The sequence below is a fragment of the Paramisgurnus dabryanus genome, chromosome 17 (assembly GCF_030506205.2).
Source record: "Paramisgurnus dabryanus chromosome 17, PD_genome_1.1, whole genome shotgun sequence".
Taxonomy (NCBI): domain Eukaryota; kingdom Metazoa; phylum Chordata; class Actinopteri; order Cypriniformes; family Cobitidae; genus Paramisgurnus; species Paramisgurnus dabryanus.
In genome coordinates, this window is record NC_133353.1 from 4,724,175 (window position 1) to 5,000,800 (window position 276,626).

General features: G+C 37.3%; 11 protein-coding genes across 25 annotated transcripts in view; 5 read left to right on the forward strand and 6 right to left on the reverse strand.

The window, feature by feature from the left end:
• Window positions 1-133,524: 133,524 nt before the first annotated feature.
• pnn (pinin, desmosome associated protein) lies at window positions 133,525-138,154 on the reverse strand. Its single transcript, XM_065253281.2, has 9 exons — window positions 137,994-138,154; window positions 136,646-136,717; window positions 136,500-136,568; window positions 136,327-136,402; window positions 136,148-136,242; window positions 135,972-136,047; window positions 135,616-135,771; window positions 135,375-135,513; window positions 133,525-135,215 (listed from the first exon to the last, which is right to left on the reverse strand). Exons 1-9 carry the CDS (start codon window positions 138,104-138,106, stop codon window positions 133,978-133,980), a joined length of 2,034 nt encoding a protein of 677 aa, XP_065109353.1. The 5' UTR covers window positions 138,107-138,154; the 3' UTR covers window positions 133,525-133,977.
• Window positions 138,155-138,789: 635 nt separating this feature from the next.
• On the reverse strand, window positions 138,790-141,528 carry gemin2 (gem (nuclear organelle) associated protein 2). The gene is made up of 10 exons (XM_065248901.2): window positions 141,301-141,528; window positions 140,802-140,886; window positions 140,599-140,688; window positions 140,459-140,518; window positions 140,269-140,382; window positions 140,062-140,106; window positions 139,903-139,971; window positions 139,294-139,404; window positions 139,102-139,160; window positions 138,790-138,999 (listed from the first exon to the last, which is right to left on the reverse strand). Exons 1-10 carry the CDS (start codon window positions 141,417-141,419, stop codon window positions 138,942-138,944), a joined length of 810 nt encoding a protein of 269 aa, XP_065104973.1. The 5' UTR covers window positions 141,420-141,528; the 3' UTR covers window positions 138,790-138,941.
• A 762-nt stretch (window positions 141,529-142,290) lies between these two features.
• On the forward strand, window positions 142,291-165,765 carry mia2 (MIA SH3 domain ER export factor 2). Of its 5 annotated transcripts, none has more exons than XM_065253291.2 (29): window positions 142,292-142,529; window positions 142,751-142,884; window positions 143,312-143,404; window positions 144,036-147,237; window positions 147,404-147,733; window positions 147,988-148,064; window positions 149,756-149,887; window positions 149,995-150,016; window positions 152,087-152,175; window positions 152,273-152,344; window positions 152,601-152,711; window positions 154,273-154,344; window positions 154,441-154,545; window positions 154,808-154,930; window positions 155,010-155,106; window positions 155,447-155,493; window positions 156,678-156,768; window positions 157,942-158,080; window positions 158,160-158,261; window positions 158,423-158,483; window positions 159,443-159,478; window positions 159,561-159,628; window positions 159,747-159,823; window positions 161,358-161,477; window positions 161,692-161,817; window positions 163,361-163,480; window positions 164,503-164,555; window positions 164,636-164,825; window positions 165,044-165,764. In XM_065253291.2, the coding sequence occupies exons 1-29, from the start codon at window positions 142,421-142,423 to the stop codon at window positions 165,223-165,225; spliced, it is 6,180 nt and encodes a 2,059-aa protein (XP_065109363.1). In that variant the 5' UTR covers window positions 142,292-142,420; the 3' UTR covers window positions 165,226-165,764. The 5 variants fall into 5 exon arrangements, with proteins under 5 accessions (XP_065109370.1, XP_065109373.1, XP_065109363.1 ...); XM_065253303.2 differs by having other exon boundaries at window positions 142,295-142,529; window positions 144,036-145,005; window positions 165,044-165,759; XM_065253305.2 differs by having other exon boundaries at window positions 142,297-142,529; window positions 144,036-144,234; window positions 165,044-165,757.
• A 1,384-nt stretch (window positions 165,766-167,149) lies between these two features.
• fbxo33 (F-box protein 33) lies at window positions 167,150-175,585 on the reverse strand. Its single transcript, XM_065253312.1, has 4 exons — window positions 175,039-175,585; window positions 174,372-174,482; window positions 172,333-173,000; window positions 167,150-171,500 (listed from the first exon to the last, which is right to left on the reverse strand). The coding sequence occupies exons 1-4, from the start codon at window positions 175,455-175,457 to the stop codon at window positions 171,235-171,237; spliced, it is 1,464 nt and encodes a 487-aa protein (XP_065109384.1). The 5' UTR covers window positions 175,458-175,585; the 3' UTR covers window positions 167,150-171,234.
• Window positions 175,586-176,706: 1,121 nt separating this feature from the next.
• On the forward strand, window positions 176,707-179,093 carry fam177a1 (family with sequence similarity 177 member A1). Its single transcript, XM_065253337.1, has 5 exons — window positions 176,707-176,837; window positions 177,555-177,737; window positions 177,841-177,907; window positions 178,047-178,144; window positions 178,230-179,093. Exons 1-5 carry the CDS (start codon window positions 176,769-176,771, stop codon window positions 178,428-178,430), a joined length of 618 nt encoding a protein of 205 aa, XP_065109409.1. The 5' UTR covers window positions 176,707-176,768; the 3' UTR covers window positions 178,431-179,093.
• ppp2r3c (protein phosphatase 2, regulatory subunit B'', gamma) lies at window positions 178,943-183,967 on the reverse strand. Its single transcript, XM_065253332.1, has 13 exons — window positions 183,762-183,967; window positions 182,401-182,525; window positions 182,137-182,241; window positions 181,918-182,030; window positions 181,674-181,771; window positions 181,457-181,527; window positions 181,226-181,358; window positions 180,622-180,677; window positions 180,449-180,524; window positions 180,044-180,180; window positions 179,817-179,954; window positions 179,497-179,556; window positions 178,943-179,376 (listed from the first exon to the last, which is right to left on the reverse strand). The coding sequence occupies exons 1-13, from the start codon at window positions 183,826-183,828 to the stop codon at window positions 179,185-179,187; spliced, it is 1,371 nt and encodes a 456-aa protein (XP_065109404.1). The 5' UTR covers window positions 183,829-183,967; the 3' UTR covers window positions 178,943-179,184.
• Window positions 183,968-184,046: 79 nt separating this feature from the next.
• prorp (protein only RNase P catalytic subunit) lies at window positions 184,047-232,715 on the forward strand. Of its 2 annotated transcripts, XM_065253321.1 has the most exons (7): window positions 184,047-185,363; window positions 185,432-185,479; window positions 185,732-185,864; window positions 226,282-226,389; window positions 231,799-231,947; window positions 232,225-232,420; window positions 232,510-232,715. In XM_065253321.1, exons 1-7 carry the CDS (start codon window positions 184,369-184,371, stop codon window positions 232,642-232,644), a joined length of 1,764 nt encoding a protein of 587 aa, XP_065109393.1. In that variant the 5' UTR covers window positions 184,047-184,368; the 3' UTR covers window positions 232,645-232,715. The 2 variants fall into 2 exon arrangements, with proteins under 2 accessions (XP_065109393.1, XP_065109399.1); XM_065253327.2 differs by lacking the exons at window positions 184,047-185,363; window positions 185,432-185,479; window positions 185,732-185,864 and adding an exon at window positions 216,626-217,178.
• Window positions 232,716-238,846: 6,131 nt separating this feature from the next.
• On the forward strand, window positions 238,847-242,016 carry psma6a (proteasome 20S subunit alpha 6a). The gene is made up of 7 exons (XM_065253341.1): window positions 238,847-239,021; window positions 239,490-239,584; window positions 240,569-240,650; window positions 240,784-240,939; window positions 241,181-241,359; window positions 241,447-241,541; window positions 241,818-242,016. Exons 1-7 carry the CDS (start codon window positions 238,946-238,948, stop codon window positions 241,873-241,875), a joined length of 741 nt encoding a protein of 246 aa, XP_065109413.1. The 5' UTR covers window positions 238,847-238,945; the 3' UTR covers window positions 241,876-242,016.
• Window positions 242,017-245,987: 3,971 nt separating this feature from the next.
• On the reverse strand, window positions 245,988-248,337 carry nfkbiab (nuclear factor of kappa light polypeptide gene enhancer in B-cells inhibitor, alpha b). Its single transcript, XM_065253350.2, has 6 exons — window positions 248,047-248,337; window positions 247,347-247,452; window positions 247,056-247,263; window positions 246,880-246,968; window positions 246,523-246,780; window positions 245,988-246,437 (listed from the first exon to the last, which is right to left on the reverse strand). Exons 1-6 carry the CDS (start codon window positions 248,250-248,252, stop codon window positions 246,405-246,407), a joined length of 900 nt encoding a protein of 299 aa, XP_065109422.1. The 5' UTR covers window positions 248,253-248,337; the 3' UTR covers window positions 245,988-246,404.
• A 7,877-nt stretch (window positions 248,338-256,214) lies between these two features.
• On the forward strand, window positions 256,215-258,960 carry insm2 (insulinoma-associated 2). Its single transcript, XM_065248902.1, has one exon. It carries the CDS (start codon window positions 256,710-256,712, stop codon window positions 258,354-258,356), a length of 1,647 nt encoding a protein of 548 aa, XP_065104974.1. The 5' UTR covers window positions 256,215-256,709; the 3' UTR covers window positions 258,357-258,960.
• An 867-nt stretch (window positions 258,961-259,827) lies between these two features.
• Window positions 259,828-276,626, reverse strand: part of ralgapa1 (Ral GTPase activating protein catalytic subunit alpha 1) — a 78,698-nt gene continuing 61,899 nt past the window's right edge. For 5 of the 10 annotated variants that reach the window (XM_065253364.2, XM_065253380.2, XM_065253356.2 and 2 more), the window contains 2 exons: window positions 266,139-266,263; window positions 259,828-261,526 (listed from right to left, as the gene is read on the reverse strand). In XM_065253364.2, the coding sequence (XP_065109436.1) occupies window positions 261,381-261,526; window positions 266,139-266,263 (271 nt within the window). In that variant the 3' untranslated portion in view covers window positions 259,828-261,380. Of the gene's footprint in view, window positions 261,527-262,069; window positions 262,176-264,838; window positions 264,870-266,138; window positions 266,264-276,626 lie in introns of all 10 variants that reach the window. The other 5 variants (XM_065253371.2, XM_065253395.2, XR_010527392.2 and 2 more) reach the window with 4 other exon arrangements.

The following is a 276,626-nucleotide window of genomic DNA, read 5'->3' on the forward strand; positions in this document are numbered from 1 at the left end:
TTATACTGCAGCCAGCCACCAGGGGGCGATCAAAGAGGGCACACCCGCGTCTGACTTAATAAGCGCTTCTTTATTCTTTCTGGAATTATAAAGCAATGTTGTACACTAGGCAATGTCAGTAATAAGAATAAAACCTTTTGCAGTATGAGACGCAAGGTCGCATTAAACGGAGGTGCCAAGTCATTTTATAGTCCTCTCTAGGTTTTTATTTAATGATCCTTTTTATTCTGTTTCTTCCAAAGGCAAATGAAAATGAAAATCTAATTAAAGTTCCTATGATCATCGGGTCATGATTGATGAAGTATTTGAATTAATTTGAATTGTATTTGAATTATGAACTATTTGAGTTATTGAAGTAATATCTAGAATATTGCATTTTTTCAAGAGACTAAATTAAATAATAGACAGAAGTTACAACAGGCACAGTAAAGGGCACACGGCACATTTAAATAATTATTGCTCTCTAATTTCACTCATTTTGCCAAATTTACCAAACCTCAGATAAGGATGAATTATATCAAACTATTAACTACTGTAGCCAGTCAGCATCAATAATATGTCCATGCTCAGTTAACATGCTGTAGGCCTACTTTCACATCAATTCTTCATGTATGCCTTTAGCAAACCATTCAATTAGGTTCAAATAAAGTCTGCTAATAGTGAGCACAGCTAAATGTTTAAAAAATATATCAGTAAGAATGCTTTCTTGCCCACAAAAAAGACATCCACTGCGTCTGAAATCGCCTACTTCTATACTACATAGCAGGCGAAAATCAGTATGCAAGTACCCAAATGACCTACAACTTCCAGACTGATTTATTGGTGTGCATTCAATGGACACTTTACTATCCCATGAGGCCAGCGAGCAGAGAAGCTGCCAAATTAAAAGTGAATAAAATAAAAATACCAGAAATCTTTTTTAAGTGCTTTATGAAGAAATGTATGATTTATTGTACTTATGTTAAATTATGTTTGTTTTGATTACATCATAGGTCAATAGACATATGGGTCACGTGACAATAAAGACAGTGCGGATGCAGTATGTCCAAAATGTATTCATACTGCACCCACATGTACTATATAGTACTGTTTTAATGATAAAGCAGTACTTCATCTACTGTAATTCAGAAGTATACATTACTGTCACAGTACACAATTTTAGATTGGGGGATTTCATCACAAAAGGTCAAATCTTCACAAAGTCCTCTATAGCCAACAAGAGCTCATCGGTACTGTAGCCGAACATTTCGCTTTTCTATTTGTCACTGATGAGAGTCAGACCGTGTCGTTTTAACGTCCAGAATATTAATGGACTAATGGAGGGTGAATTTCACACCATGGGGATGATTTCATGCCATCCCTCTTCCAGCAAAGCCATCCTGCAAACTAAAAGCCTTCTTAATATTAGCGCCTGGTAACACTGTGTCCTCTTGGCTGTTTGACCGGCTTTAATATTTTATAAAGAGGGATCTTTGGAGTAAATGGAGGTAGTTGATAACACAGGTGCCTTACTAGCACAGTGTGTGCGGTGATATGAAACCTGATTTGAAACATGCAAGGCAAAGCCTTTATAGACCCCTTAATCCTGTATTTGAATAAATATCTGCATGGCTATTTTTTGCTTTAAATGGCTTTGTTCATGCTACTACTGTCTGTTTGACTGTATTAAAGAGACAGTCCACTTTTTTTGAAAATATGCTTATTTTCCAGCTCCCATTGAGTTAAACATTTGATTCTTACCGTTTTGGAATCCTCAGCCAATCTCCGGGTCTGGCGGTAGCACTTTTTGCATATCTTAGCATAATCCATTGAATCTAATTAGACCATTAGCATCGCGCTAAAAACTAACCAAAGAGTTTTGATATTTTTTCTATTTAAAACTTGACTTTTCTGTAGTTAGGCTACATTGTGTACTAAGACCGACGGAAAATTAAAAGTTGCAATATTCTAGGCAGATATGGCTAGGAACTATACTCTCAAACTGGCGTAATAATCAGTAGGGGTGTGCATTGGCACTGCCCTCACAATTCAATTCAATTACGATTCACCAGGTAACGATTCAATTCAATTCGATTCTACGATGCATTGCGATGCATCAGAATTCTACTGTACACAACAAGGCAAATTTTTAATAAGTCAAGTAGTAAACTCAAGTGCAACTATTCTCAACAAAAACGAGAGCTGACCAGGGCTCGCAAAATTTTAAAATCCCTGGTAGCCCTTCGGGCAGACACACTTTAATTTTTGGTAGCCCGAAATGAATATAAGTAGCCAGAATAAAAAAATACACTGTTTAATGTAGAATATTGATAAATCCTGGATTTCCATGTAAGCCAAATATTCCTGCCCATTCCAGCTAACAATTTCCCAAAACGGTCCCCTATTTTCCATGGTTTTTGGTTAGCCAGGAATGTTTTCTTTAAGAAAATAAACATTCCCCTAATGTTATTTTTAGGTTATTTTAACGTTCCCCTAACGTTAGAATAATTTAATTATTATATTACTGAAATATTATATGAATGTATTATAACACAGGTTATTTTTTATAAAAAATACCTCAACACATCACACATTGTATTTAGATAACATGGTATTTTATCAAATATATAAACAACCAGTGACTTTAACACAATATAGAAGACTTAAAGCAGATATTTATTAAAAAGGAATAAACATAATTCCCTTTATGTTCCCCTAATGTTAGACTCTGAGGTAAAACGAAATGACAAACACACATTCTATTCGCTTTAGGTAAACATATCTTACCACTGCTGTTTAGTCACCTATCAGCTTGTAACATCATACTCTCAATAGCCTAGACGTAAATCACTCAAACATATTTTCCTTCTCACATATTTAAGATACTAACTGAAGAAAGAAAAAAATACGATAAAACAATGTTAGTCTATGAGGTAAAAATGAAATGACGTTATTTTATTAAATGACTTGAGTTCGCGCAAGCAGGTGCTCGTGAAGAATCTAGCGCGTGCAGAGGGTCGCGCGCATATATCAGACGTGCACATTAGAGGATGAGTTTATTTATGCTTTCACTTCATTTCCTGACAGTTTCACTTGGTACGTGAGGATAATGACTGACAAGAGGACACCGAAATACATACACTATAATTACCTAACTAAATCTGAGACAAAGCAAAAACATTAAAATATTATTTCCTCCCCAAGATAGCCCGACAGGCAGGGTGGAGATACATTTTGGTACCCCGACAGGAATTCACAATAGAAACGAGACGTCGGGCTAGCGATTTTGCGAGCCCTGCCCGAGATGAGAATTTTACACACAGCGTAAGTCTTGTTACCCATTAACTTCATAGAATCCGAAATGTGCCCATATGTCCACTTTCCATGGAAAAGGGTGCGTTTTTATTTACCCGTCTATCACGGTCATCTCCAGAAAATAAACAGTGACATAATCGATTATGGCATTTGCTGCATCGATGCTGAATCGTGCATGTGCGCATTGTGATGCATTGCCGAATCGATTATTGTTGACACCCCTAATAATCAGTGACTTTGCTGATGTAACATGACTGCAGCAGGCGTAGTAATTTTACGCACTGCCTGAAAATAGTCCCCTTGGTTACTTTCAATACTCATACTTTAAACTTTACATTTTCCGTCGGTCTTAGTACCAGGGCCAGATTATCCATAGACTGCAGCCAAAATGTTTTTTATTTTTACAAGTACTCGCGCATGTGCGGGCACCAGTGACAAACTACGGAATTGCGCGATCGGGTTTTAAACGCTCATTTGTATGACGCGTATATCGTTTTTTGTCACCATGCGCTCAGTTGTTGTACCTATGGGCCTACGCAGCCCGGGTAAAGTCAACACATCTCACTCAGAACCGCGAGGAGACGCGCCGGCGCGGATTTAAAATTAAACATTGCAGAGACAAAGAGAGCGGGATAACTATTAGCCTACATTAACACCGACAACATTATAGATGAGAATAAAGGTTTCAGACATCAGTGCCCAGTTAAGGAAAACCGGATAAAAGATGAGAAACGTGTTAAGGATACAAGTATGTAGATTGCCCTGCCACTCATCTCAATACAGTATGCTATCTGGATATAACTTATTTTATATGTATTTATTACACGGCTCTCTGGAATGCTTGATTCTGATTGGTCAGTTGAGACATTTGCAGGTTCGTTCTTTTCGAATAATAACCGCTCCAAAATAATAACGCATAGCCGGTACTACTTTTACGAGTAAGATCGCTCCGCGCCAATAAAGATTACTGTTTGTTTGGCGCCATCTTGTGACAAACACTGGACAACCACGACAAGACACAGAGAGCTTACTGAACTTGACAAAATAGAGCATGACAGCTACGAAGCCAACACACAAAAAAATACAGAATGGGCATTAAAACTTCTCAAAGACTGGCTAAAAGAGAAAAAAATGGAGACAGACAAGTATGAAGCAGAGGATCTTAATAAGGTATTACGATCATTTTATGCATCTGTGCAAAGTTTCGCGGAAGGATAAAAATGTTAATTTAAAACAAATATGCCAATAAAATGTTTCCAATTCATATTCATGTCCAGTTTTTTTTCTTATGTGACAAGTAGCCGTGTAATAAGCGGGATAATGTAGAGTCAGCCGGTAGTTATCGGGAAATAAGCCCCTTCAGTGTGATACAAGACCCTCCGCTTCGCGTCGGGTCCTGATCACACTGTCGGGGCTTTTTCCCGATAACTACCGGCTGCCTCTACATTATCCCTTACGTATCTTATGCCTAGAATAGGGGGTTGTATGATTCTTTGGTTCATAACTTCCTATTCTAAAGTTTCATCAATTGTGCAATGACACGTGCAGGCATAGAGTTAAGTCTATTTAGTATTTTTCAGTAATGCATTTATTTAAAAAAAAAAAAAAATGAATAATTGCATTGCAGGCTGGTTTAAGTCTTTCGCCGCCATTGACGAGATATCTCGTCAATCAAGAGAAAACGCTTCCCTGCCAATGACGAGATTTTCTGTCTTTCCGCAATACCGCAATTATCTACCAGGTTCCGCAACTTTTTAAACCCGGAAGTATTGCCCTATGGCAAGCGTCTGCATGTCCGTGTCTGTTTTAAAGATCGCTCTGAATGGGATCTCTATGAAAAGTCCGTCACAAAAATGGAATTATCTCTGCTTTTGCTCAAAATGTGGTGTTTTGCAGAAACCTACCCATATTCAAAAGCTGATTACAAAAGAACCACTGAAGGTAGGATGAAACGTTTTTTTTTTTTTTTTTTTTTTTGAAAGCAGAGGGTCTGTTCTTTCATTTGGTATATTGTATGTTTATATATTTAAAGAAGAACATTTTCTGGAAGGCATTAAACTTTGGTGAAAATCATGAAAAACGCTGGCGCGCAACTTTTTTTTTAAACGCTGGCGGTGAAAGAGTTAAGGTGCCACTCCTAAAATTTAGTTACAGTGCTCCTAATAAAAAAGTTAGTCTAGAGCCCTGAATGACTAGAGTTCAATATTAACTTTATTTTTTTTTTGTGGGGGGGCACTTGAAATTTGGTCACCCTGGGGCACTCCACTGTGTTAATCCGGGCCTGCTTAGTATACGATGTAACTACAGAAGAGTCAAGTTTTAAATAGGAAAAATATCAAAACTCTTTGGGTTATTTTTTAGCACGATGCTAATGGTCTAATCAGATTCAATGGATTGTGCTAAGCTACGCTAAAAGTGCCAGCACCAGACGCGGAGATCAGCTGAACGTATTCCAAAACAGTAAAAATCAAGTGTTTAACTCTAGGGGTGCTGGAAAATTAGCATTTTTCTTTTTTTAAGTGGAATGTCCCTTTAAAAGTGTGACTTCTACATGACTCAACAGCAAAAGACTTCGGTTGCTCTGCTCCAAACGTTCACCTTAACTACCCTATATTAAATCATTCAACCCCGGCAATAGGGAATTAACAAGGACATATTGCATATTATGATCTTCATAAACTTTACAGCATAAAATGTGGAAGCCATGCGTTTGCTGAACTCTTTATAAAATGATGGAGGTTTTAATCCAAACATAGACCAACCCAAGCATACCACCCTGGTGAGAGCTAGGGACCATTTTTTGACCATTTTTTGGCTTTCATCCAAAGCAACTTACACTGCATTCAATCTATACTTTTCTTTAATCAGTAGGCTATGTGGGTTTCATAGGATCAAACCTCTGGCCTTTGCATTTCTCTTCCCACTGTGCCAAAAGCAAGAACACATAATAAATCATGTTACTATTAAAAAAACACCATGCAACAAACCATGATAAAGTCATGCATCAACAATAACATGAGTCCATTAAACCCACTATCTGCTCAACGCACAAGTCTGTAAAGCTGAAAATAAATGTCTCAGTTCCTCCAAAATTTTAGCAAGAACATCTGCAAGTAAAAACCATACTGTTAGCCTCTTTAATGAGAGGAAGGCAGAGTGCAATTAATTGTACTTTCACTTTTAGTAATGTCATTTAATTAAGCAATTTATCAATACACTTGCTGCTCCATTCCCCTGATGTTTGCAAACAGGAACAATTTATCCCAGTAATAAGACTGGGACAGTTAATAATAGTGCATAAACGCCAGCTGTCCTGTGCGATATCTTTGGAGGCTTTGAACAATTATGACGTAGAGTAATTGCTGTTATAAGATCCAGCCTAATTAACTACTTGGCCATTTGTCAACTGCATTTATTTTTGCCCAAGACATGATCATACAAACAAATGTTTATTAGTGTCTGTATCACTACTTAGACATATCCCCTGTCTGTTTTATAACTACAACTAACAAACATTTTAAATAATCAATTAATCAGATTTTTTTTTTACATATGTATGCATGTGCTATTATTCAAAGGGACTCACAGTGCATTTAGTCCATACATTTTTAAATTTGTGTGTTCTCTGGGATCAAACTCATGACCTTTGCCTTGCATATGCAATGTTCTACCAGATGAGCCACAGTAAGACCGTATGTGACCCTGGACCCCAAAACCAAAAATAATTAGTCGCATGGGTATATTTGTACCAATAGCCAACAAAATATTGTATGGGTCAAAATTATGGGCAAAAAACATGCGTTCATACCAGACGCAGAAGTGGCGCCATTGCTCTACAATGCCACAAAAATGCACTATTGTTAGTTGGGCGCTTGAACATTTACTCGCTTTATTTGCGCATGAAATTGTAGTCATTCGAGACATTCACGTGTAAATTCACTTCATGAAGGGCTTATATAGTTCAAATTGAGTAAACTTACAAAATTGTACGACCTCCTCACTCACTTTCTTCCCAACAAGATCCTTTTAATTCCTGTAAAAGTACAAAGATGTCTTGTGTAGCGATACGCACAACATCATAGAATGTCTCTGAACAGGTTCAAGCCCACTTTTGAGGGAAAACAAACTAGATTTCCCATTGACATCCATACAAAAAAACGGAACAAAGCAACGTTCACACACACCCGGCAGGCGTAAATGACTTAAGAAATCAACTAACTAATTATCTGCTCACCCTGCCTGCCATAGAGTGTGAAAGATACATTAACACATTTAATTTGGTCAATATAAAAACATGTCCCTTTGGCCCAACGCTTCCCATTGGCCAGAGATGTCTTACCTTAATTTCTTAAGTTATTTACGCCTGCCAGCTGTGAAGGAACGTTGCTTTGTTCCGCTATTTTGTATGGAAGTCTATGAGAAGTCTAGTTTGTTTTCCCCCAAAAAAGGGCCGGTGACAAAATTTACAGTCAAGTTACCGGATGTGCCAGTAGTCCGTATGATGATTCTCCTCCATTGTTGTTTTGTTTTTCTGCCTCCACTCGCATCCTGTAATCACGTCACTGCTAGAGCAAGCTTCTGATTGGTTAACACGGCGAGAAAATCCGCCAAAGTTCAGTTTTTCAATTTGCGTGGATCACCTACCGCGCGTTCCGCACCATTCACGCACAACGCGTTGCAGGATGTGTATTCGCATCTTTGCATTGACTTAATATATAAATCACTTGCGCTTGCCGCCTCTTCCGCGTCTGGTGTGAATGCACCATTAGGAAATTAAAGACGTTCTAAGCGAATCTGCGAGACGTTAGTTTTTTTTTTGACGTTTGAATTGTTTTCAAACAGACAGAGGGTAGCTAACTCCTCCCCCTCGCCTGTGCTTTCATGAACGCGCCCAACCCCAACCCCCAAATCCTTTTTGTCGTTTATTGGCTGGAATACTTTGTTTTGTTTTGTGGTGCTAGGTTTGGCCACTATGTTGATATTGCCATTTGTGAAGCCTGGGCTGTCTACAGAGATCGCGTTTTTTTTTTTACAGTTTGATCAGCGGACAGGCAGCAAGCAGATAGTGAGGAGATGTTTCTGGTATGTAACAAAAAATGTTTTATGATCTAAAACGTGTCAATTCGCTTAGAGCGCCTTTAAGTAAATATCATGTTCTTAAGTAAATAACTTTTTCTAAATATTTAGATTTTTTGCACCCTCAGATTCCAGATTTTCATATAATTAAATCTCGGCAAAATGTTGTCCTACTGTATCCTAACAAACCATAAATCAATGCAAACCTTTTTATTCAGATTTCAAATGATGTATAATTCTCAATTAACCATATATGTAATGTATGTATTCTGAGGGAGCGGCGTGGCATGAGGCACTTGCAGACCTGTATTAAAGGTGTTTTTTGAGCAATTTGAGCTTACGAAACAAAAGATACAGTTGATACGGTCTTCAGGTTTAATTGTTGGTCAAATTTCTTTGTTTGTTTGTTTAAATTAGATTTTAGCATGTGATTTTAGAAATATTTGTCTTTCCCCATTTCATAAGATAGGACTTAGCTGGCTGTAGGCATTGCAAAGATGGCCGCCTATACTGAGGGGTTTTGGTTAGATGGGATACAGCTGTGGCCAAATCTCGCAAGTTGTTGGGTTATGTTTGGGGGTAGGATTAGGATAAAAACAGGGATCATCCTGGGAGACTTCACAACTGTAACCCTTCTAGCAACAACCATGGGGACGATTTTCCTGAACAAACTAATAGTTGATTAATATTGAATTAATAGTGAAAAATAATCACGCTTTCTGTCTGTTTACATTCCAGTCATGTGTTTGTGAAAGAGGTGCTACAGTAACATTGCTCTGCTCTAATAGGAGGTGTCATCATGACATGTTCTTCACTGAATCTATGTCAATGGACATCATAACCAGCTTGCTTGTATTAGCGCTGCAGCTTCTAAAAACATAGATGAGCTCCCTTCAAGTCTCTTTCAAACACTCCAAACAAGAAGCGGCGAAGAACTACGCAATTGTCTGCCAATGGCTCATGTCGGACTATTATAATGGTACTGACTGCTTGAATTGTTTTCAATTACAAACACAGCCTGCAAACAAAGAAGGATGAAGGGTAATTACACCTCAGGGAGAAATACATCACCGTCACATTACTTAGCACTTCTCTCTTGATTTCTGATTACAAGTGTGAAACAACCTCGTGCCTTACACCTAATGAACATCATGCAAAGATAAACGACTGCTAAACATCTTGTTGTATGCATTCATGTAGAACCATCCAAAAGTATTTCCTGTCCAGTGTCCACCCTTTTATGTATTTTTTCCCATTATTAAAGAGAATGTGGACTTTGATATAAAATCACAAAAAGCATGCAAAAGTATCAAAAACGTATCAGGCTTTCTGAATATACTGTGAGGGTTGATTTCAAAGCATCATGAATTTTCATTTTTGGGTAAGTTATTCATTTAACTAGAACTCTGAGTCATTCCCAGAGTTCTCTACAGGTCATATTTTGTCATTTCTAAATCATTAGGTCTAATCATGTCCATAAATGAAAAAGTAATGGGTTGAAGGTCAGCAGAAGGTGAATTACATGCTATTCTGCGTTCGGTTCAGAATTCATACCGAGCCCAATCATGTCCTAATGATGTCTTTAAACGTAATTGCTCGAAGCTCTGAACAGATGAGTCGGACGTTACCGGCCAAATCGCTCTCATTCAAAACTTTACTTCCTGTACATCAACCACTAATGGCAACTGATGTGTGAATGATGCCAGAACTGTCATCATAATAAGTCATACTTTTTCACTTTTATTCTAATAAAAATTATCAACAAGAAGCCATTTTAAGAAGAGGCAAGGGGTATGTATACTGTATACTGTAAATACAAACATTTCAATGGTACAAACATTTTACATAGTCTCTCTAGATTACATGAACACTGAAGCAGAACCATGGTACCTCAGTTGGGAGGGCATTGCATTAGCAGCACAAAAACTTAAGAGTTAAATTCCTAGGGAACACGCATATTGAAAATATATCCTGTATATAAAGTTCCAGCCAACTTCTTATTTTAAAATGTTTTTCGTGTACATTCTTCTAAAAACTATATCAAAGGCAAAAGTTGCTGTAAGTTAAAGCGAAAACAACAAAAGTCGGTACATTTGCCTTAGAAATCTCATTTGGCCGGGGGGAATAAAGTTTTCATCGGCCTTGTGTTAATGTAAGGCAAAGAACACAAGACCAGGAGCTTTTTAAATGGCATTCCTGAAGGTCGTAAAACACCTTTCAGTTCTGCCTAACTTTTAATGTCTTTCCAAGAGAGTCTCACGAGGCGATGCATTGTTTCCCAATCTCAGATTCTATTCAAAATGTGTGTTTTCGCGACCTACTGAGAATTCAGAGATGGCCTGGATTTAGAGAAAGACATCTGTCTGCCCGAATGGACAGACTGATCTTTACAAGAATCAAATCCATGGAGTGCTGACCTTGGGAAGCTCCATTTGATGTTTGCAATACACTTGTAAAGTGTGTCGGGGATTGAAAAAACTTGGCCTACAAAGCGTCAAATGGAGTGGGCGAGAAATAAGGCCATTGGAAAATAATAAGGCTACTGTTACCGGTGAAATAACACACAAATTAAATTCAATAAACTTTGTACTTATTTTAAGAAGTGTGCAGGCAACTGTTCAAATGAGTTTTGCTTGGAAGAAAATCACATAACAGGGTCAGGAAGACTTACTGAGGTGTAAAAACAACTTAAAAATTATATTTCAAAACTCTCATCTGTTTCATCCATAAGATATTGTTTCCCAGAAAAAAAACTCACACAAAATAAAAATAAAAACATTTGCTTTGTCACATTTCTTAAAGTCAAAAGTGACCTCTTCTCACATTTTCTTACATTTCTAAATACAAATAATGTTTTGTTAAGAGTACATATGTACAGCTCAGACCCTAGAGGATGGATGCTGGATGGCTTCTTAAAATGTTACAGCTACAACTCTGATGCTAATGGATCAATGGTCCTTGTTTTCCTGGAAATCCCGAGAGGGCTGTATTCACTCCAACCCAATAATTATCTCCCAACCTGTGCTTTTACTATTTTTATGGCATGCAAGACCAAAACAACATCCTTCTTATGCTGACATGACCTCTGATCTCAGATTTGTAGATATGTCATTACAGTACCTTACATGGCCCCTGTTTCACCTTACAAAGTTTAGAACAAACAACAACAAAATAAAGAACAGGAAGCAAACATTATGGTGACGAAAATGCTCCACAGTATTCTGTTCTTGAAAGAAGTGAAAGTAAAAGAAGAAATATACATGGACGACCCTAGTATACATTTTCCCCGCATACGCATGGAGTGTGAAACGAAGCAGGGTTAGCCAATCAGAAACTGAAGAGCATGTATCTCACATCATCATTTGTGTACTGGAAACACCTGAATTGTAGTAAAATGACTTCCAAGGAGACTTAAAATAACCAAGAGAGATTTACGTTGTGACCTGTTCTGTTATTAAAGCTGAGATATACTAGGGCCAAAAAATTTTTTATGTACTATAAATGTTATGAATCAGTGCTGCCCTGACGGCCTGCATGGTAAAGTAATAATTTGAATAAGAAATCATTTGAATTGCATTTGTGTCAAACACGGCCATCCACACGTTGAGTATACTTTGAAAGATGCGGGGACGAGACAGACACGGACGTGGAAAAAGTATATCCAGCCCTTAACGCGAAAGCGCGAGACAAGCGGTTATTTAAAACGACAGCACGCTATTTTAATTCAGTCAGTTTGACATCACTTTTTATCCAATCATGACTGATGACACTGCAAATATGAAAACGTTAACCCAGGGTTTAGGAATGCACAGTGTGAAATGACGGATTATAAATATCCAGGGTTATCTTTTAACCCCTGGTTAAGTATGACCAGTGTGAAACATGAAACAGTTAACAAAGGATTCCAACGTATCTCACGAGAATTCGTAGATATTTTACGAGTTGACTAATTCGTATTAATTCATACGACCACATTTGTAAGTTTTGGTACGCTTTGCCTTGACCCCTGTGACGTTGGGGTTAGGTGCAGGGTTAGGGACGGGTTCAGGGGTTCGGTTTCATTGTTGTTGTTTTTTATGAGAATTGTACGATTTTGCACAATTAACTTCGTATGAACTGATATCTAACTTGTTAAATATGTACATTTTCTTGTGAGATCAAATTGTAATACATAAAAGCCTCAAAATCATATAGATGTTTAATATTGGACCATTAAAATAAAGTTTTTGTAATAATGAATGAAAACGGTTTGAATGTGTTTCATTTGAAGTTAAAACTAAAGTCTCACTTTAATGAAGTCAAATGTTCATATCGGCACATAACATCAAAACACATGATGTGTGCATTTTCTTAAAAGTTAAAATGCTGAGTCCTGACTAATAAAATGTAATGTCTTTATAGCCAATTAAATTTGATTTATTTGCACTATTGCATCCGGGGGTAATGCAGGACATAAAGGGTCATAAAGGACAAATTATTAACTATTATCCTTCCCAGCATCAGCATTAACAACAGCAGCCAAAAACATAAATTTATATGATCTATTTAGCAGAAATGCTTACAGTCTTCTAAACCAGTGAATTGAAAATGTTTGGTCACACAATCTCAGAAAAAAGGTACAAGAAGTTACAAAAGTTGTCACTGGGGCGGTACTTACTTCAAAAAGTTATACACTTATATACAGCTTTAGAGCCGCAATTACATTGCATGTTTGCAGAGAATGGAAATGACCCACGAACATGTAAACAGGAAAAAGGGCATAGATTCCAATAATTTTTTATCAGGCCTCGTTCATATCTGAAAAAAAACTTATATAAATCAGATACAAGTATTCGCGTCCGCAATGTCAGCGGACATATTGGATATTCCCGCCTCAAGAAGTGTCAAGACCTGACACGACAAAGACATTCGTGCTCAAGGACTACAGATGTTGATTTTAGAGTTAGACATCATAGTCATATATTTTATTATCTTTAGGTTTTTCTATGCATTACAAAAGCCTTTTATACTGTAAGTAAGAGTGTGACAGATACTACAGGAATAAGTTGCTTCTGTCCTGCTTCAATACCAAAGCATTTCTGCATGCAGGTCTTTCTGTCACATTACCCATAATCATGAATTTTTATTGGCTGCAGGGTTTCTTTTCGCCTGCCCTATCTCCACGCATCCGCCAGCTGCATTCTCAATGAAGAGCTCGAAAGTGTTACAATTCCTATCATCCTTCACACCACGCCCTGGCGAAATCTTTGTATAACAAGCTCAATGTAGCTTGGAGGGGGAGTCCGCTTGCTTATCCCATTTACATATCTGCTAAATATTGTGTCCAGAGTCCTTCTTTTGCATATTTTTCACAGTTCGAAAACAGAGGGTTCTCCTGATAAAGATGAATTGTTGTGTTACTCAGAAAATCTGAGTCGTCTGCAGAGTAACTTAGAGAATTGGTCAATGTTTTAAATATAAAAACAATTAAACTGTACTGTTAAAATATAAAGAGATGAAGTAGTAAAAAATACAGTTTACAAATCGCATGTTTGTTTGGTCCAGTGCCGCTAAAATTAATAAAAAGAGTCATCTTTTGTGGCCACGTGTATTTTGTTTCTTTACACCTTAGGTGTTTTTCAACAGGGAGATCACATGGCATCACACATGTAATATTTCACATCATATCAGAGAGTGTATAATAATGCAGGGATAACAGGACAAATCTACACAGAGTGCACTAAAGTCGCTTCTCTCCGACGATGCATCATTCAATTAAGATCTAATGTGGTGACACCAAAAAAAATATCCTAAAGGGAAGCAGGCGGATAAACAACTCTGTACGGTATCATGATCCTTTAATTCTCACCACACAATCTCCTCTTACACGCACATATGGTGTATTAGGTTTAAAAACACTGTTCTTTAATCTCAGCCATGCTTTTAGCACCATACACTGACATACAGGCATTAAATCAATACACAGGCCATTTTATATACTGTACAAGTCATATTTACAGCAACTTCATTTGCTCTTTGCGAAGCTGCTCTTCGTGTTTGAGAAATGTAGAAAAGTTGGACCTTTTAAGATAATTGACACTTATTATCAAACCCTACTCAAATGCATTTTACTGTGTATTTTATATAAATGATAGGTTCAGTAGTGTATGTGCTTTTTATAGTATATTTTTTATGTGTTGTAATGAGAGGCATGCACCCTTCAAATCAAAGAAGCGTCCATAAATCTGTTACTTGTCTTTTTATCTGTTTAATATGCACAATATTATCAGTTCTGTGCTGCATCCTTGTTCTTTTCAGAGATTTTCGCCATTTGTGTAGGGTTTTGATCATGTTACGTTACTTTATTCGGGTGGGAGGCGTTGCAGAAGCAACAGTGCAGTCTTATGCAGAGTTCAAAATATACACGTACCCTCCTGTTGACAAAAATTATGTATAGAAACATATTTTTTACGTTTTTAATATTTGCAATTCAAATAAAAGTTAAAAGATTTAAACTTAAGATTTAAAATTACTATAATTGTATAACATAATGCAGTTTTTGTTCAAATGCATTAAAGAGCTTTGCTAAAAACAGCTTTATATTTTGTATTTGGTATAAGATAATGTGTTCGCATGGTTTATGGTTAAATAAACACATTATTTTCCACATACCGTACATTTTTGTAGCTCCAGATTTCACTCTCTTCCTGAAACGCACAGATTTGAAAAAGCTCCCTGATTGGCCAGCTAAACTGTCTGTTGTGATTGGCCTGAATACCTCTGACCTCAGCCGGAAATGTGACGCTCCTTACCATTTTGAAAGGTTCAGTGGCTAACAGGAGTTAACTTACAGGCTGAGAGTCCGAAGCGGGGAGAATTATGATAATGTCGGTTTTGTCTATATCACCAATCCCAGGAAGTAAACTGTTGCCTACAATCCATGTTTGTTGTAATTCAAGAAAAGAGATTTATGTTGGAGACGATAACTCGCGTCATCATTTACTTTGGGGTTTGTACCTTTTGCATATGGTTAACATTGTACTAACACACACTTACACACCAAAAGAAATTTAAAAACGTGAATCGGACAATAGGTGCTCCTTAATGGCATCATTAAACAGAACATAAATAAACAAAAAATGCCATTTCAGATGTAAATATGATGCCAATATGTCATTATTCTGATTTCATTTCAAGTATTTGCCATAAACGTTAGTCATTACATTTATTTAGGTGGTTTAGCTGTGCACACTGGGCCACCTTAAAAAAAAATGGTGCATGACACCTCTAGTTGTAATAAATATTTACATTTTTAAAAACTATTTAAAAGTAATTCATTAGTGCATATTTCTGTTTTATCAATAACATGTGCATACAAAAAAAGAGGTCAAGAAAGTAAACCACCACAGGCGTAAAAAACTTGTAAATAATTAATCTCATGGCAATTTTATTTTACGAGGTGGCTATTCGTAAACCACATTTGTACATTTTTGTACAATTTGCTTTGATTTTATGATAATCGTATAATTTTGCATGATTTACTTCGTATGAATTCATATGAAATAGCCAATTCGTATAATATGTACGAATTCTCATGAGATCAGGCTGAATTTGATTAGAAAAGGCTAGGTTTTTCTTATTTGATTTTGATCAGCTTTTGGAAAACAGCTTTTGGAGTTATTTTTCTGTCAGTTTTTAAGACCTTTGGATATGATATTGCTCAAAGAAACTACATGCATAATGGTAAAATGCTGTTTTGCGAGCACTCGAAAACTGCTATCTATGATGTTATGGACACTTGGTGCTCTTTTGTCTGAGGGCTTACAGAAAGCAAATAAAAAATAGAAAATCGTGTTAAACATAAGATGTTTGTTATTCAGATCAAACAGTGGCTTGAGCCTATTGAATCTCGTCGTTTTAATTCTTTAAATGTCATTTTAAATCCATTAACAATGATTTAGTCGTATGTCTGTACTGTGATAACTGACCAGCATTAAGTCTTTTTTCCCTGTAGTCAAACACAGAAAATCCCATTACTTTGAGAACAATTTGTCATCGAAACTCATACACTTGCATAAGTAATGCTCTCGCTGGACACCGGCCAGAGAGGAACGTTCAGAAATCACATTAAACATGTTTGTAAGTATGAGTAACAGATGGTTTCATCTAAAAGAATGAATAACACTGGAGAATAAAAATTATCTTAATTCAATGTTCATATTGCATTCTCTCATTATTTGATGTCTTATCCAGTAAGATGCTTGAATGCTTTCATGCACATGATCCATTATGCAATGAATCTTGCATGCTGGCTACATGCAACATTTAAATCACAGCCGTTCACATTTTCAACTTTCACTTTAGATCGCAGTAAGCCAAAAATCTTGTTATGAATAACAAATGGTATTACATGAAGGTCTAATCTGTTCTTAAGTACAATACACAAAACACAGACCTGCTTCAACATTCTGGACATTTTTTCGGTAAAATGTGTATGATGTATTGCTCGTCCAACAACATTAATATATTTAACATATTTTTTTTATTAAATATTTATATATTTTCTATTTCTCATGAAACATGCCAAATAGACAGGAATAATAAAACAGGTGTTATATAATTAGGTGTGACTTTTATAAATAGAAAACACTGTGACTTGATGTCCAGTAGGTCTCGTGAGAGTTTTTGGCATTTCCAGTGTTGGGATCAGAGAGTTTAATTGCATTGTTGAATATAACAGGAATACACACGAGAAAAGCACTAACCCACTTTTTGCTCCGAGCCAAGCACATGTGTAATTAAACTAACACCATGCAATGTCTTTATTCGTTGCAAAGAAATGGTTTTGTTTTTCTCACAATGGCACCTTCTATTAAAATTACCAAAGCTACATTTAAACAGAAAATAACAATTAAGTTATTATTTACTCACCCTCGGGTCATTCAAAATAAGCTGGATTTTCTTTCCCTCTGTGAAAACTAAATTATTACATAATTTTTTTATAATTATATGAAAACATTTTTCGAAAATGCTTTTGTGTTCCACAGAAATAAATAACTTCATGAACCAATAATTACTTTATATTTCTGTGTTTCATTGTTCAAATAAGTAACAGAAAAAGACAGCTTTTGCATATATAATGTTCATCTCTCATTGGATGCAGAAAGGATCGTCTCCGTCTGTGTGTATCGCACCACTACTGTATGTACAGAGGCCTTCCCAAGGGCAACCCTGAGACAGGAACCGGTTTGTCATCTGGTGTCCTTGTCCTAGTTTAGAAACCACCCTGCCTTTGCCCGTTGCCTCCAAGGAGCACAGCAGAACGCAGCTCCTCTCACCAAGGGTAAAAAGTCGATGATGACCTGGAAGTGAGCAGCTTTCACTGTGGACCATGTTCCCATTTTCACCCTGACACGTTTGCAAACACACATCATCGCCTCACTTGCGCCTGCTGAGTAGAAGCCCCACTGCCACTTCACTATTTCCCACAGCGGCATTGTACTGTTAAACATTTAACATTTGTCCTGTATGTTAAAGGCCAATTGTGGGCCTTAATAACAGTAAGAAACATTGATGTTTCTTATTTCACCCTGAGGTTGTTCTTGGCTCTGGAGATATAAAAGGTCTTATTTAGTATCCTTCAGATGTTTCTACACATACAGTACTGTATGTTGATATACAGCTAAAGTTGAGATGATTTGTTCTTGGAAAACATTGAAAGAAATGCAATGCATCCATCCTAAAATCTCTAACGTTTAATTACAGAATTTGTTATAATGGAACAGTATCTAACATGTCTTATCTAAAAAAGAGACATGTAAAATTAAATTTTTGAGATTTATTTTCCTTCAATTGAGTTCATATTTGCTATCCATTTAATGGTATACAATTTATTTAGAAATATTCAAATGAAATATGGGTTTTTCTTACTTATTGTCGGTTTCATCGGACGCACGTGGGATGACGCGATTACGCGTCTGGTCGGAACTTTACTTCCGGTTTCTGTTAATGGTCTGAGTAGTGCGTTTCCCAAAAGCATTGTTAGCCAACAAACATCGTAAGTTCCATCGTTACTAACATTGTTCAACTATTTGGTGTTTCCCGAAACCATCGTTCAAACGAACATTCGCAAACTGCATCGCTAACTAGTGTAAGTGTCATTGTCGTTAGAAGCATCGTTCCTTGTTATTATCATATGTAGACTTACATTGATCATGCTTTTGAACAAAATAAGCAAAAAACATGTAGTACAGTCAATATCCATCATTTTAAATATATTACAATTTTATTTTACGTCTTTAAATTTGTAAATAGAATGAAAACGCTGCATTTGAAAACTGTGCATGTGCGCAGCCCTACGAGCTTTAAGACCCTGGGGAATCCCTGGGAGGAGTGACGTAAGAGGGAACTTGCGCGTGAATTAAATATCTTGAAAATAAACAATAGATAACTAAATCACGATAACAAAATCAGTCAATTAAACCAACATCGTTCAAACGCCGAATGTGCGACAAAGTTACTATGCTTTCGGGAAACAGTCGTGAGTTCGTTTCTCCAACGATGCATCATACTATGGTCATTCAACAACAAGTTACGGCGTTTTTCTGGAAACGCACCCCTGAACTCTTGAACAATTACCTCGTCAAAAATTTAAAAAATTACGATAATCTACATGTTGTTTATTTTGCTTGCTTTATAAATAAACTACTTTAAAAGGACTTTGTTGTTATTTATTCTTAGCGGAGTTTATCAAAAGTTACGTGTGTTCTACGAAAGCCAATTATTTATGTTGTTACTGCTGAAACCGTCTATAGGACCTTTATAGACTTTTGAATGCAGACTTTGAGCCCTCGATCAGGGGTCTCCAACCTTTTTGTGAGCAAGTACTACCACAATGGATAAAACAATCTGGAGGGCTACTTTTTGATATAGTCTACTCAAAACATTTTTCTTTTATTTTATTTTACTTGTTGATATGTTTTATCATTGTTTAAAATGTTAACATACAATAAAGAAGCCAAGCTAATATAAAAAATATGTAATAAATAAATATTACAATTGAGACTATTAATAGAATGTGCTTTGGTGGGCACCTCACAGACTCTGTGAAGGCAACCTGGTGCCCCCGGGACCATGTTGGAGACCACTGCCCTAGATTAATCTGAACAGTATTCTTTGAGACAGTGTTAAGATGGAGGAGAAATATTGGATACATACATGTATATGCAGAATCCTAGGGTCTTATTTCCTGTCTTATCATAAATAACTTAAAATAAAGAAAATTAAATGTTTAATCATACAATTTATTCAATAAAAATGCACTTTAAATGCCATTTTAAGGTGTAAAAGACACAAAGTCTCTCGATTTAATCTCATTACTGCTAAGTTGAAGCAATGGAGATATTAAAGAAATCTAATTTGTATTTTTTCCTTAACTTTTTTCAAAACTATGAAATGGCCGTACAGGTTGAGGTTATCATCTAACAGTAATAATTGTAATAATGTTAATGCATTCAAAGCTAAATTACATCTTGTAAGTGTTATTTACCTTTATTATTAAAGGATTATTTTGTGGCTCACAAGGCAGAACAATATAATCTGTTTAAGCTTGATCTGTAGGGTCTCATCCATTCCAACATAATCAGGTAGGGAAAGGAATGAGAAAAAAACTCCACATGAGGCAGGATAGTACAGTACTGTTACAAATCAATGAGCGCTACAATTACTTTGTAGTTTTTAAAGATGGTGTGTGTAAAATTTTTGCGGCATCTAGTGGTGAGATTGTGAATTGCAACCAATAGTTTACCCCCCTCGTTTTCAAAACATGTTTTCGTCTGAGACAACATAGGGATGAAACGCGCTCTGTAGAAAAATGTGTCTGTTTAGGGATACTGTTGAAACATGGCACGACTTTCTGTATCGTGTAATTTTACATATAAAAAAAACGCGAATCTAACCCTAACCCCAAGAGACAATGATTTAAAACTAGGAAAAACAATAAGAAAAAAGATATATAAAATGGCACGATACAGAAAGTTGTGGCACGTGCAACTGTTTCTAGAAATTCATGCTGTGTGCCAAGAAAAAGACATTTGTGCTCCAGGGGCACGAAAAACAGCGGAAAAAACAAGACAATAGGACAAATAAATTAATAAAAAAATTTGTGACTACAACACGACTTGAGATAGGATAGAAAATAACAGACACACTCTTAGTAATCCATCATTTGGAAGACAATGCTTTTGATTTTAGCTACATTTGTACATACACTCGAAAAAATGCTTGGTTATTTTCAACACAGCGTTGAGTCAAAAAGAAATGACCCCACCCAGACCGCTGGCGACGCCTTGCCGTATCTGCACCTGAGCAAATATTAATTTAACCCAACAATGGGTTAAAACAACCCAGCATAAGTTAAATTACAACCAAGGTGCTTGGCTCGTCCTTTTTTGGCTCAACGCTGGGTTGAAAATAACCCAGCAATTTATTTTTGTGTAGTTAGTTGTTTTATTTGGTTGCCAAAGTTGTTGCTTTAAAGTCTGCTTCGAAGTCTACCCCTGTAAAATATGTCTCTATGACTCTCTAGTTCATTGTTTTTTGTTCAACTAATTTATTATCCACCACCACAACAAACATATTGGCTTGAAATACCACAAAAACAATTTTGACTGAACTAAGTTTAAATTTTAGGGTTATGCATTCAGATCAATACCCCACAAGTCTCAGCAAAACAAAAATACAAACAGTTAAAGTTAATGAAATGGACTGGGAGCAGAATAGGAATTTGTGAATGTGTGTGTGTAATGGCAACACCTCTTCACCTCTACAACAGTAATAGTCTCTTATCAGCAGTGTTGTGGAGGAGAAATGTGGATTTCATTATTTGTAGCAGTTAATGCTGGGTACTGGTTGTTGACAGGGACAGCCAGCTGAGAGGAGATACTCACCCAATGTCATCCCCATTAATATCACTTATTCAAGTGCATGGAGAGAGGGGGAGAGGTGAGGAGTGGCAGTTTAGTGATGGAGGAGGAGAAGAGGGGAGTAAAAGGGAACGCAGCCCACCTTGAAACCTTGACAGATGTTTTTTTCCTATACACAGACTGAGAAAATGCCCCAGAGAACATATGACATTGTGATTTGACAGCATGCAGAGAAAAGACATACAAAGTAACTGCAGGCCACACATGCACAACCAATATGAAACGGCATGCAACGAACTTTATGGGAATTGAAAGATAATATTATTTATTAATTTATAATAAATCTAGTTCCTTGACAATTCTATTACTAATTCTTTAAAGGGATAGTTCACCCAAAAAAACAAAAAAAATTGCATCATAATTTACTTTCAAGTTGATCTGTATGAGTTGCTTTATTCAGTTTTTTTATGGGAGCAAGTTACCCTATGTTTTTTAAGTTGAATCAACTCATCTGGGCTTATAATGAGTAGGAAAAACAAATCCTATAGAAGTCAATGGGTAGGGTGCGCAGGGAAAAAACTAACGTGGGGTTGCATTGTTGCACAAGGTTGAGCATTTTGTTTTTCTGGTATTTTTTTCACGCTGATGATCTCCTGGAAATTATTGAAAATGCATAATGTTTTTCCAGAGAGTTATTGATGAACGAGTGTTTTGGTGGCATGTAAGTACGTTTTTTCGTCATATGTTTTTTCGGTTTCTAGGTTGTGTTTGTAAGATCCAACCAAATCCAATGCCATATGTCATATTAATCAGTGTCTTGTTGACTAAAACATAGCATCGTTTTAAAAATACGTCTGCAGCTCTTAGCAACTTTTTTGGTGGGCTTGAAAATATTTTGACCCAGCGGGGTTAATTGTAACGCTGTGTTATAACTAACCGCTCAGCACTTACGATATTAAAAACGCTAAAGTTAGCGTAATTCTTGCCGGTTTTTTTTAAATAGACTACACACGAATGATTGCTGGCTGCCAGCAAAATAAATGTGCCTGTCTTATCAAAAATCATGTATCAAATTTATTATTGTTCATATCTTTAATATTGATTGAATAAGGTCACATCAAAGATTGAAATCATAATGAAATGAATGACTAAAATCAGACTTTGAATTGATGTTCATTATCTCAGAATTTGATTTTAAAACTGTAGTATGGTTATATAGACTGGGTCACATATTAAAAAATGTTTTGTCATATTTGTGCTGCTTTTTCTCACACATTTGTATCCATTTATAATTGAACTATTCTTAAAAAAAGGGGCTGGATGAATGAATACAGTGTGGATACCTGTCTATTATAGACATACATATAAACAATACCCACTTCAAGTATATAGACAAAATAGTATTGAAATATTTGCCTGCAAACTTAATTTTTAGCAAGTGTTACAACTACCCCCCTGCCTGTTACAATTAACCCCACCTACTGTATGGGGTAAGTTGTAACGTTTGCACTTCTGTCACATTTGGTGTAATTGTCCTATAATGGTAAGTACTAGAAACAAACTTCAAATGTTCATTCGTAGCAGAGACGTGTAAAAATATAATTAATCAAACTCAAATATTTTTTGAATGATTGAGCCAAAACCAAAAAGTGTTAGGTTGTGCCCCGCTCTCCCCTACTGTCAATTGTGTGCTTACCATAATGCAACTGACAAATTATTTTATAAAATGTTGTCATTGGATTGTCATATAGGGGTGATCAAGAAAGGTTTCATACTTTCAACTAGCACTAAGGTCACGTCAGAGACCCTGACACAGGCGAAAGCAAATCCATCACGCTAAATCCCAAAATCAGCGCAGCTGACTTATTTATCCGAAGCAGGTTAACAGACTCAGAGGACTCCGAGAGAAAAATGAAAGGGGGATTTTCTTGTCACAGTCAACGGTGGCCACACAATCTTGCTGACAAAGCCATGTAGCTTACAGAGAGTGAAAGTGTTGGATGAGCGGTGACCCCTCACACCGCGCTGCCACAAGAAAATTGACACTGTCAGCTGGCCAACTTCTCTTCATCCTCTTCCTCACTTTCTCATTTTTCTCGTAACCACAAAACCAGCACACATACACACAGAGACGTAGCTGAGACAGTGTTCAATTACTTGCTCCTCAGAACTGATGAGATCCAGGCCAGATTGAGTTAAACTCTCACCTCTTATCCTACAAACAGTTTTCAGAAAGGAAATCAGACTGAGATACTTCATTCCTAGTAGGGTGAAAAGCTGTTGAAGAAACAGCAGGAAAATCCAGAATGTTTTAGGCTAAGAGACAAAAACATATTATACATTTAAAAAAAATTTTTATTATTGAAACAGTGTGCTTTGTGTAGCTTGACAGAAATATAATGCAGAATGATAGAAATTAATACATTTGAAACATTACAAATAAAAGGTTGTTTTCAGTAGAAGAACCATTTTTGGTTCCCCAAAGAACCTTTCAGTCAAAGGTTAAGAGAACCTCTTCTTTCATACCTTTTTGTGGTCTAAAGAACCTTTTCTAAAAAGGTCAAAGTCCCTGTTATGATATAGTGAAACAGAATATCACATGAGGAAGATAGTGGGCGTGGCTTGTGTTTTACACTGTGAGTTGATTGGATATAAAATATATAAAATAAATTATTTATAAAAAATATTTCATTTAGACATAGAACTCGCAGCAGACTGACTGTTGGAGAGGGCGGGGTTAACGGATGTTCCCGCCCAAGATGTCTAGCTGACATCATCAAAGAATGATTGCCACAAGAGGGTGGAAGTACCGAGGGGCAACCTCCCGATCTCTCTGATGAAGCCAGAAAGTTACTTAAACTGCAGTTCATCGACTGGCTGCTAGGGGCTGGACCCCCTTGTTAAATTATTCAACTTTACAGGAGGAAATAATATGTTTACAGCCTGGTACATAAAGTGATTTGGTCTATATAGCTAATTTTATCATTCATGGCAACTTTGAGGGGGGTGAATTTTTTTCATCTGTTTAAATTATATTAAGCTTTAAACGAACACGCCCACATTTTGGGAATTTAGCTCATTCACAGTATCCCCAATAGTTAAATAAGTCCATACATACCTTTCTCATCTCCGTGCGTGCTGTAACTCTGTCTGACGCAGCCCCCTTTAGCTTAGCTTAGCACAAAGACTGGAAGTGAATGGCTCCAGCTAGCATACTGCTCCCAATAAGTGACAAAATAAGGCAAACATTTTCTTGAACACGAACAGTGATTTGCACAACTCTGACCGAACTCTCTGCTCCTCACCAGGGGGCTTCTCAGGTGCTGCGAGCAAATCGCCCAAGTAGCAGTGCTTCATCTTCTGAGAATATAGTTTCCAGTATGTATACTGTTAAAAGATGGCCGTGTCTCATATGTCCTTGTTATTTGTACACGGTGTGACTATACAAATCAAAACATATAAATAGGAAAATGTTGACGTTATTTTGTCACTTATTGGGAGCAGTATGCTAACTGGAGCCATTCACTTCCAGTCTTTGTGCTAAGCTAAGCTAGTGGGGGCTGTGACAGACAGAGTTACAGCACGCACGAAGATGAGAAAGGTATGTATGGACTTATCTAACTCTGGGGGATACGGGAATAAGCTAAATTCCCAAAATGTGGGCGTGTTCCTTTGAAGTTCTGCATAATTAAGGATGTGGCCACTGTAGTGACGGGTGAACTGCCACTGCTGTCACTATAGTCTAGCTAGGTGGGCATGGTTTTAGCAACCAGACACTTCAGCTTCACCTACGTCCCGCCTCTTTACACATTTTCAGTTATTCATGAGTGATGCGCGGTGACGCGCGGCCAAGATGGTGACGACAACTATTGGCTTCAAAAAAGCTACATCCATATTTTTTACATTCTATGGGAAGTACATTTTTAGATTTTGCTTAAAGTTTATGAGGGCTTTATGAGGACTTTGCAAAACATTGCAATATTTTATAAAAAAAATAAGAATTGTCAGTTTAGATTTCATGGAGACTTCAAAGATTTTTATCAAACAATACAGCCCAGAAAATCTTTTAGGAGCCATTATTTTTAAGAGTCTAGCATAAGTACATGAATACAACACATAATGTTGACCACCTAATCTGTTGTGCATCAGGATACTCAGATACAGAAGATGCTAATGCTAGCTCTTAAAACACATTGCAGCAAGGACACAAACTCCAATCTAAGGCCTCTAAATGGAGATGCAATCACTTTCAACGCAATTTGAGTCATTTGTGTTGCATAAAAACAGAAATTGTTCTCATGACGGCAGAGAGTTCCACTAGTAAAGTATTTTCCTTTGTTAGAGAGGGCAGCGGGCTCAAACTCTTGTGTGGGTAAGACTGAAGAATGCATATATTTTTGCTATTGTATAAACAATGAATCAATGAGATATTGTGGTAGGTGATGTGTTTAAGGTCGCTATGGCTTCCCGCTGAGGCACCTCAACGAAATCATGGGTAAAATGTTTACCGACAAAAGGAATTAGGTGATAAGACTACAGGTCATAAAATGCATCTCTGCCTTGTAAACTAGTGCCAGAACTGTTTAACATATGTGCTGTTTTTAATATGGTGCTGTCAGATAGAGAACAATTGATGTTTTGAGAGCTTTTAAAGAACAGCGGGACTGCAAACAGTCTCATGGGCACATACATATCAATACCATATAACACACAGGTCGCAAAACACAAAACGTTTTCAAACATTGTCAGTGGTGACATTTACTTTATAACTAGCTTATTTTTAAAGAATGGTAATTAAAGGAGCTGGCCGGCCGTTTCACCTCTCCTCTTTTGACCCAATTAAAATGAGAAAGCCATTTTTCAGTTGTCCAAAAATCAATACCATCCTCTACTTTCATCCATAGATCTTTCCTTATTTTTAGAGCCTATCAATTACATTTTAACAGTTTTTTACTCTTTTCGTTACCTATTATAGAAATGTCACCGTTTCCCACAGGACACCCATGTGCAGCGATATTGGGTTTGACAAATTAATATCAATGTCTCCATGTTCAAAGCAAATATGAACACGATGAAGGGGGTCATATGAGAACTCCAGTAATCAAATCTATTGATATTTATCTAGTGGAGCACTGTGGGAGCTCAATGCTGACTTGGCTGAACACTCGAGAATCGATCAAAAAGACAACAATTTCTGACATATTGGATGTATTATGTTAAAGGCACAGTAGGATTTTTTTCTTTTACTAGAGGGATTACCGTATTTTCCGCACTATAAGGCGCACCGGATTATAAGGCGCACCTTCATTTAATGACCTATTTTAGAACTGTTTTCATATATAGGGTGCACCGGATTATAAAGCGCATAGAATAGAAGATACTGCAGTCAAAGTTTGACTGGGTTTGCGTTATGCATCTACTAGATGGAGCTGTGCTAAAGGTAATGTCAACAAAACAGTCAGATAAAGTCAAACTTTATTAAGCATTCTGACAACTCCTTCCACTCCCATGGTAACGTTGTTTAAATGTTAATGTGCATATTAACAATATCTCACAGCCTTGCTCAAAACGTGGAGGGGAACTTTTCCCTAATTCAGTAAACACGCAGTAAAAGAAACAGTCTGTGAGAAAGCACAGTACCTGTGTTTACTGACTATGGTAGCCGTAATGCTGCAAGCGCTGCATTTTTTCATATATAAAAATGCAGGGCTTGATCCATATATAAGGCGCACCGGATTATAAGGCGCACTGTCGTTTTTTGAGAAAATTAAAGGGTTTTAAGTGCGCCTTATAGTGCGGAAAATACGGTAGATAATATTAGAAAATGTTACTGTAGTTCAATCGGTAATGCATTGCATTAGTAGTGCAAAAGGTTCAATCCAGGGAAAACACATACTGATTGAATGTATAATTTGTAATGCACTCTAAAAGACCCTTCATACTGGGCATTTAAGCGAGAAAATTTAAGTTGAAGAAAGTAGAATTTTTAAGTGTTACCAATTAAAGGGATTTTTTAAGTTAATCCAACATTCGCTTTTTAACAAAACTCTTTTGTGTAACAACAGTGGCTCAGGGCTCGTGAATTAAAACTAAAATTGAATTGGATGGTGTGTTTTATGGCATGGCGACTGAGGGAAAAATCAACCTACTGGTCAAAAAAAAACTTTTTTTTCTGTGCCGCAAATTAACGCCCACCATGGGACTTCATACACTGCAAAAACATGATTTTTAAGAAGAAAAAAAGTTTTTTTTTTTTTCAGTAAAAATACCTAAAAAGTCTTAAATTAAGATGCTTTTTCTTTATGAGCAAATGACTTAAGAAAATAAATCTAGTTTTTAGACCAAAAATATCAAATTTAAGGGATTTTGTGCGTAAAACAAGCAAAAAAAATCTGCCAATGGGGTAAGCAAAAAAAAATCTTGAACATTTTTCTTAAATACTAAATTCTAGATAAATTCAAGAAAAAAATGCTTTCCCCATCGGCAGATTTTTTTGCTTGTTTTATGCACAAAATCCTTTAAATTTGATATTTTTGGTCTAAAAACTAGACTTTTTTGGGTCATTTTGCTCATCAAGAAAAAGCATCTTAATTTTTAAAAAATGTAGATATTTTTACTGAAAACAAGACAAAAATACTAATAATTTATTTTCTTGAAAATAATTTTTTGCAGTGTGGTAATTGATTGTTTGTTTTCTCATGCGTCCTTGCTTCTCACACACTGCAAAAGATGATTTTCAAGAAAAAAAATCTTAGTATTTTTGTCTTGTTTTCAGTAAAATAAAAAATGAAGATGCTTTTTCTTGATGAGCAAAATGACCCAAGAAAATAAGTCTAGTTTTTAGACCAAAAATATTAAATTTTAGTGATTTTGTGCATAAAACAAGCAAAAAAATCTGCCAATGGGGTAAGCAAAAAAAATCTTGAACTTTTTTCTTAAAAACTAAATTGGATATAAATTCAAGAAAAATTTGCTTTTCCCATCGGCATATTTTTTGCTTGTTTTATGCACAAAATCCTTTAAATTTGATCGTTTTGGTCTAAAAAATAGACTTATTTTTGGGTCATTTTGCTCATCAAGAAAAAGCATCTTAATTGTAAAAAAATGTAGATATTTTTACTGAAAACAAGACAAAAATACTAAGAATTTATTTTCTTTAAAATAATTTTTTGCAGTGTGGTAATTGATTGTTTGTTTTCTCATGCGTCCTTGCTTCTCACACACTGCAAAAGATGATTTTCAAGAAAAAAATATTAGTATTTTTGTCTTGTTTTCAGTAAAAGAAAAAAATGAAGATGATTTTTCTTGATGAGCAAATGACCCAAGAAAATAAGTCTAGTTTTTAGACCAAAAATATCAAATTTTAGTGATTTTGTGCATAAAACAAGCAAAAAAATCTGCCAATGGGGTAAGCAAAAAAATCTTGAATTTTTTTCGTTAACACTAAATTCAAGAAAAATTCTATAAAAATGTGCTTACCTCATCGGTGAATACACGCAAGTCGCGTTGAACAGTGGCGGCCTGTGACTTCTCTTCCGAGGGGCACAAATTCAAAATATGTGTTTGGAGTGTCATGTGTGTTGCTCGTCATGTCAAAATATGTGTTCGTTGCATCATGTGAACCATGTGCATCATGCGTCTTGTTAAAATACGAAAGGGTTTATGATAAAAGAAACGCTCATGTTAAAAAAATACTCGAATGATAAATCAAAATAAAAACTTTGATTGCACATTTATCATAAATGCCTTCGAAGCCTTTGCAGCAGACAAGTATTTTGACATGACGCATTGATGCACATAAGTTTACACATATTTTGAGGATAAATACATGTTGTGACGAGCTTCGCATCGCGTGCCCTCTAAAAAGAAGTCTCTGGCCACCACTGACGTTGAATAAAGGTGTCAAATGCATGAATGCAAATGAACATATTATTTAACACAAATTAACCTAGCATAAAAATAGCTAATTACAAATGCATAAAAAATATAAAATATTCTAAGAGCAAATCAGTAAATAGCATACACTGTATGCAAGAAATTATGTAGACCTCACAATTGGTCTAATTTTGAATAATTTATAGATGCTATGTGTGCAGACAACAGCTTATTTAGATGCATTAAATTAAGTTAATTTAATCTAACTTTTATTTATTCATTTTTCTCCATTCATTTGACGTTCAGCCAGTCCATATCTGTAATTGGCATGTCATGAGTAATTTTGAGTTTATTGACTGATTAACTGGCTTTTGTTACTGCGGAAATATTATTATTTTCATCAGCCTTATTCATTATACCAAGTGGGTGAAGGTCTAGAAATGACTTTAGACTGTAGACTGCAATAAATTAAATTAAATTAAAAAGTTATTCTCACAGCAACATCTTATATTTTTATTTCAATTGCAGTTACAGCGAGATAATGCTATGTTTTCTTGCAGTAAAAATATGTAAAATATCTTACCCAAGGTCTTTTGTGCAAAAACACACAATATAAGATCAAAACTTATCCGAAGGCACATTACATCAGTTATTAATTGGGTTGTGCATGGAGAACAGATTAAATAAAGATTAGCAAATTCGAAGACACGATCAGGACAAATAAGCACAAATAAATCTGCGGGGCATTACTACAAACATGCATCAGAATTTTCTGCAAAACACACGCAAGAAAATTGTGCTCACAGCCTTGTGTATGCACAATGCAGACAATTATTGTGACGTGTGATTAAAGCTCAATAACCATTGTAGTGTTATAGTGTGTAAAGCACACAATATACTGTACATGCCAGGCACCGTTCCAAAATTAGACCAGGAAGCAGACTGAACTAGACGTCTGGAGTTGTGTCAAAATAAATGAGACATCTTTTGCAAGCTTCAGTTTCCCAGTTCTCAAGACCTTTAACTGCACCTTTCCATCAGAGCTGACAGTGCTGATTCGGTCTAGCAGATGGGCTTTTCACAGATCACATTTTTCAACTTCTGTCATTTGTGTCCTCTGATTAGACCACTGGGGAGACAGTATATAAATGTATGCAAAGAGTTCATTCATCAAACAGGATGTGACATCACATTTTACTTGTTCATTGTAATAAATTACACCAACATAAGTCATCACAAAAAGACTTATAGGCTTAGAAGAACTAAGAAGAAATTCAAGGAATAGTTCACTGGAAAATTTCATAACTTAACCAGCCATACAAAACACATATACAAGGTATACCCATTCATTCTCTTGTGTAGTATTGAAAACTACAGGGAAAATTGGGAAATTTATATATTATTATTTTCAATCCCAATGTTGATGCCCCAGTGACTGCTTGGGAACATTGTCTGACCGAATTATTTCTGACAGTGTCATTTTTTTATTTTTGCTTACCACACAGTAAAAAGTAAAGAGTTGAATCAACTTCAAAATACTTCTATTGATAACACCTACAAAAATAGTTTTTTCAACTTAAAATTTCACTTTAGTTTCAATTTAGGTGAACATTTTAAGTTGTTTAAACTTACTTAGGTGTTACCAATTGATTTAAATGTTTAAGTTGAACCAACTTTTCACTTTTTAAGTAGCAGAGAACCGGGGCGAAAGTAACGTGGGACAAAAGTAACAAAGCAAATTTCTCCCATCCCTGATAACATTTGTATCCCAAACTATGACAGCATCTTTAAAACACAAACCCTTGACAGACGTGACGAATTTCCGTTTTTTTGCTCATTTTTCCGTGGCATTCTCACGGATCTCCGCATTTTTCCGTGGCCCTGCTACGGACTGTCTTTTTCCGTGGCATTCTCACGGATTGGTTACTCAACTTTTTTGTCTTATAGGAAAACAGTTGAGTAACCAATCCGTGAGAATGCCACGGAAAAAGACAGTCCGTAGCAGGGCCACGGAAAAATGCGGAGATCCGTGAGAATGCCATGGAAAAATTAGCAAAAAATTCCATGACTATCCCACGGAACTTTGTGAGATCAGGTTGCAGCATATGTTGAAAATTTATATTATTCTGAAATTTAAAATAAAAGATAAATGACAAAAAAAGTTTGCAGTTACATATTAACGAGGTCATAGTCATGTATATTTAATAAAAATAAGTGTAACACAAAAATTACTTAAAAAAACTTTCTAATTTTGTTGTGTTACTTTTGACCCATCTGTGTGTTACTTTCGTCCCTACTGTGAGGGTACAAAAGTAACAATTCACTACTTATGTTTAAAGTGAAATTATACAGAATTCGTTTTACATTTTTTCCAAATTTCACCTGGTATTGATAGACCACACTTGTGAGTTACTGACCACAGCAAAAATATATCTCTGTTTAAAACATTATCTTTTAAAATTAATGGTACTTTTGCCCCTGCTCTCCCCTACTTTACCTCAAACATCACACATTCAAACATTAAAAAAATTATAATCTGTAGCACTAGTCATGTTCTACGGTGTGTTGGGGAAAACCTGGACACTTACCGTAACAAAAATCTTTGTAATGTATTAATTCTATGGGGAAAATAGTCATGTGCAACACTGAATAGTCTTATTGGTCTTAGGGAAGTAATCTGTCTTCTGGAGGAAAAATATAAGACATAATGTGCAATCAGCCAGTCATTATTGCAAAATAAATCTATATGGGATCAAGACCCTGAAGCAAAACAATGTGGTCTTACGCAAATGGACATGAAATATTGATTTGAAATTATTTTTAAAGAGACCACGTGATACAAGCGACATTGAACAATAACAGCAATTTGCTGTGTTGCTCGTTTTTGAGTTGTATAAAACACACACTGCCAATGATAGCACCAAACCCGAACAAGAATCATGATGTTGTAGACATTATAAAAATTATCACAAAAGATCCAAAATGGTGTTTAATGTATAAGTATTTAGGAAGCACCCTGTAGATTCTGCCATTACCAGCTGTGCACTATGAGAACTGATTCTAGTTATAGCATTTTAATGCTTTAATGCACTGCTTTAAATTTCTCCGGCCATGCATAGCAAATAAGCAGCAAAACACAATTACCTCCAAGTTTGGAATCTGGTTCTCTCATCTCCACAGTTCGTTCACGTACATCTGATTGTATTACTCAAAGGTCAAGCAGGCTCGGTGTTAGAATATAAAACATCCTGCTCTTCTGTAATATTCAATAGTTTTTCTATTAACTTTATGACCGGAGGACAGGGCAAGCAAAAAAAGAGTCCAAAGTCACTTTCTTTTCGATTTAGCATTTGAAATTTCATTTTAACATTTAAGCCCTTCCTTCACTGTAAACCCAATCAGTGTCTGACCCTATGACTTCCAATCACTGAGACATTAACTAACAGCACATCATGCAGATAGACAGCCAGACAGACAGATACTGTAGACAGATAATCGATATAGAGAAAAACAGATTAATAGACAAATGAATGGACAGACGTATAGATGGAAGGATAGACAGAAAGACGAATGAAAACTGAGACATTTGTACAGATGGATGGATGGACAGGTGTACAAGACAGACAAACACATTACAAGATAGACAGACGGACGGCTTGATGGATGGATAGCAGCGAAACAGAATAATAGACAGACAGATAGGCTGAAAAACAGACAGATGATAAATGAAGAGAAAACAGATTAATAGACGGATGGACAGACTGATGGATGGACAGATGGATGAACGGGTTGACAGACAAACAGACAGATAGACAGATAGATGGAAGACAGACAGAGAGACAGACAGACAGATGAATGAATGAATGAATAAACAGAGACTGTTATACACCTAGATAGAAAGATAGATAGACAGACCAAAATGACATATGGAAAGATAGACAAATGATGGATGGATAGATGGTTTGACAGACAGACAAACACATTGCAAGAAAGATGAATGGAGAAATAGGCGAATGAATGGATGAATAAATAAATCAATCAATGAACAAACAAATAGATAGACAGATGATGGATGAATGGATTGATTGAAACATTTATGGATGGATGGATGGATGGATGAATCAATGAATCAATAAATGAATGGACAAATGACAAGACAGATGATTAATGGATAGACAGATTGGTAGACAGACAGACACACACACACACAGATAATGACGGAATGAACAGGGAGACAGAAACATAGACAGACAGGCAGATTGATGGATGGATGGATAAAAGGATAAATAAATCATTTAATCAAGGAATGAATGGACAAATAGAAGGACAGACAGATGATTGATGGATGAATGGGCAGCTAGACAGATGGATGGATAGACAAACTGACAAACAAAGGAGGGAATAAATAGACATATGATGATGATGGATAGACAAAAATGTATCAATGAACAAATAAACGGAAAGATAGATTATGAAATGATGGATGGATTGACAGACAGACGGAAGGATAGACAGACTTACAGACAGGCAAACACATTGCAAGACAGATAGACAGATGAATGGACAGATAGGCGAATTAATAAATTAATGAATGAACAAACGAACAAATAGATAGGTAGACAGATGATGGATGTATGAATTGATTAAAGAATGGATGGATGGATGGATGGATGGATAAATGAATCAATTAATCAATAAATGAATAGACAAACGAAAAGACAATCGGATGATTAATGGATAGACAGATTGATATACAGACAGACGGATGGACTGACGGATGAACAAACAGACGTATGAGTGGGTTGACAGACAGACACACAGATAGATGACTGGATGAACAAAGAGAAAAAAAAGATACACAGACAAATTGACAGATGGATGGATGTAAGGATCAATAAATCAATTAATCAATGAATGAATGGACAGATAGAAGGACAGACAGATGATAGATAAGTGGATGGATGGATGGATGGATGCATGGATGGATTGATCATTGATGGATGGATGGACAGTTAGACAGATGGATGGATGGATAGACAAACTGACAAATAAGCAAGGGAATAGGTAGACAAATGATGAGGATGGATAGACAGACAGTTAAACAGAGAGAAATGAATCGATGAATGAATAGACAAATGGAAAGAAAGAAAGATGATGAAATGATGGATGGACAGACAGACAGATATATACCCAAGACTTTTATTATGCTCAGTGATTTTGAGTTTTACCTCATCTGTGCTACTGCAATGAGCTTCTGGTTCCACCTCTTAACCAACAGCTACTTTATAGTATTTCATATAAAGATTCATTTGCTCAGTTCATTTGTTTAGTAGAACATAAAAAAGCAAACAGTGAAATAAACATACTGGACAACTTTTGCAAGAGATAATAAAAAGCTTAACACAGCCTCACACTGTCCTACTTACGTCCTACTCAGTTAATAGTTTGCAGATGCACAAATGCATTAGTTTGATGTGTGCTGTTTTGCAAAAACATGCCTTACCGCTGGAATATTCACAGCATGAGAAATACGATCATGCTGTTCTTTTTGGATAAATTTAATCACGTTTTCAAAAAATCATAAAGTCTCAGAGTGACTGTAATGGCACTTTGACTGAATGCATTGTAAACTGTCCAAAGAGTGGAATCTATTATAATGTTTATTTAAAATTAAAGCTAAACGTCCATGCAGCTCCAATAACAAGCAGTTATTACTGTATGTATTTATATTCATCTCTATTGTGTTACCAGGATATCTGTCTGTTGGACATCATGCTACTAAGCAAAATAACAAAACAATTTGCATGACACTTACATGCAGGTTGCTCTCTTAAGGGTAAACGTCACATTGGACGTGGAAAAAGTTTCATTCAAAGCTCTGGATCACTGTCAGTGCATTATCAAAAATTAACCATGAGCCTCGTTCCCCTTCACACCGGGACCCATGGCGTTCTTTGATCAAATATTTGTGATTCACTTAGTCCCCATTGAATGCATTGTTGCATGTTTGCTGCCAGCGTGATGCTACCATTGTTTAATTACTGAATTATTTGCGTAAGAGACGCGCTCACTGGTGCATTTGTGTACTGAAGCGATGTTTACACACTTTTACCTTAGCAAAACAATTAAAAGGGCATCAAAGCTAGTCCTTTACCATTGATTATTAGCATGAAACTAAATGGCTTTAAAAAAAAAAATTTTCATGAGAATTTTGCTTGCATGCATTTTGCTTCTTTTAATCTTTTTTTTTTATTCAACTGGGACTAAGTTTTAATCACACTCCGTGCCGACTCTAGGCATGGGCAGGGGTTGGCTAAGCCCACCCAAACGTCTGTGTTGCCCACCCAATCAGAATTAAGTCAAAGACCCCATTCATATTTTCATTATTCATATTTTATTTTACTACAATTTATACATTGGTTAAAAGCAATCTGATGTAGGTTATATGTTAAAGGTTTAAGGAAGGACTGTAGACGGTCCTTACCAAGCAACACCATAAAATGTCTGTATTTTTATGTTTTTATTGGCTGAAAGCAACGTCACGTTGGAGCCGATGGTGTAGTGGGCAGTGCTTCGACATGTGGTGCTTTCACACTTTCGGCGACTCGAGTTTGATTCCCGGCTCATGGTCATTTGCCGATCCCATACCCTCTCTCCTCCCTGTACTGTACTTTCCTGTCCTCAACTCTATCACTGTTTAAATAAAGTCAAAAATGGCTTAAAAAAGAAAGAAAGAAAGAAACGTCACATCAGAAAGCAGCGGCCCATTTCTGCAGCGAAGAATCTGATTTAAAAAAAAAATAAAAATCCACAGCTCCCGCTTCAGAAATAAATTCGTCTCCCTCCACCTTTATTCCCCAAATGGTAAAAAAATAGCAAAAAAATTTAGAAACCAATAAATAAAACGACAAAAAAAGATGCGTTGTTTAAGTGAATGGGAAGGATTGGCGTATCATATGCACACTTAGTGCTATTTATAAGCAACTCCGTGAGACTGGGTTCCTTTGGGACCTCAGTCTCCTCAAAAGAGTTCAAGATGTGTTAAGTGCCAAAAGAGGTCAACACTAAAAATGAACGTTTGCGTAAAGTGATAATGTCCTGAAAAACAAAAAAATAAATATTGATGTCATTAAAACAACAGCTCGTGGTGGCCTAATACTTTCACAAAATAAAGAGAGTAAAATCGTAGGTCAATTCAGAGATCTACTCATGCTAAAATTCATAATATGGACGTAAATAAACAGTAAAGGTAAAATAATAGTAAAATAAATAAATATTTCCATTTGTGCAAGAAGAATCATAAGATTATTACGTGTTTTTAAGATAAAAGACATCTTACGTGGTGTATATTTATATCATTCTTAGAGTAAAAGCAATTTAAAAATCGTGATAAAAAGCAAACAACCTTGAACAGATTCACACTTATTCATCAAAGATATTGTGTGGTGTGCTATAGTGACGCTTTAAAGCTCCTAATGGAAGCTCATCTTTTGTCATATGTTGACACAGGCAGTATTAATCCAACATGTTGAGTTAAATCACACAATAACAAATGTTTAGACTTTCTTATCAAAACCATTATAATTGCTTTCATGTGTAAAAATTCAACTCAAGTTGTGAAATATCTGCCTGTTTTCTCAGACAACCACAGTTATTTTTCTGTCTCTGCTGACCTTCTTTATTTGACTTACTGTCGTCCTCTTGAATAATTAATATTGACTTCAACAAACTGTCACTTCACTGTGAATCACAGCGAATCTGAACTGCAAGAAGCACAAGCGATTTTATGAGGGTTGTTTGTTATTTGTAAACAAAAATAACAAACAACCCTTATAAAATCGCTTGTAAACATTACACATTATATACATTTATATAAACAAGTTACAAATAAATAACCTTTACATAATATTTGAAGAATCTTTCTGTTTCACAAAAGCTTCCTTGCCTTGGAAATATGTTCTTGATACTATGAAATTTTAACTGAATGTTTTTTGGTGAAGCCAAAATTGAATGGGTAAAGACAGATATCTCTGTCAACAACAATTAAACCTGACATCAACTGTATAATAACTTTTGCTTTATTAGCTCAAATTGTGCCAAAAAGCATCTTTATTTGAAGTCATTTTAGCTGTTGTATATGTGCTCAGGTTGGCATCTGTACAGAGCCCCTCCTCGTGTTTATCGATAGATGATTTATTCTTTTAACTGCAAGGTGGGACTTTCGTTACTATATTGAGCGTTGCATTGCCCCCCTATTGATAATTTTAGTCACGTGACCCACCAGGGGGTTTGGCAGGCAAGAACTCAGGATTTTAAATTGAGAGGCAGCACAAGCTGGTCAATTTTCCATCTGTTTCAAGCCACGGTTATTTAAATAACCTCTTAACAGAAGAAAAATATAAACTACACGTTTTCTGCATTTTCGATAATATGTAGCACCAGATTCCATATTTTATAGTCACTAAAAAGTGACAGATTAATGCCAGACCTCCACTTTGGCTATGTTTAAATATATGTCGTGGAATATTCCTTAGCTAAAATTACCTGTCAGGATTATATTAATATTATATGATCATATTGGATTGTATTATAATATATTAAATCATATTAATGAAAAGCAAGTTCAATCTGAGCACAAGTTTATTACTCTTAGGGGCCGATCATACCAAACGTGTTTATGGCAGTTGCTTTTTTTCTATGGGCAGTGAGCGTTATGCATGCTGTTTATGCACGTCAAACGCCTTGCATTTTTTGAAGAAGCTCTGATAGCGAAAAAGCGCCAACATCATTCACGTCTTTCCATTGTACAATCGAATGGGGGGAGAGGCGGGCTCGAATGAGAGGGTCAAGGTGAAAGCAAGCACCCTCTTTTTAAAGAGCGTTCATCCTTTAATATTTGATTGACAGGACGGCTGCCTCTGTGGTTGCCCAGCAATCAACATGATCTCACAAAAATATTTGTTATAGTCACAGAAAATTGTATCACTTTATCCGTGACCATGTCACGGAATTTAGCTTTTTTCTGTGTCATTCCCACGGATTTCTCGTGTCATTTTATGTACTGTTTTTGTCACAAGCCAGGGGCTGGCTGCTAGTGGTTAAGCCACGCCCCTTCTAAATTCCCACCTCGAGGAGGTCCCCAAAACCAACCCAATGACCAAACAACAACGAGGAACAGGTAAGTATAAAAAAATATTCTTTATTTTTTTAAATATTTAAAAGATTCGGGGGATTGGGGAAAGGGAAATTAAAACTAATGTCTGAATCTGTCCTCCAAGGGGCCACGAGCAAGTGAGTGACAGGGGGGTGAAAGTTGCGTCGGGGAACGGGCTCCCGCCTCTGGTTCCCTCTGCCCGTGGCGCGCTCCTCTTCCTTCCTGGAGGCAGAATAAAATCACAATGAATATGGGTATGTACTGTTTCCCGTCCGTGTACCTGCGTGTAGTTCGCGGCACTCCGCCGTCTTCCCACGCAGCTCCTTGGTTGTCGACTCACTCTCCTTTCCTGTTCCTCTTTCTCTCCACAGGCTACCGCTGGGACCCGAAGACACAGTGGATCGTTCTCCCGAGAGTCTCCTCACCTCTCCACCGACTACAGCTGCTGGGTAAGTATGAATTTTCCTCCTCGACTCGTTACTTTGGTGCTCACACTTGTACTCTCTCTTCTCCCACAGATGACAGCTCGTCGCTGATTACAGCTTCTGGTACGTATGGTTCTCCTTCACAACGGGTCTCCTTGGAGCTCACGCTGGTTCTCTCTCTCTTCCTCCACAGACAACAGCTGGGACACAAAGGCACAGTGAATCGTTCTCAGTTAGTTCTCTCACCTCCTCGCTGATTACAGCTTCTGGTACGTATGGTTCTCCTTCACAACGGGTCTCCTTGGAGCTCACACTGGTTCTCTCTCTCTTCCTCCACAGACAACAGCTGGGACACAAAGGCACAGTGAATCGTTCTCGGTTAGTTCTCTCACCTCTTCGCTGTTTACAGCTTCTGGTACGTATGGTTCTCCTTCACAACGGGTCTCCTTGGAGCTCACACTGGTTCTCTCTCTCTTCCTCCACAGACAACAGCTGGGACACAAAGGCACAGTGAATCGTTCTCAGTTAGTTCTCTCACCTCCTCGCTGATTACAGCTTCTGGTACGTATGGTTCTCCTTCACAACGGGTCTCCTCGGAGCTCACACTGGTTCTCTCTCTCTTCCTCCACAGACAACAGCTGGGACACAAAGGCACAGTGAATCGTTCTCGGTGAGTTCTCTCACCTCTTCGCTGTTTACAGCTTCTGGTACGTATGGTTCTCCTTCACAACGGGTCTCCTTGGAGCTCACTCTGGTTCTCTCTCGCTTCCTCCACAGACAACAGCTGGGACACAAAGGCACAGTGAATCGTTCTCGGTTAGTTCTCTCACCTCTTCGCTGATTACAGCTTCTGGTACGTATGGTTCTCCTTCACAACGGGTCTCCTTGGAGCTCACACTGGTTCTCTCTCTCTTCTTCCACAGACGACAGCTTTCTTCCCTATTGATGGACAGACTGAACAGGTTATGCTCTACTTCTCGGGGTGGCGGACTTACGATCACGGCTAGGCGTACTGCATCGACCGACAGTGGTTTCCAAGATAGCGCCGGGGACCAAACCCTCTCGGCTGACTCGCTGGTTCCCCAGAGGGGCGGGAGTGTCACGCCGTCACACCGGGTCGAGCGCTGCCCTTTCCTCGACGCCCGTTGGCAATCGAACACCGGACCGGGGCGCCCCTTTGTAGAGACCTCGGGGCAGCGGACCTCCTTCGCCTCTGTCTCTGTGATGATAAACGGCACACGGGTAAAGTAGCAATGAAACTGGTAATACTCACACCGCCTGTCGTACAGGTCTTCACCGCCACTCCTAACACAAGTCCGCCAAGCGTCTGGGTACGAAAGTACTTCAGGAACTACTCCGTGGTTTTCTAAGGCTGAAACACACTCACAGCATAATCGTACACAGGTTTATTCTAGGATCCGTTTTCCTCTTCAGCGCCCCTAGCGAGTGACTGGAGGCGGGGTACGTCAGACACGACACAGCAATCTCACTGCAATATACACAGCACCACTTCAAAGTGAAATTTCTACATCCAAGACTCACCCACCACTCTCAGTGCACACAATAGACGCCCGTCTTCCTTCGCCTCGCTCTGGGCAAGAATGTGGAGATGGTAACACGGCCTAGCAGTTGTTTTCCGTCACTGTGGCTGTCTCACACAAAGATCCGGTGGCTCACCCACCACGCTGACTCAGGGGCAGGGCCACCCACTCTTGCTGGAAAGCGCTTAAAAGATATCCAGGTCAAGTATATACAAGGTACACTCAATGAATGAATTCGTTTACTCACGACTGTGGTGCTTCGGTTATCTCACGTTTCCTTAGGTTAACTCCTCCGTATGATAATTCCAGCTACACAGATAACGTTTTCTCCAGTCGTCAATACCACCACTACACAGATGGGTACTCACGATAGCACGTTCCGTCTTCTTTCACTTCATTCCTACAAGGTCAGTCTCCGTTTACTTTCCAACCCGTAAGGTCTTCAATATCTGCATCAGCCGAAATCCCACGATGCACAAAGAGAGAGAGAGCGAGTCCAGTAATCCGACTGGCGTACCCGGTGAGTTTAACTCAGCGCTGCAGCACACACCAACACTCGTCCTAACAACAACAACAACTGTGGTTTAAACTGCTCTTAAGTATCTGCCTGGGTGTTGCCTTCGTCCAATCACCCGGCGCTCTTGTTAATAACTCACAGCTGTCCGTAGTTTGGCTGATTACAGCCCTCGCGGTGCTACCGGATGTCCGGTGTTTTCTCTTCCCGGCCCGGGCGGAAACATCCGGGCGGAACCAAAACTTTCCAAATTTTTGGTTCCGCCTAAAAGATCGTCACTCCTGTGACATCCTCCCCCGCCAATGCATTCTAGTCCCTGGAATGCCTCGGTGTCGTCCACTCACCGTACCGGGCCGGGGGGCGTCCTCGGTTCTCCCGTTGGGAACGTCTCACGGGTGAATCGGGTTCAACGGGCTCGGGTGCTAACTCTGGTTGCCTCTGGGCAGCTGGAGGTTCGGCCGGTTCAGGCGCCAGCTCTGGCTGCATCTGGGCAGCTGGAGGTTCAACCGGTTCGGGTGCCAGCGCTGGTTGCATCTGAGCCGCCGGGGGCAGCGCCACCACAGGTCGACCCGGTACCACAGCCCATCCCTCCGTCCAGGGGGCCGCCGGTACTGGTTCCATGGGCCCTTCCTTCGCAGCCTCGGGGTAGTTCGGGCAGGGGCGAAGCATGTTTCGGTGTACCACCCGCTCGGGCCCAGGTTTTCCCTCGGGCCGGATGGTATACACCGGTTGTCCCGGCCTCTGCTGCTTACAGACCACATACGGGATAGCCTCCCAGCGGTCGCTCAGCTTTCCTTTTCCCTGTCGCCGGTTATCCCTCGCCAGGACCCTCTCACCTGGTAACAGGGGGGCATCTCGAGCAGTCCGATCGTACAACCGTTTGTTCCTTTCTCCCGCTGTCTGTATCTTCTTTGACACTTGCTCATATGCAAAATGTAACCGCTGGTGGTGGCGCCCCACCCACTCCGTCACACTCACTTCTTCCCGGTCCGCGGCCACTCCCAGGACCAGGTCAGTGGGCATCCGGACGTGTCTGCCGAACATCAGGTAAGTGGGGGCATACCCCGTCGTGCTATGAACACTGTTATTGTATGCTTGCAGAAGATTTGGTAAAGCACTCACCCAGTCGCTCTGCTGTCGTTGATCCAACGTCCCCAGTAGTCCCAATAGGGTCTGATTAAACCTCTCACAGCTTCCATTTCCCTGGGGATGATATGATGTCGTATGGGTTTTAGTGCATCCATACAACTGGCACAACTCACGGATTACTTTAGATTCGAAATTGGTCCCTTGGTCGGAGTGCAGAAACTCGGGACATCCAAATGTCTGGAACACATTGCGCCATAGAGCTGTGGCGGTGGTGTTGGCTGTCTGATCAAGCGTCGGGACCGCCCAGGCGTACTTAGTAAACAGGTCTGTGATCACCAGGATGTTCTGATAACGGTCCTGGGGACGGCCCAGCGTCAGGAAATCCATTGCCATTATGTGGAGGGGGGCCTTTGCATGGATGGGTACCATCGGCGCTCGGGCCTCTCGTCTAGATTTAAACAGTGTACACCGGGGGCAGGCTTGAATTGAGTCATGCACAGACGCCTCCAGCCCAGGCCAGTAAAAGAATCTCCGTAGTAGGGATACGGTCCTCTCCTGTCCCTGGTGTCCCAACTGGTCATGATAGGCTGTGACTAATGCGTTTACCTGGTCGGCGGGTACCACGATCTGGCTCACTTCCTCGCCCGACTTCGGGTCGCGGGTCTTCCTACAAAGCACTCCTTCCTGTAGCTCTAACTTCTCCCACTGCCCCAGTAATCTTCTCCCAGTCTCCGTCTGGGCCAATCTTTCCGCCGACGTTGGCCGTTTGCTCTGCTCTACCCACATTTTCACCTGGCACACGTCCCGGTCCTGGGCCTGCCTCTCTATCCAGCGGCGGGGGTCCCACCCCCAATTTCCTGGTGCAGCTTCCTGCTGACCTCCTGGCGCCTCCACGGCCCCGATCATGTAGCCCTCCTCACGGCTATCCTCCTTTTGATACCCTTGGCGTCTGGGGCTCTTTCCCTCAGGTAGTCTTGAGAGGACGTCCGCGTTCGTATGCTCTCGTCCCGGCCGATACTGCAGCTTATAATCAAAGTTGGCCAGCTGAGCCACCCATCGCTGTTCCACGGCCCCCAGCTTCGCCGTCTGTAAATGTACTAGAGGGTTGTTATCGGTGATGACTGTTACCTTAGCTCCCCAAAGGTAGTCCTTGAACTTTTCGCTCAGGGCCCACTTCAGGGCCAGCAGTTCCAGCTTGAAGGAGCTGTAATTTGCGTCGTTCCTCTCTGCCGGATGGAGACTCCGGCTCGCATAAGCGATCACCCGCTCTGTTCCTTCTTGCCGTTGGGCCAATACTGCCCCCAATCCCAGGTTGCTCGCGTCTGTATATAAGACAAAAGGTTCAGAAAAGTCAGCATACGCCAAGATGGGGGCCTGTAACAACTCCTGCTTCAGCCTCTGAAAAGCCATCTCACACTCATTGTCCCAGTTAATAGAGGGCGATCCATGGCCCCGGCTTCGTCCCGTGCCAACCAGCAACTGGTTAAGGGGCTTGGCAATCTTCGAAAAATCCTTAATAAAGCGCCTATAATATCCCACGAACCCCAGAAAGGATCGTACTTGCCTCACAGTCTTAGGCGCGTCCCAATCCTTAACTGCGGAGACTTTCTCGGGGTCCACGGCCACCCCCGCTGCGCTGACCACATGGCCCAGGAACTTCACTTCTCGCCGCAACAGGTGGCATTTGTCCGGCTGCAGCTTCAGCCCGTACCTTTCCATGGCTCGGAAGACTTCCTCTAGGTGCTGGAGGTGGGAATCGAAATCTGGGGAATACACAATCACATCATCCAAATACACCAGTACTGACTCCATCAACTGACCTCCAAGACAGCGTTGCATCAAGCGTTGGAAGGTGGCTGGAGCGTTGCAGAGTCCGAAGGGCATCCGGTCCCATTCGAATAGTCCGAACGGGGTCGTGAAGGCGGTCTTCTCCCGGTCGGCCTCGGCTACTTGCACCTGCCAATATCCACTGGCCAGATCTAAGGTGGAGTACCAGGCTGACTGCGTGAGGCTAGCAAGGGAGTCTTCGATTCGAGGTAAGGGGAAGGCGTCTTTCTTGGTTACCAGGTTCAGCTTGCGATAGTCCACACAGAACCTCCAGGCTCCCGTCTTCTTTTGTACGAGCACGATGGGGGCCGCCCAGGGACTGCTACTCTCTCGGACAATGCCCCGGCCCAACATGCCCTGCAGGAGTGTACGTACTTCCGCATACAAGGTAGGTGGAATCGGTCGATATCTCTCCCTACTCGGCCCTGCATCCCCGGTGGGGATGTGGTGTTCCACCACCCTGGTGCACCCGTAGTCCTCATCGTGCCTCGCAAACACATGTTGCCACTTTCGAAGGAGTGCCTGCAGTTTCTGTGTCTGTACCTGTCCCAGGTTGTCCCCTTGCAGTGACTCACCCGCTAGGTGTCTGGGCACACCTCCCTCCTGGCTACTCGCCGGGGCATCCAACTGGGTCAGGGCCACCTCGATCACAGTGGGGCACACCTGACGAAAACTGACGTCTCTCTCTTCCCTCACCTGGTGGGGTGTGACCGTCGTCAGCCGAGCCAGTCGTTGATGCCGGTGTAGCTGTACTGCATAGGGGTGCTCGTTCCGTACCCTTACCGGGATTCTCCCCCGGTGGACCGCCGCTAGTCCCCGTGCTACCTCCACTTGTGGGCAGTCTGTATGTGGCTCTACCAACACCCACTCCTCTGGGCTCGCTTCTCGAATGGGCACTCTTGCCCATACGATAGCCTCACTCCTAGGGGGAATAGACAAAGCAAAACGACACATTACTCTTCCCACTTCCTCCCGATTTCTACGCACCTGGTTCATTTGGACCCGACGGCAGTCGGCCACTACACGCTCCCACTTGGGTCTCTCAGTGGGTGAAATCCTCGGACCAGGCCTAGCCTGGAATATCTCCTCCCAGCATTCGGAGAGGACATTCATGCCCAATAGGGCTCGGTGGGCGCCCAAACACCTATCTTCAACAATGATCACACCTTTCTGGGGGACGACCACCCCATGCACTTCAAGATCCGCCAGGCGATAGCCAATGTAGGGGATTTCTAGGCCATTAGCGCCTTTCAACGTCAGCCAGGGGGCCTCTGTTCCTCGTGTTCCTTCCTGTCCGAATATCTCCTTGGAGAGGCTTTCTGCGAACATCGTTACCTGTGAGCCCGTGTCTACCAGGCACTGAATCCATTTGCCACACACTTTTACTTCTGCCACCGGGCTATGCCCGATCATCTGCTGCCTAGAGCTGTCCCTCCTTCCCGGGTCTTCTCGAGGGGTCCCGGCCACACGACCCACTGTGGCCGGTCGTCCTAAAAACCCCCTTCAGATGCCCTGCGAGGCCCACACTGACGACTGTAATGTCCAGGCTCCCCACAACGATTGCAAATTGGTCGTCCCTGGTCATCCCATTCGAAACGGGGTCGATTATAACGGTTTGGGCGTCCCGGCGGCTCTCGGCTCCTCTCCGAGTATACTCGCTCCCGGGGTGCCGGCCTTGGCTCCTCCCGCGCCCTACCTTGGCGCAGCTCTCCCAGAAGAGTTCTAGATAATTCTGACATCTGCTCCCGGACATCCTTCAACAGTTCGACTTTTAGAGCCTGCTTCCAATCCGTGCGTTCTGGTGGTGGTGGCACACTCTCATTTACCGCTGCACATACTGGGGTCTCACTCACCTCGACCTCGTCGCCCTCCAAGGCTAACGCCTCCTTCCTTAGATCTTCAAATGTGAGGTCGGGGTCTCTGCGAAACTGGACCCTCAAACTCTGTCTCACGGGGCCCTCTTTCATCCCCAGGAGGAATTGGTCGCGCAGCAAAGTCTCGCCATCTCCCAATCCATGGTCGCGGCGGGCCTGTAGCCGGGTGAACTGTTCTCGCAGTCTCAGGGCAAAAGCTCTAATGGGTTGTCGGGGGCCTTGTTTACTGTTGAAGAATTGGGAACGGAGGACAGCTACGGGGGTGTGGTCACCATATTGCTCGGTAAGGAACTGAAATATAGTTTGGGCACTGGCTCGGACAGCTTCAGGGGCGGCCTGTACTTCTCGCCGCGCTTCTCCCTCTAAGGAGTTTAACACGAACTGGAGCCGCTGGGCTACACTAAGGCTTTGCAGGTCGGCTAAATACTCCAACTGGGCCTTCCATTCCGTTAGTCGTATTCCCGACTCTATCCCTCCATACTTTTGGACCCAAGGGCTACCCATAAAGACAGGCACCGCACGGGGTTGGGCTGCGGGCCCCGCGTTGTCGGTCATTGGGCTAGTCTGGTTACTCAACTCGAGGTGGGATCCTGCCGACTACGCCAAAATCTGTCACAAGCCAGGGGCTGGCTGCTAGTGGTTAAGCCACGCCCCTTCTAAATTCCCACCTCGAGGAGGTCCCCAAAACCAACCCAATGACCAAACAACAACGAGGAACAGGTAAGTATAAAAAAATATTCTTTATTTTTTTAAATATTTAAAAGATTCGGGGGATTGGGGAAAGGGAAATTAAAACTAATGTCTGAATCTGTCCTCCAAGGGGCCACGAGCAAGTGAGTGACAGGGGGGTGAAAGTTGCGTCGGGGAACGGGCTCCCGCCTCTGGTTCCCTCTGCCCGTGGCGCGCTCCTCTTCCTTCCTGGAGGCAGAATAAAATCACAATGAATATGGGTATGTACTGTTTCCCGTCCGTGTACCTGCGTGTAGTTCGCGGCACTCCGCCGTCTTCCCACGCAGCTCCTTGGTTGTCGACTCACTCTCCTTTCCTGTTCCTCTTTCTCTCCACAGGCTACCGCTGGGACCCGAAGACACAGTGGATCGTTCTCCCGAGAGTCTCCTCACCTCTCCACCGACTACAGCTGCTGGGTAAGTATGAATTTTCCTCCTCGACTCGTTACTTTGGTGCTCACACTTGTACTCTCTCTTCTCCCACAGATGACAGCTCGTCGCTGATTACAGCTTCTGGTACGTATGGTTCTCCTTCACAACGGGTCTCCTTGGAGCTCACGCTGGTTCTCTCTCTCTTCCTCCACAGACAACAGCTGGGACACAAAGGCACAGTGAATCGTTCTCAGTTAGTTCTCTCACCTCCTCGCTGATTACAGCTTCTGGTACGTATGGTTCTCCTTCACAACGGGTCTCCTTGGAGCTCACACTGGTTCTCTCTCTCTTCCTCCACAGACAACAGCTGGGACACAAAGGCACAGTGAATCGTTCTCGGTTAGTTCTCTCACCTCTTCGCTGTTTACAGCTTCTGGTACGTATGGTTCTCCTTCACAACGGGTCTCCTTGGAGCTCACACTGGTTCTCTCTCTCTTCCTCCACAGACAACAGCTGGGACACAAAGGCACAGTGAATCGTTCTCAGTTAGTTCTCTCACCTCCTCGCTGATTACAGCTTCTGGTACGTATGGTTCTCCTTCACAACGGGTCTCCTCGGAGCTCACACTGGTTCTCTCTCTCTTCCTCCACAGACAACAGCTGGGACACAAAGGCACAGTGAATCGTTCTCGGTGAGTTCTCTCACCTCTTCGCTGTTTACAGCTTCTGGTACGTATGGTTCTCCTTCACAACGGGTCTCCTTGGAGCTCACTCTGGTTCTCTCTCGCTTCCTCCACAGACAACAGCTGGGACACAAAGGCACAGTGAATCGTTCTCGGTTAGTTCTCTCACCTCTTCGCTGATTACAGCTTCTGGTACGTATGGTTCTCCTTCACAACGGGTCTCCTTGGAGCTCACACTGGTTCTCTCTCTCTTCTTCCACAGACGACAGCTTTCTTCCCTATTGATGGACAGACTGAACAGGTTATGCTCTACTTCTCGGGGTGGCGGACTTACGATCACGGCTAGGCGTACTGCATCGACCGACAGTGGTTTCCAAGATAGCGCCGGGGACCAAACCCTCTCGGCTGACTCGCTGGTTCCCCAGAGGGGCGGGAGTGTCACGCCGTCACACCGGGTCGAGCGCTGCCCTTTCCTCGACGCCCGTTGGCAATCGAACACCGGACCGGGGCGCCCCTTTGTAGAGACCTCGGGGCAGCGGACCTCCTTCGCCTCTGTCTCTGTGATGATAAACGGCACACGGGTAAAGTAGCAATGAAACTGGTAATACTCACACCGCCTGTCGTACAGGTCTTCACCGCCACTCCTAACACAAGTCCGCCAAGCGTCTGGCTACGAAAGTACTTCAGGAACTACTCCGTGGTTTTCTAAGGCTGAAACACACTCACAGCATAATCGTACACAGGTTTATTCTAGGATCCGTTTTCCTCTTCAGCGCCCCTAGCGAGTGACTGGAGGCGGGGTACGTCAGACACGACACAGCAATCTCACTGCAATATACACAGCACCACTTCAAAGTGAAATTTCTACATCCAAGACTCACCCACCACTCTCAGTGCACACAATAGACGCCCGTCTTCCTTCGCCTCGCTCTGGGCAAGAATGTGGAGATGGTAACACGGCCTAGCAGTTGTTTTCCGTCACTGTGGCTGTCTCACACAAAGATCCGGTGGCTCACCCACCACGCTGACTCAGGGGCAGGGCCACCCACTCTGCTGGAAAGCGCTTAAAAGATATCCAGGTCAAGTATATACAAGGTACACTCAATGAATGAATTCGTTTACTCACGACTGTGGTGCTTCGGTTATCTCACGTTTCCTTAGGTTAACTCCTCCGTATGATAATTCCAGCTACACAGATAACGTTTTCTCCAGTCGTCAATACCACCACTACACAGATGGGTACTCACGATAGCACGTTCCGTCTTCTTTCACTTCATTCCTACAAGGTCAGTCTCCGTTTACTTTCCAACCCGTAAGGTCTTCAATATCTGCATCAGCCGAAATCCCACGATGCACAAAGAGAGAGAGAGCGAGTCCAGTAATCCGACTGGCGTACCCGGTGAGTTTAACTCAGCGCTGCAGCACACACCAACACTCGTCCTAACAACAACAACAACTGTGGTTTAAACTGCTCTTAAGTATCTGCCTGGGTGTTGCCTTCGTCCAATCACCCGGCGCTCTTGTTAATAACTCACAGCTGTCCGTAGTTTGGCTGATTACAGCCCTCGCGGTGCTACCGGATGTCCGGTGTTTTCTCTTCCCGGCCCGGGCGGAAACATCCGGGCGGAACCAAAACTTTCCAAATTTTTGGTTCCGCCTAAAAGATCGTCACTCCTGTGACATTTTCTCGTAGTTTTTTCTATTTTCTTACCATTGTCGCTTGGGGTTTGGGTTAGAATCACTTTCTGTTACATTTTTAGACATCCTAACCCAAACCCCAACTAACCCCAATTCCAGGCGAGAGTAGTTTTCAAAACAGAAGAAAGACATAGAAACTAATAAATAAAACTACATCCTAACATAAAAGTACATCCTAATGCAAACCCCAAATTTAACCCTAATCCAAGCAACAATGATATGAAAATAGGAAAAAACAATGAGAACATAATACATAAAATGACACAAGAAATCCGTGGGAGTGACACGGAAAAGACACCGTGGTCCCGTCATAGAAAAAAGCTAAATTCCATGACATGGTCACGGATAAAGTGATCAAATTTTCTGTGACTATAACACAGATTTCCATGAGATATAAAAAGCCGCACCACACTGCCTTTTTTTTGGACACTTGGATACGTTTATATCACAAAATTCACACATTCGTCTTTTTCTGGCTTTTCATTTCTGGGTTTTCAGCGCAGGATTGTCTCCATGTTGCATTAACCCAGCGCTCTCTTGCCCGCCAGGTGGAGTGTCTCCTAAGTAAAAACTTACAATAGCAGTGCTATAAATACAAATATTTTTTGATATAACACAGCCTTGTTGCCATCTGAACAGGTGTTTCAGAACACATAGTGTGGCGTATATTTCGACATGGCTGTCATGCTAAATTGCCAAGTCTTTGTTCCCTAGGTGAGGTTATTCGTTCGCCCCCTGGGGAAGTTTTAAATGGAGCACTGAGGTTGTTTCCTACTTAATTCGTGAAGAAAATCCGTAACACAGCGAGATAACAGACAAACCCGAGGCTCTAAAGCAATTCTGCCGCATTAACGCATCGGCATGGTGCTGCGTAAATTGTCGCGTTTAACTCCGAAGTGCTGTTTTACACAACCTGAATCTGTCCAGTCATATTTGAACTCACGTAGCGCATCAAACCGTGATTGAGTTGTGGGTCTTTGAAAGGAGGCAGGGTGGGCGGAGCTAAACAGACCCCGTTCCTCCGACAACGTGCTCTTTTCAAAGAACATCTCATTTAAAATTTGTCCGCTTGTCATCTGACGTGGAACGAGAGAGATGAAGGAGACGGGGATGGTACCTGCTGGGGCCCAGATTAAGGTATGACAGATTTAACAGAGCTTTCAGTGAGAAATACGGCACATCCCAGTTCACCAGGTCAGTGCGAGTACAGTGGAAATCTTTATAAAATGAGTGATGTACGTCTGTGCCTGATGAATTATTCAACATCGTACCTTGCTGGGGCTGTAGTCAAGTCATCACTCACCTGCATGCAATCATAATTTGGGGGAGAAATTGGGTTACAAATTGCTGGTCTCCATTAAGCATGTTTATTTCTAAGTATTCATGGCATCATATATCACCCTTATTTGTAAGAGTGTAATATAGTATGCCTTATTAAACACAAAATAGTTACAAATTACCATTAAAATTGTGTTGAGACGTCTGAGATATAAAGAAATTATAAATGGAACTCTTTCTAATTACAGTATATTTTATATTAAAAATACAAAGGCAAGTGTCTGCATTCCTTGATTTGATTCTAATCCCAGGGTCACACCAGAGCAATATGTGTGTAAGGGAACTGAAGGTTTGCGTGACAATGCACCCCAACGCAAGTCATTTCTCATTTCCTGTTCAAAGTATTTACAAAGACCCTTGGAGACTAAAGTGGAGGCACCAGTATTTTAGTTTACTGGTTTGGTTACACAGTGTGACAGAATGACACTTTCTTCTCGTGAAAGATGCTCTTCAAGTGTGCCTGTGATAGATTAAGGAGAAAGAGAGATGTATAGGCGCTTGATGTCGAAACAACTCTTGAGTTTGTCAGATCTGATGAGACTCACAGAAGCTGTTTGTGTTTGTTTGGAAGCTGTTTCCACTGCCGAGCATCTGTTCGGGATGTCATCAGACAACATTATGTTTGGAAATTTTACATCATGCCTATTGTATTCCCACCTGCCATGCTGTATGGCATTTGCATTTGGAATTACAGTAAGCAGACATCATTTATGATAATGAATGATTGCTTCTGCGTTCATTTTAGTTGACAGTAGAGATACAGTACAGTAGTACGCTGTAAACAACAAGTCAAAAGAAATGCACTTTTAAAAAGAGGGAACATGTCCACAAAGTGTAGACACCTGCCTTGTTTGTTTATGGTGTCCACGTGATGATAGATGAATGTCCAGCAATATACCTTTATAATCGCCTTAACAAACACCCGCCCCACACATAGTCAACCCAGGCAACGATGTTGGTTAGTAGACACGCCCCTTACTGCTGATTGGCTACAAGTGTGTTTTGGTACTCGGCCCGACTCCCTTTTCCAAAGTACTTTTCAAAAATCATGCACCCCGCCTTTAACTCTTTCACCGCCATTGACGAGATATCTCGTCAATTAAGAGAAAACGCTTCCCCGCCAATGACGAGATTTTCCGTCTTTCCGCAATACCGCTATTATCCACCAGGTGGATACCCTGGATAACCTTCCGCAACTTTTTAAACCCGGAAGTATTGCCCTATGGCAAGCAGCGGGATGTCCGTGTCTGTTTTAAAGATCGCTCTGAATGGGATCTCTATGAAAAGTCCGTCACAAAAATGGAATTATCTCTGCTTTTTGCTCAAAATGTGGTGTTTTGCAGAAACCTAACCATATTCAAAAGCTGATTACAAAAGAACCACTAAAGGTAGGATAAAACGTTTTTTTTTTTTTTTTTGAAAGCAGAGGGTCTGTTCTTTCATTTGGTATATTGTATGTTTATATATTTAAAGAAGAACATTTTCTGGAAGGCATTAAACTTTTGGTGAAAATCATGAAAAACGCTGGCGCTGGCTGGCAACTTTTTTAAAAAACGCTGGCGGTGAAAGAGTTAAAGGGTGCATCTTAGTATTTCAGCGGTATATATTTTGGTACCAAATGTGTACTGTACATACAGTATCTGTACCTAAATGGTACATACTAAGGGGCGTATCACACAGTGCACGTTTTAAATGCTTGGAAAAGTGAGGCGGACAGCATTTTTTGATTGACCAAGGTAGCTGTCCTGTCAATCAAATATTGACGCGTGAGCACTCTTGAAACTGTCATATTAGCAGAAACTTTATATAGAGGACACTTGCTCTGACCCTTTTCAAGGGTCGGCAAAAAATGCAAAGTGTTCGGTGTGCATAAACTGCACGTACAACGCTCGCTGTCCATAGAAATCAATTCAAAAAATACGCCTCCCTGCCCAATTTCGCATCATTCGCATCACCCCGCAAAAGTTTGCGTCTATTAGCATCTTTGCATTAACTTTGTATGTAATCGTCCCATGCAAATCTTTAAATCTGTATTTGATGTGTATGCCCCATGCAACTCTTTAAATGATAATGCCCCACTGACAGCTTGGGACAATTTTTAGCCCTTTTTTACTTTAAAAAAGAAAGAAATTATTATTTTAAGAACTTTGACTTTTTCTTTGAAAAAATAAAAATGTTTATTTTTTGCAACGTTGTGAAGAAAATTTTTAGAAATACGATTTTGTTGCAAGCGTTCATTACTGTTAAAAGACAGATATTCTCATTAACAGCAAAACATACGCCAACATCTTTTACCTTCCTTTTTAAAGTTGATAACCCTGTTTATTTTATTATACTAGCTATGCACTATTACACGGTTAGTTGGATTTTATTATGTGCATTAAGCTTTGTTTTTGTTTTTCTCATTTATAAGCTTTAGTTTATGTGAAGGTCAGTGGTTGTTTCTCTTGACTTCCATTCGGTGGGAAATTCATTACTATTAATGAATTTAATATTCAGCTTCCCAACAAGAGTCACGCCTTATGCGCTGCACAACGGGAGGTTGAACGATAGGAAAGTACAGGGTGAAGAGAGGGGTATGGATCAGCAAAGGACCTCGAGAGATTCTGTGTGCATCACGTGTTTTGTCAAATTAAGTGCCTGCTGCACACACGTCTACAGGGTTTATGATAAAAGAGACGCTCACGTTCCCAAAATACACGCAAGACACTCCCTTAACAGTAAACTCTGATTACCATAGGTGTCATTTACACTGGGGACGCTGGGGACATGTCCCCACCACTTTTTGAAATGGCTGATTTTGTCCCCACCACTTTTTGAAAGCATTTGGTTAAAATGTTCTAAAAATTAAACAATACCTGTGCTACTTACACTGCAAAAAAATGACTTTCTTACTTAGTATTTTTGTCTTGTTTTCAGTTGAAATATCTAAAAATTCTTAAATCAAGATGTATTTTCTTGATAAGCAAAATGACCAAAGAAAATAAGTCTAGTTTTTAGACAAAAATATACAATTTAAATTAAGTGTTTAAGAAAAAAGAAATCTTATTTTTAGATTTTTTTCTCACCCTATTGGCAGAAAATTGTTCTTGTTTTAATCACAAATTCACTTAAGCAAAAAAATTTCACCCCATTGGCAGATATTTTTTCTTGTTTTAAGCACAAATTCACTTAAATTGTATAGTTTTTGTCTAAAAACAAGACTTATTGTCTTACGTCATTTTGCTCATCAAGAAAATACATCTTGATTAAAGAATTTTAAGATATTTCTACTGAAATCAAGACAAAAATACTAAGTAAGAAAGTCAGATTTTCAAGAAAAAAATCTTAGTATTTTTGTCTTGTTTTCAGTAAAATGTCTAAAAATTTCTTAAATTAAGATGCTTTTTCTTGATGAGCAAAAAATCTAGTTTTTAGACCAAAAATATCAAATTTAAGTGATTTTGTGCATAAAACAAGCAAAAAAATCTGCCAATGGGGTAAGCAATTTTTTCTTGAATTTTTCTTGAATTTAGTGTTTAAAAAATTTTCAAGATTTTTTTGCTTATCCCATTAGCAATTTTTTTGCTTGTTTATGCACAAAATCACTTACATCTAGTATTTTTGGTCTAAAAACTAGACTTATTTTCTTAGGTAATTTTGCTCATCAAGAAAAAGCATCTTAAATTAAGAGTGTTAAGATATTTTTACTGAAAACAAGACAAAAATACTAAGAATTTTTTTCTTGAAAATAATTTTTTGCAGTGTACGACTGGTTTTGTGGTCCAGGGTCACATATATTGTGTTGTGTGCTTATAGTGTGTTTTCTTTTACATAATAATGAATTTCATTGTAATCATTGACTTTACGCGCTGTTTTCTGCAGTATGGTGCTTTGGCACTGTTCGGGTGAGCTGGTGTTGTAGGGACTGTTAGATGTGCAGTCGACATTGTTGAGGGTTTTATGCTGAGTATTTTCGTGTTGTTGACTGGCCTGCCCACTTTTGATGGGCCGTTATTCAACATTTTTCTTGTCCTGCTGTAATGTTTTTTTCATCTGATCTTTTGTCCCCACCACTTTTCAAAACAAACTGACGCCCCTGCTGATTACACATGAGATTATGCGAGTAGTTGGCAAACGCGGGCGTCTCTTTTATCATAAACTCTTTAGACGCGTCTGCAGCAGGCACTTATTTTGACAAGACACGTGATGCACACACGATCTCTCAAAGCACAGAACACATATTTTGAAAAAGGAACCACACACATGACAGGCTACATACATGTTGTGACGAACTTCGCATCGAGCCCCCTCGTAAAAAGAAGTCACCGGCCGCCACTGCTCTTTACAACCCTAGGATTTCTCCATAGAATTAAATGGTCTATGAATACCTAATTTGAAAGGGTCATGAATAGTAATGTTGAGCTCTGCTCTAATTGGATGTTGCTCAGAGGCTCATTTCTGTAGCTCTGTGTTTGTGTGTGTGTGTGTGTGTGTGTGTGTGTGTGTGTGTGTGTGTGCGTGCGTGCGTGCGTGCGTGCGTGCGTGCGTGTGTGACAGACGTTGTTTGAGCCTGTATCAGACGAAGATACAGATTTTAAGAAGCAATCAATTATTCAGAGATTGGAAATGGAGTTTCTAAGTGGTAAGTGTTTTTTGCAGTATGGGCCCGCAATAATTAAAACTTCAGCTGAAAAGCTAGCATATAGCACTAACTCTTTCCCCGCCAGCGGTTTTTAAAAAGTTTCCAGTCAGCACAAGCATTTTTTATGATTTTCACAAAAGTTTAATGCCTTCCAGAAAATGTTCTTCTTTAAATATATAAACATACAAAATATCAGATAAAAGAACAGCCACTTTGCTTTCAAGCTAAAATAAACTTTTCATCTTACCATTATTTGCTCTCTTTTATCACCTTTTAACTATGGGTAGGTTTTTTCTAAAATATCAAATTTTGAGCAAAAAGCGCAAGAGGTAATTGTTGAACTGTTTGCCCAAAGGGGATACTATCTGGTTTTATAAGTTGGGTTATATCGCCACCTGCTGGATAATAGCGGAAATACGGATTGTCTGAAAAACTCAGGAAGCGTTTTCTCTTGATTGACAAGTTAACTTGTCAATGGCGGGGAAAGAGTTAACTAGCATATAGTGCTAATTCAGCAGTCACAACTTTGTTTTAGAATTGTAACAACATTGTAATTAATTGACTGTGCAATTTAATGTTGGGGTGTACATCATGACTGCAACATCACAGTCGGTGTTATGAGATTGGCCTGTTTTTTAGCGGTCTTTTGCATGCATAAGATTTAAATAAGAAGGAAGAAACAAAAGTGTTTGAGAACAGAACTCTTATTTTTCATCTATGTCCAGGTAAATACAGTTTTACATTCTACGTTACCTTTAAAATGTACAAAGAATCGTTACTAGAGGAATGTTTAGTACAACTCGCTGAACTTGAATTTTAACATCACGTGTAAAAAAGATATCGAAATCTCCCAGGTGCAGTCACTTGGAGTTCACCCATGCATGCGATGAGAACACAACACCTGAACGAGTCACTAAAGAGTCAATGGCCAAATAAATCATTGTGGCATCGTTGAATCATCTTGTGGCATCCCACGAGCCCAAGCCAGTGTATTTCTTTAATAACATTCAGGAGAGCTTTGACCCTGTGGAGCGATGTAGCTGCGTGCTGATGAGATTCAATGTTCTTTTTACTCTGATCTCTGTGAACAAAGACGCCACAGTCATCAAAACAAGGAGTCTTTGAAATGTACCGGCAAGATGCACACACACATACACTTACACGGCTCGGTCACATTTGTATGTGCTTGTTTAATATCTGTTTCTAAGCTTAGTAAATCCTGTCGGAAAAAGTTTAAAGTAATGTATAATGTCTCGAAAGGCAAACATACACTACAAGATAAAAAATACTGTAATACTTAAGTGTTTACTATAGTAAACTGTTGTAAATTATCGTTACTACACTTTGTTGATATATACTGTGCTGTAATAGTTACTATGGTGAATTGATAAACTGTAGGACGGTTTCACAAACACATTTTATTATAGTTTACGGTCGTTAATACTAAAGTACAGTATACTACCATGTTTTTTATTTAAGCGAGATTCATTCACATGTGTGTCTATCAACAAAATCAAACAAAAAATGCTTTGCAAATAATACAATGTTATTCACATTTCCACATTATCAGAAGGAAAATCCACACTGACAAACCGCTGGTGACAGCAGCCTCCAATAAATCCACAAGATGCACCTCTCTAAATGATTTATACACACATGATAAACACCCATTTAAAAATACTGCTTCTTCATAAACACATAAAAGGTATTTATGAGCTCTGACTTGAACACATTACTACATCATGCTTTAATTTATAGAGTGCCTGGGTGCTTCAAAACAACTAAGCTCATGTTCTGTATCCTGCAGACTTTGCTGAACTTGTTTGACTCTGATACTGTCCCCCCTTGGGTCATGAGAAACAGAGAGTCTTCCTGCTGTTCACTGATTAATGAGGATATCAGCGGAGGTCACGAAAAGCATGTGGCAGAATAATTGGTACAATCGAGCCGAGGTTTTGCTTACCTGAAACCAGCAATTGGAGGATTTTTTGCATAATGTTGCTATACTTGGCACGATGTGAATTAATTACTCGAGAGGATATGGATGTCCACAGTTAACAGAGAAATGACCTTCCTCTGTCAGTCTGTATATCGACAGTATCTCACTATTCTCACTCCATCAACCTTCTTTATGACGTAAAGACAAACTGATCCATCAGCCCTAAAACCCCACAAGACTCCATGAATCTCAATGGCTTAGTAAATGTACGTCACCTATACACTATAGTGCAGTGTTGTTGACAGATTTCACATTTAACATTTGGATGCATTTTTAACTGAAAATATTGATGATTAAGATTTTTGATGACAGACAGACATATTCTCAAACTGTCATAATATAGAAAAGGAAATAAATAAATTGAAGGGAAGAGGGAAGAAAGAAATAGCTAGAAATAAAAAACAAAGAAATGGAAAGAAACAGGGGGGGAATGAAGTAATAAAGAAATAGTTAGAAAGAATTACAAAAAAGAAAGAAAGAAAAAAGAAAGAGGGATGGACGAGGGAAAAGAGCAAAAAGAGGGAGGGAAAAAAGAAAGGGGGAGGGAGGTAACAAGAAAGTATAAAAAAGAATTACAAACAAAGATAAAAATGGTAAGAAAGAGGGAGGAAGGGAAGAAAAAATCAAACAAAAATGATTTAGAAAAAAATAAAATTCAAATTTCCAAAAAATAGAAAGAAAGAGGGGGGGCAAGAGGGAGAGATAGATGGAGTGAAGGAAACAAAGAAGAAATAAAAAAGAAATAAATAAAAAAGAAAATTAAATGAAGAAAGAACAAGAGAAAAAGATGTACAAAGAAAGAACAAGAGAAAAAGATCTACAAAGAAAGCCCAAAATGGAAAGAAAGAGTGAGGATAGGAAGCAAACAAGAAAGAAAGAAAGAAAACACAAGAAAGAAAGATCTACAAAGAAAGCTCAAAATGGAAGAAAGATGAAGGATAGGAAGCAAGCAAGAAAGAAAAAAAAGAAAGATCAAGAAAGAAAGATCTACAAAGACAGCTCAAAATGGAAAGAAAGAAAGAAAGAAAGAAAGAAAGAAAGAAAGAAAGAAAGAAAGAAAGAAAGAAAGAAAGAAAGAAAGAACAATAAAGAAAGATCAAGAAAGAAAGATCTACAAAGACAGCTCAAAATGGAAAGAAGGAGGTCAAGAAAAGAAAGAAAGAAAGAAAGAACTACGAAGAAAGATCTACCAAAAAAATGGAAAGAAAGAGGGAGGATAGGAAGCAAGCAAGAAAGAAAGAAAGAATCTACAAAGAAAGAAGAATATACAAAGAAAGATCTACAAAGAAAGCCCAAAATGGAAAGAAAGAGGGAATCAAGGAAGCAAAGAAAGAAAAGAAAGAAAGAAAGAAAGAAAGAAAGAAAGAAAGAAAGAAAGAACAAAGAAAGAAGGATCTACAAAGAAAGCTCAAAATGGAAAGAAAAAAGAAAGAAAGATCTACGAAAGGAAGATCTAGCAAAAAATGGAAAGAAAGAGGGAGGATAGGAAGCAAGCCAGAAAGAAAGAAAGAAAGAAAGAACAAAGACAGAAGGGTGTACAAAGAAAGCTCAAAATGGAAAGAAAGAAAGAAAGAAAGAAAGAAAGAAAGAAAGAAAGAAAGAAAGAAAGAAAGAAAGAAAGAAAGAAAGAAAGAAAGAAAGAAAGAAAGAATGATCTACAAAGAAAGATCTACAAAGAAAGATCTACAAAGAAAGCCCAAAATGGAAAGAAAGAGGGAATCAAGGAAGCAAAGAAAAAAAAGAAAGAACAAAGAAAGAAGGGTGTACAAAGAAAGCTCAAAATGGAAAGAAAGAAAGAAAGAAAGAAAGAAAGAAAGAAAGAAAGAAAGAAAAAACAATAAAGAAATAACAAGAAAGAAAGATCTACAAAGACAGCTCAAAATGGAAAGAGAGAGGGAAAGAAAAAAAGAAAGAAAGATCTACCAAAAAATGGAAAGAAAGAGGGAGAATAGGAAGCAAGCAAGAAAGAAAGAAAGAAAGATCTACGAAGAAAGATCTACCAAAAAAATGAAAGAAGCCTCAAAATGGAAAGAAAGAAAGAAAAAAGAAAGAAAGAAAGAGGAAGGATAGGAAGCAAGCAAGAAAGAAAGAGATGGAAAGAACTACAAAGAAAGATAAAAATAGAAAAAAAGATTGAGGGAAAGAGAAAGAGGGCACAAATAAATATCACAAACTAAGATTAAAGGAAGAACGCAAAAATCAAACAAAAATGATTTACAAATACTACAGTGTAATTCGAATTTCCACATCATCGGCAGGAAAAGAAAGAAAGAAAGAAAGAAAGAAAGAAAGAAAGAAAGAAAGAAAGAGTACATTCACAGATAGTGACCATGTTTGCAAGCTGTTAAAACACCATCATTGCACCATCACTGTTTTTGAGTACGACAGCCATGGTGTGAAACACTGTTGAATAACAAAAAAAAACTGTGTGAAGATTCATTCACAATTCTCCAACAAATATATATTAGTAAACGATAATATATTAGCAAGCTGACCGATGCAGCCTATACATTTTACTTGAGAGTTACAAAAGCAGCAATGCATTTAAGATGTGCCTTCATCAGTGATTGACTTGATAAAGCCAGCTTTCTGAAACTCGTTCTCCTGTAATGAAAAACACGTCACTCTCCACAGATTTACACGAGTATACATTTGAAAATGAAAACAGCATAAATTGTTCGGCATCTAAATTGCTCAATACAGATAGAGAATGATATCAGCATACATAATTACGCACTGAAGGTCCTGCTCTTCATTTCCCTGCATGCAGAACAGGAGATGCTCTCAGCTTTGAATTATACAGCTGAGTGTTTTTCACATCTCTCATGAAAAGGTATCCACACTTCAGCTCACTGTTATCATATTTACGTGCTGTAAAGTGATTCTCTGGACAGAAAAGCTCTGTAATTACGGCGACCGGCTGAGTGGCGATTGCTTTCTCATTTACAGTGAATATTGACTGTAATAGTATCCAACACTTCAGAATAACTTCTGGGAGACAGACAGCTATCGTTTGTGCACAATAAAAGCTTGTGACAGGAGACACGACTAGCCTTTACTTACCAACGACTAGTTTTTCATACAAACTGCATTCCTAGTATAATAAGGGCTTTCTTGATTTTTGGTCATGAGATTTGGATTATATCAGGATAATAAAAAATAACTTTTGTAGTCTCAACATCCTGTGAAAATTAAGTCGTTATCACGATACACGACTTTTTGGTATCTCGAGATCACCAGAAAATGAAGTCTTGATCACGAGAAAACAACCTCTATTATGTTGAGATCACGAGAAAGTCGTGATCATGAGAAAACAAGCAAGCAAAAATAATAATATCACGTCTGCTCTCGGCTTCCGTAATTTATAGAGGATGTGTGTATTATTTAATTCACAATGCTTCATCACCACTGGCTCTCATTTCCACGATATGTGTGACATTACAGAGTGGATCCAAGATACTGCCCTCTTTTGGGCATTATGGGTAGTGTAGTTATTTATCACCATATTCAGCTATAGAAGAAATAAACATGCCAAATGAAAAGCATTCATTTAAAATCAAGCTACAAACTCACAGATTCTTCGCAAGCATAGATTATAACCTTAACAACCTTCAAGCTCATGGTGGTCTTGTCTTAAAAGGTTTTCATGGTATTCTATAAGCAGTTTCTCTATAGGGAGGAATGAATGAGATGTTTGCCTGTGGAACCCCACCATTGTGCTCTGTTTGACTGTAATGGTTCACTAGGCACGTTTTCCCTGCATTTGATCAAAGGATCAGCTTCACAAAAAACTAAAAACATTGATCTCGCTTGGCTCATCTCTTTCACACACACAAACAAACGCTCCCACACGTGGCACAGTGAGCTCTTTGTCTCACAAATCGAATAGAGGAGCTGTCAGAAATACTGATTTGTGGCGTTGAGGTCACACAGCCAGCGGCCTCCAAACAGAAGCGCACAGATTTTTGAGAAGTTACTTACAGGATAGGCTCTTTGTAAAGGCAATGATCTTCCTACCTCACACAACAGGTCAGGCAGCGGACAAAAACGCCAATGCAGAATCTCCCAATGTACAAGATGTTCTTCATCTGTCAATCATTGTTGCGTGGGATAGCAAATGAATGAATAAAGAAGCGTTGGCAGTCTGTTATAGCAAATTTAGTTTTGTTAGTGCTGTCATCACACCCGTAAACAATTGGATTTCAAAATCCAGTAGACCTATGAAAGAGGGGAGGGGGTTGGTGGATCAAAGAATGACAGTCTGCATTCATTTTAAAGGGATAGTTCACTCAAAAATGAAAATAATGTCATTAATGTCATGTCGTTCCAAACTCGTAAGACCTCGTTCATCTTCGAAACACAGTTTAAGATGTTTTATATTTAGTCCGAGAGCTTGTTGACCCTTCATTGAAAATCTATGTACGGTATACTGGCCATGTCCAGAAAGGTAACAAAAACATCATCAAAGTAGTCCATGTGACATCAGTGGGTCAGTAAGAATGTGTTGAAGCATCGAAAGTACATTTTGAAGTGCATGCACCAAACTAAAGTCACGTGACTGCAGATGACGTGTTATGCTCAGACATGTTTACAAAGTTTTTTTTTTTTTTCAAACTTACAGCGTGCATCTCCCTCAGACTGTAAACGAAGCCCAGGCGCACAGAAAGAAACAACTGGGGCGCACCAGATAACACGTCAGCCGTGCCTGTCACGGTGATCCGTGTCATGTTTTGTTTGTCTCTCCGATTACGTCACCTGGACATTCACGGACTGATTCATCACACCTGTTCCCTGTTAAGTGTTGTGTATTTATACTGCTGTCTGTTTCTCACCTGTCGCCGGATCATTGTCATTGTCATTACTACCCTGTCTGTTCCCCGTGTCACATTTTGGATGTTCCTGTGTTGCTGTTTTACTCCTCGTGTTTTGTTTCTGTTCATTTTATATTAAATGTTATTTATTTCATGGTGAACCCTGCACTTGCGTCCTGATTCCTGTTTCCCAGTCATGACAGTGCCATACGTCAGAGAAGACAATGCTGAATAAAGTCGAAAATTTTGGACCAAAATGTATTTTCAATGCTTCAACACATTCTAACTGACCCACTGATGTCACATGGACTACTTTGATGATGTTTTTATTATCTTTCTGGACATGGACAGTATATCGTACATAGATTTTCAATGAGGGTTAACAAGCTCTCTGACTAAAAATAAAACATCTTAACTGTGTTTCCAAAGATGAACGGAGGTCTTACGAGTTTGGAACAACATTCTGAGACAATAGTATCTAGTAGACAGAGTACAACTCGCTGATGGTGGAAACTATGGTTATGCAGGACTGTAAATGGGCGGGGCTTTATCAATGTGACCTCACATTGATAAGAAAATCAAAACGACATGTCTTATGAGACTGCTTTGGTTCAATGGTGATTAACTCTTTCCCCGCCATTGACGAGATATCTCGTCAATTAAGAGAAAACGCTTCCCCGCCAATGACGAGATTTTCCGTCTTTCCGCAATACCGCTATTATCCACCAGGTGGCGCCCTTCCGTAACTTTTTAAAACCGGAAGTATTGCCCTATGGCAAGCTGCTGCATGTCCGTGTCTGTTTTAAAGATCGCTTTGAATGGGATCTCTATGAAAAGTCCGTCACAAATATGGAATTATTTTTGCTTTTTGCTCAAAATATGGTGTTTTTGCAAAAACCTACCCATATTCAAAAGCTGATTGCAAAAGAACCACTAAAGGTAGGATGAAACGGTTTTTTTTGTTTGAAAGCAGAGGGTCTGTTCTTTCATTTGGTATATTGTATGTTTATTTATTTAAAGAAGAACATTTTCTGGAAGGCATTAAACTTTGTTGAAAATCATGAAAAACGCTGGCGCTGGCTGGCAACTTTTTTTAAAAACGCTGGCGGTGAAAGAGTTAAAAAGGAGCGGGTGGATTTTTTTTCATCGTAGGGTGGTTGTGTTCACACACTGCCAACACAAATTTATGTCCAAAAACCTTGTAAAAGTGGATTTCACATAATAGTGCCTTTAATTACATTAAATTGTGTTACAATTACTGTACAATAACAAACAAATCAGTTCACATTTGCGCCAGTTTATTCCATTCCATGGAAGCGTTTATGAAGACGTAAAAAAATAAAATAAAGCGAACAGGCCAGAATGTGTTTTGATAGCTTTCCCAGGTTTATTTCAGACGTGGTGACACCAAACAATACTAATAATTGTTTAAAATAGGAACAACAAAACTATTCATTCCTTACAGATTTTTTAATCAATGCACTCGTAGGTGAGATCCACAAGGATACATTAAAGCTACCGGATGAAAAATGCGCGTTTAACTGAATTGCAGACATGTCATCATGCTGTGACCTTTTAAGAGATACACTGCCTCATTTCAAGGTGAAATGCCGTGCCCCTTTCAGAGCACTTCAATAGTCCCATCCTTACCGGTTAATACAGTAAAGATGGGTGGGGTGGACCTGCTCTCCACAGGGGTGGGAAAACTATTATTCACCCCTACATGAGGAATGATGGGATGTTTCAGTATGTGAGGTTTGATAGTCTAAGAGCTCCTCTCTGAATTCATCTACGGAGTCTCTCAACGCCCCTTTTAAAATCGAATCATTAAGGTCATTTAATTTTCATTTAAAAACCTAAACCCAATTATCCGGCTTCAGCTTTTTACTTGCTGGGTTAGGTGGAAGTTTCGAATTAAGATAACACTGCTAGCAGAAATGATGCCAAGACATTTCCTTAAATGCACTAAACAGCATGAGATGCTTAGAATCACACACCAACCTTAATTTATCACTTGTTGGTATTGTGTGTGTAATAATTGGTCTGTTTGTTATATGCTTTTCTGAATATGCCATTAAAAAATGTCTTTCATTATGCACAGTAGCATTTGTTGCTGTGTTTGGCATGTAATCATCTCCAAAGCCATGTAATACGCTACATTTTACTATGTTAAAAGAAGCTTTTTCAAAATAACTTGTGAGCAAAGTCATTGCAGGGTTAAGGGGTGTTTGATTTCATTTATGTTATGGTATTTTTGGGCTATGGTTAGAAGTCTATTAAATTTTTACTGACAACCCAAATTTTGTCTCGTTTCTAGACGTTTGGTCTGTGTTTGGACGGCTATTAGACATGTTTATATATTTTTTATTTTTATTTCTTCATTTATGACTTAATATGTCCTAATATGATTACATTTTGACTACTATAGTTTACTGGAAATGGTCGCCAAACTGTCTGCGGGTTAATATTTTTTCAAATCCTTTTTTTGCACAGTTGATTTGTGGATCCAGGTTTTATTTCTCAGCAAACGCACACACAGCTTTAACATTCTCAAGTGAGGTGATCTTACATTATTCAGACGACAGCGGCGATCAATAAGCACATTGCATGCATGTAATACCGCATGAATAAAAACCTCAAGGAAAGGGAAACAGGACATATCGATACACCTGCAGCATTTCCTGCTTATTCCGGCTTCTTCGATACATCTAAACAGTAACTGAACACTGAGGTCTGTCTGGTTATTGTGCGTTTCATGTCTTCATCGATCGGCACAAATAATTTAAGCAAAGTCTCTCAATGCATAAACCATCTAAATTGAGTATTGTATTTTAGAAGACTTGATCAACCTTTTTCATTAACACTACATAAAATGCATAAAAACAACATCATAAACCAATGTGGTTCCATCATGAGTCATTAATTGACACAACCCCAACTTAGATTTAAAGGTAGAGATTTTTACTAGCGATTATGACTTTATGATGCTTTTTATATGCACCCGACTCATAAATATGATCAATCCAACGCACCATTTGACCAAATGTCCCCATATGGACATTAAACTTGAAATCACCTGCGTCCAGCCAACGATTCCCTTGAGCAAAAAAGCTTAATAATTGTATATAAACTTTATAAAAAACTACAAAGGCAAAAAGCAGATGCGGTACATACATCCAACGACACAAAACAAAAATTCAATAATTTACTACTGTGTACATGCAGTTGTACCATGAATTTAAATTGTATCCTTTGCGTTCGATATATCACCTGCTAATAATCTTGTTCCACCCTGTTTCCACCAAATATCTCCTAATTTCTCATAACGCATTGTGAAGGTTAACAGGCTGGCAGGATGGCGGACAGGCTAATAGAGGATTTTCACCATTACAAATTGAGCTTTACGGATGTTGGGCTCATTACAGCCGTGTGGAAGACAGACATTCAGGATGTTAAGTGCCTTTAGGTAGAATGTCACCATTTACTGTCCTCATTACCAACCACCTGAATCTGTTCCGAGCATATATTCAAGTGTCACCAAGCTGAAATACAGCAGTCTTATTGACACTGTCTGATCCATCTACAGTAAATATGTCTGTATATGAATTTATCCCTAACCATGTCTCCCTAATTTCAACTTATCTTACAGACATGAATGATACCGCAAATTGTGTGGCTTGTTCAGGAGAGGTGTGCTCCTAACTTACACATGGCAGATAATAAAATGCCATACAAAACAAACTTACAATAAAGGAACCAAAACATCAAAGCACTGAAATATCACAGAGACATGGCCATAGCCAGCTATGAGGTCACAGAGGTCCGGACCTCGGTAATTTTTTCATATAAAAAATACAATTTGAAGTTGTCTGAATGAGTTGTTAGTTTTTCAAAACAAATCCACATATACGGGTACAGAATTTGCAGTGTTGCCAGATCCTATTGTTAAAAATCCTCTTTAGACGTAACTTTTTTTCAGCAGCAAAGAATTTTTTACAGTGTACAAAAACATACAATTATCCGAAAAAAGAGCAAATGAAACACCACCCAAACTTCAATGTCAAAGGGGCGAAAGCAGATCATACTAAAGCGTAAAAATTTTATTTTACAAATTCATACAAATTAGCCACCACATAAAATATGTAAGTTTAAATTAATTTAACTTAAAAAAGTTGTGTAAAAATTGTTGAGTCAACCAATATTTTTAAGTTGAATTATTTAAAATTTTAAGGCAACCTAAATAAGGCAATGTATTTTGTATATGCCATGGGACAAGTACCTAGCAACCACATAAAATTGCTAAAATTACTCAAAACACTGCACATCAAAGCCCTGGAAACCACCAACACCCTGACATTTTGTTTTGCATGCAAGAACAAAAATCTACACTATCAAAATTGAAAGTCCGATCTACTGTACTTAAACAAATACTTCAATTGGTAACACTGGTAATCACTTTAACTCTTTCCCTGCCATTGACAAGTTATCTCGTCAATTAAGATGAATTTCTGATGAATTTATATGGTAATCTGTAATACCGCGATTATCCTGGCGAATTTACCCAATTTATAAAAAAAAACTGAAGCAAATTTTTTTACTAATTTTAAACTCTTTGTTTTAATAATCATTCTGAATCTGATCTTCCTTCACATCTGATATTCCTTCTCTAAAATTCCATCACAAAAATGCAATTATTTCAGCTTGTTGCATTTTTTTTTAAAGAAAAATACCCATATTAAAGAGTTAAGAAGCAAAGAAAAACATATAGATAGGATAGATAAGTTTTTTCCCCATTTTGTTTGTTTGTTTGTTGGAAAGCAGAGGGTCTGTTCTTCCATTTGATATATTTGTATGTTTATATATTTTTAGAAAAAAAAATTCCTTGAAGGCATTTTGTGAAATTTTCGTGAAAATCACAAAAAAATGCTGGGGGCCAACTTTAAAAAAAGAAAGACTGAATGAGTTTAAAAATGACTTTAATTAGTAACACCTAATACATTAAAGCTTTATCAACTTAAAATTTTTACTTAACAGTTGAAAAAAGAAACATTTACTTTTTAAGTTAATCCAACTTTTATTTTACCTTTGACAGAATTATGCAATGATTATCTCTATATACTTTATAACAATAATACCAAAATTGTTTGTGCATTATGCGCTTTGTCCCAGCATGTTATGGTACTCATGCTTTTCATATACATATGTGATCTTTACCACAATCTTTGTGAATGAACTTTAGAGGTAATCTGTCTGCTTTACATCATCTAAAGGGTGTTTCGAGATCTGTTCCACCTTAGCTACTATAAATACCTCAACTGTTTTAAAGGCTTAGAGGTCATTGGGGGCTCAATGGGTGATTGCTTTGTTCCATTTCATGTAAGTTTGTTGTAAGGAGCTCTTGGAAGAGAATTGATGATGTCAGGATCTCAGCAGAGGATGTGGCCAGAACTGCTCTCAGTGGACAGGTAATCACTTTGGAAGCGAATAGAGGCATCCCACGAACAGGGCAGCGGGTAAAAGCGGTCATCTAATAGGTTGCAAGCTTCCTGCAAAGTTGTTGAAGGTATTTTGTCTAGACCGCTGTTGAATTACTACAGCACCCGGTGGGTATGAAACAGCCAGCAATGTGGGCAGGCTTAGTAAATAAGACCAATAAACTGAAAAGCAGCTCATATTGGTGAAATAAGGAAATAAATTCCCTCAGTATGCAGTGTTAAAGTCATATTCAACACTTTTGTGTCATTTTTGTCATTAAGTTTTCATGCATCAGAAAAACGGTAATAGTTCAGTATTACATAATCAACGTCCACCTTTCTCTGACAGAAAAACAGCCTGTTGTGCAATTGTACTTCTAGGATGTCTACTCTATAGAGATTTCTCCAGCCATTTATGCTGTGTATCATTATATAACAGATTGTTCCAATCCTGATACAGTAGGTCAATACACACACATATAGTCTCCCTAGTTTTTGTCTTAAATATGGTTATTATAGAACATTATTGAATATTGTATATATTTATTAAATACGGTCAGACAAGGCCAATTAAACAATGCAAATGTCCAACAATAGCGCAGGAAGTTATTAGCCATTATATTTTCTCATAGAATACTGTAATTCAATTCTAATTAGAAATGCTTCAATGCACTGCATCTGATTTGCAATACTTTGAGATTAGCAAGACTTCAGGGTTTTTAAATATGGTTTAAATGATTTTAAAGTTTTTTATCCTTAAGTTACTCATTCGATCTATTAAAGTATTAATATTAGACAAATAAAATATGAATTTTAATATTTCTATTTCATTAATAGTTCAAACAAAATAAAATATGGCTCTGGTCTGGGGGCAGTTCCCCCCCAACCTCCCCCTATGCTCAAAACACATAAAAGTGAGTGGCTAATATTTGCATTATGCAAGGTTCATATCATTCATGTTGTTTACTTTTAAAAATAGAGGTGAACTAGTTGTTATTAGTTTGTGATGTCCAAACACATTTTTTGATGAAGGTACTATCTGATTTAAAACTACCTACCACAATCTTCATTATTTTCCTGTAATCTTTCCAAGTTCTCCAATAATAAAATGTCACCCTCCCTTAAAAAAATACAGTATATGCAGCATATGTAGGATATAAATTGATAACCTCTCAGGCTTTTAACCAAAAGCCCCTGTCTCCTATCGCCCCAGGGTCCCTAACCAACATGTTCCTAATGATGCCTCATCTAGCCATTAATTAAATTTTTTACTGTGTGGACTTTGTCTCCTCTCTGCTGGTAATTGTGCTCGGGGTCGGAGTTAATCTCCAGAAAATTACCTGCCAGGGACGAACAAGGTGGGAAAAGTCATTATTTCATCTCGCATTATCATTATTCCTAAAACTGGCACAGCCCTGCTCTCCGATGGCCTTCCTCTCTATGCGTGATGGCACGTAGCCATTACAACCTGCATTTTCTTTAATCATCACTGTACATTTCCAGCACTGGGATTAGAACGTATATTTGCCATCAGGGGAAAGGTTAGATCGGCTAAACTTCCTTTTCATTATGAAGCAGATTTGCAAAGCATAAATAAAGTTAGAGGTGGGGTAGAAGCTTGCACTGAGCCCTAAACATTGAACCACGGGAATGGTCATCTTGTTAAAAAAAATTTCTGAATTGACGTACTGTAAGGGCAAAGTAACAGCAAATTTCTGAGCAGAATTAATTAAAAAGAAATTAATTTCATAATGCAAAAAATCCACAATCTTTAACAAGGTGGATTTGTCACAATTAAATGTTAACCAAAAATTTTAATTACAGTACAAGATGGAATAACTAAATTGATTAAACAAAACTTTTAAAATGATCAATGTGATGACACTGGAGCGTAACTCATTCCCCGCCAGCCTTTTTTTTTTTTTTTTGAAAAGTTGCCCGCCAGGATTTTTTCTGTGTTTTTTTTACAAAAGTTTCACAAAATGCCTTTCAGGAAAATTTTCTTCAAAAAATATAAAAAAATAAAATATATCAAATGAAAGACTCTCTGCTTTCAAACAAACAAACAAACAAAACAGGGGGGAAAGGCTTCATCATATCTTTATTTTTTTCTCTGTTTGTAAACTCTTTAATATGGGTATTTATCTTCAAAAATATTTTTTTTCACAGAAAGCTAAAATAATTGCATTTTTGTTTAGGAATATTGTTAAAGATCAGATTCAGAATGATTATCAAAACATACACGGAGTGTAAAATTAACCAATAATATTTTGCTTCAGTTTTTTATAAATTCAAGAGTGCCATTTAGTGGATAATTTCGGCATTACATATTGCCATAAAAACTCATCAGGAACACATTTTTTTCAGGCACATGATTTCTATTAATTGAAAAGATAATTTGTCAATGGTGGGGAAAGAGTTAACACTGTACACTTTCCAAAAAAATTGCCACTAATTGGTTCAAAGCAGTACCCTTTTAAAAAGGTCCAAATATAAACCATTTAGCAATAGATACAGTATGTATTTGGTACCAATATGTACTTTTGAAATATTAATATTATGCACTCTTTAGTTGGAAATGTGTACTTTTTTAAATGGTACCAGGGTTATATTGAAATTATGACGAAAACGATTGATAACATTTTTTTTGTAAACTGAAATAAAATAATATAAAAATAAAACCTTAAAAACCAAACTGAACTTACTATGCGATTGAAAAACTTACCTGAAATAAAATAATAATTATGGAAAATACAAAGCACAGTAAGCTCGCTTTCTCTCGGGCTTGACAGGGATGCCATATTTGCATAAATATTAAATCTATTCCAAATACCCTTTTGCAAAATTAAGCTTTACTTTCATAAATAAAATAATATTACCTTAATATTTACAGCAGGTGAACAAATTCCTTTTCTATTTAATCCGAGAGAAAAACATTCATGTCAACAGTTTAAAATAATCAGATTCCTCAGGAAAACTAATTATTTTTCAACTTGGCAACACTGGGTTTCATATCGCCTAGGACAGGAGTGGGCATTCCTGGTCCTGGAGGGCCACTCCTGCAAAGTTTAACTCCAACCCTAATCAAACACACCTAAAAGTCTTCAGTATGACTTGGAAAGGACAAATTTTGCAGGACAGTGGCCTTCCAGGACCAGGAATGCCCACCCCTGGCCTAGGACCATTCCAAGATTGTGGACGACTTACACATAACGGCCCATATAAACAGCTGCTACGGACGTATAGTTATTTTGATAAAAAGTGTTTTTATTGTATACCAAAAACCACCTATTGTTTAAAATAAAAATGCATTGATTGGTTATTTTCCAGTCTCCTTTGTTATCTACACTGATGAAACAAAAGCTACTGTACTTGCATCTATAGCACACAGACTAGTAAACTGGTATTGCCTAACAAGCAACATACTGCCCCTGCTAAATTATAATTACTAAAAGTAAAACTAAACTGTATACAAACTAAATAGAAATGTGTTCACAAAGTAAATACTAAAACAAAAAAAAACTTAATTAAACTAACAAAAACTAAACTGAAATGAATAGCAAACTTGAAATAATACTAAAATAAAAACTAGCCTAATTTAAATAACGCAAAATGAAATTAACATTAAATGGCATAAAATTACAAGCAACACAGATGCAGTGGTAAGCCAGTTCGCTCATACGTGAAGTAAATTGTCAGTTTCCTTGCAGGTGCCCATACGGATCAATCAATAAAGCTGTGGTATTTAAATAATTATCATGTCCTTGAGAATCTTGACATTGAACGTGCAACATCCTATTGATTGATGTTATATTGAGAGACAGGCCTGCGAAATGTGTTCAGGCCTATGTACAAGTCAGTCCTCTGAGGGGTACATGATCCGGACGTGGTGAAATGAACCCGGTAAAATCTTCTAGCTTTGTCCCGATCAGCATTTTCAAATGAATGTAACATGAGGATTCTCAAGAGCTTCTTGGGTGAATTATCTATATCAGTGCTGACATCGAAGGAAACTGCGCTGGCTTTTAAGGGTAACTTGAGCATTATCTTTAATTATAAACTATCAGTCATATCCGGGGCCTTTACTATTGCTCTCTTCAAGCTCACATAAACAACCTGTTTTATTCACTTGCTAGCTGATTCAATCAGGGATAACAAGCTAAAAGTTAAAGAGATGGTGATTTATCAGAGCACTTACCTTGCGGTTAGCACAAACACAATCGCATGGCAATTCAAAACTGTTTTATGTCTAATTGTATGAATTCATATAATCACATTCATATACATTTTAGTATCACATTTGTGCCAGTGCCAGTGGGTTTGGGGGATTCATTATTGCTTTATCTGCTTGTAGACAAATTAGCAGGAATGCCACCTGTTCAAAAAAAAAATACGAATTCCTGTGAAATCAGGCTGGTTGTTACACACGCTCCACACCTTGGTTTTTACTGGGATTTGTAGTTTTGTAAGGAAGTTGTGTAAGGAAAATTACTATTTGGTCTATTATGTTTGCAAAGATTAGTAATTGACACACTTCACCCAACATTTCGTCTAAGCTTTTCTGCATCTTTGACCCTTTCATCTTTACTCAAAAATTGTATTTTTTGTGCCACATTCAAATGTCAGAAATAATGGTTGGGATCTGGCACCCCAGGTTATCGTTCCGTCAAATGGCTTACTTTCCAGACTGAAATACTGAAAAACTTATCAACGAATCCTGTCGACTAATGTATCTGTATGCATTTGTGCCTGCCTTTTCAAAACCTTTCCATGGAAAATTAGAGCCTTGTGTTGTTAAGAAATAAATGGCCTTGCAGGCAAGCCTTGAAAAGGCCGTCTCTTCGCTTGCCTCTGTCGTTTCCCATTAAAATGTGCAGCTTTCTGGCATGGGGCAGTGCTAGTTCACGGATGTGGGTAAGGAAAAGTGATAATGTTAAAGGTTAGGGTACTGGAAGGGGATCTGCTGAAAACGAATTGTAAAATGCTGGTCTCCATCAATAATGCTTTTACAAAGTCACTGCTTCACTGTAAAACCATTTTGGGAAGCTTCTTGTTCTGCTTTTTCTGGCAAAGTCATTTTAGTCGTTTCAACACTTTAGCGGCTAGAGCAGAACAGGTGATGATATTGCAGATATTAGATCTTGATAAGACAGATCTGGCATATTACACACTCATGAAACTGACCGTCAAAGTCTTATGTGTTAACAAATTTTTAACCTCAGCATTTTTCCTGCAAAAAAACTTCACAAATTTCATTGGCACACTTAAGTGCACAAGGTTTGACAATTTTATCAGGCACAGCTAGCTGGTAGCAAGCATCTGTTTTTTTCTCCTGGAAAAATAGTTTTTCTGTGAATTTACCATTCAGCTATGAATTCAACTAGGAGCTGCATATTCCTAGGAGAATTTTGTCAGTTTTTTGGCCACACATGCCTACTACTATTTCACCTAAATGGTTTGCTGTTGAAAATACACTGGGAAGGGAATTTGTGCCTTTGAGTTTAAACTAAAGTCACTTTATACGCAACCAATTGCTTTAGTATGGAAAAATGGGGGCAACTGTGACATGTTTCTTCAAAATATTCACACAAAATTCCCACACTGGGCTGTTCTCATGTTGGGTCAAAAAGGGATGAACCCAGAAGTTGGATTACATTAACCCAGAAAATGTTTATATTTTTGACCCTGGACCACATTCATTTATACATCATTTGAAAGCTGAAAAATTAAGCTTTTTGATGCCTTTTATTTTGTTACATTTTGTTATTCAGAGTTTATGGGCTCTGTCTTACACCCGGCAGAATGCAGCGCAATGCGCGATGCAAGTGTCTTTTGCTAGTTTCCACCCTGCGCAATTGTCATTTTCACGTTTAGCGCCACGTTGTTTAAATAGCAAATGCATTTGCGCCCCCTTTTGCGCCCATGGGCGTTCTGGTCTGAAAACGAGGTGTGTTCAGGCGCATTGTTGGCACGTTGCTATTTTGAGGCAACTAAAATAGACTACGCCATTGACCAACAAAAACCTGCTCTAAAGTCTAAACTCAATGGCGCAATATGTTTTTTGTTATTTAAAGAGCGTGTTAGTAATATGCACCTATAAACGGGACTACAACGCGGGTTTGCTCATCACATACATGAATGCGCAGCAGCACAAAAATGCTTTTAAATATGAAAGATTAAAGGATTGAATTTAAAAGATTATTATTGAGTGTCTTGGACATAAATGAGGACTAATTATGAGATGTTAGAAGACGTAAAGAGCTCCTTCACCTGCAGCCTGGTAAGTAAATAAATGCTTTGCTTTAAACAAATACATCTGTTTTTAAATGTTTTTTTTTTCTAAATGCTACCTCACGGATTTATTGTATATGATGACTCTGTACTTGTGGATATGGTGGGATGAGAAACATTTTTAAGTTATGCTTAAAAAAAACTTGTGACACTGTCAAAGTGCTGAAACGTGCGGAGAGTCATTTGTAAATTCTTTATCTCCTGTTTGTTACAAATAAAGTATTTTTAGAGTACAAACCTTTTCTTACATACTTGTAAATATTTTTTTTATGATATTGTATAGCCATACATTTAAAGCAATTAAAAGCCATTTTTTTTTACTTCCATGAATAAAAGAAAATGGGTTTTAAAGGTTTTAATAAAAAAATAACAATTTCAATACAAGTGAAAAACAACACAGTTATTTAACATTAATCTTAAACTGGGGATCTTCTTCCTCCGCTTATTTTTTCAGTTTACAAAGTCCGTCATCTAAATAGGGATTAGATATAGCCCCAGCGCAACTGGCTTTTAAAGGGGATGAGAGCTGAGACTCTCATTGGTTTATTGCACGTAACGCCCAAAATAATCCCATTACTCATAAAAAAAATAGGACCAACCCTTTTCGACCATGCGCTCAGCGCACAAACCATTTTTCCCGTCAAAATACCCAACAGATTATTTATTAAAGCATGTTAAAATTAAAATTGAGAGCAAAAATGTGCCGTTCTTTAGGTGTTGAATTCAACTCAGACATTAATTTTTCATTTTCCCAACATTTCGTCCTAGCTTTTCTGCATCTTTGACACTTTCATCTTTACTCAAAAAAATTTTTTTGTGCCACATTCAAATGTCAGAAATAATGGTTGGGATCTGGCACGCCAGGTTATCGTTTCGTCAAATGGTTTACTTTCCAGACTGAAATACTGAACAACTTATCAACAAATCCTGTCGACTAATGTATCTGTATGCATTTGTGCCTGCCATTTCAAAACCTTTATATAGCACCATACTTATCAGAGTTAAATAAACATTACATTTTAACACTAGGCCCAGGCACGTGCACACATAGACATCAAAGGGGGCTTGAGCACCTGCCCTTTTTATTCCTGGAGAGAAAGTGCCCTTTTTTTCTGGGGTGCTTTTTAAAAAATAATAATAATATGATCTTTATTCATATAACAACTGATGTCTGTCTGTTTCTTGTGTTTTTTACTTGTTGCTTATTTAATTTAACATGAATTTATTCAGAAATCATTTAAATGAGATTTAAACTCTTATATAAAGAAAAATAGCGCTATTTGTTGCACACAAACGGTTAAAAGATGAGTCCCGCCTCCAAAATTCAAATCGCTAATATGATTGGCTTTACCTTTCCTTAGTCCCGCCTTTCTAACTTACTTCGCTTTATGATTGGTCTGTCTACACTCGTGCTGCATCATTCGCGCTTCAAGCCCAAAGCTCAGCCTGAACGAGACGCGATCATGTGCATGATTATGCTGGCAGGCTACCGGTAAGTGTGTGAGGAAGAAAGCATTCTTATATTAACAGTTTTATGCACAAAATATGGGACACGTTGTTACACATATCGATTCAGGGACATTGTTTTCCATGGCAATCCCATATTAACCTGAAGAGTTGCAAACTTGTAACAATGTAGTGTATGTAGTTTAAACAGACTGCTCATAAAATAATAAAGCACAAACAATAAAATAATTGCTAACTGCAGTAGTAAGCTTTTTTGTTTGCGTTTTTTGTAATGGCTGTTAAATAAGTATAATGTGTTATACTGGAGTGCTGTAGTAGATTGGGAAGAAATCTGATGGTTCAGTATTTTACTTGCCCAGTCAGAATTTTCACTGACATCACAAAAAAGTAAAATATAAAATACAAATAAAAAAAGGCCTAATCCATATTTGTTGTTTCTGACGTGTAACCCTAATAAATATGAAACCTAAGATTAAAGGTGCCATAGGATGTGTTGTCATAATATGTTAAATTGTTTTTTGACAATTACATAGAAGGTATGTTGCTTTATTAAATGCAAAAATTATCCAGAAACGTTTTTACATGTCAATTTACAACCCTAGAATTTGAATTTGAATGAAATGGTCTATTTTTGCCCTATTTGAAAGGGTCATGAATAATAATGTTGAGCTCTGCTCTGATTGGCTCTGCTCTGAGAGGCTCATGCCAGAAGCTCACATTAGTAAACAGACCTTATATTTTGAGCCCTTATCAGACAAAAATAAATTTTGAGTAACAACTAATCAGCTAAACGCTAGCATATGATATAGCATTTATTGGCATGTAGCGCTAACTCAGCAGTCACAACTTTGCATTTTAACAAATTTGTAATTAATGTGTAATTTAATGTTTTCAAAACATGCACATTGTGTAATGGCTTCCTTTCCTTCTCTATAAACTTAGACTACTAAGGAGACCATGGTGTCTGTGTGAACAACTGATTATTTTGTAGACATCTTTTGAAAATTAAACAATTGCGTGAGTTTGAGGAAGATAAAATTAATTAACTTTTTAAATATTTTTTTAAAAAGGAAGTCAGAATTGCGTTAATATATATACTTTTTTATACATAATTATGAGAAGTGCCCTTTATTTCACTTGAGCCCCTGCCCCTCAAAATGTCTGTGCACGTCCCTGACTAGGCCACAGTTTCTTTGACTCACAAAAGTGTTAAAGGGGTCATATTATTACATTTTTAAGGAGTAAAGTAAGTCTTTGGGTTCCCTAGGGTGCATATGTGAAGTTTTAGCTCAAAATACCCAACATATAATTTATTATAGCATGTTAAAATAAAAATTGAGAGCAAAAATGTGCCGTTCTTTAGGTGTTGAATTCAACTCAGAAATGTTTAACACTGAAATCTAATGAAAATCTAAATACTGAAGTTATTCAAATAAAGTCCTTAGCAAAACATATTACTAATAATAAATACCTTTTTATATATTTACAGTTAAAGTTCATAAAATATCTTAATGGAAAATGATCTTAACCTAATATCCTAATGATTTTTGCTGTAAACGAAAAATCAATCATTTTGACCCATACAATCATTTTGCTGTTGCTACAAATATACCTGTGGGACTTATTACTGGTTTTGTGGTCCAGGGTCACATTTGACCCAACAATGGGTTAAAATAACCCAGCATTTTGTTTTAAAACCCAGCATAGGTTAAATTAGAATTCAGCGAATGCTGGGTTAAAAATTATCTAGCATTTTTGAGTGTACTGTACATCAGCGGCGGAGCCAGAGGGCTAATTGGGGTGGCAATTGCCACCCCAGACGAAGTCCTTGCCACCCCTGTTGCCACCCCGCTGAATACATTACACTGTTTGATTTTTACGAACATTTCTCAAATCTGCCAGCGGACGTGAATGCGCTGCTACACTTTTCATTAGGCTCATTCGACTTCATGCGGCGCCGCAAGAACCGACAGCTGGTGACGTCAAAGTTCCACGAGAGCGACTTAAAAGCAAACTCCTCTGTATGATTTCGCGAATCGCTCTCGCGGTACTTTGACGTAATCCGGCTGTCGATTCTTGAGGCGCCGCTTGAAGTCGAACAAGCCTATTGGTTAAGCTGACATGCATCTCCTGCGTGCTCCAAAACATAACGCGGCAGCACACACAGGATCAATGAAGAGCGTTTTGCTGGTATGTACCGCTTTTATTGGTATTAAATTAAACATAGTACTGTTTTAACGGCAAGTAAGGGAGACGTTGCACTGTAGTGCTTAGCATTAATACTTCAATGATCCTTACTAGTCTTGTGAAACTGACTAATACTGTCACGCCTGCGTGAAGATGCTTAAAACAATAAAAAACATGTTGTTAGCAAATGTTCAGCAACAATCACAGACATTAGGTAGGCTTATTCATATTGGCACGTGTAATGCAGCATATTGAACTTAATAAAAGCACCGTGGAGATAGTACAGGGATGTAACAGCGCGCTTTTCGGTGCCTCACGCTTTTTCCACGTCAGTTTGGGTGACTTGGGTCTGAGAGGGTTGGATTATAATTTCACAAAGTCATCTAAAAGCCATTCCATAGCTTAATGTGAGGGACAGAAGTCTATTTACATCATTAAATTAAAGTTTACGGAAACTCGTTTCCTCCTCCCTTAACATAACATATCTAGATGTCTTTAAGCAATTGTCCTTGTGTTGTCAAATAGGCTAGACCTCAATATACTCAGATCTTGTCATAATGTATTACTTTTGTATTTGTATTATTAGTAACGGTGTACTTATGGTAAATAAAAACAAGCAAATTTTGGTTTCTTCATGAGGTGTGTAACCAAGTTTTCCTTTAGGGACAGCAGAATGAAGAGAAAAAGCAATACTACCAACTTCTTTCTAAAGAAGCAAAAGTCAGGTGCAAATCAGGGCCAAACAGATCCCAGTTGTTCTATTTTTGCTGTATACTTAATACATATAGGCTATAATTGTGTACATTTAGGAAAATAAACAACTTTAATTTAATCTATATACATTTTGTTTTAAAATAATTTATTTTTAGTGTAATTGAACACTTTGTATATTGACCCCCCAAAATAATACCTTGCCACCCCTTTGCCACCCCAGTTTTAAAAGTCTAGCTCCGCCACTGCTGTACATGTGCCAATAATAACAGCACCACAATCAAAATGTATATGTGTACAATTTTCTAAATTCAAATAACAAAAATATTTAATATTGAATGACTTGAAAAACCAGTTAAAGTGTTCTGCATCCAAGCCAATCAGAACCATCATTGACTTCCATAGTAAGAAGAAGGAATTATATTGAAGTAAATGGTGCTTCTGATCGGTTTGCTTACAAACATTCCTCAAAATATCTTCTTTAGTGTTCAAAGAAATATAAACAGGTTTGGAACAACATTAGTGAATACATTTGGGTAATCTATTCCTTTATTTTAGCAAAGCTTTCCCTAGTTGTAAAAATGTGTATTGGTGTTTGTAATTTGAGCAACTGGTGTGTCTCTATTGTTTATTGTATATCTTACTTTTGTATATTACTGTGAAAGCCTCAAGAAGTTAAAAAATAAGATGCTTATGCAGTCAGAGTCAACAGACTAATCAATATATCATTTCATATCTCAGTTTAGACTCAATACATTCTCAATTTACAATTGGTTGATGAAAAGCACCTATGAATTCAGATAGTGATGATTCAGCAGTCTAATAATTCTGTTTTAAAGGCATGTTACAAACATTGCAATGTTTCTTGAACAATTCACATTAACATATGGTGTAGAACAGAAGGGTTTCAGCAGTACAGAGCATGATGCTATTATGCTAAGGTAATGGGTTTGTTTCCCAGGGAACACGTAATGCCTGGCATGCACTGTAAGTTGTTTTGGATAAATGTGTCTGCCAAATACATGAATACAAATGTAGAAAGCACAACTCTATAACAGGAGTGCAGTACAGTTTCAGCTGTTCAACCCGGTTAGTAGGACAAACAAAAACAATGGTGCTTATCACCCAGACAGAGGACCGGATCCTAACCAGAACCGCTGACTTCGGCAAGGATCCAGCGTGGAGTCGTCTGCTGTCATTATTCATCACAACAGTTTCTTTTGCTTTTATGTTAACAACTCTGTTAGAAGGGAACACTTTACATTTCAATAAGTCTCAGTGTTTTTCAAGATCCATTAAGTTCTGGATCAAAACAAGAGGAAAGGAGTATTTTGTCTGCAAGACTCATTATCATACTTTTGTGTGTGTGTGTGTGTGTGTGTGTGTGTGTGTGTGTGTGTGTGTGTGTGTGTGTGTGTGTGTGTGTGTGTGTGTGTGTGTGTGTGTGTGTGTGTGTGTGTGTGTGTGTGTGTGTGTGTGTGTGTGTGTGTGTGTGTGTGTGTGTGTGTGTGTGTGTGTGTGTGTGTGTGTGTGTGTGTGTGTGTGTGTGTGTGTGTGTGTGTGTGTGTGTGTGTGTGTGTGTGTGTGTGAATACACACAACACTTTTATTTGATTTTATTTGCATTCAAACTATACATTTTATCGGTATGTGTGTTCCCCACACCAGTGGAACTTTTTATAAAAAATACTTTAATTCACAATTTAATTCTGTGTAATAAAACCTCAGAAAATTAAGGCTACTAACCAACAGCACTACATTGTGTATTTTAGGGTTTGTTTAATTCAAATTTCATGTCATAAATTTGTCACAAATATTTTTTTTTTTCGCACACCGAAAAAATTGTGCACCACTGCCCTACACTATCCAAAAAATGGTCAATAAATAGTGCCAAACTGTCACTGGGGTCTTTAAAAAGGTCTTAATATATACCATTTAGTTACAGATATGTATATGTTTGGTAACAATATGTACCTCTGAGGTACTAATATGAACTCTACTGAAGGGTAAAAAGGGGTCCTTTTGATAGGCTACCGCCCCAGTGACAGCTAGGGACCTTTTTTGACCATTTTTGTGTAGGATTTAAACCCACAACCTTGGTGATAATAGCGCTTGGGTCTCCAACCTTTTTGTGAGCAAGGGCAACCACAATAAAACAATCTGGAGGGCTACTTTTTGATACAGTCTTCTCAAAACTTTTTTCTTTCACTTGTTTATTTTATTTTACTTGTTGATATGTTTTATCATTGTTTAAAATGTTAACATACATAAAAGAAGCCAAGTTTATAAAAAAAAAAAAGCCATTATAAAAATATGTTTAGAATTAAGGCTATTAATAGAATGTGTTTTGGCGGGCAACTCACAGACTCCATGCCGGCAACCTGGTGCCCGCGGGCACCATGATGGAGACAACTGCACCCGTGTGATGCTCTAACAATTGAGCTATAGGAACACTGAATATAAATTTCATTTTTAACAGAAAATTGACGACTCATAAAATTTATAAAATGAAGTTTACTTCTTTCAACTATATTTTATAAGTTATAACAACTCATCAAGATAAATAATAGTAAGTTAAAATTGCTTGTAAATCTGAGTTGATTCAACTAAATATTTTAAGGCAACAAAGAATTTTTTACAGTGTTCAATTATACGATTGGTTCACAGTGAAATTACACAAGCGGTGAAAAAGAAAACACATGAAAATAGCCAGTAAATACTAGCCTAACACAGCAGTCCTGCTCATTTTGATAACTATCAAAACATATTGTGGAGAATAAAATGCGCACGGTAACATTTGGAACAAACTGTGGATGACAAGCACCTGTTTGCCAAAATGAACATCATGAGCTGGAAATAAGTTATAAACTAAACAAAATATAAAACTGATATGTTTTTCACAAAGGACTGCATGTCTCTTTTAAATGAAATGAAAATGTAAATTGGGAAGATTGGCTGGATAGGGCAAGGGAAGGGGTTGTCTATAAACATTAACCTCACATGCTGACTTCAGATTTGACAGACCACTTTTTTCATTTTTCCACAACACAAGGAATATTTTAATTGTTTTATAGAAAGCAATTACGGTGACATAAGCTGCCGTATCCCTTGTTACTCCCCTATCAATTTTTCACTGGCCCTCATCACATTTACTACACCTGTCGTGGACATGATAAAATTAAAGTGATTTACTGTGATTGACTGTAATAAAACTGACGATAATCCATTCAAACTAATATATGCAAATAAAAATACGTAACCCTCAAGAACGAGGTCACGCCAGTGTGTGCAACAAACCGTTAGAAACACAGATGGGTCATTTTGTCTACGATCCTCCCAAGATAACCGCACTGAAAATAGGCAGACTTTCATAAACTGCTTCTTAATGCATTGCCTTCTGTCAACCAGAGAAATGTGGAGTCATTTTGTAAGGTAAACTCAGATAGCAGCTGTAAAGTTTTGGCTGGAAGGGATTAGATAAGATACTTGCGTGAACTAAACATCCCATCAGTCAATTACATGATATTGGCTGTTTGCTAACCTTATCTTTCCACATTAGTGCTTCTGATGGACAGTTATTGGAATAGACTGGACAAAGGGTAATCTTATCTCCTTCATTTCAAAATATCTCCTGAAGTCATAGATGCATATTAAATTGGCATACATTATTATACATTATTACTCATGATACCATCATGCCCTCAAGTATTAGCCAAAACATTTGGTTGTGACTGAATACAAGCAAATCTTGTCAGAGAAACAAGAATACAAAACATCATCATTTTCACCGTGCAGGTATTTTTTGCATTATAGGTACAAGTGTAAGCTTGTCACATATTCATCCTAAAACACTTTCACGTCCTCTTAAGAGTCTCAGTCAGGAATAAATGCTTAATTTAAGGAGAATGGGGCAGGAGCGTGTGGGTGACATTAAGTCAGAGTTTGCCTTCGGCTCTTAAAATACAACACTGACTCTGCAGATGTGCCCCAGGTAGTGAACGTCCTGGTTTTGTGTTTTGTTGATGCACCACACTTGCTTTTCTTCTTACCAGGACACATACGAATTTTATATATATAAAAAACGTACAACTCTGCACTTGGCATGTGTCTGACCCCAGCTGAGGTGGCGATGATGTACCGTGTGTACCATGCTGTCCCTGTTCCTCGCTACGAGACCTTAAATGACTCACTGACCTGCGGTCAAAGCTGGAAGCAAAGCTCTCACGAAAATCCTGCCGTTCCTCAAAGGGCCAGTCAGATTTATGATCTTTAGCTCTTTTGTCAGAGACAAGAAGAGGAAAGAATGAGGAAATTCAGAGTGACATGTGACTAGACAAACACCGAGATACACACGCAGATGCCACAGATTGCTTCTATCATACCAGATGTGGAACGCTGCCAGGACAGATGGAGGGAAATTTGCAGGGCATATAGGGGCACTGAGGAACCAGGCTTTTGTCATTTTTTAGAAGCAGTATAAATTTGGACATCTTAGACAGTTTTTGTGTCTTCTCTGCATCGGTTTGACTGATCTCAAGGGTTTAATGGCATCTCAAGGGGCAGCCAAACATCAAACATTATTTTTCTGAGCTACTCGATGTTTTTAGACAAGACCACAGCCATTTTCCTCTGGTTGTTAAGTTTGCATAAATTGAAAGCAAGATTTAATTTTGGTGGCATTCGCCATTATATCCTCATCTGATGAAGCTTCATAAAATGTTTTTATAATAAAAATACTTTCTTGACAAATCCAATGCAATCCGTACGTATTTTACGATGTGGCTAATTCGTATGAATTCTTCCGACAACACTGGTACGTTTTTTTTCACCCCTGTGAACTTGGCATTATAGGGGTGGGGTTTTATTATATTATTTATCTTTATTAATACTGACCATTTTCAAAACATTTTCTGAAAGCAATTTTAAATGCAGATGACATGACTCATATGCTACACTCAAAGCCAAATAATAATTTTGCAAACACTCAAATGCCAGCCTTGTCATGGTTTACAGAGAGACGGGAACCAAGTGCAGGTAATGTTGAACTCAATGGGGTTTATTTAACCAAAAAGCCCACGAGGGGGCAAAAGACAAACTTTAACCATGACTTGAAAAGACAGAAGAGACGAGACGAGACGAGACGAGACGAGACTTTTCTTGACTTGATTCTTTGACAATCTGTCACCAGAACAAGGGTTAAAAATACACAGGACAATACAAAACGATTCCGCACAGGACAAGACACACTGGGGCCTTAAATAGGGAAAACTAAACAAGATAACGAGGGAAGCTCAGGTGCAGGGAGTAAACCAATAATGAATATTTAACAAGGAGACAAGGGGGCGGGGACAGAGACAAGACACGACAGCACACTACCTAAACAAAAGGCCATGTGCTGTCACACAAAATATGGGTACCGCCTTGATCCTGCCACATGACCATGAACTACTATGAATAACTATAACAGACTGGCAGGATCATGACAAGCCTGGTCTCACTGTTAATACGTAGCATTAATGCGTAACGTTCAGAAAAGTTTTTTGTACGTTTAAATAGATGCTGAAGTGTAGCATTAATCGTTATTACATTTTTATAGCTACAAAATGTAAACCATTTACAATTTTTTCATACCATAAAGATTGCTGTACAATTTCCCTTTAACCATTTTATTGATATTTTTCCACCCTAACCCTACTCCAGACCTTACCCTAAACCCATTCCCTTTTTATAAAAAAAATTTTTAACACGTTATGTATTCTTTTTACATTATGCAACGTAACAGATGGAAATGTTAGTAACATTTTAGTAGAAAATTTTTGTAACAATATAGCATTTAAAAGATATTTAAGGTGCTAATACAGTCCAACCCAAAACAGTTTATTAAAATTAGGGCCCTTTTTTCTAACAGGACATATCTTAACAATCTAAGCGCATGGTCTAAAACGCACGGGGCACAGTCTAAAACGGTGTGTCCGAATCCACTTTTGTCAATTTAATGACAGTAAAATGGTTTGTGCGCCTGGAACACAGTCTAAAAGGATTGTTCCTATTCTCGTAATGAGTAATGGGTGTGTTTTGGGCGTAATGTGCAATAAACCAATGATAGTCTCAGCTCTCATGACCTTTAAAAGCCTGTTGCGCTCGCGCCATGACGATTCCCTATTTAGATGGTGGAATTTATGAACTGAAAAACTAAATGGAGAAAGAAGACCACCAGTTTAAGATTATTGTTAAAAAATCGTGTTGTTTTTATTTGTATAAAAAAAATGTTATTTTTGTATTAAAACCTTTGGTTCTCTTTAAATTCGTTTTCGTTCAGTCATGGAAGTACAAATAGCAGGCTTTTAATTGCTTTAAATACTGTAAATGTATGGATAGCCTAAATGGTTCTTCTGTAGCATCATAAAAACACCTTTATTTTTAAGAATGTATGTGAACCAATGACATTTGTGTGGAGAACAAACATGCTGTTATGGTGGGTGATTGTAAGGAAACAACATCCTAAATTATCTGTTTTGAAATATGTCATATGGGCTCATTTGATATTTTATGGTGCTTTTTGTCCATTATCCAATCCTGTAAACATTCTGCCTTTCCTTTTATGTTGGACAGAAGAAAAAAGTCTCACAGACAGAGAGAAGCACAAGAGTGAGTATATGATGATATTATTTCCATTTCTGGGTGAACTCTTGCTTTAAAGCACATACAATATTAAAAACAAAAAGCATAGACAAAAACAGATTTTCCCAATCTTTTACACAGCACAAGATTTAGATGAACAGTGAAATATCAGTAGGCTCCAGAGAGAAAACACTATTACCATTGACTCTCTACACAAACCTATTCTCATATCAACAGAATGTCATTACAGATTTGATTTATTTTTGCTGTGTATTAATTTTGTAATGGAATATAAGTTTGTTTTGTTAACTTTGTGCACATGCTATTCAAACTACAGACCTACATTCCAAGTTAAATTGTTTTTATTGATTTTCTTATTGAAAATGATCATTATTGAAGATGAAACATTCCCTACATTTCTGTTGTAAATATGATAATAGTGACAATCTAGTAGAACAGACATGAACGTGACTTAATGTAAAAACAAATATGGATGTATTGCTTGACAAGGATGAATTGGGCTGTAATGTTTGTTGACACCAAACCAAGATTGAAGCGCCTTTGCCAATAAGTGTCAAGAGTAGAGACAGCATCGAAAGTCAAGGTTTATGACAGACATCTTGTTAAAGTCTTCAACAGCTAAACAAATGTTAGAGACCTGGCTTGTAGCAGTTACCGCACATGCTCTTACAACCTTTTTTGTCATGCTATCTAGAAAAAAAATTGAAATGTGTGCCAACACATACATTTAGTTTAGTACAAAACTTTAATATTTATTAATTCAAAATAATTTAAAATGATTATTTGAACCAAATAATGCAGCAAAAATGTCAGGTTATAATATGTCCACTTTAATACTGTCCATACTATATGAAAATAAAAAATGCTTTTTATCTTAATCTGTTTGAATATGGCAAAGAAATCATTAGACTGCTTTACTGCGTGAATGCAGTTATTAAAGTTTAGTAGTCTCTGCACCTGAAGCTATGAATGCTAATCTTCAATCTATTATTCTGGTTACTTCCTAACTTCCTCTGCTGAACTGACAAAATTTCCTGCATTGCCTGCGCTTGTGCTATCCTGGAATGGTAAAAAAGCACAGCGTGGTGTAATTTTCGTCTTCTGAGACCACTGGGTCAAAATGAATTCCAGAAAGTTTTTTGACACTGCAGTGGGTAATTATATCAAATGAATCTTTTCACTTGGTTAACAATAAGACATTTGTGGGAGCCAAAAGCCACCCGACGCTTAAAAAATCGAAGAAGATTGAAATCTTATTGCTGCATCTGAAAAATATTAGTATGCTCCTATCAACCCTAAAATATATCCCCACCAGAAATGCCAGAGGAGAGTTAGTGTACAGTTTAGTTTCTCTCCAGAAGACCTCTTCTGTCATCAGAGATTGCCAATGGGCTTGGCTGGAGCTTCCAAACCAGTCGCAGAAGTCAGAAGCTTCGGGACTTGAATACTAATCCAAAAAAGAGCACTGACCTTGAGCTGGCCGTGGATCAGTCATGCACAGTTGTGAATACAGTACAGTCATTTCCTACCTTGAAAGCCAGATGAAAAGAGAGTTGTTCCATTTTTTAACAAGTTCACGGATGATATCATCAGTTTCTGCATATGTCTATAGGGCTGCAGACGTTAATGAGAAATCTGCATTACAAAAGACCAGGTGAGTTATTCCTAATGCACCATATTGTTTTTATCTCATCCGTGAAAGTCTCATTTTTATCCAATGTTTTCACCTGTATTCATGTGGCTCAATGGGTAGAAGATTGCATTAGCAACATAAAGGTTTGATCCCAAGGAAAAAATCTCTGGTTGAACATGAATGAAGTTTTCTTAAAATTATTTTTCTTAAAAAAAATTGTTGGATCTACGTAATTCAATTATGAACTCCAGTTCAACATGTACGGAGCCCCTAAGGTGACATTGGATAAATAAATGTAAAGTTTGGTTTCATGTGCTCATGTAAAACTTTCGCATGCTCATGTGAAACTTTCACGTGCGAACACGAAACCTTCATGTGCAGAATTTTATTTTAAAAGTTTAGTTTCGTGTGCGCACGTAAAACTATTGCGTGCGCATGTGAAACTTTCGCGTGCGCATGTGAAACTTTCGCGTGCACACATGAAACTTTCACTTTCATGTGCGCACGTGATAGTCACGTGCATGCGCGATAGTTTACATGCGCACATGAAACTAAACGCGATAGTTTCACGTGCGCATGCGATAGTTTCACGTGCGCACGCGAAACTAAACTTTATTAATTTTTTCTCCATGTCCCCTTAGGGACTCCGTATGATTGAATCAAGTTTCTTAAAGGTAGGGTAACACATTTTGAAAAATGCTAACGGTAGCCGCCTAGCAATGAAATCCCGATCCCACCCTCAAGTCAAATCGCCATCCAAAGTCACGCCTCTTTCCAAACACACGAACACGCACAGATCAGACGGTCACGTCTCATGTCTCATTCACCAGTGAGAAAACTTTGCAGTACAAAGTGAATAACACTTCCAAAATAACCAACATAAACAACTGGTTTACATCAGAATTAGTTTAAGCACACGTTCGGTTGTGTAGACGTAGTAACTATATCGTTATGCTAATCCGTAAACGAACACAAATTTCATAAGCAACACAATGTTTCATCAAAGTAGAATATCTGAATCCATCTCAATACAAACATATCGCGTACCTACCTTACCAAAATAAACAGTGCAACGACCCTTTCAGACCCTTTGCCTCCTGTAGCTGTTTGCATCTCGCGGTAAAGCAGTAAAGTTACCGATGTTAATTTGGGTTTTTACTCTTGCTGATCCAGGCAGTTTTTGCTGTTGTTGTTATAAAAGATGCCTTTAGTTTTGTTGCTCCTGTGTAGGTTGTCAATTCAGCAGAAAGTTTGCTGTTCTCGCTGTTTACAGACAGAGCGCACGTGAACGCGCCGATGACGTATGGTGTCTGCGTGGACTCGCTGCGCGGTGGGAATTCAAATTACGCTTACGTATGAGGGACAAAAAAGGAAACGTCCGTTCGGACCGAAATCTATGATTTGTTGAACATTTTTTGGTCCTACGCCTTTCACAGATGACATAAATTTTTACAAATACATTTAAACAACTTAACACAGTGATTGCTATCAGAATGTGAGGAGACTTTTAACCAGCATAACTAAAAATGTTTCAGGATCAAATCTGTTACCCTACCTTTAAAATAAAATTAATTTTAATTAATGTTAATTTCATTTTAAGAAAACCTAATTTAATCACGTGCAACCGATGTCCAGAAGTTTGTAGATTGATGGACTGTCACTTTAGATAAAAGGACCTACCAACTGTGAAATCATTAATTTCTTCTTTTAATTCTTTCCCCACCAGCGTTTTTTTTATTGCCAGCGAGCGCCATCATTTTTCATGATTTTCACAAAATGTTTAATGCCTTCCAGAAAAATTTCTTCTTAAAATATATAAACATACCATATACTGTATCTCATCTAACAGACCATCTGCTTTCGAAAAAAAAAATAAACGTTTCATCCTACCTTAATTTGGTATCTTCTTATGACCTTTCAAATATGGGTAGGTTTCTTTAACAGAAAAAAAAAATTTGAGCAAAAAGCTGAGATAATTGCGTTTTTGTAAAGGACTTTTGATAGAGGTCAGATTCAGAGCGATCCTCAAAACATACACGGACATACAGCTGTTTGCTTTAGGGTGATACTTCCGGGTTTTATAAGTTGAAAAAGAGCACCACCTGGTGGACAATGGTGGTATTACAAATTGCTGGAAATACTCGTCATTGGCAGGGAAAGAGTTAAAGATACATTTGTGTTAAAACCAATGGTGTAGTGGGCAGTGCTTTGACATGAGGTACAGGTGTGGTTTTGGTGACCCGAATTCGATTCCCAGCCTTTGCTAATACCACAAGATTAGAAGATTAAAATGTAAATGACCGAACAGATTTGGGGCACCATTCACTTCCATAATATTATTTTTCATACTATGGAAGTCAGTGGTGCCCCAGATTTATTTGGTTACAGTGCAAACATTCTTCAAAATATCTTCCTATAGGTTGAACTTACAAATCTTTCATTAGTATGCAAAGCAACATGCACTGCATTCAATCTACCGTATGCATTTCATCAGTGCTGTATGTGTGTCTTTCCTGCACCAACTTAACCTTCACATTGTTAACACCATGCTTTACAGGAACAAGGGCTGTGCATTGCATCTTTCAGTGTTGAACAGCCTTATTTGAAAAATAAGGATTTGTGTCCATGAAAACAGCCATTGACAACATAGGGTTTGTTATCATAAGATAGGTGTCTTTGTGCATCAAGTTGACAGTCACTAACATGCCTCTACTCTAAAATTGCACCCTTGTCATGGAGACCCATGGGGGTGATAATGAGAAAGAAAACAATGGCCCGATGCTGTCAAACACACAAGGTAAATAACTGTCAGTGTGTGTATGGTTTCGTGTTTGTGTTCAGGGTGAGGGCAATGTGATGGATGGCCTCGGTCCTTACAGAAAAATACACCGCCTACTGATTTTCCCTCTTCATATTTCATTCCTCTTTACTGGTACCCCTATAAAGCATCACTGCATGGTTTATACCCCAACCCTTTAATGGCCCAACCAACGCTTGTCCTTATCTGCACTACCGTATTCCTCCTTAGCTCCTGTAGCACAAGTCTTGTGTTTGTCTCTGAGGCGGAGGATTCTGAATGTAATTACGAGGCCATTTTGTAATTAATTTGCAGTAAACACCTCATTCAATTAGACAGGGAGTCAAATTCTTCTCACACACAGGAGGCGCTCCGCTCTCCACGGCAGAGCAAGTCTATTTTCAGTTCTGCATTTTAACTTCAAACGCTCCAACCGTGCCAGATCTCTCCTTGGCTTCGGTGCTTTGACTTCCATTGCTTTTTGTGGAGACCAAACTTGTAATGCATTGTGACTTAAAAGTCTTTTACCCTGTAGAAATCATTTGCATTATGTTCATCAGCCATGACAGAGAATTCAAGTGGATTGCAATGCTGCTAAACCTTTCATTATAATTTGTATAATTTGTTATTAAAGATGATGCTTCCAAATCCCTTAATTCACCAATTTTGTCAGCTTTCATGAAAAGCATGGTTTTAATTTCAATGCATTTTAATATAATAATGTTTATTCATTGATTCAGTACAGGATTATTTCATTTCATAAAAAAGTTATCAGGATCATTTACTCACCCCCATGCGATCCAAAATGTTGATGTCTTTCTTTGTTCAGCAAAGAAGAAATTATATAGTGACTTTATTTGGACCTCAACAGTTTAAACGCAGCTTTAAATGGCTGTAATCGATCCCAAACGAGGCATAAGGATCTTATCTAGCAAAACTATTGTCATTTTCGGCAAAAAAGCACTTTTAAACCACAACCTCTCGTCTTGCACTAGCTGTGTGACACGCCATCGTGACCTTACGTATTTCCGCCCCAGTGTTTACAAGTTTGGAGGAAGAGGACCGTTCGACGTTATTGTATGTGGAATGATACTAATTAATGTCTTTGTGTCAGTTTATTGTTTAAAATGGTCCGCAAATACGCGCTTCATATATGTGACGCTTGACCTTTCGACGTGCTTACGGAAATATGCAAGGTCATGCTGGCGCGTCACGGCTAGTGCAAGACGAAAAGTTGTGGTTTAAGTATTTTTCTTGTCAAAAATGACTTAAGTTTTGCTAGATGAGACCCGTATGCCTAGTTTGGGGTCGTTTAGAGTCCTTTGAAGCTGCATTGAAACTGCAATTATAAACTGCATTGAAATTGTAAACTGATGGGGTCTAATAAACTCTATTAAAAAATTAAAAAAATCTGGAATGTTTTCCTCAAAAAACAAAACAAAACAAAAAATACAAAAGAAAACATAAAACTTTTAAATAAATTAATTGTGGCCACTTAACTTAAAAAATTGAGTAAATTGAATTAATCATCTTTTTTTTTATTAATCATATATCAGTGTATTTATTAAATTTAAATAATTTTCAAAATGAGTATTGGTCAATCTCAAGTCACTAATTTTAGTCTGGGAAAAAACTGGTATGGTGTTCCTGATTCTCAACCTTTGGATGTTTTTCATCACTAAAATGGAGTTTGGGAACTTACAGCAAGACTGATAACATGTTTGCTCGAGACAGCGCAAGCTAGCACGAAGGTAAAGCTAATCTTTTAACATTATACCAATGACGCTGATAGTGACGATTCTCTCAGACCTATCAGTGATCTACAGTGTTTTCGCGTCACGTTTTGGTATCAGCTCAGGTCCCTTGGAACCCCGACCGAGGTGGAACTAAAAAAGTATCAGGTACTACGTACTGCAACCAGTTCCACTTCAATCAGAAAAGCTCACAAAAGTAAGCTGACCCAAACCAAACCGTGGGGTACTATGCAATGAAAAAGCGGAATATGTGAAATCCTGGGGACAGGACTAAAATGTGCATTTTATCAAAAATATTATGACTTTCTCAATTGTAAAAATAAAAGCAAAGCAAAGATGGGATGTGGACCCACAAAAAAATGCAAAAACATTTAAGTTATCTAAAGAATTTTATGTTTTATATTTAAAGGAAAAGTAGAGTGATAAAGAGCAGGGACGGATAAAAAATGCTTTTTTTAGTGTTAATGTAGTTTTTATTAATGTTTTACATTTTGTAGTTCAAATTTGGTGTTAGATTAACATGAAGGACACTTTGCTTAATAATAAAATGTATTTTAGAGTGCGTTTTTATACATATAATGGGGACAGAAATGGCACTGATTCGGTGGAATGGCCCAGATTAATTTTTTCAGCCAAATACTCTTAAGAGAACATAGGGTACCTCTTCAAGTGTTGTCTGTGCAATTGTTGCTTCTATTCGATTTGCTTTGGAGTCTCTAAAATCCTTTTTAAAAAGAGGAGCCCCTGTGGGATAAATTATAGCTGAAGTAAATTAGGGTGTTTCATTAAGAAATACTGCCGTCAGCAGTCTCCAACATCATGGTCACTACACTGAACTGTGGGCTATAAACAAATCTCACTGGGTGAAAGAAGCTCAGACGATCCCATAACAGGAATGATTCTTCACCATGAATGTGTCACATAGGCAGCGGAATAAACCGCCCACAGTGCATTAAAGACGCCATGTAAAAATTTATGAAATGTACGCGACACGCCTATGGGCAGCTCGCATTCTGTTCGCTAACCATCTGAAACCAGAAAATACTTTAACCAGTAAGCACTGATCTAACAGAATTTTGCAAATGACTTTTCTTGCTTCTCAGCGAATCGGTTACTAGGTATGTTATGTAACCTAATTAATATTCATGAGACAGGACAATAAGGTTTATACTGTTTCCTTGTAGATCATATAGCCCTGCTTTTGCTGTGTAAGCATAGAGAGGCTGTACATAGGGGGCTATATGTTACAAGTTGAACGTTTTATGCTTTGCGATCTCTGAACTGACTTTATCTTATTAGCATTACAAGATGGATAGGAAACAATAGAGCAAATAAAAAAGAAAGTTGCTTAGAGAAAGCGAGGAAGACTAGACTACAGGTATTAATCAGGATGATAAACCTCTCTCCTTATTAAACAAAGGAGACAAATCAGCAGAGACATTCACCTGCAGGCTTTTTCATCAATCTGAAGAGCAGAAGTGGATTTAGATGTGCTTTCAGCGCTGGCCTGTCCGGGTCAAAACAGAGTCCTCATCAAACATCCCGATGGACAAAAGCTCAGTGATTTGCTGATTTGGTTTGTGTTTGTCACTTATCTTTGCTTATCTCTTCGTTGAAGCTTAAAGCTGTAGGCTGGCTTTTGTTTTCTGATTACGAGCAAAACAGATAAACAAAGAGCCGATCTGTGTTTGTGTGGTCCTGACAGCTAGCAAAGCTTTTACGACAGGCTGTCATTACAGCATTTATTGTCATGCACAATGACAATCATTTAATCATTAATCGCACGCAATATAAAACTTTATAAAACAAGAACATTAATTATCAGATCTGATTAAAGCTGGAACTTTTGCCTCTCTATCACCATCTCTGTTTGAAGCATAATACTGCAGGTACTTTACGTATTTATTGTTACATGTGTTCAAAAACGTGTATGGATTTCTAGCGAAACCGAGGAATTAACTTGACTTACAGTTTGTAACCGATTGTTTACAATAACTAAATTAAAGGTTCAGTGTGTAGATTTAAGCGGCATCTAGTGGGGAGACTGTGAATTGCAACCAACAGCTCAGTCCACAGGTGTTTCCCAATGTCAAGGAAGGATCCTCGGAAGCCAGAATTTCGAGGATGCTACATCATCGACATCTGTCAAGGGATTGTTCCAATGTCAAGGATCCTCAGCATTTCAACCAAGGACTGAGTCCTTAGTTCGAAAAATATACAGAAATGGATACATATGTGTAGCCTTCGCACTCTTCGCACTCTCAGATCACCCGCAAATCCTATGCCCACACCTTTTTACTGGCGTAATGACACAATGACATGCATTTGCTAGTCTGTTCCATTAACGTGCTCTCCAAATGCTAAAGAGGAGCCTTGTCTAGCCTCTGAAGGACGTGACTTGGAAGGACTAGTCCTACAATGGGCACGTGAGCATCAGAACTTGACCACAGAGCAATGTAAGAAGGTGACCTGGTCTGATAAATCACGTTTTCTTTTACATCACGTGGATGGCGTGTGCGTTGCTTACAGTGTTGGGGAAGTTACTTTAAAAAAGTAGTGTTTGCTCGTTACTCGTTACTTTTTAAAAAAGTAATCCATTACTTTACTTAGTTACCGCCTTTGGAAAGTAACTTTTTACGTTACTCGTTACTTTTACGTTACTTTTATGTTGCCTGACATTGGGCAGAACCCAATATATGTTTCTAAATGTGTAGGCCTAAATAAAGTTATACTATGGAGGACATAACAGGTATTTCTTTTGTGCTCTTTATTATAAAAAAGTATCAATAAGTTCCTTAGGAACATCATGGTAACCTCAAAATGAGTCATATGTCTCAAAATAAATTTATCTGAAAGTCTGTTTCTTCTGGGGGTAAGCACAAGACCTACCAGGCTGAACAGCCTTTCCACTAGTGCACTGGATGGTGCAGGGCCAGCCCTGGCCAATTTGCTGCCCTAGGCAAGATTTCACCTGGTGCCCTTTAGAATCACAGAATCACAATTGTGTTCCGATCATTTTGTTCATAACTTACACAGAAACAAACTGCACAGCTTTGTCTTGTTTTTCTTTATTTTGAAAATATTTTGGAAACACACACAAACACACGAACACATACACACAATACCCTGTTACTCAGGCATTTGATCTTGACATTGTTAAAATCTTGTCTTTTTTACATGTTTTAACACTGTACATTTATCTTAAAATATTTAATTGTGTACAAGAAAACAGCTCTTATTAACTAGATAGAAAAGTTTGAAGACAAACTTTATGTTGGCTTGACAAAGCCTAGCCTGAACGTTTAAAACAGATTGAAAGAAATTTAAAACAAGTTTAGTTTAGGATTATAACTTTCCGTAAACATGATACCAAAAGTTACCATGTTAGCATGTTTAGCACTAAGTTAGCATGATGCTTACATGAATTAGCATGAAGCTAGCATGATGCAAACATGAATTTGCATGAAGGTAGCATGATGCTAACATGAATTAGCATGAAGCTAACATGAATTAGCATGAAGCTAGCATGATGTTAACATGAATAAGCATGAAGCTAGCATGATGCTAACATGAATTAGCATGAAGCTAGCATGATGCTAACATGAATTAGCATGAAGCTAGCATGATGCTAACATGAATTAGCATGAAGCTAGCATGATGCTAACATGAATTAGCATGAAGCTAGCATGATGCTAACATGAATTAGCATGAAGCTAGCATGATGCTAACATGAGTTAGCATGAAGCTAACATGATGCTAACATGAATTAGCATTGTGCTAACATGAATTAGCATGATGCTAACATGAATTAGCATGAAGCTAGCATGATGCTAACATGAATTAGCATGAAGCTAGCATGATGCTAACATGAATTAGCATGAAGCTAGCATGATGCTAACATGAATTAGCATGAAGCTAGCATGATGCTAACATGAATTAGCATGAAGCTAGCATGATGCTAACATGAATTAACATGAAGCTAGCATGATGCTAACATGAATAAGCATGAAGCTATCATGATGCTAACATGAATTATCATTGTGCTAACATGAATTAGCATGAAGCTAGCATGATGCTAACATGAATTAGCATGATGTTAACATGAATAAGCATGAAGCTAGCATGATGGTAACATGAATTAGCATGAAGCTAGCATGATGTTAACATGAATTAGCATGAAGCTAGCATGATGCTAACATGAATTAGCATGATGCTAACATGAAGCTAGCATGATGCTAACATGAATTAGCATGAAGCTAGCATGATGCTAATATGAATTAGCATGAAGCTAGCATGATGCTAACATGAATTAGCATGAAGCTAGCATGATGCTAACATGAATTAGCATGAAGCTAGCATGATTAGCATGAAGCTAGCATGATGCTAGCATGATTAGCAGGAAGCTAGCATGATGCTAGCATGATTAGCATGAAGCTAACATGAATTAGCATTAAGCTAGCACGACGCTAACATGAATTAGCATGAAGCTAGCACGACGCTAACATGAATTAGCATGAAGCTAGCACGATTTTAACATGAATTAGCATGAAGCTAGCACGAAGCTAACATGAATTAACATGAAGCTAGCACGACGCTAACATGAATTAGCATGAAGCTAGCACGACGCTAACATGAATTAGCATGAAGCTAGCACGACGTTAACATGAATTAGCATGAAGCTAGCACGAAGCTAACATGAATTAGCATGAAGCTAGCACAACGCTAACATGAATTAGCATGAAGCTAGCACGACGTTAACATGAATTACCATGAAGCTAGCACGACGCTAACATGAATTAGCATGAAGCTAGCACGACGCTAACATGAATTACCATGAAGCTAGCACGACGCTAACATGAATTAGCATGAAGCTAGCACGATGCTAACATGAATTAGCATGAAGCTAGCACGATGTTAACATGAATTAGCATGAAGCTAGCACAATGCTAACATGAATTAGCATGAAGCTAGCACGATGCTAACATGAATTAGCATGAAGCTAGCACGATGTTAACATGAATTAGCATGAAGCTAGCACGATGCTAACATGAATTAGCATGAAGCTAGCACGAAGCTAACATGAATTAGCATGAAGCTAGCACGAAGCTAACATGAATTAGCATGAAGCTAGCACGATGCTAACATGAATTAGCATGAAGCTAGCACGAAGCTAACATGAATTAGCATGAAGCTAGCATGATGCTAACATGAATTAACATGAAGCTAGCATGATGCTAACATGAATTAGTATGAAGCTACCATAATGCTAACATGATTAGCATGAAGTTAGCAAGATTTATTATGAAATTAGCATAAAGCTAGCACGAAACTAGCATGAAGCTAACATGACTTAACATGGAGCTAGCATAAGGCTAACATGACCAAAAGACCCAACCCCCATGTCTATATGATGTTCGGATCCAGAGATATAAGGCTTTGTTTATTATGTTGCTAGGGTGCTCATATTTGGTTGCTAGGGGCGTGGCTTAATACCTCAATAAGAATCCTCAGAGACTGATTGGATGCCTGAGTAAAATGAGCCCACCCCCATGTCTCTGTGACACTGTGCTGCAAAGATATCCATCTGGGCATTTTATAATGGCAGTCTATGGGATATGTTGCTAGGGTGCCCAAAAATGGTTGCTAGGGGCGTGGCTTAATAGCTATAAGATGATCCCTAGAGACTGATTGGATGCCTGAGTAAAATGAGCCCACCCCCATGTCTCTACGACACTCTAAAGTGAAGATATTCCATCTGGGACGCTTTTATTCCCTTATATGGGCATGTTCCTTGCCCCATTATAAGTCAATGGGGAAATTTGGGTGCCTCTTACACCCCAGGGGTGAAACTTACACCCCAATGTGAGGTATGTTCTCACAGTGCCTGTCAGCCTCTTCAAATGTGGTAACCCACAAGTTTCTACAAATTTCTCGCTTGCAGCTATGACCCGTCAAAGTTTGCCGCAATGTTAAGTCAATGGAAAATTTGGGGTGTTTGAGCGCCCCGTTTAGGAATTCGGTAGGTCCCATCAGTTAGAAAAGATATAGCATAAATCTACGTACCAGTCTTAAAAGTTTTGTAAAGTTTTGTGGGTGTAGCTTGAAAGCTCTAGGAGGAGTTACAGTTAGAAAAAGTGTGGACCAGAAGAATAATAATAACTAGATAGAAAAGTTTGAAGACAAACTTTATGTTGGCTTGACAAAGCCTAGCCTGAATGTTTAAAACAGATTGAGAGAAATTTAAAACAAGTTTAGTTTAGTATTATAACTTTCCGTAAACATGATACCAAAAGTTACCATGTTAGCATGTTTAGCACTAAGTTAGCATGATGCTAACATGAATTAGCATGAAGCTAGCATGATGATAACATGAATTAGCATGAAGCTAACATGATGCTAACATGAATTAGCATGAAGCTAACATGAATTAGCATGAAGCTAGCATGATGATAACATGAATTAGCATGAAGCTAACATGATGCTAACATGAATTAGCATGAAGCTAACATGAATTAGCATGAAGCTAACATGATGCTAACATGAATTAACATGAAGCTAACATGATGCTAACATGAATTAACATGAAGCTAGCATGATGCTAACATGAATTAGCATGAAGCTAGCATGATGCTAACATGAATTAACATGAAGCTAACATGATGCTAACATGAATTAGCATGAAGCTAGCATGATGTTAACATGAATTAGCATGAAGCTAGCATGACTTAGCATGAAGCTAGCATGATGCTAACATGAATTAGCATGAAGCTAACATGAGTTAGCATGAAGCTAGCATGATGCTAACATGAATTAGCATGAAGCTAGCATGATGCTAACATGAATTAGTATGAAGCTAGCATGATGCTAACATGAATTAACATGAAGCTAGCATGATGTTAACATGAATAAGCATGATGCTAACATGAATTAGCATGAAGCTAGCATGATGCTAGCATGATTAGCATGAAGCTAGCATGATGCTAGCATGATTAGCAGGAAGCTAACATCATGTTAGCATGATTAGCATGAAGCTAACATGATGCTAACATGAATTAGCATGAAGCTAACATGAATTAGCATGAAGCTAGCATGATGCTAACATGAATTAGCATGAAGCTAGCACGACGCTAACATAAATTAGCATGAAGCTAGCACGATGTTAACATGAATTAGCATGAAGCTAGCATGATGCTAACATGAATTAGCATGAAGCTAGCATGATGCTAACATGAATTAGCATGAAGTTAGCATGATGATAACATGAATTAGCATGAAGCTAGCATGATGTTAACATGAATTAGCATGAAGCTAACATGATGCTAACATGAATTAGCATGAAGCTAACACAATGCTAACATGAATTAGCATGAAGCTAGCACGATGCTAACATGAATTAGCATGAAGCTAGCACGATGCTAACATGAATTAGCATGAAGCTAGCACGATGCTAACATGAATTAGCATGAAGCTAGCACGATGCTAACATGAATTAGCATGAAGCTAGCATGATGCTAACATGAATTAGCATGAAGCTAGCACGATGCTAACATGAATTAGCATGAAGCTAGCACGATGCTAACATGAATTAGCATGAAGCTAGCACGAAGCTAACATGAATTAGCATGAAGCTAGCACGATGCTAACATGAATTAGCATGAAGCTAGCACGATGCTAACATGAATTAGCATGAAGCTAGCACGAAGCTAACATGAATTAGCATGAAGCTAGCACGATGCTAACATGAATTAGCATGAAGCTAGCACGATGCTAACATGAATTAGCATGAAGCTAGCACGATGTTAACATGAATTAACATGAAGCTAGCACGATGCTAACATGAATTAGCATGAAGCTAGCATGAAGCTAACATGAATTAGCATGAAGTTAGCACGATGTTAATATGAATTAGCATGAAGCTAGAACGATGCTAACATGAATTAACATGAAACTAGCATGATGCTAACATGAATTAGCATGAAGTTAGCAAGATTTATTATGAAATTAGCATAAAGCTAGCAAGAAACTAGCATGAAGCTAGTATGACTTAGCATGAAGCTAGCATAAGGCTAACATGACCAAAATACCCAACCCCCATGTCTATATGATGTTCGGATCCAGAGATATAAGGCTTTGTTTATTATGTTGCTAGGGTGCTCATATTTGGTTGCTAGGGGCGTGGCTTAATACCTTGATAAGAATCCTCAGAGACTGATTGGATGCCTGAGTAAAATGAGCCCACCCCCATGTCTCTGTGACACTGTGCTGCAAAGATATCCTTCTGGGCATTTTATAATGGCAGTCTATGGGATATGTTGCTAGGGTGCCCAAAAATGGTTGCTAGGGGCGTGGCTTAATAGCTATGAGATGATCCCTAGAGACTGATTGGATGCCTGAGTAAAATGAGCCCACCCCCATGTCTCTACGACACTCTAAAGTGAAGATATTCCATCTGGGACGTTTTTATTCCCTTATATGGGCATGTTCCTTGCCCCATTATAAGTCAATGGGGAAATTTGGGTGCCCCTTACACCCCAGGGGTGAAACTTACACCCCAATGTGAGGTATGTTCTCACAGTGCCTGTCAGCCTCTTCAAATGTGGTAACCCACAAGTTTCTACAAATTTCTCGCTTGCAGCTATGACCCGTCAAAGTTTGCCGCAATGTTAAGTCAATGGAAAATTTGGGGTGTTTGAGCGCCCCGTTTAGGAATTCGGTAGGTCCCATCAGTTAGAAAAGATATAGCATAAATCTACGTACCAGTCTTAAAAGTTTTGTAAAGTTTTGTGGGTGTAGCTTGAAAGCTCTAGGAGGAGTTACAGTTAGAAAAAGTGTGGACCAGAAGAATAATAATAATAATAATAATAATAATAATAAGCTTAGATCGAAGAACAGTATGTTGGCTTTGTCAAGCCAACATAATAATAAGCTTAGATCGAAGAACAGTATGTTGGCTTTGTCAAGCCAACATAATTAATTATTAGTAGCATGTTGTAGTGTCTCGGGAGATTGTGCTCATTGTTAAATAGCTTTGTGGCTATACTGCACTGGAGCGGCAGTTTAAAATATAAACCCAGAATTCAGCGAACGTCAAGAACAAGAAAAAAACAATAAGGCCAAGACGCGGGATTTAAATTACGTTACACGGACCATGTATACATTTCAATGTTTCTGGACAGAAATACCAACTTTGTCTGGTATTAATAAGCTGCACATTGGAGTGCTGGCTGCTCCCCGCGGTGCTGAAGACGCGTGATGGCACATATACACAGATATCTACGTGCAATCTATTGGAAAGTGGAGGAGTCATTAGTTGGGTTAGTAAAATAACGAAATTACAGCTTTTAAATAGAAGAAAAAAAAATTTTTTGTAAAGAGATATATTTTTTTAAGTTTAAAAGTGCAGAACTCTTCTCAAGGGGAAGAAAGCTTTTCCCCTTTCGTGCAACCTATCGGAAAGCCCAGATGAGTTAGTTGGGTTAGTAAAATAATTAAATTATAGATTTAAGTACAAAATAGTATTTATATAAAGAGAACTATTGAAATAAAAAGTGCAGAACTCTTCTTAAGTGGAAGTAATAATGTAAAATAACGAATAATAGTTTCCAATAGGTTGCACGTAAATATCTGTGCTGCCACCAGTACTCCGTCCGAGCGCGTCTTCAGCACCGCGGCCAGCACTCCAATGCGCAGCTTATTAATACCAAACAAATTGAACAAGTTGGTATTTCTGTGCAGAAACATTGAAATTTAAACATGGTCTGTGTAACATTATGTAAATTCCGCGTCTCTGTCTGATTGTTGTTTCCGTTTTCTTGTTCTTGACGTTCGCTGAATTCTGGGTTTATATTTTAAACTGCCGCTTCAGTGCAGTATAGCCACAGAGCTATTTAACAAGCACGAGCTTCCGAGATACTATGCTAAGATACAATTAATACAAAACGAAATTCACTTCATACGGAGTGGGGAGACATGATTTTGACCACTTTATTAAGTTTGTTTTCGTAGAAACCTTTCTCTAAAGTGAATTTCGTTTTGTATTAATTGTATCTTAATTTCAATCAATGTTTTATCAACCAATTGCTTGAATTTAATAAATAAGAAATAAATAAAAGAAAACGATTTAGTTTTATATTTATGTTTAACAAAAATATTTCATTTAAACATAAATATGAAGCTGAATCGTTTTCTTTAATTTATTTCTTATTTATTAAAATCAGGCAATTGGTTGATAAAACATTGATTAAAATTAAGATGCCTCCATCCCTCAAAAGTTAGCGTCAGCTGCTTCTTGCTTGCCATGATTTCTTTGCAGACTGATACGAGCCTCTGTCATGTGTGTGGACCTTGTGACTATTGCGCAAGCACGCAGATTGCAGTGTCGCTGTCAAATCTAACCAAAAGTAACGTTGCGCTGAATTGGCAAATGAACTACGTTACGTTACCAAATTTTCAGTAGTAACGCGTTACACTACTTTTTTCTCAAAAAAGTAGTTACGTTACTGTAACGCGTTACTTTGTAACGCGTTACACACAACACTGGTTGCTTACCTGGAGAACACATGGCACCAGGATGCACTATGGGAAGAAGGCAAGTCGGCAGAGCCAGTGTGATGCTTTGGGCAATGTTCTGCTGGGAAATCTTGGGTCCACATGCCATTCATGTGGATGATACTCTGACGCATACCACCTACCTAAGCATTGGGTTAGGGTTAGGGTTAGGCCATTCACCCTGATGGCATTGGCCTCTTTCAGCAGGATAATGTGCCCTGCCATAAAGCAAACATGGTTCAGGAATGGTTTGAGGAAACCAACAATGAGTTCAAGATGTTGACTTGGCCTCCAAATTCCCCAGATCTCAATCCAATTGAGCATCTGTGGGATGTGCCGGACAAACAAGTTCGATTCATGGAGACCCCACCTTGTAACTTAGAAGACTTAAAGGATCTGCTGCTAATGTCTTGGTGCCAGATACCACAGCACACCTTCATATATCTAATGGAGTCCATGCCTCGATGAGTCAGGGCTGTTTTGGTGGCAAAAGGGGGATCTTCACAATATTAGGCAGGTGGTCGTAATGTTATGGCTGATCGGATGAAATGAAGCAACAATTTAAACCCCCAGGATTGTACTGTAAATGCTTTCTAAAAAACAAAACAGGACCTTTATTGGCAAATATATAACTAACTCTTCCTAAACTAACAAAATAAAGATGATTTTTTATATGTCTGCATATTGAACTCTCAATGAGGCATAATACATTCAATCCAGAGCTATCCTGCTCTGTTGTCCTTTACAGTGCATAACATTAAATATTTCTCTCCCATTTAACTCAATCACCTTGAGCAAGACCGTCAAGAGACTTCAGACTGTTTGAAGTGAAGATTTTGTTTTTACTGACTCTGATCTGTTCCCTTAGAGTATTTGTTTCCACTGCATGTTAACCAGTGTACTTATGGATACAATGAGGTTCCGACCTCACCCGGAGGATTTTGTGTTTGTTTTCATTTACCCAAGTACTGTAAAAGTACCCCAAACCAGCCCTGGCCGACAATATTCATATATTTTAAATAGTCACACAAGACAGTTATTAGCCATACAAACTGGGTCTGGGTCGGCATGCTGTAAGTGTGCTGTTTAGCTTGGCATCCAGGTCATTTTCTCATGCACAGAAGTGTACATGGATTTTGACACTGTGTTGTTGTTAAAGAGGCAGACTCCCAAAAGATGACAAATCTGTCGTTGTTTACACATCCTCGTGTCATGTCCATTTACCTGCAATTACAAAGAGTGAGGACTGAGTTTTCAAAAAGCTAAAGATCTTAATATAAGAAACAGGCAAAATATAAGAAACGGTCAGTGTGCCAGGCGCATGGTCCAAAAGGTTTGTACCTATTGGCCTTGTCCCAAATGGTGCACTTCATGTGGACTTCCGGTCTTGTGGCGTTAAAATGCACATGCACGCTTAGTTTACGAGTCTGTAGGGTGTCCCATCTATAATTTTTACACTCTGAAGTGTGCTCACCCCCTTTGCACCCTTGATGCGGTTTTCAGCAAAGCCCGCACTGCTGCAGGCTTCATGCACTTTACCAATGCCCTGTCCCAAATGACACACTCTGGACTTGTGATCCTCCTCAGAGTCCACACTTTGATGACATCATATAGTGCAGAATTTAGAGACCCTTGATGCGAGTTCACGGGGGTTCACCGAAGTCGTATTTTGGGACAAACTCGAGCGTCACGCCAGAAATAGGAAGAGAAGTTGCCTGTCAGTGTGAACTCCTCCCTTCCGTCGTCTGATTGGTCTGATTGCTCTTTCGCAATGACTTCTGGGTTGGTAAAGTGCCCAAAGCCTACTGCAGTGCGGGCTTCGCCATAGGCCGCATCAAGGGGGCAAAGGGGGCGTTGATGAGCACACTTCAAAGCAGAAAAATTACAGAAACCCTACAGACTCGTAGACTAATCAAGCACGCACAATTTAAGGCCACGAGACCCAAAGTCCACATGAAGTGCCCCATTTGGGACAGGGCTCAAGAAGTCCTTGCGAAAGAGCAATCAGACGATGGAAGGATGGAGTTCATACTGATAGGCAACTTCTCTTCCTATTTCCAACGTGACGCTCGAGTCTGTCCCAAAATACGACTCCAGTGCACCCTCGTGGACTCGCGTCAAGAGTCCCTAAGGTGTGCACTACATGATGTCATCAAAGTGTGGACTCTGAGGAAGTCCAAAAGTCCGGAGTGTGCCATTTGGGATAGGGGCCATAGTACTCTTATTGAGTAATGGGTGTGTTTTTGGGCGTAACATGCAATGAACCAATCAGAGTCTCATCTCACACTACCTGTAAAAGCTATCTGTGCTTGCACCATGGCAGATTCACTATTTACATGGCACATTTTGCAAGAGCAAAGATTGAAGAAACTGTTGTTTACTGATAGCGTGTCATTCGTGTTATTCTAAAATGTTTCAACATATTTTGTTAGTAAATTGCAAAGGTACAGTCCATCACATCCAGACAGCTGCTAAATCCTGGATTGGTGCCGAGATGTTGGCATCCGTATTTGAGTACAACAACATTTGCACAATCAGAATGTATCTATTGTACAAGGAAACGCGTGTTAGACAAATGTGTAAATAAAGACAACAATGTCATGGCGCTCTGAGCTCCTTCATGGAAAATGAAAAGTTGTCAGGGTTCGACGATAAGCTACAGGCCCGATCCCTGGAGAAGTGTTGCTTTGAAGATATTAAAGATGTTTTTCCTCCTCTTTGCCTCCCAGCCAAAGCATCCTTGGCAACAACACTTTTAGTGCAAATTGCAGTGTAACGCTTCTAAAACGTCATTCACAGTTACAGAAATAAATCAAATAAATAGCTCAGTCTTGAAAGTGTCATTTACTGAAAGAAATATACCTTCATGAAAAAAAAATGTATCTGTAAGAAAATGCAAATAATTGGATGACTACAATATACGAAGCTTATGACGAATCTTCACTGTGACATCACATATTATATATCGTATGGTGCGCCTGAGTGCTTATGGTGTCTGTCATGCAATTATGTCATTTTCAATGGCAAAAAATTGCTGGGAAAACAGCATCAACCTGCATCAAATGCACTCTCTGAATGCCTTCAGAGCACATGCGACCAATTTTATAAAGCATTCAAATCTGGAAAGGGGTGAGAGAGAAAGAAGCCATGTTGCACAAAGCAGATGCTGTTGATGTTTTTAGTAGCCAGCATGGCGAGCAACAGATGTTTGGGTAGAAATGAAGAATTTTACTCATTAAAGGATCATTATTGACGAGATACCTGCATGCTGATTGGCTAATACTGTTAAAACACACAATACAGTTATGCTATGACAGAAAACAGCCATGATATGAAACAGCTGTAGTGAATTACTATGCAGCATCCTGAAGGCCAAATATTAACTAGGTCTCTATTAAGGGTTATTTTTATTTCATATAGGGCTATATTTAAAATTGTGTTTTTGTTTAATTAAAAGACAATACAGAGACTGTCCTTCCATGTGGTGATGATGTTTAGCCAATTATGTTTTTTTATAAAACAGCTGTCCCTTAATCGACTCATAGTTATTACTGAATTAAAGTATTAACAAGAGAATTAATGATCTTCATGAGAAAAGGTATTTAAAAATACCTTTTTAAAAGGTACCATCCCAATGACAACTTTTATACCTTTTTTCTGAAAGTGTACTGACTGATATTTGTTCAAATCTGTATTGTTTAAACTCTAAGGGGCGGTTTCCCGGACATGGATTAGATTTATCCTAACTAAAAGAAATGTAAGAGCTGTCTAAACTGAAAACCAATTGCACTGACATATCTTAAAATACATCAGTGCCCTTTGGTTTGCCTTAAAATGCACACAAGTAATGTTTTTAGCATGTTGGTTAAAACTAGTTATAATTCCTAATTAAACTAAGGCCTAGTCCTGGCTTAAACTAATCCCTGTCCGGGAATCCACCCCTAAGGGGCAGTTTCACTGATAGGGTTTAGATAAATCCAGGCCTTATAGGGCGTACACACCAAACACATACAAAGTCAATGCAAAGACGCGAATAGACACAAACTCATGCAGGGCTATGTGAATGACGTGAATTGGAAAACTCGAAAACACTCGCCATTTGCCTCAAACACTTCTTTGTGTAAATTGAAAATATTCAACTCAAGTGAAAAATTAGCATTAAACAAAGTTTTAACAAACATTCCTTACAAAAAACAATACTGGTGTGCATCTTGGGACAAAACAATGGCCCTGATATATATTAAAGGGGCCATGTCACAAGCCTTTTTTTAAATGTCAAATAAATCTTTGGTGTCCCCAGAGTGCATATGTGAAGTTTTAGCACAAAATACCATATAGATAATTTATTATAACATGTTAAAATTGCCACTTTGTAGGTGTGAACAAAAAATGTCCCTTTAAATGCAAATTAGTTGATCTCTGCGCTAAATGGCAGTGCCGTGGTTGGATAGTGCAGTTTAAGGGCGGTATTATCCTCTTCTGACATCACAAGGGGAGCCAAATTTCAATGATCTATTTTTTCACATGCTTGCAGAGAATGGTTTACCAAAACTAAGTTACTGGTTTGTTCTTTTTAACATTTTCTAAGTTTATAGAAGCACTGGGGACCCAATTATAGCACTTAAACATGGAAAAAGTCAGATTTTCATATGTCAGTACAAGTTGTTTTTTTATTAAGGCAGCTCAAACATGCATTTTAGTCTGGGACTAAGATAAACCCTGTCTAGAAAACCGCCGTTGAGCAAAATGCTTCATCCTTTTGTTACTGCGGATAAAGTATGTCCTAAGTCAAAGAAGTATAAAATAAGTAAAAGACGGAAATATCAGAACAGTGATGCAGAATTTTTTGTCTGAAGGATGTTTAATGAGCTCCAAACATTTTGTACATTTCCTACAGAGACCGGCACTTTAAGAAGTCCTATGTAAACAAACATAGCCTTGTAAAATCAACTCAAAATGAACTCCCAAAACTGAACCAAAAACAAAACACGTTTTTCCCTGCAGACTGGCTGCATTTGTAAGCATTTACCTTCACATTTATACTTAGAAACAAGCTACTGCCTCATATTTTGTGTTTGTGTCCCTTTGAAAGGTCAAGCAGTACAAGTCAAGTGAAACAGAAAAGAAATCTCAGAAAATATAGTTGATACAAATGTTTCAAAAACATTTCAGCTACAATGGTTGACTTTTAGATGTCTCTCCGCAATAAATTTGAATAAGAAGAAATTTTTCATTCTTAAACAGCATCCATGATGGACATTTGATGCTTTGTGTGATAGATCACCGGCAAAGATAAAGAGAAAACCGCTAATGAGACAAGTGAATAAAAGAGAAACGGTTGACCTCTAACAGACGCTCAAGGCCAGCGTCTGCTTCACACTGTCTAACCGGTCGACCTGACCTCATTTTCTGTTCCCCATCCAGCAGCTCTTTGCAACTGACCTTAACTAGAAATTCATAAAAACTACTCATCTATAACTTAACAGAGCATCAGCATGGAGTCTGGCAATAGCTTTAATGACACCAACACACGTTTATCTCCAACAGAAAGTTGGTGTTAATGTGAGTCACACCAAAAACAATTACCTTTGCCAAATACAAGCTTGCCAAATGACACAAAGGCTATGAAATAAACTAAAGGGTGAATTGTAGTTTGATCCTCTGTGGTGGACGGCGTGGTTATCGTAATTTTAAAACTCAGTACTTTGGCAGAGTGGTTTTATGCTCTATTTAGAGATCATTCACATTTATTTTCGAGCTTTCTTTATTGCACTATTCTGGGAAGATTTCACACCTTGCAAGAACTTTATGTGAATTACTGTTTTATCACTGAGATAATTAAGATTTTCACACCACAGTGCAGCTCACAGGAGCATTTCATTGCTCCTGTTGCTCTTGACGGTCTTAGTTAGGTATCAACTTAGTCTCAGATGTCACGAAAACAATTGAAGAGCTCAGATGCAAAAGCCGCTAATGGCACTTCTGGCAAAAATGAGATAATGATATTAACCAAATGTATGATACGTTCATCAAGTACTTTGCGCTAAATCCCAGCCTCGGGCCATTCAGAAATACAAGTTTGTTGGCATAAACGGCAAATTGCAAAGTCCACTCAGTTTAAACTTGGGTCCCTTGTGAGTACTTGCAATAATTGGAATACAACCCAAATGTCACAAGGATCACAGCGCCCCCTAATGTGTGCTTCAGTTTTTTCATGTTTACATTCTTACTTTCATCATTGGCAATGTTTCTAGTTGTATCTTTGAGTCCAGTCTCACGAAATTTCGTTATATAGTCACGTAATTTTTTTATTCTTTTTTCGTGATATTATCACAAATTTCCGTTTTTTTCCGTGATCTTATAACGAATTCCTGTTTTTGTGTGATTATCACGTATTGGTTACTCAACTGTTTTGTCCTATTTTTTTTACAATTGTCGCTTCGGAGTTAGATTTACATAAAATGACATCCCTACCCAAACCCAACTCTAGGCGACATAAAAAAAATTAATTAGAAAAAAGAGTATTAAACCAATGTATAAAGTGACATTCTAATGCAAGCACCAAATCTAACCCTAAACCGAAGCGACAATGGTTTTAAAATAGGAAAAAGCAGTTCAGTTAACCAAAACGTGATAATCACACGAAAACAGGAATTCGTTACACGATCACGAAAAAACACGGAAATTTGTGATAATATCACAAAAAAAGATTCAAAAAATTATGTGACTATATTATGAAACCTCGTGAGACTGGGTAGTATCTTTAGTGATTTTGCAACGTATGTGTTGTTCAAAAAAGTGGATTTTTAATGGATTTGCCAAAAAATTGCATGTACTTAGAGGGTTTTGCAGCGAAGGCTGTAAAATTTGTTAAATGTCTATGTAAAACAAGGCATTTTAATTACTGAATATTAACCTTTTAATTGCCTTTAAGTTTTAAAGAAGTTACTGAACATAAGTAAAAAATGCAGGGGACTTCAATTCCTCTATAGCCCTTTTCACACATAGATTACGGAAAGAAAATACACAAAAAAAGTGTCCGGGATTTGTCCAGGATTGTTGATTTTGGTTCATTCACACTGCCAGTAATTTTCCGGAATCTGTGCATGCATTCACATACGTATGTAAAGTCCTGCACTTGGTAGGCTTTTTCCACAGTATCTGAAGTTTGTTAATAATCCATGCTATATCTCTCGAAAACCACGGGTGTGCATTTTTGTTTATGACAAGATCATAAGGAGCGCGTGATGCGCTGTTCTGTCATGCTGGTGATTGATTTCAGCTTTAGCGTGGATAGTGACAAGCTCCTTGATCTCTGCTTCATTTCAGTTTGCCGACATTTCTTGTCGTGAATGTTGATGTGCGTTTAAATCCCTGATTCAAAGAGCTGAACCATAACTTCTTGTTGCGATGACATTCTCGTCCTCACTACAGCATTCGTCACGTTGTACATAGAATGCTTCCCGTGAAGGCAACAGCAATGTTACTAGGTCCTCTTTATAGGAACGATTTCAGGACATTTATGGGACGTGTTTGTGTTCACACAGAAACATCTCTGCCAATTTTACGAACTTTTTTTGGGGACCAAAGTGCTGTGTGCAGAAGAACCAGCACTTATCCAAATTAAAGTAGTATATAGTTTACATTGTGTCAGTTTAATACCGAATGCTTTGAAAAACGATCACGCGTCTTTACTGTTTGATATTTGTGGCTGTACTCCTCAAACAACTAAACCTCTTTCATGAAGTGAAAAGCACATTTATGTCTGCTTGCTGCAGTTCCACTTTGATAGGGATGGACAAATTGTCAATATGATGTCTGATGTATTTTCCCGTTGAAGGCGTTTAATGTGAGAACCAGTGGGGAGCCTGATGGCTGTCCTGTGTTTCCAACCATTTACACAATGATCAACCCAGATGTGTGCTAAAGAGAAGAAAAGCCAGGCAGTTACATAGATCGCTAAATGGAGTGTATTTTTCCATGGTGTAACTCAAGCTTGTAATTTCAGACGAATGCTGCACAAATTACAGCATCGATGTGTCGCTTTTGATTGTGTGGCATTCAACGTCAATTCAATCTAAAGGAAATTAAGAGGAATCTGGCCTACAAGTGTGTATTGTTTAGGCACACATGAATGTGATGGGTACAATGAAAAAATCATTATCGCAAACAGAATTTCAGAAAATTGGCCAGAAAAAAAAGTCTTCTTGTCAGTATAAAGATTTAAATAATCAATCCTATGTGGTTTTAGGATTGGCTACATCTGGTTTAGTTTCAAGAGGTTTTTCCTTGTCATAACAATAACTTCACTGCAAAAAAATACATTTCTTGGTAAATTTGTCTCATTTTCCAGTACAAATGTCTAACAAATTTTAAATAAAGATACATAAGAATCAAAATGACCTTGTTTTATGCAAAATATATCCAAATTAAAGTCTCACTGTATTTGATCATTTAATCACTTAAAACTCAACTTTGAGCATCAAATAGCATTTGTTAAAGTTTTTCCTGTGACAGCGATTTCTACATGCTTTAAAACAGCTTGAATGTAATTCCTTCATTTAGTATATGCGTATCTATGAATATGCAAAATAGTTCCCGCCTACACTCAATCGCACAGCTTGGACCATGTTTTTAGCTCTGATGTTAACAGGCTTTAGACTATTACATGCTGCACGAGTTCAGCATGTGTGAGTTCAAATGATGATATGATTGGTCACGTGTGTATGACGTAGCAAACCAAGACAATTTCAAACCGCGGAAATGAGATGTCTTTGGAAAACTCAAATCTTATGAATAAAATACTCAGAAATGGTGTTGAATGGCGAATATGCGTATGGGTTGTCTTAAAGCTTCGAGGGCCAAGTTTTAAATTTGAAAATATGATGCAGGCCAAATTTTCCTATATTTTTACCTTTTATATATTTTTTACTTTGACCTATAACTTATGTTGTTTTAGGTCATAAATAAAAAAAAACAAGCATTTTCCAAAAAGATGCACACTTCTTGTATCCAGTATTTTGCCTTTTAATGACTGAAACCTCATATTTTCTTTTTTAATATTTTAAAAGCAATCGCAGTTTAACATTGCAAGAACCAAATTTTGAATAGTTCAACTATAAACATTGCACAAAAAGTGCAAGTGTAAATAATCAACTCATGTGAAGCTCTTAAACTTCTTTTGTTTATAACTGTTTAACTTTCATACATTGTTACATTTCAAGTATTCACATATAGCCAGTCTTCTCCTAAAGACTAATATTGCACTTCATGTTTTCTTTTTTTAATATTTTAAAGATATATTGGTTAAACCGCCTTTTAATTTTACACTACATTCGGACACGATGGTCGAATTTCGCCACCTAGTGGCAGTCATAATGAAATTTCAGTTCTTTGTAAATCTGTGTCAAGCAAGAGCCTTTAATCTACGTATTTATACTTATCAATTTACTTATCAGTAATAAATCATTTTTAAAGGATTCAAGTGTTACTAATAAAATTAAACAAAAAAGGATTTTTACCTTGCACACAGTGTTTTGATTGGACGCACTGAAATACATTACTTCCAGTCAGTGTGTCACACGGTTTAGTCACACAAGTTTATTTTTTATGCATGCATCCAAAGCTCAAATTGGATTCAATAATTACACACCCGCAGATGGTTGGTATCCTACGCAGCCCATTTCTGACTCTCTTTCCGGTTTTTCGCCCGTCATTTGTTTCTTAAATTCTTTAAATTCTTAAATGAAGATAAATTCACTTGAGAATCAAAATAGTGTAAGATATTATATCTTGTTGATGTTAAACAAGAAAACATCTGCCAATTGCGTAAGAAAAAAAAGTGCTTAATTCAATTTTTAGATATTTGTACATAAAAACAACACAAAAATATTCTATAAGGAATAAAAAAATTGCAATGTACTCTGTTACAGGAGTTACTGTAAATAAGATGGCAGACGGTGATTATAATAAATTGTAATCATGTAAAATAAATGAGGAGTTCAAATTAAAACGTTTAACGTGCGTCTGACATGTTTTCTTGCAAATTGGCTTTTTTATAAGGCTCTATTTTTTTAGTCATTGAAATGCCTTATTTTTACAAATGTCACTTAAGTATTTATTGGTATTTAAAAAATCTAAGTCCAAGCACGCTTTTTTGGTAAAACCTCCACTTGAAAAAAAAAAAACTCCACTTCTTTGAACAAGACATAGCAGACATGGTTACAAAATTACTAAGTATGCAACTAGAAATAGTCAAAATGTAAAAGCGAAGAAATTTAAGCACACATTGGGGGCGCTGTGATCCATGTGACTGCCACATTTCTGTTGTATTCAGGTCCAAGTATACAAGTCCAAGTCGTTTTGCATGCTGCCATTCATCTTTTGTGCACTTAGAGGACTTTGCCAACAAACTGGTTATTTCAGAATGGCCTGATGACGGGATGAAGTGGATATGAAACTCAGGTATTTGATGAACATATAATACGCGCTGAGAGCATTCGGTTATATCATTATCTCATTTTTGGCATTTAGCGGCTTTTGCATCTGAGCTCTTCGAATATTCATCAATATTATAAAGTTCCTCTCAGATTTCTCTAAGAATTGCATATAATGAATTCAATTCAGCTTGCGTTTTCTGTTCAGTATGCATGTGAATTAAGAAGCGACAGATTCAATTAACTGCTTATTTGTTTGCTGCATTTGTGATTTGCTCTGTCCATTAAATAGCCTACGACATGATGTATACGATGTCGTTTTAAATGCTCCATTTCTCAGCGTGGAGTAAAAACACATTATAATTCTACAGTAATTTATAGTAAATGATTAATGGTGAATGCCAAACTGAATCTGCACTACAGCCGCTAATTGATGACCTCCAAAATAAAATGCTAAAAGCCAACCCGAGACCAAAGTTTTGAGAGACGTTTGTGATAAAGATCGTGACACAGATAACATCAGTGTGGTTAAATGTCATCCCTTTGGATGAATGGTTTTGCCGGAGGGTTTACAGCATCAGATAAAGATGCATCTACCTATTAAAGATTCATCATCCACTGTTACTGTACAATACCCATGCTGGAGATTTATTTGGGGTCGGAGTGAAACAAAAAGCATTGTTATCTCAACCCTAGAAGAAGCAAAGTCGCGAGTTTTCACTTACTCGAAACTCCCTCAAGGAAACAAACACTCTCTCAAGATTACATTTGCTGTTACTTGTTTTAACAACCTATTGTAGAAGACCTGAGGTGGATAACCATGACCATGATGTACCTTTGTACCCTTGGTGTCTTTTAAAATGCCTGTGTAAAACAGCTCTCATTAAAATTACAAACGTTTTTTTTTTATTTCTGAAATACAGAAAACTGTCAGGTTTTTCTTTTGTAGTTAGGTGTCACGAATGCTTCATGCAATGCACTTCAAACATCAAGAACAATTGATTAAAGAGCAACAGGGACACCTAGAGGAGAACAGGAGAATTTCGGTGGTAATTGCTCTTATGTATAAGCAGAGTTAAAACCTCTGAAGCCTGAAATCTTTAAACTGTTTCTCTAAGTCAACAACGAGATTAAATGGATCACACGTGGAGATGTCATGCTTCTCAGATGTTTGTTTTGAATAAAGATCTCAACAATGCTCCTTATAAAGAAAAATAAATTTCTACAACTCATTATTCAATGTTGTGTTCAATCTTGCATGATTTTACACTGTTAAAAAATGTCATTACGAATCGAATCGAATCAATTGTATAAATACTTCTGTAACACCAAAGGCCACAAAACAAGCTAAACATTTGATCAATGTCTGATATAAAGCCATCTTAGTTTTATTTAGCCTATATTTGTAGACTAGACCATCAGCAATTCTCTATACCTCTCCAACAATGAACTGCACAATGATTTGTTGGTGTCTGTGTGATTCTGAATTCCCAGGGTCATCTGGGTTCAAGGTGTGAGAAAACGGGTCAGTCGACTAAAGCTTATATTGGCTATGTCAGCATGAACCACAAAACAGAGGAAATTGGCAGTTAGAGAGAACGAGTGCACTATACAGTATGTGACCTTTAACACCTGACTCTCGGCCTATAATGCTTGACATTTATATTGATGTACAAATGTAATGCTTCAGCAACCCTGGTCATAAGTAAACTGCGAGATAATACGAGCTGAATAAGGTCTATTATTTTAGTGTTCGTACTGACGTCAAGGTCAACTTCAAATAGCACATAGGAGGATTTTACAGTATAAAGGTCAGTCCTTATTGTTTTCAAGGACATGAGGTTTGTAAAGGTGTTTTATAGCCTCACTGTAATGTTTATGTTAAGAGTAATGACACCAAATCCCAGCCCTTATTAAAATGCTTCTCTTGAGACACGTCATAATTCAAAATTGCATGTTTTTCTTTGTATTGAGTCAGTGGGTGAACTATCACTTTTAGAATGTGCTAAACGCTATCACCAATCCTTGTGTGCGTTCACACCAGACGCGGAAGAGGCGGCAAAAACGTGCTATGCGCGTGTAGTTGGACGTTTGAACATTTTGAGTTTACTCTCTTCATTCGCGAGTGAAATTTCAAGCATTTGAGACATTCATGAGTAAATTCGCATAATCGTGGGAGTGGCTTAAATATTTGAAATGGAGTAAACTTACCAGATTGTTCGACCTCCTCACTCACTTTCTTCCAAACAAGATCCTTTAAATTTCTGTAAAAGTACGAAGATGTCTTATGTAGCTATGATGATCAACCTGATCTCACAAATTTCCGTGGTATAGTCACGGAATATTTTGCTCATTTATTCGTATCATTGTCACGGATCTCCGCATTTTTTCGTTTCCGTACCAATGACTTTCTTTTCCGTGTCAGTTTTACGTATTGGTTACCAAATTGTTTTTCCTATTTTTAAACCATTTTCGCTTTGGTTTGGGGTTAGAATTGGGGTTTGGGTTGGGATGTCACTTTAACTATTGGTTTATACACATTTTTTTCCAGATTTTTAAACTACTGTCGCCTGACGTTAGGGTTAGAGTTGGGTTTGGGTTAGGATGTCATTTTATGACAAACCCAAGCGACAATGGTAAGAAAATAGGGAAAACAATTAAGTAACCAATACGTAAAACTAACACGGAACAGAAAGTCTGTGGTTCGGACACAAAAAACTGCAGAGATTTGTGACAATGACACAGATAAAGGAGCTAAATATTCTGTGACTCTAACACGGAAATTCGTAAGATCAGGCTGTGATGATTGTCCTCCATTGTTGTTTTGTTTTTCTGCCTCCACTCGCTTCCAAGCTCCTGATTGGTTAACCCGGCGCGAAAATCTGCTAAAGTTCCAATTTTTCAACCCGCGCAGATCACGCGGCAACCCTCAATTCACGAGTTATGCAGCACCTGCGCTTACCACACCGCAGGATACCTATTCGCGTACTTGCATTGTCTTGACATGTAAATCATTCGTGCTTGCCGCCTCTTCCGCATCTGGTGTGAACACACCATTAAAGTGATAGTTCACCCAAAAATGAAAAATCTGTGATCATTTACACACCCTTGTGTTGTTACAAACCTGTATAAATTTCTTGTTCTGATGAACACGAAGGAAGAAATTTTGAGGAATGTTTGTAACCAAACCGATCAGAAGCCCCATTAACATCCAAAGTAGGAAAAATAATACAATGGAAGTGAATGGGGTTTCTTTTCTTTCATACCTTAAATAATCTAAAGAACCCCTTTTTACTAAACTTTGGTTAAACAGAAAGGTGCTTCGGATGTATATGGCATCATGAAGAACCTTTATTTTTAAAGGACCAGTATGTATATTGTTAGTGGCATCTAGGGGTGAGACTCTGAATTGCAACCAACGGCTCAGTCACGGCTGATACGGCTGATAGCCACCACAGGACAAGCACGTCATCGTCTGAGACAACGTAGTAACAAAACTACGCACTTGTTTGTCCATTTAGGGCCACTGTAGAAACATGACGGCGCAAAATGCCACTTTCATGTAAGGGGACCTGCAGGAGACCTGCTACAGTAATAAAAACAATACAGTTCATTTTGTAAGGTCTTTATACACCACTGATAATATAGTTATGCATTATAAATGGCATTTCTGTCAAGAGATCCTTCTAAAAGTTACACAGTGCATCTTTAAGAGAGCAATGGGCATACAAATATTTTCAAGAAACAAAAAACATGGCCCAAAATTATGCATGCGGAGTCCTGTCTAATATTCTGAAACCTCTAGACCCAAAACAAATGCTTGAGGCACTGTGCTCCAAGCCATTTTCCCAGATGACTGAAATAGATTTAGATCTCAAACGGACTATTATAGCCAGCCCAAATGGAGATTGTCTTTGATTGCTTTAAAGCCTGAAAGGGTTACCCACAATTTCCCCAGCTGGCTTCTGTATTCCCATTTCTCCGGCACCCTTTGCTCCAGAGATACTGAGAACCAGCGGAGAAGACCTTGACACATCTTTTCTAATATCCATCCCCCCGGAGAACTGTCCCCATTCAGAGTTCAGCCACACCGGGATTGAGAAATGATGGGCCTTATTGAAATCGTTACAGCTCTCCCCGCCGCAATATTTTCACTCCGTAGCCTTGACTGAGAGTTTCTTATTGCCCTGCCCCTGGACGAGAGTGAAAAATAGCAATGATAAAAAAACAACAATAACCTAAAATGAAAAAACAAGGTATACGCTATTCTCATATCACTGCCAACACATGCCGTTCGTTCTCAGATTCTAGCTTGCTTCCAAAAATAAACACAAAGACCTACATGAAACTAGAAGGAATCTAGGTGTTATTATATTTTCCTCAAACTCAGCAAAAAGTTTTGTGTCCTTTACAAAGAGCGGCTTTCATACCTTTATGAGTACCAGAAAGCTTTAAAGAAACATTTTATTAAAATAAAAATTCTACAGTCTTTCTACTGTAAAACATTAATAATTTTATTGGCAGTACATAATTACAAAGTTCTAATTTTAAGTAAACTTTCTTCTTAACAGGAAGGAACAAGACGGAGGAGAACATCAGATAAGCTCAATATGGAGGTGGACATGTGAAATACCGCCACAGGAAATGACACGTTCTTCATGTTCCTCATTACAGCCACATCAAAAGAGAAAACCTGAATGTATATCCCGCTGTTAGCTTAATTACCCATCCTAATTCCTGTACCCTCTTTTCAAAAGACATTGGTGTGAGATTGACATTCTCCAGCCAGAGCTTTCATGCAGCAGGACCCTGAAACTAACATTTTATGTCAAATTCGACTCATGTCTGAACTAACCAGATAAGGGTCAGTACTTTGAAGCGAAATGTTCCTACATCAGTGCACCAAAGTGGAATGCATGCTGTGGGTAAAGTATGTTAAAAGTTGGTGATCAACTGTCTGTCAAAAAAGAAAACAACATGACAAAGTGACATGGAAAGTATTTCATATGTATTAAATGCATTGCAAACTCACCCAGAGGAAAGCTATTATCTTAGAAAGTTTGTTCTTTTGTAGCTTAAAGGCCGAAGTATGGTCATTTTTTTATGTGTACACGAGTGTCCGCGCACTGTGTCCGTGACCCATTTTTCCTAATCGTAAGAGTGCACACGTACTGTATGCGCCCATAGGACAAATTAGACGGTTTCTTAAGACACATGTGTGGTGACGCGATATGCGTCTGGTCCAAGCTTTACTTTTGGTTTCAGTTTTTTTATGCTCTGAGTTGCTAAACTGAACTCTTGAACAAATACCTCGTCGAAAATAACAAATGTTTTGGTTTCCTAGGTAATCTACTATGTGTTGTTTATTTTGCTTGTTATATAAATAAACTACGTTTAAAGCACTTTGTTGTTATTTATTCTTAGTGGAGTTTACCGGAAGTTAAGTGTTGACCATGAAAGACGCTTGTTTATGTTGTTACTGCTGAAACCATCTATAGTATGTAACCCAGGAGATGAATTGCGTTTTGTTGCAATGCGCATGCGTCGAATATCTGTGTAAACGTAATATAAGTAAAATAAACTCTACTTTGCAAGGCTGTGCATTTGACCGTTCACGCACATGTGATAAAAGAAAGGCTATACTCCGCGATATAAATATTCTTCTAGACATTTCCTGGAATAGGGTTTGTAATGCTACTTCTTCTGTGGCACAATTGGAGTTTCTGCACGAGAGCGCCCCCTGGCTTTTGGATCTGGCAGCATTTCACCGAAATTCGTTCAATTTCATTGAGAAAACGCGCATTTGCACGATTAATCATTATACAGGCTTATAAATACAATGTGTTTGATTTTTTTTAGAACAGCGCTAGGTGCTGAGCGGCGCTGAGCTGCGCGTCCGGTGTGCAACCCCCTTAACACATCAAAGGAAATGTAAAAACATGAATCGGACAATAGGTGCCCTTTTATATTAAACAAGACTACACTTTAAAACCTTAAAATGAAAAACATTAATGTAATCATTTAACCATTATGTAATATTTCGTTTGTTTGCCATTACACACAAAAGGCATTTTCTCCTAGTCTTCTCCTATGCAACAATAATTACACCAAAACACAGCATAAATGTATAAAAGATGTTCATTTTATTCATTCGCTGTAATCCACATCTTTAAAATTCATGCAATTGAGAGGAATAGATCCAAATTTGTTTACAGTTGATGTTTCTTTTAAACAGAAATAGACTAAAATGCAATTACTTTTGATTATTGACAATAAACCAAAGAGCTTTAAAATGAATGCTGTTTAATTCCCAGCTTGAGGTCCTTTGCCAGTTCTAGTACCTCTTTTTTAGTTTGAAAGTAATTACGCATTTAAGTTTATAAATGATTTTCAGCTGCACTCCCAATTTAATACAAGCCACCGTGCAAGATATTTTACAGCAATTGTGTGACCTTGAGCTCATGAAAAATGTATTTGCACCTCTGTAGCATTAAACGAATCAATAAAGCCGTTGGTCTTCGCACTGAAATTCCAGAACTCTTTTAGCAACTTTAACCACAAGGATTTCTTCACCGAAACATCGCGCGCACACACAAACGTGTAAACAGAAGCACAAATCCATCCTGGATCTGACCTCTAAAGAATTTAAAATGTGAGTACATGAAAGATAAAAATGCAAAGTGAGAAAAAAAATAAAATCAATGCTTTGAGATGGCACAGGATCTATATGGTCTTCCCGCAAACATCTGAACCGAAAGTGCTGTGAAGTACAAATGGACAAAAGTTAAAGCAACACTATGTAGTTTTTTTACCTTTAAATAATGTCTCTAAAATTATTTCAGTGATAGAACAACTTTTAACTGGACAAATTGTACTGTTGCTGCAACCTGAGCAGCCTCCTAGCTGCTACAAGCACACTCTGAAAGTGGCGGTGGAGGGTAGGAAACACAGCCCCGCCCCTCCCCCTGCCTGCAGAAGAGTGTCTGATATCAGGCACTGTTGCGCTTTTCAACCACATGGGGGAGCTGTAAGTCATTTTTACATGGAAACTACATAGTGTTGCTTTAAGGCACTTCATACTGAAACAGCCATATTGTAGAGGTACATGTTGTTGCTATTGTAATCCGACTGTACGTGACTCCAGGCTCGGTCCTTGCAGAGACCAATATGCCCTTAAAGCCAAGGCAACATGTCTTGTTAAGAAACTATTAAAGAATCTGTCCTCATCCACTTAAGTCTTTCATATTTGATGTGACCTTACTAGAAGGGGAGAAAATGCGGTAGAGGAAGGCATTTGAATGAGATTATATCGCAATAAGATATTTTGGACCTTTGAATGCTTCTGTGGTAATTTGCCCATCACTCTGAACTTTATGCAAAACTTGACATTTCAAAAGATGAAATGCAGGTGGTGTGTGCAAGAGAAAGAAAGTGAGATGGCATTTGAATGGATCACCCTTGGCCTGAATCAAAAGGTTCAGATTTAGTTCTGGACCCCCAACAAAGCCTGACAACTAAAGACATGACTTTCAATATGTGAATAGATTTTTAAAATAGTAGGCTTGTAAAAAAAATATGGTCAAAAAATGTCACAACCTGTCACTAGGGTTATGTACCATTAGTAGAGATGATATGTGTGTATACTTGGTACCAATATGCATGTTTGAGGTACTAATATGCAAAGTAGGGGAGAGCGGGGCACAATCTAACGCTTTTTGGTTTTGGCTCAATCGTTCAAAAAATATTTGAGTTTGATTAATTATATTTTTACACAAGCAACACACACATCTCTGCTACAAATGAACATTTGAAGTTTGTTTCTAGTACTTAACATTCTTGAACAATTACACCAAACGTGACAGAAGTGCAAACGTTACAACTTACCCCATAGGTGGGGTTAATTGTAACAGGCAGGGGGTTAGTTGTAACACTTGATAAAGTTTGCAGGCAAATATTTCAATACTATTTTGTCTATATACTTGAAGTGGATATTGTTTATATATCTGTCTATAATAGACAGGTGTCCACACTGTATTCATTCATCCAGCCCTTTTCTAACCAAAGTTCAATTATAAATGGATACAACTGTCTAAATATGTGAGAAAAAGCAGCACAATTATGACAACTATTTTTTTTATATGTGACCCAGTCTGTAATAACCGTACAACAGTTTCAAAATCAAATTCTGAGATAATAAGCATCAAAGTCTGATTTTAGCCATTCATTTCATTGCCGTTTTTGCCCCGCGCACCCCTACTTCTTTAAAAGGGTACCGTCCCTGTGTAACCAATAGGGACCATTTTTTTCAGACATTAATCTGTTATCTTGACAATACTTCATAAAGACTCCACCTGGGATGCTCAAACATGCATAGGCAAAATCAACTATAGAGATAATCGTGATCCTTATTAAACTGACACCTGCTGCTTTCCGGCAACACCTGAAAACCTCAAGCCAACATCAAGCGATTACAATCTGCCACAAATGGCCCACTTTCAGACCATCTTACTGTAGCCGCAAAGGCAATCTTGGCACATCTGCAGATGTCTGCCATCGGGTGCATGAACAGCCTGCAACGATAAGGATTATTGAGTAAACTCTTTACACAAACTGATATGAGCGTTTCCCCCGGGGCGCTGGAAAACTTTTGTTTGAAAATGCGGATTCCCTGTCGTATCTCAGATCAGTTACAAAAAGGATTTATTAGGATAAACTCCTGACAGCATTTGTTTGTTTGCCAGGAGAAAATTAGTGAATTTATCAGCGGGTTCATCTGTGGTTTTTGGATCTACGCTGCGGTGAGGATGTTCAAACACAGATAAACACTGCGTTGTGGATTAAAACCTGCGATAGTTCAAGCAGGGTTTTTTAAGGTTTTAGTTAGATAGGAAGAATTGATCAAAGAAATGTTAAATCTTTATAAAAGCTGGGGTTGTCCAGATGAGAAAAAAACAAGTGCATTAATAAGAAGACTGTCTTATTTGGAGCTTTAAAGTTGTTTCTGGATTGGCTGGTGCAGATCACATGACCACTAGCTGCAAAGATTAATATAGCAGCAGAAATGGGGTCGATCAATACCTTGCCGCCGCAAGAAAAATTGCATGGTTACAATAAACCATTAAATTTGCCCTCGTTGAACTGCTGTTGATCAGATGGAAAACTAAACCGCTCTTGTGACTATATATGATTGTCATGGCGTCGATCCATAAGCGGTTCATTCTGTTGTGACTTAATCGTGGTCCGTAGATACACAAAGTAATTTAATATATGGTTTCAAAAGAGTGATCATCATTTTTCCTCAAGGCATAAAAAGATATTCACAAGATAAAGAGGTAAATGATCTCCCTTAGACTTGAAGTCCTATTGGAGCATGTCAATCAGAGCAAAGGATTATGGGATTCCTGAGCATAGATAATACAGACCTTTATAATCATATATCATATTGTAATGATATCTTGTGCTGTAGGCACATTTTTAGTACCTAAAGGAAACAATAAAACATGATATTATTACCTCATTATTATGGTACAGTATACATTTAGATCAAGTTTAAAGAATTATCCTACCACAAATGAAAACTCTGTCATCATCCCCATCTCATTCCAAACCTGAATTTTCTATCATTAAACGTAAAAGGAAACGTAAGGCCATTAAATTCGTCATTTGCAATGTAATGAAAATGAAGATTTTTACTGCCATTCAAAAAAGGGAAAGGTAACATAAGGGTGACATTCAATAAAAGTAGTGATTAATGCTTTAAGTCGTCTAATGGCGAAGAATTGTATCCTCATATACAGAAAATAATTTCCCAGTCCTGGAAATCAGAGTTGAAACATCCTTCAAAATATGTCATTTTCTGCTGCACAGATTTGGAAAGATATGAGAGTGACACGAAAATGTCATTTTGCATAAACGAATACTTTAATTGACATGTGAGAGAGGGATGGATTAAATTGGAGAACTGAGTGATTGATGATCGGCCTTGGAAAAAATGAACAGCAAAAACCACTGAACGCAATGTGACATGGTAATCGCCCAGAGGGAATGACAAGCGTGTGAAGTTAAGAGTGAAAGTGAGAACAAGGTTCCTGATACTAATTATCTTTACTACACAGGCTGTAGTTTCACACCTCATTATACAGTACACAGCAGGCCTCACTTTACATTATTCTGTTCCCACGTGTCTCCAAAACCTGAACACTTTCTAACCTGTCACGCTACGAGAGGCGATTCAGAACTAGCCTACAAACTTTAAACATAGCTTTCATACCTTTTAAACTGGCACTGGAAAGCATCTGGGCATCAACGCATTTCTTAAAGGAATGGTTCACACAAAATTCCCAAATTATTTACTCTCTACTTACTAAATTTTTTTGCTTTCGCCCATGTGAGATTGGGGTTAGGGGTGAGGGTTTTATTATTGTTTTTTATAATAATCATACATATTTGTGCAATTCACTTCGTACAAATTCATAAGAATTAGCCAACTCGTATAATACATACTAATTCATATATACGTTTTTGTACGATTTGCTTTTTTCCAATGGGGTTAGGGACGTTTTTAAAATAATAATAATCATACATATTTGTGCAATTCACTTTGTACAAATTCATACGAATTAGCCAACTCTTAAAATACGTACTCAACTCTTTCACCGCCAGCATTTTTCATGATTTTCACAAAAGTTTAATGCCTTCCAGAAAATGCTCCTTTTTAAATATATAAACATACAATATATGAAATAAAAGAACAGACCCTCTGCTTTCAAACAAAAAATCTGTTTCATCCTACCTTCATTTGTTCTGTTTTATCACCTCTCAAATATGTGTAGGTTTCATCAAAAACACCAAATTTTGAGCCAAAAGCTGAGTTAATTCCATTTTTGTGAAGGACTTTTGATAGAGATCAGATGCAGAGCGATCTTGGACATACAGCTGTTTGCCCTAGGGTAATACTTCCGGTTTTTATAAGTTGCAGAAGAGCGCCACCTGGTGGATAATAGCGGTATTGCAGATTGACGAGATAAGTCGTCACTGGCGGGGAAAGAGTAAATCATGTATACGTTTTTTTGTACGATTTGCTTTCGCCAATGGGGTTAGGGCGGTTTTTTTAAATAATAATAATCATACATATTTCTGCAATTCACTTCGGACAAATTCATACGAATTAGCCAACTCGTAAAATACATGCTAATTCATATATACGTTTTTTACAATTTGCTTTCACCAATGGGGTTACGGGCGTTTTTATAATAATAATAATCGTACATATTTGTGCAATTCACTTCATATAAATTAATACGAATTAGCCAACTCGTAAAATACATGCTAATTCATATATACGTTTTTTTACAATTTGCTTTCACCAATGGGGTTACGGGCGTTTTTATAATAATAATAATCATACATATTTCTGCAATTCACTTCGGACAAATTCATACGAATTAGCCAACTCGTAAAATACATGCTAATTCATATATACGTTTTTTACAATTTGCTTTCACCAATGGGGTTACGGGCGTTTTTATAATAATAATAATCGTACATATTTGTGCAATTCACTTCATACAAATTAATACGAATTAGCCAACTCGTAAAATACATGCTAATTCATATATACGTTTTTTTTTAAATTTGCTTTCGCCAATGGGGTTACGGGCGTTTTTATAATAATAATAATCATACATATTTCTGCAATTCACTTTGTACAAATTCATACAAATTAGGCAACTGGTAAAATACATACTAATTCATATATACGTTTTTGTACGATTCGCTTTCGCCAATGGGGTTAGGGCCTTTTTTTAAATAATAATAATCATACATATTTGTGCAATTCACTTCGTACAAATTCATACGAATTAGCCAACTCGTAAAATACGAATTTCCATAACGTTTATGTATGATTTGCTTTCACCCATAGGGTTAGGGGCAGGGTTTTATTATTGTTTTTATAATAATTGTACATATTTATGCAGTTTACTTCATACAAATTTAAATGAATTAGTCAACTCGTAAAATACGTACAAATCCCATATACGTTTTTGTACGATTTGCTTTCGCCAATGGGGTTAGGGGCAGGGTTTTATAATAGTTTTTATAATAATCGTATTTATGCAATTTACTTAATATAAATTCATAAAAATTAGCCAACTAGTAAAATACGTACGAATTTCCATGTACGATTTGTACAATTTGTTTTCGCCCATGTGACGTTGTGGTTAGGGGTGAGGTTTCATCATTGTTTTTTTAATAATTGTACAATAATTCTACTTTGTACAAATTCATAGGAATAAGCCAACTTGCAAAATATGTACAAACTCCTGTGAGATCAGGCTGAATATATGAATATACAGTATGTTAGGTAAACAAAACACTATTGGCTATTTTATAAGGGAAAGGGGCCACCTATACTGTATGTTCCACACTAAAGTCCAATTTATAGTTGTGCGTAAGCTCTATGCCGTAAGTTATCCGTAGCCTCTGCGTAGCCTGACATGCACCTCACCAAATTTTTAACAGCTCGTCAGTTCTACTCGGACCACAAGAGCAGTGATTGGTTAATTAGAACCCTTCCTGTCATGTGAAAAATACTGCGTCATAGGTATTTCAGTTTGTGACGGTGAGAACAAAGATGGGCCAAGTTGAGGAGTGATTTAGCTGAAACTGCAACAAAAGCTTCTTGCCAAGCTTCTTCTTCATTGACAAACGCGCTGCTATTGTGGTTACATGCATGGATACTGCCTACTAACGGTCTGCATGTGTGTTAGTATATATGAAAACCGACGTGTATCCTACGCCGCCGTGGTTACGCCATAGGACGTACGCACAACTACAATGAGCCCTTACCTTTCTGTTTCAGTGGAAATGACGTTAATGCATCAAACAAAGCTGCGAATTTTAACTCAACTTAATGGGAGCTAAAACGTATTGTAAAAGTAAAAGAAATACATTAAAATATAATAAAAGTGATCCAAGGGGGCATGCTCTGTACACAAGTACGACGACAGACCGCGTTCTGACCGATTATTGATTTACCTAAAAAAGGACTTCCCCAGTTACTAGGGAAAACGTGCCACACTATAAGACCATCTCATCTTTATACAGTAAGGCAGGGGAAACTGCTACCCACTGATTCAGCATTAGATCTTCACTCCAACTGCCCGCATCCATCGTGGAGATTTTTCACCTTCTGACAAGCAAGCAATTAAAGCCAACAGCCTTAGCCAGTGCTGTGCCCTCCCGGCAGTATCTGTAATGACAACCCAGGAAAGGAGGCGGCAAAGAATAGGAAGAATAATGTGATTAGGGGCTTGAATTGCAATCGTGTCACACAGAGCATTCCCTCTATCTCTCGCTCTGCGGCGATGGAGAGCTTGATTTATTGGACAGGGAACCAAAAGAACATAGTGTAAACAGAAAAGCATAGCTAGTTTTGTTGAGTTATAACCAAAGAAAACCCACGCTTGTAAACAAGCCCCTGTTTTTTCTGACTCCACACAGGACCACAAAGCCGTCTCCAACGGTGAGTTTGGAAAGTTTTACCGAGGCTACAGAGATGATGAAGACAAAGAAGCGCGCTTTCCAAAATACAGATCTACTGGGAGTGCTTTTGTGAAACCTACACTCCAAAGAGATACGTGCAAGTATGTATACGCGTGTCTCTGATTTAAAAACCTGTTCGGAGAGCGGGTTTCCATGGCAACTGGCGTTATCTCTTTGATAGGAGTTGGTTGACTGGAACCTCTGTGTACAGAAATAAACCTCACCTGAGGCTCTGAGACATTTAAAATTAGAAACTGGCGAATTAGTGTGTGTATGAAACCCTCCGTGTCGCACGGCAAAAAACAAGGGCTGAGGTTGGTGATCTGATTTGAATGCAAGTGTTGTTTCTGGTTAAAAGATAAATTGTGAATTAGAAGTTTGGCATAAAGTAATCAGACGTCAAGCTGCAAAGCTATCTTAGATAAATTATTATCATTACAGTTTTAAATTTATTTTAAACATAAAAAATAATACAAAAAAATTATGCTGGGTTGTTTTAACCTATGATTGGTCAAATATAGACATTTCTAGAATAATTTAAACCCTACAGTTGGGTTTGTCCATATTTTACCCAACCATGGGTTAAAACGACTCAGTGTTTTGTGTTAAAGTAACCAAAAATGGAATTTTTCATGTTTTTTTTTTTCAATCAGCCTGCTCTAACATATATTTATTGGTATGACTCAAAGGTGTATTTACAAAATGATAAATTAGTTTCAGATAAATATAGCATTCCCCCTACAAAAATGTACCATGGTAACCATATTTTCTGCCTCAATACCATAGTAACAGTTATTATTGTTAGCAGCACTTTCACCTTAATTAAAGGAAAACAAAATAGCTGAAAGTTCATAGACGGTTTGAAGCGGATCCCATATTAAATAATTATAATTTTACAATAGTAACTATGATTATACACTGTACAAAAGTGAAAGTTGGATTAACAAAAAAAACTTAATAGATAATGGCAAAAACTACTTTTATCCACATACATTTTTTTTTACTTTAAAGGGACACTTTTTTGAAAATATGCTCATTTTCTAGCTCTCCTAGACTTAAACATTTGATTTTTACCGTTTTGAAATCCATTCAGCCGATCTCCCAGGCTGGCGGTACCACTTTTAGCATAGCTTAGCATAATCCATTGAATCTGATTAGACCATTAGCATCTCGCTAAAAAATAACCAAAGAATTTTGATATGTTTCCTATTTAAAACTTGACTTTCAAAACTATTTGGTTATTTTTTTGCGCGATGCTAATGGTCTAATCAGATTCAATGAATTATGCTAAGCTATGCTAAAAATGACACTGCCAAACCCGGAGATCGGCTGAATGGATTCCAAAACAGTAAAATAAAATGTTTAATTCTAAGGGATCTGGAAAATGAGCATATTTTCAAAAAAGTGGAGTGTGGCTTTGTGGTGAAATTTTAAGTTAAAAAAGGTAAATTTTTTAGGTGTTACCAATTAAAAATATAACCTTAAGTAAAAGCTTTATTTGACAAAACCTAATTTTTTAAGTAATAATCTGTTTAAGTAGATCCAACTTAAAATGTTTACAGTGTTCCTTTGCTTACCATTATAATTTTGTGTAGACCCTTCTGGAGGTCTTCTATAAATGAACCTATTCCTCCTTTTTTGTTCAAAATAATAAATCTTTCATGTATCTTATGTAGTTTCATTTTTGGGTCAACTATCCCTTTAACACCGTAATCGACCGCAACATCTTTCATTTAAAATCACATACTAATGGCGACATACCGCTCTGACGGTCAAGAAGGGTAAAACTACCAGTGTAGGTCTATTTTCACTTGATCGTGAGGATGTTCACCTGAGTGCTCCTATGAAACAATAAAAAATACCTTCTGAGTGCTTTTCCCCTCCGCCTGAAAGATACGAGCAGTCCACTTGGGATCTCGTCCAAGAGTGAACAACTGGAGCACAACTGCTCTGACCCTTTACAGAGATTGCAGTACTTCAGAACAAATGATGGGCTAGTGCATGTGTTTTTTGGCTCGAGGGGCTATGTAGGGGTGGTCAGTACAAGACAGGGTAAAAGAATTGCCATTTTACTAGGACGTGTGCACATACTTTTGGACACCCGGCGGGCTGCACTGGTTACTTGAGCCTGTGGCTATAAAGGAAAATCCAGAGATTAAGACTTGGGGTAACACAGAGAGGAGGCCATAGTTTTGTAGCAGGATTTTTCAGAAGAACAATATCAGCATAAGTTTGTCCTTTGTGTTCGGAAGGCCTGGTTAGAGCAAACGGAAACACGTTTCGGGGCTATTTCATCGGGACGAGTTTAAAAAAGATTGTGATATGTCTCAAGGTGTGATAAACATTTGCTGTTATACTTAAGGCCATACACTTTTTTGGGCATCTCTGGTTGTTATGTAAGTGTGCACAGTCCTTGAGGATGTATGTATTATAGGAAAAACAGAAATACTTGAGTATTATTAGGATGTAGTGTTGTTCAGTAATTAGCAAAATAATCTTAAAGATGCACTTCATGCTCCAGTAAATAGCATTTAATGAAAACAGATAAATTCTTGGAAATAAAGATTTGCATTTATGTGTTTATGCCTTTAGCCATAGTGAATTACAAAATACACAGTTTATTATTATGTGTAATTCATGGGATTGAACCTATGACCTTTTCCACTGCTAATTCAATGCTTTACCAGCTACAGAAACCTTTCTAAAGCTTAATATTTCAATGCAAACGCTTTCTTTGTCCCTTTTATTCCTTTTAACATTGCACAAATGGATAAATTCTTAGATCATTTGCCCGACAACCTTCAATGTCTCGCTTGAACAAAATGCAGGATGTTGATAGATGATCAGCCAAGACACAATTCAAAATTCTGCGCACTTTCTCTGTTAAGTATCTGAAAGTATAACGTGCACATTTGCCAGACTTGCTGTTGCCATGGCACTTCACATGACAGAAGTCCGTGTGCTGCATTCTAAACCCGTTCAAGGATCTCGAGCGTTTAACAATTCAGCAAACTCGCCCAGGCCAGGCAAATGTCTGACAGAAATGTAAAGCAGGAATCAAACAAAGACTACTGAACAGCAATTAGGAAGAAACTGAGCAACTTTAGTTTCACATTTAAGATGAAATATTGTTTTGTTTTCGAGGAGAAATGCCAGATCTTTCAAAGCCTTTAAGTCAAGAAGGCTGACATCAGAAACCAAAGCAAAGCAGTGCGGTGCTACAAACAAGGTGTAGATTTCTGCGCGTGCCGTAGGGATTTCCAAACAAGAGCTGCATTCAAATAAAAGATTGAATAGCAGTCACTGAGACACAATGCTAACTCCAAAAATTAAATATTAAACTAGGTATCAAATCACAATTGGCCATATTTATTTTCCATGATTTGTCTATAACCTCACAGCTTGAGCTGTCTGTTATACGGCTTTACATTCTAACAAAACAATGTTGAGTTGTTTTAACCAATGGTTGGGTCAAATATGGACAAACCCAACTGTTGGGTCATAAATATGGCAACAACCTATAGCTTGTTGATACCCAACATTGCACTCTCAGAAAAAAGTACAAAGTTGGTTTGAACCTATAAAGAAATCTATCCATTGGATTTTAAGTCCAACACCTTAACCCCCCAGCCCCAGTTGCAGAAGTGACTAGTGGATTATTTTAGAGAGGAAATATAATAAACAGCACATAGGGCAGATCCTAACATATGGGAAACACAGCTCAATGTCAGAGGACACTTTCTACCTGCTAGGCTACAGCTCCAACAGTCACTGAATCGAAGATCTGACATCTCAACCGTTGTCACCTCAGGCAATCCTGACACTTTCTGCATTTAGGTATGGTCTTCTGCACGGCGATGTGAGAGTTCACTATTTAAAAATTCATAAAAGCACACTATTATTCATATTTCACATCTTTTCTTTCTGTGTACAATACATGCTGCTTAAAAGACGATTCAGTAAAACATTCTTCTTCAATGCAGAAGTCGAATTAAAAGTCACCAGCTGACTGAGCTCGAAATCCAAGTTAACACCAATAAGGTCAGCTTAACATCTGCATCACCACAACAGTCACGGACATACGCACTCCTGAGTCCAGAGTCTGAAGCTCACACATAACAAAATGTTTAACTAGACTAAACGACACACTTGAGTGTCAGTGAACAGCCGGTTAAATCATTTAAAAGGAACACCGGTACCCACTTATTAAAAGACCCGGTTTTTATTGAGCTGCGCTCAATCATTCTGCCTTTGAAGCTTGGAGGAAAGAATCTTGCTATTGATCTAAAAAAAAATCTGATCCCACGTGACCACTGACAGGACACGAACACCGCTTGACCACCTGAATACAAACTGTAAAACAAAATCATTCATGACCTACAGGAGCATTATATGGAGGACCAAACCTGCAATAATTAAAAAGAAATAAATAAATAAATGCAAAAGAAGCAAATGTCTTGATCAAATAATTAAATTTAGATTATTTTTGTATAACCTTTTTTCTTTCATTTATTTTTACTCTTTTAACACAAAAGAAAATCATGAAAATATTTTGACAAAATGTGTTCAACTTTCTAACTATGATGCTGAGCCGCAACTAAACAAGGACAACCTCCCTCATTTGCATGTCGCATACAGAAATCCATAAAAAATCTGAAAAATGAAAGGAAATACATATGGGGAAATGTGTTTTTAAATATTGATATATATATATATATATATTTTTTTTTTTTTTAAATACAGAAAAAAAATAAAGGAAGAAGGTAATACAATAATAAACTCAAAAATATACAAAAATAATTTAAATTTAAGTTGTTCCTTAATTTTTTAAATATTATATGTATTTATTTTTACTAGTTACAGGTTTAGTACTCCAAATAATTAACCATTTGTTTATAGGGATTTTGAGCTGGCTATGTGTTTATTATAGACTTAATGGAATTTTTCTGGATGTCCCCCTATTTTACACTCTAAAACATGCTGGGTTATTTTTGACCCAGCATTGGGTCAAAAAGGGACGATCCCAGCAGCTGGGTTACAGTTAACCCAAAAAAAATTATATTTGACCATTAATCTTATTTTTAAATTACAACCCAGCATGCTGGGTGTCCCTTTTTGCCCCAATGTCGGGTTGAAAATAACCCAGCATTTTAGTGTGTAATATTAAGGTATCAGAAAAACCTTTTTAGTGGCATTTATCTGCCAAACAGCTGTTTTTTAAACACCAGTACATTTGTGATTTTACATAGGCCTAGCACATAAAAGTTCATTATGAAACCTAAAATCAAGGTACACTTACCTTCTGAACAATTCATTTCTGTAAACATCTTACAATGTATGGATCTTTTCATAACTGTGAAGACCCTGTAAAAAGTTTTGAAACTATTATTAAAGAAAGGGGTGTTGTTGTTATTTATACCATGGGCCTGTTGAATGCTTTATTCTGATTGGCTGAGAAATGTTCCATGGGTGTTGATTATTTTTCTGTAAACCGCACACCTGACCTGTCAAATGTCTTAAAAATAGGCACCAGAGCATTTTTCGTGGTAACCTAAGCAGAATAATTGACTCCGATCCTTTGAATTATTTGATAATAATGCACACACGCAGTCGCAGTGTAACCCTGGGTGTGCATTATTTTCGAATAATTCAACGGCCCATCATCAAATATTTCTTACATACTGTACACATGTAATATTTTAACTTTCAACAATTTTATTCTGATGTCCTATAAACCACTAATAAATTGTCTTAAGTCTCTCTTAAGCATTACAGATCGCAAACGCATCGCTGCATAACATTTGAAGGCAAAAATGGTGTAGATCTCACGGTAAACTTTTTTTCTCTTTTGCAAGCGTGCCCGATCTGGCCCGTCTGAGCTCTATCAGTCCTGTTTACCTAGCAGTTTTTCCTCTGGAGACAGATCAATAGCAAGGCTTCATCATACTGCTCATCAGAGACAGATACCACTAATGAGGCACAAAAAAGCTGACTCCTTACTTTCCACCGAGCGGGAAGAACCACAGGGGGAAGAGAGGAGGTTACACGTGGAAGACAAATGAAGATCCACAGAGGTATAATGAAACCATCTCACGGCACATGGATTACGGTGGGAAAAGGTGATATCAGACTGCCAGACATTAAGCCACAAAAATACAGACTTGTGTCAAAACGTTGTAGATTTAGATAGCTCAAAACCACTGATAATAGTTCAGCAGATGAGCTGGAAACTGGCACTTCAAATTCTTACAAATGACAGGTTTGAGTGCGAGTCAGTATGTACTCATAACAGCAGATATTTCTATAGCCAAAACTGGCATATTTAATATGAGATCAATTTTATGCATGCATTATTTCTTAGACCTGGTATGTAACTGTGGAAAAGCAATGCAAATGCATTAATCTGACAAAACACTGCAGAAGACCATCCCATCTACAGTTCATCCTTAATTTGTTTTACAAAGCAATACTGCCACCATGAGGTGGAGAATGGAACATACAACTAAGAAAAAACTGCAAAGCATTTATGGCCACAAAATTAATTCTGTAGTTTTAATATAGATAAACCTTGTATCATGAGCACATACTTTTCTCAAGATGTGACCCTGACAGTCTAATTATGAGATTTGGAGCATCAAAGTTTGATTTAAATTATTGATTTCACTTTTGATTTTAATCTTCGAGTTGACCTTCCTCAGTCAATATTGAAGAAATGAAGGTTATATTTTCACAGAATGTTCTTAAATCACTGTACACAGCAAGGTTGCAAGTTTTCATCAAGACTAAATGCCATTTTCTCAAATTACATTCTTTTACGAACACATTACCAGATGAAAATGAGACCTCAGAAATGCATCATTTATTTTAAATGTAATCTGTTCTTCTAATCTAAAGCATTTAAAGGAGTCACATGACCCGATTACATTTTCATTTGTTGCAAAAATTTAAGTTTTAACCCCAAAGAGAAATTCTCTTTAAAAGTGGTTTAAAACATGGTTTTATGTTTCCTTACCTCACTGATCTTTTAAGTTCTGCTTACATCACGCTGGTAAAGTTGATTGATCAGCTTAGTCATATGCATTTTCTGGATCAGATTTAGGCTCATATTGATAAATTAGTAATTATGATAGTACCTCCTGGCTTTCAGTATTGCTTTGGGAACTCATCTTTCAAACATGCTAAGGAGCATCACATTTCCGTTTATGTAATTGAGGTATTCGGCCAATCACAATGCACTGGATAGCTGGCCAATCAGATCAAACTGCGATTTTTCAGAACGATGAGCTTTGTACAAATCCACGCATTACAGAAGTGCAGGACTAAGAGGAGCTATAATAAGGTACAGTATGTGTAAAATACAAAAAGTAATGTGCTTTTTAGCTGTGGAATATGGGCCCTTTAACGTTAACCTTGGTTAACTTCAAATTCAAGGACCTTTCAAAGACTTTCCAGGTTTAATACCCTCAAATTCAAGGACTAAGTGTGGGGACACATTTCAAGTGAGAGCAAGGTTATATTGTTACCTTTAAAGATACATTGTTACAGTTCCCATTTGAGGGAACTCACGCTGCATCACTGCGGTGACGCCTCCAGGGGTAAGTGCGTCTGAATGTGTATTTAAAATTCAACCAATGGTGAGGCTTAATGACAAAGACAGGGTGCAGGAAGTATATCGCTATCTGAAATATTGCCAATGACAGCGTTACAGGGACGCAGGAAGTATGGCAAGGGAGACGTAGCGTCTCGTTCCCTTCTCAGGGGACAACAGTTAGATACGTAACCCAAGACATTTCATGTGTCAAACACAACTATGTAAAAAAGCATTTTGGTATGAATCAACATTCGCATACAGAAGATATAAGCATTAAAAGTGAACAGTTTAGCATGTGTGCTTAAAAGTCTAGAATTTTTATGATATTATCCTACACCACACAGGGAATAATATGGATTTTTTTCCTGAAAACTTCTTGCATATAATAGATTCAAGCACTTTCAATGACCTGTATCTATGTATCTATACTTTCAAAAACTTCCCAGGACCTTGAATTCCCCTCCAGATTTACAAAATTTCAAGTATTTCAAGGACTTGTGGGAACCCTGTGTATAAAAAAATTACAATAAGTTAAAATGAACACATCTAGGAAGGTCCCTTTGTTTTTTGTTGTAAATTTAGCTCCAAAAGAATAAAAAAAAAAAAAAATCACCACTGCAAGATACTGTCAGAATTAAGTATTTAATGAAAGTTAGAAATCACTTTATGGTATCACATAACTAAAAAAAAGTCAGTGACTAAGGTACTATATGACAGACATATTGAAATTGGTGTGACTGAACAGATGACTTTTCAACACAAGAAGCACATTTCAAGATCATTTCAAGTCTTGAAACTGTTAAATGTTTCTTGTCAATAGTGTTGGAGTCGGATACTGAATCCAATACGTTTAAACTGGGATCTTAAAAGAAGACTTTAGAAATGTTAAAAAATCCGACATACACTGAAGTCCATTTAAGCAACTGCCAGACAAAACCAGAAAACAAAAAAAATCCCAGATTTTAAATCTAAAAGTCATTCAAGAAAAACCGCAAGGCAACCACACCTCAAAAACCTATGGTAACCTCACAAGTCTGACAAACACGGCCTCGGAGAGGAAACTATGGCAGTATGTTTATTCAACGTCGATCCTTTCTATCCGACTTGCGATCCCTCTCACTCCTGGGGGGTCGTCTCCCTGACCTGCTCCCTTCTGGACTTGTCCGCTTTCTGTCGGATTTGGAGCTCTTGTCTTTGGAACCCTTACTTTCGTGGCTTTTGGAGGACTTGTGTCCCCTCTCGCTGCCACTTTTTCTACGCTCCACGTCAGACGGCCTGTGGCGGTGTTTGCGGTCTCGGCCGTCTCTATCCCTGCCGCGACTGCGAGAGCGAGAACTAGACGAAGAAGAGGAAGAACGAGAGGAACTGCTGCTGGAACCACTGGAGGAGGAGCTGGATCCACTGGATGAAGAGCTTGAGGAAGAACTCGAAGAGGAGCTACTGCTACGACTCTTGCTCTTCTTAGCCTTGACTTTGGTCCGACCACGAGTATTATCTACCTCCTCCTCAGCAGCCTCCTTTTTGTCTGCTTTGGCTGCTTCTGGCAGGACTGGTGGTTCTTCCGTTGGCTCTTGAGTAGGTACTTCCGGATCGGGTTCGATGTGTGGCTGTTGTTGGGTCTCAAGAGCCTGGTCGTCCTGTTTGGTGCCATGTTCTACTGGATCAGGGGCTGGGCTCTCCAACGGAGGCTCTTTAGACTCTTCAATCTTCGTTTCCATGTGGCTTTCAGGGGATTTCTGAGAGTCTGTCATGATGTCCTCCTGAGTCTCTTCCTTAGTTTCCTGCACTTCCTCCCTTTGATCATTACCTACCTCTTCAACTGTAGCCTCTGGACTCTCAACCTGCAACTTACCCTGTCCCTCAACCTCCCTCGCAACTTCTGTGACCTCCATCTGCTCTTCCACTTCTTTTTCTTCTTCTTTACCCTCAACTGCACCCATATCTTCCTCATCCTCCTCCTCCTCATCTTCCACCTCTGCCGTCTTCTGACTCTCCTCTTGTTTCTCCTTCTCCTCCCCTTGCTCCTGCTCTTGATCTATCTCTTTCTCCCTCACCTCTGAGCTTTCCTCTCCTTCCTCCATTACTGCCTCCTCCACTACTACATCATTTGCCTCCTCATCCTCCATCTCCACATCATGTTGGTTACCTGACGGCCCTATTCCAGCCTTACCCTCCTTTTGATCTTCTTTCTTCGTCTCTTCAGCCCGACGGCTATCCTCCATTTCCCTGTCACCTGTCTTCTGGGACTGACGCCTTGGCCGAGCTTCCATTTTGTTCAGTTGCTCGGCAAAGGCTTCACGTCTCTCATCAAATGTGCCTGGGTAATTGAAAAACAACGTTTTAACACCAACATTTTAGGTGAAGGGTACATTTTACAGTGAAAGTAATACTCAATGTTGTCTGTCAATTTATAACTGGACCATTCAAAGTATTAAACATAAAAAAAGACTTATGTAGAAGAATCAGAGAGGTTTACCATTTAGTTTTTTCTGAGACTCCTCCAGGAGCTTTTGAGTGGCCGAGCACATTCTGCCTGGCAGGTAAAAGATTGGGGGCTTGGTCTTTGTGCGAATGAAATTGATGAGCTTTGAATTGTGTACATTCCACTCCTCTTGCTGAAATATAAAGCATGCATTAAAAGCCAGACCAAGGACAACACAGACACACAATCATATTTCATAAAAAATGTATTGTATTCCTGCAGCAATGAGACATACCAGTTCAGCGAGCTCCACTTTCTGCTCCAAAAGTCGTAGCTCCGTTTGTTTGGCACGTCTTTCTTCAAAGAGCTCTCGCCTTTCACTCTCCACTTTTTTACGCTCCTGTTCTGCCTGCACTTCCAATTTCTGCTCAATTTCTTGTCGCTTTTTAAGCTGGAGAAAAACGCAAGGGTTTATTAAAATGAAAGCCTTAGATGTGGTTTTCATGGCAACATGAACTGAATACAAATAAAGCAGGTTGGAAGAACGTTTTATTCGTGACCATGCTAGAACAAGAAAAGCTTTGGAAAATAGGACACAGCATTTTAAGCAGTACAGAACACACAGAGAATTAATAAGTGTTTTAAACCTACCCTGTCTGTGGACACAGTAGACTCCTGTTTAAACTTCTGCAAGGTTCCCATCAACAGACCAAACATGCGCCGATTTCTAAAATGAGAAAATAATTTTCAATTTTAGGCTTACACAGTTATCCAAAGAAACAGATGATAATCAAAAAGTTTTAATTTGGTCAAAAACTTCATGCAACCTTTGTTTTCCTTTCTCGTCCATAGTCTGATCTTGAATAAGATCTCGACGCGTACGTTCTTTGGAGGTAGCTACCACTGATGACTGCAACGCTGGCTGCAGGCGAACAACACACCATAGTTACATTAAAAAAGACAACAAGGGGAAAAATCTACACAGACAACAGGAGAACATGCTTACTTTTTTGACATCGTCCTCATCCTCAGCGTCACTGTCATGGCGTGAATCTCTCCTGGCTCGCTGATCCCCTGCCAGCCTAGTTTGACAAACACCACTGTAAATACACTCAAACACCACAGAGCTAAACAGCTTTTTTAAAACTAGTAATTGGTAAACTGGTAAATAAACCTTACCTCAAGAGTGCCCCTTCAATGTCCCTCTGTTTGGCTGGGGGTCCTCCACCGCTATCTGAGAGACCACGCCTGATAGAGAAAGGTCAAGAGTGGTAAGAAACCAACAAATCCAAAGTGTAACTCTAGCCAATAAAACTAAATCTCACCTCAACAAGTTGATTCCACGCCCCCTACCTCCACCTGGGCCTGGGATGGTCATTCTCCTGTTTTGACCCGGTCTGAAAAAGGTAAAAGATGCACAGTTATTAATCTCATTTTAAAATCTAGATGGTTACAGTTTTGACTGCATGACATCTCGTACAACAATTTAAACGTAGTTCTCAATCATATTTATAGTATCGGTGGTTTTTATACTTGTGGGCCACAAATCAGTTTGAACAGAAATGCAGAGAGCAGGGAAGAGACAATGCTGAATGCAAATATGAATCATATATTCAAACGTAAGCATTATCATCATCAATTTTAAAAGGGAGAAGAAAAACACTTCCTATTAATTTCGAGGGCACTGAATCTGACATAGGTCAAAAAAAGATGCATAAAATGTTCCACAAATACTTGTATATAATTTACCAAATGTATACAATGCCAAGATAAGGTAGTAAAAATATTATCTTATGTAAAATAATTTTCAATTTTGCTCACTCTGCCCTCAACATGGTTGTCAACATTACAACACAATTAAAAAAGTTAAGATGGATGTAAAGGGTTAGGGGTTCAAATTGTCGTATATGTATGTGGGGTGGGGGCAAGGACTAATGGTGCTTTATGCAACTTCCTTACATCCCATGAACAACTTGTATTGGTTTTTCTTCACGTCATCGTTTAAACATTTATTTACATTTTATTTTCTTCGTTATTTGTTACCCATACCATTCTACTCCATCTCTCACAAGTGGAAAACACAAAGTTAGAAATCCAATGTGTGTTTTTTACACTGGACATAGGCTACTAACTGTATGAATAAACAATGCGTTATCGTATTCTGTAGCCATGTAATATTCAAAATTTGAGGTCCTAAGGAAAATCTAGATGTCACCACTGGTAACACACAGTAACACCTCGCCTCTAATTCAAACAAAGCAGGAAGTAGCCGCAATACATAACCTTACAATTTACAAATAACGCAGTTTCTTAGTCTTAATATATAACACTGCATAACATCTTAGTAAAATTTAAACATAAGCATTCACTATGCAAAAAAGTCTAGACCTATAAAAAGTGGGTTCATGGGGCGTCATGGTGGACGCAGAGACCTGATTTTAGCTCTATTATTACAAGCTGACTTGTTTAACTTTAACAGCGCATAATACTAAAAACCGTTAACACATAAACAAACATATTTTTGCACCAAACAGCGTAGTTTTAATTGCTCAACGTGAACATGTGATTCTTTTTAGCCTGTATGCTAACCGCTAATTAGCTTGGTAGCAGGCCTTGGTCAAATTTCTTTCACAGTAGGTAGCTTACTGACTAAAAAGTTTAATTAAACGATACCTTAATTCACTAGGATCTCTGCCGGTTAGTTTTCGGATATTTTCGTCCACGCTCTTTAAGCCCTCCTTGGCTTTTTCTAGCTGGTCCTGCAAATTTCGCACGACCACCGCCATCTTGCTCTTCGTCTTGCAACTGCGCGTGGACCTTTCTGCGCGCTCGTGGCTCAAAGAAGGCGCGTGAACCCGATATCGGCGCACACGAGTACAAGCCACGCCCGCTCCTGCGCTTGACAGGGATTTAAGCGCTTTTAAAATGTTAATTAAATACATATATTTAAATAAATATACATTTTAAATCAATGTATGCGTATTAAAATTACAAAAACAATAATGATAAAATATTTGGTTACATAAAGGTTTATTAAAAAAGCTTTTATTTGAAAACAATGCTGTCTTTTTATTCTTTGTTGTGTAAATCTGATATAAGAGTATTGTTCATATTGTATCATATTTTATATTATCAATGTATTGTTATAATTTGAATTATATTGTTTCATGTGCTTTAATGAATGGTACTGCAAATTGCAATACAAACACAAACTAAAAACAGCAATTTTTAATAATTTGCCATGGTATTGTTACTGTGTCCGTAACTTGGTATTAGACAACTGTAAAAAATAAATAAAAATGTCAAAGCTTCTGAACACCAGTTTATGGTATTTTCTGTACTTTAATCAAACTGGTTATCATTTATTTTTAAGGAAATATTATAAACAAAAATAACTTTAAAATAATATGTTTTAATTTAATGGCACAAAAACAATACACCATAATTAACAATAAATCAAAAACACAAGAAATGAGAATGGGTTTATTTGACAATAGCAGTGCTCCAAATAACAGTAATTGTAGTTGTAACGGATGTACAATAACATTACATGATAAAGAAATGTATAAATCTACTCAAACATTAGAACAAAGTTTTGAACGTTATTCACAAATATTTTCTTCAAAAGGCTCCATCTGTTTCCAAGTCTTTGTCAGCCAAATCGCCTTGTTCAAAATACCTTCAACAGAGAAAACAATGATTATACATCAAAACAACACCTGCATGTTGTTTTTTTAAAGAAAATTGCTAAATCCAGCTTAATGAGTGCCATGTCAGGTACCTGGCAACAATACAAATCATCAAGTTAAGAGCTGACAACCGATCATCATCTTTGCTCTCCTGGAAGAGAATAAAATTTTAGGCCACCTTTTTAGGTTGTCAACAAACAAACACTCACTCGTGCAACCTCGACAGATGCAGAGGGACAAAATAGATGCTTCAGCTGAGCCAAAACAACCAAAAAAGTGTTTACCAGATTGGCACGCACTGCAGAGCACCGCCTTGCCAGCTGTCTGATAAGGGAATGGGCTTCAGGAAGCAGCGGTTTCTCAAGGCATGCCAGTAATGCATATAGCCATCTGCCCTGAGAAGATAAATGTAATAGTTTCAAGCTTTTCAAATGAAAAACAGGGGAATAACAGAGAAATGTCACATTGATAACGTTGTTTCTTCCTCATAATTGTGCACACAAAAATTAAATATATATTTTTTTTGTTCTTTGAAGAGCCGTCCCTTCTCAATTTGTTGGGTTGTATTGCTTATGATTTGTGCATTTTAATTCACAGAATTCATATGAAGTATGTCATCTCCTAAAAACATGGGTGTCCTTATTCAGTCCTATATTTCTAATGTTTGGACTCACTCATTTTGTGTTTATGGACATATAAACAAATGGTTCAATATATTAGTCAGAAAAACATTATCTGAGGAATTGTATTTTAATATTAAGTGAAAATATCACATCTGTAATGCCTGCTGCATATGGTATGACTTGAAATGGCAAACATGAACAATCAAAAAGTCAATTCCTTATACATATTAGACCATACTGTATGTGTCATATTGAAACAGCTGAACTTACCAATTGTGGTTCAAAGTCGCTCTCCTCAAACCAACTGATTAAATACTCAAGCACAGCAGAGACTGTCGACTGATCAGAATACAATTCAATTACAATTAAACATTAGAAAAATAATATAATTATACACATAATAACTGCTATTCAATGACAAACAGTTACCTGGTTTAATTTGCTGACAATGCTTAGGAAAGGTGGGAAGCCTGTCTGATGAAACAGATCAAAGGATCAAATAATGGCAAAATGCTCAAATACTGAGTGGGTTTGGGAATAAATCTATTATCTATATATCTATTAAAGCTTTTAATGCTGTCTGACAATACTGTGTTGCATTGTCTTAAAGCGTGAAGTAGAAGATGGGATTCAAACCTTGACGTAATCAAGACCTGGATTAACGTTGTCGTCTTCTTTCTGCTGGGTGCCAAGAAAAACATTCTCACCCAAGCAAAACCTTTTCCATCCATCCTCATCCTCAGTTTTTGGCTATGGGGAAGACATTGTTTTCTTTTGAAGAACTTCATTATGTTAAACGGCAGTCTAGAATTTCAAAATGTCTTACCATGACAACATTATCATCCAAAAACTGAGCTTTCCAATGCTGACGATGCTTGTTGACACTCTGAAACACAGAGTATTGTAGTATATATACAATGATCAAATGCTAGGTACGGTTTATTAAAAAACATTTAAATCTGATACCTGTCTGACTTCTGAAAATTTGCCAATTTGTTGTTGCTGCCATTTCAGACTGGGAGAAAACCCCTGGGGTGCAGCCAAACAACCCGAGATCTGTAGCATAACATTATTATAATGATAAATAATAATAAATAAATAATAAAATAATAAATAAAGATCAGATTACAAACAACAAAATAAAGTTATTGTTTATTTGTCCCACTTACAGAAGCATTTACAGATTGCTTCTTCTTTAGCTTCTTTGGATCAATTTGTGCAACAACAACATCTGGGCACATAGATGCTTCCTTTCTGTAAAATGACATAACATAATCAAAAATTGAATATACATCGTAACAATATGGCTTCATGTTTATTTATTTTTTAAGTAATTTAGAGAATATCTACAATATCTCTACAAGTCTGTAACACTAAATGATTTGTTTTACATGTTAAACAATATGAAACCAAGTAGTGCCTTTCTTTTAATTTTATTCTTACACGATTTAATTTTCTGTATCTTCTTTAACACATATGCATGGATGTAAACACTTTGTAAACTGTTATTATTTTGTAGTATTTTCATTCTCTGTTTCATCACTCTGTTGAATGTGGGCATTTATGTAAACGTCAATTTGCAAACTAGCCATTAACAAGCTGCAATAAAAAAATCTTTTCCTTCTTTCTACTTTTAAAACATGTATATATGAATGAGGAATGACTTACTGGACTTGTTTGAGATATTCTTGAGGGTTTCTGGGAGGTTCGCTGGGATCCACATCTTCTTTATCATATGAATCCACGGGCAGAAGTTTGGGCATTAACTCCTCCACGTCTGATTTCATATCTCCGCTTTATTTTCTTACCCACATCAAAATAAAACAACATTCACGAGGGGCTATACATGTTTCACTGTCACCGTGCTTGTCAAGCTCTCCATTTTGAAAATATTGGAGATGATGACGACTAATAGAGTCGACGGTAACCATGGTGATTTTTCTTGGATCGCTGCAACGCAGATACTTAGCGCCATCTGTTGTTTAGGAGGAAGATAAACGCAGAATAAAAAACAACAAATAGAGACAAATAAATTATTATAGCCTACGCATAAAAACTTGTATTCGTTTGTTTGTTTTGCTGGTTTGCTTTTGTGTAGACATGACTTCAAATAAGAGTTTATTGCAAACAATATTCAATTTCATATTTGGCAGACACTTTTATCCAAAGCCACTTAGTATGTGTGTTCCCTTTGGTCAAGCCCATGACCTTTTGCACTGCTCACGCAATGCTTTACCCATGAGCTACACAGAAGCAAAACAATGTTTTATGTTGCCCCTGCTGGAAGGACTTCAGATTGTGTGGACCTTTGCTCAGTGTGTGTCTTTTCTATCAGCATTATTCACATCAGCAATGACTGCGCTGAGATATAGCCCCAATACTATTAGCCTACTTGTGTACTCATTTATCAAAGCATATTAAACATAGTGTTCAGAATGATAACAAAAACATATTGACGTGTTAAAGATTAAGTAAAGTTCAAATCTAGTCGAAATAATAATGCCTTGTGTTTAACTTCTTGAAACCTTATGTTTAAATATGCCTGTGGTCAGTAGTTTAAATCGAACATGTGTCTCTGATGTGGCGTGTGGTGATGTTAATCATTTACTACTCTGTAACCTCTAATCCAATCTCTGCCTGTCAGACTGTGATTTCTACAGATTGGTTCATTCTCTGAGAAGGCGAAAGAAATGTGACCCAGCTTGGATTCAGTCTGTCTTTCACTTTGATTGTGAACATAAAGGAATGGATCTAGTGAGATGAAAAGAATTGCCGGATAAATCCAAACATGGCAGTTGTACATGTTTTTATTCTGTTTTATGTTGCACTCGGGTTGTTACACCAAGGTTTGGGTTTATTATCAGACTACAAAGTATGTGGAGACCCTGAGTGTGCAAGTAAGAATTTCTTCTATTAGCCTATTATTATCATCAAATTTTAAGCGGTGATTATGTTTTGTAATACATTGTGAATGCAGTCAACTTTTCTAATCACTGAGAACCGAATATGTTGTTTGTTTACCTTGGTTGCGTAGAAGTCATGGCCTAATGTGCACATCATTTCATGCCCATAACGTTGTTAAGCTTTTTGATTTCTAAATTAATGTCCATTCTTTCAGGCATGATGAGTCGTGTGCAGGCCCAGAGAGACCATATTGCTCAAGACTGCCGGTTTCTGAACTTTAGAAAAGGGGATATGATAACAGTTTATTACAAACTCGCTGGAAAAAGAAGTGATCTTTGGGCTGGAAGTGTGAGTGAGCTTATATATTTTACATCTTTTACATTATGTTGTGTTTATTACACTGTAAAAAGTGAAAGTTGGATCTACTTAAACAAATTAGGCTACTTCAATTGGTAGCCACTAAAAAGGTATTGATAACTTTTTTCACTTAAGACAAATGAGAAAATTCAATGTGAAAAAAATTACTTCAATTGGTAACAAATTTAAGCTTTCACTTTAATTGAAAAATTTAAGTTTTTAGGTGAACATTTCAATTTTTTAGGTGGTCCAACTTTCACTTTTTATCGGATTAATTATGAATAGACTACATGGGTTTAATGTTTTTAAAGCTAATTAATTTTCTTGATATACCAAATATCAAAGGCTAACTTTTAATGTTTTAGAACTTTTTTATATGTTTTATTATAGTTATAATAATGTTTGTATTATTTTGTAGATAGACAAACTGTTTGGATTGTTCCAAAAAGATGCCGTCAAAGTTGATGAAAGTTTTATTGATGAGAAAAAAGAAATCCAGGTGCCCACCCAGGTAATGTTTATTATCAGATGTAATAAATTATAAATCAGACGTAATATTATTTTACCTTGTTTTTACCATTTTGCAAACTATATTTTATTTTGTTTTTACCATTTTTTAATTTAAACCGTATTTCAACAATAAACAATGTTACCTGAAGAAATTATAAGGACTAGAGGTGTTGTTGATGTTTAGTCTCCATTCAGATCAAATAAACATGGAATATTTTATAAACATGGACTTTTTAAGACACAAGCCTGATAATTTGCTGTATAGCCTAAGACATGATTTCAATTTTGGAAAATACGTAAAAAAATAAAAAAATATTTTAAAGACACACATATAAACAGTCTACAAACTTATAATTAAATTAAAGTGTGGACTTTATAAAATAAATGCACATCTGACTAGCTGGAAATAAAAAAAATTGTATTTTGAAGTTGTAATTTTTATAATGTCAAAGGCTGGGACCTTGTAAAGCAATATCTAAAGATTTATTTCATAAAAATAATACCCTAAAAATGCATATAATATAAAGCAAGTAATGTCCCAATGTATAATCAAATATAATATCATAACTATTTGGTTATAAGAAACATCTGTCAAGAACATAAGCAATAAATCCTGCAAATTCTCTCCTCAGGAATATGACTTCTTTTGCTTTGACGAAAATGGGTCAGTCATTGAAAGCAACATTGAGTTTGGTGATCTGAAAGATGAGACTCAGGATGCAGAAATCCCAAAAGCTAACGATGAATTTATTAATACAGAAAACAGTGACCCTGCCCAGATTTCTGTTCAAGATGTCACTGAACAAAACAACCCCGCGTCAACAGAACAAGGTGGGTCTTCCTGGATAAACTCTGCTGTTAGTGGACTGTTTGGCAGGGATGAACAAAGCAACCACATGAATGAACCGCAAGATGAGGGCAGTGACCAAGTATCCTTCAACAGCAGAAAGATAGCAATGAATATTGAGGAGGACCACGTAGATGAGAAGACAAACCCTGGAACGTTAAGTTGGATTGGGGGTAAACTGACCAATGGCTTTGGATTTAAGGATACCAAACTTGATACTAACATTGAGGACCCAAAAGAAGATAAGAAACCTTCATTTGAGCAGTCACGCTCCTGGCTGAGTAGGGGTATAAATGTTTTGGGCTTTGGCAAGGACAACACTCCAGATGCAAACAAACCTGAAACTGATACCATAGACGAAAACAAAGACGTGGAGGACCAGAGCATTTCTAACCCAGATCAACCCTCGGATTTGGATGAGAACATACATAATGATGAAAATAACCCAGAGAACAGTGACCACAGTAAGGAGATCAAAGTTGGTACCATGGAGAAGGAACAGACAGGGTGGTATGGAACCATCTACAATGGAATCGCAGACATTTACAATAAAGAGCGATCTGAAAGTGATGAGGATGATAAAGATGAAGAAAGTCCTGATTTGGCTCCAAACAAAGACTCTGAATCAAGCTCACAGTCCATATTTTCAGTCAATGGGTTGTCGTCTGTACTTGATAACGTTAAGTTTCCCTTTAAGTCAGAAAAGAGTGACGTGGAAGGAGATAATGAACCTACAACAATAGAAGAAGATACAGGTAAGAAAGAATTAGATGAGCAACAGAACTCAACCATAATAGATGCTGATGTGATTAGTGAAACTCAGACAGAGACTGATGAAACATTGACTTTAAAAGACAGTGCAGTATCTGATGTTATTGTAAAAGTAGATGATTCATCTCAAGAATCTAGTAACCAAAATGATGAAGCACCGGAGAGCACAGCTTCAAAAATCCCAGAAATAAAGCCCGCAGGTAATGTAATTCAAAGTGAAAACAATGCTGACATTTTAGATAAAGAGAGACATCAAAGTGAGCAAACACAGACAGAGGAAAAGGTAGATTCAGGTAAGAAAGACTTCTATGAACAAAACATAACCCTAATGGGTTTAAATCATGAAACACAAGAACGGCCTCATGAAGACATTAAAATTACATTAATTACATTAAAAGACACAGATGACAGAGAAATAAATGATGACGGAGACTCCTCTCAAGAATTTAACATCCAACATGATGATACACAAGAGAGCGAAGATTTAAAAGTCTCTGAAATTAAGTCAGACGATCATTTAACTGAAGATGTCATTCCAAGCGAAAAAACTAATTCAAATGGTGACGTTTTAGAGGAGTTGAACCAAAGTCTGTCTGATCAAGAAAATGCTTCAGACACTTTAAAGCAGAATGAAAATAACACTTCCATTAGCACAAACCCTGACCCAGATGATATTCACACATCTGAACCACCAGTCCTTCAGACAGGAAATGAATTAGATGATAATGAAAAACAACAGTCAGACGCTGACTCCAACAGTGAGACTATCACAACAATTCAAAGCAAAACTTCAGAGTCTGAAACGAATGTGGACATCTTAGCGGAGCATAACGATGATCAAATTTTAGCTGACAAGGACACAGACACAAATTTAAAGAAAGATAGTTTAGGCATACGTGATGTTACAGAAGTAAATGAGATGCCATCCATTGTGGACAATTTAGCAGAACATAACGATGATCAAATTGCAGCTGACAAGGACACAGGCACAAAGATAAAGGAAGATAGTTTAGGCATACGTGATGTTACAGAAGTAAATGAGATGTCATCAAATGATGCATCTGAAGATATCATGAAGAATGAGGAAATGCTTGAAACAGCAACAGTAAGCATTGAAAATAAATGCATGATTTCTCCCGATGAAGATGAAAATGGATATTCCCTTGTTCACAACACCACCAAAACAGATGCATTGGATGAAACAAGTGAGGAAAATATACACTCAGACCTTTCAGATCTATCAATTGTAGATCAAAAGACGGAAAACACAAGTGGTCCTCAAGATGGATTATTTGAGGGAGATAAGACTGATGTTAGTATTAGTGATGCTATATCAACAGTGGAAAGCCAAACAAATTCAGAAGTTGGACGTTCAGATGAGGTCATGGAAGAGCAAAAGGAACCCAGTACCCATCTTGAAACAAAAGAATTAAACACAAATGTGTCCTCCAAAACTGAGTCTGAACTTGATACATTCATGCAAAATGACACACAAATGCAAAATGAACAGGAAGCATCTTTAAAATGTGGGCTTGATGAAGAAAATCCTCATGGTGATTCGAATACTGTTGATCATCTAAAAAATAAAGCTAACACAGAGGATCCCGATGACCATATTTCTTCTAGCGAAACAAAATTAACTATCAACGTATTTGCAGAAAATGACCCAAAGTCAATTCAGAGCACTGGACAGAAAGAAAATACTGCTATAGAGACTGATAATAAGGATCATCACACCATAGTTGAAAGTGCCATCCAAGATCAAGCTCATGATGATATGACGGAGTCAAAAGGTGGTGAGGAATTACCTGAACGTTCTCACGCTCTGGACAAAGACACTTTGGTTTCTTTTGCAGAGATTAAACTGGCACAAAATCCCTCTAAAGCATTTCCTAACCTATATTCTCATCTGAGCGAACAAAATATTAAAGATCTTTTAGATATAGTCGGAGACCCCAAGTTATCATGGCTGGATTCCAGAATGGGAAACGCTTCAAACCCTGATGCAGATGATCTTGCTGAACTCAATGATATTGAACAGCTATTGGAATACCATATAAAGACAAAAAACATTCCAAAAAATGATGGTTTTCCTGACCAGGATAACACGTATGAATATCCAGCATTACAAAAATTGTCTATCCTCTTATATACACTAAGAGAGAAATATACTTCAGGGGAAACAAAAGTGAAAGTAGGCCTAGATGAAAGCCCAGGTACAGATGATGTTCACGTTTTGAAATTAAATTCAGTAGCAGCATGACATCTGTAATTGTGATGGATTCTTCATAGGAATCTTAAGATTGAAAATGTGATTAATGGGAAATTATAATGATTAAGTTTTCCACAGTTATCCATAATATTCCATCTTTGTCCACACAGGGATCAATCAAGAGGAGTGTTCCCATGGAGCCTGTCTAAATGAGAATACACTAATCGTCAATCAAGAGACTGAAAATAATCAAATTACTGAAGATAGATCTCATATCAATGACTTTAGCCATCTCACAGAAGCGCCCGTGTCTGAGGAGAAAAACCTTTCGAAAAAAACAAATGATGAGGATCAAACGGTAGAAGATTTAAAGACTATTAATGAGGAAACAAGAAAGCATGAAGATTGGACCAAGGTTGAAACGAAGAAAACTAATTCCCAGTTAAACCATGGTATTGACTCTGAGGCGCACATTAAACCTAAAGAATTAATACAGAATGGTAAGGTTTAAATTTTTTTGGACTTGAAATTAAGGCAATTAACGGCTTCCTTAATGACAATTCTGTCGTTATTGTAGCCCTGTATGGTAAATCTTTGAATAATATCTTTACTGTTGCTTAGATATTTAATGTAAATGGACATATCCAAGTCTAAAGCCATACAATAACTTGTGCCATTTTAGTAACGATGCATGACTTTGGCACATAAAACTGTCTTTTTGGCATTAATTGTTTTGTTTGGTCTTTTTTGGAAGGCGCTGAGCAATTTTATCAGCTGGCTGTTTTTGTTGGTGAAGTCACAATTAATGAACTTTCATCTCTAGTACGCAAGGTGAGACTTCATACATCAAGTGTAGTACAAGGGCCTTGGTTCAAGTAACGAGAATTTTAATTAAATGAGACATTTCACAAGACTTTAAATGCAAATGAGCTGATCTCTGTACTAAATGGCAGTGCCGTGGTTGGATAGTGCAGTTTAAGGGGCGGTGTTATCCCCTTCTGACATCACAAGGGGAGCCAAATTTCAATGACCTATTTTTTCACATGCTTGCAGAGAATGGTTGAGCAAAACTAAGTTGGGTTGTTCTTTTAAACATTTACTAGGTTTATACAAGCACTGGGGACCCAATAATAGAACTTAAACATAGAAAAAGTAAGATTTTTTTAGGATATGTGCCTTTTAAACTATTTTCTATATTTTTATGAAAATTCATATTTTTCCTAAATTTATGCTATTTAAAAATATGTAATATCAGGCACTTAATCGTCAGTTTAAAACTAGACCAATGATGACTAGTAAACCCAAGCATATTAATGCAGGCAGTCCAAATGATTAATTATGAATTCTAGTTAAGCTGCCCAACCAGTTCAGTAAGCGTTTTAATAAAAGCATATTTAACACACCCACAAGTGAAACAATTTACTTTTAACCACGTTTCATAACCTGCTCAAGACAAACATTTCCACCTCAAGTTCATTTCCTATGCGCTGCTGTCACTTTAAAAATCAAGTGGGACGTGGTGGCGTTCTGCAATTGGTGACGTTTGGGAGAAACCATAACCGTGTAAGGGGTGTTCCTTTTGTGTTAATCTGACATTTATTAAAGAAAATATAATTTTTAAGTACTACTTCAAACAAAATAAATACATTCGTATTATTTAAGTATTTTAAAAGTAAATATTACAAGACTTCGTTTAATTTAAAAACAACAACGATAATCTCACCTATGAATCCACCCTAAACCACGAGAATGCGCTGATCCTCTCAGCGCAGTGCGCACTGGCAGTGAGAGTAGAGCTAGTATCCGGCACCATGGCATAACAACAGACAAATCAACAGATTAAAGGAAAAAAGTCGCCGATTTTGACTAAAACCATGGCAGATGAGTTCAAAGCCGAGTCGCTCGTTACGGAAGCGACTGACATGAAAGGAGCAGCAACGATTTATTACACGCTGGCCGTAGAGAAGATTAAAGATGTATGGGGCAGTGTGTGTGATGAAACGGTGTTGATATTATGTGTGTGTGGCAGCTGTCAAATGATGAAACATTATTATTTCGTGTCAGTCAAACTTGTTTTAGTTTAGTTTATTGTTTTTGATTATATGTTTAATAACATTAGTACTTTGTATGTACCAGCATATGGCTGGTTAGCATTGGTGCATCAGGTACATGTTGCTTAAAAGATTATAACGTTTGTAAGGTTGCTTTGACGTTTTTGCTGTGTGTAGCATTAAACTGAATGATTTGTGTGTTTGTTTATGACTTTAGCTGTCCTTAATTTACATTTTATTTATGTCTGCTTAGCATTAGTGTAGGTGTATATTGCCTTTATTAATTTGATCATGTACAAGTCCTGTTTGTTTGTGTGACTGTGTGAACAACAAATAATGCCATGTATTTGTGTGTCTGCTTATGAATGTAACCCTATATGAGGATAACATTACACAACATCTGAATGTGAAAGAATTAATCTCATATTGATGATTTGAAACATTGGTATAATTTTTGATTTTGTGTCTTAGGTTGTATCATCACTTCCTGATGACATCCGGCCTGGTCCTGACTTATATGGACTTCCATGGGAAGCTGTGGTTTTCACTGGCTTTTTTGGTTTATGCACACTGCTTTTATTCAGCTGCAGGTTTATTCATTCTGTAAGTCATCCATTTCTGCTCGATACATACATATTATTCATGCTCTATCATTTCAGCGAACTATACTTCTACAAGTATTGATCATGTTTGTCTGTTTTGTTTCACAGATCAAAAGCAGACTTTATGCAAGTGAGTATGTTTTATTAAGTCACCATAAAATCAGAAACAATTTTTTGTGAAATACTGCTATTATAAATGATTGATATGTGCGTGACATTATTGTTTTTTAATTCATCTGCCCTCATAATCTTTACTTAAAATCTGTAACCTCCACCTCGAAATGAAATTTCTGTATGACATATGGCTTGGTGCGAGGGTGGGACTTTATTGACTGTCTAATGGCCAGGCTTCCAACCTCCAATGATCTACTCAATTCCCAAAGGACTTAAAGGATTAGTCAATTTAAAAAAAAAAAAATCCAGATAATTTACTTACCACCATGTCATCCAAAATGTTGATGTCTTTCTTTGTTCAGTCGAGAAGAAATTATGTTTTTTGAGGAAAACATTCCAGGTTTTTTCTCATTTTAATGGACCCCAACACTTAACAGTTTTAATGTAGATTAAAATTGCAGTTTCAAAGGACTCTAAACAATCTCAAACGAGGCATAAGGGTCTTATCTAGCAAAACAATTGTCATTTTTGGCAAGAAAAACCACAACTTCTCCTCTTCCTCCGGTCGTGTGACGCGCCAGCTCGACCTCACGTAATACGTCATCACGTCAAGAGGTCACAGATGACGAATGCAAGACTACGCCCCAGTGTTTACAAGTGTGGAGAAAGAGTTGTTGTATGTGAAATTATACTAATTAATGTCCATGAGTTTATTGTTTAAAATGGTCTGCAAATGTGCGTTTCATATGTGTAACACGTGACCTTTCGAAGTCATTACGCAATTACGTGAGGTTGCGCTGGCTCGCCACACAGCTGGAGGAAGAAGAGAAGTTGTAGTTTAAAAGTGCATATTTTTTATGTTTCTTGCCAAAATTGACAATCGTTTCGCTTGATAAGCCCCTTATGCTTCGTTTGGGATCATTTAGAGTCTTTTGAAACTGCAATTTTAAACTGCATTAAACCTGTTAAGTGTTGGGGTCCATTAAAGTCTATTAAAATGAGAAAACTCCTGGAATGTTTTCCTCAAAAAACATATTTTCTTCTCGTCTGCACAAAGAAAGATATCAACATTTTGGATGACAATGATCTGGATTTTTTTTAAGATAATGGACTAATCCTTTAAACAAGTCGCGCCCTAAATTTCCTAAAACATAGTATCGCAAGAGCAATCCAAAAGCAGTACTATCGTTTCGCTCACGCGAAATGTCTTATGGGGCGTACACACAAAACGCAAATTCAACGATTTTCACAAGTAGATTACATACAACTTCAATGCAAAGATGCGAACTCGCGTATGACTATGCGAATGCCATGAACCAGCCAGCGAAATTGCCACAAAAACACGCGCTACTCACCTCAAACGCATCTTTGCACAAGTTGAAAATATTTAACTCTAGTGAAAAATTAGCATTACACAAAGTTAAATTCCACACGTAATCTAGAGCGAGGAACGGCATGCATAATGCAGCATTATGGGGCGTAAACACCAAACGCGAAGTGTGTATTTCTCCCACACTATTACTCGCTCATTTAACGTTGGGTCAGGCAAATTTTTTGCTAGAGTTTTTTTCAACTTGCGCGTTTGAGGCAAATAGTGTGTGTTTGTGGCCATTGCGCCGCCCAATTTGTGGCATTCGCATGGCCTCGCATGAATTCGTGTCTTTGCATTAACTTTGTTTGTAATCTAGTCTTGCAAATCGTTGAATTCGCATTTGGTGTGTACGCCCCATTTGCCGATCGATCTGCGCAGTGCAATATGCACACGTATTTGCAGAAGCCATTCTATTGGCTTATGCAATAACCAAACGGTTATAAAACTTAATAACTGCATCATCTATGCGCATGATTTGTGAGTGCCGTGTTGAACTGATTTCCCATCGACAGTGGAGGCTACAACTCCCAACATTCCCCGCACCTTCATGGTGTCATCAAGCTGCGATTTTGTTTTTGTATGATAAGCTCCAGCTGCGTGAATGACATATTGTGCCTTTAACTGTGTTAATGGTAGATTATGTGATCAGTCCTTTGCTCTGAACTGTTCCTCACTGATCTAACTGATCCATACTGTTCTTGGGTTTGTTTGTAGGTAAAGAGAAACAAATGGCACAGAAAGTTGCAGAACTGTTGGATGAAAAGTGCAAAGTGCTGGAGACGTTCAGTGAGGTCAAACAAAAGGTGACCGAGACCATGTTATATTTACTAGTTACTTAATACATGTCAATGCTCATGTAATGAACTCTCCTATAACAATACCATCTGTCTGCTTTAACAGTATGAGAAACTGGAATCCACACTTCAGAACAGCGGCATATATGCTCGATCTGGAGAAAAGGGAGATTTAGAGGTAACAACTTGTCTTTGTGTTTACAAAATATTTAATTGAAGCCGCTTTGAAACAATATGTATTTTGAAATATTATTATTAAACAAAAGAAAATGTCTTTAGTTGTCTCTAAATAAATATTTAATTACAGCTGGTTATTATGGTTATTGCATTTAGTTTTTAGAGAATGTATAACACATTTATGTTTAAATCCAATTCTCACCTATATGTTACTTTGCCCCCTCTTTCTTGACACTATCCAATCACACTTTATTTAGGTGGCATCACAAAAGCTCGAGCAGTCAAATGGCCAAATGAAAAAAGAAATTGAACGGCTAGAAGAGGAACTGTCCCAACAAAACAAAGCAAGAAAACAGCAAGAAGATCAGGTATTGTTTTGATATTGTCCTTTATAGACTTCATTGTTAAACCATGACACTAACAACACCAACATTTATGGGAACCTATTAATATTCATCATATATTCCACCTTAAGTGCTTTTTGAAAAACATGTCTACCAAACACATACATGTTAATGATTTCTGACGTGTTTAGCTGGGTTCTGAACTCTTAAAGGGTACCTCGGCTACCTGTATGATTTAATACTTAATGGGCCCTATTTTAACGATCTGAAACGCAAGTGCGAAGCGCAACGCGCAAGTGAGTTTGTAGGCGGATCTTGGGCGCTGTTGCTATTTTCCCGGCGTGAGAAAAAACTCTTGCGCCGGGCGCAAATCAATAAGGGGTTGGTCTGAAGTAGGTTCATTATTCATAGGTGTGGTTTGGGCGTAACGTCAAATAAACCAATCAGAACGCTAGCCAACATTCCCTTTAAACGCAAGGGCGCAAGTTCCATGGCGGGTTGCTATTATTATGACGGATTTACCAGGCGCACGCCAGGAGCGGTTCACAGCCGAGGAGACCGACGTCCTTGTACGGGGGAATCCCACGCTTGCCAGCATAAATCGGGCACGCCGTGTAACGGGAGGTGGATCTGCCTCAGGACCTGACGCCAGCAGAGGACATCGCTGCGTCCACCCTCACCGCTGAAAGGGTTTGGGGGCTTTGAAATCGGACCCAAGAAACGCAAGCAAGGTCCAACCCCAAAGTACTCTTACAAATCAAGTTCATATACATTAAGGTTTCTTATGAAAACATTTTAACTATTATTTACATAAAATAAACGTAATACAGCCACACAACAAAGTTATGAAAATATTTTAATCGTTATTTGCATGAGAATAAATAAAAACTATCACCACAATGCTCACCACTATGATTCCCCTTATCTCGTGTATTAATATTTTTAAGTGTAACAATTTATGATTTGCAAAAATAACTGTTGCATCTGTGTAGATTAGATAAGCAAAGTGTATGCGCGTTGTGCACGCTATACATTATGGTCAAGCATGCGCCCTTAAAATAGCATAATGAACCACGCGCAACACGCCACTGACTTTAGACTAGTTTTTTTTGGTTAGTAGCGCAATTGTTTTTTGAAACTGCAAAATAGCATAAGAGATGGTTTGCGCCGCAACACGCCTCCTTTTTGCGCTGAACCGCCCAGGGAGCGCAAGTTCATTCCCTAGTTTGCTGACGTGCATCTGTGGAGGGAAAAACCCCGCTGTGCGCCGGCGCAAAATACGAATGATACATGCGTCACTGACAAAGTCAATTGCGCTGGGTGCAAGATAGAGCCCAATATTTACCTTCTACTACTAAAATACACCTATTTTTATCTCTTCAAAAATTTGCAAGATGTAATACTCATTTTAAACTGTGGAGGCCGCCATTGTGTTTCATACATATGGCACTCGGGGTCGATGACATGTAATGTTTCCAATTTCACATTCATTTAGCCAATCACCATACATGCGTGTTTAAAGTCCCTTTACTGTAAGTCCATCCATATAAATAACAAACTGAATTTCAACCTCTGTGTCATCCAGCTTGCTGAGCTCGAGCAGATTTTAAGGAATTTGGAAGAAGAAGCCAAAGAAAGAAAGTCTCAGCTAGAACAGGTATGAATTATGTATAAGATACGCATGTTGCACTCAAGCCAAAGCAAACGTGCTACATGATGATACGTTTCATTTCATTTGCATGTCCACATGTAGGACAACACGACTCTCAAGATTTATGCGATCAACACAGAGCGACTGCAGAAGAACCTGCAGGCAGCCAAAGAGGAGCAGGCTATGCTGCTGGAGAGTAAAGGCCAGGTGAGATCACAATGATGCAAGTTTTTATATAATAATTAAAAATCTATTTCACCTCTTAAATCTGATGGGACCAAATTTATACCAAGTATATACACACAGTTGTAATTGCACATCGGTTGAATATAAAAAAATTTAATTGCATGAGCAGCTGTTGTATTGCTTGGGACCATATGTCTACCAATGTAATGGTTGTAAAGAAACGGCTTTATTTGGCTTAACTGTACGCTATCTGTGACTGCATGTGTCATCTTTACCCGTACAGTTGGTTCAGGAGGCAGAAGGCTGGACCGAACGTCTCGTTGAGTTAGAGGAGGAGATGAAGCTGTGTGAAAGTTCTCACGCTGGCATGATGGATGACTGTGCTAACAAAGACGAACGTATCAAGGTAACAACTCATCAATATCTGCAACCAACCTGATAAAAGTGCATTATTTATCTGATTATGTCATTTCTTCCTGTTTCAGTCTCTGACAGAATGCCTTTTGAAGATGAGAGACTGGGATTCTGAAGACGAGACCAGCAGTAACAATACAGCCGCAACTGAAAATGGAGACAGTTCAGGTTCCAACTCTTTCTTTTCAGTTAAAGGCGGGGTGCATGATTTTTGAGAAACGCTTTGGAAAAGGGAGTCGGGCAGAGTACCAATGCACACTTGTAGCCAATTAGCAGAAAGGGGCATGTCTACTAACCAACATAGTTGCCTGTGTTGCTTTTGTGTGGGGCGGGTCTATCAAAAGAAGGTCCAGATTATATTGGGGTAGGGGTGTGTTTGTTAGGTAGGTGATTTCACATGTCAACATTGGCTTTCAGAGATTGTGCACCCAGCCTTTAAATGTTGTCTGCTTTTAAGCATATTGTGCTAGTCAAACCATGAATTTTTCTCTTTTTTTTCTTTTTGCAGATTTCCATCAAAAGCAAAAAGTACAGAAACTTATTGAAGCGGCCAAGGTATTCCTACAGTTATATGAGTTTTGGGTGTTCCTAAAATCTTGCTACTTCTCTTCATAGACAGCATATATTAAAGAATTACTCAACTTTCATAAAATATTCTGATAATTTACTCCCCCCCCCATGTCATCCAAGATGTTTAGGTCTGTCTTTGTTCGGCCATGTGACGCGCCAGCGTGACCGTACGTTTCTCGTTATCACGTCGAAACGCACACTTGCAAACCATTTTAAACAATATAAACTGACATCAATTATTATCATTCCACATAGAGTTCATCTTTCTCCACATTTGTAAACACTGGTGCGGATGTCATGCATGACCTATCGACGTGATTACGTTATACCTTATCGTGGGTTCACACCAGCTGCGTTTGAGGCGTATAAATTGCATCTACCGCGTCTAGTTTGCCGCTTGAACATTTTGAGTTTACTCGCTTATCCGCGTGTGAAATTCTAGTCATTGAGACTTTCACGCAAAAATTTGCGTCATGGGAGGGGCTTTTGCGACTCCACTTGCTTTCTGTAATCACGTATCTACTAGAGCAAGCTCCTGATTGGTTAACGCGGCACGTTTTTCCGCCAAAGTTCTAATTTCGCAGCAACGCTCAATTCGCGCGAATGAGGCGGAATCGCATCTACCGCGCCGTACTAAACGCCTCATTTGTGCAGCGAGACCTCCAGATGCACGTCAACCCGTCTTCACATTGACTTAATATTGAAATCACTCGCGCTTGACACCTCTACCGCGGCTGCTCTGAACGCAGCATAAGGCTTTTGCATCACAAGGCACAAGTTTTTTTATTTTTTTTGTGAAAATCACAATCGTTTTGCTAGATAAGACCCTTATGCCTCGGTTGGGATCGTTTAGAGCAAGTTGAAGCTAAATTGAAACTGCAAACTGTTGAGGTCCACTATATGGAGAAAAGTCCTCAAATGTTTTCCTCAAAACTTTATTTTTTCGACTGAACAAAGAAAGACATAAACATATTGGATGACATGGGGTGAGTAAATTATCAGAATTTTTTAATGAAAGTGAAATATTCCTTTAAGCTGTCTGGGTGGCAGTTACTTGGTTTTGAGCCACAGCTTTCAGTTTAAGATTTAATGAGGAATGTTTACAAAATACTATCAATCGTTATGCTATTAATAAAACATGTATAAGTGAATTCTTCTCCCTATTACAGATAAGTGCAGATTTAAAGTCCATGGAGGAAGAAAAGAACCGAGTGTTCGCCAAACTCACAGATGAGATTAAAGCCAAAGAAGATCTCCAAGGTAGACAGATTCTACTAAACTATAGGAGATGATATGAATTTGTTTGATGCTTGTTTACCATTTCATTACACATCAGTTGTACAAACCATTTTTACCTTGTCTTTGTTGAATAATGGTAGTCTACCCGCATTCACAAACATACAAAAAGTGCTAGACATGCTAAACATCTCAGTCTCATAGAAATTCCTCTTTTAGAAATGTCAGCCAGAAAACAGCCCAATCTGAAAAACTGATGCTTATGACATCACGGGCATCTCACTGCCCCTCCACTTTAAAATAATTGGCTACATTTTTTGAGTGGCAGCAAAGTCAGCCAATCAGTAATGAGATTTCAAGTTAAGCCAGTAGGCGGAGCCAAATAGGTGCAAAACCACTTGTTAAAAAATCCTCCACCATAATGAGCTATCTGAGAGAGGTTTTTAGGAAGCTTCTAAGGCATTACAGACCCAAACACAAATTTTTGTCTACATGTCACATCACAGAACAAGGATAAATACCTCGTTCAATCATTCTATGTCACCTTTAAGCATGTTCAAAATAAGTATTTAAAATTTGCATGATATATTCTTTTTAAAAAATTAAGGAGCTGATTTGTCAAACATGGAGATGTCTTGGGCAACGATGCTTGCCAAGGGTTTTCTTAAGCTATGTTTACATGACAACCAAGCAGAGCTTTTCTTTTGCGTTTTTGAAAAAATTCACGTAAAAACATCTGCATATTCACAGATCCACAAAAACGCTGTTTTACACAAGCCAGGCCTGTAGATGGCGATATTACTTTTTAAAGAAACATTACACATCTGTACACATACACATTCTTCTACAGAGCAATAAAAACAAACAATAAAGACAGCAAAAGCATGAAGCAGTTTTGTTTAGACAGGCGATGAGGTAGGTTTAGTGACCCTGGATGATAAGGTGTTTAAATGTGGCTAGAAACGCCAACTTACCAGTGTTTTTTCAGCTAAGCGCTTTGTTTGCTGTGACTACAACGCATAAACCCTTTGGTGTACAGCCCCCCTAAAGTGCCAAAGATGTGTAAACGTTGTTGTATTTCGAGCAGGACAAACACACTCCTAAAGACCTCCATTGTTGTTTTGGTTATACTTTGGCATGCCTATAGACTGAAAAATATTGCTGTTTAACTGTCCGCTTGGTTTCTTATTAACTCAGAGGGCATCACAGAACTGGAGGAAAATAAGGAGGTGTTAAAGTCAGAGAGTGCCAAATTCTCCAGCGAAAGCCAGAAACTCCAGCAGAAACTACAGATCATGACTGAGATGTACCAGGAGAACGAACTTAAACTTCACAGGTAGCAGACAGCTTCTCTTTTTACTTTATATGCTTTATAATGAAATGGGCTAATGTGCTTGTAACCCTTTGTTTTTTAGAATGTTGACGGTGGAGGAGAAGGAACGCTTACACAAAGAAGAGAAGCTCAACAAAGCAGACAAAAAGATCAATCTCGCCGCCGAGGAGCTCATCACGTACAGGTAGGAGCAGATTGTGCAGCACATGCAAGGAAATTCATCATTTGTAACATGTGATCACAACAAAGGAAGCACCCTATATATGACGGACAGGATGTGTGATGTGAGAGGAACGTTCAAAACAGGAAGTTTACATTTGATGTTCTTTCACCGTGTTTACACAGGCAAAGAGCCAAAGACCTGGAGGATGAGCTGGAAAGGACTTCACAGGCTTACAAGAACCAAGTGAGACAACTCTCATACTGTTGTTCAAACCTGGAGTAACGATAGTCAATGTTAAGAGCTTGCTTAGCTTAGAATTTGAAAAAAAACAGTGCAGAATATTAAATATTTCCTCCACATTTTGGATCCCAGATTTTCTAGTCCATTTAACATAATTTTGTATGCACATTACACTATGAGGCAAAAAATACTGTGACCCTGTTAAATAATTTCAGACTAAAGTCTCAAAATCTGATTATATTTTGAGTTTATTTAACAAATGTAACATCTCATTTTCAAAGGGGTCCCAAAAACACAAACAGAATACCATAATACAACACAAAACACAACAACCTTACAAAACAAACACACACTACAGATATACAAAACAACAATAATAAAATAAAAATGTTGAGTATGAGGTTCAGAGCATCAAAGTTTGATTTTACATTTCACAAAAGATTGGAATACAAAAAGACGTGACTGTCAAATATTGACAATTTGTTAAAACTGAACCACAAAACTACTAGTCATAAAGCTCAATAATTTTTTTTGAGATTGATACATTATTTGAAAGTTGAATAAATAAGCTTTGACCATTGATGTATGGTTTGGATATGATAATATTTGGCTGAACTATTTGAAAATCTGGGATCTGAGGGTGCAAATAAAATTTAAGCTTTTAAAGTTGTCCAAATGAAGTCCTTAGTAACACACATTACTAATGATAAAGTTTTGATATATTAACAGTAGGAAATTTCCAAAATATCTTCATGAAACATGATCTTTACTTAATATCCTAATCATTTTTGGCATAAAATAACATTTTGACACATACAATGTATTGTTGGCTATTGCTACAAATATACCCATGCGACTTAAGACTGGTTTTGTGGTCCAGGGTCACATGGCCATTAGGATATTTCAGCACTTATTTTATACGTTTTATATTTATATTTATTTTAATAATTTTTTGCCCTCAGATTGCTTCACAAGAGAAAAAGGCTCATGATAACTGGGTAAGTTGATTTCATACCACCCAAGTACATCAGCAGGTTACAGATGTTTAAGAACGTTTTTATTTCGCATTTAATGTCTTAGCTGGCTGCAAGAGCTGCGGATAGAGATCTAACAGATGTCAAGAGAGAAAATTCCAGTCTCCGTCAGAGGTGAAATATGTTTTAATCTACCTCACTTTTCAGTCGTTGACATACAAAGGAGTGCATTTGTATTGTCATTTGCGTTGTGTATCTCAGTATATCTGTGTGTGTGTGTTTAAATTTACAGGCTTACTGATTCTCAATTCAAGTTGGAGATTCTTGAAAAGGATCCATATGTACGAGAGGGCAGACCTATATTCAGAGGTCAGATATGTACATTTTTTATTGTTTAAAACCCTCTACTTCAGACAGGGCAGCTATAGCTATAAGGGAGAATGTTAAAGGCGGGGTACACGATTTTTGAGAAACGTTTTGGAAAAGGGAGTCAATCAGCAGTAAGGTGCGTGTCTACTAACATCATTGTCTGGGTTGCGTATTTGTGGGGCGGGTCTAAAAGAAGGTCCAGATTCTATTTGGGTAGGGGCGTGTTTTTTTAGGTGATTTCATATGTCAACATTAGCTTTCAGAGATCATGCACCTCGCCTTTAAGAGCCATTATAGGGACCCATGGGAGCAAGGGTGCCGAAAACAATTTAGATAATATTGATGTGAAGCAGCATTTACATATTTACAACAGAATTATTATCTATGGCCCTGAGTTTAATATATTTGACCCAGTCTGTTAAATCAAGTTAAAGTCCCAATCAAATTTTGAGGTTAGGAGCGCCAAAATTTTATTTTATTTAGAATTTCCATTTTTTTATTTATTTGTGACATGACCTTATTCAGTCAATATTAACATTTTCCCTGCCAGCCTTTTTTTTTTTAAGTTGCCCGCCAGCATTTATTGTGGTTTTCACAAAAGTTTCACAAAATGCCTTCCAGAAAAAATGTCTTTTACAAATATATAAAGTAGGGCTGGGAAAAGATTAATCGCGATTAATCGCATACAAAATAAAAGTGATTTTTGGCATAATATATGAGTGTGTTCTCTGTGTAATTATTATGTTCATATAAATACACACACATTCATGTATGTATTTAAGTAACATTTACATGTGTATATATATTTATTTATATTTTTATATATTTAATATTATATATAAATTAAAAAAATTGATATATATATATAAAAACTCTGACATGAAGTATATGTATGTGTGTGTGGTTAAATATACACAATAACTACACACAGTACACACACATGTATTATGCAAAAAATTACTTTTATTTTGTATGCGATTAATCGCGATTAATCTTTTCCCAGCCCTAATATAAACATACAAATATATCAAATGAAAGAACAGACCCTCTGCTTTCAAACAAAAAACAAACAAACAAAATGAGAAAAAAGTTTCATCCTATTTTCATTTGTTCTCTTTTTTATAACCTCTTAAATATGGGTAGGTTTCTTCAAAAAGACCAAATTTTGAGCAAAAAGCTGAAATAATTGCATGTTTGTAAAGGAATTTTGTTAGAGATCAGATTCAGAACGAAGATCAAAACATACAGAGTTTAAAATGTGGTTAAATTAGTTTTTATAAATTGGGTAAGAGTGCCATTTAGTGGATAATAGCGGGAATTACAGATTACCGTAAAAACTCGTCAGGAAAGCGTAATTGCATGGGACATGTTTTCTCTATAGATAAGTTGTCAATGGCATGGAAATAGTTAAAGATATCAAGGGTATATTTTCACAGAATGGTCTTTACTTATGTAATTTTACAAATTACATTAGCTTGATTGGGTAAAATATCGTCTCCCTATGATGTTGATCTTGATATTTACCCTTTTGCAGGTGAGAGATCTCCTTATGGGCCCTCTCCCCATGGTCGTCCATCCTCAGAAACCCGGCCGTTTCTCTCCCCACCGACACTAATGGATGGCCCACCTCGACTTTCACCTCAGTTTGGTAGAGGTAGTGTATACACAAGCCATCCATGAATTTATTGTGTATCCTGTTCAGTTCCCATAAGATTTCGTTCATTTTTTTGCAGGTTCATGTTTCATTCACTTTTTTTGTTGGTTATCTTCTTTCCATTCTTCATTTTCTTAACTTCCTCCAACACTTTTGTTTGCCCTCTTATACTCGCCCCCATTCATTCTCTGACTCTTAACTATCATGTAATCAGTGTCTCGTGGCGTGATAGAGCCCCCTAGTGGTGGGCCAGACTTTGAGCGGAGTGGCCCTCACTCTGATAGCGGCTCACTGTCTCCCTCCTGGGACAGGGAACGCAGGGGCCCTCCTGGCCCGCCAGGTACAGTGATGTTCCCAATGCTATGACTCTGACCTCTGAGCCGGTTATTCATTATTCATCTCTCCAAAATTCTGTAAATAGGCCAAATATAGTTTTTATCAAAGGATGATATATTTGATGACTTTGACTTAAAATATTGTAAAAAAAAAAAAAAACATTTGCGATAATGTAAGTACACATGTGAACAAAACGTATAACACTGTGTTAGTAGTTTTTGGATATTTTAATGCATAAATCTTTCATATTAAGGGATTGCTCCACTTTCATATAAAAATTCCGTGGGGGGAAAAGAAGATGGGGGACGGTGATCATGGACTGTGCTGTTATTGATTCTTTGTGGAAGTTTATCGGAAGTTACCTTTGTTCCAAGAGAGCTGCTTGTTTACATTGTTACTGCTGAAAGCGTCTATAGTGGAGTTAAGTCGACCTCGACGGTTTCAATGCAGCTTCAAAGGGCTCTAAACAATTCCAGCCGAGGCATAAGGGTCTTATCTAGTGAAACGATTGTCATTTTCGGCAAAAAATATGTACTTTTAAACCACAACTTCACATCTTGTACTAGCGTGTGACGCACACTAGAGGACCATATTAAACAATTAACTGACACAAAGACATTAATTTGTATCCACATACAACAACGTCTGAACGCTCCTCTTTCTCCACACTTGTAACTACTGTAGCGGTAGTTTTACATTTACATACCTAAATTATCATCATTTTTATGAAAAAGGAATAATCTTTTAAATGACACTAAATGATACATTTTTTGGTTAAAAATGTGTAAAATATAGTGTATATACGGCGTAGAACATCGTTTTGTAATGTAAAGGGACATAACATAAAGGGACGTTGTGAAAGCTAAAACCCATTGAGAATGGCTGACTCAGCTAAGCCGCTCATTAAAGAGCCACAGAACTGAGCCGTCTTTGTTTTAGACATTTTCTGTTTGTTGCTCGATGTGTCAGGCTTTGTTCAACTGCCCCTTGTTGTTTCTCGTTTCCTCCAAATGCCTCAGACTGAATATTCAATGTAGATTTCAGCTGTTTCACACCGAGGGCATAAATGACACAGGACATCGCTGTATTATTAAAAGTCATTATCATAATCATACCCATATCAGCATTAGTTCTAGTTGTACGCAGTGCATCATTTTCATTAATTCCTGTTTCAAATATTTGTATACAAATTTGAATTTGACGTCTGATTTGACAACAAATAATTTTTCAGGACAATTGCACTATAAAAAATTCTTTGCTGCCTTATTTTTTTTGTTGTTGTTGTTGAATCAACTCAGATTTACAAGTCATTACAATTTAATATTATTTATCTTGACAAGATATATTATATAAGATATATTTTATAAGTTATAACAACTCATCTCTAGTCAAGATAAATAATAGTAAGTTTAAATGACTTATACATCTTATAGTTGTGGTTGATTAAACAAAAAATTTAAGGCAGCAAAGAATTTTTACTGTGTGTGTGTGTGTGTGTAACTGATTGATTATTAATATATACTGATATTTACCGTTTGTTATGGAAGGTCACCAGCTCCCAGATCCAGGTTTGCCTTTTAGGAGGCCTCCTCCAGGGCCGTACGCTATGGGCCCTTTGCCTCCTAGACCACCAATTCATCCTGAGCCGTACTTTGGTGACAAATCAGGCGAGTCTTTATTTTATGCTCCCATGTGTTATGTATTTAACCACTTAAAGGTCATTTGATCTCACGTGGAGTTAAATTACATTATTAACATACTTGTGTTACGAAAGACTAAACGGTTTGAGTGAGTAAAATAGGGAAATTCTTTTATGCTAAATTTCTATTGGCAGAAACTCCCTGCTGACTTAGGGTAGGAGCATTAACAAGGCATAAATTACCTCTCTTTTCACTTAGAAAATATATAAAAACTGTAAGATTCTTAAGGTGCGTTCACACAAGACGTGGAAGAGGCGGCAAGCATGAGTGATTACATTAAAGGATTAGTCCATTGTCTTAATAAAACAGATAATTTACTCACCACCATGTCATATAAAATATTGATGTTTTTCTTTGTTCAGTAGAGAATAGAATCCGTTGAAAAAAACTGTTAAGTGTTGAGTTAACTGTTAAGTGTTGGGGTCCATTAAAGTCCATTAAAATGAGAAAAATCCTGGAATGTTTTCCTCAAAAAACATAATTTCTTCTCTACTGAACAAAGAAAAACATCAATATTTTGAATAACATGGTGGTGAAGTAAATTATCTGGATTTTTTTAAAAGCGCGAATGACACGGCGGGGATGGCGCGTTCCATCTGAATTGAGTGTTGCCATGTGATCCGTGCATTAACCAATTTAGGAGCGTGATTACCGAGAGCAATCATTATCGCTACACGAGACATCTTCGTACTTTTACAGGAATTAAAAGGATCTTGTTTGAAAAAAAGTGAGTGAGGAGGTCGAACAATCTGGTAAGTTTACCCAATTTGAGCTATTTGAGCCCCTCCCATGATGCCAAGTTACTCGTGAATGTCTCAAATGACTAGAATTTCACGCGCGAATGAAGGGAGTAAACTCAAAATGTTCAAGCGTCCAACTACTCACGAAAAGCACGTTTTTGCCGCCTCTTTCGCGTCTGGTGTGAACGCACAGTTAGAAGGATACTTTTTATGTGTCTCTTCATTTCCTTTTTGCTTTTTATTTTGCAGATTCATCATTTCTAAGAAACAGCTCAGGTGTTAGTGAGAATGAAAACAGAGAGGTGAGTAAAAGTTTGATTTGTATAAAAAATGTGTGACCGCTGTATATACAGTACCCATAAATTAATTACATCTCCCTTAGGGTCCTCAATCTATGCCTGGTGACATGAGAATGCCCCCTGATCCAGATTCAAGAATGGGACCTCTTCCTGGTCCCCCGTTAATGGGAATGCCTCCACTGATAGACCCCAGAGATCGCTTCCCACTTAGGGGCCCTTACGGACCCCCAGAGTTTTTTGCACCACGTGGACCAGGTGGTCTCCCTATGAACAGTATGTACTCTCCAAAGAATCTTTTTTTATATTGAAGTTAAAATGTATTTCTACTTAGTAAACACTTATGTGACTACTAACAGGGGTAATCATATTTACACATGTAGAGTAGTATAGTCTTCATATGATATTAGGGTTGCCAGATATTTCATTATTTTTGTTTTTTTATTATGTGACACTGTAAAAGTTGATAACCTTTAAACACCGTTTCCATTTAGTGCGAGGGCCCCTTCCACCTGGAGTGTTTCCCAGAGGTCCAATGCCACTCCCTCAACATATGGGTTATCTTCCACCAAGACCCCTATCTGATAATTTCCCCCCTGGACCGCCTCCTAGACCTTCTCCACCAGGAAGCGAGCAACCCCCCGAACAGTCGCATTCACCTCACAATGCCATTTGATCTCAGTGTCACTTTCTGTTCCTCTCCATCATAATGTTTGCAACATCCTGTTGTTGTGCTCAGGCGTGTTTCCTCCGATATATAACCACAGTAGCTATGTGGTTATTTTTTGTCTGAGATAAACTTATTTAAAAGTGTAAAGCCTGATAAATGAGATCTCAGATCTCTGTATTTCAGGTACAGCGTGAGTGTGTGTGACATTATGTGAACCTGTAGGTACAATTTGAAAAGTCAATTGGACTGCTTTTAAACACGATTATAGATGCTAAGGATTGCAATGTTTTTTAAGTAAAGGTAGCTGATGAAAGGTCCACATATTTGTCAACCTGTACATATAGAAATTGTAACAAGTATATATTGTGAATAGGAAGCTGTTGTTTTAAAGCACCATTGGTGACTTACTTGACAACACAAAAGTTCAGAGAACCGTCCATGTAGTTAATGGTATTTATAGTTTCCTTTAACCATTTATGCCTTAAAAGTGATTGGATAAAATAAATGTGTACATTAAAGATGTCATTGAATAAAAAATACTTGTTTGCTGTTTTTTTTTTTCAATTTTCAAGGTTGCATTTTAATCTAAAATTAAATCTGCAATAGCTGCATTTAAGCCTATTTTTATAACACCAAATACATTTTTGCAATAAATTTCCCCACAGATTCTTGCTGTAATGTTAAGGAACTAAATCCCAAATATTTAAGGTAGAGGTTTTTAAACTTTTTTTATCAGCTGAACCCCTTTGACACAAATTATTTACTTGAAGTACCCCCAGAGGTTTTATGTAAATATTTCAATAATCCAGTAGCACATTTGCATGCTTAACTTAAAAAAAACCTGTATGTCTTTCCATCCGTTTTATTGGACTTCATCTGGGAATTTTGCTTTATTTATACATAAAAGGTATTTATCTATTTTTCATGAGTTTGCATCAGTTTTTGATAAAGTGTTGCGTAATGGACACATGACATGCAGAGTAAACAATTTTTTGTTTTTATTTTATTATTTCATTTTTAATTACAATTATTTACATCTCATCATTTAAAGGTGCAGTGTGTGAATTTTACAAGGATCTATAGAAAGAAATGTGATATAATATACATAACTATGTTTTCAGTGGTGTATAAAGTCCTTACATACTGAACCGTTATGTTTTTGTTATCTTAAAATGAGCTGTTTTTATCGACATACACCATGGGTCCCCTTATGGTGCTTTTCCATTGCATAGTACCCCATGGTTTGGGTTGGGTCAGCTTCTTTTTCGGGGCTTTTCCACTGGGTGCAGAACGTAGTACCCATTCCTTCTTTAGTACCACCCCGGTTGGGGTTCCAAGTAAGCCGAGCTGATTCCAAAATGTGACGTGAAAACACTGTGATCAGCCCTGGATGCCGGTAAATTTGCACATAGCACCTTTATAAAACTGTATAAATTATTTTGTAAGATATTTGTAATCAAGTAGGAATCAGGAGCACCATTGACTTCCATAGTAGGAAAATTAAATACTATGGAAGTCAATGATGCTCAAAACACACTTATGGGCGGTTTCCTGAACAGGGCTTATCCTAGTCCCAGACTGAAGTGCATGTTTGAGCTACTTTAATTTAAAAACAGCTTGTCCGGTTTAATTTTAACATACATCCGTGACATTCTTTTGTCTTAAAATGCACACCTGTAGTGTTTTTGTAAGGTACGTTTGTAAAAACTTCTTAAACGACCTAATAAAAATAAGGCCTAGTCCTGGATTAACCTAAACCCTGTCTGGGAAACCTCCCCATAGTGTACAAACATTGCTCAAAATATCTGTATTTAGTAGAACAGTAAGATTAGTTTTTTTGGGACAGAGCTATCCTTTTAAATGTTTAATTTAACCTAATGAAAAAGGATTTTCTATATATAAACTGTATGAAAACACAAAGTCAAGGCTGTTGATTTTTAATGCTTTTATTTACCGATTAAAAGAAAATGCATTCGTTCAACATTAAGTCAAATCAACATTCGGCTGGTTTACCCAATATCTGTCAGTTAAGTTTTTCATAGATTTTTTCTTCTTTATCGTGGAACCTCAAAGATCACATTTCTCATTAAAAATCTTCCCACCTGGCATGTTCACACCTGTGCCAGAGTACTTGCTTGTTTGCAGATGTACATATAAAATCCAATGCTATGTGTGCTCACCGGAGACAAAAAGTTAGACAGAACACACCTGCCCAAATATTAAACATTTAAGATGGTAAAACCATTTTTGCTAAACAACAACGCTTATAAACTTTGTTTATCATGTTCATAAATAGAACCCGGACATGTGTTGCATAAAAGTATATACGTTGATATACATGTATATATACGCGTATGCATGTAATCTTATTTAACTTCCCATTTTAGTTTATAAGGTAGCAGCGTGGTCTTAGCACTGCTCGTGCCCCGTGATGGCCACTTTTTTTTATTGCAAACTGTCCTGATTTTAAACAAATGCACAACATTCGTATCACTTATAACTGGGGCCTGCTGGCCAGTCTCACAGAGACCATGTCTGAAACCCACGGTCGCCCCTGAAACTGAGTTGGCTTCCGAAGAATCTAGATCTTAAAACAATATTAATAACAATAATAAGGCCAAGTATCGTTGCGAGTTAGGTTGTTTCTATTTGAGTGACAGAAAAAAAAAAGAAATAAAATGAAAACAAGTTAAGAGCCACTGGATCATATGCATTTCATTTGCATAGTTTTCATCTTCGCCGTGTCGTCGAGCTTTGTATTCGGCCTACAGTGGGAATGTTGGATCGTTGGTTTAAGTGTAAAAAGTTGTCAACCACAAAAATCAACCAAACTCCACTTTTTACCCACAAGGTTGATCGGAAAAGCTTTAACAGGCGATTCTTTTTCCAGGTGGGGTTCATAGCAGCCTCTGTACGTACAGCTTTCTCCGTACTACGTGAGATTGTGAAATGCATATAACGAAAAGCAAAAACTTAGGGATCCAACTGAGTTGTAACCACCGACTGGTCTAAACAAATAAAACATGCGCCCGTGTCTATGCGCTCTCAAATGATTTACCAGTCGTATGCCTATTCCAGATCCCGTCCAAGCCCTAACCAAAACAAAAACGAAAAGAGTAAAAAAATAATCATTTCATGCAGACATTTGGCCATTTTCGTTTTTATCTCCCCAGTGGAATGTTCCTAACACGTCTCATAGCAGCTTAAAGGTCTGATAGAACCAACCTTGATTTTATCAATAGTTAAATTACATTCACTTTTCACAGTGAAACAGGTGCATTGTAAGAGAGATCTAACGCATGTTGACCTAAGCCACAGCACAGCTGTGGACCACCGCTCAAGTCCAACCTCCCATTAATCTAATAGTAGTTGTCGTAACACAAGTAGTAGTTTGTACATCTCGGCCGATCAAGCGTCGGCCCTGCCCTCTGCCAGCATGTGGGCACTTCGAAACGCGTATCACCGTGATCTTTGGCAGCGGGCGCCGACAGAAGTTAAATCCAGTGACTATTGAGAAGATCATTTCTTTATGGAAACTCTCATGGTGCGAGGCCTGAGCAATTGGACTATCCTCCGTACATCATAACGGAAACCCTGAGAAAGGCCGTTTCCTGTTTACTGCAGAAAAAGCGGTGCGCTTTGTAACGAACGTACCCCATTTCTAACGTTTGCACTTTTCTGAAAGTTTACACTTCACATATATACACACGAACAAAAAGAACGGATTAAATGTGCCATGTCTCGGGTTTGAAACCTATTCTGGCTTTATAGGCACGGTATGAGCGTTATAGCGGTTCGAAAGAAGACTGACCAACACTGTTGTTCTCAATCAACTCCAGTCCTTGGAGCAAATTCAATATACAACAAGCTCTAGATAAATAAAATGCTTATTTTTGGTGCTCTACTGAAGTAAAAACGGGAACCATACAGAATCTCACTACTGGCATTGTGATACAAGAGATTCACATTCATTCAAGCACTTCTGGCATCTATGTCAACGCACCGGAAACAACCTTTTCTTTTTTTTAAGACCATGGTTTATTCAAAATGAGCAAAATTTCGATTATTTTAAAATCTTACATCATCAATTCTCAAACCCTTTCGCTTTCTGTGCCGCAAACTGCGGAAAGTTACCATTTTCATTAATGTTGACACTAGTACCATAATAGGTTGTAAACCTGTCGCCGTTTATTCAAGCTGTATCTCCGTGTTGTTTCGCATTTACAAAATGTATAGTAACATTTATCCACAGATAAACTCCTACTTCTAGGCCTTCATGTGCCAAGAGCTGTTGGATCTCATTGGGTAACTGCTTTAAACCTTTCTTTGGATCACTGATAACAAATCTTAACAAGATCATTGCTTGGTAACCCTCGAAAAAAACACTTGCATATAGAGATCTTTCTTAAGCTGCCACTTTGGCTGTAGGTTTGTATTAAGCGCATCTATCAAGGATGATTGGGCGATGGCTTTCGTTTCAAACTTGGTTTGGCTTTGTTAACCGGTCATCCGTGCCACCAAAATATAGAACGTTTCGAGGTCTTACAGAGTTAGCGAGGCAACTTAATGGTTTAAAAAAGTACTCTGCTCTTTGACGGATCTCTTCATTTATCCAAGCATGCAAAAAAATAAAGATATGTTCTCGAAAGAGGGGGATTATACCACTTTCAGGAAGGCTCGAGTTTGACATTCACTTATTAGAACTACGCAAGCAACCACAGCTTAACTTAGATTTTTAAAAATGTGTACGAACAACATACGTAAAAGCAAACGACACACCGAGAACTTCAATCTTAAAGAGTAAACTAGAGAAATCAAAATAAAAGCCAGCTTTTAAAGCGCATTCTGTTGGAAGAGCTTTCCCACCTCCAAAAATCTACAAAATCTTGCCCAATCGAGCGCGTCGACCCTCTGAACGGAGCTTTAACAAAAGCTTTTGACTGGAAAAGTACCGCAAGTGCAGGAATCCTGAGATATGGAACAAGCAAACATCTGCCTCCCTCTATCTAATGAAATTTTACAGATGAAATACTGTGGTCTGGATTTTATCCAATCACTCTCGTCAACACATTTCCGTTGGGAATTACGTGTTAAATAAATGACGCTCCGTGTTGACGTTGAATAGATTGAATCAAGAATCGGGCGTGAAAAAAATAAGGGGGAGTTTGAAGGCAACTGTGACTCCAGAAGAACAATTAAAACTGACAGAACAGTTGATTGTTTTCACTCTCGCCGTAACCATAATCTTCATTTTCCTTGTCATAATTTTTGCCTACCTGAGACAGACGAAAAAACTTCATTAAAACAAAAACACAGAAAAGAGAAACACACACACACACACACACACACCTATGGCTGGGCCCAGATATTGTGCTGGAGGGCGGTCAGCATGCAGGTGTCACGCACCGGACAGTAAACCTCTACGATTGGTTTCACCAGCAGAGGTGCGTCTACTTCCAGGTCGAGAAAAACCAGCGGGAACTACGTCCCGAACGTGTCGTTTCCACCAATCCTCAGTTGCGAAAAACAATTACATACAGAGAGGAAGGGGTTCGAACTGCTGTGGATCAGCCCCGTCCGTCCCTCGGCCGGAAGACTAATCTCCCTATAAAAAGGTCAACGAGAACGTGGGATTTCGTCGTTTTCGAAAGCCAAGAAGGATCAACTGATTGAGGTAACTCCACGCTTTCTAGGGGGAACGGACAAAAGCGAGAGGATAAACGACTCACTGTACAACTTTTAAGCTAAGCTGTATAAAAGCCCCTCTCGAAACATTCACTCGATAAGCTACTAAACCAATACCCAACTATACTTCCCTAGTAATAAGCAGGATATATATTTATAGATATAGATAAGATATAGATTTAAATATAGAGCTAATACTGATTAAACACAGCACATGTAAAGGATTAATTCACACTACAAGGAAAACAAAAAGCAATGAAAAACAGAATATGTAAAATAAGAAAGGGCCCATTTAGTGAACGATCACCAAGCACAGGGGTTGGGTAACGTCTACATGCCCGCGCTGAAGCTTTGCATCTCGCGGTGGAAATGCTGAGTGGGTTCATTCAGGACCATGCTGCCGTCCATGGAGGGTTGCCAGACACGGTCCAGTCCCAGGGACACCTCCTTCACCAGATTATGGACGGGGTCACCCTCGATGTACACCAACTGGTCTGGGTCAAAGTCGATGCTTTCTTCTGACACTTCCAGGACATTGAGGTTGGAGCCACGCAAGCGAGAAATGGCCACGAGGTTGTGGGACCACACGGTGTAGCCTGCGGAGCAAATACAGTACAGTGTAATGATTTAATATACAGGGTTCCAACACCTTAGTTAACTTCAAATTCAAGGAGCTTTCAAGGACTTTCCAGGTCCAAAACCCTCAAATTCAAGGAGTAAATGTGGGACACATTTTAAGTGAGAGCAAGGTTACATCGTGTTACCTTTTAAGATACATTATTACAGTTCCCTTTCGAGGGAACTTGCGCTGCGTCACTGCGGTGACACTGTGGGGATTAAATTCAACCAATGGTGAGGCTTAACGACAAAGACAGAGTGACGCAGGAGCCAGGAAGTATATCGCTATCTAAAATATTGCCAAAGACGGCACAGCAGGGACGCAGGAAGTATGGCAAGGGAGACGCAGCGTCTCGTTCCCTTCTCAAGGAACAACAGTTACATACGTAACCTGAGACGTTTTCATCAACTATGCAAAAAAGCATTTTGGTATGAATCAACATTCGCATACAGAAGATAAAAGCATTTAAAGCGAACAGTTTAGCACGTGTGCTTAAAAAGTCTAGCATTTTTATGATATTATCCTACACTACACAGGGAATAATATGGATTTTTTTTTTCAGAAGACGTTTTGCATAAAATAGATTCAAGCACTTTCAATGACCTGTGTGTATCTATGTATGTATATTTAATATATTTTATAACTCCCCAGGGCCATGAATTTTTTTCCCCCAGATTCACAAACTTTCAAGGATTTCAAGGACCAGTGGAACCCTGAATATAGATCCTACATAATGTAATGTCAAATTGAAGTTTGATGCTCACATTTCTCAAGAACGAGTGAATCATGAACGGTCAATCTGTAATTACCATGAATGATCAAGACAGCAAGGTGCACACAGCGCCAGGCGAGGAGAACCAGCGGGTCTTCGTTACGGTTCACGCTGAGGTCTGGGAATGTGGCGTCATCTCTCATCAAGATGAAGTGGGTGAGGGTTTTGTGGTACTGTTGGGAGATGAGCTCCACCACACCATCCGTCACCAGCGTGCTGTAGCCGTCCAGGTGGATCCTCTCAAGGGGCACGCTGGGTTTCAGAATACGCAGAAGATCCTGGCTGCAAACGTCCATAGCCATGATGTAGACGCGCAGGTTTGTGCTGCAGCGCACCAGGCCTTTCCAATCGTCCTCGGTTGCCGTACCATTCAAAGGCTTGACGTCTGAAGCGGCGCCATTGAGTAGGAGGGAAAGGCGATGAAGCGGCGCTCGGTCAGCGGAGGCGAGGAGACGGCACATGTCGGAGGTGAAGTCGCAAAAGTCCACAGACAAAGAGCGAAGGTTAACGAGCCTTTCCACCTCGACCGTGGACACCAGGCTGGCCAGCTGGTTATCTAGCAGGCTGAGGTGCTCGAGAGAGCTGGTGCTGGCGTTCGAGAGAGAAGCCAGAGAGCGAGGGGTCAACACACCGAGCATGAACGCAGATGATAGCCACTTCATCTGCCTGCTGTTGGACAGGATCTCTTCAAAGAGCTGCTGGATTCTAAAAGACACAAGGGCACAACACACCTTAGGATCCTACAATGGAAATAATGTAGTAAGTTTCCTTTCGCTAGAGCCAACAATGCCATAACTTCCACCAAAATCGGTCATAATCATGGCCGTACAGGGGACAGAGAATGAAAAACCATTTTTACCTTGTCTTTGTTGAATAATGGTAGTCTACCTGCATTCACGAACATACAAAAAGTGCTAGACATGCTAAACATCTCAGTCTCATAGAAATTCCTCTTTTAGAAATGTCAGCCAGAAAACGGCCCAATCTGAAAAACTGATGCTTATGACATCACAGGCATCTCTCTGTCCCTACACTTTAAAATAATTGGCTACATTTTTTGAGTGGCAGGAAAGTCAGCCAATCAGTAATGAGATTGCAAGTTAAGCCAGTAGGGGGAGCAAAATAGGTGCAAAATCACTTGTTTCAAATCCCCCACCCTAATAGAGCTATCTGAGAGAGGTTTTTAGGAAGCTTCTAAGGCATTACAGACCCAAACAAAAAAAATGTTTGTCTACATGTCACATCACATAACAAGGATAAATACCCCGTACAATCATTCTATGTCACCTTTAATATTAAAAAATTTAAATGCACAGTTCTCTGAATGACTAATTAGTTACTTCAAATGACTCACATTGGCATCCTTGTATATTATTAAGTTTGGACAGTTTACTGTATAGTTTAGCGTAAAATGCTGCAGCTGTGAGACGCGGCCACGGGTGCAGCATTCGCAGTGTTGCCAGATCCCATTGTAAAAACTCCTCTTTATAGTGTTTAATGTTTTAGCAATTAATGTGACACTACAAAATCCATAAAGAGAGAATGTGCAATGTTAGCGATGTCTCATGCATTTCTGAAAGAATTATTTTTCTTTATGACTTATTTGGTTTGTTTTCACACTATTATCTGGCAACACTGGGTATCCAACAGTAATCAAATGACACATCACTTAGCGTGGGCAGGTTATTGCTGACATGATATTACATTCGGATTATAATACTCATCATGATTATGTATGCAAGAAACACTTTCAACACTAAAAATCTGTAAAAAGAAATAACACCAAAAGATGTAGAACAATTGGGTTTAAATGAAATATGCCGAATATGTAAACATTAGCCATAAAAATTATAATAGATTAATGCACAGAATAGTACATTTACTATGTACTTAGTTAATTTTAGTGCACTTTTGCCCCTGGGATAGCAATTAACTCTTAACACCCCTGGACCTTACTAATTTTCAAACAATAGCTATGCCATGGTCATAAATTATAATAATTGCCAATTTTATAATAAAGGCCTTTAAGTGAGATTGATCTCTAGTATAATATCAAACTGAACCGTGTTAACTTACTCTTTAATTTTCTTGCCCCCTTGGTCAACCTGGTTAAGGTAAGAGCTGTCCAAAACCCCATCATCCTGCAGAACGCACGTGTCACCGTAAAGACTCAAAGTCTGGAGGTTTCTGGAGAAAGATGTCAAAAAATTTACCCCTACTTATGAATATTATATTATTAAATAACATCACATAAGTCACATTCGATAATAAATGTATCAAGGCAATACAAAGAAAAACTAGCCAAATCAAAACCATCAAATCACAACTGAGAGGTGTTTCACAATACACAGCTAATGCATTTACAAATAAAGCGTGTTGTGTAGATGTCAAAACAGTTGTGAGTTTTGAATCCCTGCTTTTTAGACGAGCATTAAACGCATATTCAAAGTCTCACCGTTTTGCAATATCATTAAGACATAATCATGAATAATGTCAATGCTGTTAGCAGAAAGCACACAGCCGTGATGCTTCAGTTGTGTTTTTCATGCATCGCAGCATGCGCAGACCGATCAGCGTATGACATCGAGAGGAAAGACACGAGAGCGTTACGTAACGCGCAGGGTTTGTTTATAAGCGCCTGCCGAGCAAATACGCAAAACAAACCAGCCAGAATTTTTTTTTATCGCTGGTGCAACAATAACGTCAATGTCAAAGCACGCACAATTGTGCTGTTAACTGTTACCTGTTATTACGCAGACCACTGAGCACACACAACACCTGGTCCAAATATGTCACCATCGCATCCTTCCAGCGCTCTGCGAACTGCGGGTCGCTCTCGACGGGTTGCGTTCCGCCGTGCAGGGGACTCAAATACCTGTCCACCGGGGCGAATTCCAGCCGCAGCTCTCGCACAAACGAACCAAATTTTCGCATGAGAAACTCTAACCGCGGGGTCTGTTCCGATCCGGAGCCGCCTCCGTTGGTGCCTCCGCCGACCCGCAGCTTGAGCTCGGTCCACAGCGCGGGGTAGAAGAGACACTCCCTCCAGCGGGAGCACACAGTCGAGGCCCGGAGCTTATCTCGGTCCGATAGGAAGGAAAATATGTGCACGATGAGCTCGCTGGGTAACGCCAAGGCTCCGATGCTACTGCACAGAGCCATGGCGGAAGGCTATTAAGATGCGATGAAGGTTAAAAACGTAACCGTTATACGATTCCGTGAGTCTCTGTGCTCGTCCGTATAAACCTCCGCTGCGCGCTGCGGCTGCTGCTTTGGTGAAAACAAACAACTGCGTGATAAGCTTTGCTTTCAATACTATTGGATCAGTCCATTTTCATTTCATAACAGGGGGGCGAGAAATGTTTTTTTGAGACATACTGTGTACGTAAAAGAGCTAAGATAAAGGTTGAAGATGTTATGTTGAGGTGAAAATAGCATTACAATATATATGTATCGTACTGTGGGTCATTTAAGTGTGTTTTTTCGTGTGTTGCAAATTCAGCGATTCAAGAGGTTTTAATGGTTTCTTCCGAAAATGCCTTATTTTTGCCATACACCGAATAACCGAAAGAGGGCACCACACATTTTATTGAGTATGATATTATTTTATATAGATTAAAACGTTGAAAGTTCTTATAGATTTGATAAACAATTTATAAATTATTTGCAAAACAAGTAGATTACAGCCGTGCTGAATTGAAGTACAGAGAAAACTATGGGGTACATATTCTTGTATATTAAACTTGATTTGGGTGTGCAACAATCTTTGTAAATTATTAATCATGCTTAACAAAATGTGATTCACATGTGCACAAATAATCAGATTAACAGCTAATGTGTTTAAGGAGATATTAATTATTATCATTATGTGTTATTTTCTTAGGTACTAATCATCTATGATGATGCCTTAAACAGATTCTACAGTGTAATCATGTGTGATTGGTAAACATGGGTACAATAAGGAAATGTATAATCTTTCCTGTCATCACATTAAAATTATAATGAATGCCTGTAAATAAATGGTCACCAAGTTACCATAGTTAGTTTTGCACTCCAAATAACTTCAGGCACGTAATTACTATATTAAATACATTTTTAAATTAAATATATTGTAAACGTGCTCTACATTCTCTGATGCATGAAAAAGTAAATCTATGATTTAAATTCGCACACTCAAACCATAGACTGAAAAAATACACATTTCGCATGTATCAAAACATATTCAACAGGTTGGAGTCTTGGTTAAAATAATTTTAGTTATGTAATTATTTTACTAATAATTTAAATTGTACATATGTTTTCTATATTTGTTAAACCTGGTCTATTGTGCGTAGGAATAAGTTACATACATATAATATAAAAAAACTCAGAATCGAAGGCGTATGTATGTGACGTCACTTCCTGTGCAACACCCAACTAAGCGGAAATGCACAGGCAAGCTTGAAGAAGGAAACAGAAAGGTTTGAAGACGACATGTCTGAACTGTCACTTTACCTCACAAACGTCAATGTGTCTCTGGGACAAACTATGGACACAGAAAAGGTAGAGTTTAATATAATAATCGAGTTATAATGGAAACAAGCGCTGTTTTGATCCTGTAGTACAGTCGAGATACGCGATTTTACTTCCTTGTTCGTTTTATTATTGTCTAGCGAGTTAGTTACTAGTTTGTTGATACATACATGTGACGTATTTCATGTGTAATGGATAACGTAATCTAATTGCATTATCCTCTAAACCTGGATGTCCACACACATCAAATGTTTGTTGTTTGCACCACAATACTTAATTCTGTGTAACTTGAACCTGTTGTTCACAAACATGGACAATTACACTGTTTCATGTTCATTGAAAAATATTTGCTTATTATATTTATTTCTTCCTAACCCAAATAGCTGGTAGAAATCTGAAAAAAAGACAAACCAAAGCTCGGGTCTTAGGAGGTTAAATTAACATTTCCTAATTAATGCACCTATTAAATTGCATATAATGGTAAACATGTCATGCCATTATGGTTTAGTATGCTTCATGTTTATTATTTTATTAATTATTCCATCTGTAATGTGTGTGTGTGTGTATGACAATTGGATTGTCCATGATGTACAATTCTTAATGAAATGGTAATTTAACCAAACAACAAGTTCATTGTAAAACAAAAACATGTCATGGTAATGTCTCTCCATTATAAAGCACTTTGAATTAGCTTTGTTTATGCAATGCATTAAATAAATAAACTTGCCTTGCCTATTATTGGTTTAGAGCGCTACTGTGGTGAAGGATTTCGAAAATGTGGAACTTGGAGATTTGGGAAAGAAGCGGACAAAGATTCCTCGCAGAACAATCTACTTTGCCAGTGGTGAAACAATGGAGGAATACAGTACAGATGAGGAAGAAGAGGAAGAGACGAGCCAAAAGAGCACCCAGTTAAGTCCAGTTGATACTGTAAGTAGTAAATTAAATTATAATTTGTTCATTATTCATTGTAGTTATCTTTGCATTTTTTTAAACAATCAAGCATAAAATGAGTATGCTTCTCTAATTTTAGTCCAAATTGACTTGGGGTCCATATTTCTGGTTCCAAATGTGGAGGGTGGCCACCTCTACTATCTCAGGTAATTAAATATTGAAAAAAGAAATGAAACTCTGTCAAATCTATAATATTCAATACGGTACAATCATATGGGATTTATGTTATAACATAATTTTCTAAAAGAAATTGAGTCCTTATGATTGTGTTTTGCATTCTCTCAGTTTGTGACTATCTTGGTGAGAGAATGGCATCACTGCTGGGAATTACCTCACCAAAATATCAATATGCAATTGATGAATACTACAGAATGAGGAAGGAGGTACATGCACTGTACAAGTTAATATTTATTTTTATGAATGCTAGACATATTACGGTTTATGCAGCTAACAAACTTGTGTTGATAGGAGGAAGAAGAGGAGGAGGAAAACCATCTCTCTGAGGAGGCAGAGCGTCGTTTTGATGAGCAGCTCGGTCAGGAGAACCAACAACCAAAAATTGAGCAACCAGAAGCAACTGCTTCTTTTGTGAATGTGACCTTTGAACTCGAACAAGAATCGCATACACCATCTGATGCAAACAAATTGCCTGCCCTTATTCCCTCCTAAAATACTGTATAATTGTTTGATTATATCAAACAATTTTACATTATTTTCCAATATGTAGGTACAAGTTTTGCTTTTTTCAGCATACCTGAAGTTGGCATTTGAATATGAAGGTAACATGCTGTTTATGCATTGCTGACAAAAGGTCTTGCTTGAATGCAAACCTTATTTAACATTTCATAAAGCCATACACTGATCTTTCAATACAGAAGTAGTCACTACAACAATTCTTTGTACATTTTGCAATTAAAAACACTATATCAGCTGCATGGATCACCGATCTCCAAGGTGCTGTCGATACTAGGAATTAGTTATTATATTTAACATTTTTTGTGTTTGTTTGGATGTTTTGAGTTGCTGAAAATAGTTTTAAGTGATCATACATGATCCCCTTTCTCTTTATTAGGTCATATAATTGTAATTTTTCTAACAAAATACCCCTGTTATTATGAACACGGTATTTTTGTGTTGTGCACATTGAGGAGTTAAATCTCTCTCTTGAAAACACAAAAGCATTTTATTTTGAAAAATTGTATAATTTATTTGTCATCAATATTTTTTATTACACAAGTGAAAATATACCTACTTTTATATATCGTAGGTCAAATAAAATACAATTCTTTTTGTACATAACAATACTTAATAAACATTTCAATATACAACCAAGCTATTCTGTATAATCCTCTTGTGAATGTTTCCATGTCCAAACCAGCACGGTTGGTCCCGAAGTACAATTACTTCAATGTAGGAAAGGATGTCATGTGTCATCTAAATCAGCTGTGTTGCTGTCGGTGTCATTGGCCACCAGCACCTCTCTGTTCTCATAGGTCCAAAATCCATTGAGATCAATAAGAATACTTGTGACTGTATCACCCTGTCCACTATTCACTAGGTCCTGTAGAGTGATTTTATATGGATCCTTGGGCTTTACCATATCAAAGATTTCATCCTGTAAGCATAAAAACACAAATCGTGATCCACAGATTGCACCAATTTCTTGCTTGTAATTCTGAATTCTCCAAGACAAGTGATGTCATGTAGTGTTATATAAAAGCAAAAAACTTTGTACCTTAACATCCTGAAAGGAAACTGGCTCCTGTCCATGGATTTTCATCTGTTCCTGAATAGCCTGAATTGCATAAAAACTTGCATTCAAACTTCAAAATACTAAATGTGATTTTATCCAGCATAAACGGCATATGGGTGATTTTATTAGAAAGTAACAGAATTGATACGGAATAAAACAGAAAATCATGATATTTGGCTTGGTCTGTGATCCATGACAATATTAAAATAACCATTTGAAAAAATAATGACTTTAGACGTCAAATGTACCTGCAATTACATAAAAACCCAATGTCTTAAATCCTTTCCAAACATTTTCCTTACCCTGAAAAAGTAATTGAGAGCAAAGACATTGAGGTATCCTTTGTTTTCCATGTCCAGCAGTTTGAAAATATACTGAAGAGCTGCAGGCTCTTTTCTGTTCTCTAGAGCCAGCACAAAGTCTAGATAGGTCTTATAGTCCTAAATGAAATGTGAGAAATGTTTTAGACTAGAAATTTTACATTTTCTGACTCTACGGAAAAACATGTGATTAAGTCTGATGCGTTTACCATTTCGCCATCATAGGTTAAGCACTCCTGGTAGACACGGTCTAGGAAAACACTAGTTAGAGTTCCTGTGCCGTACCGAGACAGCTCTTCCTTACTGAGCATCCCATTATGATCCTTATCCAGGTTAAGGTACTGACCTATAAACAGGAAAAACAGGTTACCTGTAGCACCAACTAACAGATGTCACAGGTGGCATGAGAAGTACTTTATTGCTATGCGAAAATTAGGTAAAGGAAGTTAGAAACATAATTCTTTTTTATTGTTGTGAAAATGAGGGCTGGATGGATTTTTTCATTAGTAATAAAATGTTACAATAAAATCGTACAAAATCATTTTTCAATGTCATCTGCCATATCAAACCTGTACATAACATTGATCAGTAATGAGAGAATTTCATAGAAATACCATAAACTCGAAGGGCGGAAGGCGCAGAAAACCAATTGGACTCCTGACTCTCCTTTGAAAGCTCCTCATCTCTAAGCTGAAAATTATAACATAATATTAGCCTGATGTTGCATGCTCATCAGACATCAAAACTAGACTATGCAGGTTTACTTGAGCCAAAATGTATAAACTACCTCAAGTAGATCATCCAAGAAACTGCAAGCCAGGATGTCCTGAATTTTTATTTTTCCTACAAACCAGACATAAGAATTAAAAGCATGTAAATTATCTTTGTCATTACAGTTTTTTCAAAAGCTGACATTTTAACCCCTAACTGTCACAGGCCCACATGTGGGCCCAAATTGTTTATGTAACTTAAACCAATAAAAGCCATTTCTAAAACTAAAATTATTTAGACAAAATGCATCTTTGGACATCTCTGAAAATGTAGTTTTTATATTTTTACCATTTTGAGAAAATAATGAGATGGTCAGCCCTTAGGTCAGCCCACCACTATTACATATTTATAACATTAATATCTTATTAAAAATCATCATCATTTTTAGTTTATTTGAGCATCTAATTAAATCAACATAATAACAAATTTCATTACAATACAAATACAGAAAAAAGTAGACAGAAAAGGGAGAGAAAAAAATAGAAATGATGCTCAAAAAATCTTGTTTCTAATCATTTTTTAAATAAAAAATATATACTTTATTGGATTATTTTTATTTATTAAAAATCAATTAAACTGCTATAACTATTATTTATTTAATATTACTACATGACACTTGCCAGTGTGCAGTGGATCAAGAAAGAAGAAGAACTTGCGGACAGCCGTGCAAACATAAAACGAATAGAAGGATTTCTCCAAGCCATCCAGTTGCGGTAGAGTAGGAATCAACTCTAGAATGTAGTTTTCCAAATCCTGCACAAAAACACAGGCATACAGTGTTTACATTTTAAATAATACAGCTATTGATGTGTACCTTCGCTGATTTATGATGGTAAAATATGACTACTTACAGACTCACGGAGATAACCCTGACCAGCTACATCATAGAGGCTCAAACCAATCCTGGTCTGGTGCAGCCACACTACCAGAAGGAAAGCAGATTAATCACTGAATCATCTATACAACCGAATTACTATGTTCGAATTTAACAAAAGACTTTCTATAATAATGACCTGACCTCATACAATGAAAATGCAGTGAGATCAGCATTTACAAAGCTACAACTACCTTTTCTCATGACATAGTTGAAGAACTGCATAATAGATATTCGCCCATATGGATCATTATGAAGCAGTTTGGCGTAGACTCTGGCTGTGAAAAAAAGCCTAAAGGGGAATGAAGATTGAGAAAGAAAGATCTCACTAATTTTAAATCAAGTTAAAATATATTTATATATTTAGGCATTATATATATTTAAGCATTAGACTGATTTAAAATATTTGATCTACATATTTTTTTATAATGCACTTACTTGCATTTTGCACCTGCTTTTTCTCCAACCTTGAGAAAACTCTCATAACTGATCATGGCCTCATCGCCTGCCGTGGGTGGCACTTGATGTTTATCAAGCAGAAACCAAAGGTTCTGCAGAAGGGATAACATTGCATTAAGAAAAAAATACCACTCCAACAAAGACAAGCTAAACCAAAGCAGCTTTTTAAAACTATAACCCAGTAAAATTTTCTCTTACTTGTAACTCCTCATTGTCGAGAAGCTCACGGCTCTTCCTCTGGAGAAACACGGCCCTCGACTCTTCTCTGAGCTTCTGCAGCAGGACTTCATCTTCTGCAGGAAGCTGCCATGAAATATTGTAAAAAAAAAAAACTCTTTTTATAAAAGGTCTTTTGGACAGGTTATGATCAATAAATGTGAATTTAACATTTGTAATACAATTTAATAAACAACAACCACTGACACTAGACCATACACTCTTAGTACTGAAGAAACAACTCACTCTGTAGTAGAAGCGTGGGATGTGTCTTAACGAATTGCCTTCACTTTGACCCCCTTTCCAATCTGTGTAATACTTGGTAAAAAGTTTGGTTTCCTCCGCTGTCTTCTCTTCGTTTGTCTGGTTATCTGATCAGACATCAGGTATGATTTATACACAAATCATACACAATCCTCTTTCATTTATATTCATTATAGTCTCAACCGTAATGTTAATAAAATCTTGTTTTCTGTGATTGTATGTACTATGACTTGGTTTTTACCAGAAAGCAACCACTTACTGTCATCTCCCCACATATTATTTACTATCAGTAGAAATGCACCGATGTATCGCCATCGATACATTTTTTGATCAATGTAAAACTATCGACATACTGGCTATAGCATGTATTATTAAATGCAAGTAAAAAACGATATAATAAACCGATAGTTTACTAATTTAAGTTCTATATTACTAAAGTTTTTCTCTGGGTGAAATAAATAAATAGTAGAACATATGCTTTAAAAAACTGTAAATCACGCAAGTTATATAGGTATAAGCCAAGAGTTTGCTAATAATTTGTCAAAATCCTATTGGTGCATCCGTGGTCAGCAATTTTTATAATGAATTTTTTTAATAATTTTTGCAGCATGCATTTGTAAAAGGGGTACGTATGTGAAGTTTAAGCTCAAAATACCATGTAGATCATTTTTATAGCATGTTAAAATTGCCACTTTGTAGGTGTGAGCAAAATGTGCCGTTTTGGGTGTGTCTTTTAAATGCAAATGAGCTGATGAAATGCAAACACTGATCACAATGATGGCGGTTTGTTGAAATTGAAACTCAATTGTGCTGTCAATTATTTTTTTCTTTCTCTCTTTCTCTATGCACTTAATGGCAGTGCCGTGGTTGTATAGTGCAGATTAAGTGGGGGTATTATTATGATAAGATCCCCTTATGACATCACAAGGGGAGCCAAATTTCAATGACCGATTTTTTCACGTGCTTGCAGAGAATGGTTTACCAAAACTAAGTTACTGGTTGTTCTTTTTGACATTTTCTAGGTTGATAGAAGCACTGGGGACCCAATTATAGCACTTAAACATGGAAAAAATCAGATTTTATGGTATGTCCCCTTTAACTGTTTTATTTGTAGTAAGTAACCATAGTTTGGTTCATGGCAAACAAGTAACACAGACATAAAGAAGACCTCTGCCCTGACTGTCCTAGCAAATTTTTGTTACTTCCGTTAGCCTAACTAACCGAAGTTAAATCTTAAATAATCAATTCAGTCTTTTTGACAAAAACGTGTCCACTAACTGACAATCCACGGTTACTTTTCACTAAAGCAGCTAACATTAGTCGGCATGTAATAATAATTTTACCTTTGTTCGCAGAGTCGAGTCGTCGTTTTAGTAAATCCTTCCAATGCGCAGTCTTGTCGTTGGCCATAACTTTATTTCATTATACTATATCTTATAAATTAAATGTATATAGGATAAAGCACTCAAAAATATGGTTTAGTTAGCGTCGTGTTTACGTTTCCTAGCAAGAGAGTGACGTCCAGGCGCGGTGACGTCATCGGGAAGCGACCGCACGAGCTTGAATGGCTGCTTACACTGACATAATGTTAGATCTAATAACTTTTATACGATTGTGTAAGTTATTTGTCTTTGTTTAAATGATCGATTAGTGTATTTACAGATTGGAGGTTTAAACAGAATAACGATTAATTTAAATTATATCTATATATAATGTCTGATTAAACTACATAATGACATTTATTTATCAAATGAGTAACTGAAAATGTTTCTTTATATTTGCTAGTTTCGAGGGGGAAAAAACGGGTATAATGTCCCAAAAACTAACTGTATTATTATGTTAGTGGCTTGTGTTTTGTATGCCATTCAGTCAATTATTGCTTATTATACAGATATTTATTTATATGAAGGTTTAATAAGGATTTAGTGGGTGTTAAAATCAACCAGGACAATGGGGTCTTTTGCTATGTTAAAATCAGGGGCTTGTATAAAGCATTTTTGCACATGGGTTGGCAGCCCTATATTCATCCGACCTGCTTTTGCTTGTTCTCCAAAATATAACATCCTGCATTCTGTCCGATTGATCACTGAGCCAAAGTTTTACAGCACAAAAGGAGATAAACAAGCACAATCGCACAGCAAAATAGCTAAAGAGAAAGGTTTCACTGCAAGAGCAAGACCAGCATTTCCCAATTCAGTATTCACAGCTGGCACAGCCAAAAGAACAGCTGAATATCTGAAAAAGCGAGCTGGGGAGGATCCCGAGGAACTGTCGAATAATTCATCTGTGAGAGGCAGAGGGTCTTTAAAGGTCACCCTCCCTGATCATCCACTGACCACATCTGAATGGGCAAAACTGAAAGAGACCTCCACTAAACCTGAGCGCTTCGCAAAACAAATGATGGAGGGACTTCTAGCAGCCAGAGCAGATGTCAACATTGCCAAATCTCTCTTGTCCTACGAGGCTCAAGATAAAGGCACCCTTCCCTACGAACTCCTTTTGAGGTACCTCACGCTGTGTGTCATGGGTGGGCATCAATCAGAGGTTTTTGACACTTATGACATCATGAGGTCTTGCTATAAGACGCTCGACACCGGAGCCTCCTCTCTGTTTATTAAAGGTTTCAGTCATACAGAACGCTGGAGGGAGGCGCTCGTTGTGTTGGAGGGTATGAAAAAAGCCCTCTTGCCGTCTCCAGGTAATTATGGTGATGCCATCGCTGGGGCGGCTCTTCATGGTGACATTGGCACAAGCTGGATGCTATACACTGAGCTTTTGGAGCAAGGTCTCGTTCCACATCAAGACACCTGGCAGTGCTTATTTCAGAGCGGTGTCAGTCATCGTGGACAGGAAGACAAGCTCTTTTCTATCCTAACATATATGAGAGATAACCAGATCTACCCAGAGGAACCATTGGTTAAAACTATCAAAGCATGGTTTGAGAGGTAGGTTTTTTTTTCATGATTTTCTGTTTTTTAGATCTTTATTATAACTTTTATATCCATCTGCACAGTTTACCGGATCAAAAATGGAGTGGAAGATTCTCATCCGTGACCCCCAGGTATACATTTATATTTTTTAAGATGCATGATGTTTCCAAATACAATACTGCCTCCCAGTGGCAAGGAAAATCTGTATGATGCCACAGTACAGAAGTGGGGTTAATAACGGTCCTGATGTGGATCTGGGGATGAGGGAAGCTAGGAGTGGGTGAAAAGAAGTGGGGTTTTTTACAACTCTTGTTAGTTGTTTATTTATGAAGTTGTTAAATTATTTTTTGCAAATAATCAGAATGGAAAATCTTATGTTTCAGTGGAGAATGCAAACATTGCAAGACATCGCTGGAATCCATTCAGCTGACTGAGGAAGAGTATGCACAGTTGAAGGACAGAGTAATGAAGGATGTGATCGAGGGAAAGGACATCTTCAACAAGACCACTCCAGAGGTCTGTGTCTTACATCTCTTTAAAGAATATTAAAGGGACCCTCCACTTTTTTTGAAAATATCTCATTTTTCAGCTCCCCTAGAGTAAAATATTTGATTTTTACCGTATTGGAATCCATTCAGCCGATATCCGGGTCTGGCAGTACCACTTTTAGCATAGCTTAGCAAGACTTGACTCTGTAGTTACATCGTGTACTAAGACTGACCGAAAATTAAAAGTTGGAACTTTCTAGGCACATATGACTATGAACTATACTCTCATTCTTGCGTAATAATCAGGGACTTGATATTACGCAGCAGCCGAAAATAGTCCCCTTAGTATCTTTCAATAGCAGGGGACCATTTTCGGGCACTGAGTTATATCATTGCGCCTCCAGCAGCCATGTTACGACAGAATCTGCCTAGAAAATATATATTTTTTTATTTTCCGTCTGCCTTTCTACACGATGTAACTACAGAAGAGTCACGTTTTTTAAATAGGAAAAATATCCAAACTCTTTGGTTATTTTTGAGCGTGATGCTAATGGTCTAATCAGATTCAATGGATTATGCTAAGCTATGCTAAAAGTGCTAGCGCCAGACCCAGAGATCAGCTGAATGGATTCCAAAACGGTAAAAATCAAATTTTTAACCTAGGGGAGCTGGAAAATTAGCTTATTTTAAAAATGCGTCTCTAAATTGTCTCTTTAAGAATAATTTAAATTAAAGCTCATATTTTACTCACTTCAATCATCCAAACACAGTCAAAGTTATATAAAATAATAACCTGGCTCTTTGTAGCTTTATAATCGCATTGATAGTTCTTTATTGTCAAAGCTCCCAAAAGCTCATTCATCCATCAAAAACATACCCATACAGTTATTAAATTTCTTCTGAGGTGAAACGATGGGTTTTTGCAAGGAAACATTTATATTTCAAACTTTACACAGGGTACCACAGGTCATGGAATTTCTGGAATCTCATGGAATTTTTGAAGGTATTTTCCAGACATTGAAAGTCAGGAAATTTTCTATTTTTATGTCATGAAATATCAGGGTTTTTTGTTTGTTGCTTTACATTTTAGTTTTCTATTTATCAAAATATAATCCGCTTGTTAACTTGTGATGTATGGATTACCATTTCCGGGTCCAAGCCTCTGCTGACTACAGTTTAAACCGCTGTTTACTGGCACTGTCTATTCATTTTAGGCATTTAAGTTAAATTTTTATAAACTTACGATGTACACTATATTATCCAGGCTCACAACATTTTGAATATAGGTCATGGAAATTCAGCTTTTTAGTCAGGAAATTTTACTTAGAGTGGGAACCCTGTTTACAATCTATGACTGAAGTTGAACGCATGGTCCCGGGAGAGTTGAGGTCAAGCTGAAGGCCCAATGTTACAAAAACCGATCGCTTCATCTCAGAAAATATTTAATTACTGTATGGATTAGTTTTAAATGGATGGATGGATGCACTTTGTGGAACTTTAAAAATGGGGCACTATCCAATGCCATTATAAATCTGACTCAGACTGTGTTTGGCTGAAAGAAGAAAGTCATTTACACCTGTAAGGTGAGTAAAATATGAGTTAATTTTCAGTTTCGGGTAAACTACAAGCATGTCACACTTTATACCTTAAAGGGAGAGTACAACCAAAAATTTAAATCCTGTCACAGCTGATTTTACCATTGACTTTCATAGTAGGAAAAACAAATCAGGGATGTGATTTTTCCGGATTAATCCGGAATTCCGGATTTTCCGACCTGAAAATGTGACCTACGTGAATCATGCAGATATGTAAAAAAAATAAAATAAGGGGGGAGGGGGGTCTCTCACAGCCGTCGCCATGGTAACCCGGGACGGAACCACAATCGCCGTCCCCGCGCAACAGGGCTAAGTTACACCGGTGGCAGATGACAAAGAGATGCATTTTCCACGAGGCTGAATCCAGCTCCCGATCCGCCAGCTCCTTATTCGCCTAACTATCCGTTCCACCTTAAAAAATATCAGAGCGCTTCAAGCTCCTCCCTTGCAATGTCATTGGCTGTGTATTTAAAGGAACAGTTACTACAAAAATTTGAGACTTGTCAGCCATCGGTTTGAACTGAAAATAGTCAGAAACCTGTAAAATATTTATTACTTTTATTTGTACATGTTTATTTCAAATGAAATGTGTGTCTACAGCATATTGACTTTAATCACTTTAAATGTAAACTGCACATAACCGACTAGATCAACTTCCACTTTAGATCAACTTCCACTTTAGCCAGTCTACCGTTTCATATCATTTTCATGTAATTTATATTCAATATCATCTGCAGAAAACCACCCGCTATATTAACCATGTAGTGCACATATACAGGGACGTATTATGACTTTGATGGATAGAGAGAGCGACGTGTGTTCGATAGAAACCGAGTTAGGTTTCCACCGCACATGATGCTGCACTCACATGGTGTAAATAATTTCCCGACTTACAGAATTCACGTGAATGTGAAACTCGGAAAGCTTTGATAATACATAGGATTCAAGTTTAATTTCTTCGCTTAACCTAGGGATGTTTGTCCATGTTTAATATCGTTGTGGTTTAATATTGATAAAAACCCGCAAACCCATTTGTTTTGAAAATCTAAGGATCTTTATATTTATTTATGTTATAAGGCTGGTAAATTGTTTTCTGTCTATTCGTTTTGCTAAACGTTCTGCTTAATATAAGCGAGTCATTTTAATAATGTCTCTTGTTCTGTTTTAATAAAAAAATAATAATGAACAAATAGTAAGAATTCGTAGAACTAAAAAATTATGTCTTTCATTAATTTATGTTATAACGCAGATACCATCCGTCAAATTCGTTTTAATAAAACAAGCTGTTTAATATAAAGTTTGTCATTATACTATTTTATTGGTGTTTAGTTTTTCGTTAAGAATAATAATGATCAAACATAAAAAACATTTTAAGAAATGGAAACATTCATTTATTTAACTTTAAAAATAAAAGGTAATCTACTACAGATTTTGAACGTCTTTGCCAAATATATTTTCGTTTAAAATATGCGGTGTGTTTAATAAGTTCAGAAGGTGAAAAAAACACTTAACTGCATATCCCTGATAAAACAAATCCAACACATATTTGTAAGAACGTGAGTGTCCATGTTATTTTTACATTCTGGCTTAAAAGAACAATTTGCAAAATTAGATCATCAGAGGAGCGCAACAATGCCGCAATAACTCTTGAAGGGAGGGTTTTTTTTTTTACTAGAGAAGAGATTTCTTCAGAAGAATAGCTGAAACGTATTACTTTACTGTATCTTATGTTTTTTTTAGTATTGCAGCTATTTTCGGTCTTTAAGATGGGACACGCAGTAAAATTCATGCGGAAAACGGGGTTAATTCCAAATGGCATTTTTGCGCCCTTGAAGGGCACTTCGGGAAGGGGATATCGCATAAACACTGGATTCAAATAAAGAGAAAATGATGCTGTATTTCATTGCTCTATTGCCAAGTGTATTTTAATTGTCCACACTATGAGACAATTGTGCAAATGTATCTAGAGTTTATACATCAAGAGTTCTGATTTTCGATCACCATTTTTTATTCACTGCAATGTCTAGTCATCATTAGCCAACTAAATTACTCCGCAAAAAATATTCAGATTCCATGAATTCAAACTATCTTAGATAATACTGGGAAGTTATGTTTTCATTATTTTTATGATGCATTTTTTCAAATTTACATGCTATTATATGGATTTTATTTTTAATCTTAGTTTTCCAAAGTTTTACCAGCAACCCCTGCATAGAGGTAAGCCTTATTCTGCATCGGACAACAATTATTTAGGCAGAGATGATTGGAATTTGATCATTAAGTCTAAAAAAAAATGATGAAGTGATGCATGTTTTTGCAGAGATACGCAGTATTTATTTATTTAATTAACATATAATGCCACATATTTAAATGAGAAATGCCTTACCTCATCAAAATTTTCCAAAATTCCAAAAAAACTCAATGTAGGGTGCTAGATAAAATCCTTCTCTAACGAATTCCAGTGTTTCATTTTAATCTGATATTTCCTCTTTCATAAATCATCCTCAGAATTTCGCCTCCCTTATTAAGCTATTTTATTTAATAAAGCACACTGCCCCTGTCAGAACATCAACAAATAAACAGTTCTCCACAAAAACTCAATGTAGATAAAGTCCCTCTGTAACGAAATCCAGCATTTTATCCTAATCTGAAATTTTCTCTTTCATACAACTTCCACAAAAGATCGCCTCCCTAATTAAGCTATTTATGCCCTAATATCAAACTCCACCCATCATAACTCCAACAAACTAACACGTCTCAAAAACATTTCAATGTAGGGTGCTAGATAAAGTCTCTACGTTACAAATTCCAGTGTTTCATCCTATTCTGATATTTCCTCTTTCATATATCAACCTAAAAAGACCGCCTCCCTTTCCTGTAATAACTTAAAAAAATTAACGGTTCTACAAAAAAATATACAAAATAAAAAATATCAAACTCCACCCGTCATAACTTCAACAAATTAAAACGTCTCAAAAACACTGACACCCTTTCCTGTAATAACTTCAAAAAATTAACTGTTCTAAAAAAAAATTCAATGTCGGGTGCTACATAAAGTCCCTCTCTAATGAATTCCAGCGTTTTATTCTGTTCTGATATTTTCTTTTTCATATATAATCAACAGAAGAATGCCTCCATTATTATGCTATTTTAGTCAATATAGCACACTGCACATGTCAAAACTTTCAAAAATTAAGGGTTCTCAAAAAAATCTCAACGTAGGGTGCTAGATAAAGTCCATCTCTAATTAATTCCAGCGTTTCATTCTGTTCTGATATTTCCTCTTTCATATTTCATCCACAGAAGAATGCCCCCATTATTATGCTATTTTAGTCAATATAACACACTGCACCTGTCATAACTTCAAAAAATCAACAGTTCTCAAAAAAATCTCAACGTAGGGTGCTAGATAAAGTCCATCTCTAATTAATTCCAGCGTTTCATTCTGTTCTGATATTTCCTCTTTCATATTTCATCCACAGAAGAATGCCCCCATTATTATGCTATTTTAGTCAATATAACACACTGCACCTGTCATAACTTCAAAAAATCAACAGTTCTCAAAAAAATCTCAATGTAGGGTGCTAGATAAAGTCCATCTCTAATTAATTCCAGCGTTTCATTCTGTTCTGATATTTCCTCTTTCATATTTCATCCACAGAAGAATGCCCCCATTATTATGCTATTTTAGTCAATATAACACACTGCACCTGTCATAACTTCAAAAAATCAACAGTTCTCAAAAAAATCTCAATGTAGGGTGCTAGATAAAGTCCATCTCTAATTAATTCCAGCGTTTCATCTATTTCTGATATTTCCTCTTTCATATTTCATCCACAGAAGAATGCTCCCATTATTATGCTATTTTAGTCGATATAACACACTGCACCTGTCATAACTTCAAAAAATCAACAGTTCTCAAAAAAATCTCAACGTAGGGTGCTAGATAAAGTCCATCTCTAATGAATTCCAGCGTTTCATCCATTTCTGATATTTCCTCTTTCATATATCATCCACAAAAGACTGACACCCGTTCCTGTAATAACTTCAAAAAATTAAGGGTTCTCAAAAAAATCTCAACGTAGGGTGCTAGATAAAGTCCCTCTCTAACGAATTCCAGCGTTTCATCCTGTTCTGATATTTTCTCTTTTATATATCATCCACAGAAAATGCCTCCATTATTATGCTATATTAGTCAATATAACACACTGCACCTGTCATAACTTCAAAAAATAAATGGTTCTCAAAAGAATCTCAACATAGGGTGCTAGATAAAGTCCCTCTATAATGAATTCCAGCGTTTCATCCATTTCTGATATTTTCTCTTTTATATATCATCCACAGAAGAACGCCTCCATTACTATGCTATATTAGTCAATATAGCACATTGCACATGTTATAACTTCAAAAAATTAATGGTTCTCAAAAAAATCTTAACGTAGGGTGCTAGATAAAGTCCCTCTCTAACGAATTCCAGCGTTTCATTCTGTTCTGATATTTCCTCTTTCATATTTCATCCACAGAAGAATGCCCCCATTATTATGCTATTTTAGTCAATATAACACACTGCACCTGTCATAACTTCAAAAAATCAACAGTTCTCAAAAAAAGCTAAACGTAGGGTGCTAGATAAAGTCAATCTCTAACGAATTCCAGCGTTTCATCCTGTTCTGATATTTTCTCTTTTATATATCATCCACAGAAAATGCCTCCATTATTATGCTATATTAGTCAATATAACACACTGCACCTGTCATAACTTCAAAAAATTAATGGTTCTCAAAAAAATCTCAATGTAGGGTGCCAGATAAAGTCTCTCTCTAACGAATTCCAGCGTTTCATCCATTTCTGATATTTTCTCTTTTATATATCATCCACAGAAGAACGCCTCCATTACTATGCTATATAAGTCAATATAGCACATTGCACATGTCATAACTTCAAAAAATCAACAGTTCTCAAAAAAATCTCAACTTAGGGTGCTAGATAAAGTCCATCTCTAATGAATTCCAGCGTTTCATCCATTTCTGATATTTCCTCTTTCATATATCATCCACAAAAGACTGACACCCTTTCCTGTAATAACTTCAAAAAATTAAGGGTTCTCAAAAAAATCTCAACGTAGGGTGCTAGATAAAGTCCCTCTCTAACGAATTCCAGCGTTTCATCCTGTTCTGATATTTTCTCTTTTATATATCATCCACAGAAAATGCCTCCATTATTATGCTATATTAGTCAATATAACACACTGCACCTGTCATAACTTCAAAAAATAAATGGTTCTCAAAAGAATCTCAACATAGGGTGCTAGATAAAGTCCCTCTCTAATGAATTCCAGCGTTTCATCCATTTCTGATATTTTCTCTTTTATATATCATCCACAGAAGAACGCCTCCATTACTATGCTATATTAGTCAATATAGCACATTGCACATGTTATAACTTCAAAAAATAAATGGTTCTCAAAAGAATCTCAACATAGGGTGCTAGATAAAGTCCCTCTCTAATGAATTCCAGCGTTTCATCCATTTCTGATATTTTCCCTTTTATATATCATCCACAGAAGAACGCCTCCATTACTATGCTATATTAGTCAATATAGCACATTGCACATGTTATAACTTCAAAAAATTAATGGTTCTCAAAAAAATCTTAATGTAGGGTGCTAGATAAAGTCCCTCTCTAACGAATTCCAGCGTTTCATTCTGTTCTGATATTTCCTCTTTCATATTTCATCCACAGAAGAATGCCCCCATTATTATGCTATTTTAGTCAATATAACACACTGCACCTGTCATAACTTCAAAAAATCAACAGTTCTCAAAAAAAGCTCAACGTAGGGTGCTAGATAAAGTCAATCTCTAACGAATTCCAGCGTTTCATCCTGTTCTGATATTTTCTCTTTTATATATCATCCACAGAAAATGCCTCCATTATTATGCTATATTAGTCAATATAACACACTGCACATGTCATAACTTCAAAAAATAAATGGTTCTCAAAAAAATCTCAGCGTAGGGTGCTAGATAAAGTCCCTCTCTAACGAATTCCAGCGTTTCATCCATTTCTGATATTTTCTCTTTTATATATCATCCACAGAAGAACGCCTCCATTACTATGCTATATACGTCAATATAGCACATTGCACATGTCATAACTTCAAAAAATTAATGGTTCTCAAAAAAATCTCAACGTAGGGTGCTAGATAAAGTCCCTCTCTAACGAATTCCAGCGTTTCATTCTGTTCTGATATTTCCTCTTTCATATTTCATCCACAGAAGAATGCCCCCATTATTATGCTATTTTAGTCAATATAACACACTGCACCTGTCATAACTTCAAAAAATCTACAGTTCTCAAAAAAAGCTCAACGTAGGGTGCTAGATAAAGTCAATCTCTAATTAATTCCAGCGTTTCATCTATTTCTGATATTTCCTCTTTCATATTTCATCCACAGAAGAATGCTCCCATTATTATGCTATTTTAGTCAATATAACACACTGCACCTGTCATAACTTCAAAAAATCAACAGTTCTCAAAAAAATCTCAACTTAGGGTGCTAGATAAAGTCCATCTCTAATGAATTCCAGCGTTTCATCCGTTTCTGATATTTCCTCTTTCATATATCATCCACAAAAGACTGACACCCTTTCCTGTAATAACTTCAAAAAATTAAGGGTTCTCAAAAAAATCTCAACGTAGGGTGCTAGATAAAGTCCATCTCTAATCAATTCCAGCGTTTCATTCTGTTCTGATATTTTCTCTTTCATATTTCATCCACAGAAGAATGCCCCCATTATTATGCTATTTTAGTCAATAAAACACACTGCACCTGTCATAACTTCAAAAAATAAACAGTTCTCAAAAAAAGCTCAACATAGGGTGCCAGATAAAGTCTCTCTCTAATGAATTCCAGCATTTCATCCATTTCTGATATTTTCTCTTTTATATATCATCCACAGAAAATGCCTCCATTATTATGCTATATTAGTCAATATAGCACACTGCACATGTCATAACTTCAAAAAATTAATGGTTCTCAAAAAAATCTCAATGTAGGGTGCCAGATAAAGTCTCTCTCTAACGAATTCCAGCGTTTCATCCTGTTCTGATATTTTCTCTTTTATATATCATCCACAGAAAATGCCTCCATTATTATGCTATATTAGTCAATATAACACACTGCACCTGTCATAACTTCAAAAAATAAATGGTTCTCAAAAAAATCTCAACGGAGGGTGCTAGATAAAGTCCCTCTCTAACGAATTCCAGTGTTTCATCCATTTCTGATATTTTCTCTTTTATATATCATCCACAGAAGAACGCCTCCATTACTATGCTATATTAGTCAATATAGCACATTGCACATGTAATAACTTCAAAAAATTCAAGGTTCTCAAAAAAATCTCAATGTAGAGTGCTAGATAAAGTCCCTCTCTAACGAATTCCAGCGTTTCATCCATTTCTGATATTTTCTCTTTTATCATCCACAGAAGAACGCCTCCATTACTATGCTATATTAGTCAATATAGCACACTGCACATGTCATAACTTCAAAAAATTAATGGTTCTCAAAAAAATCTCAATGTAGGGTGCCAGATAAAGTCTCTCTCTAACGAATTCCAGCGTTTCATCCTGTTCTGATATTTTCTCTTTTATATATCATCCACAGAAAATGCCTCCATTATTATGCTATATTAGTCAATATAACACACTGCACCTGTCATAACTTCAAAAAATAAATGGTTCTCAAAAAAATCTCAATGTAGGGTGCCAGATAAAGTCTCTCTCTAACGAATTCCAGCGTTTCATCCTGTTCTGATATTTTCTCTTTTATATATCATCCACAGAAAATGCCTCCATTATTATGCTATATTAGTCAATATAACACACTGCACCTGTCATAACTTCAAAAAATAAATGGTTCTCAAAAAAATCTCAATGTAGGGTGCCAGATAAAGTCTCTCTCTAACGAATTCCAGCGTTTCATTCTGTTCTGATATTTTCTCTTTCATATTTCATCCACAGAAGAATGCCCCCATTATTATGCTATTTTAGTCAATAAAACACACTGCACCTGTCATAACTTCAAAAAATAAACAGTTCTCAAAAAAAGCTCAACGTAGGGTGCTAGATAAAGTCCATCTCTAATTAATTCCAGCGTTTCATCCATTTCTGATATTTCCTATTTTATATATCATCCACAGAAGACTGACAACCTTTCCTGTAATAACTTCAAAAAATTAATGGTTCTCAAAAAATTCTCAACATAGGGTGCCAGATAAAGTCTCTCTCTAATGAATTCCAGCGTTTCATTCTGTTCTGATTTTTCCTCTTTTATATATCATCCACAGAAAATGCCTCCATTATTATGCTATATTAGTCAATATAACACACTGCACCTGTCATAACTTCAAAAAATAAATGGTTCTCAAAAAAATCTCAACGGAGGGTGCTAGATAAAGTCCCTCTCTAACGAATTCCAGCGTTTCATCCATTTCTGATATTTTCTCTTTTATATATCATCCACAGAAGAACGCCTCCATTACTCTGCTATATTAGTCAATATAGCACATTGCACATGTCATAACTTTAAAAAATTAATGGTTCTCAAAAAAATCTCAACGTAGGGTGCTAGATAAAGTCCCTCTCTAACGAATTCCAGCATATCATCCATTTCTGATATTTTCTCTTTTATATATCATCCACAGAAGAACGCCTCCATTACTATGCTATATTAGTCAATATAGCACATTGCACATGTCATAACTTCAAAAAATTAATGGTTCTCAAAAAAATCTCAACGTAGGGTGCTAGATAAAGTCCCTCTCTAACGAATTCCAGCGTTTCATCCTGTTCTGATATTTTCTCTTTTATATATCATCCACAGAAAATGCCTCCATTATTATGCTATATTAGTCAATATAACACACTGCAGTTATGACATGTGCAGTGTGCTATATTGACTAAAACAGCATAATAATTGAGGCGTTCTTCTGTGGATGATATATGAAAGAGGAAATATCAGAAGAAGATAAAACGTTGGAATTCGTTAGAGAGGGACTGTATCTAGAGCCCTACGTTGAGATTTTTTTGAGAACGGTAAATTTTTTTGAAGTTATTACAGGTAAGGTTCTCAGCCTTCTGTGGATGTTATAGGAAAGAGGAAATATCAGAAATGAATAAAACGCTAGAATTCTTTAGAACGGGACTTTATCTAGCACCCTACAATGAGATTTTTTGAGAACTGTTTATTTTTGGAAGTTATGACAGGTGCAGTGTGTTATATTGACTAAAATAACATAATAATGGGGGCATTTTTCTGTGGATGAAATATGAAAGAGGAAATATCAGAAATGGATCAAACGCTGGAATTCATTAGAGAGAGACTTTATCTAGCACCCTACGTTGAGCTTTTTTTGAGAACTGTTTATTTTTTGAAGTTATGACAGGTGCAGTGTGTTTTATTGACTAAAATAGCATAATAATGGGAGCATTGTTCTGTGGATGAAATCTGAAAGAGGAAATATCAGAAATGGATGAAACGCTGTAATTTATTAGAGATGGACTTTATCTAGCACCCTACATTGAGATTTTTTTGAGAACCCTTAATTTTTTGAAGTTATTACAGGAAAGGTTGTCAGTCTTCTGTGGATGATATATAAAATAGGAAATATCAGAAATGGATGAAACGCTGGAATTAATTAGAGATGGACTTTATCTAGCACCCTACGTTGAGCTTTTTTTGAGAACTGTTTATTTTTTGAAGTTATGACAGGTGCAGTGTGTTTTATTGACTAAAATAGCATAATAATGGGGGCATTCTTCTGTGGATGAAATATGAAAGAGAAAATATCAGAACAGAATGAAACGCTGGAATTCATTAGAGATGGACTTTATCTAGCACCCTACGTTGAGATTTTTTTGAGAACCCTTAATTTTTTGAAATTATTACAGGAAAGGGTGTCAGTCTTTTGTGGATGATATATGAAAGAGGAAATATCAGAAATGGATGAAACGCTGGAATTCATTAGAGATGGACTTTATCTAGCACCCTACGTTGAGCTTTTTTTGAGAACTGTTGATTTTTTGAAGTTATGACAGGTGCAGTGTGTTATATTGACTAAAATAGCATAATAATGGGAGCATTCTTCTGTGGATGAAATATGAAAGAGGAAATATCAGAAATAGATGAATTGCTGGAATTAATTAGAGATTGACTTTATCTAGCACCCTATGTTGAGCTTTTTTTGAGAACTGTTGATTTTTTGAAGTTATGACAGGTGCAGTGTGTTATATTGACTCAAATAGCATAATAATGGGGGCATTCTTCTGTGGATGAAATATGAAAGAGGAAATATCAGAACAGAATGAAACGCTGGAATTCGTTAGAGAGGGACTTTATCTAGCACCCTACGTTGAGATTTTTTTGAGAACCATTAATTTTTTGAAGTTATGACATGTGCAATGTGCTATATTGACTAATATAGCATAGTAATGGAGGTGTTCTTCTGTGGATGATATATAAAAGAGAAAATATCAGAACAGAATGAAACGCTGGAATTCGTTAGAGAGGGACTTTATCTAGCACCCTACGTTGAGATTTTTTTGAGAACCATTTATTTTTTGAAGTTATGACAGGTGCAGTGTGTTATATTGACTAATATAGCATAATAATGGAGGCATTTTCTGTGGATGATATATAAAAGAGAAAATATCAGAACAGGATGAAACGCTGGAATTCGTTAGAGAGAGACTTTATCTGGCACCCTACATTGAGATTTTTTTGAGAACCATTTATTTTTTGAAGTTATGACAGGTGCAGTGTGTTATATTGACTAATATAGCATAATAATGGAGGCATTTTCTGTGGATGATATATAAAAGAGGAAAAATCAGAACAGAATGAAACGCTGGAATTCATTAGAGAGAGACTTTATCTGGCACCCTATGTTGAGATTTTTTTGAGAACCATTAATTTTTTGAAGTTATGACATGTGCAGTGTGCTATATTGACTAATATAGCATAATAATGGAGGCATTTTCTGTGGATGATATATAAAAGAGAAAATATCAGAACAGGATGAAACGCTGGAATTCGTTAGAGAGAGACTTTATCTGGCACCCTACATTGAGATTTTTTTGAGAACCATTTATTTTTTGAAGTTATGACAGGTGCAGTGTGTTATATTGACTAATATAGCATAATAATGGAGGCATTTTCTGTGGATGATATATAAAAGAGGAAAAATCAGAACAGAATGAAACGCTGGAATTCATTAGAGAGAGACTTTATCTGGCACCCTATGTTGAGATTTTTTTGAGAACCATTAATTTTTTGAAGTTATGACATGTGCAGTGTGCTATATTGACTAATATAGCATAATAATGGAGGCGTTCTTCTGTGGATGATATATAAAAGAGAAAATATCAGAAATGGATGAAACGCTGGAATTCGTTAGAGAGAGACTTTATCTGGCACCCTATGTTGAGATTTTTTTGAGAACCATTAATTTTTTGAAGTTATGACATGTGCAATGTGCTATATTGACTAATATAGCATAGTAATGGAGGCGTTCTTCTGTGGATGATATATAAAAGAGAAAATATCAGAAATGGATGAAACGCTGGAATTCGTTAGAGAGGGACTTTATCTAGCACCCTACGCTGAGATTTTTTTGAGAACCTTTAATTTTTTGAAGTTATGACATGTGCAATGTGCTATATTGACTAATATAGCATAGTAATGGAGGCGTTCTTCTGTGGATGATATATAAAAGAGAAAATATCAGAAATGGATGAAACGCTGGAATTCGTTAGAGAGGGACTTTATCTAGCACCCTCCATTGAGATTTTTTTGAGAACCATTTATTTTTTGAAGTTATGACAGGTGCAGTGTGTTATATTGACTAATATAGCATAATAATGGAGGCAATTTCTGTGGATGATATATAAAAGAGAAAATATCAGAACAGGATGAAACGCTGGAATTCGTTAGAGAGAGACTTTATCTGGCACCCTACATTGAGATTTTTTTGAGAACCATTTATTTTTTGAAGTTATGACAGGTGCAGTGTGTTATATTGACTAATATAGCATAATAATGGAGGCATTTTCTGTGGATGATATATAAAAGAGAAAATATCAGAACAGGATGAAACGCTGGAATTCGTTAGAGAGAGACTTTATCTGGCACCCTACATTGAGATTTTTTTGAGAACCATTAATTTTTTGAAGTTATGACATGTGCAGTGTGCTATATTGACTAATATAGCATAATAATGGAGGCGTTCTTCTGTGGATGATATATAAAAGAGAAAATATCAGAAATGGATGAAACGCTGGAATTCGTTAGAGAGAGACCTTTATCTGGCACCCTATGTTGAGATTTTTTTGAGAACCATTAATTTTTTGAAGTTATGACATGTGCAATGTGCTATATTGACTAATATAGCATAGTAATGGAGGCGTTCTTCTGTGGATGATATATAAAAGAGAAAATATCAGAAATGGATGAAACGCTGGAATTCGTTAGAGAGGGACTTTATCTAGCACCCTACGTTGAGATTGTTTTGAGAACCATTTATTTTTTGAAGTTATGACAGGTGCAGTGTGTTATATTGACTAATATAGCATAATAATGGAGGCATTTTCTGTGGATGATATATAAAAGAGAAAATATCAGAACAGGATGAAACGCTGGAATTCGTTAGAGAGAGACTTTATCTGGCACCCTACATTGAGATTTTTTTGAGAACCATTTATTTTTTGAAGTTATGACAGGTGCAGTGTGTTATATTGACTAATATAGCATAATAATGGAGGCATTTTCTTTGGATGATATATAAAAGAGGAAAAATCAGAACAGAATGAAACACTGGAATTCATTAGAGAGAGACTTTATCTGGCACCCTATGTTGAGATTTTTTTGAGAACCATTAATTTTTTGAAGTTATGACATGTGCAGTGTGCTATATTGACTAATATAGCATAATAATGGAGGCATTTTCTGTGGATGATATATAAAAGAGAAAATATCAGAACAGGATGAAACGCTGGAATTCGTTAGAGAGAGACTTTATCTGGCACCCTACATTGAGATTTTTTTGAGAACCATTTATTTTTTGAAGTTATGACAGGTGCAGTGTGTTATATTGACTAATATAGCATAATAATGGAGGCATTTTCTTTGGATGATATATAAAAGAGGAAAAATCAGAACAGAATGAAACACTGGAATTCATTAGAGAGAGACTTTATCTGGCACCCTATGTTGAGATTTTTTTGAGAACCATTTATTTTTTGAAGTTATGACATGTGCAGTGTGCTATATTGACTAATATAGCATAATAATGGAGGCATTTTCTGTGGATGATATATAAAAGAGAAAATATCAGAACAGGATGAAACGCTGGAATTCGTTAGAGAGAGACTTTATCTGGCACCCTACATTGAGATTTTTTTGAGAACCATTTATTTTTTGAAGTTATGACAGGTGCAGTGTGTTATATTGACTAATATAGCATAATAATGGAGGCATTTTCTGTGGATGATATATAAAAGAGGAAAAATCAGAACAGAATGAAACGCTGGAATTCATTAGAGAGAGACTTTATCTGGCACCCTATGTTGAGATTTTTTTGAGAACCATTAATTTTTTGAAGTTATGACATGTGCAGTGTGCTATATTGACTAATATAGCATAGTAATGGAGGCGTTCTTCTGTGGATGATAAAAGAGAAAATATCAGAAATGGATGAAACGCTGGAATTCGTTAGAGAGGGACTTTATCTAGCACTCTACATTGAGATTTTTTTGAGAACCTTGAATTTTTTGAAGTTATTACATGTGCAATGTGCTATATTGACTAATATAGCATAGTAATGGAGGCGTTCTTCTGTGGATGATATATAAAAGAGAAAATATCAGAAATGGATGAAACACTGGAATTCGTTAGAGAGGGACTTTATCTAGCACCCTCCGTTGAGATTTTTTTGAGAACCATTTATTTTTTGAAGTTATGACAGGTGCAGTGTGTTATATTGACTAATATAGCATAATAATGGAGGCATTTTCTGTGGATGATATATAAAAGAGAAAATATCAGAACAGGATGAAACGCTGGAATTCGTTAGAGAGAGACTTTATCTGGCACCCTACATTGAGATTTTTTTGAGAACCATTAATTTTTTGAAGTTATGACATGTGCAGTGTGCTATATTGACTAATATAGCATAATAATGGAGGCATTTTCTGTGGATGATATATAAAAGAGAAAATATCAGAAATGGATGAAATGCTGGAATTCATTAGAGAGAGACTTTATCTGGCACCCTATGTTGAGCTTTTTTTGAGAACTGTTTATTTTTTGAAGTTATGACAGGTGCAGTGTGTTTTATTGACTAAAATAGCATAATAATGGGGGCATTCTTCTGTGGATGAAATATGAAAGAGAAAATATCAGAACAGAATGAAACGCTGGAATTGATTAGAGATGGACTTTATCTAGCACCCTACGTTGAGATTTTTTTGAGAACCCTTAATTTTTTGAAGTTATTACAGGAAAGGGTGTCAGTCTTTTGTGGATGATATATGAAAGAGGAAATATCAGAAACGGATGAAACGCTGGAATTCATTAGAGATGGACTTTATCTAGCACCCTAAGTTGAGATTTTTTTGAGAACTGTTGATTTTTTGAAGTTATGACAGGTGCAGTGTGTTATATTGACTAAAATAGCATAATAATGGGAGCATTCTTCTGTGGATGAAATATGAAAGAGGAAATATCAGAAATAGATGAAACGCTGGAATTAATTAGAGATTGACTTTATCTAGCACCCTACGTTGAGCTTTTTTTGAGAACTGTAGATTTTTTGAAGTTATGACAGGTGCAGTGTGTTATATTGACTAAAATAGCATAATAATGGGGGCATTCTTCTGTGGATGAAATATGAAAGAGGAAATATCAGAACAGAATGAAACGCTGGAATTCGTTAGAGAGGGACTTTATCTAGCACCCTACGTTGAGATTTTTTTGAGAACCATTAATTTTTTGAAGTTATGACATGTGCAATGTGCTATATTGACGTATATAGCATAGTAATGGAGGCGTTCTTCTGTGGATGATATATAAAAGAGAAAATATCAGAAATGGATGAAACGCTGGAATTCGTTAGAGAGGGACTTTATCTAGCACCCTACGCTGAGATTTTTTTGAGAACCATTTATTTTTTGAAGTTATGACATGTGCAGTGTGTTATATTGACTAATATAGCATAATAATGGAGGCATTTTCTGTGGATGATATATAAAAGAGAAAATATCAGAACAGGATGAAACGCTGGAATTCGTTAGAGATTGACTTTATCTAGCACCCTACGTTGAGCTTTTTTTGAGAACTGTTGATTTTTTGAAGTTATGACAGGTGCAGTGTGTTATATTGACTAAAATAGCATAATAATGGGGGCATTCTTCTGTGGATGAAATATGAAAGAGGAAATATCAGAACAGAATGAAACGCTGGAATTCGTTAGAGAGGGACTTTATCTAGCACCCTACATTAAGATTTTTTTGAGAACCATTAATTTTTTGAAGTTATAACATGTGCAATGTGCTATATTGACTAATATAGCATAGTAATGGAGGCGTTCTTCTGTGGATGATATATAAAAGGGAAAATATCAGAAATGGATGAAACGCTGGAATTCATTAGAGAGGGACTTTATCTAGCACCCTATGTTGAGATTCTTTTGAGAACCATTTATTTTTTGAAGTTATAACATGTGCAATGTGCTATATTGACTAATATAGCATAGTAATGGAGGCGTTCTTCTGTGGATGATATATAAAAGAGAAAATATCAGAAATGGATGAAACGCTGGAATTCATTAGAGAGGGACTTTATCTAGCACCCTATGTTGAGATTCTTTTGAGAACCATTTATTTTTTGAAGTTATGACAGGTGCAGTGTGTTATATTGACTAATATAGCATAATAATGGAGGCATTTTCTGTGGATGATATATAAAAGAGAAAATATCAGAACAGGATGAAACGCTGGAATTCGTTAGAGAGGGACTTTATCTAGCACCCTACGTTGAGATTTTTTTGAGAACCCTTAATTTTTTGAAGTTATTACAGGAAAGGGTGTCAGTCTTTTGTGGATGATATATGAAAGAGGAAATATCAGAAATGGATGAAACGCTGGAATTCATTAGAGATGGACTTTATCTAGCACCCTAAGTTGAGATTTTTTTGAGAACTGTTGATTTTTTGAAGTTATGACATGTGCAATGTGCTATATTGACTTATATAGCATAGTAATGGAGGCGTTCTTCTGTGGATGATATATAAAAGAGAAAATATCAGAAATGGATGAAACGCTGGAATTCGTTAGAGAGAGACTTTATCTGGCACCCTACATTGAGATTTTTTTGAGAACCATTAATTTTTTGAAGTTATGACAGGTGCAGTGTGTTATATTGACTAATATAGCATAATAATGGAGGCATTTTCTGTGGATGATATATAAAAGAGAAAATATCAGAACAGGATGAAACGCTGGAATTCGTTAGAGATTGACTTTATCTAGCACCCTACGTTTAGCTTTTTTTGAGAACTGTTGATTTTTTGAAGTTATGACAGGTGCAGTGTGTTATATTGACTAAAATAGCATAATAATGGGGGCATTCTTCTGTGGATGAAATATGAAAGAGGAAATATCAGAACAGAATGAAACGCTGGAATTCGTTAGAGAGGGACTTTATCTAGCACCCTACGTTAAGATTTTTTTGAGAACCATTAATTTTTTGAAGTTATAACATGTGCAATGTGCTATATTGACTAATATAGCATAGTAATGGAGGCGTTCTTCTGTGGATGATATATAAAAGAGAAAATATCAGAAATGGATGAAACGCTGGAATTCATTATAGAGGGACTTTATCTAGCACCCTATGTTGAGATTCTTTTGAGAACCATTTATTTTTTGAAGTTATGACAGGTGCAGTGTGTTATATTGACTAATATAGCATAATAATGGAGGCATTTTCTGTGGATGATATATAAAAGAGAAAATATCAGAAATGGATGAAACGCTGGAATTCGTTAGAGAGGGACTTTATCTAGCACCCTACGCTGAGATTTTTTTGAGAACCTTTAATTTTTTGAAGTTATGACATGTGCAATGTGCTATATTGACTAATATAGCATAGTAATGGAGGTGTTCTTCTGTGGATGATATATAAAAGAGAAAATATCAGAACAGAATGAAACGCTGGAATTCGTTAGAGAGGGACTTTATCTAGCACCCTACGTTGAGATTTTTTTGAGAACCATTTATTTTTTGAAGTTATGACAGGTGCAGTGTGTTATATTGACTAATATAGCATAATAATGGAGGCATTTTCTGTGGATGATATATAAAAGAGAAAATATCAGAACAGGATGAAACGCTGGAATTCGTTAGAGAGAGACTTTATCTGGCACCCTACATTGAGATTTTTTTGAGAACCATTAATTTTTTGAAGTTATGACATGTGCAGTGTGCTATATTGACTAATATAGCATAATAATGGAGGCATTTTCTGTGGATGATATATAAAAGAGAAAATATCAGAACAGGATGAAACGCTGGAATTCGTTAGAGAGAGACTTTATCTGGCACCCTACATTGAGATTTTTTTGAGAACCATTTATTTTTTGAAGTTATGACAGGTGCAGTGTGTTATATTGACTAATATAGCATAGTAATGGAGGCATTTTCTGTGGATGATATATAAATGAGGAAAAATCAGAACAGAATGACACGCTGGAATTCATTAGAGAGAGACTTTATCTGGCACCCTATGTTGAGATTTTTTTGAGAACCATTAATTTTTTGAAGTTATGACATGTGCAGTGTGCTATATTGACTAATATAGCATAATAATGGAGGCGTTCTTCTGTGGATGATATATAAAAGAGAAAATATCAGAAATGGATGAAACGCTGGAATTCGTTAGAGAGGGACTTTATCTGGCACCCTGTGTTGAGATTTTTTTGAGAACCTTTAATTTTTTGAAGTTATGACATGTGCAATGTGCTATATTGACTAATATAGCATAGTAATGGAGGCGTTCTTCTGTGGATGATATATAAAAGAGAAAATATCAGAAAAGGATGAAACGCTGGAATTCGTTAGAGAGGGACTTTATCTAGCACCCTACGTTGAGATTTTTTTGTGAACCATTTATTTTTTGAAGTTATGACAGGTGCAGTGTGTTATATTGACTAATATAGCATAATAATGGAGGCATTTTCTGTGGATGATATATAAAAGAGAAAATATCAGAACAGGATGAAACGCTGGAATTCGTTAGAGAGAGACTTTATCTGGCACCCTACATTGAGATTTTTTTGAGAACCATTTATTTTTTGAAGTTATGACAGGTGCAGTGTGTTATATTGACTAATATAGCATAATAATGGAGGCATTTTCTGTGGATGATATATAAAAGAGAAAATATCAGAACAGGATGAAACGCTGGAATTCGTTAGAGAGAGACTTTATCTGGCACCCTACATTGAGATTTTTTTGAGAACCATTTATTTTTTGAAGTTATGACAGGTGCAGTGTGTTATATTGACTAATATAGCATAATAATGGAGGCATTTTCTGTGGATGATATATAAAAGAGAAAATATCAGAACAGGATGAAACGCTGGAATTCGTTAGAGAGAGACTTTATCTGGCACCCTACATTGAGATTTTTTTGAGAACCATTAATTTTTTGAAGTTATGACATGTGCAGTGTGCTATATTGACTTATATAGCATAATAATGGAGGCGTTCTTCTGTGGATGATATATAAAAGAGAAAATATCAGAAATGGATGAAACGCTGGAATTCGTTAGAGAGAGACTTTATCTGGCACCCTATGTTGAGATTTTTTTGAGAACCATTAATTTTTTGAAGTTATGACATGTGCAATGTGCTATATTGACTAATATAGCATAGTAATGGAGGCGTTCTTCTGTGGATGATATATAAAAGAGGAAAAATCAGAACAGAATGAAACGCTGGAATTCATTAGAGAGAGACTTTATCTGGCACCCTATGTTGAGATTTTTTTGAGAACCATTAATTTTTTGAAGTTATGACATGTGCAGTGTGCTATATTGACTAATATAGCATAATAATGGAGGCGTTCTTCTGTGGATGATATATAAAAGAGAAAATATCAGAAATGGATGAAACGCTGGAATTCGTTAGAGAGAGACTTTATCTGGCACCCTATGTTGAGATTTTTTTGAGAACCATTAATTTTTTGAAGTTATGACATGTGCAATGTGCTATATTGACTAATATAGCATAGTAATGGAGGCGTTCTTCTGTGGATGATATATAAAAGAGAAAATATCAGAAATGGATGAAACGCTGGAATTCGTTAGAGAGGGACTTTATCTAGCACCCTACGCTGAGATTTTTTTGAGAACCTTTAATTTTTTGAAGTTATGACATGTGCAATGTGCTATATTGACTAATATAGCATAGTAATGGAGGCGTTCTTCTGTGGATGATATATAAAAGAGAAAATATCAGAAAAGGATGAAACGCTGGAATTCGTTAGAGAGGGACTTTATCTAGCACCCTACGTTGAGATTTTTTTGTGAACCATTTATTTTTTGAAGTTATGACAGGTGCAGTGTGTTATATTGACTAATATAGCATAATAATGGAGGCATTTTCTGTGGATGATATATAAAAGAGAAAATATCAGAACAGGATGAAACGCTGGAATTCGTTAGAGAGAGACTTTATCTGGCACCCTACATTGAGATTTTTTTGAGAACCATTTATTTTTTGAAGTTATGACAGGTGCAGTGTGTTATATTGACTAATATAGCATAATAATGGAGGCGTTCTTCTGTGGATGATATATAAAAGAGAAAATATCAGAAATGGATGAAATGCTGGAATTCATTAGAGAGAGACTTTATCTGGCACCCTATGTTGAGATTTTTTGAGAACCATTAATTTTTTGAAGTTATGACATGTGCAATGTGCTATATTGACTAATATAGCATAGTAATGGAGGCGTTCTTCTGTGGATGATATATAAAAGAGAAAATATCAGAAATGGATGAAACGCTGGAATTCGTTAGAGAGGGACTTTATCTAGCACCCTACGTTGAGATTTTTTTGAGAACCATTTATTTTTTGAAGTTATGACAGGTGCAGTGTGTTATATTGACTAATATAGCATAATAATGGAGGCATTTTCTGTGGATGATATATAAAAGAGAAAATATCAGAACAGGATGAAACGCTGGAATTCGTTAGAGAGAGACTTTATCTGGCACCCTACATTGAGATTTTTTGAGAACCATTAATTTTTTGAAGTTATGACATGTGCAGTGTGCTATATTGACTAATATAGCATAATAATGGAGGCGTTCTTCTGTGGATGATATATAAAAGAGAAAATATCAGAAATGGATGAAACGCTGGAATTCGTTAGAGAGGGACTTTATCTAGCACCCTACGCTGAGATTTTTTTGAGAACCTTTAATTTTTTGAAGTTATGACATGTGCAATGTGCTATATTGACTAATATAGCATAGTAATGGAGGTGTTCTTCTGTGGATGATATATAAAAGAGAAAATATCAGAACAGAATGAAACGCTGGAATTCGTTAGAGAGGGACTTTATCTAGCACCCTACGTTGAGATTTTTTTGAGAACCATTTATTTTTTGAAGTTATGACAGGTGCAGTGTGTTATATTGACTAATATAGCATAATAATGGAGGCATTTTCTGTGGATGATATATAAAAGAGAAAATATCAGAACAGGATGAAACGCTGGAATTCGTTAGAGAGAGACTTTATCTGGCACCCTACATTGAGATTTTTTTGAGAACCATTAATTTTTTGAAGTTATGACATGTGCAGTGTGCTATATTGACTAATATAGCATAATAATGGAGGCATTTTCTGTGGATGATATATAAAAGAGAAAATATCAGAACAGGATGAAACGCTGGAATTCGTTAGAGAGAGACTTTATCTGGCACCCTACATTGAGATTTTTTTGAGAACCATTTATTTTTTGAAGTTATGACAGGTGCAGTGTGTTATATTGACTAATATAGCATAGTAATGGAGGCATTTTCTGTGGATGATATATAAATGAGGAAAAATCAGAACAGAATGACACGCTGGAATTCATTAGAGAGAGACTTTATCTGGCACCCTATGTTGAGATTTTTTTGAGAACCATTAATTTTTTGAAGTTATGACATGTGCAGTGTGCTATATTGACTAATATAGCATAATAATGGAGGCGTTCTTCTGTGGATGATATATAAAAGAGAAAATATCAGAAATGGATGAAACGCTGGAATTCGTTAGAGAGGGACTTTATCTGGCACCCTATGTTGAGATTTTTTTGAGAACCTTTAATTTTTTGAAGTTATGACATGTGCAATGTGCTATATTGACTAATATAGCATAGTAATGGAGGCGTTCTTCTGTGGATGATATATAAAAGAGAAAATATCAGAAAAGGATGAAACGCTGGAATTCGTTAGAGAGGGACTTTATCTAGCACCCTACGTTGAGATTTTTTTGTGAACCATTTATTTTTTGAAGTTATGACAGGTGCAGTGTGTTATATTGACTAATATAGCATAATAATGGAGGCATTTTCTGTGGATGATATATAAAAGAGAAAATATCAGAACAGGATGAAACGCTGGAATTCGTTAGAGAGAGACTTTATCTGGCACCCTACATTGAGATTTTTTTGAGAACCATTTATTTTTTGAAGTTATGACAGGTGCAGTGTGTTATATTGACTAATATAGCATAATAATGGAGGCATTTTCTGTGGATGATATATAAAAGAGAAAATATCAGAACAGGATGAAACGCTGGAATTCGTTAGAGAGAGACTTTATCTGGCACCCTACATTGAGATTTTTTTGAGAACCATTTATTTTTTGAAGTTATGACAGGTGCAGTGTGTTATATTGACTAATATAGCATAATAATGGAGGCATTTTCTGTGGATGATATATAAAAGAGAAAATATCAGAACAGGATGAAACGCTGGAATTCGTTAGAGAGAGACTTTATCTGGCACCCTACATTGAGATTTTTTTGAGAACCATTAATTTTTTGAAGTTATGACATGTGCAGTGTGCTATATTGACTTATATAGCATAATAATGGAGGCGTTCTTCTGTGGATGATATATAAAAGAGAAAATATCAGAAATGGATGAAACGCTGGAATTCGTTAGAGAGAGACTTTATCTGGCACCCTATGTTGAGATTTTTTTGAGAACCATTAATTTTTTGAAGTTATGACATGTGCAATGTGCTATATTGACTAATATAGCATAGTAATGGAGGCGTTCTTCTGTGGATGATATATAAAAGAGGAAAAATCAGAACAGAATGAAACGCTGGAATTCATTAGAGAGAGACTTTATCTGGCACCCTATGTTGAGATTTTTTTGAGAACCATTAATTTTTTGAAGTTATGACATGTGCAGTGTGCTATATTGACTAATATAGCATAATAATGGAGGCGTTCTTCTGTGGATGATATATAAAAGAGAAAATATCAGAAATGGATGAAACGCTGGAATTCGTTAGAGAGAGACTTTATCTGGCACCCTATGTTGAGATTTTTTTGAGAACCATTAATTTTTTGAAGTTATGACATGTGCAATGTGCTATATTGACTAATATAGCATAGTAATGGAGGCGTTCTTCTGTGGATGATATATAAAAGAGAAAATATCAGAAATGGATGAAACGCTGGAATTCGTTAGAGAGGGACTTTATCTAGCACCCTACGCTGAGATTTTTTTGAGAACCTTTAATTTTTTGAAGTTATGACATGTGCAATGTGCTATATTGACTAATATAGCATAGTAATGGAGGCGTTCTTCTGTGGATGATATATAAAAGAGAAAATATCAGAAAAGGATGAAACGCTGGAATTCGTTAGAGAGGGACTTTATCTAGCACCCTACGTTGAGATTTTTTTGTGAACCATTTATTTTTTGAAGTTATGACAGGTGCAGTGTGTTATATTGACTAATATAGCATAATAATGGAGGCATTTTCTGTGGATGATATATAAAAGAGAAAATATCAGAACAGGATGAAACGCTGGAATTCGTTAGAGAGAGACTTTATCTGGCACCCTACATTGAGATTTTTTTGAGAACCATTTATTTTTTGAAGTTATGACAGGTGCAGTGTGTTATATTGACTAATATAGCATAATAATGGAGGCGTTCTTCTGTGGATGATATATAAAAGAGAAAATATCAGAAATGGATGAAATGCTGGAATTCATTAGAGAGAGACTTTATCTGGCACCCTATGTTGAGATTTTTTGAGAACCATTAATTTTTTGAAGTTATGACATGTGCAATGTGCTATATTGACTAATATAGCATAGTAATGGAGGCGTTCTTCTGTGGATGATATATAAAAGAGAAAATATCAGAAATGGATGAAACGCTGGAATTCGTTAGAGAGGGACTTTATCTAGCACCCTACGTTGAGATTTTTTTGAGAACCATTTATTTTTTGAAGTTATGACAGGTGCAGTGTGTTATATTGACTAATATAGCATAATAATGGAGGCATTTTCTGTGGATGATATATAAAAGAGAAAATATCAGAACAGGATGAAACGCTGGAATTCGTTAGAGAGAGACTTTATCTGGCACCCTACATTGAGATTTTTTGAGAACCATTAATTTTTTGAAGTTATGACATGTGCAGTGTGCTATATTGACTAATATAGCATAATAATGGAGGCGTTCTTCTGTGGATGATATATAAAAGAGAAAATATCAGAAATGGATGAAACGCTGGAATTCATTAGAGAGAGACTTCATCTGGCACCCTATGTTGAGATTTTTTGAGAACCATTAATTTTTTGAAGTTATGACATGTGCAATGTGCTATATTGACTAATATAGCATAGTAATGGAGGCGTTCTTCTGTGGATGATATATAAAAGAGAAAATATCAGAAATGGATGAAACGCTGGAATTCGTTAGAGAGGGACTTTATCTAGCACCCTACGTTGAGATTTTTTTGAGAACCATTTATTTTTTGAAGTTATGACAGGTGCAGTGTGTTATATTGACTAATATAGCATAATAATGGAGGCATTTTCTGTGGATGATATATAAAAGAGAAAATATCAGAACAGGATGAAACGCTGGAATTCGTTAGAGAGAGACTTTATCTGGCACCCTACATTGAGATTTTTTTGAGAACCATTTATTTTTTGAAGTTATGACAGGTGCAGTGTGTTATATTGACTAATATAGCATAATAATGGAGGCATTTTCTGTGGATGATATATAAAAGAGGAAAAATCAGAACAGAATGAAACGCTGGAATTCATTAGAGAGAGACTTTATCTGGCACCCTATGTTGAGATTTTTTTGAGAACCATTAATTTTTTGAAGTTATGACATGTGCAGTGTGCTATATTGACTAATATAGCATAATAATGGAGGCATTTTCTGTGGATGATATATAAAAGAGAAAATATCAGAACAGGATGAAACGCTGGAATTCGTTAGAGAGAGACTTTATCTGGCACCCTACATTGAGATTTTTTTGAGAACCATTTATTTTTTGAAGTTATGACAGGTGCAGTGTGTTATATTGACTAATATAGCATAATAATGGAGGCATTTTCTGTGGATGATATATAAAAGAGGAAAAATCAGAACAGAATGAAACGCTGGAATTCATTAGAGAGAGACTTTATCTGGCACCCTATGTTGAGATTTTTTTGAGAACCATTAATTTTTTGAAGTTATGACTAGGGTTGGGTACCGAAACGCGGTGCCATTATGGCACCGAAGCCTGTATGGGCGGTACCTACCGGACCGAATCAGAACACAGATTTCGGTGCCTCATTTCGGTGCCTCTTAATGCCTGAACGGTTGACTGAAGTATTTTGCTCTCTGTAGCGCAAAAAGCATAATCACAATAGCACAGCACAATCGCTAGTTAAATTATTCTGCACTCATATGGTGTAAATAATTTCCTCACTTACAAAATTCACGTGAATGTGAAAGTCGGAAAGATTTGATAATACAGAGGATTCAAGTTTGATTTCTTCGCTTAACTTAGGTGAGTTTGTTCATATTTTACATTATTGTAGTTTTATATTGATAAAAAAACGGAAACCAATCATTTGTTTAGAAAAATCTAAGGATCTTAGATTTATTTATGTTATAGGGCGAATAAAATGTTCCCCGTCTATTCGTTTTTGTTAAACGTTTTGTTTAATATAAGCGAGTCATTTTACATTTTTATTGTTGTTCTGTTTTAATAATAAAAAAAAAATGAACAAAGAAGCATTCGTAGTAATGAAAATTATGTCAATTAAATCTTTCATTTGTTTGTGTTTTAACGCAGAGACCATCCGTCGAATTCGTTTTATTAATAAACAAGCAATATAAGCAAGTTCGTCATTGGAGCTACTATTTTATTGGAGTTGAGTTTTTCGTTAAGAGTAATAATGAACAAACATTTTAAAAATTAATTTTATTAATAAATGGAAATATTAAAGGCTAATCTAATGTTAAAGATTAAATAGCCAACTTTTAAACTTCTTTGCCAAATATTTCATTTAAAATATGCGCTGTGTTTAATAAGTTTAAAATGTGAAAAAATCCTCATCTGCACATCCCTAATAATACAAATCGAAAAATTTTGTAAGAATATATGTCCAGGTTATTTTTATATTCTGACTTAAAAGAACAATTTGGAAAATGAGATCCTCAGAGGAGCGCGTGAATGCCGCAATTGATCTGATGGCAGCTTATTTTATATTTTATATGGTTTATAAAAAAAGGGAATATCCCGCACACTATTAACTTGCAAAAAGCATAATTTTGCATGTTTATGTGTGCGGGATATTCCCTTTTTTTTATAAATGTTTGGTGGACTTCATTGTCTCTTCATCCAACGCACCTAACCGGAACTAACAGGTGTGCGACATTCTTCTATTAAATATTTTATATGGTAACATTTCTTCAGAGAATTTGCTAAAACGTATTACCTCACTAATGTTTTTATTAGTACTTCGGCTGATATTGGCCTGAGATGGGCCGCGGCAGTCACGAGTGTCAAGTTCATCGGAGACGAGCAGAAAGTGTCAAAACGTGAATGGTTTTACAAGCCGACAAGAAAATATTTTGGGTGAATTCCAAATGCCGTTTTGCGCCATTGAAGGGCACTTCACGAAGAGGATTTCGCATGAACAGTCGATCCAAATAAAGAGAAAAAGACGCTGTATTTTATTGCTCTATTTGCCAAGTGTGTTTAATTAGCCACACTATGAGACACAATTGCGCAACTTTCTCTAGAGTTTATTCATCAAGAGATCTGATCTTGGAAGGGAATAGGACATAGGGAGGATAACTTTCGATTAGAACTCGCCCTTTATCTTTTTGTGAGCGGCAGCCGCATAGGCTTTGACCACTCATTGAACAGATTATTAACAACCAATCATAGAACATTTTTCTGAGCTCAAAGTGGAGTGGTGAGAAGATTTTATTTAATTCACAAATCAAAAATCTCATAAAGAAGAAATCAAGAATGCAGGTCTTAAAAGATGATGGTGCTTTAGGCAAATCATTAATAAACAAATGACAAACAGAGAAGAATTTTCATAGTGTTTTATGCTGTACTCTCATCTACCATCTTTCTGTGACTCTTTTTTCAAAGTACCGCTTTAGGCACCGTTTAGGCACCGGAACCGTTTTAAAAGTATCGATTTGGCACCGGTATCGAAAAAAAACCAAACAATACCCATCCCTAGTTATGACATGTGCAGTGTGCTATATTGACTAATATAGCATAATAATGGAGGCGTTCTTCTGTGGATGATATATAAAAGAGAAAATATCAGAAATGGATGAAACGCTGGAATTCGTTAGAGAGAGACTTTATCTGGCACCCTATGTTGAGATTTTTTTGAGAACCATTAATTTTTTGAAGTTATGACATGTGCAATGTGCTATATTGACTAATATAGCATAGTGATGGAGGCGTTCTTCTGTGGATGATATATAAAAGAGAAAATATCAGAAATGGATGAAACGCTGGAATTCGTTAGAGAGGGACTTTATCTAGCACCCTACGCTCAGATTTTTTTGAGAACCTGTAATTTTTTGAAGATATGACATGTGCAGTGTGCTATATTGACTAATATAGCATAATAATGGAGGCGTTCTTCTGTGGATGATAAATGAAAAAGAAAATATCAGAACAGAATAAAATGCTGGAATTCGTTATAGAGGGACTTTATGTAGTACCCTACGTTGACATTTTTTTGAGAACCGTTAATTTTTTTAAGTAATTACAGGAAAGGGTATCAGTGTTTTTGAGACGTTTTCATTTGTTGAAGTTATGACGGGTGGAGTCCGATATGGTGGATATTTTTTATTTTGTATATTTTTTTGTAGAACCGTTATTTTTTTAAAGTTATTACAGGAAAAGGAGGCGGTCTTTTTAGGTTGATATATGAAAGAGGCAATATCAGAATAATATGAAACACTAGAATTTGTTACAGAGAGACTTTATCTAGCACCCTACGTTGAGGTGTTTTTGAGACGTGTTAATTTGTTGAAGTTATGATGCAACCCTATATCACGAAATTTATGTACCTATAGGCAGGTATGGACCAGCGTGTCAATGTCACGCTTTGCAGCGTTTGAGCGTGAGCATGTCACCCTTTGCGGTTTGTGTCACTGCACGTATTGGTTACTCAACTTTTTTGTCCTATTTTCAAACCATTGTCGCTTCGGTTTAGGGTTAGATTTGGTGCTTGCATTTGTATATCACTTTAAGTATTTGTTTATACTATTTTGTAGAGTTTGATATTAGGGCATAAATAGCTTAATTAGGGAGGCGATCTTTTGTGGAAGATATATGAAAGAGAAAATTTCAGATTAGGATAAAATGCTGGATTTCGTTACAGAGGGACTTTATCTAGAACCCTGCATTGAGTTTTTGTGGAGAACTGTTTATTTGTTGATGTTCTGACAGGGGCAGTGTGCTTTTTGGAAAAAAAATAGCCTAATAAGGGAGGCGATATTCTGGGGATGATTTATGAAAGAGGAAATATCAGATTAAATTAAAACACATGGAATTCGTTACAGAAGGATTTTTTCTAGCACCCTACATTGAGTTTTTTTATTTTTGAAAATTTTGATGAGGTAAGGCATTTCTCCTTTAAATATGTGGCATTATATTTTAATTATAAATAAATAAATACTGCGTTTTTCTGCAAAAACATGCATCACTTCATCATTTTTTAGATTTAATGATCAAATTTCAATAATCTCTGCCTAAATAATGGTTTTCCAATGCAGAATAAGTCTTACCTCTATGCAGGGGTTGCTGGTAAAACTTTAGAAAACTAATGTTTCCATTTCTTAAATTTTTTTTTAATGTTTGATCATTATTATTCTTAACGAAAAACTAAACACCAATAACATACCTGTAGAATAACACCAAAAAAATTTTTTTTTATTAAAACAGAACAACATACATTAGTAAAATGACTCACTTATATTAATCAGAACGTTTAACAAAAAGGAATAGACGGAAAACATTTTTACCAGCCTTATAACATAAATAAATCTAAAGATCTTTAGATTTTTCAAAACAAAGGACAGGTTTGCTTTTTCATCAATATAAAACCACAACGATATAAAACAAACATCCCTAAGTTAAGCGAAGAAATGAGACTTGAATCCTATGTATTATCAAAGCTTTCCGACTTTCATATTCACGTGAATTCTGTAAGTCAGGAAATTATTTACACCATATATGAGTGCAGCATCATGTGCGGTGCAAACCTAACTCGGTTTCTATCGAACACACTCTCTCTCTCTCTCTCTCTCTCTCTCTCTCTCTCTCTCTCTCTCTCTCTCTCTCTCTCTGTCTCTGTCTCTCTCTCTCTCTCCATCAAAGTCATAATACGTTCCTGTATGTGTGCACTAAATGGTTAATATAGCGGGTGGTTTTCTGCAGATGATATTGAATATAAATTACATGAAAATGATATGAAACGGTAGACTGGCTAAAGTGGAAGTTGATCTAGTCGGTTATGTGCAGTTTACATTTAAAGTGATTAAAGTCAATATGATGTAGACACACATTTCATTTGAAATAAACATGTACAAATAAAAGTAATAAATATTTTACAGGTTTCTGACTATTTTCTGTTCAAACCGAAGGCTGACAAGTCTCAAATTTTTGTGGTAACTGTTCCTTTAAATACACAGCCAATGACATTGCAAGGGAGGAGCTTGAAGCGCTCTGATATTTTTTAAGGTGGAACGGATAGTTAGGCGAATAAGGAGCTGGCGAATCGGGAGCTGGATTCAGCCTCGTGCATTTTCCTTCCTTTCCAAGTATCAACAAGGACGTGTTTCTGACCGTTCGCAAATGGCGGATGGCGAAGTATGATTGTATTCACCAATCAGACCCGATCGTTTCTCTCCTCTCTTCTCCTCATTTGCGACGTTTGGCTGTCACTCGCGTGACGCGAAACAAAGCGGCAAACATATACACGTCGGTTTACTTGGTGAATTTGGAGCAGCAATTTTCACAGAAATGAGAGGAAAAACGAGCGCCATTGCAGAAAATCCTGGTGGCGACTGAGAGAGGGACGATGCAACAATATTGGTTCCGAAAAAAGGCAAGGAAATAAGTTACCTCATCGAGCCTGGTTTAACCTAACTGAGCATTAGTTACATTCGTGCATGAAACCTGATCCACGAACACGGAGGGGCGGGAATCGCGGGACAGAGTGGAGTCTAGAGTGATGTTTCTTCAGGCTCCGGCGTGAATACAAATTTCTCTTCTAAAGTTCGGTAAAAACACATAAATGGCTTAAAATCTTGTTTAAGAATCTGTTTTATAATGAGAATCTCTCTTTCAGCGCGCCTACGTGTGTTTGCGCCGCGTGACAGCCGATTTGAATCTGACAGAGTTCGTCACTGTACATTAAAAAATCCCACACAGACATTACAGCGTAAATGCTAGGATTAAGATTGATTTTATATATAACAGATAATCTAGGTACATTTACCCTAATAAGTTTACTCTAATAATAAACATGGTAATGTTTTAATGTTTTGCTTTAGTGTTTTAATGTCAGACAATCATTGAAATGAGGGAAAAATGAAGAGAAAGGCAGCAGATATAGCATCCTTCTTCAGAAAGAGTAGCAAGAAGCAGCCAAACAAATCTTAGTAAAATACATTAAAGTAGCCTTCAAAATTCACATGATTTTCTGGTCTCTAGTTTTTTCAGCAATGGGAGATATAAATACTGGTTTCAAAGTAAATTTCAAAAGTTTTATTTGATTAAATAGTTTAAAAAACATGGAGGTTGAATTATGACTATAAATTGTATGTTAATCTCAATTCATTTTAATAAAAATTAAATTATTGTAGCAATTGTATGTTATACATTATTCTGATTAACACACTATAATACTTAAAAGGATTTTAAGGTTGGATAATAGAGATTTTATATGCCACCCCAGAGTAACTGCTGGCCCTTGTCTGGCCACCCCTATGAAAAATCCCTGGCTCCGCCACTGATTAGCAAAACACAAAAAATACATTATATTATAAATCTTAACCCGGACAAGTGACTTTTGTGCATGGACAAGTGAAACACAAATTTACTTGTCCGAAGGACAAGTTCCTCAAAAAGTTAATGTCAAGCCCTGATAAACATATTACAACAATTTACGATTAACTAAGAATAATAGTAAACTTCATTATTGTTAATATTGTGACTCTTGATGAGTCTTGATGACGTATGCAGCTTAGAAATGCGACCTCCGATTGGCTGCAGCCTAGGATTGAGAAACGGCCTCTGTATCATCGTTTGTTTCAAAGGTTTCGTGTTTAAAGTTTTAAGGTTGACCAGTTTGATTAAAATAAATAGCACCTGCACTTTTTTGTACAATTACTTCTATTTATTAGTGTCAACCTTCTATTGTTCATGTTTAACAGCTAACAAAGTTACTCATCTACAGGGGTCTAAAATTAGAAAAAGAGACCTTTAAGACACTTTATTATAACTAATGGTCCTGTGTAGCACATTTTATAGATATTTGTATTAAAAAAATACTCTGGTAAAAATAGAAGTACTGATTTAACTTCTTTACTCAAGTAAAAGTATCAAAGTACAGGCTTGGAAATGTATTTAAAGTATAAAATTAAAAGTAGCCATGCCTTTAGTTCTTTATAAGCCATTGTCTACATTTTATTTGGATGTCGGCAAAATAGGCCTTCTTTTGACATGAACATTTGCATGTTGCACATTTAGCTGTTAAAGTTGTGTAAAAATGCAAAACAAAAACAAGTTAAAACATTTTTTTTTCATGGTTGTTGATATAGAGAGAGGTGGTGATGGAGCAGTGGACAAGACACTTGCTTTTGATTCCCACTTTTACACATCCACCAAATAAGTTGTTATGTGTCATACTGTACAAAAAAGTTGCATGTTGCACATCTAGGTGTAAAATAAATTTAAATGTGTTTTTTTGTTCAAATAAGTTGTTATGGGTCCTACTTTACTATCCGTATAGATCCGCCACCAGTTTGATTGGCGTGTGTGTGTGGGGGGGTCTCAATATATTTTCCTGCTTTTTTGTCCTTAGCCAATCACATGCCTGAACAAATACAAAGGAATTCAATAGGTACCGTCAACTCTGTGTGCTTACCATCATTTATCAAAATATCTTCTTCATTATTATCAAAATAATTCCATATTTGTTTTCCTACTATGGAAGTCAGTGGTTACAATCAGCTGTGTGCTTACCATCATTTAACAAAATATCTTCTTTTGTGTTCATCAGAGAAAATAAATTCATACAGGTTTAGAACAAAAGATGATATATTTGAAATATTTTTTGGTGAACTATCCCTTTAAACGTGGCAATTGTTTTTTCTTTTTGGGTCCACTAGATGGCGATAGTGTCTTAAACACCATTATATTCAACTGCACATATTCATTACCATATGCACTGTATCATACTTGATTAAGATAAATTATTACATTTTAATTCAAACATAGAGTAGTTTATTTTGCACAAAGTATAAAATGTGGAGAATAACAATATTTGGACTTGTAATACCGCTAACCTGAATAAGCTACTTTTTAAATACTTTTTGATACATTTCCCAACTGGAAATGTAAAATAATTAAATTACATAAACATTAAAATGATTCATGTGATCTGTTTCTGTGTACGACCAAACTGGCAGCAGGCTGCAACTACGTACGCACGGTTGGGTGCCATCCAAAATTAGATGTTCCATGCAGTTTTGAGTTCCCTTATATTTGGAGTCTACCCCTGAATTGGATGATGTTGTTGTCTAGAGAACTGCTTTTTCTGGCCGTGGGGTCTATAGATGTCAAAAGCATGTGATCCTGTCCAGTGCCACATTTAGATATGATGTAGGGGCTTTCCAACACATGTTTCTTCTTCATGTGTCTGCGGGTCCCCCAGTTTAGAAAGCTCACGCATGCTCTCCAACCAACAACAGAAGGTCACAAGGCAATCAGCTCCCCTGAATTTCCATTTACCAGAGAGAACAGTCACGTCTGTCTGCGAACGCACTGGAAATGCATTCAATTATACCTCTTGGAATAATAAAGTACTCAGCATAGCCATAAACAGTCTCTGATTTGGTCTTGCACATGATTGATTCTGAGGCGCAAGCAGCTATTTCTGGTGCGCATGTGTGCTGTCGTAAAACGGCACAATGGGCTTTTACATTTTAAACCTCAGAAGTCGTTCACATGAGTGACCCTGGAAAGTCCCTGCTTGCTTCTGTCTGCAGCTCTGCATGGACTTCAGCTCACCACCATCAATGCAGCAACGCTTTATGAAGTGAAACCAGCGCAGGCCAGATAAACACCCGCGCTCGACACTCTTCAGAAGCGTTTTACAGCCCCTGGCTTTATATGCGATCAGGTTGCACTTCAAAGCACATAAAATGTGGCACTTCAGGGTGGTTGACAATAGTGAGATCCAAGTGGCAAACTTTATTTGTTAATAAGTGTTTTGTCACAGCAAAACTATTTATGGGACGTTTGTGCCCGGTTGCACAGACAAGGCTTAAAGCAATTATCATTTCTCACTCTCATGTTGTTATAAACCTGTATACTTTTCTCCGATGATGAGCCCCATTCACTTCCATAGTAGTCTAGTCCCAGACTAAAATGCATGAGCTGTCAACAACTTGCATTGACGTAACATCTTAAAGGAAAACACCACCGTTTTTTTATATTTTACTATGTTCTTACCTCAACTTAGACGAATGAATACATAGCTATCTTTTTTCAGTGCGTGCACTTCATCTTTGTACATCGCGTTGTAAATGTGTTAGCATTTAGCCTAGCCCCATTCATTCCTATGGCTCCAAACAGGGATGAATTTAGAAGTCACCAAACACTTCCATGTTTTTCCTGTTTAAAGACTATTACATGAGTAGATACATGAGTAAGTATGGTGGCAAGAAATAAAACTTTTGTTTGGAGCCAAAGGAATGAATAGCGCTAGGCTAAATGCTAACACATTCACAAAGCGCTGTACAAAGATAAAAGTGCACGCTTTGAAAAAAATAGGTATGTATTAATTCGTACATGAGTAGTTACACAACTAAGTATGGTGGCACAAAATAAAACTTTTGTTTGGAGCCATAGGAATGAATGGGGCTAGGCTAAATGCTAACACATTCATGAAGCGCTGTACAAAGATTAAGTGCATGCATTGAAAAAAAGATAGGTATGTATTCATTAGTTGAGGTAAGAACATAGTAAAATATTAAAAAACAGTGGTGTTTTCCTTTAAAATATATCATCGCTGTTGTTTTGTCTCAAGATGCACACACACTAGTGATGCAAAATCACATTATTTAAATGTCATAATTTAACTAAGACTTATCCTAGCTTAATCTAAGCCTAAGTCTGTGAAGCCCCTAAAAGTACAAATTTAAATGCATATGCAAATGCATCTAAATGTATTTGCATTATTTTTATCAATGACTATTTTAGACTTATTGAACATTGGAAGTGGTCAGGGGATTTTTTTTTATGTGGTCAGACTTTTCTATTCATGCACCGTATCTATGATAACATCGTGCAGGTCACCACTTCAAAAGTCCCTTCTTTTTTAGTTTTTTACATTCATTACATTCATGTGCTGCTTGAACTTAAGGAAGCCTGTTTTTCCCGTTTCGGAACAGCTAAATTCATCCTAACAAGGAAAAATCGGCTATAGTACCTGCCAGATGCCTTTTCAGTAAAATCTGCTGTGGGGCATGGTGTGGTTTCCACAAACTCCAACGCTATTTGTCTCGGTCTATTTTTGCCTGCTTGTATTAATTTGGAATTTTACACTTCAAATAAACGCAAGCATCTTTGGTATTTAGTAAATCATTTTGTATTACACATTTAAAATCACTGTAGGGCTGCACAAGGGTGTACAAAGTACACAGTACAGCAGTCACTATCAGATCTAGACGAAACCTGTTTTAAACGTGCGCACACCCATCGTAGGTACACAAAGTTCTGCATGACGAACTGGCACCGTGTACACGTGACCCCTTGACACCATTGGGGAATCCCCAAGGCTGCTGTTCCCATTCAATTCAACTCCCTTGGCTACGAGTGAAGTCCGATCATAACAAAAACACAGTAAAGATAAACTTGCTTCGTAAATGTATTTGTGTGCATTGTTAAAGCCAGGTATCATCAATAAAGCATGATGTTTCAATTTATTTCATCTCATGCTGGGATTGCTAATCTTATCCAGGGCTTGAAGTTGTACAATCCAGCCGCTAACCCCCACTAAAACCAAGAAGGAATTCCCCAAATATTCAGGCCCTTTCCCTCCCCCTCCAGCGGCCATGCTTGGCTTTAATTTCTCCCCCGCTCCCTAGCACAAGGACATAGGGTTAATTTTTAAAAGTTACTACAGACCAAAAGTAAAAGTCATTCAATCTGACTTTTCATGTGATACGAAATAGGAGATACTTGAAAGAATGTTAACGCTATCGTTTTCTATATAATGAAACTGAGTAAGGACTGAGGCTGTTAGTCAACAACAACCTGCATAACTTTTTCGGTTCTGCTGTATTTCACAAAATAAAGTCATACGTGTTTGCAATAACAAAAGTTGCTCGCCCTGTACTCACATGGTAATGCAAATTTTTGTAATTTTTGGGTGAACTGTGCCTTTAAATAGATTTCTTATTAATTTCATTTACGCATTTGTCAGACGCTTCTAAGCGACTTAGTGTGTATATACATTTTTTATCGCATATATGTTCCCTGGATTTGAACTAGTGCTGCCTCACGATTAGTCGCGTCTAATCATTTGCAGAATAAAAGTTTTTGCTTACATAATATAAATATATTATAAATATAAATATGTATTATATAAATATATTTTTTCTTAAAATGATACATTTATGTGTGTTTATTTATATAAACATAATTATTATACACATTAAACACACATATATTATGTAAACAAAAACTTTTATTCTGCAAACAATTAGTCGCGACTAATTGTGAGGCAGCACTAATAAATATTTATTATAGAAAAAAAATTTTTTCTTAAAATTATACACATATGTGTGTGTATTTATATAAACATAATTATTATTCACAGTACACACCTATATATTACGTAAACAAAAACTTTTATTCTGCAAAAAAATTAGTCGCGACTAATCGTGAGGCAGCACTAATAAATATTTATTATATAAATAATTTTTTTCTTAAAATTATACATATTTTTGTGTGTATTTTTACAAACATAATTATTATGCACAGTACACACATATATCATGTAAACAAAAACTTTTATTCTGCAAAAAATGAGTCGCGACTAATCGTGAGGCAGCACTAATAAATATTTATTATATAAATAATTTTTTTCTTAAAATTATACATATTTTTGTGTGTATTTTTACAAACATAATTATTATGCACAGTACACACATATATCATGTAAACAAAAACTTTTATTCTGCAAAAAATGAGTCGCGACTAACCGTGAGGCAGCACTAATAAATATTTATTATATAAATATTTTTTCCTTAAAATTGTACATGTATGTGTGTGTATTTATATACATATATTTATTATACACAGTACACACAAATATATTACGTAAACAAAAACTTTTATTCTGCAAACAATTGGTCACGACTAATCGTGAGGTAGCACAAATAAATATGTATTATATAAATATATTTTTTTTCTTAAAATTGTACATGTATGTGTGTGTATTTAAACAAATAAAATTATTATGCACAGTACACACACATATATTATGTAAACAAAAACTTTTATTCTGCAAACAATTAGTCGGGACTAATCGTGAGGCAGTACTAATTCGAACCCATGATCTTTTGCTTGAAGCTTACGAAGTAGCTATAATTTATGCAGCTGCAACTGCTCATTGTTTCTTATTAAGTGCCTTCGATTTTTTTTCTGAAGTTACTTGGTGTATACGGATTTAGCACGGATATGTCCTGAAAAGGTGGGAGTTAAATTTGTTGGGAATTTTCTTGGAATTTTCTCATGCTCTGGGCAGAACTGAAAGCTTCGTGCTCGGGATAGCGTGCGCTTTTTAAAACCAGCACTGTGTGCAGACTTGTTTGTTTGCTATGTGTAACTTAACCACATTGTTTTGTCCTTAACTTTGAGGAAGAACTTTGCAGTTCGCAGTTCCCTGAAAGTAATGAGCGTTTTTGGGTTACACCTCAGTAATCAGCTAATGTTATGTATTGTAAAAGCTGCTCGGCAGCATTGTGTCTCTTTAATTACACCCTACGGATGAAAGGTGAGTGGCTCAGGTCCAGCTGGAAATTCCCATGAGATGTTTACAAAATCTGGCGAGGACACTTGTTTTACAACAACAACAAAGGGTGAAGGAAGTTTAAGGTTTTTTTTAAACCTGCATTGCAGCCTTCATTGTGTTATTTATGTAAACACAACTCATTATTTACCTTTGGGTGCAGTAGGATTGTTTGTACCTTTGTCCTTTCTCTGAGTCTGCAACGAATTGTCAACTCAGCAGTAAGCTTAGCTACATTGTTTTTAACAGTGTCTGTCTGTTATGCCTTGTGCAACACTGGTTGATTTTATTTTGTGCAACGTGGCACACAACACCAAAGTGAAGAAATACAGAGATCACCACTTTATATGCAACCATCTCTTACAAAAGTCCTCTTGTACTTTATATCTTAAAACCATATATTCTCAATTTAGAAGAGTGTTTGCAATTGTATTGATATGCACTCATATCAATAACCCCATAAACTGTTGCAAAGATGGACGCGTGTCTGGCCCTGTTTACATTTGGTGTTAAGTTTGCATTAGATGTATTATAAATTATATATTATACAATGTTTTGAGCACACATACGAATATAAAATGCATAGATTGGATGCACGGTCAATTTAGATAAAGCATTTGCCAAATGCATAAATTTGACCCTGAACCACAAAACCAGTCATAAGTAGCATGGGTATATTTGTAGCAGTAGCCAACAATACATTGTATGGGTCAAAATTATTGATATTGTATGCCAAAGCCCTCAAACTTTTGGAGTTTGTTCTGCACAAGAAGAACACGCTCATGTGAGCTATCCCTCGCCAAAAAGTGCTTTCAGAGGGGCTACGATCAAGAATTGTTGGTTTATATAAAGCTGGAAAGGGTTACAAAGTTAATTCAAAGACTTTAGAAATTCACCAGTCTACAGTCTACAATCTACAAATGGAGCCGCTTTGGGACTGTTGCTACTCTACCAAGAAGTGGGTGCACAGTCAAAATGACACCAAGAGCACCACGAAGACTCATCTATGAGGTAAAGAAGCAACCCCAAAGACAGCCAAAGATTTGAAGGCATCATTTGATCTTGCTAACATGTCTGTTACTAAGTCTGCAATACGTAAAAAAGCAGGGTATCCACGGCAGGACACCATGAAGGAAGCCACTGCTTACTAAAAAGAACTTGGCTGCACGCCTGAAGTTTGCAAAGGAGAACATTGACTCTCCATAGCGGTATTGGCAAAGTGTTTTGAAACTAAGATTGAACTATTAGGAAAAAACGCACAGCGCTACATCTGGTGTAGAAAGCGCATGGCAAAACATCATCCCAACTGTAAAGTATGGTGGAGGAAACAAGATTTGGGCCTGCTTTGCTGCATCAGGGCCTAGCCAGCTTGAAATCAGAAAATGAATTTCCAAGTATATCAGACGATTCTTCAGGATAATGTGAGAATATCTGTACGTCAGCTTAAACTGTGTAGAGGTGGGTGATGCAACAGGTCAACGACCCAAAACACAGAAGCAAGTCCACAACAGAATGGCTTCAGAAAAACTAACAGTATCTGATAGTTGGGAAAGTTACTTTTATGTGCCGATATGATTATAGGCCCTCTATAGTTTACTTGGCGTGTTTATTGTGTAATTGCATTTACTATGTTAAATTCCATCGCCGTGGGCAATCTCTCATTTACATTGACATTGTTCATAATTAATATAAAAAACAGATGATCATTTATTTCCGTATTCCAAAGCAACCTAATTATTTCAAATCACGAAACTGTATTATTGCCAGCAGTGGAACAGAATGACTCACAATCAAATCTCAATCATATGCTGCTATGAATATACAGTATAATACCAGTATTACAATAGGATGTCTGCTGTATGTGCCCACAAATATAAGAATAACCAGATGTTTGTGTTCTGTACAGGAACTCGAAAACTTCAAGAGCTTTGTGAAACGAAGACCCCCCTTTGACATTGTAATTGATGGCCTTAATGTGGCTAACACTACACCCAAAGCTGCCCACTCTGAAACGGTGAGTGACATTCAGCCATTTGGACGTTCCAAAAAGGGTGGGTTTTTGGTGACCTTTGAAATCTGTTAACTGGCTAGACAGTAACCCACACTGATTTAAACTCAATATAGCGGCTTAGTAAAATCAGCCTAATGGTGGGAAGCAAAAAACTTCCTAAACAACTATGTTTACTTTTATGCCAGTGTACACATTCAGTAGTTGACCTTTGGAGATCACACTACAGTGGAAAGTCATTGAGCAAAACCTGATGCTGGTGCCACCGGTTCCACCAGGAGGCGAGGTCGAGCGTAGTCGCCATGGTTTACTTTTGATGTAGATGAACAGGTTGAGGGACGAGCCCCATCTTTGATAGTTTCCATCCAGCTAGTGAAGACCCCCAAACCTATGAAACCCACAGTTACTCATACAAAACTGGGGAAAGTTTAATATCAATGTAATATTGCATAAAAGATTTATGTTTCTGTCAGACGTCAGCCCTCCTACGCATTGTAAAAAGTTGTCAGTTCTTTCTTTAAAAGAATAATTTAAACTTCTGTTATCTTAAAGGGCATGAAAACCCAGCTAAAGTAATTTTTCTCATCCTACATAGTGTAAAAAACATTCATGTATTTAATATTGACTAAGGTCGTGTCATAGATTTAAATCAATGTGTGAAATCAACAATTAAAATAACATTTGTAAAGATGTCAACCCAGAAGCACAAAGAAGATTTGGCGATTTTTTTATAAGGGATTTTTTCAAACAATTAATTTATAGATTCTCACCTACACCTACACGCTCTCAAATGCCAATTGACATTTTTAGTGAAAATAAATTAATTAATTTTACATGTAACCATGCATTGTCTATTCCTACTACAAAAACATAGCTTTGCAGACTTTGAAAAAATATTAAATGATCTCTCATTTGCAAGTCACTTTGTATTAAGGGGAAGCTAAATTAATAAATGTTAACTCTTAACTTGAACTCCAGTTAAATCCCTTTGCTTTCTGCCCACTCATCCATGGTTTAACCTACCCTCTTGTCACAGTCACACATTTTTAACACAGTAGCGCTTTAACCGAGAGACGGGGATTTACACTTATTTTGTTATGACTAACCATACTAGTTTAAGCCTAACATGCGCCTTATGTGTGGTCAAATGTATATTTAGTGTTCACATTTACCCTACTTCCTCGCTAACTGGTGCAAAAGTATTAACTGTCTTTTTTCTGCACATATGAAGTCGCTGTGCAGAGATCTCTTAACAGATCAAATGTATACAAAGTTTATGCATTATCAAAACGCATGCAAGATGTACGGGAAAATAACAATGACTGTAAATTCAGATTAACAAGGAAGATCTTTTTTCTTTATCTAGAAACGTTTATGTAAAGGTTGCTGCTGGCAGGGCATGAGGTACGATTGTGAAACAGGACAGTATTGTGTGCGGTGCTTTCCAGAGTAAAACAGCACGTGTCACTGACTGTCCACTTCCTTATCATGAATAAGCAGAAAATTCACACCTGTATTACTGCCGTCAGCACTTCCTCATGTCTGAAATGAAAGAATAAAAGAATGAATACGTGATAAACTGGAAGTAACACGGATGATGTTTGCATATTCAAACCATTAGTGTGCGATTACGGTAATTTCAACGTAAGGTAGAAACTATATTTAGAAGGTTGGCGGATGTATATTGAATGTTATACGAATGTACAACATGAACAAAAAATGTAACTAAATATCAAACGCAGTCGCTTCTGCTCACAAGCAATACATTTTTTCTCAAATGTAATCTCACCTGTCTTATTACTCATTTTTGCGGTTATATTATTATTTATTTACATTGTATACATAGACAGATACATAGTCAGATAGACAGTTTTGGTAACGCTTAATAATACAAGCAATGCTAGACGTTTTTTCTCCGATGTAATTTTACCTGTCTTACCCATTTTTGCATGTATGGATGGATAGATACAGTGAGGAAAATAAGTATTTGAACACCCTGCTATTTTGCATGTTCTCCCCCTTAAAAATCATGGAGAGGTCTGAAATTGTCATCGTAGGTGCATGTCCACCTACGACCTACGATGTTTTTAGAGACATAATCTAAAAAAATCCAGAAATCACAATGTATGATGTTTTTTTTAACTATTTATTTGTATGATACAGCTGCAAATAAGTATTTGAGCACCTGTCTATCAGCTAGAATTCTGACCCTCAAAGACCTGTTAATCTGCCTTTAAAATGTCCACCTCCACTCCATTTATTATCCTAAATTAGATGCACCTGGTTGAGAATCCAACTACTAACATGGCCAAGACCAAAGAGACAAAATTGTACACCTCCACAAGGCTGGAAAGGGCTATGGAGAAATTGCCAAGCAGCTTGGTGAAAAAAGGTCCACTGTTGGAGCAATCATTAGAAAATGGAAGAAGATTAACATGACTGTCAATCTCCCTCGGACTGGGGCTACATGTAAGATCTCACCTTGTGGGGTCTCAATGATCCTAAGAAAGGTGAGAAATCAGACCAGAACTACACGGGAGTAGCTGGTCAATGACCTGTAAAGAGCTGGGACCACCGTTTCCAAGGTTACTGTTGGTAATCCACTAAGACGTCAAGGTTTGAAATCATGCATGGCACGGAAGGTTCCCCTGCTTAAACCAGCACATGTCCAGGACCGTCTTAAAGGGGCTGAATGTGAGTTATTACTTAAAAAAATCTTTAAGATAGAGTTTTCATTTGTATATTTATGAGGCAACCATAATGTAATAGAAAGAATGACACCTTGAGTGTCCTCCACGGTTGTCTCTATCAGCCTGTAGGCTCTTTTCTGTGTGGAGAAGTCGGGTCCGAATTGGGGCGAAATTCAAAATGTGACGTCATGCGCGTGCTCGTCTACCTGGGCGTTCCATATAGACGCGTACGGCAATCATTAGTAAACGTCGGCAATCGCTAGAATGTTTCAAATGGACTCTGTAGACGAGAATCTAGTGTGGCCAAAATAGTGCGTGACCGGCGTTAGGGAAAAGACAAGAGTAAACATCAGATTGGCATTTGATTCTTGGAGGGAGCTCCGGTCAGCGCTGGGTATGAAAACAGACCTTGAGCAGGTTTCCTTTTTACTGTAAAGGTAAGACATAGTTACAGGGCATCTGTAATATATTATGTTACTGTTTTTGTGGTGTAATGCTAACGATAGCATTTATTTTGTGGTGTGATGCTAACGATAGCATGTAGCACAGGACCGTTTCAAAAGTAACTTTCTTATATGAATTATCTTTATTCAGAGCACGAGTGCATTAAGATTGTGAGTGTCGGGAGTGTGTTTTACAGTGTCGTGTTACAAAACTTTTAGAAGTAGACTTCTGTTGAAAATATAAAGTAGCACTGCAACATTTTGCTAAAATATGGTCTGTCAAACAATAACCTTACAGTACTGTAACTTTTCTTACATTTGTAAACATGCTGGTGAATCTCAATGAGCTGTCTGTGGTTGCTACGGCAACTCTGGTTGTTGTGGTCGTGCTCGTACGAGTGTGCCCACCGAGAACGAGCATGAGACTTGCTGCAGTTTCTATAACGGCCACTGGTGTCAGTAACGGTTAGAAATTTCTCAACTTACGGAGAGCACCTTTAAGTTTGCCAATGACCATTTGGATGATCCAGAAGAGTCATGGGAGAAAGTCATGTGGTCAGATGAGACCAAAATATAACTTTTTGGTCATAATTCCACTAAACGTGTTTGGAGGAAGAAGAATAATGAATACCATCCCAAGAACATCATCACTACTGTGAAGCATGGGAGTGAAAGCATCATGCTTTGGGGGTGTTTTTCTGCACATGGGACAGGGCGACTGCACTGTATTAAAGAAAGGATGACCGGGGCCATGAATTGCGAGATTTTGGGGAACAACCTCCTTCCCTCCGTTAGAGCATTGAAGATGGGTCGAGGCTGGGTCTTCCAACATGACAGTGACCCGAAGCACACAGCCAAGATAACCAAGGAGTGGACATGCACCTACGATGTCAATTTCAGACCCCTCCATTAGGGATGCACCGATAGGATTATTTTGGGCCGATACCGATTTAAAAAGACAACTTCTGGCCGATACCGATGCCGATACCGATATTAAACACTTGTATACAATACTATACAGTTGGTCTATAAGCTAGTTTATTTCTGCATCAAATTATTTTTACTGAACATGGATTGGATCTAATTAACATTTAACTGACCAACATAATAAGAGAGGCACAAATTAAGCTAAAACAAATATAATAAGACAGCTTGACAACCTTCAACAAGGTGGTTTTTGCTATTCACCATTTATTTTATTAACAACATTAACTCATTTTTTTTTTTACATATAATGGATTTCTTTATGCAGTTAATTAATAAACAATCGGTATCGGCCTTTCTCGTGCTATTGCCAATATGCCGATGGTTTAAAATTCATCAAAAATCGGCCGATAAATATCGGCGGCCGATACATCGGTGCATCACTACCCTCCATGATTTTTAAGTGGGAGAACTTGCAAAATAGCAGGGTGTTCAAATACTTATTTTCCTCACTTTAGTTTCATAGACTGATAGATAGATAGATAGACAGACAGACAGACAGACAGATAGATGCTTTTTGTAACACTTAATAATACAAGCAATGCTAGACGTTTTTTCTCCGATGTAATTTTACCTTTTTTTTTCATTTTTGCATGGATGGATGGATAGAGATTAACTAATGAACTATTACAGTTTTTTTGCATTTATTTATTTTTGTTAATGTCAATACAACGATTTAAAAAATATATATTAATAAATGCTGTTAATAAATTGTTAGTTCATGTTAGCTAATGCATTAAATAATGTTAACAAACACAGTTTTTTGTAGTGTTAACATGCTTTTGTATTTTCAAGAAAACAGGAAAACTCCAGAAACTCTTGTGCATGTGCATGCTATATTACAAACCGTTATCTCATGAATAGTCAATGCACACAAGTTCTGATCATCTACATACAGAAGATATTTTAAGCACACGGTTGTAACCTTTAAGCAACTCTTACATGCTTAACTGCCTTTGTAAATAGGGGTATAGGAAAAACAACTTCCTGTGTAATCAGGAAACTCCCCCTCTCATGGTCTCTGCGTCAGTGGGCGACACAAAAGTAGGTTATAACAATGTGATTGAAATCATTTCCCTACAGCTGACTTGCTCATGGTCTCAAATTCATCTGTAATGCCAAGGGAAATTCCTCCCAAAAAGTCAGAACGGACTCATGCAGCTCACTACGTGGAGAACGTGAATGCAATGACTTCTTTCATTCATTAAAAAAAAAATATTTCATGAATGACCCCATTTATCTCTAACGATCAGATGGAAACGGTTAAAGGTCACAGATAGTCTGATTTATCTCTACAGTTGCTGGCAGTTATCTCAGAGCTGGAACAGCAGGGTCTGAACATCCTGGTGCTTGGTAGGAAGCACATGCTACGACCTTCCTGGAACTGGGACAGACAAAACATGAACAAGATCAAGCAGAAAGCCCACTGCTTCTTCACAGAGAACATGTTAGTGTTACTATTTACTTCACACATTACACCCAATCCCAGATTGCATTGCATTGCGTCAAAATTCAACAAGCGTAACCGTTTCAAATTTAGTTTGATTGAGTTTCACTTTAGGAATGCAAACTGCAGGGGTTACATTATATAGTTGGTTCTGGAACAGAGATGTCAAAATGTGTTACTGGCGCACGTATGGATAGCTTCACATAAAATATAATGACTTCATGCATTAAGGGTATTTTAATAGTGTCCTGTTTCTCATCTTGGATAACTGTCACAGATCTGAAGATGACCCGTTTCTGCTGTATGCTGCTTTGCACTCGGGCATTCACTGTAATTTTCTCAGTCGTGATCTGATGAGAGATCACAAGGCCTGCTTTCCAGACAGCCCCACCAGACGCCTCTTTTTCAAGTGGCAACGTGGTCATCAGTTGGTGATCAGTCATTACACCCCAGGAAAAAGGGTTCGGTTTCAGGTAGGTTTAAAAATGAAGAGATGTTAAGTACATGATGTGTGTTTTTAAAATACAGAAGTGAGGTCAGATAATGATGTCATGTTTTACAGAGGATCGCCACTTATGACACCATCGTACAGACGGCTGGCCGCTCCTGGCACATTCCATTCGATGAGAACGGAAGGGATAGGGCAACGTATGAAGTGCCTCAAAATTGGCTATGTCTTACTCGGGAGCACTCATGAACTCAGGCTTTGGATTGTAAAATGTAAAATAAAACTTGTTTCATAAATATATATTTTATGTTTCCTCTTTATTATTTGCCTGATTTGCTGTTTTATTATACAGGTGTAATTTCAGCGGTGGTTTTGTATTATAGCATTTAATTGTGTAACATTCGCCGAAAATAATTCCAAAAAATTCCTCCAGGAATATACTGTATAGAAACACTCGCATGAGGAATTTCCCAAAGTTTTAAAAGGAACATATTTGCATTATGTACATTGTTCTTCATTAACAATGCTAAGCAAATATTTATTTGACATAACAATTAGAGGACTGTGACTCGAAACTAATTATGTGTTTGGGGATTAACTGAACACTCCCTCCTAAAAATTCACTACAGATACTGTATGTGCTATTAAGTAACAATGCTCTATTTTTATACTAAATAGTCCTTTACAGGATTGATAGAAATGTACTTAATTTTAATGCAACTATTCTTGATTGTTTCTAAATCTATTTAGGCTTTTTACTAGTGCTGGGCAAAGATTAATCGCATACAAAATAAAAGTGATATTTATGAGTGTGTAATTATTATGTATACAGAAATACACACACATTCATGTATGTATTTAAGAAACATTTACATGTTTATATATATTTATTTATATTTTTATATATTCTATATAAATGTAAAAATTATGTATAAATAAAAAAATTCTGAAATAAATATATGTATGTGTGTGTGGTTAAATATGCATAATAATTATACACAGCACAAACTCATATATTATGCCAAAAATCACTTTTATTTTGTATGCGATTAATCTTTGCCCAGCACTACTATTTTTTTCTATTCACTGTATTACTATTATTCATAATTTTACCTTTGGTCACTATGGTACAAATAACACAGTTATAAAGTACAGTTATGTAAACCCAGGAGCTTAAATTTTTTTTCTATTCACTTTAGTTTGTAGTAATATGCAATAACTGGTATTTGTCCCATCTGACCCACCTATAGTAACCAGAAAACCTTTCAAAGCTTCAAAAGCTTAATAAACCCACTCGACTTGTGTCATATATTTGAAGTGACCTAAAGACATTTACTCCTCTACTTTCTTGTTTTGGATATGTTTTTTCCAGTTCTTCTACACATTATTTAAAAGTAAACATCCTGAAACCATTTAAAGAATGGGCATTGGGCACAGGTCAAGACTTTAATCAAATAATGGATTTTTTGGTTTTTTTTGTTTCATGAAACCCTTTAAAACACTTATGTTGGATATTATTTGTTTAACACTTTGAAGCTTGAACTGTTTTCTGGTTCTCGGTCAACATCCACTCCCATAGTAACCAGAAAACCCAAAATGGGTTATGAAGAACAAGGAGGGACATGACCAAGTAAATGACTTTTGGATTTGGGTGAACCCTTTAAGAGTATTTTAATTTGTGCAAACACTGTGTAATAAAGTGCTGGCAGAGAATTTTAAATCTTTATAAACAAATACAAACTTAAGTGGGGTTTTTATAAAAACAAATGTGAAACCTTTTTTTTTTTTTTACAATTTTTTAAGTAAACTTTTAATACAAAATTAAACACAAAAGCACAAATTTAATTGGTGAAAATAATACATCTACAATCCATCTGCAACTGAGCGAATTGCAGTCATTCATTATCTTGATAAATTTAAAGTCGACCCACGCTTTTGCTCTTATCATGTTTTTTAAACTGATACAACTCCCCACTTCCTTCCACCGCCCTCAGTAGGTCCTAAATATATATATATTTCTATTTTTAAGCTTAGCATACCGTGAAGTTTAAGAGTAAACATTCCGTTCTGTAGTGATATGAACCAATGAACAGTAAAAACTTCATTGAGCTTGCTAAACAATGGTTTAAAGAGCACTCATTTCATTGCTAGAAAACAGCGTTATTTTGTGTATTTGGCATATTAGAATGTGTTCTCGTGGTTTATTGTTTAAAAAACACATGATTTTGCACATACCGTACATTTTTGTAGATTCAGATTTCCCTGTCTTTCTGAAACGCATGGATTTTGTACAAAACTGTCCCTGATTGTCCAGCTAACCTGTACATTGTGATTGATCTGAATACCTCTGACATCTGCTGGAAATGTGACGCTCCTTACCATGTTTTTTTTTTTTGAACTTTATTGTGAGTACACACAGAGGGAAGGGGAGGAAAAAAAAAAAAGAAAAAAAAAAAAAAAAAAAAAAAAACACAAAAACACAAAAACAAAACATGAACATTGTCCTGAGAATGGGCTTCATACATTATATACAGTCAGAAAACATATTCAATTTAATGCAAAGGCTTATGCCCTATTTCAGAAAGTCCATAATTGGACCCCATCTTCTTTCAAAGGCAGGGGTTTTCAATTGCACATGTGCTGTTAACCGTTCCATTAAATAAACTTTTCTTATCTTTTGTGTCCATTGCGCAATGGTAGGTGGTTCAGGCTTTAACCAACATATTGTTATCATTTTCCTTGCCATCATTAAGAGGAGATGGAGAAGAAACGATTGATCTTGAGAAAGATTGTCTGGGAAGATATCCAGTAAAAACGTTTGGGAGTCAAAAGGAATATTCACTTTTAATAGATCTTCCAAAATACCCTTAACATCCTTCCAAAAGCCATATATGTTGGGACAGTCCCAAAAAATGTGAGTTTGATCACCAATCAGTCCACAGTTCCTCCAACATTTGTCACTCATACTACACTTAGTGAGGAAAGACTTCAACGGAGTCCTGAAAAATCTAATTTTCGTCTTCCAATCGAACTCCCTCCAGACCTGACTGCCCACTCCCTTATGACAGCCAGAGCAAATGTTACTCCAAACATCGTCATCTAAGATAACATTCAACTCCATTTCCCATTGTTGTTTTACATATTGTGTATTATCTGACATGTCAGTCAACATTTTTTTGTACATCAATGACATTTGTTTTTTCATTACACCACCATTTTCAATCAAGTTGATAAAATGCTTCTCTATATTTGTGGGCTCTCTTCTGATTAATTCCCAATCATTATGTTTTGTTACATAACTTCTTATTTGTAAATACTTATATAAATCATTTGAGGGTAACTTGAATTTCACTTTTAGTTGGTCAAAGGTTTTAAATACATTTCCCTCAAACAATTGATTCACTGAGATGAGACCCCTCTCAGCCCAACCCCGAAAACCACTGCTATCTGATAAAGATGGAATGAACTCAATATTCTTATAAATAGTCATAGCTCGAGATAAAGCAGTCTTTCCTTTCAGTTGTTTTTGGACCTTATTCCAAATCTTTAAAGTATGCTTGACCCATAAATTCACAATTTTTATTTTTTTCTGAGACTGCTGATTGAGAAATGGCAGTTGAGAGAGAGGGACTCCCGAGACTGAATATTCTTCCATAGGGACCCAGTGTGACTCCGGATCATGAATGATCCATGCCACCACAGCTTTAATTTGGGCAGCCCAATAGTACAGTTTGAGATCTGGCATATTTAAGCCCCCATTTTCCTTTGGTGACATTAATATTTTGAGGCGCACTCTTGGTCTTTTGTTCTGCCATATAAATTTTGACATTATTTTATCTAGAAATTTGAAAGTAGATTGTGGAATATCAACAGGGAGGTTTTGAAAAAGAAATAATAATCTTGGAATGAGATTCATTCTTATACATTCTATTCTACCCAAAAGAGAAAGCGGTAGTACATCCCATCTGTTCAAGTCAGATCTGATTTCCTTTAATAATTTATCATAGTTAGATGAAAACAACTGTGTGGTCTTAGGGGTAAGAATTACTCCAAGATATCTAAACCCCTGTTTAGAGTGTCTAAATGAAACAAGATTATTCAATTGCAAAGGCCAAGTCCCGACAAGCATTAACGCTTCAGATTTATTTGTATTAATTTTATAACCCGATATCATGCTATAATAGTTAAGACTGTTAAGCAAAGCTGGTACGGAAGTTAAGGGGTTTTCTAAAAATAATAAAATATCGTCCGCAAAGAGTGACAATTTATGTTGAATATTTGAATCATCTCTTATTCCCTGTATCTGAGGGTTAGATCTAATCAATTCGGCTAGCGGCTCTATACTCAGAGCAAATAATGAGGGTGAAAGAACTTCACCCTGCCTAGTACCGCGTCCCAGTGGGAAAAAGTTTGAGCAGTGTCCATTGACCCTTACTCGTGACTTTGGGTTTTTATAAAAAGTTTGGACCCACTTTATGAACGTCTCATTGAATCCCATGTTTCTCAATGTCTGTTGTAGAAAGCCCCAGTCCACCCGATCGAATGCTTTCTCAGCATCCAGGCTGAGAAGCATTGATGGGGTATTCCTTTTCTGTGCCACTATTTGAAGGTTTAAAGCTCTTCGAACATTATCAGCCCCCTGTCTATTGGTAATAAAGCCCGTCTGATCGGGATTCACAAGTTTTCTCATATACTTTTGTACTCTATTTGCAATGATAGCAGTAAGTATCTTTAAATCAACACAGAGGAGGCTGATGGGACGATAAGACGAGCACAGAGAAGGGTCTTTACCATCTTTATGTATGACACTAATAATCGCTTCAGACCATGACTGAGGAGGATCTCCCTCTGAGAGTGCATAATTATAGACTTTATCCAAAAGAGGAGTAATCTCTTTTTCGAATATTTTATAGTATTCACCTGGGAGACCATCCACTCCTGGAGATTTATTATTTTTTAGTTTTAAAATGCTGTTTTTTATTTCCTCTCTTGTAATTGGGCATGTCAATAGATTGGCTTCCTCCTCAGTCAATTTATTAAGACATATTGAGTTAAAAAAATTCTCAGTTTTTTCCCCCTTGTCTTGGCAGCTCTCTTCCTTATACAAGTCTTGGTAGTAAGTGCCAAACGCCTTTGCCACTTCCTTGGGTTGAGATAGCATTTCCCCAGAATTTGGACACCTGATTCTATGAACTACTCTGCCTGCTTGTGCTTTTCGCAACTGAAACGCTAGCAATTTACTTGCCCTGTTACCAAATTCATAATACTTTTGATTTGTAAATCGAAGCTGCCCCTCTACTTTATAAGTTAATAATTCATTTAATTTCTGCCTTTTTTCTTTCAACCTAGTTAGTGTTTCTGTATTTTGTACTGTTTGGTATTCTTTCTCTAATTGTTTAATTTTATTTTCCAGTTCTACTTGTTCTGCAAGTCTCTCTCGTTTTAATCCTGATGAAATCGCAATAATGTTTCCTCTCAGAACACATTTAGCTCCCTCCCATAAAACTGATGGACTTACAGTCTCATTGTCATTAAATTGAATATATTCTAATAACACTTTCCTAATTTGTAGATGAATCATTTCGTTATTTAGAATAGATACATTTGCTCTCCAGTACTTAAAATTATTATTTGGACTTAGCTTTAGCATCAGAGAAACTGGAGCGTGATCTGAGATGGTAATAGCTTCAATAGTGCATTGGATCACTCTATAGTAAGCTCCTTACCATGTTTGAAAGTTTTGGTCACAATGCAATGCTAACAGGAGTTACAGGCTGTGAGTCCAAAGCGGGAGGAATTATGATAATGTTGGTCTTGTTCACATCACCAATCCAAGGAAGTAAACTGTTGCCTACAATCCGTGTGTTTGTAGTCCAAGAAAAGAGATTTACATTGGAGATGATAAGTGGCGTCATCGTTTAATTTCGGTTTTGTACCTTTTGCATATCATTAACATGTACTAATACACACTTACACACCAAAGGAAATGTAAAATCGTGAATCGGACCATTGATGCTCTTAAAGGTAACGTTAATCAAATAACACAATCATGTAGACTTCATGAAACAAATAAAAATTGTTTTCCTTTACAAAAAAATGGGTTTATAACATTCACTAAATCATTGACAGCAATTGTGTCATGTAAGAATAGCCAAAACATTTTTATTAAGGAATTTTGTAAAAAAAAAAAAACACACACAGTTTGACATTATGATTCAAAAGCAGCATCTATAAGAAAGAGATGTATACTATTTTATCTTTTAAGGCATTTTAATAAAAAAAATATTGTATCTTGTTTTATGTTTAATGCTGTAATATTCAATATTTAATATATTCAATAGTCAATATTACATAATCAATATGCAATAATAAAAAAATACTGGCCGTGTAATGATGACACGGAGAGAGAAAGAGAGCGAGAGAGCGCGCGCGACGCATCATCTCCCCCGGATGTGAACGTTGAAGCCGGGGTTATTACTTCCGCTGTCATTCAGAGAGGTGCTTGGATCTGTTTACAAACTTCATATTTCAGCATTAAATCTCTTACACTATGTCCCGAGGATCGACTGCAGGCTTCGATCGCCACATCACCATCTTTTCTCCTGAGGGGAGACTTTACCAAGTCGGTGGGTTCAATGAAGTGTGTCTTTACTAAAGCGAAAGAATAAATGCTCAGTCATTTTACACCATCAGCATCTGTGATTTCATGCAGTTGCGTTATAGCAAAATTTTACTTGATTAAAAATAACCTAAAGTAATTCGTAAATGGACGCTTTTTGAAAATCACATTTGAACATTAGTTTGTGCGTTTATGATGGGTTTCGTTTAATTTGCATGACCCATACACCCAGCTTGCTGAGTTGAGTGTCACAGTGTTCACAACAAAACGCATGCAGTTAACTTCACTTTCGGTTTGATCATGTTTACATTTATTGATACACAGATTTATTTTATGGGTTGATCGTGTAATTTTCATCTCAATGTGATTCACTGGACCTAAATATGTTGAGTGCATTGTGTGTGCGCATGCGCGCGCCACTGATAAGTGTTTGTCTCATTTAATAATGTGTTATTATGTGTGTGTTTCTATACAGAATATGCATTTAAAGCTATTAATCAAGGAGGTCTTACATCAGTAGCTGTTCGTGGGAAAGACTGTGCTGTTGTTATTACTCAAAAGAAAGTTCCAGTAAGCATGCTTCATTTACTTGTACCAGATCTCATGGCATACAGTCATCTTGCAATGTCTGGATTTATTAAACTGCATCTGGAATATATAAGCACTCAAAACGTACAGTATCTCGTTTCGGCCAATATGAATGAACGATTTTTATGACATCATTCTGCACTTCAGCTTCTCATCAGACTTCTCTCCCCAATCAAGTGGGCAACCCACGCATGTCCCTAACTTCCTGTTTTCGTGGAAATTACATCAGCACATCGGACAAAAAAGTTGTGCATTTCAAAGCCTTTGTATGTCAAAAGCCAAAGTTTGAATGACCAAGTCAAGGCATTTCATCCTCTACAGATCATAACATTACTTTTACATTTATTTATTAAGCAAACACTTACAGTTGATGAATACGATACAGTTATTCATCTTAAGAAGGCAATAAACATGAAGTGCCAGTAAAGCATTCAGATAATATAAGCCAGTAAATGGAGAGATTAAAGGGGACATATCATGAAAATCTGACATGTTTAGGTGCTATAATTAGGTCACCAATGCTTCTATCAACCTATAAAATGTGAAAAAGATCAACCCAGTAACTTTTTTGCTTAACCATTCTCTGCAAGCATGTGAAAAAATAGTTTATTGAAATTTGGCGCTCCCCCTGTGATGTCAGAAGGGGATAATACGGCCCCTTTATCTGCACTATCCAACCATTGCACTGCCATTTAGTACAGAGATCAGCTCATTTGCATTTTTGCTCACACCTACGAGGTGGCAATTTTAAAATGCTATAATAAATTATCTATATGATATTTTCAGCTGGAACTTCCTCTGGGGACACCAAAGATTTATTTTACATCTTAAAAAAGTCTTGTGAAATGTCCCGTTTTAGGAAAAAGAGATAACGTTTTTTGCAAGATACAGATAAATACATTTGTTTATACATGCAATTTAAATTACCCAGGAATAATTCTCTCTATTTCTTTCTTTACCCTTCAGGATAAGCTTCTCGATGAATCCACCGTCACACATTTATTCAGAATAACCGAAAATATTGGCTGTGTGATGTCGGGTATGACAGGTAAGCTCAATTGCTGTGAAATTCTCCAGCTTAGATTCGGTTTTAAATTTCTGCTTGATCTCTTCTGTATGCTGAAATGTCAAACTAAATATTGTTTTACACCACATGAGATGTATTGTGTATCTCTCTGTAGCCGACAGCAGGTCACAGGTGCAGAGAGCGCGCTACGAGGCGGCTAACTGGAAATATAAATACGGCTACGAGATCCCAGTAGACATGCTGTGTAAACGTATCGCTGACATCTCACAGGTGTACACGCAGAACGCAGAGATGAGGCCGCTGGGATGCTGTAAGTGTACAGATTATATATAGGGATATATGTGTCTAGAAGGGAACGTTATATACTGCATGCTATGCTATGTTATGTGTACAGTAGTATGCAATGGTAAACATCGTCACATAACCTGCCTTCGTTCCATGTTTACTACAACGGCAAACTGTCAAAAGGTTTCAGGAACATACTTGTATTGCTTGAATTAAAAGCCATCAATAAAGTATACTGACAAGCGTACTTTATTGTTGCCTCTTAGGTATGATCGTGGTCGGGGTGGATGAGGAGCTGGGTCCACAGGTTTACAAATGCGACCCAGCAGGCTACTACTGTGGCTTTAAAGCCACGTCTGCCGGTGTGAAACAAACAGAAGCCACAAGCTTTCTGGAGAAAAAAGCGAAGAAGAAATTGGATTGGACCTTTGACCAAACAGTAGAGGTATTACAAACTTAACACTTAAAATACTTTCCATTACTAATAATGTCTATGTGCATTAAACTATTTTATGTTGTTTAATGTTTGCAGACTGCCATCAGTTGCCTGTCTACAGTTTTGTCCATCGACTTCAAACCATCAGAGCTTGAAATCGGGGTTGTGACTACAGAAGATCCCAAGTTCAGGTGAGTTTAGACATTTTAAATAGAACAGGATACAGCGTTTACATACCGCTGTAGAGTAACCACCAAACCATACCCTACAAAAATCCCCACTTCCAGTTACCAGCACTAGACAGGTAACTCTGTACTTTCATATACTATATATGGTTATCAACTCAGTAGTCGTGATTATTCAAATCACAAGGACATTTACAATGTGTTGTCCTGTTTCATGATAAGCTTGAATGCACGTGAAGTTTTGATTTTCATTTTGCATATGTATGTATGTATTTTTTCCAGAATCTTGTCAGAGGCTGAGATTGACACCCACCTTGTGTCCCTCACTGAACGAGACTGAGAATATGTACACGAGTCTTGTGACACATGTTTGAGAATTAGTACCATATGCTCTTAGTGTTCAGGTCATTGGATGTTTTTGCTGTTTATTTAGCTTTTTGTTGTAACAGAACAATAAAAAAAAGTTTTTGAAAGCTGTCAATTCTTGGTCAAATGTGTACATATAAAGCATTGTTATGCTTTTCATTTTTGCAGATAAATCTAATTATCTATTTAACGGCTGGTGGCCATATCATTAGGAATGCACCGAATGTTCAGCAACTGAAATTATTTGGCCGAAAATTGCAAAAAAACATTTTCGGTGTTCGGTTGAACAAGTGAAAAGGCCAAATGAATTTTACCGAACAATGAGGTCTTTGATGACTTGATCTAATGGCAACCAGCGCAGAGCGACGTAAAAATGCAAAAACGAAAGCTGCGTAAATGCAACAAACATGTTGGTGAAAGCATTTTAAAGTGTCTGAGAAATACTCGAAAACATACAGCACTACATCTTTCATTTATCATTTAAAATCAAGACACAGATCTTCTCTAGATCAGTCAGGTTTCTGGCCTGTCACTGAGAAACACAGAGTTTGAGCTCCCTCCAAAGATTCTCTATTGGGTTTAGGTCTGGAGACTGGCTAGGCTAGGCCACGCCAGAACCTTGATATGCTTTTTACAAAGCCACTCCTTGGTTATCCTGGCTGTGTACTTTGGGTTATTGTCATGTTGGTAGACGCAGCCTCAACCCATCTTTAATGCTCTAACTTAGGGAAGGAGGTTGTTCCCCAAAATCTCGCAATACATGGCCCTGGTCATCCTCTCCTTAATACAGTGCAGTCGCCCTGTCCCATGTGCAGAAAAACACCCCCAAAGCATGATGCTACCACCCCCATGCTTTACAGTATGGCTGGTGTTCTTGGGATGGTACTCATCATTCTTCTTCCTCCAAAGATGTTTAAGTTATATTTTGGTCACATCTGACCAAATGACTTTCTCCCATGACTCTTCTGGATCATCCAAATGGTCATTGGCAAACTTAAGACGGTCCTGGACATGTGCTGGTTTAAGCAGGGGAACCTTTTGTGCCATGCATGATTTCAAACCATGACGTCTTAGTGTATTACCAACAGTAACCTTTTTAGGTCATTGACCAGCTCCTCCCGTGTAGTTCTGGTCTGATTTCTCACCTTTCTTAGGATCATTAAGACCCCACGAGCTGAGATCTTGCATGGAGCCCCAGTCCGAGGGAGATTGATAGTCATGTTTACCTTCTTACATTTTCTAATGATTGCTCAAACAGTGGCCCTTTTTTCACCCACCAAGCTGCTTGGCAATTTCCCCGTAGCCCTTTCCAGCCTTGTGGAGGTGTACAATCTTGTCTCTAGTGTCTTTGGACAGCTCTTTGGTCTTGGCCATGTTAGTAGTTGGATTCTTCCTGATTGTATGGGGTGGACAGGTGTCTTTATGCAGCTAATGACCTCAAACAGGTGCATCTTATTTAGGATAATAAATGGAGTGCAGGTGGACATTTTAAAGGCAGACTAACATGTCTTTGAGGGTCAGAATTCTAGCTGATAAACAGGTGTTCAAGTACTTATTTGCAGCTGTATCATACAAATTTTTAGATTATGTCTCTCCTACGCACCTACGATGACAATTTCAGACCCCTTCATGATTTCTAAGTTGGAGAACTTGCAAAATAGCAGGGTGTTCAAATACTTACTTGTTGTGACGAACTTCGCATTGAGCGCCCTCAAAAAAAGTCCCCGGCCGCCACTGCATACAGTGATATATAAGCATTGCCAGGTTCTTAAGGCAGAGTAATGAATAGGTTATTGCATTTTGCGCGGGAATAGAAGATTGGATTAATATCCGTTTAGCCAAGACTCATTTATGTTGTCGAATGTAAATGGAACAGTTTTTAAGTCAGATATCTGTTTGATCAGAGAAGTGACCATGTGCAAAAATGCCCTATAATGACTGCTGGAATGTTTAAAAAAATCTTTGTTAAATAGTGAAATAAATATAGTAAAAAAGGACTTTTTGAAAATTTTACTTGTGCAATAGGGAAAAAATCGTCAAAATAATTAGGAAAAATAAAATAATTCGGTCTTTGCTGAGTTTTCATTTTATTCTGCTTTATTTAAGAATTTTCCTTTCTGTGCATCTCCCCCTATTATGCTAAATTCCCTTTTGCAAGTTGTTTGGACAAAAATGTGTTTGCGGTGTGTGAACACAACCACTCTACAATAAAAAAACCTCTTTAATCCCTATTAAACTAAACCAGTCTCATTAGACATGCCGTTTTGATTTTCTTGTTATTGTGACATCACATTGATAAAGCCCTGCCCATGGCAACTGACATTGTCCTGTATTACCATAGTTTTCAACCTCAGCGAGTTTAACGCTGTCCGTGTTAACTGAAAGCGATCACTGTCTCTTGAAAAAGGAGTGAGGGGCATTAACTCATTTGCATGTAAAGGTACACCCAAATAGGAGCATTTTGGACATGCTATAACAAATGATCTGTGGGGTTATTTGAGCTAAAACTTCACAGACAAATTCTAGACACACCTTAGATTTATATCACATCTTGTAAAAAATGGGCATAATAGGTGCACTTTAAAGTGTTATTTCGCCCCAAAATAAAAAATGGGTAATTTCCTCTATTAACAAAAACTCTTTTCAGGGCATCTCTTGATGTTCTGAAGAGTGTTTGTGAAAGCACCATGACTTAAAATAGAAATAATATACATTTTGACCTGTTCCTCTTTTAAAGCTGTCCAATGGCTTCATGTAACTTAGTATATATATATAGCACTTAAGTCACATGGTCTACTTTTGTAATATGGTGATAAAGTTTGGCAGTTCCACACTAATGCTTTTGTGTAATATCAGAATGTATTTATTCTTATTGTGTCATCCTACTGTGTTTACGAGTGTGATATGAAGATACATGTTGTAACTTGAGACTTTTGTCATTTAAAGTTAAAGTGATTTTAGCAGGAAGACCTCTCGATTACCATCACCGATGGTAAGCCGATCAAATCCGTTTTCTCACTCCCTTGAGATTTAAATGACCTCCTAAACTCTCACCATAGACTCCCCTCCAGACGTTGGGTTTGCATAGATGTGCTTCACCACAGCCCTCTTCCCTTTCTGAGATGGCAAAACCAGAACCGGATTTTCCAATTGCCTGCCTCCCGTCATTTCTCGGATCTATCTGAATCATATGAGGCTCTCGTGAGCCCTAAAGTTACAAGACCTGTGAAGGCCCCTGTATGTCCTAAGAAGACTCCAACACTCCGCAGCGCTCAAAAAGAGAGCGTTATGACTAAATAATTTGCATGCCATTTTTCGTTAAGATGTGCCTTGAGGACTAAAGATGCTATCTCGAAATTAAGAAGGCACGCAGTACGGATTCACGTTCGGAAATAAACAGGGTTAAGCTGAAGGTGGAGCCCCTTTAGAGTTCTCAGGTTTGTATTCAAATCAGGAAAACCACACACACGTCTTGACTTTACAGTAAAAGGCGAGACGGCAAAGCAGGGTGTTCACAGACTGTGACACTGAATTGAACCGAATGACTGGTAGGTTAATTTGCGATTATGAAAGTTTGTGGAAATTTTGAAGGAGTTTCACAACACGCTGTTGGCATAGGGTCAGCATGATCTGAAATATGAAATGATTAGGTGTCAACTTTGGGGGCATAGTGCTGCTAGTGGAAAAAAGATGGAAATTTTGAAGATAAAAGACATTTTGAGAGCAAAAAACATAATGGCCCTGCACCCTTTTCCTAGAAAGCAAATGTTGGGAGTCGCTTTCAAGGAATTGTATTTGTCATCATGAGGGAAAACTGTTTACCAGTTTTCTATCATGATGAATTCCTTGTAAATACAGCATTGTGCAATTCCACAATGTTCCTTATTTAAGAAATTCAGGAAGTCGGGGGACTTTCAACATTGCCTTTTTTATCTGAGCGGTCTTTCCAACACAGGAAATTCCACTGTACTCAGCTGTGATGAGAGAAAACAAAGTACAAACTCTTCGCTCAGTGACAAAGGGATATATAACTTCCCCTTTCTGGTTCTCAATACTACTAATGCTTTTCCAAGGAACGACACAAAGTAAAGTTGTCAAAGGTTTTAATTTAAAGCATCTCATGTATTTCTACAAGAAAACTTCTCATATACACATTTACATGTTGTTATAAAAATAAATCTGTTTGTATACACAATAATTTACACATCACAGTACAATAGATATACAGCTGCTGATTTGAGCTGGATATATTCCAACACAGACGGCCAAAGGTACATTTGCTGGCCTCAGTCCAGTGTTCCTCTTAAGATGGTCTGGTAAAACATCCACAAATAACCTTCTTTTCTTGGGCTCCTTCTTCTGGATCGGTCTTTTACTTGAACGAGCCAAGAGCCGTCTTGTCCCACCGCAAGCCCCTGTCTGGACTTGTCCCTGGGCTCCTCGAATGAGAACAGTTCTGTATCTCTCCATTCCACAGAATTCCGAAAGTCCTTTTGCACTTTCCTACTGCCCGGCTACTACAATATCATCATAAATCTGTGAACAAAGGATGAGACGATTAAGTATGGCTCATAATAGCGACAATAAGGAATAGGTGTATGCATACATGAGTAATCCTCACCTCGTTTTCCGAGTCTTCAGAATATTCATCTGTGTCGTCCGACTCACTATCTGGAAGTTCCCACAGGTGCGGCGCGGTGACTTCAAACAGGGCTCTCTCTATGTCTTTATTCGACCGTCCGTAGGTCAGGTGATAAGCTGTGTGACCTCCATATGTTAAGCTGTTAACATCAGCACCTTTGCTGATTAAAAGCCGAACGAGGTCCAAGTTCTGCAGGTCGACCGCTAAGTGAAGGGCAGTTCGGCCATTACACTGTTCCTGTTTGAGGAAATACAAAATCGTCTTTAGTCATCATTTTTTAAATTATTATTATTATTGAGATTATTGCATGCACTAGATTAAAACTCGTATTTATACCTGTGCGTTGATGTCTGCGCCAAGCTGAATGAGGTTTTCTACTAACGACAGGTAACCTTGGGTGGCGACCACGTGGATGCATTTCTGACCTGTGGGGGTAAAAATCACATTAGATAAAAAATACCAAACAAATGTCAGTCAAGAAAGTGGAACATAAACTAGAAATGCCTGCGTACCGCTAAAGTTTGGTGTCTGAAAGATGGCTGGTAGTTGCTGTGGGCAGCCTTGCGTCAGGAGACTGAAGCAGGCCAGAGATCCCGTTCTGCAGGCAATGTGAAGTGCTGTGTTACCCCGATCATCAACCAGGGTCGCATCGCACCCGGCTTTAAGTAATCGGTCCACTATAATAGTTTGCTCTGTGATCACTGCCAAATGCAAGGCGGTCTGAAACAAAAGAGTAATTTTAGTACATCAGACATAATGGTCCTTTGAGATCTACTTGTATTGATGTATTTCAGTGTTTGTACCTGTCTTTGGTTGTTCTGTATGTTGAGGAAGGCTTCACCGTTGGACAAATGAATGATCTTCAATGCAGCATCTTGTGCCTCGTGTATTATACTAAGATGCAGATACCTTTAAAAAAATAAAAGATTTGTAAGAAACAGCCTTGCAACAGTAACACTTTCAGTTTGCAGAAACTTTCTTCCTAGTAGAGACATGCGCAACACCAGCGTCTGGCACGCGGCCCGGGACTTTCCGAGTTCACGCAGCCCCGCCCACATTGACGCAGGGCCAGAGAACAGTCCGTACTGAAACAGCGCTTCTGTTTACATAAAGCCATTATGACTGTAAAACGGGGTTGCGCATGCGCAAAACCGTCTGCGAATGGAACAAGCTTTAACTGCAAAATCTGCATTACGCGAACTTTTTTACAAAGTGAATATGCACAAAATATAAACATAATCGAGTCATATTAAAGATGCAAACCAAAAAAAACAAGTTACTTTATAAAAAAAAAACGCATAAACGTTGTCCAAAAGCGTCCAAACATACGATAGATTTGCATTAAATTTCGTCCTTTGGAAACCAAACAAGGCCTTAAAAAATAAGCGTTATCTGCGACCTACAAAGTTTTCTTTTTCGTGCACAAAACACGCACTATCCACCAATGCAGAGCAATGCCCTTATATGGGCATCGTAGTGTTTTATTAAAATAAAAGCGCTTACGTGTCTCCGTCCTCGGTGAGATATTTCTTCCAGGGTTCTTCATAGACCTCCTGCCCATCGCGGGACAAATCCATCCGCCTAAATTCACACTCCACAGACGAATATTCATCCTCCCTCAGCGAATCCAAACCGCTGTCGAGACGCTCGTCGGTGTTTCCGAGCAGCTTCCCAGTTTTGGGATCACGGCCATCTGCATAATAATCCATTTGGTTTGATTTGGTTTGCTGCTTCGATAAAGTTCCACACACAGTGTATCGAGTCTCTTGCGTTTCTGAACTGTGCTGTGCCAGACTTTGAGAAGAGATTAAAAGAGCGGAGAAAAAGTGGGCGGAGCTTATCGCAGGGTGGGGGATTTCCACTGTGATTGACGCCTGAATGGTGTCGACTGGGAATTATTCGAGCCAGGAGTTTGGGGAAATTTTCTCTGCTTCATTCAGTACGGTCAAAACTTGTTCATTCCAGTACAATATTGAGAACTGGATAAGAGGAAAAATCTGAAGAATTTTTATTATTTCTGCACCAAAAAATGCATTCAATGCACAAAATACACGGTGTTGTATAAAAAATATAAAATTTTTTGCAGAAAGATACTAAATCAAGTGTTGCAATACAGGTTCATGAAATAAATATAAATATGCAGTGATGTCTAAATACATTTTAATTGAACACAAATTAATTTATATTTATGCATTCAACATTCAACTTTTATCCATAATGACGTGGTGCATTTCAACCTTTACATTATTCCACAAGATAGATACAAACCCATAACATTTGTGGTGCTACTGCACTGTCTTACAACTAAGCTACATTATTGTTTAATACAGATCTGGCAAGTTTGTGCATCCATGTATATTCCCAGATCCAGAGTATATTCCAGTAAGTCTCAATGAAAGCAGGGATAACTAATCTTTTTACATGGTAACACTGGATTAGTGACCTAGAAACAGTGATGAATGCAACATTTTACATCATAATCTTTCTTTGTTTTTATGATTTGTGTTTATTTCCAAAATTAAAATCTCATATATTGAATTTGGTCAGAGTATTGGACTCTTTATAATGAAAAAATGCATGTTTTTTAATGCATTTTTTATAGAGATCATAAAAAGTGCATTTTAAAATAAGGAAATGAATATAGATAAATACAACAATAAACTTGTATGAGTTTTAATGAGTTATAATCAAGGAAATGTAGACTGCACGGTGCCAATGTTTAAGTGTTTCCTCATAACCTAAAGACTAGGAAACTCCTTTATGTTGTTTTACTGTGCGAGTTTGCCCACAAAGGCATTTACTCGAAGAAAGCAAAAAAAAAAAAACATTAACTTTACACAACATCCGCATGTACACTCCAACAGCCAGCCCTCAAACACACAAATACCATAGTAACAGTAGCCAAGCATGTAAACCCCGAGGGCACAGGGTGTTCCACCAAAATGCAACCGATTTTGCAATGTGTATTGTGCAGTAGCACAACAGAAATGAATAAAAATGTTTTTATGGTGGTAAAATGATATCAGTGTGGCCTAGAAACATACTTATTGGAGTGTTTTGTGTATGGCACAAAAGAAAAAGCACAGATAAAATCAAGAACGTGACCCGAAATGTACAATAATGCAATTTGATATTGTTGCTTTGCAGGAAGCCCCTCTATTTCATCCGATCAAATACTGGAAACTTTCACAAATGTTCTTTTCCACGGTCATGTGATCATCAGTGTGGATAGGACGTCCTGTTTGACTCCAGCTGATGCGTAGTCTCTCGTCAGCGTGTTTATAGCCGGGAATCTTTGGTGGGAGAACAGTGGGCTGCCCAGTTCACCTCTTCCTCCTTACTGAAACATTTGTGTCACTTAAATACATATGCAAAAACATACACTTCCTTAAATAAGTTCACAGGCTGAAAACCATACACATATATAGCACATATAACAAAAAATGTACATATAAGTTTACATATATGCAGGGCCAAAAAACATTTGTCTTATGATACATGATGACTTTACCAAAAATAGAAAAAAAATATAAAGTCATATAGGAACATAATGTTCTGACACATCAGACGATTCACTGACTCATGGGGAATCATACGGATTGTTTAGACTCAGTGGACGGATATGTGATCCGCCCTGTCCAAACTCCACCGGAATTTCCATTTTCTTCAGCCTACCCTTGGGTCACTAACCGTTCTTATATACATCTAAGGTATAGGTCATGAGTTTCAAAACTGAAAATGAGTTAATGACCTGTTTACATTGTTTTAGATTTCCCCCATATTTCCAATTACAGTCATGAATGTGTCATGTTCCTCAGCCCATACATTAGTGCTGCGTTTGAGGGGTTTTAACACGTGGGTGTTCCTCCCCAGATAGCAATTACATTTGGCCCGGATCCGTTTTAAGCCCCTTGCCTCCGTTTCTATCTCAGAGACGTTTTCTGATTGTGAACCAGATCCGTGCCAGATAGAGGTTTCAGCTTAAACATCAGTTCAGTATTTATATCATTTTACAGATCTGGCCCAGATCACTTTTCCCAAAGATAACCGAAAGACATTAGCTGTGTCTGACACTGATTTGGTCCAGATCTGCAATTCGAATCTGAGCCGATACTGATGATCAGGCGGTGCTGAATCAGCGCTGGATCGGCGCTGGTACATATCCGCAACAACCCCTAATAACAGACCAGAAACGGCTTCGGCCCGTTGTGCGTTTGGACCCAGGAACGAGTCCGGCTCTATCGTTTTGCGGTTGCGGTCCTGTTCCGTTACAGTGTCCAGTGGCTATCTGGGTCACAGTGGGGAATACTGAGACTCGTGGCCCATGAATCAAACAGGAGTGACTCCAATCTCACCTGAAAGGGTGCGGTAGTCCTAAATGTTATGTAAGAACTGTTGAATGTTAGATAATGGACTGCATTGATTGTAAAGGGGTAGCACATTCCTTGCATATTTACCTAACAGCCTTTTGTCTTTCATTCTCACGCAAAGCCATCCAGACATCTATCTATATCTATATACTCTATGCTGGGTTATTTTTAACCCAGGGTTGGCTTGAGAAGGGGCCAGGCCAGGTGTTGGGTTAAATAAACCCAGAAAATGTTTATATTTGACCCAACATTAGGTTATGACAACCATGCATTTTTGGATAAAACAACCCAGCATAGGTTAAATTAATTTACAACCCAAGGCTAGGCTCATTTCTTTCTGACCCAACAATGGGTTAAAAATAACCCAGCATTTTTTAGAGTTCTGTCTGTATCTATGTATGTATCACTTCAATTGTAGACAGAGAAGGCTTATAAGTTACATAATACATCTTTACACATATAGGCATTCAGTCAAAGTGACTTAGAAGTGAGGAATGTTAAAATACAACGTAAAGTACTAGAGTACATTTGACACAATAGTGTGAATAGCAATGTGTTTTGTCATAGTTCTCGCGTGCAGTTTATATAAGTCACACATTTGGCTGGTAGGTTTCTTCCCCTTACCGCCCTCTAGAGTATAAAAATATAAAAATATTTATAATTTTTGTCAGTTTTGGTCATTTTGACCTCTTCACAATGACGGTGCGATTTTGGTGTTCAGTTCTGCTTTTTCTCGTTTTGTTTTTGACCTTAATATTCTGCACCCTAAAATTAAAATAATTATTAAAATATGTATTTAAATTTATAATTAAAAATTTGAATAAAAATGTGTAATTATATTAACATTTACATTTGCGACGTCCAGCAGTGTTAATGATAACGTAAAGCGATTAATCTTAGTGAGGCAATAATAAGTGCTATGCAAAGTAGCCTAAACACATTGTAGAGACAATTCCTGTTGGTTTTGACATTTAAAATTTTTTTACTTTTTAAATAGGCTAACAAAAAATAAATAAATAAATAAAATGATACAAAATGGTAATAACTAGTTGTCTAAATAAAATGGGAATAAATTCGAAACAAAAATGCTGAGGTTGTACAGTTTGGTGGACAAACCCAAATGTTGAGTTTAAATGAATCTACACAGGGTTGTTTTTTGTAACTGTCACTGTCCCACAGGTGGATAGATTTCATTATATGTTTAAAAGAATCATTTCAATCCCTAATCTTGACAAACTATATAACATTGGAAAGCTTTCAGATTGAGATTTTTTATATTTCATCATCATTTTGCAAAAATAGTAATATAGTACGAGTAATTTTCTAAAATATCACTGGCCAAATGTAAGCCCATATTCATTATATTTTATTATAAATCTTCAAAAATCTTGGCAACCTATATATCATTGGAAAGCTCTAAGAATGTTGTTTTCATATTTCAAAACTTTTTTTCTCATTAATAATGATGCAGTGACAGTAATTTATTATTTTGTGATTTGTGAGTATGCAGCAAACCGTTGACACCTAGTGGCCATTGCTGGTATACATTTAACCCTATTACTGTCACTGTCCCAGGTGGGACGTTTGGCATTACATATTTAAAACAATAATTTCATAGTCTAAACCTACACCAATCTTGACAAACTATATAATGTAGTTTTTATATTTCAACACCATTTTGCAAAAATAATTATGTAGTAAGAGTCCTTTTCTAAAATGTCGCAGACCAACAGGTGGGCCCAAGGTGTTAAAACATATTTATTTGTAAATATCCTATAAACATTAAATAACCTTGACAAACTATATATTGTTGGAAAGGTCTGGGAATGTAGATTTTATATTTCAAGGCCATTTGATGATAGAAATTGTAAAGTGACAGTTATTTTGTTAAATGTCACTCACCCCATAGGAATACATATGAATGATTATGGGACGGTTTTCCGGACAGGGATTAGACTAGTCCTAGACTAAAATAAATGTAAGAGCTGTCCAAACTGAAAACCACTTGTACTGGCATATCTTAAAATACATAAGTGTTTTGCTTCAAAATGCACACAAGTAATATTTTTAGTAAGGCATGTTTGTTATATTTCCTAATTAAACTAAGGCTTAGTCCTGGTTTAAACTAATCCCTGTCCGGGAAACCACCCCTATATATTTATAACACTAATACCAAATAAACTTTAAATAATCTTGACAAATTATATATTGTTGGAAAGGTCTGGGAATGTAGATTTCATATTTCAAGGCCATTTGATGATAGAAATGGTAAAGTGACAGTCATTTTGTTAATTGTCACGGACCCCGCAGGAGTACATATGAATTTGTATACTCATAATATTCTTCAAATAATATATGAATCTTTAAAAATTTTGAAAACCTATATATTGTTGGAAAGCTCTAAGAATGTAGTTTTAATATTTCAAAGCCTTTTTGCATTAAAAACAATGCAGAGACAGTAATTTATTCATTTGTGACAAGATAATGCAGCTAACCGTTGACACCTAGTGGCTTTTGTTGGTAAAACCTCTAAAAAAGTGTGACAGTAACCTAATTTTTTGTGATTTTAACTTGAAATTTGGTTCAGAACTAGTTGAGCCTTGTGCATTTATTGTTGTGGTGTTTTCGGAGTAAAACATACATTTTTTTTATATACATATGATTAGGGAGTATATACTTTATGGCATTATTTTTATTATTTCAAATATATTTAAACTGGTATAACTATTTTTTATTTATTTAATTTCCACAACTTTAAACACTTCAGTGAAAAACTGTAAAGTGTCTTCTTTAAAACAAGACCAAGATTTTGCTTCTAGACCAAAGAAAAATAAAACAAAATAATTAAATTAATTTAAAATACAAAAAAGTGGTAAAACCACTAAAAGTGTGACAAAATGACAAAAACATAATTTTCATTAAATCCAACATTTGGGTTTGTCCATATTTTACTAAACCATGGGTTAAAGTAACCCAGTATTTTTTTTTTTTTTTTTTTGAGTTTACAAGTTTAAAGTGAAAGAAAGACAAAAAGAAAGAAAGAATAATTATGTATTTTTCTCTATTCAAATTTGTAGCGCAATAACTATATTTGTCCACTAGAGAGAGCCAACGTGCAATAAACAATAAATTCACATTTCTCACGCATTATAATCCATTCAGTGATCCTCACATAGCCACACATTTATGCTCGTTACATCTGATGATCATTGCAAAATCTCCAGTGGCCTCTGAAAAAATATATATTTCAGAAGAATATCGCCTACAGCTCCATCTTAATGGTATCGGCAGAATAACTCTTATCCTGGACTAAATAACAGTGGTAGGAAAAATTATACGATGATTTCGATTATTTTGATTAAACCAGGTAGGCTAAACCAAATAAATAAATAAAGAAGATGGCTTATCTAAATGCACAACAACAGATCATTCAGCATTAATGTCATTTTTACATTAAAAAAAAGTAAAAAAAAAGTTAAAGGGTACTGTAAAGACAGTTGCATATGCTAAAACAAGCATACAGAAATATTTTCTAATGATTATCTTTATTTACAGTTAGTTAATTCAGAGCTAATGAAAGACGTATCAGTGTTCGTGAGTAGGCCTAATAGAACACAAGCTGTAATTAAAGACGATTAAAGATGAATTATTTAACAATCTGTCCATGTAATGCTGCCAGGTCCTGATGCTGAAGCTGTTCACCTCCTGCAGGGCTGAATCAAGAGCCAAAAAAAAACATCAAGTGATGCTTCATCACTCCTCAACTCCAACAGAGTCAGGACAGACTCATTATCTCTCTATAGAAAACATTCCTGTGAAGTCCTCACTCTGTGAAGTGTTCATCTGGATATTGAGAAAAGAAAAATCTGCAGATTATCTTCGATAAGACCCGATAAACGCAACCAAAGCTGCAGAAGACTTTGTTTGCAATATGTTTAAAAACAAATAAAAAATAACAATAAAACTCTTTCTCTTTTCCCTCTATCTCTCTCTCTCTCTTTTCCCTCTATCTCTCTCTCTCTCTCTTCCTATAATACATATTTTATTGCATTATATATTTTTAAGTATTATTTATAAGCACATTTATATCATTTTATATTAATTAAGTAATTTAACATGCACATATGCAAATTAAATATTGGCTCAGTAATTTAAAATGAATGATATTTTTGGTAAAATGTGAATGTGATAAGAAAGTGTATATTTTGTGTGGTTAAACTAAATTTTTTGTACAAATTTTTAGCCCTGCTTTGTCATACATTTTATGCATTTTTTTAGTTGAGATGTGTAGATTTAATTTAAGCAAAGAAAATGTACCCTCTGGACCCTCCAGATGTCCATGCGCGATACCTTCCACTTACACAAACTGGCCAAGCGTCCTTATAGCGGTTTCTCACGCTCATTTGGCACACAGATGATTGTCCAGGGAAGCAAGTGCCAGATGAACATAATGGGATCCTAAATGGTTTGTAGGATCAGCGTCCACCCCCTCCATGCGCCATAAAGGAGATGAGATCTCTTATCTGCGTCTACAGCCTCGCTGTGCGCTTATCTGTCAGGTTATCCACAGCCTGGACCTCAGCATCCTCACATCATCTCAACCACACTCAGATAACATAATGATGCTCTCACATGGGAAAAACAGCTAGGGATATTCCCAGCAGCATTCAGTGCAGATGTGTGTGTTGGCTACCCATTTACAGCCTAATTTATTGTATTGTTGCATTGCTTTGTAAATGCAATTATGTGGATACGAATTCTGTTAGGCTTTGGCTTATAAAGTATACATTCATGAGCACAGATGTGTTCATAAAACAGTCGCCTGAAGCTAACAGATTCATTTCTGTGCATTGACCTTTCAGTATGAACGAGAAAAGGCATGAATACAAATTATTTTAATTGTATTTAAGGGGATTATCTGTCATGATTAGAATTGGCTTCTTCTGATATCAATAAACGAAACATTGTTCGTTAAATAAAAAAACACTGCATTCTGAGTTAAAGAACAAGATAAGTCTTGACAAAATAATTTCTCGAAGAAATGTAGATACTAGAAAAATATTATAAGTATTAAAGCATTGCTAACTGAATTAATATGCAAAAAATTGAAGGTAAACATGGTAGAGGTAAAGAAATAGGTAGAATAATGACATCCAAAGACTTTCTATTGACCCTTTTAGAAAAAATTAAAGTAAATAAAAAATAAAAAATAGAAGCTGAAATTCACAAATGCGTAACCTTTTATTTATTCATTGATTTCGAACTGGAAAAAATAAATTAAAACACACAAATATAAGGGAAAGGGATAGGTAGAACAGAAGCCCTATCAAATCATATCCCCAATAATCACAAAACTCACATCAATCAATTTAAAACCTCTTTTGTACATTGCAGAAGACAGCCATGGAAAATAAAAACCAATAATTGTATATAGATTAATAATATGTGTAAATGCGTTTTAATGTTTAAGAATATTTTTCAGGATTAAATACTGACTATAAAGTAAAAAATTGTTTTATTGAGATTAAACTTAATAACAATAAACAAATGAATCAAGTTTAATGGATGTTCTCAAATTACAGGACAGGAAACGGATAATACAGAGTCAATGAAAGCAAACAGGGAAGGTTAAACAGCACATCGATCATAAATAATAATCTGCTGCCTATTAGAAATGAATCTGTAACCATATCTCCTTATTAATGTTCGCCCCGCCCCGTTATTGTAAAGTCACCGCCGATTGGGCCACTGACAGCCATCTCATAAAAAACCTGAAGGCGACCCAAAGGATAAAACATGCGCCATGCGCATCACAGTGACAGTGTCTCCATCCTCTCTATAGCACTTTTATCTGATCCCACCCAAGATCAGGCTGTGGGTGAATCAGACGGGAAGATGCCACGAGGATTTTTAGTGAAACGGAGTAAACGCGTCTCCTCAGCATCCTACAAGGTGCGCGTTGAAGAAAAAGAGTTGCGCAAAGCGGACCTGCCTATCCAAACAACGCACGGACCTACTAGTGTCCCATCCGAATGCACAGACGTGGTGGAACCTATCAGAGAAACATGGACAAGTGGTATAGCATCTAAAAACGAGTTTGGAGGAGCTGTTGCAGAAAGCACCGTCGATTACGCACAAAGTTACTTGGAAAAGACCGCACCATCTCCCTACAACACAACCGACTCCAGCAGCCCGATCAAGCCCGTCAGCACAGAGACAAAACAGTCGTTTTTGGACAGGTGCTTCAGTTCACCCGCCACGGCAGAGTCGTTCCCATTGGCCACCCCGGTGTCTTCTATCGAGCGTCTCCTTATGAGCCACGCCGACATGAAGTTTGGCACGCCCGTGTCCACTTCGTTGCCCCCCTACCCCTCATTTCACCAGTGCGTAAAGCGCGCATTCGTCGATCAGTCAGAGCGCAAGAGCAAAGCGCCCAGCAAAAAGCCTAAAGTCATCAGAAAACTCAACTTTGAAGACGAAGTCACCACGTCACCCGTCCTCGGGCTCAAAATAAAAAAGGAAAGCCCTGAAACGAAACTGGCACCTTCATCCAGTGGGAGAAACAAGCCTTTGGGTGAGTTTATATGTCAACTTTGTAAGGAAGAATACCCAGATCCGTTCTCTTTGGCGCAGCACAAGTGTTCCAGGATCGTGCGCGTTGAGTACCGCTGTCCGGAGTGCGATAAAGTTTTCAGCTGTCCCGCCAACCTCGCCTCCCACCGGAGGTGGCACAAACCTCGCAACCTCAGCAGTGGAGATGCCCAGAAAAAGTCTCAGATGGAGGTGCGTAACAACGAGAAGACATCAGTGGAGGGGAAGGAGAACGCCAGTAAGATCAGAATCAACAATCAGCACCATTTGAATCCGGACAGCTCCCAACATCCCAGATCAGCACCGGACAGCAATATGCCACACGGATTGTCCCCAAATCCTCCTATGGACCAAAGGTACCCAACCACTGAAAAGTGCTATGATCTGCACGCTGACAACTCCAGGTTGTTCGATCACTGCCCAGAAGAATCCGACAGGTCCACCACCCCCTACCTACCCTCACCTGGGGCAGACGACGTGTATGAATGTCACTACTGCGGCAAGAAGTTTCGCAGACAAGCCTATCTGAGAAAACACCTTGCCGCGCACGAGACAATCAAATCTTCTTTTAATCACATAGAGAGCGGACAGATCACTTTTCCGTGCCACCTCTGCGGTGCGCATTTCCCCTCGGCCGAGATAAGGGAGAAACACAGACTCTGGCACGCAGTCAGAGACGATTTATTACTGAGACCTGATCTGAGCCCCGGTGAGCAACAGATATACTCGTGCAAGCACTGTCCCTCCACTTTCTTTAGTTCTCCAGGTTTGACCAGACACATCAACAAGAGTCACCCAACAGAGAACAGACAGGTGATGCTGCTGCAGATGGCGGTCAGGCCGGGATGCTGAAAACATGTTTAAAGGGATAGTTCACCCAAAAATGAAAATTCTGTCATCATTTACTCACTCTCATGTTGTTACAAACCTGTATACATTTCTTTGTTCTGATAAACACGAAGGAAGATATTTTGAAAGATGTTCATAACCAAGCCGTCAATGAGCTCACGAACGGTTTGATTATAAACATTCCCTTAAAATTATGATTTTTGGATGAACTATACCTTTAATGACGCGCGTGTTGATGTTATTACTCCTCTTGGCTTATTAATAGACTACATCCAGTATCTTTGTGTGGGAATATTACATTTATAGAGACATATTTATATATATCCTTTGACGGTAACGTTTTATTGACAAACGTTTCTGTATATAATGCTTAACTTGGTAGTTCATGCATATGAGTGAATCAATGTTTCATGTTTGATTCACTATTTTTAACTATTTAATGATCTGTTAAGCATTGTATATATTTAATAAAAGTTATTAAAGAGTTGCATTAAGTCATAAAGCTCACTGTATGGTTATTTTTTTAAATAAGATATTACAACAACACTGAAAAAAATGATTCATTCAATTTACTCAATTTTTTTAAGGTAAGTGGTTGCAATCATCAATCAAGCTACTTTTAAACCAAAAAAAATAGAAATACATTTTTTTTTAAATCAATTTATTTAAGCTACATAAAAAAAATAGAAATAAAAAAATGTTTAAATGTAGCTTAAATAAATTGATTGCAACCACTTACCTTTAAAAATTTAGGAAATTGAATGAATATTTTTTTTAAGTAAAGGAAATTACTATACAATGCGTCTCATTATAAAGGTAGCTCTGATATAAAGCTTGCTTACACTGAAAAAAAAAATCATAAAATTTACTCAATTTTTTAAGGTAAGTGTTTGCAATCAATTTATTTAAGCTACATTTAATAATAAAAAAATTAATAAAATAAAAAACTTTTGTTTAAAATAAAATAAAAAAACTTTTGTTTAAATGTAGCTGAAATAAATTGATTGCAACCACTTACTTTAAAAAATTGAGTAAATTGAATGAATAATTTTTTTTCAGTGTAGTTTCACTTGTCATTTATTTCTAGATCATTAATTAAAGTACAACTATGTTTCAATGTATATATACATATAAGTTGAAAATTTAAAAAAATATATAATAATCAACAGGCTGGAAAGACTCCTAGAGGCCTACATGTATACAATAAAAAACTTTAATTGTAATATTTATAATTCCCTCACCAGTTTAGATATTTATTTAACTGTTAAGGGGAAAATAAAGAGATAAATACAACGTCTTTGAAGACTCTTTCAAACGTGGCCTATTCGTTTTTGCATTAAACACTATGCATTCTTAATGCAATTATTACACTATTATTTTAGCTTTAAATGTATGTAAGATATAAAGAAAAAGCATCCATCTTTGAAGAAACACTAAGATTGACTCAACAGAATGAATTAAACTGCACTTGTCATGTTGTAAGAATCATTTTATTCTTAAGTGTAATTGCACATCCACACTCTTTCGTCAACATCTGATACAAATGTGTAGATCCTACCGCATGACATTATTGTGGATTTCTGTATGCGTGCGTGTGTGTTGTGCAGCTGTTATATCAACACATGCAGTTATTACTGGTATCATGCAGCATTTGTTCAGTAGTAACATACATAAAATCTACCCACGATAGTTTCTTCCTTAAAATGACGCACATGGCAGACACATGTGTGCGGGGCTTTAATATACATGTGATAGTTTGAATCCAGGAGTGCTGCACGATTTCAAACGCATAATTGTATGAACATGAACAAATATCAAATAAACTTCTAAATAAAAAACAAAACATTAAAAAAACTTCATAACATTTATGCCTGGAAAATATACAAGTGTGAATTAACCTTACCTCTTGCATCCGTACTCTATGGCATTTAATCTATTAAATGTTCAAAAAGAAACTTTGTGATAAACATTGAGTGCCTTCAATATAAGTTGTGTGTCGGAGATGTCATCGTGCACTTTCAGGTTACATTTAATCTCTTCATTAGCAAGAGTGAAATCTCAACGGAGACCAATGTGCACTTCCGCTCAATTTGGCAACATTGCCCATTCCCTTTAAAGACCTGGCAACTCAAGTTAAACTTTTTCTTTTTCTTAAACAACATTTCAGCCAAGATGAATCAAACAAAGGATTTATGACAGAAATTTGAACAATACTATAGCAGGGCTAAGCCATACAAACATTCAAGCTGTAGAGACTATTCCTGTATGATCTATGTGGCTTGAGTTTTAATGACCCTTTTTTTGGTTGATTTAAATACTGTTAAATATGTACACAGATCAGATACTGTTCATACACTATACACATACATTAAATATGTATATATTTTATATTTATAGATATATACACACAAATAACCGTTACAAATGGGGCGATCCGGTATAACATCACCGATAAAAACAATCAGTATCATTCAAATCAAGTGATTTACAACCATAATAACGTGTGATCCATAAAGAAAAATGGCAAACGTACAAAACAAAAATAAACCGTCGAGTGTGAATGTTACATAAAAACCCGTTCCACATTAGGAGTGAAACAAATTATAAAGTAAATGTAACAGCCAGAAGTGCTCGAGTTTAAATGTACATCCGCATGACAAAAATCGTCTCCAGCCATAACCATCAAATTTTCAGCATATAAAGACAACCTCAGCGCCCTAGAGTCTTTTGTACAAATATAAAAAGTTATGCTTTTGGCGACGTTATAATTTATTAACTTTTAATTTGTTCTCATTTTACTGGCACTCCAAGTATCGGGCAGCTCAATAGACAGCAGACGAAGTAAAACAAGCAATATCCACCCTCTTTTTCCCCACCGTACATTAACAACTGCAAATCTGTCTTTGATCCTTCTGGCTCTCAGTCATGTGTGGGAGGAGTCGATAGAATGGGGGCGTGGCTTGTATCTGACCCTGCAATGGGCGGAGTCATGGAGTGAAAGGGAACGGCTTAGAGTTAAGGAAAGGCTCAAGTCTTGTTGGCAGAACCGGAAGAACGGCGTAGCTTCATGGACATGCGGCTCTTGCTAGCACGAGGCGACATTGGCGAGGCTAAATCTCCCCCGTCTATCTGCATTGCTGGATTTTCGACCGGTTGACTCTCGATGCATGAGCCTATGGAGACACAAGAGCAAAAAAAAAAGAGATATAAGAGCCGCCCTTGATTTTAACATCTAAATGTGGCATCACCATAAAGGGTTAATTGTAGCTTTAAATGGCTTTAAAACATATAGTACTAAAAAAAGGGGGAAATGTTTACACTGAGGACTGAATTATTTTTTAAATTCATTGTGAATTTCACTCAAACTGGAACAGGAAAAATCTTTCCAGCTGTCGAACACACGATCGTACGTAATGGGCAGCTATGACTAAAATGCATGTAACCAATTGTGCTCTTCCAGATCGAAAAAAGTGTGAAAACCCCTTTGCTGTAAAGGGAGTGAGAGGTTAATGTACCAGTGCATTGTGGGTGAATTTCACAGAGCGAATCACAGGGGATGCTGAGGCTAATCAACGCTGAGATCTGACACCTCGGCTTTATAGATGAGACCAACAGGGGTGCAAGTTACAATATCGCAACACAAACTACAATGTAATGGAGAAACGGGGGGAGGAATGAAAGAGAAAGTACTTTGCCGTTTTTCGGTTTCAGCGTACCATTCGCAGCTAGCGTGAAAGACCTTCCTTTTCAAGCCTTTGCCCTTTACCTAGATGTTTTCTAGTGGAGGTTTGGGTAGGAGGAGAAAAATCACAGCATTTCTTTCTTATGGGGGAGAGAAGGAGGAATGGGAAATAGGAAAGGAAAATGATCAAGTGGGAATGTGGAAAATGTAAAAAGTGATGTGGGATGTAAGAGGAAGTGGAAAAACAATATATAAAAGACAGAAGGAAGAAAAAGAGAAGATCAAAGAGCAGGCCGAGAGGAATATCAGTAGCAGGTGCACACAAAATATAAGACAACAAAAGCAAGAGCTCACTCAGAAACACTTATTTTCAATTGCTGTAACACACATGCAAGCTCCTCCACTCACATTCATACAAACACAACTTAAGATATCAATATAAGCTTAAACTCACAAACTATACCAATCTCACAAATTGTGGTGTGTACGCTTTGACCTTTAACTTTATTATTTATTATTTTTAAGTTAGGTAAAGTAAGTCGAGTTCAGAATTTCAGAAAACTTGTGACCCTGGACCACAAAATCAGTCATAAGTAGCATGGGTATATTGTAGCAATAGCCATCAATACATTGTATGGGTCAAAATCTAAAAAAATGTTAATGTGAAAAATCATAAGGATATTACGTAAAGATCATGTCCATGAAGATATTTTGTACATTTTCTACCATAAATATATAAATGTATTTATCATTAGTAATATGTGTTGCTAAGGACTTTAAAGGCGATTATCTCTATATTTTGACAAAGTTCTAAAAAAGGGGAAATAATCTACGCTGATGGCTGAAACTTTTTGGTTTTAATTTCATTCTGAATTATATGACTTTCTCTTTATTTAGTTTTTTTAATATCCTCAGATTCCAGATTTTAAGAATACTTAAACCTCGACCAAATAATGTCCTATCCTAACAAACCATATACAGATTATGTATTAATCTCAAATTACAAAAATATTGACCCCAATGACTGGTTTTGTGTTCCAGGGTCACATATCACAAAGTCTTCCAAGCAAACTATTTGCCGAAAAACCTATTAATTATTTTGAAATGCTTCTAATCTATGCCAGACTTGACTTTATCTAACCTGAGAGTAATAACATTTAAAAAAAAATTGAAATTGTATTTAGTGCAGGGCAAAGATTAATCGCATACAAAATAAAAGTGCTTTTTTTGCATAATATATGTGTATGTAGTACTGTTTCTAATTATTATGTATATTTAACCACACCCAGATACATATGAAGAGTTGTGTTGCAAAACGAGATAACTCAGTTTTTAACATTTTTGTCAAAACATATTTATTATTATGTTATCATGTTATTATTTTGTTTTATGGTGCTACTTAGCTGTATTTTTTAAGTTATGAAGGTTTAAATCAAAACAAACCAACTGCAGTTGAATTGATATTAATTGGAATGCACAACCAAAAAACAAGATTTCTGAAAAATAAAAAAAACTGAGTTATCTGGTTTTGCAACGAAACTCTTCATATATTAATTTCAGTTTTTTTATTCATATATTATTTTTTAAAATTGATATATAATATAGAATGTATATATATATTATTTGGTAAAAAAATATAATATGCGGGGTGTGCTCGAATGACTGCTGTAAAGCAACTGGGCTCAACAGTAAAGTTAAAAAAATGTATATATTAAATATTAACGACAATATTTTAAACTCATTCTCCACCACTGATGAGTTATCTTGTCAATTAAGAGAAAACATTTGCATGAAAAAACTTGTTCCTTATGAGTTTTTATGGTAATCTGTAATACCGCGATTATACCTCGACCAAATAATGTCCTATCCTAACAAACCATATACAGATGATGTATAAAACTCAAATACTAAAATATTGACCCCTATGACTGGTTTTGTGGTCCAGGGTCACATATTCCAAAGCCTTCCAAGCAAACTAGATTACCCTAGATTACCCAATTTATAAAAAAAACTGAAACAAAACATAATTTTTTTATTTTACACTCTGTGTATGTTTTGATAATCATTCTGAATCTGATCTCTAACAAAATTCTTTCACAAAAATGCAATTATTTTAGCTTTCTGCCAATCATTTTGTATTTTAGAAGAAAAATACCCATATTTAAGAGTTTATAAACAAAGAAAAAAATCTAGATAGGATGAAATGTTTTTCCCCATTTATTGTTTGTTTGAAAGCAGAGGGTCTGTTCTTTCATTTAATATATTTGTATGTTTATATATTTTTAGAAGAAAAAAATTCATGGAAGGCATTTTGTAAAACTTTTGTGAAAATCACAAAAAAAGGCTGGTGGGGAATGAGTTAAAAGATAATAATAATAATATAAACATATATGTTTGAAACTGTCACTGTAGAGTTAATACTGCTGCAATCTTTTCACTATTGCTGTGAAATTGGACCAATCTGGCATCCCAACGATTACACACATGAACAAACACACATGTAATATAAAAAATAGGAGATAAGATAGATACGAATAATGGTGATATCATGCCAAACACATACAACACACATGAGACATTGTGAAAGAGTGTAAATGTTGGTTAGTAGAAGTTAGAAATCTGATGTGATCATGCCATGCAGATTCCCGCTAAACGAAATACAGAAAATGGAGAAAATAAAGGAAACAACATTTTGGTCTAAAATGGAAACAATGCGAAAATAGAAGGAGCTCATAATCTTGTTACAAGCCAAACAAAGAGAAAGAAAGCAGCCTCAAGTGTACGGTATCTTCAGGACTCTTACCTTTAGATATACACAAGTGATAGATTACGATCTGAAGGGGAAAAATAAGATAAAAAAATAAAAAGTAAAATGGAAAATATGCAAAAGAAAATAAAAAAAAATGATCATTTGGGTTCTAAAGGAACCAGAAGGTTACAGAGAACTCATATGAACACAAAAGCAAGAATAAAAGCTTTGGGTTTGAAAAATGACCAAACCAGCACACAGACAGGCATTTTTCACTTTAAAATCAAATAAAGTGAATAAACAAAAATTATTTATTATTGAAAGACTTTCTGCACAGGCATTCGAATTCAAATGAAAGGGTCAGATAATGACAGATTCATTTCACACTTTCAGAAAAAAGGTTTATCACCTAAGGTTCCTTTTTGTACCTTTACAGGTGTACTAAACATAATGTTGTACCTTTACTATATATTAAGAATATATTGTGTACCTTTAAAAGGTATAGTTAAAAGTGTTGTACCCCTCACATTTAACTGGTACAAAATTGGTCTTTAAAGAGGTACAAAACAGGCTCTTAGGGTATAAACATTGTACCCGAAAAGGTACAACGTTTTAATGTGTTTTATACCCATAAAGGTACAAAAATGAACCTTTGATAGTACCACTCCAGCGACAAAAAAAGTACACATTTTTTTATGAGTGCATTTGCTTTCTTAAAACCAGGGGTGTAAACTACTCAAGTATAAGTTTTTACATTTACATTTAAGCTTTCGGCAGTGTATTACAAGGTATTTCTATCAGTATGCGTGTTCCCTGGGTTCAAACCCATGACATTTTTCAAGTATCTTTACCTTAAGTTTTTCTTCCTTGCAATGCATAATATTGTACTTTTCATAAATACAACTTGTTCTTAATCTTTAACACCTTTAAAACGTAGCACTTTCATATTAATACTCAAGCAAAACTTTTTATTACTTTGAAAACAAGTTACCAAGCAAATTATTTATTAAATTTCTTTGTTGCATAGCAAATATCTGCTAAATAATATCTATTGTATTTGTCTGCTTCCATTGATACAAATCTATTGATCTGTATAGCCTTTGAGCTAGAATGCATCTGATTTAATAAGTCATATCTTAACTACCAAGACTTGGTTGTGTACTGTCGAGGCCTTGAGGTTTATCCAGTAACAAGGTTGGGAATCAGCATTTTAGATAATAGGCTACACAAATGAAAGGGCTTGTATTAACAAAGCCATGCAAATGCCAGTGTCGGATGAAATCGTGAAGGTGAATGCTGTGTAAAATGACACAAGAACACAGAAGAACAGATATTCAAAGTCAATGATGCTCACCTGCTTCAGAAGGGAGATAGTTGAAAGGCGCGGGGCAAAAAACACGGGCCGCGTAGTCCTCAAACGTTGTGGGTTCGGAGTGGTGCTTGACTATCGTTTCCAAATACCTCGCTCTTTCTTCATAACTGATTATTTGAGAGTTAAGGTCAATTAAGTGTAAAGAAAAAAACACTGATAAAGAAACAAGGGGTCAGAAAGATATCAAGGAAGCAACAATAACAATTCCCTCATCATTCTGTAAACTGTATTACAAAGCTGTCATTGCTTTATGCATGGTGACATCGGGTATCAATGGACATCTTACTGTCTGCATTATTCGGTTAAGAAAAATGATGGTTTTGAGTAAATGGAAGGGATTGGATTATGTCGCTGTGTATGGGTTTAAAAACGAAGGGATTCTGTTAATGGGGACGATTTGATTAAGCAGTCCGATGGCATATGGTCTTTTGCCGCATTCATAACTCAGTAAGCTAGGAGCACAAGGTTTGGATAACAAGGGAAAAGAAAGCAAGCGCTTGTGATACAGACAGAGAGAGGTCCTGCTGGGATAAAGTGGGGGAAGATATTCTGGGCTCTGTTTTTTGGGGGTGAAGATGCACACGCAGCGAGTGGCCCCACCAGGAAACGTGACACTCGTGTGGATCTGTCGTTTGCCTTTTCCTGTCTCCAGCAGGCCCGTTTCCTGCCGTCGGGTCACGCTGTTTGACAGCAAACCCTGGGATGAGTGAGAGTTTCCCACAGAGGTGAAGAGAAAGCTAGCAAAAGCAAGTGCGACTACACGCCGTATTATAACCAGAACATGAAGTTAAGATTGAAAGCTCAAAGGCACCTGACAGCTGTGTTAACATGGGGCTCAGAATAGCACTTATAAGGTTTTAAAGGATTATTCCACTTTTACTCCATAAAAAAATCCTGATAATTTATTCAGCCCCCATGTCGTCAAAGATGTTTGTGTCTTTCTTTGACAATCTTTTTGCTAGATAAGACCCTTATATGCCTCGGTTGGGATCGTTTAGAGACCTTTGATGCTGCATTGAAACTGCAATTTTAAACTGCATTGAAACTGTAAACTGTTGAGGTCCAATAAAGTCCACTATATGTATAAAATACATTGTTACAGTTCCCTTTTGAGGGAACTCGCTCTGCGTCACTCAAGTGAAACTTTGTGGACGCCTCCAGGTGTAAGTGCATCTGAATGTGTATATCAAATTCAACCAATGGTGAGGCTTAACGACAAAGACAGGGTGACGCGGGGGCCAGGAAGTATATCGCTATCTGAAATATTGCCAAAGACGGCGTTACAGGGACGCAGGAAGTATGCCAAGGGAACAACAGTTACATACGTAACTCGAGATGTATTCATGTGTCAAACACATCTATGCAAAAAAGCATTTTGATATGAATCAACATTCACATAAGCATGTAAAGCGAACAGTTTAGCACGTGTGCTTAAAGGGATAGTTCGGCCAAAAACGATATTAAACCCATGATTTACTCACCCCCAAGCTGTCCGAGTTGCATATGTCCATCGTTTTTCAGACAAACACATTTTCGGATATTTTATAAAATGTTTTAGATCTTTCAGTTGATTAAATGTAATGTTACGGGGTCCACGACCTTCAAGTCCAAAAAAAGTGCGTCCATCCTTCACAAATTAAATCCAAACGGCTCCAGGATGATAAACAAAGGTCTTCTGAGGGTAATCCGCGCGGTGTTGTTGTAGAAATATCCATATTTAAAACTTTATTAACGTAAATAAATACCTTCCGGTAGCGCCGCCATCTTAGTCGCGTCCCCATTCAGGATGAGAGCTTACGCAGCCTACGGAGACTACTCTGCTGCTGCTCTGTGCCCCCGCCCTCCGAATTTGTCATACGTCACTAAGAAAAGTGCGTACACTACGCTAATACTCTCTCCTGAATACAGAGGAGTCTAAGATGGCAGCGCTACCGGAAGGTATTTATTTTCGTTAATAAACTTTTAAATATGGATATTTCTACAACACCACCGCGCGGATTACGCTCAGAAGACCTTTGTTTATCATTCTGGAGCCGTTTGGATTTAATTTGTGAAGGATGGACGCACTTTTTTTGGACTTGAAGGTCGTGGACCCCGTAACATTACATTTAATCAACTGAAAGATCTAAAACATTTTATAAAATATCCAAAAATGTGTTTGTCTGAAAAACGATGGGCATATGCAACTCGGACAGCTTGGGGTTGAGTAAATCATGGGTTTAATATCATTTTTGGCCGAACTATCCCTTTAAAGGCTAGAAATTTTATGATATTATCCTACACTACACATGAAATAATTTGGATTTTTTTTCCAAAAAACTTCTTGCATAAAATAGATTCAAGCACTTTCAATGACCTGTATATATGTATGTTCATTTTCCAAAACTTCCCAGGACCTTGAATTTTTTCCCCCAGATTCACAAACTTTCAAGGATTTCAAGGACCCGTGGGAACCCTGGGAGCAGCATATAGGGGACTCTCGCGGCTGTAGACGGTAATGGTTTCTCTTGCCTCATATGTGTCAAAATTAATTCATACTGACTTACAAGGCGCACCTGACGATAAGACCGGGCACAGCCAAAGTTCTCTGTTAAAATGGTCACATTACAAGTTAATGGTCAGAAGTCTAGTTATGCTAGACTCGTTCTGCACTAGCTTGGTTAGATCAGGGCAACCATTCCCACACCTTTGGCTAAGGGGAAACATCGAAAAAGAGAAAGACCCGCTGTGCGTCTTAATGGCGCTCTCAGAGCCACCGACATGTGGCCACCATCGTGAACCTGAGATGAGCCACTAATTCCACCCTGTCACCAAGACGACAAATCCTCTACGCTGTTGACTTCAGACGGTCTTTGTGTGCCACAAAAAAGAGAGGTAAAGGGAAAAACAGTTCGTCTTTTTCCTTCTCTTCTTTTACACCATGTATTCACCCAAATAACCCGGGCTCTACATCCAGTGTAATTGAATTTTTGATGGGTGGTGTTTTTTATGATGGCTTGTTAAAAAGGAGAAAGTCCTTTTAAGAGAGTGCGTACCGGGTTCTTGCGCCCTCTCTAGCATCACACGCTAGAAGAGGAGCGGAGGATAAAAAAGAGCCTTTTGTGCATTACCAGAAACTCATTTTCCTGCGGATGAAAGGCAGAAGGTGGGGGGGAGACACTCCTGGCCTCTTCCCCCCTCCTATGGAGCTTTTCATTGTCACCGCGCTGAACTCCTGGGTTCTGGAAGGAAAGAGAGAAATTGCCACTGAAGAGACAGCAAAAGTGAGCTTGTTAGCACATTAGGAGCGAAGGGCTCGTGGTGGGCTCCAGGAACAGTCCCTGGTGGTGTGTTAATTCGCCACTCTGAGCATGCTGGTGCTGATAGCCTCCAAATTGATCACTCCTGCTTCCCATGTATTTTTTTTAACCCTCCCCCATTTATTCCTCCAGCGAGTGTCACTGGTAGGGAACGTTCGGGAAAGTCAGGCTTCCAGAAGGAGGGTGGAGAATGCTGTGGTCAAAGTCACGTCACCCAAATTTACATTAACATTCAAAAGTTACGGTCACTTTTATAAAAACGGTCTGGTCTGAAGTCATATGTTTAAATGTTTAAAAGTTGAGACTAATAGACCCCTTCACGGTTCACGTCACAGGCGGTTCCCACTGCGCATGTCGGGGTCAGAAAAGTAATTAGAGCAGATTGAGTTGCGTATTATTCGGTATCGTCAAAAATGCCTACTTACATTGTGGGCTTTAAAAATCGCACCAGGTCTTCCGTTAAGCTTTCGCGATTCATGCAGAATCTCAAAAACAAAAAATACAACATCTGCGGCTGCAAGCAATTAACGTGCAGACTGGGACAATGCAAATATCAAAGAGGCTTGTGTTTGTAGTGCTCACTTCATTTGAGGTAAGTCATCATTTTTCAGCCCTGTTAGATTAAATTATAAAGCCTGGATGGTATGAACAGTTTGACCCCGTGCTGCGCGCGCACCCGATAGTCATTCAATGTTTACAAACCTTGAAGGGGTCTATATAACTGTGCCAACAATTTAAAGGTGCAGTGTGTAAATTTTAGCGGCATCTAGTGGTGAGGGTACGAATTGCAATCGACGACTTAGTCCACGGCTCACACCTCGCTTTTGAAACACATAGAGAAGCTACGGTAGCCACCACCGGACAAACATGTCATCATCGGAGACAACATAGTAAAAAAAATGTCCTTTAAGGGCTTCTGTAGAAAAATGGCAGCACAAAATGGCGACTTCCATGTAATGGGACCCTCGGTGTATGTAAATAAAAAGGTCTCGTTCTAAGTTAATAAACACATAACGGTTCATTATGAAAGATTTTTATACACCCCTGATAATATAGTTTTGTGTATTATTTTGCATTTCTGTCAAAAGATCCTTCTAACAATTACACACTGCACCTTTAATTTCTTTTATTACAAATTTTTTTAAATGGTCTCAAATAAAGAAAAGTGACCAAATAAGGGGCCAGAATAGCCCGAAAATATTTCAAAAATTAGATTAATTTTGGATTGTTGGTGACAACATAAATCCCATAGCTACATTTGTGTTCCTCCACAGATTTAAGATGTGGAAAAACATCAACAAATAACTGGCCCTAAACTTTTAAACTGTGGTGTCAATCACAAACGGGGTGTCTGAACATCTCCTTTTAGGCAGACGGCTATAACCATTGACCCCCTCATATCTACTTCCGTCTCACCAACAGTGATGGACACAATAACCATGGCAACACCATCAAAATTACGATAAAAAATAGTTGAAAGTATACACTACGTTACGCTGAAATCTAAATGAATCATGAAATACAGTGAGTATAATACAAACGGTCTCGTGCGTCTGAAACATCAGCCAAAGCTGAGATTTTTGGGACGATCGGATGTGTGACTGCACCAGCGTGACACACAGTCAACCGCGGCCAATATCTGCACTTTCCAAGAGCACAGCTATTCCCCTTGCAAATTAACACGGAGCAGAAGCCGACGTGAATGGCGAGAACGCGGTCCCAAATCGCACACACACGCGGCTCGTTTTAATTACACACATGCTCAGTCATTTTCTCCACATGGTGCGGTTGTTATTATCTGTGCTGAGAATTCCTCCATAGGACATCATTGGCACCTTTTTAAAGAAACCCAGAGCAATATCTGCAGCCCCACAGAGAGAGACACTGCCCGGCTGCCGACTGACTCTGGTATCCTAACGCGCAACCCGGCGGGATGTGCATGGAGGGGTCCAAACCGCCAACCACAGGGTCTCCGCAGGTGCTTTTGTCGAGACATGTCTATCAAACCCTGCGAGAGAACTGTACTTTTCATAACACCAGACACCTCTTTACTGGGGTGTTTTAAAGCCCACATGCACTTTAAACTTAGCCTTGATTAGATTGGAGATCGTCTAAACCAGTGGTTCACAAACTTTTCATTTTGCCACCCATCTAACCTATCCTGGGGCCACCCAACATATTTTTTAAAAGGAACTATGAGAAAAACTTTTTTAAATATATATATATTTAAATTTTGATGCAGTTTTGGACCCGTTGGCGGGTGGGCAGAGGGTTTAATTGAAATATCAAAATAATTTACGGTTATCATATCAAAATTATTCTCATTGCTAGTCATTAAAGGCGGAGTGCACGATTTCTGAAAAACGCTTTGGAAAAGGGAGTCGGACCGACTACCAAAACACACTTGAAGCCAATCAGCAGTAAGGTGCGTGTCTACTAAACGACATTGTTGCCTGGGTTGCCTATGTGTGGGGCGGGTCTATCAAAAAAAGTCCAGATTCTATTGGGGTAGGGGCATGTTTGTTAAGGTGATTTCAAATGTTAACATTGGCTTTCAGAGATCATGCACCCTGCCTTTAATTGGACCACAACAGCACAAAAAAGCAGACTTTGCACGACCCACCTTATCCCACTGTGTGAACATAAATACGATGAAAACTTGATCAAAATAAAGTGTTGATCAAATAAATTCGGGAATATAATCCTATGACTGATACCCACACAAGCAACCCGAATCCACCATTTCTCTCCATGCAAATATATCTGTCCCTTTAACAAGAGAGAGAGAAAAGTGACAGAGAAAAACATCACACAAATAATCAAATTTGAGGAGTTTTACAGAGTATAATTACAGAAATCTATGTGTGCCCTGAAGTGCAGGCTAATCGGTTTATTTTTCCATCTGATGCCCGCTGATATCGTGGCCCTAACAGTGATTTTATTAGAGACACGGTGCTGCGGCTGGCTGCCATGGCCCCGTCATTATGGCCAATGACTCTGCGTGGCGCAAGCAGATGAGAGGCAAGATAGCCCAGGCTAATGCACCGTTGCCTGGGGCTCTAGGACACTGATCTGGGCCTGGGCTCCAGCATCACAGCCTTTCCTATTAATCTCCACCGAAACCAAATTGGAGGGCTCGTGAAATACGGTCCGGCCCGATTTATCGCCGTGCGTCCCGTCTCAGCGCCCCAGGGGGAAGGTGATGTGCGTGCTGCCGTCGCAAATGCAACATTTATTTAACATTCACGAGGCCCGAGTCAGCTCTAATGCTATCAGAGAAAGGCACACTCACGTCGGGCTACACGTACGTGGTGGTCTTGATTAGCATGAACGAGTGAAGGTGGGCTTGCCATCTGCCTCCACGAATGTCTTTTTTAAACAGTAACTTGATTTTGTGGCTCTAGAAAGAGACGAGATTTTTCACCATTGCTTTCAAATGCCACGGCTATTCATTCTTTAAATCGCATTTAGTTTAGCGGAAACAGCTGATGCCGGAAAGTGCGTAAAGAATGTTTATCTTCTAATACGTTTTAACAGGATTTAATGATGTTCTGCACTGCGGGTCCTCCAAATGATGATTTTATTTTTATTTCTGAAGATTAAGTTCGATTAAGTCGATACGAGTCAAAACTAGGGGCGCAAAATATACCGAAATCGTTGAAATATTTTTTTTTACTTTAAAGGGATTGTTCACCCCAAAATAAAAATCTACGTACGGTATTGAAAATCAACGTACGGTATACTGTCCATGTCCAGAAAGGTAATAAAAACATTATTAAAGTAGTCCATGTGACATCAGTTAGAATGTGTTAAAGCATTGAAAATACATTTTGGTTCCAAATTAACAAAAATTATGACTTTATTAAGCATTGTCTTCTCCTGCTGTTGTGAAGCGCATGCGCGATACTAAAGTCACATGACTGCAGTGACGCGGATGACGTACGACGCGACTGACGTGTTATCTGGTGCGCCCCAGCTGTTTTTTTGTGCGCCTGGGCTTTGTTTACAGTTTGAGGAAGACGCACGCTGTTTGAAAAAAAAAAACACTTCGCAAACATGTCTGAGGATTACATGTCATTCACGCTTCACAATAGACGCGGAAGAGAAGACAATGCTGAATAAAGTCGCATTTTTTTTTATTTTTGGACCAAAATGTATTGTTGATGCTTCAACACATTCTTACTGACCCACTGATGTCACATGGACTACTTTGATAATGTTTTTATTACCTTTCTGGACATGAACAGTATACCGTACATAGATTTTCAATGAAGGTTCAAAAAGCTCTTGGACTTAATATAAAACAACTTAAACTGTGTTCCGAAGATGAACGTCTTACGAGTTTCGAACGACATGAGGGTGAGTCATAATTGACATTATCTTCATTTTTGGGTGAACTATCCCTTTAATTTTAAGTTTTCATTTGTAAACTTAAAGCATTATCATATTGCATTTTTTGTACTGCATTATATATAAAACTTATATGAAGATAATACATTTTTTTAATTTAGGGTTTAGGGTGAATCTTTCCTTTTATATCCATCTATCGATAGCACCATGTATCCAGTTAATAGCAAACCCAAGTAGTTTTGTGGTTATTCAGTGCTACGACACGCTCACCTGAAAGTCCATGTGTGGAAAGCCTGCAGCGCATCCTAAACGACTCGTAAGAGTCAGGCCCACATTCCCCATCGCCATGCGCCCCCGGGGAGCTTGTTGTTTCCAATCTATCCCGAACAGGAGGGGGCCGACACAACAACAGATATTTTTTAACACACCCTCCACATCGCTCATTCACACAAGGCCCGGTTTGACTGACCGGAAAGTCCAGGATGAAACTGTTGAAGCCAACAGGTCAAAATAGGAGTGAAGGTGTGGCTCAGTGATTGAGTGACATTGATGGCATTGGCGAGCGCTGAGGTGAACTGTGTTGGAAAGACAGTGACACAAGCTGACGGACATCAGCAAGGGTAGAAGCTCGGAAAGAGAGCCAAAACAATTACTAAATAAAGATACGAAAAGATTAAAAAAAGCAATTACGAATGACCCCATCAAGACCCCCTCCTTTTCGGCTATGACGGGACAATTAGTGAATAACGCAACCTTCCATCCCCCCTCACACACCAGCATAGCTATTGGGACACAATAGGGCCTATTGTGAGAGCTGGCAGTTTGTGGCAACGCTGCCCGTTAGGCGTTTGGCTTTGGTTGTGCGCTCAGGCTGTTCAAGCACGGGGACAAAAGGGGCAGAGCTTGCCTGCCGTTTCCATCAGCTCGGTTGCCTTTGGACAAGCCAGTGTCAGAAGGAGCAAGGCTATGACCCAAAGCTCTTCCACTCTCTCCACTATCACGCCCTGCCATATGCTGACCCCGGCAGCCCGGCACTTATCACTGCCAATCAGCAGCCAGCGGGCTTGCCTCCGCTGTCACGCCAGAGCTGGCGGGATCCCACACACACACCACTGGACTGGCACGGCCAATGGGGAAGCCGCTTAGCACCCCCAATCTCACCCTCCTTCCTCTAGCACTGCGTCCCCAGCTTTACAATCGACCACTGACAGATGGAAGATGGCCGTGACTTTGAGTTACATTTTTTTTTATTCCGCCATAGACTCCAAGCCCATCTCCCCCCGACCGACTTCAGCCAGACAGATCAAATAATGCGGGTTGCTATCGGTGTGTGGGGTGTAGGGCTTTAAAAAACTTGGTTCGCTTCATGGCAAGATGCGTTACAAAAAGGCTGCCGGCTATGTTAAAGACCCCAACAAGGTCTATTTGCACTGGATTGTTTAAAACAAACCGGACACATATGGCAGCTCAGTCAAACACAAGCAGAACATTTTATCACTCAGATCCAACATGATGCCCTCAGAGACCAAGGCTGGTTGGAAGGCCCCAAGCTTGGGCTCTTTTTCACACACATGGCCCTTGGATTACTCTTGCTATCTGCAGTTTAACCCTGTTATTCTGCTTGCCCAGCATTCATAACGCTGACCACGCCAGCTACCTGCTATCTGTGCTGTTTTCTTTCCCATCCAACAGACATTAAAACCAAAGAGGCTCCTTTCTCTCCATTCCAGGCCCTAATTTCACAGTCATGCCGAATGAGGGATCAGGGTGCAGGGAGGCAGATGGACGCTGCCCCAGGCCAAGAGAAGGAACTGGAACTTGGAGTCAAGCACAAGAGAGACGGGTATGTTGGCTTATAGAGCAAAAGGATAAAAGCGAGAAAATAAAAGTAAATGAGCGTAGAGACAATGTTGAATTACAAAAACGATCACGGTCCCTGATGTTCCCGTATTTTTAAGGCAAAAACGATTATTATAATGTGCCATGACAAAGATAAACTGTGGACTCTGTACAAAAGAATAAACGCTGGTAAATCTAGCTCACTTACTTAACGATGCGGGTGCTTGTGTGTCAGTCGACTGTGACGTTAGCTGGTGGTTTATCATTCAAAGGTTTTCAAATAAGAATCGTTTTGACAAAAGCAGCACCTCACACACGCAACCCATGCCGAATCTAATTGTCTCTGTTTTGCTAAAATAAAGGTGATAAACTGAGTCTCAGCAGTAATGCACCTGAGGCAGAAGGTAATAGGCTCGATTATAACCTGCTTGGCACAGTGGAGTCCTTTCAAACTACTAAATTCTCTTCCTGTGTCTTAAACACAAGTTTTCATTTTCTTCAATTACACAAATGAACAAAAACACAGCTGTTGACAAAGTGCAAAAAAGTTTTTGCATGTCTTATAAACAAACATAAGGCAGAATTGCGTATTCAGAGGTGAGGTTTTCATATAACGTCCAAAAACAATGAGAAGGTCAAACGATCAGGCCAAACAATCAGATAATGTCTGACTCTGATAAAGTTCGAATCATAGACTGTGTAAAAGAGCATACTTAAAGCCCAAAGTGGGCGGAGCAGGCTGTCGCCATCTTGGCAGCGTCACCATGCGTCGCCCCCGTATAACCACAAATGGGCAAAGAGGCAGGATGTGGGTGGAGCTGAGGTGCCTGCTTGCTGAAACCACGCCTGATGGTAGTGACAGCGGCAGCAATCCACCTGTCACTCAAGTGGCCACACCCTTAATCATGCAAAACTTTGAGGCTTAAAGGGACACTCAGCACATCCCTTGTATGCTCAAATGGCTAAATGATACTGTAACTAG

Coding starts and splice junctions, on each gene's coding strand:
- pnn (XM_065253281.2), bottom strand. CDS start 138,106: ATGGCGGTGGTCGTGCGAAATTTGCAGGACCAGCTAGAAAAAGCCAAG. Junction 136,403..136,499: donor ATTGAAGGGGCACTCTTGAG/GTAAGGTTTATT, acceptor TTGTCAAACTAG/GCTGGCAGGGGATCAGCGAG. Junction 135,216..135,374: donor GTCTCAGAAAAAACTAAATG/GTAAACCTCTCT, acceptor TCAATTACCCAG/GCACATTTGATGAGAGACGT.
- gemin2 (XM_065248901.2), bottom strand. CDS start 141,419: ATGAAATCAGACGTGGAGGAGTTAATGCCCAAACTTCTGCCCGTGGAT. Junction 140,107..140,268: donor CAGGTCTTGATTACGTCAAG/GTTTGAATCCCA, acceptor CTGTTTCATCAG/ACAGGCTTCCCACCTTTCCT. Junction 139,405..139,902: donor GCGACTTTGAACCACAATTG/GTAAGTTCAGCT, acceptor TTATCTTCTCAG/GGCAGATGGCTATATGCATT.
- mia2 (XM_065253291.2), top strand. CDS start 142,421: ATGGCAGTTGTACATGTTTTTATTCTGTTTTATGTTGCACTCGGGTTG. Junction 154,345..154,440: donor GAAAGTCTCAGCTAGAACAG/GTATGAATTATG, acceptor GTCCACATGTAG/GACAACACGACTCTCAAGAT. Junction 154,546..154,807: donor TGCTGGAGAGTAAAGGCCAG/GTGAGATCACAA, acceptor TTACCCGTACAG/TTGGTTCAGGAGGCAGAAGG.
- fbxo33 (XM_065253312.1), bottom strand. CDS start 175,457: ATGGCTCTGTGCAGTAGCATCGGAGCCTTGGCGTTACCCAGCGAGCTC. Junction 174,483..175,038: donor AGTGGTCTGCGTAATAACAG/GTAACAGTTAAC, acceptor ATCTTTCTCCAG/AAACCTCCAGACTTTGAGTC. Junction 173,001..174,371: donor GGGGGCAAGAAAATTAAAGA/GTAAGTTAACAC, acceptor TGTGTCTTTTAG/AATCCAGCAGCTCTTTGAAG.
- fam177a1 (XM_065253337.1), top strand. CDS start 176,769: ATGTCTGAACTGTCACTTTACCTCACAAACGTCAATGTGTCTCTGGGA. Junction 176,838..177,554: donor AAACTATGGACACAGAAAAG/GTAGAGTTTAAT, acceptor TTATTGGTTTAG/AGCGCTACTGTGGTGAAGGA. Junction 177,738..177,840: donor AGTTAAGTCCAGTTGATACT/GTAAGTAGTAAA, acceptor CTCTAATTTTAG/TCCAAATTGACTTGGGGTCC.
- ppp2r3c (XM_065253332.1), bottom strand. CDS start 183,828: ATGGCCAACGACAAGACTGCGCATTGGAAGGATTTACTAAAACGACGA. Junction 181,772..181,917: donor AAAGCAGGTGCAAAATGCAA/GTAAGTGCATTA, acceptor ATTCCCCTTTAG/GCTTTTTTTCACAGCCAGAG. Junction 180,678..181,225: donor TCTTGATCCACTGCACACTG/GCAAGTGTCATG, acceptor TCTGGTTTGTAG/GAAAAATAAAAATTCAGGAC.
- prorp (XM_065253321.1), top strand. CDS start 184,369: ATGGGGTCTTTTGCTATGTTAAAATCAGGGGCTTGTATAAAGCATTTT. Junction 185,480..185,731: donor TTCTCATCCGTGACCCCCAG/GTATACATTTAT, acceptor CTTATGTTTCAG/TGGAGAATGCAAACATTGCA. Junction 231,948..232,224: donor TGCTTCTTCACAGAGAACAT/GTTAGTGTTACT, acceptor TAACTGTCACAG/ATCTGAAGATGACCCGTTTC.
- psma6a (XM_065253341.1), top strand. CDS start 238,946: ATGTCCCGAGGATCGACTGCAGGCTTCGATCGCCACATCACCATCTTT. Junction 240,651..240,783: donor TGTGATGTCGGGTATGACAG/GTAAGCTCAATT, acceptor ATCTCTCTGTAG/CCGACAGCAGGTCACAGGTG. Junction 240,940..241,180: donor GATGAGGCCGCTGGGATGCT/GTAAGTGTACAG, acceptor GTTGCCTCTTAG/GTATGATCGTGGTCGGGGTG.
- nfkbiab (XM_065253350.2), bottom strand. CDS start 248,252: ATGGATTATTATGCAGATGGCCGTGATCCCAAAACTGGGAAGCTGCTC. Junction 247,453..248,046: donor CTCACCGAGGACGGAGACAC/GTAAGCGCTTTT, acceptor ATTTTTTTAAAG/GTATCTGCATCTTAGTATAA. Junction 247,264..247,346: donor TACAGAACAACCAAAGACAG/GTACAAACACTG, acceptor CTTTTGTTTCAG/ACCGCCTTGCATTTGGCAGT.
- insm2 (XM_065248902.1), top strand. CDS start 256,710: ATGCGCCATGCGCATCACAGTGACAGTGTCTCCATCCTCTCTATAGCA.